Below are 288,358 nucleotides of genomic sequence, written 5' to 3' on the forward strand. Positions count from 1 at the left end.
CACTCCCCTTCCCTTTGTCCAGTTTTGCGCCAGAGCAGGGCTGGGGGATCCCTGAACCGGTGTAGACTGGCTTATGCAGAAATGAGCACCATCTGTGCCCATGAAAGCATTTCCAGAGGCTGGGGGAGGCTACTCCTCCCCAGCCCTAACACCTTTTTCCAAAGGGAGAGAGTGTAACACCCTCTCTCTGAGGAAGTCCTTTGTTCTGCCTTCCTGGGCCAAGCCTGGCTGGACCCCAGGAGAGCAGAAACCTGTCTGAGGGGTTGGCAGCAGCAGCAGCTGCAGTGAAACCCCAGGAAAGGCAGTTTGGCAGTACCCGGGTCTGTGCTAGAGACCTGGGGGATCATGGGATTGTCTCACCAAGGCCAGGATGGCATTGGGGGGGGGGCAATTCCATGATCTTAGACATGTTACATGGCCATGTTCGGAGTTACCATTGTGAAGCTATACATAGGTAGTGACCTATGTATAGTGCACGCATGCAATGGTGTCCCCACACTCACAAAGTCCGGGGAATTTGCCCTGAACCATGCGGGGGCACCTTGGCTAGTGCCAGGGTGCCCACACACTAAGTAACTTAGCACCCAACCTTTACCAGGTAAAGGTTAGACATATAGGTGACTTATAAGTTACTTAAGTGCAGTGGTAAATGGCTGTGAAATAACGTGGACGTTATTTCACTCAGACTGCAGTGGCAGGCATGTGTAAGAATTGTCAGAGCTCCCTATGGGTGGCAAAAGAAATGCTGCAGCCCATAGGGATCTCCTGGAACCCCAATACCCTGGGTACCTCAGTGCCATATACTAGGGAATTATAAGGGTGTTCCAGTATGCCAATGTAAATTGGTGAAAATGGTCACTAGCCTGTTAGTGACAATTTGTACAGAGAGAGCATAACCACTGAGGTTTTGGTTAGCAGAGCCTCAGTGAGACAGTTAGGCATCACACAGGGAACACATACATATAGGCTACAAACATATGAGCACTGGGGTCCTGGCTAGCAGGGTCCCAGTGACACATAACAAACATACTGAAAACATAGGGTTTTCACTATGAGCACTGGGCCCTGGCTAGCAGGATCCCAGTGAGACAGTGAAAACACCCTGACATACACTCACAAGCAGGCCAAAAGTGGGGGTAAAAAGGCTAGAAAGAGGCTACTTTCTCACATGCACTATATGTGCCTAGGGCCTGTAGATTAAATACTACTAGTGGGCCTGCAGCACTGGTTGTGCCACCCACTTCAGTAGCCCCCTAACCTTGTCCCGGGCCTGCCATTGCAAGGCCTGTGTGTGCAGTTTCACTGCCACTTCGACTTGGCATTTAAAAGTACTTGCCAAGCCTAGAACTCCCCTTTTTCTACATATGTCACCCCTAATGTGTGCCCTATGTAACCCCTAGAGCAGGGTGCTGTGTGGGTAAAAGGCAGGACATATACCTGTGTAGTTATATGTCCTGGTAGTGTAAAACTCCTAAATTCATTTTTACACAACTGTGAGGCCTGCTCCCTTCATAGGCTAACATTGGGGCTGCCCTCATACATTGTTGAAGTGGCAGCTGCTGATCTGAAAGGAGCAGGAAGGTCATATTTAGTATGGCCAGAATGGTAATACAGAATCCTGCTGACTGGTGAAGTCGGATTTAATATTACTATTCTAGAAATGCCACTTTTAGAAAGTCAGCCTTTCTTTGCACTTAAATCTTTCTGTGCCCTTCAATCCACGTCTGGCTAGGTTTAGTTGACAGCTCCTTGTGCATTCACTCAGACACACCCCAAACACAGGGTACTCAGCCTCACTTGCATACATCTGAATTTTGAATGGGTCTTCCTGGGCTGGGAGGGTGGAGGGCCTGCCCTCACACAAAGGACTGCCACACCCCCTACTGGGACCCTGGCAGACAGGATTGAACTGAAAGGGGACCTGGTGCATTTCTTAGACACTCTTTGAAGTCACCCCCACTTCAAAGGCACAATTTAGTATAAAACAGGGCCTCTGCCCTACCTCATCAGACACTTGCTGGAGAAGAAACCTGAACCAGAAACTACATCCTGCAAAGAAGAACTGCCTGGCTGCTCAAAGGACTCACCTGACTGCTTTCTCCAAAGGACTGCTGCCTTGCTGTTGGCCTGCTGCCTTGCTGAACTCTTGTCTGGCTGTAAAAGTGCTCTCCAAGGGCTTGGATAGAGCTTGCCTCCTGTTCTCCGAAGTCTCAGGACCAAAAAGACTTCTCTTTTTCATTTGTACTCTTCGTGAGCTGAAAACTTTGATGCACAGCTTGTTCCGCGGCGAGTAAAACGCCGCACACTGACCGACGCAATGCCTTCGGGGCGACCGGAACTTAGCCGCACGGCCTCGCAAGGACAACGCCGCCCGACTTCCAGAGGGGAAATCGACGCAACGCCTGCCGTGAGAGCGAAACTGCGACGCACAGCCCTGCGGAACGACGCGCAGCAGGAAAACAAGCAGGAGAATCCACGCACAGACCCCGGGACATCTGGTAATCCCCGTGACCCACAAAAAGAGACTGTCCGCGCGCCGGAAAACGACGCACGGCTTCCCTGCGTGAAAAATAAGGACGCAAGTCCGTGTGTGCTGGGGAGAAATCAACGCACACACCATTTTCCATGTTTCTCTTCTTCTGCGGCCCTTTGCGGAGATTTTCTACGCCAAACCAGGTACTTTGTGCTTGAAAGAGACTTTGTTTGCTTTTTAAAGACTTAAGACACTTTGGGGGTGATTCTAACCCTGGCGGTCGGTGTTAAAGCGGCGGCCAACCCACCAACAGGCTGGCGGTCAAAAAAATGGAATTCTGACCCTGGCGGGAACCGCCAACACAGACAGCCACTTTAACACTCCGACCGCCACGGCGGTACAAACAAACAGCGCGGCGGTCACCGCCAACAGCCAGGCGGCAGACAATGTACCGCCCACACTATCACAACTCACCAATCCGCCACCTTTTCCGGGGCGGGAGCACCACCGATAAAAACACGGCGGAAACAGACTACGAACGGGAAAACGCACACCACTACGCACTCCAGGAGGAAGGAGGACAGCATGGAACCCGAATTAAACATCCTACCTGCTCTCGTCTACCTTCTCATCTACCACGAGTACGAAGTCCGGCGCAGACGACAACGGTGAGTACTGCACCTACGACACACGGGAGGGGGAGGACGAAAGGTTACGGCCACACACATATGCGACCCCCCCACCCCCAACTATGTACACACCAATGCAGAGCAACAAGTCACAGTGACACCACCCAAACACCCCTGAAAAATGCTATGACATAATCAAATTTGGAATAAATATTTATGTACCAAAAAGCTCCTGAAAATTATCGTACAACCATGAAAGATATTTACAAGAAAACAAATGATATACACATCAGTGTATAACTGAAGTAACAAGTCCTGCACATCCTACGAATTCATCATGTCCGTGGGCCAAAGTTTTGAGAAACAAGGGCAAAGCCCACACAGGAGACCTGAGTCCTTTGGAGAGAACACTGCAGGGGCATCAGATGTAAAAACTACAGGCACCTCAGGGGGAAGGGAAGGGGGGGGCACCACAGCCACATGAGTCCACGACGCCAGATCCACGAGGAGCCACCATGCCCACTGTACCATCCTGGGGAGTGCAAAGCCACAGTCTCTCAATGTCTCTACAGTGGGTGGGCTGCCCACTGTACCATCCTGGGGAGTGCAAAGCCACAGTCTCTCAATGTCTCTACAGTGGGTGGGCTGCCCACTGTACCATCCTGGGGAGTGCAAAGCCACAGTCTCTCAATGTCTCTACAGTGGGTGGGCTGCCCACTGTACCATCCTGGGGAGTGCAAAGCCACAGTCCATCAGGTGGATGACAGTCTCCACTGGTCAAGGAGGAGGCATGGTGGGCACAGTGAACCATAAACAGTGCTTGAGACGGCGGTGCCCAGCGGAGCGGTGCTTGAGAAGAAGGGCCCAGCGGAGCGGTGCTTGAGACGGCGGTGCCCAGCGGAGCGGTGCTTGAGATGAAGGGCCCAGCGGAGCGGTGCTTGAGACGGCGGTGCCCAGCGGAGCGGTGCTTGAGATGAAGGGCCCAGCGGAGCGGTGCTTGAGACGGCGGTGCCCAGCGGAGCGGTGCTTGCGAAGAAGGGCCCAGCGGAGCGGTGCTTGAGACGGCGGTGCCCAGCGGAGCGGTGCTTGAGATGAAGGGCCCAGCGGAGCGGTGCTTGAGACGGCGGTGCCCAGCGGAGCGGTGCTTGAGACGGCGGTGCCCAGCGGAGCGGTGCTTGAGACGGCGGTGCCCAGCGGAGCGGTGCTTGAGAAGAAGGGCCCAGCGGAGCGGTGCTTGAGACGGCGGTGCCCAGCGGAGCGGTGCTTGAGATGAAGGGCCCAGCGGAGCGGTGCTTGAGACGGCGGTGCCCAGCGGAGCGGTGCTTGAGATGAAGGGCCCAGCGGAGCGGTGCTTGAGACGGCGGTGCCCAGCGGAGCGGTGCTTGAGACGGCGGTGCCCAGCGGAGCGGTGCTTGAGAAGAAGGGCCCAGCGGAGCGGTGCTTGAGATGGCGGTGCCCAGCGGAGCGGTGCTTGAGACGGCGGTGCCCAGCGGAGCGGTGCTTGAGATGAAGGGCCCAGCGGAGCGGTGCTTGACAGGAAGGGCCCAGCGGAGCGGTGGTGAGACGGCGGGGCCCAGCGGAGCGGTGCTTGAGATGAAGGGCCCAGCGGAGCGGTGCTTGAGAAGAAGGGCCCAGCGGAGCGGTGCTTGAGATGAAGGGCCCAGCGGAGCGGTGCTTGAAACGGCGGTGCCCAGCGGAGCGGTGCTTGAGATGAAGGGCCCAGCGGAGCGGTGCTTGAGACGGCGGTGCCCAGCGGAGCGGTGCTTGAGACGGCGGTGCCCAGCGGAGCGGTGCTTGAGAAGAAGGGCCCAGCGGAGCGGTGCTTGAGACGGCGGTGCCCAGCGGAGCGGTGCTTGAGACGGCGGTGCCCAGCGGAGCGGTGCTTGAGATGAAGGGCCCAGCGGAGCGGTGCTTGACAGGAAGGGCCCAGCGGAGCGGTGCTTGACAGGAAGGGCCCAGCGGAGCGGTGCAGAGACGGCGGGGCCCAGCGGAACGGTGCTTGAGATGGCGGGGCCCTCTTCAGCGGTGCCTATCTTCACTGCGGGGCCCTGTTCAGCGGTGCTCTTCTGCACCGCGGGCCCTGTTCAGCGGTGCCTATCTTCACGGCGGGGCCCTCTTCAGCGGTGCTCTTCTGCACGGCAGGCCCTCTTCAGCGGTGCTCTTCTGCACGGCGGGCCCTCTTCAGCGGTGCCTATCTTCACGGCGGGGCCCTCTTCAGCAGTGCTCTTCTGCACGGCGGGCCCTCTTCAGCGGTGCTCTTCTGCACGGCGGGCCCTCTTCAGCGGTGCTCTTCTGCACAGCGGGCCCTCTTCAGCGGTGCCTATCTTCACGGCGGGGCCCTCTTCAGCGGTGCCTATCTTCACGGCGGGGCCCTCTTCAGCGGTGCTCTTCTGCACGGCGGGCCCTCTTCAGCGGTGCTCTTCTGCACGGCGGGCCCTCTTCAGCGGTGCCTATCTTCACGGCGGGGCCCTGTTCAGCGGTGCTCTTCTGCACCGCGGGCCCTGTTCAGCGGTGCTCATCCAGCAGGTCAAGGGAGCCAGACCTGGCCTGGACTCCCTGCTCTGTCGCCCTCGGACCGTGACGTTTCTGGACCCTTCGGGGACGGACTCCTGGCCTCTTTAGTGTCCTCCTTCCCAGCTGGGATGTGACATGTGGGGTCCACCTTCTCCGCGCTCCTGCTGCCCTTCCGCTCCTTTGATGGGGCTCTCGGGCCCTTGCCTCCCCTAGATGGTGTGGCTGGTGAAGTGGCCGCACATTGCTCCTTGGGGGCAGCCCTGTCAGTCCTCGCACGGCGGCCCTTGTTTTTGCGGGTCCTCTTGCCGGGGGGGGGGGGCTGGACGTGTCCTTGCTGCTGATCGATGTGTCACTGCTGGCAAAGGGTGGACTCCAGAACCCATGCACAACAGTGACACTTGAAGCTGGGCTGGTGGTGGCTGCGGTGCTCTTGGGACTCTTTGCAGATGGAGGGGGGAGCTCATCGGAGGGAAAGAGGTCAAGATTAGCCAGGAAAAGCTTTTTAGGTCCAAGGTAAAGGGTAGGAGAAGTGGTGATGGGAGTGGAGGAAGAGGATGTGGTTGTAGGAGAGTCAGGTGTGCTGTCATTGGGTGAAGGTGCTGGTGCTGTAGGCTGTCGTGAGGTGGATGTCTGTTGGGTGGGTGGCTGTCTGCGTTCGTGTGTCTTGGAAGAGGGGGTGACAGACACAGTGGGAGAGTACACAGGGGACGTGTAAATGGCAGTGGGGGTGGTGACTGCACGAGTGTGGACTGTACTGGAGGGTGAGGTGGTGATGGAAGCACTGGCTGATGTTGGGGTGCATGCAGGTGTGAGTGTAGACGTCACAGGGAGGGAGGAGGGAGACGAGGAGGAGGGGGACACAGAGGTGTTTTTGACTGCTGGAATGTCTGCATCTGTGTGTTGCTTGGGTGAGTGTTTGTGGGATCTGTGGTGCTTGTGTCTGGATGAGCTGCTCTTGGGTGTTGAGGTGTGTGCAGGCTGGTCTGATGGTGTGGATGGGATAGGCTGAGGAACAGGAGACAGAGACAGGCTGGAGGCAGTAAGAAGAGGGAGGCTGGAAACAGGGACAATGGCTGCCGTCAGTGCTGAGGCCAGAGCAGTGAACGCTCGTTGATGGGCAGCCTGACCCGAATGAATGCCCTCCAGGTACGCATTGCTCTGTTGCACCTCCCTTTGCACACCGTGGATGGCATTCAAAAGGGTCGTCTGCCCAACAATGAGCGTCCTCACCAGGTCAATGAGCTCCGCACTGAGGGCAGCAGGGGCAACAGGGGCAGAGGCTGAGGTGCCTGGGGCGAAGGAGACGCGCGCCTTCCTGGGCGAGCGGGCACGGAGCGTAGGCTGAGGGCTGCTGGGAGGGCGGTGCTGGTGCGCTGGGTGGCGGCTGTACCTGTAGAGGCGGGGGCCCGGATGTTGCCGCCACCGCTAGGGAGCTCCCATCCGAGGACGTGTCTGAGTCGCTGGTGTCACCACCGGTCCCCGTTGTGGTGCTCCCCTCGCCCTCCGGATCACTGGTGCCCTCAGTGTCTGTTCCTGGGCCCACCGGGGCCTTGTGTCCTGCAGCTCCCTCGTGCTCCGATGCCAAATCTCCTCCGCCTGATGATGCTAATGCACACATGCACAAGAAGATGAAGAGAAAGGGTGGGGGGAGAAAAAAGAAGACCAGGTTGAGTGCATGCAATGTCAACACCGTTGGCGGAGAGGACAGACACAGGAGCCTCATGCACTAAGCCGCGCATTCGGGGTACACTACTCAGTACTCCTGACTAGGACAACAGGCCAAGAGACGTCAAACGCGCACATGGGTGATGCTGGACCATCAATGGCTGTACTTGTCACCCTACAGAGGTGGGGGCCGGGGGCACAGGGCCATGCCTAAGGGAGAGGACTACACTACAGAAAGCGCCCTGGCCTAATGTCACCCACAGCCCTCCTCCCCCACCCAGACGCCTCCACTGCGCAGAAAGATAGGAGAATGTGCTGATACTCACCCCCTTGTGTCTGCTGTGATGTCTTAAAGCGCCCATCCAATTCAGGGTAGGCCACCGCCAGGATCCGGGACATCAGGGGGGTCATGGTGCGACTGGCACCCCTCCTAGGTTGGGAGGCCATCCCCAGCAGTGTTTCTGCTGTCTTCCTTGTTCCGCGGCGGATGTCCTCCCACCTCTTGCGGCAGTGGGTGCCCCGTCTGTTGTGGACCCCCAAGTTCCGGACTTCCTTTGCGATTGCACGCCAAATCTTGATCTTCTGATGGGCGCTGACCTATTTGACATGTACAGGGTGGAAAGGAGGAAATCATCAATGACCTGCATGTTAGATGTGATTGGCCCCCCCCCACCAACTTTGCCATATGGCATATGCTCTCATCTGTCGTGCGTTGCACTCCTCATTCGCCCCCCACCCCACCAACTTACATCCACCCCAATCCACACAGGCATAGCCCATTCCATGTGCACCCGGTGTACTCACTTGTTGGTCTGGAGGACCGTAGAGTAGCGCATACTGGGGGAGGACCCCATCCACGAGCTTCTCCAACTCTTCAGACGTGAAGGCAGGGGCCCTTTCCCCAGTCGCAGCAGCCATTGTCACTTCCAGACCGAGGTCACAGCAGCACTTGCAGTATAGGTCCTCTCCTGTGGATGATCAGGTCTCGAGTGATCAATCAGCTAGGAAATGGTGGTCACGCCCGCGGCGGTGCGTACCGCGGCGGTGCGTACCGCGACCGCCGGCGCACATCGTCATTGGCTCCTGAAACCCATAGGGTTCAATGTTAACCAATGCGGCTTTGCGCCGCGGTCTTCGACCGCCTACCGCCACGGTGTGCCCCGCCAGCGCATTGACCTCACATCCCATTGTCCCACTTCACAGGTCAGGCAGCCGCCATTTCAAGGGCCTACATGGCTTAATTTTGACTGTGACACACAGGCCTAGGCCTTGCATTGCCACACATACACGCCTTTCAACCCATTGCCATTCTTTAACTGTGCAAGCTGTCTGTACGTACCTGTGGTTTGCCTGACTCTGTGCTCCATGTTGTCCTTCCTAGGCACCGTCCGCTGGGACTTGCGAGGAGAAGGACGAATCCTCGCGTGTACCGACCGCTGGTGGACCTGTCGACAATGGAAGAACGCCATATAATACTTCGATACAGACTTGACCGTGCCACTATCCATGAACTGTGTGCCCAGCTGGAGCCAGCCCTGATGTCCCCCATCCGCCAACCCACAGGGATTCCCCCTCTGGTGCACGTTTTGTCAGTCCTCCATTTTTTGGCAAGTGGGTCATTCCAGACAACAGTGGCCATGTCATCTGGAATGTCTCAGCCTATGTTTTCAAAGATTTTGAGCAGAGTGTTGTCTGCCCTGATGAAACTCATGCGGAGCTACATCATTTTCCCAGAGGAGGGTGACTTGCCTACAGTGAAGGGTGATTTCTATGCCCTTGGACATATCCCCAACATCATTGGTGCCATTGATGGGACCCATGTGGCTTTGGTACCCCCAAAAGACGATGAGCAGGTGTACAGAAACAGAAAAAGTTATCATTCGATGAATGTCCAGGTGGTCTGTTTGGCTGACCAGTACATCTCCCATGTAAATGCCAAGTTCCCAGGGTCAGTGCATGACGTGTATGTTATGCGAAATAGCAGCATCCCCTATGTGATGGAGCAGCTACAGAGACAACGTGTGTGGCTAATAGGTGACTCTGGTTACCCCAACCTGCCTTGGCTACTGACCCCAGTGAGGAATCCCCGGACCAGGGCAGAGGAACGGTACAATGAGGCCCATGGGCGAACTAGGAGGATCATCGAAAGGACCTTTGGCCTCCTGAAGGCCAGGTTTAGGTGCCTGCATATGACAGGGGGATCCCTGATGTACTCACCAAAGAAGGTGTGCCATATCATCGTGGCCTGCTGTATGCTTCACAATCTGGCATTGCGACGTCAGGTTCCTTTCCTGCAGGAGGATGGTGCAGATGGTGGTGTTGAAGCAGCTGTGGAGCCTGCGGAGAGTGAAGAGGAGGAAGACTCAGAGGACGACACAGACAACAGGGACAGAGTAATAGAACAGTATTTCCAGTAGCACACAGGTAATAATCACCCATGCCATTTTACATTTCCTGAAAGCCTCCTGCATCTCAACTTTGTCGATTTCCCCCCAGAACTATAAACATGATGTTTGATTTTCCCTTCCCTTTTTTTGTGCTGTATGAGCCACTGCGTGACCTCGGCTTGGTTGGCCCATGGACTAATGCTAAGTTACCTCGGTATGTGTAATTCACAATGTTAAAAATACGTAACTGATATGTAATGTGTCATACATTTGTAAATAAGACAGGCTGAGTCCTGATTGATTTCAGTGCAATGTGTGATTTATTATTAGTGCATAGATATTGGTACATGATAGTGAAACAGTGATGGGTGGGGGTGGAGTAATGTCCATGGCAGAGTCCAGTTCTCAGTCTCACAGGTGCATTGTCCATATGCCTGTGGCAGGATGGAGCAGGGGCAGTTCAAGGTTTGACAGGGTGGCAATGTTGAACAGTGGGAGGACTTCAGGGGGTATGTGATGCTGGCGGGGGTCTTGACATCCTACTCTGTCGTTTTTTTTGATCTCAGGCTCCTTTTGCGGGGTGGTTGTTGTTCAGCAGGAGGTGGGGTTCTGGTGGGCTGTCGTTGTGGTGGGGCCTCCTGTCCACTAGCGCCGGCGGAGGTGGTAGGCTGTTCCTGTTCCTGGCTAGTGACAGGGGCCCTGTGTGATGCCACATGGTCCCGAAACGTGTCCTCTATACGGTTCAGGGCCTGGACTATGCTCCCCATCGCGGTTGAGATGTTGGTGAGTTGGTCGCTGAACCCCATGTAGCGTTGCTCCTGCTGTGCCTGGATCTCCTGGAACCTGGCCAGTACCGTCGCCATCGTCTCTTGTGAGTGGTGGTAGGCTGCCATGATGGTGGTGAGGGCCTCTTGGAGAGTGGGTTCCCTGGGCCTCTCCTCCCCCCCCTTTCGCACAGCAGCCCTCTGAGTTGCCCGGTTTCCCCCGGCCTCTGTCCCCTGGACGGTGTGCCCACTCCCACTGCCCCCAGGTCCCTGTTGTTGTTGGGTTGGTGGGTTACCCTGGGGGCCCTGTAGTGGTAGACACACCGCTGCTTGACCTGTCCTAGAGACAGAGGCATGGGCCCGCTGGGTGGGAGCTGTGCTGTTGTTCCCAGAAGGGGTTGGGTCTGCAGTGGCCTGTGTCTGGGTGAGGGGAACCGACTGCCCAGAGGTCCCCGATGGTCCGGGCTGGTCATCAGGGTCCAGGTCGACAGAGCTGCTGTCATCACTAGGGGCCTGTTCCGGGGGTGGGATGGACATTTCTGGTCCCTCCTGACCGGTGTGTTGTCGTTCGGGTCCTGCATGGGGTAAGAGGGTATGGTTATTGTTTCTGTGTGTGCATTAGCTTGCGTTTTATGGGTGCCCTTGTCCCCCAGTGCTGGCATTCCTTTGGGGGAGGTGTTGTGAGGGTGTTTTGTGGGGGGGGGATGGGTACGTGCAGTGGTCATGCTTAGGTGATGGGTGTCCATAGTTTGGGGATGGCATGCAGGGGTTGGTGTTGGGTGGGTTGTGCTGGAGAGACATTCTCAGGGAGGATGTGTGCTGGGGGTTGGGGGTGAGGGTGGGGGTTAGCATGCTGGGGGGGGGTGAAGTGGTTGGCCTTGTACTTACCAGAGTCCATTCCTCTGTGTACTCCAGCGAGGCCATCAGGATGCAGGATGTTGAGTACCTCTTGCTCCCATGCTGTGAATTCGGGTGGAGTGGGTGGGGGTCCCCCGCCAGTCTTCTGCACTGCGATGTTGTGTCGCGAGACCATCGATCGCACCTTCCCCCGTAGGTCGTTCCATCGTTTGCGGATGTCGTCCATATTTCTGGGATGCTGTCCCACCGCGTTGACCCTGTCCACGATCCGCTGCCAGAGCTCCGCCTTCCTTGCTATGGTGGTGTGCTGAACCTGTGAGCCGAAGAGCTGGGGTTCCACTCTTATGATTTCCTCCACCATGACCCGAGTTCTTGGTCCGAAAAGCGTGGGTGCCTTTGTGGTGCCATGGGGTGGTGTGTATGAGGTGTGGGGTGGTGTATGTGATGGTGTGTGTGTTGGTGTGTGGTGCTTTGTGCTTCTATGTGGTGTGTGTGATGTTGTGGTGTGCCTCTGTGTGTCTGGCTATCTATTCTCTGATGTGTCTCTCTCTCCTTCGTCTCTGGTTTTTGTTGGTAGGGGTTTGTGGGTGATGTGGGTGTGTGTTTTATATGGTATTGGATGTGTGGGAGTGGTGTGTGTATGTGTATCAGGTGTGTGCCTTTCAAATTGTCCAATGTGGTAGGGGTTTGTAAAGGTGTGTGTATTTTGACCGCGGCGGTGTGTACCGCCAATGGAATACCGCGGTTGAATGACCGCCGCGTGGATTTGCGGGTCATAATGGGATGGGTGTATTTCTGTTGGCGTGGCGGTGGAGGTTTTTGTCTTCTCCAGTTTACCGCTGGCCGCTGATGTGGCGGACTGCAGTGGAGGGCGGATTTTTGGAGGTTTTGCAGTTGTGGGTCAGAATGTCCGTGGCGGCTGGCCGCGGCGGTATTGTGGCGGCCTTCTGACCGGCGGTAAGCGGCTTTTACCGCCGAGGTCAGAATGACCCCCTTTATTTCACTTTTTAGTGATATCTTTACAAATTCATATTGCATCTTTGATCGTTTTGACCTACAAATAACCAGATAAATATTATACATTTTTCTAAACACTGTGTGGCGTATTTTTGTGGTGCTATATTATGGTATTGTATGATTTATTGCACAAATGCTTTACACATTGCCTTCTAAGTTAAGCCTGACTGCTCGTGCCAAGCTACCAGAGGGTGGGCACAGGGTGATTTTGGATTGTGTGTGACTTACCCTGACTAGAATGAGGGTTCTTGCTTGGACAGAGGGTAACCTGACTGCCAACCAAAACCCCCATTTCTAACACCCATCACCTGCCATAAGTCGAAATGGGGCCTGTAAATCTTTCTATATCAAAAAATCATCCCAGGAATCATGGTATGTTTCAACATGTAAATGTATGCTCAAAACTAAATGCAGTCTGCCTATAGATATGTAATACCCAATATTTGTCTAGTGTGGGAAGCAGAGGAAAAGACCTGACAGCAATTCCTAGGAGACCCTGTGTCTGTAATTCCAACCACCAGCCCAGTGGTCACTTGCCCATATAACCCTGTTTGTTGACTCTCAATGGAAGTGTACTCAACTGGGCGGATACCATTTGTCAGGTGTGGGAAGTAGATGGAGTGACCTGACTACAACTCTGAGGAGGCTCTCTGTAATTCCAATCACCAGCCCAGTGGTCACTTGCCCAAATTCACTTGTTTGTTAACTCTCAATTGAAGTGTACTCAGCTGGGAGGATATCATTTATAAAGTGTGGGAAGTAGAAGGAGTGAGCTGACTGCAACTCCCAGGAGGCCCTCTCTCTGTAATTCCAACCACCAACCCAGTGTTTATTTGCCCAAATATGCCTGTTTGTTAACTCTCAATTGATGTGTACTCACCTGGGAGTAAGCAATATAAAGATCATGCTCAACTCAGAGACCTGTCTGTCTACCTAGTTCCATCTTGATCTACTATCCCAAGATTAAACTATTGAGGACCTTAATGACACCTTCTTAAATGTGTACACCAAGTTTTCCTAAGGCCTCAAGCTGCATTCATGTATTGGTATCAGCAGCAAACACATTGACACATCACTGCACTCATGATGACTGCAGTTACGTATACAACAACGTTCTGTGTTTGCCTGTATCACACACAACTAGGCCTCCAAATGGTCAAAGGCATATGTTGCATCTCCACTGTGTTGGCTTCCCTGTTGGTAAGATGTCACTTTCACTCCATCATCCAAAGTGCAACTGATCTGCACATCTCATCAGCTGCTTGAGTCAAGTAGTTTAGGCAAGCCTCACACATGTCATGTCAAATACTCCAATACCATGGTAACATGGTGCAACAGGCTAACCTACAACTTACTGTAACACAAAACCTTTGGAGGTAGATGTCACACTTCAACCAGTAACAATGTACTTCCTTCATCAACAGGTCGAGCTGCAACTGGGATCACTGAGCCCACTGAACAGAGATCCACTGCCCCCCTGGATGAAACCGCCAGTGATGCTGACACTCCTGGCCCAGTGGATGTGGAGGACGGTCCTGGCCCATCTGAGCACCCTGGTCTGATGGCAATAGTGAGTCTCACTGTGGCCACAACGTTACCTCCCAGCCCTGTTGCGTCAACATCCCAGGCAAGAATGCGCCTTTCCACCAGCTTGTGGGGGCAGGGTGCATGGTAAGGATACTATGGGCCAGCGGATTGCACCCACTGGGGTGCTGTCAGCCAAGACACCATCAGCTATGTTGCGGTGGTCTATCAGGAGTCCCAAGGTGGGAAATGATGCAGCTTCAGAGGGTAATGATTGAAAATGTGAATGTCCATAACAACAAAATGGGCACCCTTACAGGGGTGCTGAGGGAAATGTAGACCACCCTGAGCAGGGCTTTCATCCCACCATCTACCCTTTCCTGTTTGGCAACTACATCACGCCAAAGTACATCTGCGGCAGGCACAGGAAGGGAGGCCCTGCCAGAGGTACAAACATCCACATACACCCCTGCCTCTGCAGCAGCTGACCTCCCTCTCAAGTGGGGATGTCCAGCAAAGTATCCACAAGGTGCTGATTGCAAGACACCCACCACTGCCAGCAATACATTTATTCCTTAAAGTCCTCTGATTGTCACACATACACTCTGTGGACTGATCTGGAACCACATTCCATTTCCAATGAGAGGGATACTCTGGACTTTGGACTTCCAGTGTTGTGGTATCTACTCTAATAATTTCGTTCACCATGGCTGACCCCTCTACTTTACATTTTTGTCAATTTATGTCACAAATATTTTCTATTAGTACTAGCATTGCAATAAATTCTCATGTCACAAACTCATTGTCTGTTGTCTTTAATTTCACATTTAGCTATATAGATATGACAGACCATGTGAACCACACAATGGGGGTCATTACAACCCTGGCGGACGGTGTTAAAGTGCCGGTAACACTGCCAACAGGCCGGCGTTAAAAATTTTGCAATTACGACCGTGGCGGAAACCGCCAACAAAGACAGCCACTTTAACACTCCGACCGCCACGGCGGTACAGACCAACAGCTTGGCGGTCACTGCCAACAGACAGGCGGGAGACAATGTACCGCCCACACTATTATGACAGGCCAATCCGCCACCTTTTCCGGGGCGGATACAACATGGATAAAAACACGGCGGAATCAGGCATTTCGAATGAAAAACGCTCACTTCTACACACTCCACGAGGAAGGAGGACAGCATGGAGCCGGAACTTCAAATTCTTCCAGCGCTAGTCTTCCTGCTCTTCTACGAGGATCACCAACGCTGGCGGCGAAGAGCACGGTGAGTACTGCACCTACGACATAGGGGAGGGGGGAGGCAAAAAACAGGGACACACAAACTCAACACCCCGACCCTCAACCACTACAACACACACACCAATGCTTATCTATACATTACAGTAACACCCCCCAACCCCCCCGGAAGAATGCAAAGACAAAAGGAAATTAGTGTAACTATTGTAATATATACAAAATCAGTAAGCAAAAATATACATATATATATATATATATAAACACTATAAACAAAATATACACCACGATTATTAGTGCAGGTTGTGCATCATTTATAGTCCGTGGACCACTGGGCCTAAAATGCATGGGCGATGCCCACACAAGATACCTGAACATGACGGAGGGAACACTGCTGGGGCATCAGATAGAAATACAACAGGCACCTCAGGGGGAAGGGAAGGGGGGCACCTCAGCCGGATGAGTGCACGAGGCCACATCCACGAGGGGGCTCCATGCCCATTGATCAATCCTGGGGAGTGCAAAGCCACAGTCTCACAAGTCTCTACAGTGGTTGGTTTGCCCACTGTACCATCCTGGGGAGTGCAAAGCCACAGTCTCACAAGTCTCTACAGTGGGTGGTTTGCCCACTGTACCATCCTGGGGAGTGCAAAGCCACAGTCTCACAAGTGGATGACAGTCTCCACTGGTTCTGGAGGGGGACTGGTGCCCAGAGTGCAGCACTCACCCCGTGACGGTCCCACTTGCGTCACTGCCCCTGCCTCAAATGGGCTAGCAGTGTTTTCCATGGCGGTCTTTGCCCTGTTAAGCGGTCCTTGCCCTGTTCAGCGGTGCTTGCCCTGTTCAGCGGTGCTTGAGTTGGCAGTTTCTGACCTGTTCAGCGGTCCTTGCCCTGTTCAGCGGTGCTTGCCCTGTTTAGCGGTGCTTGACTTGCCAGTTTCTGACCTGTTCAGCGGTCCTTGCCCTGTTCAGCGGTGCTTGAGTTGGCAGTTTCCGACCTGTTCAGCGGTCCTTGCCCTGTTCAGCGGTGCTTGCCATGGCGGTCTTTGCCCTGTTCAGCGGTCCTCGCCCTGTTTAGCGGTGCTTGCCCTGTTCAGCGGTACTTGCCATGGCGGTCTTTGCCCTGTTCAGCGGTCCTTGCCCTGTTCAGCGGTGCTTGCCCTGTTCAGCGGTGCTTGCCATGGTGGTCTTTGCCCCTTTCAGCGGTGCTTGCCATGGCAGTCTTTGCCCTGTTCAGCGGTCCTTGCCCTGTTCAGCGGTGCTTGCCATGGCGGTCCGTGATTGCCCAGCTTGCCTGTGGCTGGTGGTCCTTCATGGGTCAGCTGGGCTGTGGCTTGCGGGGCCCTCTTGGGCAGTGACGATGGGGCTGGCGGTGGCCTCTTCCTGGGCAGTGACGATGGGGCTGGCAGTGGCCTCTTCCTGGGCAGTGACGATGGGGCTGGCGGTGGCCTCCTCCTGGGCAGTGACAATGGGGCTGGTGGTGGCCTCCTCCTGGGCAGTGACGATGGGGCTGGCGGTGGCCTCTTCCTGGGCAGTGACGATGGGGCTGCCGGTGGTCTCTTCCTGGGCAGAGACGATGGGGCTGGCGGTGGCCTCCTTCTGGGCAGTGACGATGGGGCTGGCGGTGGCCTCCTGGCCGGCGGGGATGATGGCGGTCTTCTCTGCCGTGCTGCCCCACACAGACTTTGCAGGTTTCCTCTGCCCCTTCCCCACCTTGGGAGGAGTCACAGCTGAGTCCACACTCCCCCCGGGATCCCTGTGAGCGGCTTGGCTGGCTGGAGTCTTCCCCCTCTCCCGCCGGGCACTGTCCAACTTCTGGTGCTTCACAGGGGGGGGGGGACTGGCTGTGCTGTGGCTCTGTGCCACACTGGCTGCCCTGGTGGCCGGTGCACTCCACATACCTGTAACAACAGGCACCACTGGTCCCGGAGATTTTTTGGCTGAAATGTTTTTGGGACACACTGGGACGGGTAGCTGGAGGGGGTTTGGGAGTGGAGGAAGAGGTGGTGGTTGTAGGAGGTGTACGTTTTGTGGATTTGGGTGCAGGTGCATGCGCTGGAGGCTGTTGTGACGTGGGTGGCTTCTGGGTGGGTGTGTGCCTGCGTTTGTGTATCTTCGGAGGGGGCGTCACAGACACACTGGGAGAGGACACAGGGGATGTGTAAATGGTAGTGGGGGTGGTGAGTGCATGTGAGAGGGGTGTGCTGGTGGGTGTGCTGGTGCGGGACGTAGTGGCTGTAGTGGTAGTGTATGCAGGTGTGTGTGTAGACGAGACTGGGAGGGAGACGAGGAGGAGGGGGACACAGTGGAGGCAGTGGATGTTGGTGTGTCTGTATGTGTGTGTGATGCTTGCGTGAGTGCCTGTGGGATGTGTGATGTTTATGTTTGCCTGAGCTTCCCTTGTGTGGTGAGGTGTGTGCAGGCTGGTCTGATGGTGTGCTTGGGATAGGCAGAGGTACAGGGGATTGGGTCTGGGTGGAGGAAGTTGGAGGGGAGAGGCTAGATACAGGGACAATGGCTGCCATCAGTGCTGAGGCCAGAGTTTGAAGGGTTCGATGAAGGGCAGCCTGACCAGAATGAATGACCTCTAGGAATGCATTTGTGTGTTGCAACTCCCTTTCTACACCCTGGATGGCATTCAAAATGGTAGCCTGCCCAACAGTGAGGGTCCAGAGGAGGTCAATGGCCTCCTCACTGAGGGCAGCAGAGGTGACTGGGGCAGGGGCTGAGGTGCCTGGGGCGAAGGTGATGCCCACCCTCCTGGGTGAGCGGGCACAGGCGAGGGCTGAGGGGCTGCTGGGAGGGCGGTGCTGGTAGGGGGGGTGGCGGCTGTACCTGCAGTAGTGGGGGGCACAGATGTTGCCGCCACCACAAGGGAGATCCCATCGGAGGACGAGTCCGTGTCGCTGGTTGCAGATCCTGTGACTGCCGTGGTGCTCCCCTCGCCCTCCATCCCACTGGTGTATTCTGAGTCCGTAGTGTGGGCCTCCGTGCCCATGTGGGATGCAGCTCCCTCGTGCTCCGGTGCCACTCGACCTCCGCCTGATGATGCTAATGCACACAAGAACAAGGAGACCGCAAAAAAAGGGGGGGGAAACAGTAGAAAGACAGGTTGAGTGCATGGCTTACCGCTACCGTTGGCGGACAATACAGACACAGCAGCCCCCTGCACTACGTCGCGCTGTTGGCCTCTACAGTGCAATTCCTGCAAAATGGCCTACAAGGCTATGGACGACATCTGCACACATAGATGACCCTGGGGCATGAATAGCAGTACTTGGCACTCTACAGAGGTGGGGTGGGGGGCCACAGGGCCATGCCTTATGAATGGGCCTAGCCTACGGAACTCGCCCTAGGGGAAACCACAGCCCTCCTCCCCCACCCAGACACCTTCACTGCGCGCAAAGTCAGCTGAATGATAGTGTACTCACCCCCTTGTGTCTGCTGTGTTGCCCTCAAGCGCCCATCCAACTCAGAGTAGGCCACCGCCAGGATCCAGAACATCAGGGGGGTCATGGTTCGACGGGCACCCCTCCCACGTTGGGAGGCCATCCCCAGCTGAGCCTCCGCCGTCTTCTTGCTCCAGCGGCGAATAACCTCCCATCTTTTCCGGCAGTGGGTGCCCTTGTCTGTGGTGGACCCCCAGGGTCCGGATGTCCTTAGCGATGGCACGCCAAATATCCTTCTTCTAGTGGGCGCTGACCTACATGAAATGTACAGGGGAAGAAGGGAAGTCATTACCAACTGCACCGTCAAAATGAGTGGCCCCCATCCCTACCCTTGCCATGTGGCACATGCACTCACCGTCTTTCATGCACTCAAAACTCTGCCCCCTTCCTTCTTACAACCAGCCCTCTCCACACAGGCATAGCCCATACAACATGCTCCCTGTGTACTTACCTGTTGGTCTGGAGGACCGTAGAGTAGCTTGTACCTGGGGGAGGACCCCCTCGACGAGCTTCTCCAACTCCTCTGCAATGAAGACAGGGGCCCTTTCCCAGACGCACGAGCCATTGTCTCTTCCAGACCAAGGTCACAGCAGCACTTGCAATGCAGATCCTCTCCTGTCGAAGATCAGGTATCGAGTGATTAAACAGTTAGAAAATGGCGGTCACGTCCGCGGCGGTGCGTACCATCACCGCCGGCGTACATCGTCATTGGCTCCTGGGACCCATAGGGTCCGATGTTAACCAATGCAGCATTGGGCCGCGGTCTTCGACCGCCTACCGCGACGGTGTACAACGCCAGCGCAGTTACCTCACATCCCATTGTCCCGCTTTAGAGGTCAGGCAGCCGCCATTTCAGGGGCCCACATGGCCTAATTACCAACTGCGTCACACATACCTAGGCCTACTCTCAACACACATACAGGCCACATTTTGTGTATGATTGGTGTTCTGTGTAGACTGTGGGTACATACCTCTGAGTTGTTTGACTCTGTGGTCGCTCTTGTCTTTCATAGGCACCGTCCGCTGGGACATGTGAGGAGATGGCGGAATCCTCCGGTGTACCGACCGCTGGTGGACCTGTCAACAATGGAGGAAAGACATTTGATCATCACCTACAGGTTTGACCGTGCCACAATCCAGGAACTGTGTAGCCAGTTGGAGCCAGACCTGATGTCAGCAATCCGCCATCCCACAGGAATCCCCCATCAAGTGCAGGTGCTATCAGTGCTCCATTTCCTTGCAAGTGGGTCTTTTCAAACAACAGTGGCCATAGCATCAGGGATGTCCCAGCCTATGTTTTCCAACGTGTTGTCCAGAGTGTTGTCTGCCCTTCTGAAACACATGCGGAGCTACATCTTTTTCCCTCAGGTGGAGGATTTGCCTACAGTGAAATGTGACGTTTATGCCCTTGGACATATCCACAACATCATAGGTGCCATTGATGGGACCCATGTGGCTTTGGTCCCCCCCCACAGGAGTGAACAGGTGTACAGAAACCGGAAGAGTTATCATTCCATGAATGCACAGATGGTATGTTTGGCAGACCAGTACATCTCCCATGTGAATGCCATGTTCCCTGGCTCAGTGCCTGACACCTACATCCTGCGGAATAGCAGCATCCCTTATGTGATGGGTCTACTACAGAGGCACCGGGTGTGGCTATTAGGTGACTCTGGTTACCCCAACCTGTCATGGCTACTGACACCAGTGAGGAATCCCAGGACCAGGGCAGAGGAACGCTACAATGAGGCCCATGGGCGGACTAGGAGGGTGATCGAACACACCTTCGGCCTCCTGAAGGCCAGGTTCAGGTGCCTCCATATGACAGTTGGATCCCTATTCTACTCACCAAAGAAGGTGTGTCAGATCATCGTGGCCTGCTGTATGCTTCATAATTTGGCTTTGTGACGACAGGTGCCTTTTCTGCAGGAGGATGGTCCAGATGGCGGTGTTGTGGCAGCTGTGGAGCCTGTGGACAGTGATGAGGAGGAAGCAGAGGAAGAAGACATTGACAACAGGGACTCAGTCATCCAGCAATATTTCCAGTGAAACACAGGTGAGAATACATTCCTGCCTACTACATGTACTTTGACACTACTACCTCTATCCTGTCTGTCGATTTCACCCAGTGTATGGTCACTGAGTTGTCACTTTCCCTTACGGTTTCACAGGTGTGGGTCCCAACATGTGTCATCTGCTTAGATTCCTCATGGACTAGAGCTGTGTGACATAGGTATGTTGACATTACTAATTCCTGGAAATTTGGTCACTGTAATTGCAAATACACTATTTCAAAATCACAGACAGACTCCAGATCTTGGTGCTTTAGGTGTGTTTATTTAAAAGCAAAATATTGGAGGGGGCAGTTAAATAGTGAGGGGTGATGGCAGAGGAGTGTCCATGGCAGAGTCCAGTCTATTTGTCTCATAGGTGCATTGCCCATATGGGCATAGGAAGTGGAGCTTGGGTAGTTCCAATATGGACAGGGTGACAAAGTGGGACAGTGGGTTGACAATCAGGGTGGTCTCATTTCTTGGCGGGGGTCTTGGCATCGTGCTCTGTCTTATTCCTGGATCTCAGGGACCGCTTGCGGGGTGGTTCTCCATCTGCAGGGGGAGGAGTACTGGTGTTGTGGTGCCTCCTGTCCACTAGCGCCGGTGGAGGTGGTGGGCAGTTCATCGTCCATGCTAGTGTCAGGGGCCCCTTGGAGTGCCACAGTGTCCCTCCTGGTGTTTAGTATTTCCTTCAGCACCCCTACGATGGTGCCCAGGGCGGAGCTGATGGTTCTGAGTTCCTCCCTGAAACCCATATACTGTTCCTCTTGCATGCGCTGGGTCTCCTGAAACTTGGCCAGGACCGTTGCCATCGTTTCCTGGGAGTGGTGGTATGCTCCCATGATGGAGGAGAGGGCCTCGTGGAGAGTGGGTTCCCTTGGCCTGTCCACCCCCTGTCGCACAGCAGCCCTCCCAGTTCCCCTGTGTTCCTGGGCCTCCGTCCCCTGGACCGTGTGCCCACTGCCACTGCCCCCAGGTCCCTGTTGTTGTTGGGGTGGTGGATTATCCTTGGTTCCCTGTAGTGGTGGACACACAGCTGATTGACGTGGGTACAGAGGTATGGGCCCGCTGGGTGGGTGCTGTACTGGTGTTACCAGAGGGTGGAAGGTCTGTGGTGGCCTGTGCCTGTGCAAGGGGAACTGACTGTCCCGAGGCCCACGATGATCCGGGCTGGTCATCTGGATCCAGTTGGACAGAGCTGCTGTCATCACTGTGGGCCTCTTCTGTGGGTGGGGTGGAGATGTCTGGACCCTCCTGTCTGGTGACGTTGGGTAGTGGTCCTGCAGGGGTGTAAAAGCTTAATTATTGCATCTGTGTGTGTCATGGTGGGCAATGGGTGGGTGACCGGTGTACCCCAGTGCTTGGATTCCTATGTGGGGACTTGTGTGATGATGGTTTAGGGGGTTGTATGGGTATGTGCAGTGGGCATGCTTTAGTGATGGGTGTCCATGCGTTGGGGTTGCATGCAGGGCTTGGTGTTGGGATGGGTGGTTTGTGATAGTGGGGTATATGTGAGTTGGTGGAGTGCTGAGGGTGAGGGTACGGGTAGGCGTGTGTGATGGCATGCAGGAAGGGTGGGGGATATATTAGTTAAGCTTTGACTTACCAGAGTCCATTCCTCCTCTGACTCCTGTGAGGCCCTCAGGATGCAGAATCACCAAGACCTGCTCCTCCCATGTTGTTAGTTGTGGCGGAGGAGGTGGGGGTCCGCCGCCAGTCCGCTGAACCACCAGGTGGTGTCTTGAGACCACGGAACGCACCTTCCCCCGTAGGTCGTTCCACCTCTTCCTGATGTCGTCCCGATTTCTTGGGTGTTGTCCCACTGCGTTTATCCTGTCGACTATTCTTCTCCATAGCTCCATCTTCCTTGCAATTGAGGTGTGCTGCACCTGTGCTCCAAATAGCTGTGGCTCTACCCGTGCGATTTCCTCCACCATGACCCTGAGCTCCTCCTCCGAGAACCTGGGGTGTCTTTGCCGTGCCATGGGGTGGTGTAGGTGATGTGTGGGGTGGTGTGTGTGGTGATAAGTGTGGTGATATGTAGTGGTGTGTGTTGTTTTGTGCGTGGAAGTTGCGTGGGTGATGGTGTCGAGTGCCTGTGGCTGCTAGTTTATGGATGGTGGTGTCTCTCTCTGGCCTTCTTTCGGAATTTTTGTCGTGGGGGTTTGTCGGTGATGTGGGTGTGTGTTTTATATTGTATTGGGAGTGTGGGAGTGGTGTGTGTATGTGTATCAGGTGTGTGTATTTCGAATTGTCCAATGTGGCGGTGTTTTGTATGTGTGTGTGTATTTTGAGCGCGGCGGTGTGTACCGTCAATGGAATACCGCGGTTGAAAGACCGCCGCGTGGATTCGTGGGTCGTGATAGTGTGGGCGTATTTCTGTTGGCGTGACGGTGAAGGATTTGTTTTCGCCAGTTTATCACTGACCTTTGGTGTGGCGGACTTGTGTGGGTGTCTGAATTTTGTCGGATTCCGAGATGTGGGTCATAATAGCTGTGGTGGAATTCCACCACCACGGCGGTATGTTGGCGGTCTTCTGCACGGCGGTAAGCGGCTTTTACCACCAATGTTGTAATGAGGGCCAATATTTATCCAGGGTACTTGTGCAAGCTGGGATATGTTGCATATACACAGTGCCCAGCTCAGGATTACAACCATTCCACACAAACACATACACACAAGTGCCTTGTCAAATAAGAAATGTTATTACATTGGTCAGAGCATAGGCTGTCAATATGTCTGAAACATAGCAAATCATACATGATTGAATCATACTGGATAAATGATCAAATTTACAGGACCAGCACTCCAGACCATGGAAGGAGAAGGATTTATGAGACATTGTGCTGTAGAATAGGCAATCATTAAAGTGGTTGATGTCATCAGCTGGAGCCATATTGCCTATCGCACAAAAGTAATCGGACATCATATCATGTAAGACTCAGACAGATGGCAGTACAACAGTTTCTGATCACAGGGTCAGTACAATCCAGTGCGTCGGCATCTGGTGGTATGACACAAACAAATGTCAAACAAATGTCAGCGATGTGGCACAGGCACTTTGGCCTACACTGATGAAACACATCAACATCAACAGCTACATACAGTTCATACAAAAAGAGTATTTAGCCAATGTGGAGGGAAACTAACATGATTTTGGCTGACAACTATGATTTTCTTATCACATAATGACACACGATTCATCAGGGTCACCACACAACAAGGAACAAGTCCAAAGGAGTCTTCTAGACTTCCATCCCATCACTGTGCAAGCTGTCTTGGCACAGGTCCCCTACACTCAAAGTCTGTGACCTACATTTTCCGAAACAATCCATGTCCACTTTGTATGACCGAACACCATCACAAACCTGCTAATGTCACAACTCTGAAATGCCCACATGAAGATGTCATGGTGAAGGTACCTGAACAAGTAACAACACAAGGAGTACAGGTATGAGACCATACAAATGACACAAGTCACATAGCAAGCATCTGAAGAACAAAGAACATTATAATAAGTCTAACACAAGCAAAGCAAAATCATCAAAATGACGGTGTATCAAAAGCTACCTCATCAAAAACCCTTCAGCTGATTTGCCTGAGCACCAGTTCCCTAACTATTTTCAAGAATTTACTACACACATTATCACAACTACAGTTTATTGTACAGTCCAAATCATGACATCACATGACATACTTACACTCATGAGAAGAAGCTGTCGATGAGATCTTGTTGCATGTCAGCTCCTTCCTCTTTAACATTTTCATCTTCATTTCGCATTTCAGGATTCTCACCTGGTGACACTGCAGGCTCCCCCACCTCTGGGATGTACAGGATAGTCCTCCGCAGGGCAATGTTGTGGAGCATGCTGCATGCCACAGTATAGGTCCAGGGCTGCTACAGTACAGACTAAAAAGATATATACTGAGGAAAGCCCTACATTCACTGTCTGCCAACCTTTTACAGGTTCCCTGATTCTGTAGAGCCCACATTGGTCGTTGCTCCTTTTCTGTGCAGCAGCAGTATGTAGAATGTGCTCCCAATGACCTTGAGAGGCCATCTTGAGCTGCTCAGTTTTAGGAAAGCCTTGAAAACATGGCTTTTTCCCTAATTTGTTTGCTGCCCAATGGTCTTGTTTGTATTTTTTCTTTTGACGAACAGCCTGTTCTCAGCTCTAGGATACCAGCTTTTGGTTGCAGTGTGCTTTACAAAGGATCATACACACAATACAGTGATCTGACACATTTTCTGGGGTGAGTAGATTAGGGCTCAACCAGTGCTGTCCAGACAGCAAAATCTGGCCTTCACGAGCCCAAAAGCCCACTCCACTGCCTGCAGTGTTTTTCAATGGGCCTCATTCAAGTTGACTTCCCCTGGCGTAGCTGGATTCTTCAGCAGCTCATATAACGAAGGACAGTTTGGATATGCTGAGTCTCTTTAAGAATGATGCATAAGTGCAACAATGAGTCACTCACTTCATGATTGCAGCACCTGACATTGCTCACACAAAATCAGGACAAATGTGACTTACCAAACAGCCAGGCCCTCTCTGGTTGCAGTTGTGATATCAGCTGGTTTATGGTGCTGTTCTGTATTGCAAGGGAATCATGGGCTGAACCAGAGAACTGGACATAGACATTTGAGATTTAGAGCTCCGACAAGCAGGCAACTTGCATGTTGATATAATGGAAGTTTTTCCTGTTACGATAGACTTGTTTACTGGCCTGCGCTGGCACCAAGTCAACATGTGTGTCATCAATGGCTCCCACCACATGTGGTCGGTGAGCAAAACCACAGAAGTCAGCCTTCACATTGGCTAAATCCTCCCCCTGGGGGAACTTGAAATAGCTGTCAATGTGTTTGATCACTGCTGATAGGACATCTCTTAACGCAAGACTGAACATGGGTTGGGACATACCACCAGATATGGCCACTGTATATTGGAAGGACCCAGTGGCCAGGAAGTTTAATACTACTATGAGTAGAACAATGGGTGGCATGCATGTTGGATTACTGTTTTCAGGTATCAGATCTGCCTAGATCTGACTACATAAATCCACAATTGTTTGCCTGTTTAGACAGTACTGTTTTATGATGTGATGTTCTTCTATGGTTTGAAGGTCTGGCAATGGACTGTACACTGGAGGTTGTCACCTCCTTCCTCTCCCTGGGTACCTATGTGCGAAAATACATGAGTTGAAGCATTAGTTACTGTGTCCACAGCAACATACATGATGTATAGAAACAAAATCATGTGACAAAGCATTTTTGACTGGAAATACATTAATCCCAGTACTCATCAGAGCTGTAAAATACACAAAGGTCAAATGTGACCCCAATGGTTGTCAACACGTGTCCACAACATGGATTAGGGCAACACCCAACTACCTGCTCCTCAAATGCCCCTTGAAGTTTAACAGTATGTTCTGACTGCCAAAATACTAGCAGTGGACACTGCACCACTGTCATATGCCATCTGTGCCCAGCAACACACTACATTGGTGATTGTGTAGTATAACCTACTCAAAAAGACTGCTTTAGGATGTTTGTGATGGTCCAACACATATATTTGTGTTGTGACGCATTTAACAGGGCTCAATACTGTATATTCAATGTATACTTCATTGGACATTACTAACTGCCCGCGGCCACTGGAGGAAGTTGTCTGCACGATGGGCGGTTTCAACTGCAGCAGACACAGCCATAGGCTAACATTGTTGCCTGTGCCGGTCACGGGACAATGTCTGTGACCTTAAGGCGGTGATGACTGCGTACGTGTTATACATGTATGCCACATTTTCCAAATTCACTCACTTGATTCTTGACACTGCTGCCATCAACACCTCCACTACTGCAGCTGCTGTGTGCCACCGCTGGGAGCAATCATGCCACTGTCAGCAGGTGAAAGGGCTCCTGCCTTCTCTCCAGAGGAGCTGGAGAAGCTCATGGATGAGGTCCTTCCCTGTATGATCATCGCTATGGCTCACCAGAGAAGTAGGTAAGAACCTCATAAGCACATTTGACTCTGTTCAACACCATTCTTTCCCTCCTAACAAGTTACAGTGTGCCCCTGTGTGCCCGTTGTCACTTTTTGTGTGCATAAATAGAATGTACATGGTGCAGGTAGTAGATAAATGTACACTATTTATTGCACAGTCACATTATATTGCATGATGTGTTATGAGGCCTAGATCATCCATGTGTCGCATTCATATATCTAGGCAAGGAGACTTTACAGCCCCAAAAATGACACATCAATGGATATGATAGTTATACATGTCAAACAACATGTATGTGCATGACAGCATGTCATGTATGCATACTGTTTGAGTCATTTAAGGGTTTTGGATGTGTATAGTGCCACAGATCATTCATCCCACATCTGGCCTTGCCTACCTATTGTATGAGGCATATAATGACTCACTGTGCCCTTCACAGTGCCACACAAGTCACAAGCCATATTGATGATGGCCACGCGATGTACTGTCATGCATAGAAGTGTGAGTGTCATGTAGGTTCTGTATGCTCAGCCTGCATAGACCAGGGCCTGTCAAATGTATCGCCCAGTATGGGACATAATCCAGGGTGGAGTAGAGTTACTGTGGCTATGCAACTGTGCCCTCTCCCTGTAGCTCTGCAGATCCTGAAATGTGGCCAATATGATGCTCTAGTGGCAAGATGTGGCCTGAATGCCTTGGTCCATTGACTAGATTAGGAATGGGTATTGAGGTAAATCCCTGAACTAGTACATATGCGGATGTTGCATCATTGTCAAAGTGTGTCATTGACTTATGACAGGTCCCTTACTCCTACAGCTCTGCTGTTACCTTCCCATTATCCCTTTTGTCACGTACAGGCATATTTCACAAGTGACAAAACCCACAGTGCAGATAGTTTGTTGATTCTAGGGAAGCCATGACATGTGACTCAGTAGCTTGGTTACATCACCAAAATTAGACCAAACATACCTTTGTATATTGGATGCTATTGCTGACATTTTGTCACATATGGTCAAAAGTGTGCTCTGTGGTACAAACACATACCAAACAAAACCCATGCTAAAGTGGCATGAGTCTACATTGGGTAGGCCACATGTCCACATATGTACAGTGAATAGAGATTCCATGCCCACTCTTTCATTGTCACTTAAGTCTTAGGGTGAAGTCTATACTATGGTAGTTGCCTGTAAGGACTGTATGCAGTGAGTTAATGTTGCAGAGTGTAAATATGTCTGTTCAGTCAGGCCCAAGGAGTTTTCCCTTCAGATGGCCACAATTGTGTGTTGTGGTTCATGGAGTCTCACATCAAAATACATCTTGCTCGAGCCTGGGCTACCTGATATCAGTAGGCTTGCTTAGTAAGTGTAGGCCATGAGCAGAGTAGTTGGTTAGTCTGCCGATGAATCCAAAAGTGTTTAGTCATGTCCCTGTACTTATCAGCATGTGTGCTTTACACTTGTGGTGTGTTGACCCGGAAGGTGCGGAACCTGGTGGTCCATAGCCGGTAGAGCACCCATTGTTGGAAGAGGTGGGAGGACCTGAGACGCAGAGCCTGGAAGATCACTGAGGTCCTGCAGGGGCTGTCCTCCTAACATACGAGGGGCGCATGTTGGAGCCTGACCCTCTTTATGGCCTGCATTCTGGTGGTTGTCTACCTTGGGCTTGATGGGCATTTGAGGGGAGCATAGCAGCTATAAGGGGGTGAGTCCTGGGCATATTCCTGCCTGTAACATTGACAAGTTGATGTGTTAGGCTCTGCCATCCCCCACTTAAGAGTGTGGATGAGCCATGTGTGACACACAAGTTGAGTAACTGTGTATGTATGGAGGGTGGTGCATGCTGTTGTGCTTGCCTATTAGCCCAGTGACCTAGGATGCAAAAGAGTGCAGTCCACAACCAATTTACTTTCCAGGGCCAACACATGGCTGAGTACAGTGATCAATCAGGTCATGTTGTTTGTTCCTGTGGGGGTAATTTGTACACAGCAGTCCGGTACTCTTCAGTGTGACAGCCTAAACAACATGGAATAATAGATCACTGTCCTTAGCCATGCGCCTGCTCAAGTGGGTATATTGTAATCTGTCCCCAGAGGCCACTTGTCTTTAGTGTGTCAAGAGCTCCTCTCTACTGTCTGTCATGTGAAGGTGACTACCGTACATATGACAGAGCATACATTGTTCTTTGGGTGCAGTCACAGAGCAATACTTTCCTTTGGTAAGTGGTGAATGTCCATTGACATAATTTTGGTGACATCACTGTTGCCATCATTCCTTGCACCTACATGTTAGAATGTGTTCCTTTCACTTTAGCCAAATCACTTTCGCTGCTGTTTCATGCATGATCTGTCTTCATGGGATGATGTCTGAATTACCTCACATATGTGTGCATGCCAACATGTGTTTGGAATTGCACATATGTAATGGGGCAACAGTTCATGTAGTGCCACCAACAGGAGTGTGCCACCATTTATTGGTGGCTCACACATACCCTTAGCCATCATTGCATGTAATTTGTCAGGTACAACTGCAGTAGCAATGAAGGACATGACAGGTAGGACTGCAGATTTTACCTACATTGTGCATTTCGCTTCCATTGATGTAGAATCATGTAGCAAAGTGCTTTGCACATGTGAAATGGGGAAGGGTCATTACCTAAGTGTTGACATGCATCATGGGGTGACTTGCAGTTATGTGGGAATCATATGTGGTTATGTATAACCATTCACCCAAGGGAACCTGTGTTTGCATGACAAAAAGAAACAGTGATGTGGCTTCCCATTGGTCAACATGATAAGTGCCTTCTACAAGTACTTGAGAATCCATGGGCAACTACAACATTCAAATAACTAGTGGCTTCTACTGATGCAATCAAAGTATGGTATTGTCACGAGTACCAATCAAGAGAGGTGTTATCCTTGGGGCTAGCTGATTGATTGTTGTGTGTATTTTGTAAACATATCTCCCTGACATTAAGGCCAACTTGTCTCCAGTGAACATTTCTGTGCAGGATGTGATATCTATCTGAGCAACATTTGTACAACCTCCATGAGTCCATTTAGACAATGTACACATAATGAAGTGACCATTGTTGATTTGTTTCCAGTGTGACATGGGTGTTTTCATGTTACCTACTTCAGGCTACTGTACTTTTGTCAGCAACATGGCTGGACTATTTGGCCATAATTGTTTCATGATGTGGCATTGGGTATATGAAGATTAGCTGGATGCATGACCTTGTGTGGGATCTATGTAAATGAACTTGGCATTGCCCTACTATTGTATGACAACAGGTAACTGAGGAATGCTACATGAGGCTAACCACTGAAGGTGATAAGGCCTCCTAGTTGTTCAATGGGTACTTTGATTGCACAACTTTACCTATGCAATTGGAGTTGTCTGTGATGCGGAATTTCCTGTGGGAAACTGTTGACAGTTCATGTTGCATAAATGTATATGGTATGGCAAATGTTGGAGCCACTTTGTTGGAGCTTGTGGCTGGGGGCTACTGTACATCATGGTAATGTTTGCTAATCATAAGTGTTGTTCAAGTGTGATCAGAAACATGAAGTGACAATAATTATCTTTGTGACTTCAGCATCATCCCAGGCAAGCAGCGGAGATTGGTCAGAACCAAGTGGGGAAGCACTTGGCCATGGTACCTCCAGTCATGAGATGATTGACATGGACGGACCTTGTGGCCTGGAGAGTGAAGGGAGTGCCACGGAGGACACAGGATCAACCTCATAATGTTCTGATTCTTCCTCCAGGGACCACTCCCTAGTGGTAGCAGACCCATCAGGACCTGCTCCTGTTCCACCCTTGTCTGCCACCCCAGTTCCATTTTCACCCTCCCTGTTGCTCCTTACGCAGTTGGCCGTGCCTGTTTAACTAAGAACTCCTTCACCCCAGACACCTCACACCCTGCCCCCGTTGCCCCTGCTGCCCTGAGTAAGTAGGCTATTGACCTCCTGAGGAGTATCTCTGTGAGTCACACTGACATTCTGAATGCCATCCAGGTGCAGGGCAGCCAGCTCAAGCAGGTGGTTGCATTTGTAGAAGGCATTCATAGTGCCATGTCTGGCCTACAGAGATCTTTTCAGGCGCTGGCTTCCCAACTGATGGCAGCCATCCACTTCCACAATCGTCCCCTGACCACCTACCTCTTCCCAATCCAAATTCCCTATTCTTCTACCTATCCCAAGCAAATAGACACATCCGCACGCACCCACCTCAGCACACATAAGCAGTCCACATAAACACAAGAACCACAAGGCACACTGGCACAAAAACACTCAACAGTCACTCACACAGACTACCACTATTCCCACAGACACCACCCCCACAGATCCACACACCCCAGACACCATACCCACTGACACCACCACATCCACTGTACCCCAGACCACTCCAACACACACAGACACCATATCCACCATACCCTCAGACACCACCTCAACACCCACAAACACAGATACCACATCTACCATACCTTAAGACACCACCCCAATACCCACACACATAGTCACCACTCTCCATCACCCAACACCTCCACCTCACAGCTCCCTAGAAACATGAACACCCACACTCACAAGTGCAATAGACACCACCCAAACCCAAGCATACCTCAGACATGCACACACCAACCAGCACCATCCATACCCACAGACAAGACAACCACTCTTTCAACCTCCCAAAACCCAATCTGTTCTGAAGGCCCTACCTGTTTTCCCTAGAAAAGTTTCCTTTTTGCCCTTGCCCTTTTCTCTGTGACCTTCACCCCCCTAAACTAAGTGGTCCCCCCACATCCCAACCCATCCCTTCACATCCAAGTCCTACCCTGTCACACTTTCCCCTGCTAGCATCCATTCCCCTCCCACCCCAAAGAAGACACCCAGCCCTCCTAAGGAGAAGACCGCCTCTCCTAAGAAAAAGCCCACCCCTCCCAAACCCACTCGTCCCAAATCTGACCTCACCCCATCCAAGAATGATCCCTGAGGTGCCTGCACGCCCACTTGATGCCCCTTCCTGAGGAGGTTCTCTGGCAGTGATAAGAGTCAAGCTGGAGCACAACAATGTGCATGGACTAACATATGGACTGACCAATGGCCTTTGATGTTCATCATTTCCAATCAATAAACCCACGCTGCTGTTTTTGGGTCCACATTACGTTTTTACCTTTTTGTTGTTCCTGAGTAATTTGTGTTGTGTGCCTACAGTTGTGTGTGTTTCACCCTGATTGCTGATCCATTTGCTGTAGTTGGCAAGATCTGACTACGTGGGCAGTACTGGTGTCAACCAGGACAAGGATAGATGTTCACTGAATGCATATGTGGGTGGTAATCCAAATGGGATGTCTTTGCATTGTGTTTTGTTTGATATTGTAAGTATTTCATCTTGGGCTAGCCAATGTCAGCATGTAGTGTGTTATATTTTCCTCCTGATGTATATTGGACATTCATCTCAAGTATGAAAGCTAGAGTTTTGTTTGTCCACATGGAAGGTGTTTAAGTGTGCTACCTTCCTTTACATGTTACTGACTATGGGGGTTATTCTAACTTTGGAGGAGTGTTAATCTGTCCCAAAAGTGACGGTAAAGTGACGGATATACCACCAGCCGTATTACGAGTTCCATAGGATATAATGGACTCGTAATACGGCTGGTGGTAAATCCGTCACTTTTGGGACGGATTAACACCTCCTCCAAAGTTAGAATAACCCCCTATGTGTCCATTTTGATGTGTGTACCTTCCAGCTACTTCATCTAAATGTGTGACCTGAGCTGTTGCTGTTGTATTTGCTTTCTTGACTTCCACTTACGTATTTTGCAGATTGGCATGTCACTTGGCTCTACTATTTGTTGTCACTGAGATACATGAAGGGTCAGTTCCTGTGAAAATGGTGTTTCAGGGGCATGTGCAAAGTGAAATGTGTCCCAAGGCAGCATCCTTCCAGGAATGCCCCATATGCCCCCATCCCTATTATGCAGGCAATTTTACATTGTGAGCTTTGGATATTTGTCTCACAAAGTATTGTACGTTTCATTGACCGTCCATTGTGTTGCAATGTGGGTGATATGTGTGGGTCCATTACAGAGATGTTGCATGGAAAGGATGTATGTGTTAAATGACACATCCATACATACTTGTCTTCAATCTCACGACAGTCCATGGCATATGGGTGATAAGAGGGTGTCAGTTTGTGTGATGTTGATGTGGTGCTGGTGTTGTGTGACTCCCTGTTCTATACACTTCACTGTCCCTGACACTGATATAAGCAGAAGTGTGTTTTTGTGGAGTGTGGTGGTGCAGTGTCAGTGACATGCCCGAAGAGGGAATCATGTGGCTATGAATGGGTCATTCGTTGTGAATGACTCTGACCTGGGACAAAATGACAGGTGTACTTGGTCCATGTAGCTTAACCCACATACCAGGTGGATGGCGACATCTCAATCTTTTGTTGAGGTTTGGAACACAGGTAGGCATGTGGTCTTAACAATCGGTTGCGTCCACAGCAGCATAGATTTTGGGCTCCATCTATGAGCAGCAGCAGGGGCAGGACATGTGTGATTGGCTTCATAGCAGCACAGGATATGTGATGCTGCTTGCAGGTGAGTTCCTTCCTTTAATCTCCTCGTTTCCGCCAGCTGGAATGTGGTGGGCTGCAACAGTCACACTGGAAGAAGTCAATATCATAATCTGTCCAGCGAAAACTGGCTCTGATGGCCTCATTGGCCTCTCTTGCCACCACGGTGGTCTGCGCTGCCTGGCAGTGCCGACGGGAATGCAGCACTCTTTCCTGTATTGGACTGCATGCATCGTAAAACAATGCTACAACCACCAAGCAGGCGGCTGTCCGACCACCGCCGCTGCCATGGCAGTTCATGGACCTCCAAACTCGTAATCATGCCCTTCATTTTGCAGGATGTTGTAGTTCATGTTAATCATATATATTTGGGAGTGCATTCTTTCCTATCAAAGAATCAATTTTGTTGATCATTTCTGTGCAGAACCTGTATGGGGTGGATAATTGTACACTTTTATCTTCTATATATTTTACCTGCACTTCATAAACTTCTTTTAGCAATGTTAATAGAAAAAGAAGTGTGCCTAAAGTTACTGAAAATTGGGGTTAGATTTACAAATATGTGGCCGAATGCAACACAGTAAGACAAATTGCTGCACCACTCCGTGCTGCCTCAAATGTAGAGGGCAGGAATGTGTTATAAACTAGGATATGGTGCATTGCTGCTCTCCCTTTGTGCTGGCACACTTGTGGCTGCCAAACGTCAATGCAGGGCCCCTTGCACCATGGTGCAAGGGTACCTATATTACATCCAGGATTATTATAGTGCATTAAGGGACACCTACCAGCACAAAAACAATCCTCGGATGATTTTTCCTTCTTCTATTTTAGCTGCAGAATGCAAAACACAATGAAAGAGGAAAAAACAAGAAGAAATAAACATATTTTTCCTCATTACACCTCCCCTGGAAAGGCGTACCGTTTTGACACATTCCATATTCATCTACTAGTTCTGGTGAATCTGGGAATGCACCACAAACCATGTGTGGATGCATGGGAATACCCACCCTCCTCCTATGGAATGACTTCACAGAGCAAAGCAAGGCAGCAACTTGCACTGACTTGGGTTACTCCAGATTCAGTATGCCACACAGAGCCACACCAGGTTTTGTTTTCTACTCAAATACCAGCTAGTGATCAAGTACTCAAATGTTCTACTGTTGCACATGGCTAGAAATGTTTTGCATGCCTATGTATTGAAATCTTATGTTAAGGATGCTCTATGCCCACCTGATGACAGGATGCATAGCATTTGACCTGAACTTTTTATCCTGTAAATGTATTTACGATATACGATTTAGTATTAACAGAATTGTTTACATCAACCCTTGATTGAATATTCAACTTGATTATGGCTAATTATTGTGTTGTATTAAGCCTAGAGTTAAGCCTTTAGAAGACCTGCCCATTCCTAAACAGAGTCCTTGAAGCATAAGTGGCTTCTGATTCATTTTTACAAGCTATGTACTTTGAGTACTAATTTCAAGGGCCAGTAAGCTCTCTCTCATTTATAGGTATCCATGGCCCCTGGACTTACCTACTCCTGAAGACCCAGATTCTCACCATTCTTGCATAGCTCTTTTAAACCTCAAAAGAGCTGAGTAAACGTTATTGAACCTGCCTATGGCAGAGTGTGTAAGTCATACAAGTCTTTAAACAGCATGCAACCCATACGTCACACTTCAAATGCAATGCTCATGAGCTTACCCACAAAATCACAGATCACAAATGTTATAAATGATTAATGATATCACCAGTGACATGACATATGGTGTTATTATTAACATTATCGATGAGACTACCACAAATACAGTATGGTTTCTTAATATGGATATGCATTTTATGTAAAGATAGCTGTCAGGTGTTAGCAGTGCTTTAAATGGGCAGGTACTCACCGTTACTGAGTACCGGCACTTTTTTTTCCCCCCAAGAGTACCGGAACTTCTCCATTACAAAGGAGAGTACCGGTACTCACTGCAACAGATCCGCATTTAAAGGGACAAATAGTCATGATGTGGGCATGCACCACATTTCTACACTGTGGCGCATGCTCTCATGATGGCCATTTCACACTGGTGGTGACGAGTCACGGCAGAGCAGTGTTTGACGTCACCCGCCAGGTAGCTGTGTGGCTTTCCCTTTCTTCTTTGCCAGCACAGGCACAGCAGCACGGAAAATGCCATCATCAGACAAGGGGGCAGAGGAGAGCAGCTGCAAGCAGGTTTGGCACCAGATTGAGGACCCAGCAAGGAGTCATCAAGCAGGACAGGACTCTGTGCATTTATCGAGCGACATCAAAAGTTTCAGCAACTGGACCCTCGTGCCATCCAGAAACGGATTGCTGCAGCATCTGGGCTCTTTCCAGGCAGCGGACCCAATCTTACAGATCAGGTAAGTCTGTCTGTATTGGGAATGAGGGCATGTGGGTGGGATCGAGGGGCACGAGTTAGTTGTGTTTTGATTTTGTTTTAATCTTTTTTTTATTTAAAAGTTCCCTCACATTTTTGTAAATACAGAACCGTCAGCTGAAAATTATTTTAGCAAGTCTTCTGTGCTATAAAACGGAGGCCCGGCAGACAGCTGATCAATCCTTTCTGCCAGGCTGCTTGCCTAGAATAGTTTCAAATGTGCACTACAAGTTAATCTGCAAAAATAATGCTAACCTGCAAAAGTAAAGGATACTCGGAGCCAGTAATCGCTTTACTTTATTGAAGTTTTGTAGTGGGAAAGTTATTACTTTTGAGTGGTAGTGCAAAGAGTTAACAATTGTGCTGTTAAGTGCGTGCTTTCAATTGTAATTGTATTTATGTAGTGCTTACTGGCCCTAGAGGTTTTGAAGAGACAGTAATGTAAAAAAAATGCATTATGTACAGTTTGGATATTACTAAACTAGATTTTAAAGGCACAATTTTATCCTAAAATGTTTTGTGCTTTTTTTTGCAGTCTATCTCAGTTATACTGTGTATAATGCAAGCTAAAATAATGACTTTCATATTCAGTGCTTTGTCATAGGCTGAGACTTTGGATCGCTAAAAAAAACAGGGGGTCATTCTGACCCAGGGTCAACGACCACGGAACACCGCCAACAGGCTGGCGGTGCTTCCTGGGCCATTCTGACCGCGGCGGTAAAGCCGCGGTCAGAAAAGGGGAACCAGCGGTTTCCCGCCGGTTTTTCCCTGGCCCAGGGAATCCTCCATGGCGGCGCTTCTTGCAGCGCCGCCATGGGGATTCCGACCCCCTTCCCGTCACCCTGTTTCTGGCGGTTTTTACCGCCAGGAACAAGATGGTGGGAACGGGTGTCGTGGGGCCCCTGGGGGCCCCTGCACTGCCATGCCACTGCACCCGTCGCACCCCTACAACTCCGCCGGCTCCATTCGGAGTCGGCTTCATTGTTGCAGGGGGTTTCCCGCTGGGCCGGCGGGCGGCCTTTTGGCGGTCGCCCGCCGGCCCAGCGGGAAAGCCAGAATGGCCGCGCGGTCTTTTGACCGCGGTGCGGTCATTCGGCAGTTCCCGCCAGGCGGGCGGCTCCCGCTGCCCACCGGGGTCGGAATGACCCCCACAATACACTATTCTCCACTGCGGCAACCAAGATTTGGGGGCATATTTAACAGCCCCTACCGCCTCCTTGCGCCACATTAGCATCACTTTTTAGATGCTAATGTGGCCCAACAAGGCTAAAATCCCTGCTCCATATTTACTTTGTAACCTTTTGCTCTACATTATGCCTACGCCAGGCATAATGTATGCAAAGGTTGGCATTCCCCCGTAAGGAGGTGTTGCGAAAAATGGTGCAAAGAAATCTAACAGATTCCCCTACATCATTTTTTTTGGTGCTTTTAATGCCTGCTCAGAGCAGACGTTAAAAGGAAGCACACCATTGTTTACAATGGACCCCTATGTACTCCACAGGAGTAGCGCCAATATTTTGGTTCTACTCCTGCAGAGTACATCAGTATTGTCATAAAGGAATGCACTATTGCCCCCTACCCTGCGCCATGGTTCGCCGTCTTTTAAATACAGCGCACACATGGTTGGGGTAAAGGGAACAAGAAAAGTGGTGCTGTACTGTGTGTTGCGCCACATTTCTTAAATATGCCCCTTAATATTGTGGCTTCCTGGTTAGACACAGACTCTGCTGTGTATTTACTAAGAGAGGTTTCGTAATGTACTTATAGTGCATTTCCCACTGAGTAACAATGTTTTTATTTCTTTTTCATTTAAGCTGCATGCCAATTTATATGTAGCTACCTGATAGTGAAAAGCCATAAACAAATGTTGATTATTTTGGTTCTTTTTAGCCACGCTGTTGACCCTGTTCCCTGCTCACTGCCCCCCTCCCCCCTTTGCATGCAACATCACGGTTTCCACACTTTTTTAATGCACTTCCACAGCTGATTCGGAAACTGAGCTTGACAGGCACTGGGAAATTCTTAATGGCCTGACATTGTTGCTACTAACTTTTCCTGTTCAAGGAGAGATGTTTTAGTCGAGTCCAGTTTTTTTTTCTTTGACCTGTAGGACTTGTAGTCTTGCTGTATAATGGAATAAACAAGACTATAAGTCCCATAATTCAAATATTAAACCTGGCCTGCAGCAGCACATCACCCATTGAATTCAGACACGCCGCAGGCCAATGTGTGTATGTTCTCTGTAAAGTGTGTGCATCCTTCGCTGAGCGCTCAGAGTCTCCCTGAGAGGGTGAGCTCCACTCCAAACAGCAAGAGAATAAACAGCACTCCTGCTCAACTAAAAGTGAAAACACCTGCAGTGCTGAAGTTTTCCCATGAGGCAGGGCAGTACGGAATGGTTAAGGCAAGGATTGAGTGGGAAAGTTTTCATCCATGGCTTCATTAAGGTAGTGATAAAGGGCCTCTCTAGTAAAGTTTCTACCAGGCAGCTCTGATGCCTGTTTAACATTGTTAAAGCTTCGGTCCTTATCAAATCAACTGGCTGCAGCTTACTGCATGCACAGGAGATTTGTATGAGCAGAGTAAGCCATGGCCACTGCCAGCAAGGACAGTGGCATTGTTACCATTGGTACAGCAGGTGCAGTTGCACTGAAGCCCAGAGCCTTGGGGGGCCCATTGAACTCAGATAGTTGCATTCATTGCCCAAACAGCACTCAAATAGGCCAATTTACTTATTTGTACTGGGCCCCATGACATCCTTGCTACAGTACTTCAGTTGTTCCTCTTACCTTGGTCCTTAGAAGCTGAGAGAAGCTTGGCACGTTGATTAGCTTATCCAGTTATTTTAAACTTTCCATTATGATGGTCTTTGATTTTTTTCCTGTTATGAATATAGAGCTTCTGCTGGCAAAGTTAAAACTGCAGCTCAATATGTATGACAACATAATGGCTCTCAGGTGAATGTAGTGGTAGGAAGGGGATATGTTTCATTGCCAACCTCTGCCTTAGTTGGGGAATGCTGGCCAGTAGAAGGTGGCTATGGAATCCATCACACTGTAGCTGACCCTTAATGCTCTTTCCTCCATTACCTTCATATTCTCTTCACTTTCCCAACTCATGTACCCTCTACCCTATCTTTACTCCTGCACTCTTTATCAGGCCCATCTCCCAATACTCTCCTCCTGTTCCCTTAGTATTTATCTGTCACATTCTCTCAGGTGCTTTCTGCCCTTCACTGTCATGTCCATCACCAAAGAGTATGCACTATTTTCAGGTTATCTGCCACATCTGTCAGATAATTTGCACCCCATGCAGGCAACTTTAATCTCTGTCCTCTCCATCCACTTCCACCACAGATACCTTCAACTCCTTTCATAATCCTTTCATTCTTCTCAGGTACTCTTCTCTGAGTAGAATGCCCCTGTCCATTTACACTTCGCAAGCACCTAAATCTGAAAGTCTCATATGCCAGCCATCCTACATAAGTACTGTTGTTAACTGTTGGGCACGGGAGACTCCCAAATGTGAATACCCCAAAATCTACCTCGATAACGTGGCTACAGGATTAATGATTAAGACAGAGTAAAGTCAGAGCACAGTTTTATTAGACGTCATACTGCCTTAGTGCATAAACACTATCACACTACATTAATATTTATTCTGTCCACTCTAGCTATGTCATGAGGAGAAGGCATAACAAACTAGTTAAATGAACAACAGCAAACTATTATGAATGAACAGGGCACAGTGGACAAGCAGCAAGCCATTTAGAAAGATATAGTATTGTGAGCATGTTGGAATGTTTTTTTTTCCATCAAACAGCAGGAACGATGTCAATGGAAATAAGCAAATATTACTGGACTGTGTGCTGCTGAAAGAACATATTGTGAAAAAGATGGTGACTGGGCCTAATCTAAGGCCTAGTTAACAAGAGCTAGGAAAATCCACTTCGTCATGTCTTAGGAAGTTTGGGCCAGATGTAGGTAGGAGAAAATAATTGAGACTCGGAAATAGCGACTCCATGCGAATCGCTATTTCCGACTCGCAAAACCAAATGCCAGAAAGACTCGCCATTCTAAATAGCGAGTCGCAGAGGAGTCGCACCGCATTCTGCGACCTCTGTTTTTAGCGAGGTCGCAAATTGCGCGAAGGGTGTGGTCCGGTGTCGCAAATTGCGACTGACTCGCAAATTGCCTGCAGGTGGAACAAAACAGTTGAAATACCCACTTCCCGGTTCTCAGTGATAACATCAGAACCAGGAAGTAACCAAATGGAACAGGTAGGAGGGAGGAGGGAGGAGCCCACCCAGCCCAAACTGCAGAGCTACACCCAGGTGAGAGGAGCTGCAGCAACAATGGCAACACAGGAGGAGACACCCAGTGCTGGCAGGAAAAGAAAAAACAAGTTTTCTGACAAGGAGTTGGAGGTGCTAACTGAGGAGTGCTGCCTGCACCATGACCAATTATTTGGCAAGGCAGCAATGAGTGTTCCTGACACCCAAAAAAAAAAGATATGGCAAGACATCCAGGACAAGATCAATGCCATTGGGTAAGCCACCGCACCCTGGATGAAATAAGGAAAAGGTGGTATGACCTTTGCTCCAGGACCAAGGAGAGGGTTGCGGAGCGCATGAGGGAGCTGCAGGGCACTGGAGGAGGCCCATCCACTGTTCCACCCCCTACAGCAATAGAAACCATGGTGGAGACAACACGGGAGCCGAAGGCTGTACTGGGCATTGGAGATGTGGACAGTTCAGCACCTGGAACTTCAAAAAGTAAGTACTAAAATATATGCTTTCACACCCACAAATGCACTATACACACAATCCCAGTACACAGCAGCAGGCACCTCCAGACTAGCTCCGTTCCAGTCTAGCAACCTCTAGGACAGTGCATTATGGCAATGTAGTACAGTAGTCCAAATATAGACAAATGTTTATTCTGAGGCTAAAAACATATGTGCGAGACTAACAGTGTTTCCCCTATGTCCCACAGGTCTCCCACAAGGCCCCCCCATCAGCGCCAACGTGCAGGGAGAGGTACATGGCACAGACCCACAGGAGGAGGCTGCCACTGACACTGCAGGGGACTGCAGTACAACACCACCCATGGAATTGGCACTGGGGTCCATGGACGATCCTGCGCTGGGTATGGAGGCAGCCGTTGAAACACCAGGGCCAATGCCTATGGAAAGGCACCCACAGCCATCATCAGGCGCAGTGCATAGACGCCGCCGCAGATTGCAGTCTGTGCACAATGAGGATGTCCGAGATGTCGAGTTTGCGGGACTTGAGGCATCCTTATTGCAGGGTCAGCGCCTGCAAAATAGACAGTTGAGGTTAATGAACCGGAACCTCACAAGACTGCAGACCACTGTGATTCATGGGCTGGCTAATGTGGACAATCAGTTCACAACAATGAACACGCATCTGGGGAACCTGACGAACTCCATAGACAATTTGGTCAGGGAACTGGTGGCTGACAGGGCACAGCCACAGCGCAGGGAGCGCAACACTGCAGCCCATTTAGACAGACTTGCTGCATCCATAGGGTGCCTGGCAACTAACACAACCTGCCTGTCAAGGCGCACTGTCAGCCTGCAAATAGAACTGGGGCATTTTGCTGGCGATGTGGCACTGGGACTTGGCCGCATCAGCCATGTGGTTCATATCCTGGAGACCAGACAGGCTGCAAGGGGCACAGGGGATACCCCGCAGGACAGTGAGGAGGGCTCAACAGTCAGCAGTGTGTCTGCTGCTGATGCCCATGTGCTGCGGAGTAGCAGTGCACGGCAGGGATCAGGGGACCAAGCTGGACTGAGCCATGGTGGCCGCAGTCGTAGGAGGCTGTGAGCCACTGACATGTACTGGTACAGAGGCACATGAACATAATGTGTCTGATTTGACTGTTTCATTACCAGACTGTTGCATAGTGCACATTTATATCAACATTGTAGTTTTGCAATAAAAAAGGTTTGGTTTGTTTGACTACATAACTGGGCTATGTGTGTCTGACATTAGTGAGTGTGGTCACGGTTGCCATGTGCCTGCCAAAGTATTGGGTTGCAATGTGGTTCCGTCTCTGTTTGCCCTTATTTGCGATGCTTCTATCCCCAGGCTGTCGGCGTGGTAGCGCTTGCTCCTCATCCTCTGTGTCTGTGTCTTCAGGGGTGGGATGTAGCCCACGTCTGGTGGCAATGTTGTGTAGGATGGCACAGGTGGCAACTATCTTGCATGCTGTTTCTGGGGCATACTGAAGTGCTACTCCACTTTTGTGGAGGCATTGGAATCTTGACTTTAACAAGCCAAAGGTCCTCTGGACTACAGTTCTGGTCCGCCGATGTGCAATATTGTATCGTCTCTCGTTCTGATTGCCAGGTGTTAGGTATGGGTTGAGTATCCATGGTCTCAGAGCATATGCACTGTCACCTGTTAAACAAAAGAGGAACATTTAGCAGGGCATCACAGGGTTACACAGTGGCCTGTATGTAAGGCTTCAGAGTGTAGTCACCAATACCTAATAAATATCCTTCTCCAAACTCCCCACGTGCTAGGCGTTGGTGTATCCCACTGTGCCTGAATATGTATGAGTCATGTGTACTCCCTGGATATTTAGCTACAATGTCAGTAATGACATTATGGGTGTCACATTCCACCTGGATGTTTAGTGAGTGGGTACATTTCCTATTGCGGAACACATATTCCAGATTTGCAGGTGGGCAAATTTGTATATTTGTCCCGTCCACACACCCTATTACATGGGGGAAGTTGGCAATTCTGTAGAAGTCCAACTTGGTGCTGTTCATTTCTGCCTCATTTCTGGGTAGGTATATATATCTGGACATGTGTGTGAGTATGGCATCTAGGAAACATCTGAAGAATCGTGAGAGTGCACTTTGGGATACCCCACCTGCCACTGCAATCACCCCCTGATAGCTACCCGAGGCCAAGAGGTGCAGTGAGCATAGCACTTGCACATGTGTGGGGATTGCGCTGCCGCGCATTGTCTGTCGTTCAAGCTGAGGTTTCAGCAGTTCAATAATCTCTAAGATAACAGTCTGTATTTGTCATAAATCTCCTCCTCAGTTTGTTGAAATAGTGTCTGCCTGGTTCGGTATATCCTCTCTTGTCTCTGCCTCCTCCTCCTCTGCTGGGCAGCCTGGACTCTCCTCCTCCATGCAATCACGTACAGTGCAGCCATTTTGAGTAGCCCAGATGCCTTCTTGGTCTCCTTTTATTCTTTGGTTCTGGTTACCACCTGCTCTGAATCAGTGGTAATCGGGGTGTGAAAAACAGGCTTTTTGAAAATAGTCGCAATTTGCGACTGGCTTTTGCATATGGTTTGTGACTCGCAATTTGCGACTTCCTGATTGCGGGTCGCAAAATCAGGTCGCAAAGTTTGCGAGTCGGTAATGGGTCGCATCGCTATTTGGTGATAGGAAATGAGATTTTTACATCCCATTTCGGATTTTGCGGGGTCACAAATAGCGATGCGAGCCATTTGCGACTCGCAAACCTTTGCTACATCTGGCCCTTTGTTTCAAATGCAGCTGCACTATGTCAGTATGTACATGTATATTTGAGAGTAAATCTACATTCTGCATAGTGTTAATAATGTGAAAAACTGAAAATGCATAAAAACCTTAAAGGTACACTTTGTTCCTCTTCAGTGAAGATCCTATGACCTGTGCCTCTGTTTATACATCCCTGTCTGGCAGTGTGTCTCCCAACAGATAATTTGCAGTCTCCCCACCCTCTAATCAAAATGTTTGAGTGGTAGATGGCACAGGTTTTGGTAGCTAACATACTTCAATGGTTGTCCGCAGCTTTTAATGTTTAGTTTAATGTAGTGCTGCTGTGCAAGTTAGCACAGCACGCTCACTGTCAGTAAAATATATCTCTCAGTGCAAATCAAGACTTGGTTACGGGAAGCTCTATCATCCTTCAAAGCAAGTCTTCTATGATGGAATTTTGTGATCCTGAGCAAGTTACCTCACTCATCTCATTAACTCACTTGTCTTATGGATGGGACTGCCTGCGGGAATATGTCAGAATTCGCCTTGGTGTACAATTTTTCAATTCGACATTATCAACTCTTACAAGCTTTTACCTTGACAAGTCAGTTTACATCATCCGTGCCTCATCTGTGTATTGTGATTGCAGATCAAAGCAACATTTTTTTTTCTTTGTTTCAGTTTCATTGCATCGGACTTCACGAGACGTTGCGAACGGGTAAAGGTTGTCGGTGTCAGGCATCAGGTTGCTACAGATCCATATTCAGTCTACGTGGTAAAAATGAGTTTGCGGAAGTGGTTGCACAAGGATAGTGCCTCTCAAGGCACCTAAAGGAAGCAAATGGAGCTGGAGTGTTTGCATGACATTGATTGTGTTGTATCTAAAGGTGGTAATGCTAATCATAATGCAGATAATTATGTCACTGTGGACACTACTGTGCATCATTCTAGTGAGAGTCAAACACTGCTTTTCACTACATCGGCTACAAATGAATTCAAAGAGGTGGACTTACCGGACTGCTGGAATATTGAGCAAATGCAATATTTCTGCAAAGAATATAGCTGGTTAATTGTTGAAAATAAAAAATTAGGTTGCTCAACATGTGGATCGCTAAAAACAGAGTGCAAATAAAACCCAAGGGTTAAGAATTGCCCAAGAATGGTCAGATTGCAAATTAACTCATTATGGAAAGGAGAAATGTAAGCAACAGATGTCTCTATGGAAAAAAATCAGAGACCATAAATTTTCAACAGCTCATGTCACTGCAGAAAAAGTTGCACAAGAGTCCCTAAGACAGAGCATGGAAAATCATGCACATTTAATGATGTTTGCAGAACAGGAAACAACATGCTGTGTGTTTCGTACAGCGTACAAAATAGCGAAACATGGACGGCCATTTGTAGATATGTCGCCGGACGTTGATGTGCAGCAACTGAATGGATTGAATATGGGACGTGTTATTCATAGTAACAATTCATGTGCTGACATTTTAGACCATATTGCTTCAGGCATGAGAAAAAAACTTGCAAAGGACATATTTGAAAAAAACGTTAAATATGCTTGTTAAATGACGAATCAACTACTTTTAGTGGAAAATCTGTGCTTGTCCTTTGCTTGCGTGCTGCTGTCGCAAGTGATTCTGATGTGCGTTCTTTTTTTTTCACTCAGTTGAACTTGATGGCACCACAGCTATTGATATCACTACTGCTGTGATGGAGTGCCTACACAAGCACAGCTTTCATGAGGACTTTCTTCGCGAATGTTTGATTGCCTTGGCTTGTGATGGACATTGAGCAGTGTTTTCTTGTTATTGGACAGGTTCTTTCCATTCGCTGGGTTGCTTTCAGTGAAAAGAGTGTAAAGGCTGTATGGCAGAGCTTTTCTTCACTACATCAGCATTTCTCAAAAGCTGCTGTTGACCAACAACGCAATGCCAGAGATAGAGGAAAATATGCTGGCCTTGACAAAATTCTGACCTCTTGCTCATTTTTAAAGAATGTTGGTGTCATGTTGCATGCTCTTGCAGAATTGAGTGACTTTTCTCGCCAGCTTCAGCGCAATGACACAACCCTTCCAGATGCTGAAAAATTGCTGACAAAGGCAGTCAGAGTCTTTAAATTGATAGTTAACACCCCTGGTCCCTACACTGAAGAGGCCATGGAAGCCTGCTGCAGCCTTACATTCAGGGGTGTAGGCCTACGTGTAAAGAGCAAATTTCCAGAGATAAATGCACCTCAATTCTACAGGAGCTTAGCAGAAAACTTAAAAACAAGATTTTCCACCACAAAATCTTCCCATGTCAGCACTAAAATGGCAGACACTCCCAAAACAGACAGCACAAAATTATTTACGCAGCACATAAAACTGATTTATCCTGAAAACTGTCCAGACGACAGCATGGATATTCAATATGGTGACAAAGATGTGAGGCAGCTTTGTCAAATCTTGAGAGTAAATGTGGTGGATAGTATTAGGGGATTTAGAGAATACAAGGAGGTCAAAGCTCCCTACATACCTCTAGATTTTATTCCATTGATGAAAGCTGTTGAGACCATTGCTGTGTCCACAAGTGAATGTGAAAGAATTTTAGCTGCATGAATGATCTGCTCACACCAAAGAGAAATTCTATTTGCACAAATCGTCTGTCATCCCTTCTGTTTTTGAAATGTGTTGGCCCACTCATTCAAAGGTTTGAACCACTACCGTATGTTAAAACATGGCAGCAACTAGGAAGGAGATCAGCTGATGAGACAGCTTGTCGTTCACGCAACCACAGGGAAGAAAAGTCCCCCTTCAAATCTATGTGGACGCTTTTTTTATGTCTTTTGTTAGCAATCACTGCTGTTCGTTTTGAAACATTTATTGGCAATTTCCAAGCTGCCAAACTTGGTCCCACAACTTGGTTGTTTCAGTACTTAAGCACATTGTGATTTGTGAATGTGTAGATGTTTAACTAATCTGTTTCCTGTTAGATTAATAAACGTTAGTTTTTGCAATTGATCTTAGTAGTACTGAGAATTCCAGATTGCACTTTCATTGGACCAATGCTTCTGACAAAAAGGGAAACCTGATAGTTACCTATTCAGCAATGTGAACTAGCATTGGTTAGTAGAAAATCATGCACTACTTTTCTATAAGCTGCCCATGGTAGCTGAAACTGTGTATAATATCAATATTCAAATGTGATTCGTGTGCCATTTGTGCAGAGGCAATCTTCCTATATGCAACATTTGAAAGACATTGTTAAAAGTATCCTTAATACGTGCTAGGGGACCAACAATACATTACAGATTGAAGCAATGTGTAATCATACGCACCAAAGAAAATTCTTGAGGTCATTAAATGTTTGTCATTAGCTCCGCCCCAAGCCCTGCCCAGAGCCCCGCCTCTATCCCCGCCTCCTTGTCACCCCCCCCAACCAAAGCTCAATATGATGAGTACCTGCACTTTTTTTCCCATTTGAAACACTGGGTGTTAGTACTCAGAGGTATACATTTTCTGAAGTTACACGTATTGCATGTGGTGTGCCGTTTATGGTTTGCATAGCCAATGTATGACTTATAGATTGCAGAGCTAACCATATCAGGTGAATTTTAGTGGTTTTGAGGTCTTGTATTTTCTTAAGTGAATTTGATTTTTTGAAACCTACAGTTGGAAGCAGATCTAGCCATAATCTCACATTTTTTCTGTGATTTTTTCTTTTTTTATCATATACTACATCCACCTTTTACCCTGAATAGGCGCGCAGGTGTGCCAACCCTCAGTGGGCAGAAACTGTCTTCATGCGGCCAACCCTCCACGAGCAGCAACACCAGCGAGGGGCAGGTAAGCCTCGCTACACATGGCCTTCAGCCTAGCACTTCAGGCTTTTGCAGTAGGGCCTTCCTGGGGCCAGGCTCTGCAGCCAAACCTCCCCAGGCTGTCTAGTCACGCTAAACATGACCTTTGACTGTGCCCTGATGAGGGTTAGTCACAGAGCCTGCAGCTACTACCTGAAGCCTACACTCCATGGGCAGCTACCCAGACAGCTACCACAATTCATTTCCCCTCACATTTTAATCATAGATTGTGTTTAGGTTTTCTCTATGCACTGCAATGTTTATCAAAAGTGAACAGAATGAAATTTGAAACATATGAACCTCATTTTCATCTTCCTGAAGAAAGGAGTAACTGTAAAAGGAAACTTGTTAAAAAATGCTGCTAAGAGAAATTTTGAAACTTTGTGAAAAAGCGTCCTTTAACCTGTACCTCGGAAGACCTGAGGGTATTAAGACATGCTTCCTATCAAATCAGTGAGAAAAGGGTCTCTCCGCCAATATGTAAGTGCGGCTCTTACTTAACAGAGGATACTACGATCAACACAGTAAGAGTGGATTTGTCAACCGATGAAGGCAATATTCCCATAAGGATGTGACATTCTCGGATTTCTCAGCTTCTGAGTATTTAGACTCTGGATCCAGTACAAGTACTGTTATACACACAAGCAGGTCCCAGACCCCCGAACAAGCAACAATTTTAGGACAAAGACACAAGGGACCAATGGCCACCAGGGAGAGACACGATAAGAGTCTTTCAGGGACGAGGCAGGGGCAGAGGCAGGTGACAGGGATGAGGACAGGGAAATTAACACCAGAACACTCATGAGGAACACCAGACCAGGAGGTAGCACTACCATTGGTAGCCAGTACAACCTTTGAGACCCCCTCAGATACTGCACCAATCTTCAATCTGTCAAAACACAGTCTGACACCAAAAAAGGTATCAGTCCTTAAAGGAGTTTTTTTTTTTTCCCTATGAATAGTCTTGATCCCTTTTTGGTCCCGTTTTTGTCAAGTTGGAACTACAAAACAATCTACAGAAAACTCAGACATATTTTTCTGACTAACACATACAAGGGTAGCATGAGAGTCCTCCATCTACCTTTAACCCACCTTGCAGTTCAGTTCCTGCTGAATTACTTACTTTTGAGAAAACTGTGAATAAAGAAGTGGACAAACTTCAAAACACTGGAAAATATGTCCACTTCAATATGACCCCTGAGGAGAAGAGAGCACTGAATACCTTGCACACAACCCGACAATGTTTTCAAACCAGCTGACAAGGTGGGGGGCATTGTCTTGCCGGGCAGGGGGACTAATGTGTTGAGATATTAATGCAATTAACAGTGGAAGAACACCAAACTAAGACCAGGGGTGATCTCACACCGGACATCAGATCTCTAATTAAAACCACCAAGGATGAAGGGTTGGGGCTAGGTTTTCTGTCAGAGCAAAAGCACTGCTTTCTAAATGTGGTCCATCCAAGGATTCTTGAGCTCTACACCGTGTCCAAAATACACAAAAACACAACTAGATCAACTAGCCATCTTATTGTGTCTAGGTGTGATTTCCGTCTGGAAACCATTTGTCAATTTGTGGATATTTTCTTGCAGCTATTTGTACCACTCACACATTTCTTTGTGAGGGATTGCATGGGATTCATTAAACAGATAGTGGAAAAACTGTTTCACAATTCCATTCAAATTCTAGTGGCCATGGACGTCCAGTCACTATATACTCACATTCCTCAACAGGAGGCTTTGAGGGTAAAAATTCTAGATCACAGAGTGCAACCACACTGGACACCTACCTCATTTCTGGCGAGTTTAATTAAGATGGCCCTTGAAAAGAACGTTTTCAAATTCCTGGACAATTATTATTACCAAAACAAAGGTGTGGCCATGGGAGGTGGGTTCGCCCCAGATTTGGCGAACCTGTAGGTGGATGATCTTGAAAGTACATACCGCCCTTTAAGTCCAATAATATCCAGTAATGCCATTACATCAACAATGTTTTCTTCATATTGCAAGGTATTGAATTGACACTTTGGGAATTCTGTTTATGGACCAACACACGTTCCATGGACATACAATTTTCTTCAGAATACAGCAAAGCAGAAATCACATTCCTTGACCTCACTATAAAAACAGAGAATGAGTTACTCCGTACTTCACGTGTCAGGAAAACAAATGAAAGGAATTCCCTCCTTATGTACTCTAGCCACCATCCCATAGGCCTTCTGGGGCAACCTCCCCTATGGACAGTTCCTTAGGGTACGCAGGAACTGTTATAAAAAGAAGGATTACTTCAGAGATTCTGATTTGCTCATCTCCTGTTTAGCTGAGAGGGGTTATTCCATGCGGTTATTTAGGAGGCCGAGGAAAAGAGCATTGGAATGTGCATAGTGAACATCTACTTACCCCTAAAAATCGGATTAGGACAGAAGACCACCTAATCTTTGTGAGCATCTTCAATACCACTAGCAAGGCCATATGTAACATTATTTTCAAACATTGGCACATGGTAGGGGATGCCCTCCAACACAGGGAACCACCATTATGTTTCTTCAAAAGGGGCCCCAATGTGAAGGAAAGACTGGTTAGGGCGGCACTGCCAAACAGCACAGCTCCCACTATTCAGTCTCAATGGGGTCTTCCCCCTGTCAAAGGGCATTTCAAGTGTGGGCATTGTGTGGTTTGTCAACTGTGCATAGAAACTAAAACCTTCACCCATGGCAGTATATCACATACATTTAATGGTTTTTCAAAATGTAATTCTCAAAATGTTGTGAGTGCAATATAGTGTCCCTGTCAAAGGATTTACATAGGTCAGACCAACCAGAAGGTGAAATCATGTATCCTGCAACAGAGATGCCGAATCAACTGCCGGACCCATGGTGCACCTCTGGTTGATCATTGTTTGGAATACGGCGCACACTGCAAACCAGATTCAGTCACAAGTGGTGGAGATTTTGAGTCCGGAAGTGAGCCATGGAGATCCAAGTATCAGACGCTCTGAATGGGAATGCCATTGGATTCAGAAGGTTACATCTATAGAGGAAGGTCTCAACTATCAAGATGAATGGAGTCAGCTTACTACTCTTGCCCATTGACTGTATGTAGGACAAATGTGTATTTGAAAATGCGTAACATGTTTTCGGTTATTTTGTACACTGAAAATACACATCTTGTAGGATGAAAACAGGTTTATTTTCTCCTTGGGATTAGTCGCTATGTATATATAGACTGATCCCAACCATAAAGAGTATTACTGATATAGCATAAGGGATCTCATTTGGGTCCATTCCAGCTCCTAGGACGTCACAACTATTAAACTTAACATTACTGATATTGCACTATGGATCTCATCTGGGATGCCTTCCAGCTCCACGGATGTCATTATGACATACGGCCACTGTCTTGGCTAAATTTACTATATTTCCTATGTATATAGATTGGTGGATCCAGGTACACACAGTTTTACCATTGATGTGATGGTTTTCAGCGCTCCTTACATGTGTTTTTATAGAAAGAGATATTGGATGTCTACTCACTCTGTAATATCAGTGTTGTCAGCACTGTTCACTGGGTCACTATGAGACATTCACAATTCATTCACAAACTATTTACATGTTTCTTCCAGATTGGGTATTGTTAGAAATGGGGTCTCTAGTTGGCAGACATATACACCCTTGTCCAAGTAGGGACCACAATGCTAGTCAGAGCAGGTCACACACAATCCAAATTATTCTGTGCCCACCCTCTGTTAGCTTGGCACTGAGCAGTCAGGCTTAACTTAGAAGGCAATGTGTAAAGTATGTGTGCCATAAATCATGCAAGAACACAGTGAAAAACACTACAAAAATACACCACACATGTTTAGAAAAATTTAAGATATTTATCTGAATGAATTAAGGTCAAGTACAAGTTGAAATATCACTTTTGTAATAATAAGAAGAGTCTTGAGTCTTTAAAAAGCAACAAATGTCTCTTGTGTGCACAAAGTATCAGGTATGCGTCAAAATTACACGCAAGGAGACTGCAGAGGAGGAGATGCATGGAAAACAGAGGGTATGAGTAGGATTTAAAGGCCCACACAAATGATGCATCGATTATTTTCCACTTGGCAAGGACTGTGCTTTGAATTCTGGCACGCAGTCTTGAATCCTCTTTGCGATGTGGGGTCTTTTGACGCCTAGGGATGATGTGTGGAAATCCTGGGCATGCTGGACGAAGTCACGGGTGCTGCATTGATCTGGGGGGCAATGCAGCAGAGTTTTTGTTGCACAGCAGGCGCTGAGTTGATTCCTCACACAGGAAGTCGGGCTGCGCTGTTCCGGCTCAGTGATGTGTTGATCCGGTGGGCTGTGCGTCGAAGTTCCGGTCGCAATGCTGGCGTTGCGTCGATTGCCACTCAGGGAGCCAGGCTGCATTTTTCCAGAGCAGCAATGCAGTGATTCTTTCACTGCTAGAGAGGCTGTGAGTTGATTCTGTAAGGCTGTGCGTAGATTTTCGCCGAACAAGGAGTTCCTTTGAAGAGAAGAAGTCTTTTTGGCCCTGAGACTTCAGGAAACAGGAGGCAAGCTCAAATCAAGCCCTTTGAGAGCACTTCTGAACAAAGCCAGAGGCCAGCAAGGCAACAGGGAAACAGTAAGGCAGCAGTCCTTCACAGCAAAGCAGTCCAGGTGAGTCCTTTGAGCAGCCAGGCAGCTCCTATTGGCCGGTTGCAGGGTCTGGTTCAGAGCGTCTGTTCCAGGAAGTGTCAAAGTGCCTCTGAAGTGGGGGAGACTTCAAAGAGTGGTTTTGAAGTGCACAATGTCCCCTTTCAGTACAACCCTGTCTGGCAGGGTCCCAGTAGGGGGTATGGTAGTCCACTGTGTGAGGACAGGCCACTGTCCTTTGAAATGTAAGTGCCAGGCCCTCCACCCTCCCAAGAAGACCCATTCAGTATGCAGATGTGTGCAGGTGTGACTGTGTTTGTGGTTGTCTGGGTGAAATGCACAAGGGAGATGTCAACCAGCCCAACCCAGATGTCGATTGGAGACAGGCTGTAAGGCACAGAAGGAATTAAGTGTAGAGAAATGCTCACTTTCTAAAATTAGCATTTCTAAAATAGTAATATAAAATCCAACCTCACCAATAACTAAAATTTTGTATTACTATTCTGGCCATAATAAATATGACCTGTTTACTCCTTTCTGATCAGAATCTACCACTCAAACATTTTATGAGGGTAGCCTTAATGTTAGCCTATGAAAGCAGCATGCCTCACAGCAGTGGAAAATGAATTTAGGAGTTCTCCACTACCAGGACATATAAAACACACGGATATATGTCCTGCATTATACCTACCCAGCACCCTGCCCTCTGGGTTACCTAGAGCCTACCTTAGGGGTGACTTATATATAGAAAAAGGGGTGTTTAAGGCTTGGCAAGTACTTTTAAATGCCAAGGTGAAGTGGCAGTGAACTGCACACACAGGCCTGAGACATGTTTAAGGGGCTACTTATGTGGGTGGCACATTCGGTGCTGCAGGCCCACTAGTAGCATTTAATTTACAGTCCCTGGGTACATGCAGTGCACTTTACTAAGGACTTACAAGTAAATTAAATATGTCAATTGGGTATGAGTTAATGTTACCATGTTTTCCGGGAGAGAGCATATGCACTTTAGCACTGGTTAGCAGCGGTAAAGTGTGCAGAGTCCTAAAACCAGCAAAAAGAAGTGTCAAAAAGTAGAGGGAGGCAGGCAGGCAAAAAGTTGGATCTGACCACCCTAAGGCTGTCAGGTCTAACAGGTATGCTCTACATTTGGTGCAGTTTTAATCTTGCATGTTTATCCTCTCTGTATCTCTAGTTGGAAAAGCAAGGCTAGATTGATTCTTTACCTAATATGTTCTCCCCCCTATAGATTGGTTACTCCAACACTACCTATTGGCCCATTTTTTATCTGAGACCCTAATTCATGGTCCAGTCTTTCTTATGGGCATATGTGCCACACTCAGAAAACAAAAAGAAACCCCCACCTCCAAATAAGGTTTTAGAAATAGAATCCTACAATATTAATATGTAGACTACCGGTCATGAATAACAAGAAGATTTCAAAACTATGAAAAATTCATTTAGAATACAGATAAAATATATGTCTGAAGCTATTGTTATTATTCAAAATTATAGACAAAACATGATACTTTATGTAATTCTCCAATATTCATGATGTAGATGTCACACTTGCTAACCCAACAATTACCAGTCTTCTGCAGGCATACCACACATACTCACTCATCACACTAAAAATACATATTATCAAATCTACTTCCCATTGACATTTTTCATGGAAAAATAATAAAATATGTTAATGAAGAAATATAACACCAGGATCATGTAAGACACAATAAAATTGCTCATTGGGGTCATCAACACACTCCCTAAGTGCTGATACCTTTGCTTCCGAGGCATATTATGATACATTCATGGGCCAGATCCCAAGCATTCAAGAACTTAATCTTCATGACTTATGGTGTCCATTCCTTCCATAATTGATGGGTGTATTCCAGTTGAAATAGGCAAAACATTCCAGTGGGGGGGTACCCATATCATCGCAGTCCAAAGTTCATAGGTGCATATTCACACTCTGTTTGCGCTGAATTTGCTTCACTTATCTCCATATTTCTATTTTGACGCTAGACCAGTATATCGTCAAAACATTGGAATTAACGTAATTTTTGGGGGATGCGTGAAACCTCCTTGCGTCAATGAGATGCAAGGGAGGCCTTCCTTGCTTAGCTTGCGTAGAACCATTATTTAACGCCGGGCTCAGAGAAGGCGTTAGGGGACCTGTGGACTCATTTCCATGGTCAAACACCATGGAAAGAGCCCACAGGTGCCCGCCCCAGGAACACCCCATTCACACTAGAGGGACACCAGAGGATGGGGGTCCCCATCCCAAGTAAGTAGGGTAAGTAGAGGTAAGTATTAAGAAAATATTTTTGAAGGCCTATTTTAGGTCCTCCCTGCATGGCACTGGGTGCAATGGCCGTGCCCAGGGGACCCTTGTCCCCTGTGCTGGCCATTGGGGTGGTGGGCATGACTCCTGTCTTTTATAATACAGGAGCCATGTGTTATGGATGGTTTTGCATCAGGAAATGATGCTAGGCTGGTTAACTGCATTTTGTTTTGCCTCTAACCAGCCTAGTGTCATTTTTTGAGGCAAAACCCCCTTCCCCCGTACTGCCACCCCAACCCAGCTAATGTCATTTTCCCAGCCCCCTCTTAGCGTCAGCTTGCGAGATTCCATAAATTTGGTGTCCGGCTGGCGCTCTGGAATGATGCAAGCCGGTGCTATACTTTTTGATAAAAAACTGGGTTTGCGCAGTTTGGCGTCAAAAAGTATCAATATGGGCCATACTTCTTTCATAGGGATTTAATCTGCAGTCATCCACGGGTACTGCCAGAACTGCTGCAACAGTGTTGTGCCAACAAACGTTTTGGTACTATGTGACCAGCAGGCCACTCAACTTCCTCATGGCACACATCAATATCCCGAAACTTCAAAAACAGTAGGGTGTCTGTGGTCCTAAGGCCATCTACAAACAAAAATCAAAGATAATTCTCAATACTAAAAAACAACTACATGGCCTTAGCTCGGTGTCCATAGCTCCAAAGTGCACCAATAGGCATGAAAGAAAGATAGGGGATGTATGATACTATCCCAAAACCCAAGTTGCTCCAAACAAAAACAGATGCAAGAAATGTGAAATAAGAAACAAATCAACACCACCACTGTGCAAAAAGAGGAAAGCAGGTACCACACTCATATGTATCTTAACACTACAGAAAGAAGAACTCACCCTAAAGCTCATGTGGAAATCCAAGAAAGAAAAATTAAAAATAATTCAATTCAAAGGAGCTTTATTGCGGCTACAGGAGCCAAAAAAGTGCAAGCAGTAATAAATACAAATAAATACACAAAAGGAACATTACAAGTAAATATAATGATAAAAAGGGAGTAAAAGATAAGAAAAAATGGAAAAGGTGGAATAAAAATGGAATAAAATGCGCTCGCACAGGATGATGGGACAGTCTTAGTTGGAGTCTTTATACAGAAGGGTTTTCCCTCTAACAAGCCAGCTAGCTCTGAGGAATTTGGCGACGGCGATCACTAGCGTTGGTCTAGTGTCTGAACTGAGAATTCGCAGGGCTAGCGCAGAGCTGCGGACTCCCAGTAGTCTGCATGCCGGGGCCAGCCATTTCCTGCGGGGGGCGGTGTACGCGGGGCAGGCAAAAAGGACGTGAGGGAGAATCTCGACAGGGGCTTTGCAAGCTGGGCATACGGTTGATTCATTGTGTGACCAGCTGCTGGTGAAAAGTCTTAATGGGAGTGTTCCAATGCGGAGCTGGAAGTACAGTTTCCTTTCCCTTGGGCCCGTGATTAGGTCCGAAAAAGCTTCGTACTTGCATGACTCTTTTAGGTTGGCAAAGTCACAAGATAGTGTAGTGTGGAGTGCAGCCGTTGTGTCTTCGTAATTTGCCATTTGCCAATATAGTTTCTTTAGTTCGCTTTTCGAGGGGAAGACTGACGAGTTTGGTGAGTTCCAGAGATCATCGAGCCCAAGTGAGTACAGTGAACCCTTGATGCGTCGTAGCCAGGGGATTCTGTGAAGATGGTCGGCTTTTAGAATGACCTGTAGAGCTTCAGTGAAGATGTCGAGCTCAGGGGTGGTCCAGAGACGCCGCCAGTACAGCAGAGGTCGCAGGCGGGCTTTGTGTCCAATGCGTTTGATACCGAGATCCTTGAAAAGGGGGAACAGTGGGGTGCTTTGCGTAAGGGACACAAGGTTTCTCAGGAAGTTATTTTCAGCAGTGGTTAAGTCTTGGGTTTTAGTATAGCCCCGTAGTTCAGCCCCGTAAAGCGCTGAGGAGACGGCCTGGGCTTCGTATAACTGTAATGCTGGGCGAATTGGTTTTGTGTGTGAGAGGTGAAAGTTTTTTAGTAGTACCCCTATTGTTTGTTTTAGTTTTAGAGCTTGTTTCCCTATGTGTGGTTTCCAAGACATGTTGTCAGTGAATGTTATGCCCAGGTAGCTGAAGATGCCCACCTTCTCAAGTGTGGAGCCCTCTAAAGTAAACTTCCCTTTAAAAGATCTATGGGGATTGAGGGTCATTAGTTTTGTTTTCGAGGCGTTAATTTCGAGTCCCTGTGATGAGCAGAATTTCTCGAAGCACCCAAGGAGTTTCCTTAGGCCGCTAGGGGTCTTGGATATCAGAAGAGTGTCATCGGCAAAGAGTAAGACTGGGATTTTTTGTGTGCCAAGTGAAGGTGCGTCAGCCTGCAGTCTGAGGAGGGAGGGGACGATTTCATTGATATACAGGGAAAAGAGGGTCGGGGCAAGGACGCACCCTTGCCGCACACCCCGGGAAACGTGGATTCTGTCAGTTAGTTGGCCTTTGTTGCCCCACCTGACTTGTGCGTAGTTGTCCTCGTGGAGTCGTATCAATATGGCAAGAATGTGCTCCAGGATTCCCATCCGAGAGAGAGTGTCCCATAGTTTGTTGCGAGGTACTAGGTCAAAAGCAGATTTGAGGTCCACAAAAGCTACATAAAGGCTGCCTTTGCCAATGAGCACTGTTTTCCAATACAATAATAGGAATCTGAGGGCTTGATCAGTGGTGGAAATTTTCTTCCGGAAACCGGCTTGGAGGGGGCTAAGGATATTGCGTTCAGTCATCAATTCTTCGATCTTTCCTAGGAGGCAATGGCAGAAGACTTTTTGGACACAGTCAATTAGGCTAATAGGTCTATAGTTGCAAGGAAGTGATCTGTCGCCCTTTTTAAAGATTGGAATAACAATAGCCGCTTTCCCGGACTCGGGAATTGGCGCCCCAGATGCTATTGCGTTTGCTATAATGGTGAGGTATCTTGACCAGGATGCTATGTCTGTTGAGAACAGGTCTGCTGGGACGCAGTCTGATCCAGGAGCCCTGCCGCGTTTTAAGGTGCTTAGGGAATAGGTTATGTGACTTTGGGAAAACAACAGGGGTGCTGCGGTGGTGGGTGCTAATGAGGGATTTAGGTGGGGGCCCGTGCAAACAGGGATGGGGCTATCATGGTCAGGGGAGTACAGGCTACTAAAGTGAACTACCCAGTCTTTCGGGGCAATATTGGTTGTGATGTCCAGACCACTGGTTTCTGGGCCTCGCGCTGCCAGGGACCAGAACAGACTATGGTTCCTCTCACGCACAGCATCACTGAGTGCTGTCCACCATTTATTATCTTGGTCACGCTTGGCTTTGCGTATTGCAGATTTATAGGACTTCCCTGCTACGCGGATGGCGGTGGGGTCCTTGGATTTAATGGCTTGAACTAAGCGCTTGTTTGGGGACCGACATGTTTTGTTGAACCAGCGGTGCCTACCAATGGGTCGTTTGTCATCATGGGCTGGGGGTACTGAGAAGTGGGCTGCGATATCCCTGAAACTGGAGGTGTGAATTAAGCTTATTTCCTGGTGGGGAATTGCAGGACCTGCCTCTAGGCCCATTAGTGTGGATTTTAGGGTGTTATTAGCAGCGTTGATGAGTGCGGGCCGAGCCACGACCTTGTCCCATTTTAAGTGTCGTTTATTGTTGGCCAGGCGAATACCCTCGGGTGCTACTGCTGGAGAGTTAGACGTGGATGGGAGATTACCTAGAGCTAATGTGTGGGCAGAGAGAGGGTTGTGATCGCTTTCAGTCCTTTCAACGATCGTCATGTCGATGACTAGAGGCCATAGTCTTATGTCGAATAGACAATAGTCGATTCTGCTGGTGTGGTTGGTTTTGTTGAACATGTGACTGCCATTGGTGTCTGATTTGGTTCTGCCATTTAACGCCCTGAGCCAGAACTCCATGGTCAGTGATTTGACCTGGACAGCGACCTGCGTCCATCTCTTGATGGGTGGGATTGACAGGGCGGGGATAGACCAGGCTTGATCCTCCTCGTTAGTGGACCTGAGATCGTCCCAGTCAAGGGGTTTGAATGTGACGTTGATGTCCCCTGCCACAATGGTTTTATGATGGCGGGGATAGTTTTGTAAGAGGGCTACGAGGGCGCAGAGGGTTTTGGAGACTTGACCCCCCCTGACCCCTCGAGTGTAAATATTAAAGATGTTCACCACAGAGTCAGGCCCAAAGGATAGACGAAGGCCTAACAGGTCGGGAGAGTCGGTAGGTAGCTGTGATATATGGCAACTAAGTGATGTTTTGATCCAGATGGTCAGACCCCCTGAGGGCCTGCCTCTCGTACTGGCCACAGCAGGGATGTGGAAGTTTGAATAGCCTGTTCGAAAAAGTGGGTCGAGTGACCATGTCTCTTGGAGAAGACATATGTCATGTTCGTCAATAAAGGAGGAGAAGGATGGAAGGGGGAGAATAGATTTCAAACCTGCCACGTTCCACGAAACAAGTCGTACCCCAGTCAGTGGCTGAACTATCCTGTCTAAATGCCTGGGGTTTGTATGGTTGGCTGTCGGAGGTTGGTCTGGCAGATGTGGTTGAGTGAGGAGAAGTGGGTTGATACCAATGTTTACCCGTGGGGTGATTGGTGATGTTCCTCTATTGGAACTGACCTGGTCCTGATCCGGGAGGTGCTTGCAGGCCTAGCCAGCAGCACTTGGTTTGGTGGGCAATGCGCCTGCAAGATGAAAGGTGCATCGTTGTCATGTTTGCTCAGTGGACTGGCAGTGGTCTTAGTATCATGGGTAGGGGAGAGAATACATGGACAGACAGTGGTGGGGTATAAGGTAGATCTGGGGGTGATAGATGTTGGAAGGTTGCAAGGTTTGCCAGCATAGATTTTAGGTGAGACTGTGAGTCAATCATTTTTACCAAGAGTGGATACATTTTCTGCTGGGTGGTAACTCGAGCACTCCTCGTAGTGCGTAGGTGGCCTGGGGTATTTAAACTGGATGCGTGAGTGTTCTGGTGGGCTTGTTCTTGCATCTAGGGCCACCAGATTGTTCACCATGGTCCCGTCCTTGAGTGTCAGTTTTAGGATGTCAAAATGTGTTCCCGGGTCTGGCCGTCGTACTACATTAATTAAGTCCTCGCGTATTATGGAGCGGCAGCCTCTAACATGGCGAATCCAATGGATTGCCTTGTTTTTGATAGAGTCTGCCCATTCCTTGTGTGTCGATGTGGTTAACTTGGGAACGTTAACCATTAGAACTATATTACCTGAATGGGACCGATCAGTGGCAGGCTGAGCAGAGTATTTTGAGGCAGTGTTGCTCATGGGTTTGGGGGTTTTATGATGGACGTCTAGTGAATTTCCTATGCCTGAATTGTGGAAAAAGGGTGTCTGGTAAGATCTCGTGGTCTTTTCTCCGATAGGGAGGGGGCCGACATGGCTAGAAGCTGAGAAGTTGGGCAGGTTTATTCTGATGCCTGATAGGGTTGGGTTTTGGGCAAGGTTCATGGTGGCCGTGTTATTTGCGTGAGTTAGCTGTTTTACTATTGCAATTAAGGAGTTAACCATAAGCTTGAGTTCTATAACTTCCTTTTTTAGATCTTGTATGCATTCAATATGCTGTGGGGTTACGTGAGGAAAATGCATATTTGTGGCTGCTGGCCCATCTGCCAGGGTGCCTGGATTGATGTTGTTGTGTGATTCAGGGGTGTCGATTAAGGGATTAAAGCGGTTACTGAGCTGGATGAAATCATTGGTGTCCAGTGGTAGGTCTTCTACTAGAGAGGGGGCGGTATGGGTGATAATATTCCTGCTCTCGCCCTGCCCTGTAGTGTCAGTGACTTGTTGTCCACGTTTCATGAAAATCTCAGCGATTTTCATGGGACCATCCTTCCTGTTAATTGGTGTGGGCTCCCCCCCAGTTTCAATAGAATTATATCCCTGGGGGCTAGTTAATATTCCATTACATTCACCCAGGAGAGAGTCGATTCTATCCATGACGCAGTTGCTAGCTGCATGCTTATGTCTTTTTCGCTTGGCTTTTAGCACAACCCCCGGCCCCAGCCTCTATTGCTTTCCTTTTGCCCATCTGGAGTTGATGTTGGTGCAAGGTTGATCTATTAGGTGTCAGATTTAGTAGAGCAGCTTACTGAGGGCTCAGTTTTGGCAATAGCAAATGGGGCTAAGTCTAATGAGGCCTGCTTGGGTGGTAAATGTCAGGGGGGTGGCCCAGCCCAGCCTCTGCCAGCCGCTGACGGGCGCAGGACGGGTCCGCCCTTGGCCCGGGCTTTGCCCGGGCGACACCCGCGCGCGTCCCGCGTAGCGGGAGCGCTAAGCGATGTTTAAAGGGCTCCTGCCCAATAAGGAAGAGTTCAAGCGCGTCCCGAGTGGCGGGAGCGCTACGCGATGTTTAAAGGTCTCCTGCCCAATAAGGAAGAGTTCAAGCGCGTATTAAAAATAAATAAATAACACCAGAATAGAGTGGACATGAGTGGGAGGCTGTGACCCCCTAATGTTACAACTCTAGGATCTTGTGATCTACCAAAGAGCTTCCAAGAAACCAGGTGACTGCAACCAGCCATCCAAACACTATTACCTCAACCAATATCTTGCTTTTCCTGTTATCTTGCAGGATTCTGTTATGTGGTTACTTATCCTAAAAAAATCTAAACAGGGAAACCAAAAGAAGAAAATAGGATCACACACTGGAAACAAATTGTAACCCCTCAGCCTACACATACCACCGTTCACATACATGGTGGTAGTCCAAAATATGATAGCATTGCAAAAGGGGAGGTTAACTAAATGGGCCAAAGCTAATTACAAATTCTACAATATCAATGATTGTCACTGAATGCGAGGCACTATACCGGGCCACAATATCTTAATTGTCCCCTTTTTTTCCTTGTTTATTGATGTAACTCTTCTATCAAATGATAAGAAAAACAGAAATTACTTAAATATATCCTACTGATATGTGGCCACACTCACTGTGTATTAATGGCCACTAAAACGAGACGCCCTCTTACCTTTTCATAATCTGTGCATAAAGCTCTCCTTCAATCTGCCTGATCAAGTGGGATTCCAATGACTGAAATACATGAGGGACTCTAAATCTGAGTCTACCATCTTGAGGGATCCCAAGCTGCACTGGACCCAATCGTACCATTCTTTACTCCTGCGTGAATCAATGATGTATCTAATATATGCAAAAACACCTCTCCCTCCACAAACAGCTTGAATCCCAACTAGAGAGTCGAAGCGTCAAAAGAACGACGGCCATATTGGAGACAAGCGAAAGTTCAATATATAGAAAGTTCTGTTCTTCCAAGATAAGGATTCTAACAATAGTATTAGAAAAGTGCACACTGATAAATAAGGTTCGCTATTCCAGGAATAATATTAGAAAAATAGGCACTGATTAAAAAAAGGAGCGCAATGCATTGAAAGGGTCCCTACATCATACAGCTTAAGCGCCATTCATGTAAAAACTGGAGCAAAGGTCAACTTAGAGCCAATAGTGGAAGAATTTGCCTCTAGAATAACTAGAGACACTTGTTCCATCTCCCCTTGATATGTAATCTTCACTTGTTGACCCGGGAAACTGATTCACCCTGATAGAAGGTACAGCAGTTAATGTGTGGATGAAACCCCAATGTAGGAACATCTGATCCCTCCCACCACCAACCTCTACAATACATTTTCTCAAGGAATCTTATCATTAAGCCCTTTGTAGACTGAGTCCAAGTAAAATATCCAATATACTTCTTTCTTTTTTCGATAGGCCTCTGTGTCTCCAGAGTTAATATGTGAGACTTTTTCCAAAATAGTCCATTTAAGTTCACTTTCATTAAGTCCCAAATCCAAGCAATGTGTAAATATGGGACCCTGGAGTCTTCAATTCCAAATAGCAGATTTATGTTCACTCAATCTGACCTTAAACTGTCTTCCTGTTTTTCTCACATACCCTAGGATACAGGGGCAGAAAATACAATAAATCACATTGCAACTTTTGCAGTTGGTCATTTCCTTAAGCTAGACCGTTGTGTTAGTGTACATAAATCAATCCGATACTTAGCACATTGGTGGTTTCCTAAAAATAGGGTTAGGTCCCACAATCAATTTCTGTACAAATCTAGTCTGATTCATTAATCTAGCCCTAACTAACTTGTCCCGTAAGTTGAAATTTCTTTTGAATGCAAACACAGGCTTAGGCAGAATTAGATCACCATCACTGCTATTCAAAATGTCCCATTGGGCATTTATAATACCTCTGATTTTATTATTAATGTTAGAGTGCCTACTAGCACACACTAGCCTTTGTTGGTCAACCTTCTGGCAGTTCTCAAACATACTTTGGCGATTGAAATATCTTGTCCTTTTGTATGCATCACGAATGAATCTCCTAGGGTAACCTCTTCAGAGAAATTTCTATTTCAATATGTTAGCATTCTTATTGTAGTCCTCCAGATTGCTATAGTTCTTCCGAACACATAGAAATTGACTAAATGTTGGGACCTCGGTTGATAACTTTCAAAATGTTAGAGGGTATAACGTGCCATATGTTTGGTATTCAAAGATACCTAAAGCTATTTTCTTCATACATCATGATATCCAAAAACTCAGCTTTCTGATTACAAACTTTAGGAATAAATTTAAGATTGGCATTACATAGATTGAGCCACTCAATGAATTCATAGAGCTTGTCTATCTCTCCTTCCCAGTCAAAAAATATATTGTCAATATACCGGGCTCAGCGTTTAATATTTTCAAAAAATGAGGCAACCTCATTGTATATATGTCTTCTTTCAAACAGACTCATGTATATATTTGCCACACTCTGGGCACAGGAGGCCCCCATACTTACTCATTTGATCTGTTTAAAAATGGTTCCATTAAACTCAAAGATGTTTTCCTGCAGTACAATCCTCAAACATTTAAGAATACATTTGGTGGGAACTTCAGGAACTTCTAACATCAACATCTTGACAGCCTCATAGACTCACTCCCGAGGGATATTCAAACAGCCGGCTTCCATGTCCATGGTAACTAAGAATTCCATATTAGGATTGAAATCTAGACCCTCCACCTTAGAGATCATATGAGATGTATCTTTAACATAAGACATGAACTTATGAACCAAAGGTTTGAGAAAAAAATCAATGTATTTCGACAAAGGTATGTGCCACACTAGCATTCAGTCTTAGGGTTGTGGTCTAGTTTCTCTAAGACACATGCAACGTAACACACGTAATACGTGTGTACTCTCAATTCAGTGTTTACATTCTTTTCATGACTCAGCAGACAGAAACAGTTGTTCCTACACATGGACGAGATGCGTTTTTTGCTGCAGATGCTTTGAGGTTTTAAGTCTGTTTTCTTGCTACGTTGCTGTTCTGTTTATGGGAGTTAGAGATTCTGTTGCCCCGTTGGTTGATGGGAATACTTCCGTTGTTTGATATGAACAGTCCATCTTCTTGGTACCCGGAGTGATATTATGATTCTGTTTGCTTTATGGAACAGTTTCCATTGATCATAGTTTTTAATGTGAGTATTTTTTTGACTTGAGGCTTCACTCTATTAATGGTTTGATCCCAGTGGGATCGTTGAGTTGCTTATTTGAGACTGTTTGCAACCCAACACACTTTGATCCTTTTGGTACCCCTAGCCTGACCATAAACGTTTGTACCTTAGACAGTTGGCATATGGTGCATCCATCCACACACCACAGATGATTTTGGAATGATTGTTAGGAAGATTTTGAGTTGATATCAGAGGATATATGCCCCATTTGACTCTGACATGGTTCCTTTTCAGTACGCAGTGGCAGGTCGATAGATGTGCAGTGACTGATCTGTAGCACTTTGGTCCAGATTCGATAAGGATTGTGTGGTCACATTGTGCATGTGCAGTATGAAGAGTGCATGTATCACACATTCTACTTTAACTTGAAACGCAGCTTCTCTTTGTAAGATTGTATTTTTAAAAACTATTCATGCCTCCACAAGTCCTTTGCGCACGGTACGACATGTCTTAATTTCTTGCATAACATATGAGTTAGCATGTCATATCACCACAAGCGTGGCAGTCTATGCTGTTTCCTGGTCAATATGTAAGGATGCATAATTTCCTTCTGTTGTTCCTTTTGCACGTTCTGTAAGCATGCATACTTGCCCTAAGGCTTTTTCCTCTTCACCTCTTCCTTGTCTATGGGATTTATTCCCACATGATTTATGGCTTGGGTTCCCAATTTTTGTTTCCTTTATGAACACTTACAGAATTTACATTACTTTGAACTGGCCCCCCATTTATCAACATTGGTAAGATCCTTTGGATCTACCATTTTCATGTATTTAATCATCTTCTATGATGAGCCAGGACTCATCTATTGTATATCTTATCCTATAGGTGACTATCATATGTTTGTCCTGATGAAGACCTTGAATGATTTATTTATTTCAGAGGTTGAAACGTTGATTGTCTTGGTGTCTACCCAGATCATTTAATGCCAAATATTCAAACTCAAATGCTGTTTACATTGTGTTTGTCATTGTTTAATCCTTGTGTTCTGACACTTGTGTGTATATATTGTAAATACTTATTTATTTCAGTATTTTTCATTTATTTGCTTATGGCACACTGCTTTTCACTTCTCACTGTGCCATCATTTGGAACACCTTTTTGAATACTTGATCAGTCTCTTTAAGTACTTTGTTGTGAATGCATACTCTGTAGAAAATACAAAAATTTGAATGAGTTATACTTTCGGGTTGATTTTTTTCTAAACATTTTGCAATATTCTGATATCATTTTTTGAAGCCCCTGTACTTTTTTGCTTTTGGTCAGAAAAATAGGCTAGACTTGGAGAACATCTGTTCATTTGTAGCTATGTTGAATATCTGGCATAGATCCCGCCTTCCTCAGCAAACATTGGACACTCCTGAAGTAGAATTGTAAATTAAGGTTATCTAGGGACACAGAGACAAGTTATTGTGGTGTGTAAGAACATAGAAAGCTCTGGAATGAGGCCATATTTAGTAATACATGCAGCATGTGTGGATTAAGATGCCTATAGCAGATATCTAATGCAGGTCTTAGAGGACCAGATAGATGTCAGATGTTCAGGATATTCACAATGGGTACATTTACAGCTATACGTATCCAGTGGTCATCCTGAAAATTTCACATAGATTTGGCCCTTCTGGACTTAAATTATTCACCCCTACCATGGTGGGGGATTGCAGTCTAGACACTATAATTAACTAAACCAATAATTTGTGGAAGAGACAAGACAAACAAAATTATGTAATCTGCAATTTATAACCCCAGACTTCTTGATGTCATTGGTCGAGATTATAGATCTGATGAAAAGGAGTGTAATTAATTTTTAGTATGAAAAGTAACGTCTGGATTCTATTGGGGGGGAAGCCCAGTTTTCTATTTTGAAGTAGGCCTTACCTTCTACTAGTCTTGACAGAAAAGGAAGCAGCTTTGTTAAAATTCTAATAAAAAATCAATGCTTTTGTAAGTTGATTAACCTGCTTGGTTAGAAATGGGTGTCTAGTTGACAGTGGTTTGTACCCTGTCAAAGTAGGGACCCTCACTCTAGTCAGAGTAATGGAGCACCACAGCTAAGATAACCCCTGCTCATCCCCTTGGTAGCTTGACACGAGCAGTCAGGCTTATCTCAGAGGCAATGTGTAAAGTATTTGTACATACACACACAGTAACATAATGAAAACACTGCAAAAGGGCTACACATCAGTTTAGAAAAATAGCGAATATTTTTCTGACTAAAACAAAATCAAAATGACAAATATCCAACATACACAAGTAAAGATATCACTTTTTAGAGGTTTCAATGAGTCTTAATCCACAGAAATCAATTGTTGTATCTTTTTAGTACAAAGTACCTGGGATGCGTCAAAAACAGACAATGCAGGCTGCAGGGGAGATGAGATGCCAAAAAACAAAGCGATGTGTCTGTCCCTTACTGCGAAGGGGGAGTGAAGCGTCAATTCTTTTCTCACAGGGGAGGCCATGTGTGGGTTCCTTAGTGGCAGGGGAGGTGATGCATTGATTCGTTCTTTGCAGGAAAGGCGATGTGTTGACTTCCAGACATGCAACCTCGGTTCCTTACTGTGGTGCGGGTCAATGAGAAATTGATGCTCCAGGGACAATGCATGGAAAATCCAGAGGCACTGTGTTGATGGAGCAGCAGGGAAAAAGGTGCTGCGTCGATTCTGCAGCCATGGGGCAGTCACTGCACCAATTCTCCAGCCGTGGGACAGGCGCTAAGCTGATTTTTCTGTTGTGGCATGTCCATGCATGGATTTTCTCCTTCAGGTCACCGGCATACACTTCCAAGGGCCCAGGGACCAGAGTTGGCACCACTTGGCAAGTCAGAACTCTCAGCAGAAGCGCATAAGCACTGGCAGGTGAAGTCTTTGATGTCCCTGAGACTTCTTAACAGGAAGCAAACTCAGTTCAAGCCTTTGGAGAACCGTGGAAAGCAGGATGCAATGTAGAAGGCAAAGTCCAGTCCTTTCACTTCCAGGACTGACGCAGCAAGCAGCAGGCCAGCATAACAAAGCAACAGGCAGAGTAGCAGTCCCTCATACGGCATTCAGCTCTTCTTCCTGGCAGAATGTCCTCAGTCCAGAAGTGTTTTAACTTTGTGGGTTGGATGTCCAATACTTCTACCCATTTTTGTCTTTGAAGTGGGCAAACTTCAAAGAGAAGACTTTGTAGCACACAAGACCCTACCTTTGCTGCCCTGACCTGAGACACACTCCAGGGGGTTGGAGACTACTTGTGCAAGGACAGCAACAGCTGTATTCAGGTGCAAGTGTCAGCTCCTCCCACCACTCTAGCCCAGGACGACCCAGCAGGATCTGCAGGACCCATCAGCTCCATTGATATGACTGTCAGGAGTGAATTAACAAACAGCCCAGCTGTCATCCTGACCCAGACGTGTATTCCACAGACAGGCAGAGGCACAGAATGTTAAAGCAATAAAATGCCCACTTCCTTAAAGTGACATTTGCAAACTTACAATTTAAAAACTAACTTCATCAAAAGATGTATTTTTAAATTGTGAGTTCAGAGACCCCAAGGTCTATATCTCTCTCTGCTCCCAATGGGAAATTACACTTGAAAAATATTTCAAGGCAATCTCCAGGTTATTCTATGGGAGAGATAGTCCTTGGAATAGTGAAAAACAAATTTAGCAGTATTTCACTATCAGGACACGTAAACCCCACCAGCACAGGTCCTACCTTTTAAATACACTGCACCATTCCCATGGGGCTGTCTTGGGCCTACTTTAGAGGTGACTTACATGCACTAAAAGAGAAGGTTTGGGCCTGGCAAGACGGTGCACTTGCCAGATCGAAATGACATTTTAAAACTGCACTTACAGACACTGCAGTGGCAGGTCTGAGACGTTTAAGGGCTACTCAGGAGGATGGCACAATCTGTGCTGCAGGCCTACTAATAACATTTGATTTACAGGCCCAGGCAACACATGGTGCACTATATAAGGGGCGTATTAGTAAATCAAATATGTGAATCATGGATAAACCAATCACCAACACCATATAGACAAGGAACACTTGCACTTCAGCAATTGTCAGCAGTGGTAAAGTGCCCAGAGTCCTAAAGACAGCAAAACCAAAATGCAGCACAAAGTCACAAACAGGAGGTCAGAGGCAAAAGTTTAGGGCCATTTCCAACACGCTCCTTCATAGCTAGGTGCCAATTTTACAGTTAACAAAGGGAAGTATTTGGGACAGTCTAGTGAGTGTCTCCCAAAAATGCATTCTTTTCTTTCATAGTCAGTCCCCAGCTGTCTGTTGAGAGTGGCCAAGAGAATACTAACATCACCATCATCTTCATGATGTTTAAAGGTACCAGTTGTAGGAGGCGGTTGGTCTGGTTTGTAGTGGGTACCTAAGGTACTTACACCTTATACCATGTCCAGTTATCCCTTCTTAATGAAATGTAGGTAGTGTTCTAGCAGCTTAAGCTGTCTAGATGTAGCTGTAGTAGAGCAGCTTTGGCTGAACTATGAGACATGCAAAGCTCTTGCAATACCACTATAGTTACACAGTACTTATACATAATAAAAGACAATACTCAGTGTTAGCAAAAATAAAAGTACTTTATTTTAGTGACACAAGGCCAAAAATATCTTAGAGGCAATACTCCTCCTAGAGGTAAGCATTATACACAATATATACACTAGAGACCAAAACCGGGTAAGTAAATAGTCATAGAAAAGTGCAAACAGTAGAAAATACAATAGAATGCAACAGGCATAGGGGCAACAAAAACCATATGCTAAGAAAGTGGAATGTGAATCACAAATTCCCCACTAGTCAAGTGTAGTGTGTAGAGGGGCATTGGGAGTGTAAGAAAACACCAAAGGTAAGTAAAATACCCACCCCAGAGCCCAGGAAAGTGGGAGTAAAGTACTGCAAGATTCCTCAGGACACCCTACAAGGCATGATAAGAGATATTGCAAGAACCAAGTAAGACTGCAATCAACAAATGGTGGATTCCTGGACCTGAAGAATTGTGAAGAGAGGAGACCAAGTTCAGAAGTCTCAGAAGATTCCAGAAGGACAGGAGCCCCTGCCAATCGGGAAGATGATGCAAAAGAGGATTCTCCGGTTAGAAGTCTGCAGAAGAGCACCAAAGAAGATGGCTGCGGGTTCCTGCATGATGCAGGAGATGTCCCACATCGAGATGTTGGATGCAGGCTGTTTGAGTCGCTAGATTCGTCCAACAAGCCTTAGTTCAAGCAAGGTCGCGGTTTGTGTCAAAATGGAGCTGCTTGGAACCAGGAGGGCCCTGGGGGCCTCAACTCAGACTGATGAGGCAGAGGGGCTCCCAACACTGGAGAGAGTCCACAGATGACCAGGCAGCACCCACGGGAGTCCTAGGACATGGGGACAAAGAAGATGCAAAGTGAGGTTGGTGCAGTACAACACAAGAAGGTCCCACGTCCTCGGAGAACAGCTCTGCGGGTTGTGCTTCACAGGATGGAGTGCTAGGGACCTGGGCTGCACTGTGCACGAAGGATTCTTGGAAGAAGTCCACAGAAGCCTAAGGAGCTGGAGATGACGCAGTGCACAGGGCTACTGTTGCAAACCAGGAAGGCAAGCTCTTACCTCCACCGAACATGGACAGCTGGACCTTAGGACAGTCTGGGTCGTATTGGTATACCACCTGTGTTCCAGGGAGCACTCTCGTCATCAGGAGAGGAGTCCCAGAGAACAGGTCGTCGTTGCAGAAGCAGGGAAGTGACTCTGTCACTCCACAGGAGATTCCTTTGGTTCTTCTGGTGCAGGGTGAAGACAGGCAGTCCTCAGAGCGTGCACACCTTTGTAACTGTTGCAAATGCTGGATAGAGCTGAAGTTGCAGGTCACAGGAGTTGTCCTGGATACTTTGTTGTAGTTACAGCGGTTCCTGGAGCAGTCTGCAGTTGATCCGACAGTCAGAAGCTGAAGCAGAGGATGCAGAGCATTCCTGGAGGAGTCTTGCAAACTGAATCTGAATAGCCCTGGGAGTGGGATTGGCTACCTACCCAGGTATGCACCTAACAGGAGGGGTCTTTGATGTCATCTGCTGGCACTGACCACTCAGAGATCTCCAGAGTGTCCCCACACCTTAGAAAACAAGATGGCTAACACCAGGGACACACTGGAGGAGCTCTGGGCACCACCCCTGGGTTGGTGATGGACAGCGGAGTGGTCACTCCCCTTTCCTTTATCCAGTTTCGTGCCAGAGCAGGGACTGAGGGTCCCTGAACTGGTATAGACTGGCTTATGCAAGGAGGGCACCATCTGTGCCCTTTAAAGCATTTCCAGAGGCTCTGGGAGGCTACCCCTCCCAAGCCTGTAACACCTATTTCCAAAAGGAGAGGGTGTAACACTCTCCTCCCAGAGGAAATGCATTGTTCTTCATTCCTGAGATTGAGCTGCTCAGGCCCCAGGAGGGCAGAAACCTGTCTGTGAGGTGGCAGCAGCTGTAGCTGCAGTGCAAGCCTCAGAGAGCTGGTTTGGCAGTACTGGGGGTCCACGGTGAAGCCCCCAGGATGCATGGGATTGGTCCCACCAAATACCAGATTTGGAATGGGGGGACAATTCCATGATCTTAGACACCTCACATGGCCATAATTGGAGTTACCATTGTGAAGCTACATATAGGTATTGACCTATATGTAGTGCACACGTGTAATGGTATCCCCGCACTCACGAAGTCCCGGGAATTGGCCCTGGACAGCGTAGGGGCACTTTTGCTAGTTCAAGGGTGCCCTCACACTTAGTAACTTTGCACCTAGCCTTCAGTAAATGAAGGTTAGACATATAGGTGACTTTTAAGTTACTTAAGTGCAGTGAAAATGGCTGTGAAATAGTGTGGGCACTATTTCACTCAGGTTGCAGCGGTAGTCCTGAAGAAAGCTGGGCGGCAAAAGAAATGCTGCAGCACATAAGGATCTCCTGGAACCCCAATGCTCTGGGTACCTAGGTACCACATACTAGGGACTTATAAGGGGGGTCCAATGTGCCAACTGGAATTGGAATATGAAGTCACTAAACTATAGTGACTAATTTGGAACCAGAAAGAGCATAAGCACTGGAGTTCTGATTAGCAGAACTTCAGTGACACAGTTAAGCACTCCTGACAACAAACACATTAGGCCACAACCTATGAGCACTGGGGTCCTGGCTAGCAGGATCCCAATGAGACAGGCAAAACATACTGACAAACAGGCAGAAATTGGGGGAAACATGCCACGAAAATGGTACTTTCCCACACCAATTACTTATATATCCCATCCCGATCCTTCTTGGGGTGCCACAAAGGGATCAGAAGCTGAGTGTCACCAACCTAGGCATGAAACCCCAAGTCTCTCAACTGCAACGTGCCTTTTTGAGAGCTCTTTAGAAGACACTGAATAACAATGGTGACAGAGAAGAAAGTTGTGAAACTCTTCAAGATGACTTTTCAGGGGGTCCCATGCTGCCCCTCCCCCTAACTCTTTAGACCTGAGTGACTCTTCTTTCTCAAAACTTAATCTGGAGGAGCCCAAAGTCTAATGTGAAACTCTTTGAGTCTCTTGCAAGTAATTCAAAAGTGTCATGATCCACTGTGGCAGAGAAAAATAACTCAGTTCTGCCATTCTCTGCTCTCTATGTGTGCAATCTATTTGCTTTGATCAGAACTCAATCGTGAATGCATATCCACTTGCAGGCCATTATCTTCCAGGTTAGCTGAGGTTTAACACATGAATCCATGATTTGAATTAGAATTCCTCACTGGAGTGGAAACTTGCTGGTTTAGTTGAGTCCATTGAAGTGTTTCCTTTTTAAATAATGGTGTGAGTCAGACACATTTCCCTCTGGAATACAGTCTTCCAAGAAACAGGCGTATTGGCCCTGATTTATACTTTTTGGTGCAAAACTGCACTAACGCAGTTTTGCACCAAAAAATTTAGCACCGGCTTGCACCATTTCTGTGCACCAGCCGGGCACCATATTTATGGAATGGTGCAAGCCAGTGCAAAAGGGTAGGCTAGTGTAAAAAAAAATGATGTTATTCGGTGGGGCTGGTGGTATAGAAGAAGGGGGTTTTGCACCACAAAATGACGTTAGGCAGGTTAGAGTCAACAAAAATGACTCTAACCTGCCTAGAGTCATTTTCTGACGCAAAACCATTCATACCACATGACTCTTGTCAGGTTTCATGCCCACCACCCCAATGGCCAGCACAGGGGACCAGGGTCCCCAGGGCATGGCCATTGCACCCTTTGCCATGTTTAGGGGCCCATTTCAGGGCTCCCAATGGCACTTAGGGCCTTATTTATACTTTTTGGTGCAAAACTGCACTAAGGCAGTTTTGCCCCAAAAAGTTTTGCACCGGCTTTCACCATTTTTTAGCACCAGCTGGGCACCATATTTATGGAATGGTGCAAGCTGGTGCAAAGGGTAGGTTAGCTGAAAAAAAAATGACGTTAGGCAGTTTTGAGTCAAAATAAATGATTCTGACCAGATTAGCATCATTTTTTGATGCTAAGGAGCATATTTATACTCCGTTTGCACTGAATTAGCGTAATTTTTTTAAAACTCTAATTCAGTGCAAAACTAACTCCATATTTATACTTTCGTGCTAGACCCGTCTAGCACCAAATTTATGGAGTTAAAGTCATTTTTTGGAAGTGGAAACCTACCTTGCCTTAATGAGATGCAAGGTAGGCGTTCCCGTGCAAAAAAAATGACTCTATGGCCTTAACACCATATTTATACTCCCATGCAAAAATGGTGCAAGGGAGGGAGGAGGGGTCAAAAAATGGGGCAAAGCTTGCTTTGCCCCATTTTTTAAGACCTGGGTCAGGGCAGGCGTTAGGGGACCTGTGGCCCTATTTCCATGGTGGAACACCATGGAATAAGCCCAGAGGTGCCCTCCTTAGGCCCTAGGGGCACCCCCACCCACACTAAAGGGACTGCGAGGATGGGGGACCCCATCCCAGGTAAGTACAGGTAAGTGCATTTTATTTTTGAAAGTGCCATAGGGGGCCCTGAAATGGGCCCCCATACATGGCACAGGGTGCAATGGCCATGCCCAGGGGACCCCTGTCCTCTGTGCTGGCCACTGGGGTGGTGGGCATGACTCCTTCCTTTTCTAAGGCAGGAGTCATGTGGCATGGTAGGTTTAGCACCATAAAATGACGCTAATCTGGTTAGAGTCATTTTTTTTAACTCTAACCTGCCTAAAGCCATTTTTTGGTGCTAAACCCTCTTCTTCTATACTGCCAGCCCCACCCGACTAAAGTCATTTTTAAAACTCTAGCCTACCCTTTGCACCGGCTTGCACCATTCCATAAATATGGTGCCCGGCTGGTGCACAGAAATGGTGCAAGCCGGTGCTAAACTTTTTGGTGTAAAACTGAGTTAGTGCAGTTTTGCAGCAAAAAGTATAAATAAGGGCCAATATTTTGTAAGTTTGCGCCACTTTTGTGTCATAAAATGACGTTAATGCGGTGCAAAAAAAGTTTAAATCAGGGCCTTGGTGCTAGATGGGTCTAGCACCAAAGTATAAATATGGAGTTAGTTTTGCACCGAATTAGAGTAAAAAAAAATTACACAAATTCGGTGCAAACAGAGTATAAATATGCCGCAGAGTATAAATATGCCCCTAAATATGGCGTTAAGGCCATAGAGTCATTTTTTGCACGGGAATGCCTACCTTGCATCTCATTAAGGCAAAGTAGGTCTCCACTTTCAAAAAATGACTTTAACTCCATAAATGTGGTCCTAGAGGGGTCTAGCACCAAAGTATAAATATGGAGTTAGTTTTGCACCGAATTAGAGTTTAAAAAAATGACACTAATTCGGTGCAAACAGAGTATAAATATGCCCCTTAATACAATAAAAGACTTACCTGTACTTACCTATACTTACCTGGGATGGGGTCTCCCATCCTCCGCTGTCCCTCTGGTGTGGGTGGGGGTGTCTCTGGGGCCTGGGGAGGGCACCTGTGGGCTTATTCCACCATGGAAATAGGCCCAAAGGTCCCTTAATGCCTTCCCTGACCAAGGCGTTAAAAAATGGAGCAAAGCAAGCTTTGCATACTTTTTTGATCCCTCCCTCCATATATAAATATGGCATTAAGGCCATAGAGTCATTTTTTGCACAGGAACGTCTACCTTGCATCACATTAAGGCAAGGTAGGATTTCACACCCCAAAAATGACTTTACCTCCATAAATTTGGCGCTAGACGGGTCTAGCGCCAAATTATAATAATGGAGTTCGTTTTGCACTGAATTAGAGTAAAACAATATGATGCTAATTCGGTGCAAACAGAGTATAAATATACCCCTTACTTTCCTTGCAACAACTGAGAGCTAGTGGGCACGTCCTTTCACCAGAAGTACTGGAGCTCCCTAAGAATTGAGTGGCATTTATGTTCCTAAGAGTACCTTATACCTATAGGGATGTTTCTGGTTCCAAGGTTAACAGAAGCAAATACACCAGGGACTTCTCCTCTGCTATGACAGAGGAGTGTCACTCCTCCCCCCCCAACCAGCAGCAGCAGCTGCAAAACTTTTACTGTAAAAGGATAATAAACTGTGTTTATCATCGTTTTATAGTAAAAGGGATGGAGCCATGGGGCTGTGATAGGGACAAGGAGGAGTGCATGTGCCCTGCCCTTCAGTGCGCGTGTATGTTTGGCCGGTCATCTTGGGCCAGCCAAACACATGTGCACTGGGCTCTCTCCAACCCAGCAATGGCGTGCCCTGCCTGGGCGCTCTGCCTAATCTTAATGCTGATTTCACACTGCCAGCAGCATGAAAGCAGCGTTAGGATTGGACGCAGGGCAGGCTGGGAGTATGTGCCTGCAATAGAGGAGAGGAGAGGAGTGGAGCAGATCACCGGTGTGGCGCATAAGGTAAGTTTTTTTATTTATAATATATTTTTTTGTTGTTTCCCACCGCCTTCTCCCTGCCATGCGATGCACCACCCTGCCCCTTTTCCCTCCCGCGAGCCGCCACTGAAATGCACAGTATGCCTATTAATTGTCCTTGGGACATTGAAGCACTAGAGCATTGATGTAATTTTTAATAACCAAAAATTAAAATAAGTAAGGTAAATGCAAATGCACTCCTGGTCTTACAATTACTCAGAAATGTTATGTCTTATTTACCTGAACTGTTGAAAAATATTTAGCAGGTAGAGTCAGATTGGTCAAGATGATCTGGTTCCCCCTAATCCTGCATATAAAAAAATGCTTGCATGTTCATTTTTATTGATGTAGCCATCCAATTAGTTGACATCATCTGTTTCAGTTACAAAAAAATATTAATAGTTTTATTTGTTGAAACAAGAACTAACCACAAGTCATGAAAGCAAGAAGTAGAAGGGGTGTATTTCTGATGTTTTAGAGCTATGCAAAAAATCCCTTCAGTTTTTTTCATATTTTTGCCCATCTCCTAAAATAATTTATCCTATGAGGATTGCTTCAGGGCTTTTAAATAACAATGGTGCAATTTTAAACCTCTCGTTCATTTACCTGGTTGCAGACCTTCTGTGACTGGCACTGCCTGACCCCAACGTTCAAGTGATCCCTGATGCGTATGCATAACCGAGTCGTGCCACAGTACATAGAGTATGCATGTCTTCTTCAGCACCTCTACAAGTGACTTTGCACTAAAATCTTCTCAGATCTTTTTTGCAATGTGTCTCAAAGCTACCACGGCTGTACTCTTCATCTGTGATAATTTTTCACTTGTTGCTGCACCATTACAAGGCAGGGTTACAGACAGGCACTCCACCTAAATCACACCAACCTCTAGGCCAAGAATGGCCTCAGAAAGAGGGGTACCAGCACATCGTTTTACCTTTCTTGGCCTCTTTGCTGCTTGCATTGTTCTGTGAAGCAGTCTTTTTTAACATGTCATTTGCTTATCCCCAGGAGTGTTAATGTTAGGCCATTAGCAGAGAGGTGTTCCTATTTGCAGTTTAAGAGCTATCTCCTTCTTTCAGAAAGTCAGGAACATAATGTTACTTTGAATTTCACAGGTCTGCCAAGTGCACTAGGACATAACAACCATTCCTCACTTTTTAGCCAATAGGATACTGCATTGTGGGGCTTGTAGTTTTGCTGTAATAGTTTATGCATTCAAAGCACCGTATTCTAACACAATGTCAGCTAAAATGCCAGTACTGGCTGAAAGTGTAATATATGACATGGAGCACCTTGTCAAATATATTTTAAAATGTTAACAAAAGAATGGTAGTAGTAGCATATTAAACATCCTGTGTGTGTCAGACAGTAAGAAAGGTGGTTATACAGTCCAATTCAATCAAAATTAGGGATGGTGCTGAATCGTTAACAATGCCCTTCTACCCCTAAGGCATAAACATGTACTTAGCAGAGTACATATAACGTAATAAACCAAGGTGGAACCACAGCACTCAGTATAATTCCAGTGTAGTACAGTTGATTAAGAATTAGGTCACAAAAACTGCAGTCTGATCTAGTCTCTTTAATTGGTGAATGGCATTTTCTTCTCACAAAATCGATTGATTTCAATAACTCATTGACAGACAACACATGTTTTGTCACGACAGGTGGCTTTGTCAAGGCAGCAAAGTACAGAGTACACATTAGGTACAAATTATACTGCATAGGATCTTTGTAGAACACAACATTCTACCACCACCTTATCCATCGAGAATAAGTGACAATCCAAAGACACAGAAACTCACCGAAGCAGTGCACCCGAATGTGATGTATAAAATAAGTATTCAAAGGAGGTGTAGATCCAAAGTGAAATGATGAGAATCACAAGAAATGAGGGAACCCAGAAAAGTGCTGTAGAGAGTTCAGCAATCTCAAGAAAAATTAGGGCAGAGTAAAGCCTCTACCAGACAAAGCCAGAACCTACCAACAAGTAGCAAAATGAGATGCTAAAAACGGTTTACTAAAATCTTCCACATAATACTAACTGTAATAAAACACAGGTGACTTTAGCCATAAGGTATAAATAGTGGTCCAATGTTCACCATGAATTATAAAACAGAGAAAAAGTACCTGTTCACATAAATCAAGGTCCTCTGGGTTGGGTTTTAGGGGTAAAATAACCAAATTTTCATTTGTCAAAAATCAATGAATGCAAATCGTGTCCATGATACATCCTGATCTTTTAATAGGAACAAGTTATTAGTGGACAGCCACAACCTTCCACTGCTGGCAGCACCAAGGAAACACATAAGAATACTAACATCTACATCAAGGTACCCAACTAGAAAGCCATATACTGAAAAGGAGGGAAAAGAAAAAAAAACAATAGTATTTAGTGTAGTTCAAGTCGAAAGTAAATCCATATTGGGGCCGCCCTACGTGCCCCTAATACAAAATGAGATATGAGATTACTTTCATCATGGGACCGTGCCCCCGACCCCTTATCCAATGAGGACCCCAGAACAAAACCAAATGCACATTAAATGCAATTAAACCAACAGCTACGGTAACCACTATGCCTCTTTTGTGGTAAGTGTAATGTTAGAGTCTCAAGCAGTAAACTAAGATGCATAATGAATGCCTGGCGCTTATAAAATGAGTAAAGCCGAAGTTACCAAAAGAAGAAATTCTGAAAGTACTTTATGGTACACAGCATGTATGATAGTCTCCGTATTCTGCCCGACAGTCTATAAATACATCAAACTCCATTGAACAACTAGACCCAAGATATTTACCATGTAATACTGAATCGGTGAGCAATGCCGTGGCGTTGTGGGAGTCACATCCGACTCGAGGAACAGTCAGACATAACTAGGCACACTTCTGCTATTATGACCAACAAAGAACTACAAAGTCTAGTTCCTAGTATTGAGACAAAAACTAAGGCAACCATATTGGAATGTCTAGAATAGTGAAGTTCAAAGGCCTGCACAGCAACAAATAATAGGCAAATGATTTTCTTTAAGGAACCTAAAGGAGGTCAAGCAGTGGGATAAAAGCTACAAGAACACCAAGCTACACACATATTAAAGAAGCGACCACATCATAGTGTCCATAACAGTAAGGTCAAATATGATCAAACCATGGAAATGAACGCTGACAATGAAGGACTTTCTCCAGGGGACCACATGTTGGAGCAAACCCGAGGTCTTCCTAAAGTTACCCAGGTGTAGCATCCCAGCCAGATCAGATACTGGGTACCACACCAAATACGCAAGCACCATAATGTACATGGAATCAGAATCAAAGAGTCCCTTAGAAAGCATGCAGAAATACCAAGTTTATGTGGAGGTGGAATAAAGAAAAGGCATGAAAGGCCAAAGAAGAACAGTAGACTACTCAAAAGCACACATGTAAGTGAGGCATAAATGTGGCATGATGGGGACGCGAAAAATTACCCCCATTACTTCATATATCATGAAAAACAGTGCATAATGTACTGAAAACATGAAAACAAAGGCAAACAACCAAGCAAGGCAACAAATATATGTGTAGTATCTCACTTATTCTTACTGGAATAGCCATATACATAAATGAAAACATGATACATGTGAGGCCACAATAGACAAGGCTGTTATAGAGTATTACATAATTGATGGGCCCCAATAACATCTGGGGTGTTTCTCATAACACAATACTGTTAAACATGGTCCTACAAGGCCCAAGCAATATCAATATAGACCATGCTGTAAACCATAGTTCACCAAGGAGCCATAAGTCAAAAAATGCACTTAGTTCTCTATCTCTGTCCCTTGTCAACAGGGTGCGATTTAATAATCCATTTAGCCTCACACTTCCTAAGTGCCCCATTTCTATCTCCTCCGTTTGGATGCATTAGAATCTGGGTAAAATGCCATGGAACTTGATCTTCAAAACCTCTGAGTCCCTTTGTACAAAATTATAGTGTACCCCTATCATGTAGTGAGTGTTACTATTCTTAATGTTACTTACATGTTCCTGGACCTGTTCTTTAAGAGGTCGGATGGTGCTTCCTACATATATCTAACCACATACACTAATAATGCAATATACAGTAAACTTTTTATAGCAATTCATAATTAATAAGTTGCCTCATGTGGTAGACGTTGTTAGTATTATATGAAAGAGTCAAACTTCTGTCTAACGCAAATTGACTAGTTACACAACCCCCACATTTGTAGAACCCTGTATGTGTACATATAATGAACGCAAGTATCTCTTAACACATAAGAAATGTAGCAGGAGGAATGACAGACGCCTCTCCGTGATCACTAGATGTAGTTCAGTGAGCCCTTCTATATATTGCATTCTTAAATGCCATTCGCATTTGATTTTATTACATACCAATACTGGAAAGAAACCGTCCACCAAACTCCCAACAGTAGTGGCAACCACCCTACCGGCCCCATTATGACTTTCCCGCTGGGCTGAGGGTGGAAACCAAGGTTTCAGACGGTCAGCCCAGTGGGAAAGTGGCTACAGGATTGTCGCCGGCTCTTAATCGAGCTGGCGGCAATGCTGCTGCCTGCAGGGGGCACCAGCACCCTTGTAATGTGCACTGTCTGCACAGCAGATAGTGCGCATTACTAGGGTGCTAGGCAGAGGGACCCCTGCACTGCCCATGTCATTGGCCCCCTGCAACTGTTCTCCACCAGACTTTTCATGGTGAAAGCACCATGAAAAGGCTGGAGGAGAATCAGGTTGTAATCAGCAGGGTGGCGATGCGTGTAGCCCTGCTTGGCTGATTCCAACTTGCACCCGCCATCACCCCATTGGAATCACCGATGCTGGTGGAGAGGGCGGGACCCTGGGGATCGGACTACCATGGTCATAATGTGGTGGTCAGACCTCCACAGCAGCATAGGTCCAGACCGCCACTGCAAGTCTCGTGGTGTGGTGATCCCCAGACTCATAATTAGGCCTTTTCTCCGAGCTACATCATGCCCACCACATATGACAACCCCAGGATGTGGTTGCCTAATATGCCTAAAGGGTTCTACAAATGTCCTGTATGTTGATATTAATGTTCTTTCTTTGTTAGACCTATATGAACGTTTTAGTGGGTGAGCTAAAATGTTTTTACTGTGGTCTCCCTGCCATGAGATTAAAAACAGAGGGTCCCTCTGCTTCTGTTACTGTCAACATGTTTTGGCACTCAAATATTGTGCGTGCGGGGACAGGAACTTCATCAGTACCAAAGGTATCACATATTGATTATTATGGAAAGGTCCCTGTTCGTAGGGCATTCTATATAACATTTTTTCTTCATAGGCACTTTTGAGACATACCTTCTTCATAAAACAGTAACATCTTGGACAAAAGCAGTGTAAGAGTCCCTCCTTCAGAGGATAGACACAGGTAAGGTAGCAGGAGCGCAAGCGTTTTTCATCACAGGAACCACACAAAAATCAGTCAACAGCAGTGCAACTTTTGCTTCATCACTGAACTAGTAAACAATGGTAGTAGCAAAGCAAACTTCGCAATCTCACAGAATACAGTAAGTACAGTCTTCCATTCCCAGCAGAACTGATCCATCAGGGCAACCTTTAATCGGTCAGGTAAGACATGAGTGGCATGTAGGTTACATCTACATCTCTAGATCGGGTGCTTAACCCACTAAGGGGAATGTTTAAGTGGATGAGTGAATGAATATATGAGTGAGTTGAGATGTAATTCTCAGGTGATACTTCATGTTAGCACCCAGAAAGTCCTATGTTTTACATATTTTCAAATGTAGCCATTACCTAATAGGCCATTGTTATTTGTTATGCACCAGGTGCTGTGCAATACTATCCTCACTGCTGCAACTGTTCAAAATGTTGGGGGCTGCCAGTGACTTGCACACATAGGAGAGATTATGCAGCTGCATAGGATCTCTGTGCAAAATATTATATACAAGCGTAAATGATGTGCCACGGGAGAGGTGCACCCTCTAAATTGGCAATATATATTAGATGTGCACAATTTCCTTTTTGCATACCCTATTGCAGGTGCACGATCCACAAGTAGTTATTTCTTCATTTTGAATGTTTACAAGTTCATATTAATAAGTTTGTTGTACTGCTAAAAAAGTAATTTCGCCTAACAAAGCAATAACATTGAACTTGAGCTATAAAGTCCAACAGATTAAAGGACTAGGGAACGTTGCCCCTGGCTTTTCTGTGAATTCTTACTTCTGCATAATTTTCGCATGTGCCAAAATGTATATAACCATCTAATAGATTGCAACTTTTTTGCTCTTAGTGAAATTGCTATATAGTATTAATAGCTGTCACAAATGTCAGAGCATGCACTTCCCATGCCTCATTTAGGGACAGATTTAAGAAAAGTGGCACTGCACCAAGTGCAGTGCCTCTTTTCTTGCAACCCTTAGTGCCCCCTAACGCCACCATGTCTTTGGCATATCTAAGATACAAAGCACCAGGGTGGTAGTTAGGGAACTAGCATCAGAATTTTTTGTGCTAGTGCTAACGCGTCCCTTTATGATAATTTATTACACATTAGGACTAGTTTTAGGCCAATGAATCTTTTGACCCAGTTGAGAGACACCTTAGGACAAGATAGCTAATCAATATGTCAATCAATACATCAATAATGTCATCAATATTTATCACAACAATACATTTCACTTTAGTCAAAGACATAAATCAACTCGAGATACCACCATGACCTTGCAGTCATAAATAACCACACTCGTTTAGTAGAATTTTATGAGTTTTATTCCCTATTAATTACAATTCTAAAAGCAGAAGTGTTAATCTCAAAACCAAGAAACAAAACAGCATGGTCACCTTATGGCAACTCTGATAGGATATCATTAAGGCAAGAATCACAAACATTAGAACATAACACAGCGTGAACATAGATCAACTTTAGCAGAGTGTTATAAACGCGTCAGTTCAATAAAGCATAGATTCAGTTGTTTGTCTATTTGCGTCAGTTCAATGAACACCTGTCCTAACCACTGATTAGCATTGGCATGTTGGGCTTCATGCAAAACAATTTAGAACACCAATTTGGAAAACATCTAGCTATGGTCTCTGTCAAAAGTAAGCAGTTGGTACCTAGAAAGGAAAAGCGAACAGATAAATCACAATTTCATTGTCATAGTTACCCTCCAAAGTTTAGGTCAGCACTCAGGTTCAGTCTTCATCTTCAGGACATCATTCGATTCGCCATCAGTCAAAACTCAGCTCTGGGGAACAAAAGGGGCACTTCCCTCATAAGGAGGCAAAGGGTAAATGGGCAATCCAAGGACGAGAATGATTTTAAGTAAACCAATAAGCCACCAAACAGAGTGACAAAGTTTCTGGATAAAATCAATAGCATTCCCTAACCCATTTCTCAAATGGCTCCCGTGTCATGGGTTTTTATCTCTTTTTCGTAGTACATTCCCCTAAAATTTCATTGGTTCATGGTTATACCCCACTATCTTTACCCTATTAGAAAACAGATTATGTCATTAATCTTTCACCCCATATTAATTTACAGACATTTTATTGGTCCATGTGATTGACGTCCTCAGAGGTAGCATGTCCGGTATGATTTCATCCCTCTGTAATTCTTTGCACATCTTTTAGTCAGTAGCTCCATTGTCTTCACCGGTTAGAACGACCTTGTACATTATATTAATCTACACTGTTGCATTTCAGCTAGCACTCTCCTACAAGCAATATGAATTTCATGAGAACAGATCCACTATGGTTACATTCAGCTTCTAGTTTGAAGAAAACAAGAGGTCATGTCCTTTTGCGAGTCAGCACACTGCACGTTAGAAAAACACATTTAATATGAGAGCCAGGCAGCTAAGCTTCGGTTCATGCTAATTTAAGGCCTACCAGACTAATTTAGCATTACTGTAATAACATAATTATTAATAATTAGTACAAAACAATACTTCAATACAAATTTCATAAGCATTAGTCAATTTCATTAGTCCTCGTATACATTGGCGGTCACTCCCCGTGGTCACATTTCAAGTGTACATTTAAGCAAAAAAACATTAATATAATTTCTATGCAGCATTATCACACATTAGTTGCTAAGCATTTCATGTTAATATAGAATATATATAAGCTATGCTCTCTCAGTCCCTCCTCTGAGGACGCTGGTCATCACACAAACCTTTCCCTTCAACCTTTCACTTTCAATATTTCACTTTGCGCATAATGCACATCTTGTCCTTTGTGTGAGCTCTCCCAAATGTATTAAATATTTTCTCCCTTTCATGTTCTTCATTCCTCTTGCTACGGTTAGTCCAATTTCTTCTAATTCTTTCATTAATTTTGCATGCTTTCCATAAACCTAATAAACAGATCAGGAAAATTAATAGACCCCCTAATATGTTTGCAAGCACCCCGTTCCAAATATTACTAAACCAGCTCCCTACTCTGGTAATTCCTTTTCCGCCTTTCTCCTAAACTCCAGGTTCCTTCAAATCTTTCAAATCTGCACTATCTCTAGTTAGGTTAGTAAGCATATCTCTAATCTTTTTACTATTATCCGGAATGAATGAGCAACAATGACGCTCGTTGAGCATCTTGCAGACTCCGCCGCTTTTTGCTAAAAGAATGTCTAAAGCAAGCCGATTTTGAAGAGTCATAGCTCTTTCTGCAGCAAGTTCAGTATCCATCAGGAGTATAGCCCCTGTAAAATTTGTGAGCATGTTATCCACAATAGTAGACAACTTTCGAATCTTTATGGAGTTTAAGATAACCCCTACTGAAGGAATTACGGCTCCAAATATGTCACCAACGACAGCAGCCGCTGTCTCTCGTTTTTGTCTAGCATGTTGTAATTCAGACATTTTAGGTATTTGCTTTAAGTCATCAATCTGGTAAATCTTTGGGAAAACTATTCCCAAATAACATGTCCCATACCATCCCTTAGGGAGACGGTTATAAGCATTAATTCCACATATATAATAGATCACAGGGATCGTTGGATCCTTTCCATTTAACATGAATGTCTACTTACTCTGAAACAAAAACACATGCCTGCATTCACTCGTTCCCACAAATAAAGTTTCATGATCAGATTTTGGCCTATATATACAAAGCCTACCTACATGTAGTGCCTCTATACCTAATCTGCCTTGCATCTTTATTGCGGTGTGAGCATAATCATTTGCATATGTGCGTTTCTCTAACCCCTTTTCTAATCTATCCTTCACTGCTTTGCGTCTATCATCAGTGTGATCTAAGAAGCTTTTCTCCACAGGTGTTAATAAGCAAGTCAGATTGTTGCGGTGTGCATAAGCTGTTCCAAATGTCAGTGTTGGTTCAAAGAAACCTCTAAAGAATTTTTTACTATGCTCCTTAGCTAACTTATTCAGAAACTCAATTACAGGCACAAAAGAAAACACTACATCTAAGTTAGAATAAAAATATTGCACATGTTTCTGGTCATAGAATCTTGTTAGTAGCAGACCACAGCTTATCCCGTAAGTTAAAGGAAGACTATGATAGGTGACCCCCTCCTGTACTTATGAAGGAATCTTTGTACACACATAACAGTTTCTTGCATCCTTTGTATCAACATACTCATTCAGCAAGCGATAGAAGACATTAGTGGAAAGTTCCCCCTTTGAATTAGTTCCCTCATGCAAGTGTTGTGTATCCTGCTCAAACTTTTACCACCATGTTAGTGTAGCAGTTTCAGGTTTGGAAGCATTATTAGTCGCTTTTTTATCCAACCACGGCATTCCCACAATCACACCTACAATTATTATTGCACACACAATACCTAATATAACACTTAACCAACCACACACTTTAACTTTCTTGTTACTACCTCTATTGTAAGCCATGGTCTGTAAAGAATCAGATAGCAGAATAACTCAAAACAAACAATCAACTTGAGGACGATTAAAAACTCTTTCTTTTTTTATTTTTCTCTTGATGCAAAGTCTCTCTTTCTTTTCTGCGTGTATTTACAGCGTTTCACTCACTCCAGGACCCTTTTGTCAAATCAGGTTAGCAGCTTGTCATAATCGTTTTTTCAAAGTCAATTCAGGTTATGAGTGTCACATCCGGTAATTTATAAGTCTCTTTTCTCAGCTTTCAGCTTTCAATTTCAATTTTAGCACAGTCTCTTTCTCTGATTAATTTCAGGTACCGTAATATTGGCCTGGTACTTCTCGATCAAAACAGAACGCTAAGAATTCTTGTTGCTATTCAGATGTTGTGGCATATGCTCATTCAGGACCTGTGTACCTTCTGTTTGCGACTCTCTTTTCAGCCTGCGTTCACTCTGCAGCTCTCCTTCACTCAGATCCTCCTTTCTGGTTGTGTCAATTTCTTCCTCTATTGTCTCACCTGGGACGATCTTTTCTCTTGCAGCTTGTTTCTTTGGCCAGTTATCACCTTTATGCGTTTTCTTCCTGCTTGGCCCTTCAGGACGCTGAACAGCACCCTCCTCTTATGCTATGGTGTTTTCTCTTGACGGACCTGCAACTGGCTCAGGAGACGCCGGTGTATTTTGACTTTCCTCTATTATTTCCCCTTCTTCCTCTGGGTCGATAATGGGTTCAAGCTCTAACCCGTACCCGTCTACTTCTGGGAGAACCTCTCCTTGGCTTGGTTCTCTTGCTGCCTCTACTGAGATAGGCTCACCATCACCTCTCTCGAACTCGTTTGCTGTTTGAGGGACTAGGCCGTCCTCAGTGGGCTCTCCTGCAGTCTCAGTTCCCCTTTGACTGTTCTCCGGCCCTGAGACTTCCTTTTCCGGAATTGCTGAGTCGGAAACTTCAAGTTCCTCATCAGTTGGACATGTCACTTTCTTTGTGTGACTGGCATGTATCCAGTTTGGAACGCCTGCACATTTCACAGCAGTGGTTGTTGTCAGTATTACTTGATATGGCCCCTTCCAGCGCGGCTCCAAACACGACTTCCTTACGTGCTTCTTGACAACCACCCAGTCACCGGTTTGCAGGTTGTGACCTGGATCACTGATCGGTGGCAATGTGTTGGCCTCCACCTGGTGGGAAAAAGAGCGAACCACATCAACCAAACCTTTGCAGTAGTCCAATACCATATCATCCGTGATATTCACAAGAGCATTTTCAGGTACTGCGGGCAACCTCATAGCTCTCCCCATCAAGATCTCATGGGGTGATAGTCCTGTCTTCTTATCAGGTGTGTTTCTCATTGACATCAGCACTAAAGGTAATGCATCTGGCCACTTCATATTGGTAGCTGTGCACATTTTTGCCATCCTCGACTTCAAGGTACCATTCATTTGTTCCACTAGTCCTGATGCTTCGGGCAGTAGCTACAATGCAGCTTCTGTTCAATGTCTAATGCAGCACACAAGAGCTTTATCACCTCATTGTCGAAGTGTCTGCCCCTATCTGATTCTAAAGAGACCGGAAATCCGAACCTTGGTATTAACTCCCTAAGTAACAGCTTTGCAACTGTGAGACTGTCATTCCTACGTGTAGGGTAAGCTTCAATCCAGTGACTGAAAACACACACAATCACCAACACGTACCTCAAGCCTCCACATGCAGTCATCTCAATGAAATCCATCTGCATCTTGCTAAACGGACCTCCAGCTCCCCTTATGTGGCTCAAAGTCACCACAGTTCCCTTTCCGGCATTCATCTGTTGACAGATGATGCATCTGTGACAGATAACCTCTGCGGCTTGTCTGAATTTCGGATTAAACCAATCAATTTTGAACAATCTGATCATGGCATCTCTCCCAAGATGTGCCTGTCCATGATAGAGCCTTGCAAACTGTGACAAAAGACTGTTTGGTAAAACCAGTTTCCCCTCCTCTGAGACCCACAAGTGGTCAGCTCTCTGTACACATTGCATTCTCTGCCAAGAGCGTTTCTCTACCCTGCTAGCACGACCCTGCAGTGATTTAAGCTCATCTAATGTATCTACAACTCTTAATGCAAAGTTCAAACGTGTCTCATTTTCAGTTTGCGGTAACAATTCCCACTGATCCTTGAACGATATACAGTTCAATGCGCAAAATCTTGCGACTTGATCTGCATAGCCGTTTCCCATGGACACAAAGTCTTGTGACTTAACATGAGCATTGCATTTCACCACTGCAATTTCAAGAGGTAACTGAATCGCATGCAAAAATCCTTAATCTGTTCGCCATTTTTAACTGGAGAACCAGAAGAGGTCATGAAACCCCTCTGTGGCCACAATTGGCCAAAATCATGTACAATGCCGAACCCGTATCTGCTATCAGTATAGATAGTGATTTTCACATTTTCAGCTGCATGGCATGCCTTAGTAAGGGCAATTAACTCAGCCACTTGGGCGGAATACACTCTTTCGAGCCAGGAGGCTTCTATAATACCAGTGATTGTACACACAGCATATCCAGCTCTTAGTATTCCAACTGAGTCTCTCAAACATGATCCATCAACAAACATAATGCAGTCATTTTCTTTTAACTCCGTATCTTTAATATCAGGTCTGGGTTTGATACATAGTTCTGTTACCTCAAAACAGTCGTGCTCCACTTCCTCCGAATTACTAATCTCAGTGTTTTCATCAGGAAGTAGAGTTGCTGGGTTCAATACAGTACATCGCTTTAAAGAGACATTAGGTAACCCCAAAATAATTGTCTCATATCGGGTAAGTCGGGCATTTGTCATGTGCTGAGTCTTAGTTCGGGTCAACAGAATTTCAACTGAATGCAGAACCATTACTGTTAAGGGATGTCCCATCACTATGCCTTCACACTGTGTGAGGCTTTGACCAACTGCTGCAACTGCGCGCAAACAACCCGGTAAGGCTGCTGCGACTGGGTCCAAGGTAGCTGAAAAATATGCTACAGGGCGGTTTGCACCTCCATGGACCTGTGTTAAGACAGACAAAGAACAAGCATCACGTTCATGACAAAACAGTAGAAAAGGCTTCGTGTAATCAGGCATACCTAAAGCTGGTGCCCTGCACATGCACTCTCTCAATTCCATGAATGACTCAAGCTCTTCCTCGGACAGAGTTATAGTATACGGTTCATCCTTAGTTTCCTTGCCTGTCAACTTTATTAATGGTTTAGAGATAATCGAAAAGTTGGGTATCCACTGGCGACAGTAGCCCACCATTCCCAAAAATATCCTGATATCTCTCTTTGTTGTGGGGGGGTTCATCTGCAATATAGCTGTCACTCTTTCCTTTGATATTCTCCTAGACCCTTTCTCAATCAAGTGCCCTAAATATTTCACCTCTTTCTGACAGTATTGCAGCTTCTTTGGGGACACTTTATGTCCGTTCTTTCCCAAATGGTTCAATAAGGCAATTGTGTCATACCTACAGTCGTCTTTTGTTCTGGACGCAATCAGCAAGTCGTCAATGTATTGTACCAAAGTCGAACTGAAAGGCAGTACTAATGACTCTAAGTTCTTCTTCAATATCTGATTGAAGATGGAAGGTGACTCAGAAAACCCTTGAGGGATTCTGCACCAACTGTACACCTTATCCAGGAATTTGAAACAATAAAAATTGGCTGCCCTCATGAAGAGGCACCGAAAAGAACGCTTGTGACTGACAGGTCTACAACTGTGAACCATTCTGCATCACACGGAACCTGAAACATAATCACTGCTGGATTTGGCATTGTGGGGCAACATTTTACCACAATCTCGTTTATTTTTCTCAAATCCTGCACAATTCGAACCTTTCCACAAGGCTTTTTCAAACCCATTATTGGTGAATTACATGGACTGCTCAATACTTCCTTCAGGACTCCTTGCTTAACAAAGTCTGCAATTATCTGTGACACCTGTATAAGGACATCTTGTGCCATGTGATACTGCGGTACCTGAGGAAACACTGCATTTGGCTTCACCTGTACTTTAACCGGTTCAGCTCCTTTTATCAATCCCACTTCCTTTCCTGTCAGGTCCCACACTTTCTCTGTCACTGTTCCTTGTAACTCAGCTGGCAAGTCAGTTACTGTAAGCATTGGGAATAAGGTTATCAAAGGGTAATCTTCATTTGCAGTCTCTGTTTCTGATTCTATAAATTTCCCATCATCCCCCTCATCATCACTGTTTGTCTGCACCTCAATTCCCCCATTAGAACAGGTAATCGAACATTTTGTCTTGCACAGTAAGTCTCTTCCCAGTAGGGATACGGGACTCGAATCACAGACTACAAACTTATGCAGTCCCTGAAAGTTGCCAATCTCAACTTGAACCGGGTCGGTAATCGAATTTGTCAAGTACTGGTTTGCTACTCCTACCACTCCTACCACTCTTATGGTACGTCCTGATAGTGGCAATTTCGGAACCTCTGCACTTCTGACTGTAGAGCGTGTAGCTCCCGTGTCGACCAAGAATGAAACCTTGTGACCCATCACTTTTCCCTCTACATAGGGTCCCCTCTGATCTACTTCTAGAGACACTGAAGCCTGCACTCCTCACTGTCAGAACTGTCATCCGACCATTCATCATTCATTCCATCTTCACTACGCAATGGGAATTGCTGTACTGTATTATTTTGGCTCATTACTTGACCTGTGACCTGCTGAGGAAGCATCACCTGTTGCTGTCCCATTGGAGATAATGGTAATTGCATTTGCTGTCTAGGTACCATGGGAACCTGCTGTTGTACCTGCTGCATTTGTGCTGGTTGAACACGCGGCATTTGCATTTGCTGCATGTGATGTAACCCCTGCATCTGAACCATGTTATTCTGAAAGTTTTGATTTTGACCTCTCAATTTTGGACCTCTCACATTTTGAAATGTACCGACATCAGTGCTTTGTTGAACAACACAATCATGCACCTCATTCGGGCAGTCCCGCTTCCAATGCCCCACGCCCCCGCACGCGTGACATGGTGACATCTTTTTCAATCCTTGCGCATCATTTTGAACCACAACAGTGTTCAAATCTGGACCGCGATTCACAAAACCTTGACCTCGGCCTCTCGGTTGCGCCTGAAACACGCCATTCCCTTGTGGTTGCTGTTGTATCATCTGCTGAATTCCATTCCCTTGCATACCTGCCTGCGCTGCCCTTATCTGCATCACCATCACTTTCTCTTTCAACTTTAGCTCAATCTCGTCACTAGAGTATTTCGCATACTGCAACACCTCATCAATCGGCTTCGCTTGCCAACAGATCAAATGATTCTTAATCATCTGGCAAACCTCTGGTCTCAGCCCTTCAACAAATCTAAACACAAGATGGTTCATGTCTTTCGGATCAATAGTCTCAGTGCCACCGTAATGTTTGAAAACTTTCAACAATCTCTCATAGTAAGCGTGGATAGACTCTTTAACCTCCTGTAAGGTCCGGTCGATTTTCTGCCAATCAGTCACTTTCGGTGGCACCTTTTGCTTCAAAAACTCAATCACTTTATGATAGTACTTCATCTCCTCCTCAGATGGTGCTCGAGTCACCTTATCCTTTGCCGGCTCCTGGGTCGGCCAGTCCACACCTCTCTTACACGCAAGCCATAAATCGGGTGGAACAATAATCTCAAACAAGGTATTCAAGTCTTCCCAGAGACACTTCGCAAGTTTCACAAACCTGTCTGTCTGCTGATACCACTCTATCGGTTTCTCCCTCAACCTGGGGTAATCATTTGTGAAAGACAAAATGTCTCCTCTAGTCCAGGGTACATGGACTAGAACCCCTTCAGCTGTTTCTCTCATCAGTAACATCTTTACTGTCTCAGTGTCCGGTGAAGCTTTAGTAGGACTTGATCCCGGACTGTCACTTTTCTCCTTATCTCTTTTCTTTGCCCATCTGCCTTCCCACTTTTCTAAAGCTCCCCAGATCTGCGCACTCTGCAATATTTATTTAAGATGCGCTTTTATTCCGGCCGACCTCATGTGGTCAAAATCTTTAGAGTCGAAGTCTAGTCTGTAACTCCTTTTCAAATGTTTAGTATTCTCAATGTCAATATTGTATTTGTCTGCCAGGTTCGCCAACCTCTGATGCACCTTGCCCACTTCTTTAGTGATTTTGGGGCACAAGTATCTCAATTCTGCTTTTGTGTATGATTCTAATTTGTTTGCCCCTATTGTTCCTTCCACCAGTTCAGCAGCTTCCACACCCAGTCTTACAAAGTTTAGGTAGTCATCTTTCTCAGATTTTTCTGCTGTCACTGCAGTAGTTTGTGAAGCATGAGTCTTTTCTAACCACTCTTTCAACTGTTGTACTGTAAAACCTTGCAGTGAAATATTCCCTGCATGCATCATTGGCGATTGTGAAGCATTCGTACTTATTGTCTGTGGAGTTAGCACCCCTAGCCCTGCCTGTCTCATTGCCTCTAAAGGTGTTTCAGCCGGACTAAGGTCCAACAAAGACCTGGGTCCTTCAACTGATTGCTCTCCCGGAGCCATTAACTGGGGAGTTCCCATAGACCCTCCTCTTATTGCACCTTTGGTCATTACTCCCTGATCACACACACCAGGCTTACCCTGCGCATGTAATGGCACCGGTGGGCCAACAGTAATCGGTAATGATATAGCAGCTGGTGTCTGGCCTGGTCCCAAACCTCGCGGAGCAGTAACTCCTAGAGCTTGACTCACTGAGGCTGGGGCAGGTACTAACGGAGGCCCTGCTGCTGGACTATACTCCGGAATCAGCTTTTGCTGCAGCGGGGGCAGCAATTGTGTGATTGGCTAAATCTGCACTAACCTCGATTTTGTATATATTGGATCAGGCGGCACTATCAGATTCGTAGTAGTCTCTAGTACTGGGACGTCTGGATAGATTCTCTTTATCTGCGGTGGAGGTTGCAACTGTATCTGCATGTCTGGCGCATTGGGTACACTGACACCATTCTGTATCAAACCTGTATCACTAGTCTGTGCTGTATCTGTAACTCCCTTTTCCTGCGTCTGGTTCCCAGGACCTGCACTGGTACTCGGGACATTGTCGTCTACTGCATAAGGTGGCGGGCGATCATGTAACAACTGATTGAGAAACTCTTCATCACCTGAGTCGTCTTCCTCTATCTAAGACCTCTTAGTCTCTTTTGGTTTGCTAGAGTCCTTGTCTATTTTACAGGTGGCTTTCTTTCCCTGTGTCTCATCTCCCTGTGTTATTGCTAGGAACAATTTAAGTCCGTCGACTATCCCCCATCTCCACATTTTGCTCTCATTGTCCCATCTAGCCTCAGCTAAGGTCTTTTCTGCCCTTCTCATTCTCCTCTCAAATTTCTGCTGTCTTTGTTTAACCCCTTAGCTGCTGGGCCTTTTCCCCCCCAGTGCTGAGCCCTTTTTTGGCTATTTGGGGTAGTTCGCGCTTAGGGCTTCATAACTTTTTGTCCACATAAGCTAACCACGCCAAATTTGCGTCCTTTTTTTCCAACATCCTAGGGATTCTAATGGTACCCAGAGTTGGTGGTTTCCCCTGGAGGAGACCAAGAAAATAGCCAAAATACAGTGAAAATTTAGTTTTTTCCAAAAAAAATGGGGAAAAAGGGCTGCCGAAGAAGGCTTGTGGTTTTTTCCCTGAAAATGCCATCAACAAAGGGTTTCTGGTGCTGAAATCATTATCTTCCCACCTTTCAGGAACGGGCAGACTTGAATCAGAAAACCAAATTTTTCAACACAAATTTGGCATTTTACTGGGACATACCCCATTTCTACTATATTTGGTGCTTTCAGCCTCCTTCCAGTTAGTGACAGGAATGGGTGTGAAACCAATGCTGGATCCCGGAATGCTAAACATTTATGAAAACTAGACAAAATTCTGAATTCAGCAAGGGGTCAATTGTGTAGATCCTACAAGGTTTTCCTACAGAAAATAACAGCTGAAATAAAAAAATATTGAAATTGAGCTGAAAACAACAGCCATTTTTCTTTATGTTTTACTCTGTAACTTTTTCCTGCGATGTCAGATTTCTGAAAGCAATATACCGTTTTGTCTGCTGGACTCTTCTGGTTGTGGGGATATAAAGGGCTTGTAGGTTCATCAAGAACCCTAGGTACCCAGAGCCAATAAATGAGCTGCACCCTGCAGTTGGTTTTCATTCTATACTGGGTATACAGCAATTCATTTGCTGAAATATGAAGAGTGAAAAAGAGGTATCAAGAAAACCTTTGCATTTCCAAAATGGGATCAAGATAAGGTTTTGAGGAGCAGTGGTTATTTGCACATCACTGAATTCCGAGGTGCCCATACTAGCATGTGAATTGCAGGGCATTTCTCAAATAGACGTCTTTTTTACACACTCTCTTATATTTGGAAGGAAAAAATGTAGAGAAAGATAAGGGGCAATAACACTTGTTTTGCTATTCTGTGTTCCCCCAAGTCTCCCGATAAAAATGATACCTCACTTGTGTGGGTAGGCCTAGTGCCTGCGACAGGAAATGCCCCAAAACACAACATGGACACATCCTATTTTTTTTATAGAAAACACAGCTGTTTTTTCCAAAGTGCCTACCTGTAGATTTTGGCCTCTAGCTCAGCCGGCACATAGGGAAACCTACCTGTGCATTTCTGAAAACTAGAGACCTAGGGGAATCCAAGGAGGGGTGACTTGCGGGGCTCGGACCAGGTTCTGTTACCCAGAATCCTTTGCAAACCTGTGCATTTCTGAAAACTAGAGACCTAGGGGAATCCAAGGAGGGTTGACTCGCGGGGCTCGGACCAGGTTCTGTTACCCAGAATCCTTTGCAAACCTCAAAAAGTGGCTAAAAAAACAAGTTTTCCTCACATTTCGGTGACAGAAAGTTCTGGAATCTGAGAGGAGCCACAATATTCCTTCCACCCGGCGTTCCCCCAAGTCTCCCGATAAAAATGATACCTTACTTGTGTGGGTAGTCCTAGCGCCCGCGACAGGAAACGCCCCAAAGCGCAACGTGGACACATCCAAATTTTTGGAAGAAAACAGGGGTGTTTTTTGAGAAGTGCCTACCTGTAGATTTTGGCCTCTAGCTCAGCCGGCACCTAGGGAAACCTACCAAACCTACCAAACCTGTGCATTTCTGAAAACTAGAGACCTAGGGGAATCCAAGGAGGGGTGACTCGCGGGGCTCGGACCAGGTTCTGTTACCCAGAATCCTTTGCAAACCTCAAAAAGTGACTAAAAAAACAAGTTTTCCTCACATTTCGGTGACAGAAAGTTCCGGAATCTGAGAGGAGCCACAAATTTCCTTCCACCCGGCATTCCCCCAAGTCTCCTGATAAAAATGATACCTCACTTGTGTTGGTAGGCCTAGCGCCCGCGACAGGAAACGCCCCAAAGCGCAACGTGGACACATCCAAATTTTTGGAAGAAAACAGAGGTGTTTTTTGAGAAGTGTCTACCTGTAGATTTTGGCCTCTAGCTCAGCCGGCACCTAGGGAAACCTACCAAACCTGTGCATTTCTGAAAACTAGAGACCTAGGGGAATCTAAGGAGGGGTGACTTGCGGGGCTCGGACCAGGTTCTGTTACCCAGAATCCTTTGCAAACCTCAAAAAGTGGCTAAAAAAACAAGTTTTCCTCACATTTCGGTGACAGAAAGTTATGGAATCTGAGAGGAGCCACAAATTTCCTTCCACCCGGCGTTCCCCCAAGTCTCCCGATAAAAATGATACCTCACTTGTGTGGGTAGGCCTAGCGCCCGCGACAGGAAACGCCCCAAAGCGCAACGTGGACACATCCAAATTTTTGGAAGAAAACAGAGGTGTTTTTTGAGAAGTGCCTACCTGTAGATTTTGGCCTCTAGCTCAGCCGGCACCTAGGGAAACCTACCAAACCTGTGCATTTCTGAAAACTAGAGACCTAGGGGAATCCAAGGAGGGGTGACTTGCGGGGCTCGGACCAGGTTCTGTTACCCAGAATCCTTTGCAAACCTCAAAAAGTGGCTAAAAAAACAAGTTTTCCTCACATTTCGGTGACAGAAAGTTCTGGAATCTGAGAGGAGCCACAAATTTCCTTCCACCCGGCGTTCCCCTAAGTCTCCCGATAAAAATGATACCTCACTTGTGTGGGTAGGCCTAGCGCCCGCGACAGGAAATGCCCCAAAACAGAACGTGGACACATCACATTTTTTCATAGAAAACAGTGCCTACCTGTGGAATTTGGCCTCTAGCTCAGCCGGCACCTGGGGAAACCTAGCAAACCAGCACATTTTTGAAAACTAGAAACCCAGGGGAATCCAAGATGAGGTGACTTGTGGGGCTCGGACCAGGTTCTGTTACCCAGAATCCTTTGCAAACCTCAAAATGTGGCTAAAATACCACGTTTTCCTCACATTTCGGTGACAGAAAGTTCTGGAATCTGAGAGGAGCCACAAATTTCCTTCCACCCAGCGTTCCCCCAAGTCTCCCGATAAATATGATACCTCACTTGTGTGGTTAGGCCTGGTGCCTGCGACAGGAATAGATCACACAACGGTCAATGTTGGTCCTTACGTGAGGCAGCTGTTGACCCTGGGGTGATCCATTCCTGACACAGGCACTAGGTGTAGGCACTCAAGTGGGGTAGTGTTTTTATCAGGACAGGTGAGGAGTCACTGGGTGGTAGGAATGTTGTGGATCCCAGCATATTCCTCTAGTTTGTGTGACAGAAATGCGAGAAAAATAGAGTTTTTTTTCAACATTTCAGCTTTGCAGGGTATTCTGGGTAAGAAAACTTTGGGGAATCCACACAAGTCACACCTCTGTGGACTCCCCCGAATGTCTAGTTTCCAGAAATGTTTGGGTTTAGTGTGTTTCTCTATATGGCCGCCGAATCCAGGACCAAAAACACAGGTGCCTGCCTTACAAAACCAGTTTGTTTTGCCATAGACAATTTTGATGTTTCCACAATATGATTTGGGTGGTGGAATTTGGGGCTGAACTAAATTGGTGAGCTCCCAAGAGAGCACTCTCTCTCTGCTTGCCGCCGCATTCACCTGCTCTCTGGGTTGGCCTAACCCACTATTACCCAGTTGCACGAACAGCTTGCGAAGGGACAGCAGGACTGTCCTCATCACCTCCCTCATAATGTACTGGAAGAGGAGTTTTCGAATGGGACTCCTCTGACTGAAAAATCACTCCCAGAGTCTGCGCCATTGTCTTATCCCTCAGATGCTGTCTCAGTATTTGATGTCTCAGTCTCTGATCCTATGTCAGAGCGGTCCTCTATAACCCAAGTGCAGGCAGCAGTCATCCATCAAGATGCCATCTCTGCTATTGGCTAAACTGTTGCTCTAAAACACTAGCCTACGTAGACAGTCACAAAATCGATGGTGTGTGTGAGATACGTGCAACAGTAGAGGCCACCTTACCTGCGCTTCTTCCCTCAATCAGCACGTACTTTCAAGACACTCAAAAAACACCTTGTCACATACCATTCGTCACAGTCTTTATGACCTCCTGCGCCCAGTCCAACAATCATTATTGGTGCTCCCACTCCCTCCTCCTCGGATTCCCTCATTACCACCCAGCAAAAGTGCCCTTCATCTCTCCATAGACTTTACTAATGTACTCAGCTATTTACATAAAATACAGATGTGCTCTTTGCAGTAGGCATATAAACCTTCTGCGCTTCTTTATGGCACTAAAACTGCTACTAGACAAGTCGGACCCTTTTCCCCCCAGGGAAACCAAACACATATTGACAAAAGTGATGTATATATGACAGCCAACCACCTGAAACTCAACTCAAGCAAAACCGAAATAATCCTCTTTGGCCCACACAAATACACCTGGGACCCCACATGGTGGCCCACCACGCTAGGCCCTGCACCCACCCCCGCCAACTACGCACGCAACCTCAGCATCATCCTAGACTCCTCCCTCTCTATGACCCAACAAATCAACGCTCTTACCTCCTCATGCTTCAACAAACTCCGTATACTGAAAAACATTCAAATGGATCCCCACAGAGACCAGAAAAACTGTCACTCACGCACTCATCAGCAGCAGGCTTGATTACGGAAACGCCCTCTACGCCGGCACCACTCTAAAACTCAAGTGCAAACTACACGCATCCAGAACTCAGCAGCACGACTCATCCTCGACCTCCGCCGACACGAACACATCTCTCCACACCACAAATCCCTCCACTGGCTCCCCATTGACAAAAGGATCACCTTCAAGATCCTCATCCTCGCACACAAATCACTCCACAACACAGGCCCTGCCTACCTCAACGAGAGTCACCTTCCACACCCCCACACGAAACATCCGCTCAGCTGACCTCTCTCTCGCCTCTGTCCCCCGCATCAAACACACCACCACCGGGGGCAGATCCTTCTCCTACATTGCACCCAAAACCTGGAACGCACTCACAACCCACATTCGCAAGACCCAAAACCTACTTCTTTTCAGGAAGGGCCTCAAAACCTGGCTTTTTGAACAGTGAACCTCCTAGCCCCTTTCCCTCCCCCTGTCCCCCCCCCGCAGCGCCTTGAGACCCTCACAGGTGAGTAGCGCGCTTTATAAATCTCTTTGATACAGATCTACCTATATATATATATATATATATATATATATATATATATATATATCTCTACATAGATATATCTATAGATATATCCATGTACCTAGATATATCTATCTACATAGATATATATATATATATAGATATATACATATATATTTTTTTTAGTTGCTGTATGGTTTCCTTGGGGGCCAAAATGGCCCCCAGGGAAACCCTACAACATCTAAAAAAAAAATTGCCCCCACAGGGGGTCACCCTGCCCACGGGCGACCCCCTGTCATTTCGTTTTTTTTTTTTTAATTACTTTTTTTTTTTTTTTTAAATCCCCTGGGGGGGGCGCGATCGCGCCCCCCCCCCCCCCAGGGGGCACCTACCTTTTTTTTAATAAAAACAATTATGCCGGGGGGGGGAGGCCCGTTTTCCGGGGGGGCCGCCCCCCAAAAGTGAAATCCCTGGTGTCTAGTGGGGTTTCCTGGCCCCCGATCGCAGCTGTGCTGCGATCGGGGGCCAGGAAACCGTTTCAGAAGGCCTCGTAAGAAAGGGGAGAGTCTCCCCTTTCTTACGAGGCCTTTTCAAAATGTTTCCTGGCCCCCCCGATCGCAGCTGTGCTGCGATCGGGGGAGCCAGGAAACCTGAAAGTGTTTCCTGGCCCCCGATCGCAGCACAGCTGCGACCGGGGGCCAGGAAACACTTTCAGGAAGGCCTCGTAAGAAAGGGGAGACTCTCCCCTTTCTTACGAGGCCTTCCCGAACGTGTAAAAGGCCGTTTTCCCCATGAAAGCAGGAAACGGCCGCAAGGCTGCTTCCTGCTTTCATGGGGAAAACACCTTTGCAACGTCAGCGCGCCTCGCGGCGCGCTGACATCACAAAGGGGCGGGTGGGGGGCGGGGGGAGACACGGTAGCTTCCGTGTCTCCCGGGGGTAGTAAAAAATAAAATAAAAAATCCTCGGGCGCGACGCACCCGAGGATTTATTAATGCCCTTCCTGGTGTCGGCCACTGGTCGTGACCCGCACCAGGGAGGGTGTGTGGGTGTCGGCCAGTGGCCGACGCCCGCACTCAAGCGGTTAATAGCCATTAAATCCCAGACTGCTAATGCCTCGTGCTGAGCTGGCCTCAGAGGTGGCTTTTGTAAACTTAACATCCACCTCAAATTCTCTAAAATTCTCGTATTGAACGTTCTGTGTTCCGGAAACGCCAAACAACCCTCCTTCTCTGTCAATTTGCGCCATTGTTTCATCCATAAGCAAGGCGCGACTCCCTTCTCTTTCATTACTATGAAGCTGGAGTACCCTCAGGCGGTGTAGGCTCCCCCTCACTCGCCATAATGTATGCGTCTCCTTTCAGAGCGCTCCTAAAAGCTTTGATGAAATTAATCTCTGCGTCTTTTCTCTTGTCTGTATTTAATCAGGAAGTGACTTTAATTTCCCAGGACACTCTTCACCCACCTTTCTCAACCTATTGCCTCTCACAGACGGCTGCCAATCCGTGCGCGACCCCTCTCGGCAACTGACCTATCCCAGCACGGCACCACTGACGTCACACTCACACACACTGCAGCTGACAAAGTCTTGCGGCTTGTCCACCCCTTACTGGATTCACACCGAACTAATGCAAAATTACTGCGAGCACCTTTAACAACAACAACAACTCAAATTTGCCGGTTTTCTACAGGAAGGGTACACATTCGCTTCAGAACCTTACAGAAATTTCACTTGAACCCTCGGCCGCTACTCTCTCCTTCTCAGTTCCCGCATACGCAAGCAGAATTCGACCCGCAAATCCTACTCTCGACTTGTCAATGGTTCGTTCTAGTGCACTTTAGAACTTGCCAAATCTCCATCGAAGGTTTCACTCACACAATTGACTTAAACTCGACTTGTCAACCACGCCCGATTGACCTAATTAAACTGCACAAATTACAACATAAACCCAAGTGTCTCCCACACTTGTTAATATACTCCGGAGTCTTAGACCGCGACGGGTCCGTACATTAACAACCAACTACATGGATAATTTTTTTTTAGCACAAAGCGCCACACTCATATGAAGTACACCGACTTCCCTACTCTCATACTTTGGAGTACGCCCACTCCTACTAAAACAACATTACCTGACTTAAACACACATATTTTTCACAAAACACCAGCAAAAATGCATAAGCTGAGTAAGTGTAAATTCTGCACCACACATGCTAAAACGCGAAGAACATTCCCAACTCACTTAGGCAGGCTCCGAGATCCCGGGAAAGTCATGGGGAATTTAGAAGCACATCATATTTCCAGTTTGCATTATCTCAGAAAAACAATCTAAACAATAATTCTCCGTCCAAGGGCCCCAAAGGGCCAAACCGTTGCTCTGCTACCAGAACTGCTAACGCGTCCCTCTATGATAATTTATTACACATTAGGACTCGTATTAGGCCAATGAATCCTTTGACCCAGTTGAGAGACACTTTAGGACAAGATAGCTAATCAATATGTCAATCAATACATCAATAATGTCATCAATATTTATCACAACAATACATTTCACTTTAGTCAAAGACATTAATCAACTCGAGACACCACCATGACCTTGCACTCATGAATAACCACACTAGTTTAGTAGAATTTTATGAGTTTTATTCCCTATTAATTACCATTCTAAAAGCAGATGTGCTAATCTCAAAACCAAGAAACAAAACAGCATGGTCACAATATGGCAACTCTGATTAGATTTCATTAAGGCAAGAATCACAAACATTAGAACATAACACGGCGTGAACATAGATCAACTTTAGCAGAGTGTCATTAACGTGTCAGTTCAACAAAGCATAGACTCAGTTGTTTGTCTATTAGCGTCAGTTTAATGAACACCTGTCCTAACCACTGATTAGCATTGGCATGTTGGGCTTCATGCAAAACAATTTAGAACACCAATTTGGAAAACATCTAGCTATGGTCTCTGTCAAAAGTAAGCAGTTGGTACCTAGAAAGGAAAAGCGAACAGACAAATCACAATTTCATTGTCATAGTTACCCTCCAAAGTTTAGGTCAGCACTCAGGTTCAGTCTTCGTCTTCAGGACATCAGTCGATTCGCCATCAGTCAAAACTCAGCTCTGGGGAACAAAAGGGGCACTTCCCTCATATGGAGGCAAAGTGTAAATAGGCAATCTAAGGACGAGAATGGTTTTAAGTAAACCAATAAGTCACCAAACAGAGAGACAGAGTTTCTGGATAAAATCAATAGCATTCCCTAACCCACCTCTCAAATGGCTCCCCGTGTCATGGGTTTCTATCCCTTTTTCGTAGTACATTCCCCTAAAATTTAATTGGTTCATGGTTATACCCCACTATCTTTACCCTATTAGAAAACAGATTATGTCATTAATCTTTCACCCCATATTAATTTACAGACATTTTATTGGTCCATGTGATTGACGTCTTCAGAGGTAGCACGTCCGGTATGATTTCATCCTTCTGTAATTCTTTGCACATCTTTTGGTCAGTAGCTCCATTGTCTTCACCGGTTAGAACGACCTTGTACATTATATTAATCTACACTGTTGCATTTCAGCTAGCACTCTCCTACAAGCAATATGAATTTCATGAGAACGGATCCACTATGGTTACATTCAGCTTCTAGTTTGAAGAAAACAAGAGGTCATGTCCTTTTGCGAGTCAGCACACTGCACGTTAGAAAAACACATTTAATATGAGAGCCAGGCAGCTAAGCTTCGGTTCATGCTAATTTAAGGCCTACCAGAATAATTTAGCATTACTGTAATAACATAATTATTAATAATTAGTACAAAACCATACTTCATTACAAATTTCATAAGCATTAGTCAATTTCATTAGTCCTCGTATACATTGGCGGCCACTCCCCGTGGTCACTTTTCAAGTGCACATTTAAGCAAAACACATTAACATCATTTCTATGCAGCATTATCACACATTAGTTCATAAGCATTTCATGTTAATATAGAATATATATAAGCTACGCTCTCTCACTAGTTTGGAGCTTTGCAGGATTAGTGTAAAAAATGTTGTTGCTAATCCTGCAAAGCCCATTGAGGCCCCTTGTAAACAATGGTGTGCCTCCTTTGAATGCCTGCTTTGAGCAGGCATTAAAAGTGCTGAAACAAATGATGCAAAGAAATCTCTTGGATTTCTTTGCGCCATATTTTCAGCCCCCCCCCCCCAATGGGGAACGCCCCCTTTGTGTACATCATGCCTGGTGTAGGCACAATGTAGCACAAAGGGTTACAAAGTGACCCAATGCATGCATTGCGCCTCTGTAAATTTGGTGTGGTGATTTTTGCCTCATTGGGCCACATAAGCGTAAAGAAAAATGACACAAATGTGGCACAAAGAGGCGCTACAGGCTCTTAAATCTGCCCCTTAGATTTTCAAAAGCAGAGCTACTTCTGCCTTTGCGTTTTATATAGAAGGGTGTAAGTGGCAAAGGGAAACAACGCAGAAAGCATCTGTGTATTGCTCAGTCCCCTCTTTGCCTGTATAGGACAGAGTCCCTGATTCTGCTGGGGATTTCATGCCTCTTTGGATTCTGACTGTGAAAGCATGCTCTCTTGAGTACCATCATTCATCACAATCCACCTCTATCTGATGATAGATTGCTTTCAGTAAAAGGTCCCCTCCTGTTGATTAAACATGTGATGTGCATGTTTCAGCACTTCATAATTGTGCATGCAGGGAGCAATGCTGGTGACAACGCATCAGGCCCCAATTTTTCTGTTTTTTGTTTTTGCTTATCAGATAATAAAGCAAAGGAATATAACCGGTTATGTGTTGTTTTTAATGATACAATCTGGCACCTCCGGATAGCTCCATTCCCTTGCAGAATTAATGCGGCTGTCACCAAAGCACAATTAAAGAGGGGATACAATCTGGTAAAAGGTGGCAAGCTATCTTCTCAAAGGTAAAGGTTACATGATTTATGTCTGGACAGAACATGCCTTCGTGCATTCTACTCAGCCTCCCATTCCACTTCTTTCTTCTGAGAAGAGGAAAGAGAATGTCAAAAAAGATTCAATGCAGCTAGGAGGGAAGCCTTTCTCAAATGTCACATTTTTCTTTTAAATGTTGACGTCCAATTATCCATCCGATTTCATGGAAAGCGGCAACAACCAGAAAACGACAAAAAAAGATGAGAATAGATGAGTGTGATATCAGACCAATTATATAACATGCAAAAAATTACCTCACCATAAATTCATTTTGAAACTCCCTTTCAGTTTCTGATTTTGCGTCGTGATCTGCATTCTGAATGTGTCTCCTATTTTCCGCTTGCCCTTCTAAACCACTTACACTTCACTGGAGGAAGTGTGGAAATATAATTACAGTTCTTGCTGGCAGGCAGCGTACTTCTCAACAGTTTTCTGATGGGAGTTTATCTGTAAGAAGTTTCTTTTTTTTCGTTCTTCAATTATCGTGCTCCATTGTTTTTGTTCAATTATGTTCGATGTCAGGCCGGAAGCTTCGGTGTTGCTTCATCTCGCGCAGCACAACGAGCTCGCGCGTCTCCAATAACTGGAGTCTGAGACGAAAGCTGCACTAGGCCCCAAACAGAGCTGTGAGAAGCATTTCACACACTGTCAAATCAGGAACATTTCAGTCCACCCTCCTTCGTGTATCTCTTGAAAGCAACAGGGATTTTCAATGTACTCTCTAAAGGTAAAAGAGTTTTGACATTTACAGGATACTTTCCGTTCAACTGTATTATACTCGGAGGAATGAAATTCTGCCCGGTGTTCGGAGCCTGGAGATGCAAAGGGTGCATAGCTCAAATAAGATTAAAATAACTCTGTTTCAGGCTTAAGTAATTTACCACGTCTGATTTACAGTTGAAAAATGTGCCTTCACAGGTTTTAATCCTGTGGTGCGATTCAGGCTGTCACTCTCCCAATGTCAGTCAGTATAGAGAAGATAAGTCAGCTGGTTAACAATGAATGATTTGGTGTAACGAGGATATCGTTTCAGCAGTAAGCATGATTATTTAAAAAATAGACTTGTGTTATGTGCTACTGACCAAGAAAATGTAGTTAAAGAGCGGCACAAATGGAGGAGTCTACACGGGGAGTGAGGTGACTGTGAGGGCACAAGGCATATTTGGCAAATAGCAATTATATTTTTAAAGTCGGATTTCCAACAATGGCATCAATCATCAGATATTTATTTGAAGTGCTTCTTCCTCACCTTCGTTGTATTCATAACCAATTGAGGTAGACTCCCTACAAGACACTCCTTTAAAACCCCTGCCTTCAATATAAAAGGAATTTTTCCTTGCTCGCTTCTGTGAGTGGACTGCCCTGCCTATCTGCACTCCTTTAACAGCCTGGAAGCAAGATTTTTTTTGACTGTCCTACCGACAGATCACTACTGGAAGCAGGAAAGGGAGGATTAGTCGTGCTGGGCGTCTCTTGCCAGTCTCTTCATGGTGTCCTGTATGTTTCACTTTCTTGGACACTGTTCCTCTAGCTGCAGCACCTAATCGGGCAAAGCGAGTGGTGTCACTGTCTGGCAGCCAAGAAAAGAATTCCAATGATGTTGCTTAGGCTGCAGTGCACAAAAATGACATGAGGTTCTTCTTATTTTCGTTCCGGTGTGTGTGTCATGTGTAGTGCTTAATTTGTGCTTGTTTCCGGTGGGAAGCACCAGCACTTATTTTTGAGGGCCAGCGCTCAGTCTTCTGCCCCAAGCATTTGCTGTGAACAAAAGACACGTAGGAAAGACGGAGGAAGAGAAAAACGAAAAAGCGTCACAATGGGAGAAAGCAGAAAGCTGCAAAAGTGAGCTGAAGGGGCAGGGAGTGGCTTTATGTGGTTTGCAGAGGCCCGAGATGGCTTCAGGATTACCTGCCTCAGTATTCCGTATTCCCACATTTAATTGCAGCAGCCGCATGTTTGTGAGGAGGGCGTTGAGCGCCGGCATATTTTAATTTACAAATTAAGCACTGGTCATGTGGTTCCCTTGTGGCTCTTGGTTAACTATGTGGCACATGGTGCTTTATTGCAAGTAAATGAGAAAATCTTCTGAGGATTAGATGGGAATCCAAGGAAAGTCCCACTCCTGCTCATCTCCTTCTCCAAAGCAAAGGTAGCATGGGTTTGCTTCACTAGTGGGAGGGTTGCTGCGTGGCTCTGCAGGTAAAAGACAGTCAATTATCGTTGAGGTAGCAGTTTCAGCTGTGGCATCAGATAAACAAAGCAGCAGCATATCTTCTTCCAGGTCTGACTTGGAAGATAAGATAGATTCTGGCATGCTGTCCTGCTTTATGAGTAAAGTGCTTATCTAGTATGTCTTACTTGATTTCTGGGGCAACGTTGGTCCCACCGCTTAGCAGGTGCATCGGACGCAGGGGGAGAAACGTTTTTTGAAATATAGCTAGCCAGACTGGACTCATTGTAGTGTTTCCACCAGCCACTCTGCTGAAGGCTGGCTTCCACACTCACCCCACACTCATCCATCACAGGCGTCACCACGTCACCAGTCAGGTGACACTGCAAATAAAAGAGGCCCTGGGCCAGTTCACATAACTGTGACCATGTGTCTGTGTCATTAATTATAGTAGCCTGAGGGCCTTGGGCCCCCAACACTATAATGGCGATGAGTGGGTCTGAACCCACGTGCATGCTGCCTACCACTTTGTTGTTCCTCGTGGAGGGAAGAGTAGCCTTTGTGTAAGGCCCCGTCGTACCCACTGCCAGCAGGACAGCCACCCAAGGGTGGACACCAGCATTCCCCGGCCAGGCCCATGCAGCCACCCACCTGCCCCGAGATGAGCTGCAACCTCTTCGAGACGGCTGCAAGCAATCACGAAAGGTGAGAGGGCCGCCCTCCCAAGGCAGCGCAGTGTAGGCCGCTATCAAATTGCACAGCTGACACATGAGGAGTGATCCATGAGACGAGAGCCGCTACTTGTGGAGCAGTGCCAGAAAGAGTGCATAGTCTACGAACAAGCTGGTCAACTGCAGAGAAATTTTGGTACATGCCATTCGGACTGTGTGAATACTTACCCACCAAGGGGTTAGTCTCCCCTCAGATGCTGCGAGCCCACCTGCTGCCATGTGCACCCCAGCGAGGGAGAGAAGAAGTGTTGAGCAGCCACGTCGGGTGGGAGGCCCCTCCCCCATGCCCGCAGGGACAGCTCCAGGGCTAGGAGAGGCCTGCAGTAGCCCTGCCACCCACTGGGCCGAAAGCGATGCAGAGGCCCGCAGGAGTTGTGCCGGCTGCCAGCCTACGTACACGGTACCACACCTGAAGGATACCTCACCAGTATAAAGGAGCCCCCATCCCCGCCTGCCACACAGAGCCAAAAGAGAAGGAAGGACATGAGCGGTGGGGGGAGGAATGGATCAGGCCGCGGCTGCCTCGATGAGCACTAGGCACCCCCTGCTGCTCCGCCAACACATGCCCCCATCCCGCAACAATCTGATAATAGCTGCGCGGACTGGTATGGCCCGCAGTGCTAGAAAGGGTGTCCTAACAGAGGAGACTGCCTAGCATACCTGAGAGTTGAAAGCTTAGGGCCTGGCCAGGACTGTCTCCATGGACAGATGAGCTGCTCCAGTGCAGGGTGGTTCCCCACCGGCATTTTCACCATGAGGAACCAGCAACCATAGAGAAGATAATGTGGTCAGTAAGAAGTGGTCTGCAGCACCATCTAGTGGCCATTAGTGGTTACTGCACCCACTTTTTAAAAAAAACCTGAGCATCAGTCAAATAGAGGGCCTGCAGCACCAAGAAGGCTACCATGCCCACAGTTGAAGTGGCAATATCACCCACGGGATCAACTGCCATAGAGAGAGACTGCTCACCCTGCAGGAGCCCCACAAGAGGTCCAAAACAGCCCCAACGAAAACTGCCACGTCTGCAGTGAAAGTCAACACCAAGATGCCAAGTACAGCACTAGCAAGCAAGTAGGATCACTGTGTGCTGCACGCACTTCCTAGTGGCTGCCCACTGAAAATGCAGTCGAGAATATGGTGTCCAAAGCCTCACGGGGGGTAAAAGGGGAACGTGTGCTGCAGACACAGCACCCTAGCATTAAATGGCCACCACTGCAGGTTCGGAGAAAGGACATGCCAAGCGCCAGTGGAGGGTACCCAGGACGAAGGGCAGAGGTTGAAGTCAGAGGAATGCAGAGGGCCGCCCTGAGGAACCCGACAGCACGGGCAGGAGCTCGAGAGAGAGACAGACAGCCCCATATGACAAAACGGCATGCAAATGGGAAGAGGCCACACCAGCTGGCCACACATTGCAGCACTAGATGGCCACAGGTAGCCCATCAGTGAGCATGTCACAAGGAGTGACCGAACCTGCTAAGTAAACCAGACGGAGGCAGGAGCAAGTGCTGCTACTGCTTAGTCTTGTGGCGCAAGTGCTCCGCCCGCAAGTGAAGACAAGAAGAAGGGAACAGTGAACCTCCAGTAATGGAGTGGACCACCAAGAAGATCACAGAAGCGAGCAATCCTGCAAGAGGTCTGCAAGGAGAATGAATCAAGTCCTACAGACAGGACTAAGTCAGTGAGAGGTCTATGTGGTGCAACATGCGACCTGTGGAGCAACACCACATCAAGAAGGGAGACAGAGAGGAAATAGGAATGTGTCACGATGCCACGACGTGAAGGATCGAAAAAGAATGGGTGTGACAGCCCTGTCACACAGAAGATCCAGAACACCACATGAGGGCAAGAGAAAGGCAGAGAAGCAATAGGACTGAGGACTTGTACCAGTACCAAAGAGGGCATCCATCACCACAAGCCAGCTAGCGAGATGAACAGACATCACTGGAGACAGCTCCGCGAGTGGACCAACTGTAAGCCGTCAGCATGCGCAAACCACGTCCAGGCCCACACTTCTCAGTGCAACCGCCCTGTCACCTGTCACCGGCTGCTTGACATCGATGGCATCCCTGTTGCCAACTGCACATGCAATGCAAGAACTGCACGTGGCCACGAAGTCCCTCAAGACATCCGTTCTCCAAGAAAGACACCGCCACCTGTTGCTGTAATTACTATTCAGTAAGACCGTCATCTTTACCAGGTGCATCACCCGAACCACCTAAGGAGCACTGCACCACCAGAGCGGAGTTGATGTAAGCAAAAAGGCCAGAGGTTGACAAGTTATCCCTTGCACTGTGGTAGGTGGACTACCCAGAAACCTGCTGTGAGCCCCCATGAACCTAAGAATGGCCTGCACAACCCACTCGGTCCCATGGCAATCTAGGGGTAAGGGCCTCAAGGGAATTCCGGTGAGAGGGGAATCCCAACAAGAGAGATGTGCCCGATGCAGCTCAACAACAGGCACCAGAAAGCACTGAGATCACAGATGGAGACTGGTGTCCCAAAGACTATTGCATAAAGGCCAGTGCATCTGAGGCCTGAAGGCCAGAGCACTCAGACCCTGAGACAACCACCCTTTGTGACTGCACAAGTGACTTGGATGTGGTCCTGTTAGCTGTTCCTCAATAATGCCTTTGCTTGGCCTGCAATAGATCCGACACAGTGCACATGGTCTCGTGGCAGCCCACCAAAGGACGTTGAGTAGACTCCAGTGTGAGGGAGTTCTAGCACAAGAAGGAAGCTTGAAGTTGCTCTACCAGCGGAAGTTAGGATGCACCAAGGCCTTCAAGGACGATGCCTTTTCATCCAGGTAATCCTCAGTCTTTGAAGGTTCTCTATCCCTTGAGCCTGAATGCCTTCCAAGAGATCCTTGAAGTGGGCTTCCCTCTGCTCCTGATATACCTGCATCGAACTTTGTAAATAGACTTCACCACTGCTCAGGATGCGATATCCCAGTGGACTTTGTAAATAGACTCCAACACCGTGAACCCAGGTGGGACAGGCCCTACAGTGACCGAGTGCATTGTGATGTCATGGACAGGCGATTGAGGGATTTGGACGCCACCACTGCAATTTGTACCCTGAGTAGTCTGGTTAAAATACAGAGGCGTGCTGTGATGCTGAGTGCCCCCAGCTGTACCTGTCCAAGCAGCATGTCCGGTGGACTGCCTGAAGAGACTCAGGCCCTCATTCCAAGTTTGGCGGTAACCTGACCGCCACGCGGGTGTTATGACCGCCACCAGGGTGGCAGTGCAGACTGCCATATAATGAGTAAGGCGGTGAACCCAACTCAACACAGACAACTCACCGCCAGCACTGCAACCGCCAACAAGCAGCATCCGGTGGCAGAAGTCAACTTCATGCTGGCGGAAGCCAATATCCTGCCCACCATATTCCGAGTCACCACACTGTCAGGATACCTGGGGCTGGCTGGCTGCTACAAAAAAACTAACGGAAACAGAAAGTACAAAAGGAGACACCCACCTCCAGGCACAGAGATGTGTCCATGGGTACCATTGCAAACAAACTGCTATCTTCGCCACGTTGTATCTCTCCATATACCTTCAGGGCACCAGACAATGATGAAGACGACAACTGAAAGTACGCCTAGCATAGAGGGGAGGAAATGGCAGTGATACAGTCCCACACAAAACACAGGCACACACAATATACAAATCAATGCCAAGTACCCAATACACACAGAAAGCCAAGCAGATACGTGCCAAACATACAGCGCAATGCACACAAACACCACCAACACACCCCGTAACCACACAACGACAACTAGACCACAAACACCTCAACACCAGCATAGACAGGCACGCTGTGCAACACCACACATACACACACACCATGAACTGCATGTAGCAAAGACACACAATCAATAGCAGTGAACACACATCCAAACAATGTCACAGGTGACACATCACGTACAACCAACAATCAAGTAAATCCACACATGCAGCACCATACACACGGATGTACACTACACCCCATACAATCCCACAAGCAAGCAGTCAGACACATTACAACATGTCTGTGGCACAACCCATCTACCCAGCACATGCAACAACACAGACAGAACCCATACACAGACCTCACACACCGTTGCACACAGATGTCACACCACCATGTAGAAGGAAACCAGGACAAGCATCTCAACTTGACAACCACAGCAATGTGGGCAGTTGCATTCAACAACAAAATATAAAAATAAACTATATACAATATGTGCCAATTGCAAGTCCATTGTCCAGAAATTCAGGACACATTGCCCAAAAATCATGGCCCCAACTTGACTCCTGACAGCAAATAGGCCTCCACATCATAGGAGCATCAGTGAGCCAGGCAGGCACCTCAGAGGAGTGGGGGTGGTGGGGGTGGCAGGGGGACACAGCGTTTACGGGGAACACAGGGTGAGAGAGGAGAAGGGAAGAGGTCAAGGGTGGCAAGCAAACTTTCTTAGGTACGTGGGGAGGTCAAATGATAGAGGGTTGGGAGTGGAGTTAAAGGGAGTGCTCGTCTGACATGTTGGTGTGCTGTACGTGGATGCTGATGTGTACAATGTGTGCATGTGAGTGGTGGGTAAATGTTGGGTGGGTGAGTGGGTGTGTATTCAATGGGAGGAGGGGGTAAAGATGCAGGGAGAGGGAATGGGAGATGTGTGAGTGAATTTTGCAGTGGTGTGTGGAAGTGAGGTGGATGTGCTACAGGTGGCAGAGATGGTAGTCATGGTGAGTGCGGATGTGGTGTGTGAGGTGTGTGTCTGTGAGTCTGCTGTTGTGGTGATTAAGGGTATGACAGGAATGCTAGCAGGACCAGTATGTGATGATGCAGTGCTGGCAGGTGTGAGTGGAGATGTGATTGTAAGGGAGGAGGTGAAGGGGGAAGTGTTTGTTGTTGTGTCTGCAGATGTGTGCTGTGTGTGTGCATGCCTGTGTGAATGTTTGTGATGCCTATGACTGTCTTTGCACACCTTGTCTGTTGTAGTGGGTGTATGCTGGTCTGTAGGTGTGCTTCGGACGGGTGTAGCGCAACAACGCTTTCCTTAACCACTACTTCGTTTTTTTGTGCCTTAACCACGCATGTGCTGAACCATGCTCATGCGTGGTTAAGGCACAGAACAAGGGAGTCGGCTGAGGAGGATGACGCGACGAGTCAGGTAAGTGGGGGGGTGGGGGGTTGGGGTTTTAGTTTTAGGGGCGGGATGGGGGGTCAGGGTATTTTTAGTTTTAGGGGCGGGGTGGGGGTTCAGGGGTTTTAGTTTTAGGGGCGGGGTGGGGGGGTCAGGATATTTTTAGTTTTAGGGGCCGGGGTGGGGGTTGGGGTTTTAGCTTTAGGGGAGGGGCGTCGGGCGGTTTAGGGGCGGGGAGGGAGGGGAGGGGTATTTTTAGTTTTAGGAGTGGGGGGCAGGAGGTTTAGGTTTGGGGGAGGTGTATTTTTAGTTTTAGGGGCGGGGTTGGGGATCGGGTATTTTTAGTATTTGGGGGTGGGGTGTCGGGGTGGTTTAGGTTTTTAGGGGTGGGGTGGGGGATTGGGGTGGGTTAGGTTTTAGGGGTGGGGTTGGGGTGGTTTTAGGTTTTAGGGGTGGGGTGAGGGGTTGCAGTAATTTTAGGGGTGGGGATGGGGTGGTTTTAGGTTTTATGGGTGGGTTGGGGGTCGGGTAATTTTAGGGGCGGGGTGGGGGGTTGGGGGGTTTAGGGGCGGGTTGGGGGGCTCTGGGTAGTTTTAGGGGCGGGGGTTGGGGTGGTTTTAGGTTTTAGAGGTGGGGATTGGGGTAGTTTAGGTTTTAGGGATGGGGTGGGGGTTGGGGTTGTTTTAGGGGTGGGGGTTGGGTTGGGGGTTGGGTTGGTTTTAGGGGTGGGTTGGGGGTTGGGTAATTTTAGGGGAGGGGTGGGGGGTTGGGGGGTTAGGTTTTAGGGGCGGGGTGGGGGCTCGGGGTAGTTTTAGGGGTGGGGATGATTTTAGGTTTAAGGGGTGGGGATTGGGGTACTTTTGGTTTCAGGGATGGGGTTGGGGTTGTTTTAGGGGCAGGGTGGGGGTCGCAGTAATTTTAGGGACGAGGTGGTGGGTTGGGGTAGTTTTAGGGGCAAGGGTGGAGGGTTGGTGTGGTTTTAGGGGAGGGGGTGGGGGGGGTCACGGTAATTTTCAGGGGTGGGGGGGCCAGGGGGGATGCATGATGGAACCATGCATGCCTATCACTAATGATTTTACCAGGAATGCCTTTACAATGAAAAATCGTTGTTAAGGCATTAGTGGTAACAACGCGGTCGTTGTTCCAACCTCGTTGGTAAGGGATGCGTTGTTCCAGCATGCGTTGTTCCGACATTCATTCTGTAGGGAGAGGGGTTGTGGATTGGGAACAGGAAGCTGGAGGGGGGGCGGAAGATGAAGATACACTGGCTGCCATCAATGAGGAGGCCAGAGCCTGAGACGATCTCTGTAGTCCAGACAAAGCACCGTGAATGCCTTCCAGGAACGCATTGGACTGCTGCATCTGGGATGCCAGTCCCTGTATGGCATTCATGATGGTTGTCTGCCCCACAGAGATGGACTCAGGAGGTCAATAGCCTCTTCATTGAGGTCAGCAGGACTAACTGGGGCAGGAACAGAGGTGCCTGCGGTGAAGGAAACATCCACCCTCCTGGGTGAGCGTGAACGGGCAACTGGGTGGGGTGCTACAGGGAGGGTGGTGCTGGTAAGAGGGCTGGTGGACAAGGATGGTGCTGGGGTGGTCCCAGATGGGTCAGCCACTGCCAGGAAGCCACCATCGGAGGAAGAATCTGTATCAAATGTGTTGGCTGCTCCAGTCTCCCCCGTGGTGCTCCCCTCGCCCTCCGTCCCACTGGTCCCCTCGGCTTCACTGGTGCCAGCCTCCTCGGTCCCATGGGCTGCTGCATCCCCACTCACCGGTGCCCTTCCTCCATCGCCCGATGATGCTAATACACATAGACAGAGGTGGAGAGAGAAGTAGGGTGGGAGAAACAGAAAGGGAGAAAAGGGTGATGACTCACACATCCACTTCACATACAAACAATACATATTACAGCCCCTTCCGGGCAAACAAGAGACCATTTTGCAATCAATTACAATTGAGTCACGTATCTCATCAGCGATCACCTCAACCCTGCAGCCTAAACACCTGAATGAAGACCACCACATGTCTATCAACTGCCTAAATGACTTATCCAACAATCCAGCCCAGGAACATACCCAACCACATGTCATCCATTGCGGGATGATACAAATCTGAGCTCAGAGGGACTAAGCACACTAACTAACTGACAGGAATCTGTGGAGTACAAGTGGTACAGAGGTTCATTGATGTAGCAAGTAACGCAACTGCAATGTTCACGTAACATTCCAGTCATCACCCGTATACAGTGCCAATATGACTAATGTGTACTACTACAGTACACGGAGAGATGGAAGATGCAGCCAATAACATGATAGCATACTTCAGCGACCCTTACATACAGGTGAATGTGTGTCACAGTACCACCACTTCTTTTCCTGTATGGCTCAACACAGCTAACATGTCACACTCCTACATGATTGGTGTGACAACCAGGACTGTACATTCCCTAAACTTCATCTGACCACGTAAATTTCAAGTCCAGTGAGGGTCACAGTACACAACCATGCCGAAGTCACCTAACAGTCAACACTTACCCTCTTGTGGCTGCTGTGCTGCCTTCAAGCACCCATCCAGCTCTGGGTAGGCTACTGCCAGTATGCAGGCCATTGGTGGGGTCAGGGTCCAACGGGCACCCCTCCCACGTTGGGAGGCTGTCCCTAGCTGGGCCTCTGTAATCTTCCGGGCCCAGCGTCTCAGGTCCTCCCAATGCTTCCTGCAGTGGGTGCTCCACCAGCTATGGACCCCCAAGGCCTGCACTTCCTTGGCGATGGCTCTCCATAACCCTTTTTTCTGGTGGGCACTGATCTGCATGGGAAACATTCCAAAAATGGGGGACATGATGTAAATAATACAAATACCGCTGTAACCTTTGGCAATACACAACAAACACAGACCATGCATACTGCCAATATCTCACACATATCATGTACATGCAGAACACCTGATCAGTCATGCCATGTCAATGTACACACACACATGTATTGTCAAACACTACCCGACATGTGGGACAAAGGATGTTGTACTAACCTGTTGCTCTGGAGCACCGTACAGCCACCCATACAGGGGTAGGACCCCTTCCCCCAGTTCCTCCAGTTCCTCTGTAGTGAGGGCTGGGGCCCTATCAGCTGCAGTGCGTGCCATTGTTTCTCCAAGATACAGGGCACAGCAGCACACAAAGTGGAGGTCTGTCTTACCCGAATGCCAGAAGTCAAGTGAGCTGACCCATACAGAATGGCGGTTTCAACCGCAGCAGTAATCACCGTCACTACGGGCGGTGATCATCATTTGTCCTAGTCTCCCATAGACATCATTGTTAACCAATGAGAAGCTGCATGGCGGTTCAGACCACCTTCCCGTATGACGGCTTCTGCCGGTAGAACAAGGTCACTTCCAGCTGTCCAATGCACGCCGGACAGGCAGATGACACATTAGTCTGTAACATGACTGGCCTGGGTTCACACTGCATAATTACCTTCATGTCGTCACAAATAGATACATTAGGTCACACATTGTGGATAGTGACACATGTAGTGAGTGTCTGGTGACATCACCACACTTGTCACTACAGTTGTCAGCATATATGATCCGTATAGTGGAACACTTGGAAGGTGTATGTGTCCTATATACATCCATTGTCACAGGGATTACGTGCCATCGTCTGGTTAGGAATGGAGTGTGGGGTAATGTATCTTTCCACAGCATGACAGCCAACTTGCATGAATAAAACTTTGTGAATGTTGTATGTCATACTTGGTGCCCTACATTGTGAGAGGTTCCCATATTGTTGTTTGTGTCCCTGCACAGATATTGCCACAATGGAGTGATGAGGGATGCACCAGTTTACCGGCCACTAGTAGATGTTGACACCATGGAAGAGCGCCATATCATCCTGACTTATTGACTGAACCGTTTGTGCATCACGGAACTGGTTGCCCAGTTGAAGCATGACCTCTGGCCAGGTTTAAGAAATCCCCATGCCATTCCTCCAACAGTCCAGGTGTTGTCAGTCCTGCATTTTCTGGTGAGTGGCTCTTTTCAGGTTACAGTGGGACTGGCTCCAGGGTTTTCACAGCCCCAGTTCAGTAAGGTGTTGCAGGATGTGCTGGATGCCCTACTTAAGCATGTGCACAGGTACATTAGGTTCACACAACAACCTGTATTGCCCACTGTAGCAGCCTTCTACAACATATCAAATGTCCCACATGTAATTGGGGCCATTGATGGGACTCACATCACCTTGGTACCTCCGAGGACCAATGACCAGGTCTACAGAAACCGGAAGAGTTCATATTTGCTCGATGTAAAAGCGGTGTGTCTTGCAGACGAATACATAACACATGAAAAACACATAATTCCCAGGATCAGTACATGATTCCTACATCCTGAGGAACAGCAGTGTCCCTGCAATGATGTCACAGCTACAGAGAGAATGGGCCTGGCTCATATATATGTGTACTGCTCTCCATGTCAGACATTTGTAACCCTCCAAACACAGTCAGCACTCTGCCTAGCATTGTTACCTATAGTCATGTTCCCTTTTCCACACAGGTGACTCCAGATACCCCAACGTGCCCTGGCCCCTGACACCTGTGAGACACCCAACTACAGGAGGGGAGAACAGGTACAATGAGGCACATGGCCAGTGAATGTGTCAGATGGTGCCCTACAATACATACCAGGGAAAGTCTGCAAGAACATTGTTGCATACTGCATGCTCCATAATCTGGCCCTCAGAAGGAACATCCCACTGTTGGAGGTGGGGTACATTGATGCTGGAGCAGGGTTTGGGGCTGGTGACTCTGATGCTGAGGTGGAGGCAGATGAGGATGAGGCACATGACAACAGAACTGACATGATTTATCACTACTTTCAATGATGTACAGGTATGTATGTCATCTGCACACGGAAGATGTATTGCTAAAGCCAGTCTGTAGCCAGTATTTGCATGCATCAAGGTGTGTGTGGGGACTACAGCATTCCATTTTGGTTTCCGACACTGAGAGGTAAGTGATTTACCATGAGGGGCAGTGGAAATGCACTGCTGCTAAGGACATGTGTGGAAAGCTGGTGCCATTGCGGTACAATATTTTAGTTGTACCAAAGGATTAGGGTCCTCAATCTGCCTGTTTGGGGACATGTTAGGGGGACTTATCAGTCTTGTCCTGCTGTATGGCATGCTGCATTGTCAGTTGCTGTGTGGCAAGTACCTGTTCCTGTCTACTCAGGGAGGTGAACAATAGAGGATGTTACCTATGTTAAATCTTTCCTGTCCCACACATGAGTGAGTGCCGATGTAGGCCCTTACATATGTGGCATCATAGCTGCTGGGCTAATCAACCTGTGTATGTGTCCAATGCTGTGGATGTATGACTTGGTTCACATGCCTTACAACATTGTGCCTGATTCCATTTCATTTTCCCTCTTCAGGTCACATCTCTGTCTGCAAGCTGATTACTGTATTGTCTTTTGCCATCGTTGACACTGGATATCAATACACATTGGATGTACTTACACACTTGCTGGGGTGTCCCACTACATCTTAGAAATAGGATTTCCACAACATACAATGAAGAGACGTGCACCATGACTTGTGTTAATTTGTGTTCAATAAGTGTATGAGATTACAGTCCAGAGGAGTGGGGTAATGGTCGGGGTACTGATCAGAGTGGGTGGTACAGCTGTTTGTCTTACAGGTCATGTATCCATTTGCCCGGTATAATGCAAACTTGGTTTGCAGTATATCTGGATGGGTGACCTCTTTTACAGGGGGTCACTCAGCTGCGGGGTAGGGGTGCTGGTGGTTTGGGGGTCCTCCTGTTCGGCCTACATTCCAGTAGCAGGTGCTGATGTTGACGGCAGTGGTGTTGCCTGACTATTGGATGGGGCCTGCTGTTGGGTGGAGGATGTCCACAGGATATAGTTCAATTCCTTGAACTCCCCTAATATGAAGACCATGGTGGCATTGAGTGCCTGCCACTCCTGCATGGCGTTCTGGTGGTATTCCCCCTGCAGCCTTTGGGTGTCGTGAAAGGTAGTGAGTATCTGGCCCATCTTGTCCTGGGTTTGCTGGTAAGTAAACAGTCACAGAATAATACAAACAGTGAAAAATACAATAGATTGCAATGGGCCTAGGGGCAACACAAACCATATACTAAAATAGTGGAATTCAAAAGTTGGATTCCACCTCAGGCAAGTGTAGTGTGTAGAGGGGGCTCTGGGAGTGTAAGAAAAAACCAAAGGTGAGTAAAGTACCTGTTAGAAATTGTGTCTTTGGTTGGCAGTCAGGTTACCCCCTGTCCAAGCAAGGGCTCTCACTCTAGTCAGGGTAAGTCACACATAATCCAAATTATTCTGTGCCCACCCTCTGGTAGCTCCGCACTGAGCAGTCAGGCTTAACTTAGAAGGCAATGTGTAAAGTATTTGTGCAATAAATCATGCAATAACACAGTAGAACACCACAAGAATACACCACACAGTGTTTAGAAAAATATATAATATTTATCTGGTAAGATGCAGGTCAAAACAATCAAGATGCAATAAGTATACGTTGAAATATCACTGTAAAAATGATATAAAGTGTCTTTTAGTCTTTAAAAAGCAACAAAGGTCTCTTGGAAGCACAAAGTACCTGGTTTGCGTTCAAATTCTCTGCAAAGGACTGCAGAGGAGGAGATGCATGGCAAACGGGGAGGTGTGCGTCGATTTCTCCGGCCACACACAGACAATGTGTCATTTATTTTCCACGCAGAGAAAACTTTGCTTCAATTTCCAGCGCGCAGACTTGGATCCTCTTCGGGTTGCAGGGTTTTTGGACGCCCCAGGGATGATGTGTTGAAATCCGGCACTTGCAGGACGAAGGCACAGGAGCTGCATCGATCCAGTGGGGGGTGCATGTAAATTTCTGTTGCATGGCAGGTGCTGCTTCGATTCCTCTTAGGAAGTCAAACTGCGTCGTTCCGGGTCGGCTTTGAGACGATCCAGTGGGCTGTGCGTCGAAGCTCCGGTTGCAATGCTGGCGCTCCATTGTTCTCCTCATCAGGAAGTCGGGCTGCATCGTTCCGGTTTGGCGTGCATTGAATTCTTCGCAACGCTGTAGGCTGTGCGTCGTTTCATGCAGGCTGTGCATCTATTTTCACTGCACAAGGAGTTCTTTGCTGAGATGAAGTCTATTTGTCCTGAGACTTCAAGGAACAGGAGGCAAGCTCTATCCAAGCGCTTGGAGAGCACTTCTCAGCACAGCCAGATAGCAGCAAGGTAGCAGTCCTTCTCAGAAAACCAGTCCAGGTGAGTCCTTTGGGCAGCCAGGCAGTTCTTGGTGGCAGATTGCAGGTTCCGGTTCAGGTTTCTTCTCCAGGAAGTGTCAGAGTTTGTAGGGCCAGAAACCCTACTTCAATACCTAAATGTGCCTTTGAAGTGGGGGCGTCTTCAAAGAGTTGACCTGGGGGTCTCAACTCAGACTGAGGAGACAGAGAGGGCCATTAGCACTACAGAGACCCCTCAGAAGACTAGGTAGCACCCACAGGAGTCCCAGGATACGGGGACAAAAGAGTTGCAAAGTGAGGTTGTCGCATCACTAAACAGAGGGATCTGCCGCCGCCAGAGAACAACTCGGGGAGCTGAGCGTTGCAGGATAGAGTGCTGGGGTCCTGAGCTGCACTGTGCACCAAGAACTTTTGGAAGAAGTGCACAGACTGTTTGTATGAGCTCTTTATGGGTGGCAAAAGAAATGCTGCAGCCCATAAATATCTCCTGGAACCCCTATGCCCTGGGTACCTAGGTACCGTATACTAGGGACTTATAAGGGGGCTCCAGTGTGCCAATCTGAATTGGAATATGGAGTCACTACACTATAGTGAAAATGTGGTAAACAGAGAGAGCATGAGCACCGGAGTTCTGGTTAGCAGAACTCCAGTGACACAGTCAAGAATCCTGACAACACATACAGGCCACAAACTATGAGCACTGGGGTCCTGACTAGCAGGATCCTGACTAGCAGGATCCCATGTGAGACAGCAAAAATTCACAGACAAACAGGCAGAAATGTGGGTAACCATGCTAGAAGCCACCTTCCCACACTATTTAATGAAGATGAGGTAGATATCCTAAAAAATACCGGCCACTGGATTCCCCTTTGCAGTTTTTAACTTTGCATGAGATATGATTCAGCTTTAATAAGTTACATCAATACTTGTATTCTTAATGCAGTTGTATACTGACACATGGTCCTTCACACATCCACACTTTCTCTCAATAAAAGCCTTGGATGGACCACCTAGCACCAGCTGGTATTGATGAAGAGGCACCTTATGATGACGCTTGTCACATTGCATGGGTGAAGGGTTTACGTTCTTTCAAAAAACAGTTTTAAGGATGTACTGTCAGAGGTACATAAGCAAATCTTTCAAGTGAAGCAAAAACAGTTTTTACATAGAGTCTCTGAGTGTGTTTAGGTTCTACATTACTCTATAGGTGGTGAGGTTGTGCCGATTCCTTTTTGAAAGCCTCAGTGGAAGTGTTGGGAAATGTCCCATGAATGACTCTGCAAGCATGCGTCTCTGCTCTGTGTTGTCCAAAGAAGGCACCTTTGTTATTTTTAGACTTATTTATTTTGTTTCAACAAGCACAGCATTCATATGTATACAGAGAGCCTAGTGTTTAATGGATTGAAGCTCATTGCTGTTGCATTGTCCTTAATGGCGCCTGTCTAACATCAATTCACTGGGCTGAACCAGACTGACAGTGGTGGCAGGATATGTTAACCCATTTTTTGCAGAGGATGACTCATTGACATACTCTGTGCTATAGCTGCAGTGTGGAGGACATCCAATGGAATGTTCAGCAGGGGAGTCTGAGGAAAATCTAGTGCACTGAAGTTTTCATCTGATGTGAGCATGTGAGGAGGCTGATGCAGAATTGCTTCTGCATTTGCTCCCACCACTCCTGTGGCCATCAGTGACATCAGTGCTCCACACGATCCACTGAGGTCACAGTTCCCACCGGATGATGTCATGAGGAGCAGCTAAGGACAGCTCCTTGTGCGCCTGGTGGGATATCTTCTCTCAGCTTTCACTTCTGCTTTTAAGGAAGACCTCACTGGAAAAGAGAAAGTTTCTTCTTGCCAGGAGTGCTTTTTTCAAATAGATCCCAGCTCATGGATTGCAGGTGCAACACAACCCACAATCAATGTTCATGCCAGACACCAAGAAGTCAATGTTTTTTTAAAGAGGTCAGCCCACAGGCATGCCATTGCTCCATCATCTACATTGAAGTGGGTGGAAGTAAAATGTGTATGGCGCAATAACTGGTCAATGGTTGAACACACTGCCCTATGCTCTAGTGGGTGGAACAAAATATGAATGGCTGAATAATTCAGTGATTGAAGTAGGCTTACCCATTTCCTCATGAAGTAGGCTGTGCTGGGTGGAATTAAAATGTGAAAGGGGCAATAATTTATCAATGGGCTCAAGCATTGTCCCACGATATGTGCTGTGCTGTGCTGTGAGTGGCACACTAACTAATTAAAGGCCCCAAAGGCACGCATGGCAGCCCCAAATTACTCACACACATTGGACGGAGTTAGATTTAGAGCTGCAAGTTTACTAAAAGTTGATGAAAAATAAGTCTGGCTGATCTAAAGCAGACTGCCAGTGGGAGGCACTAGTAAAGTTTTACCTACCACCCTCATGATATTAGGACTGTGATTGACACAGACATGAACAGGGAATCAATGCTTAGTACTGGTTTGTGTTCTTGATCTTGTGTGGGTAGAAGGCAGATGGTCAAGATAGAAGTGAGAAATCAGTCAAGGCACTAACCCCGCAGCATAGCAGGTAGTATGCATGTAGTGGTGATTATGTGGATGTTAGCTGACATAATGTGTGGCTCTCAGCTATCGGTATGTGTGGCGTTTGGCTAGTAGAATGTATGACTGTTGGCTGATGAAATGTTTGGCTGTTGACTGGTGGTATGTGTGGCAAGTAACTGGCTGTTGACGTGCAGTATGTGTCCACTGGTTTACTAAAGGTGTGTTTGAATGTAAATTGGCTGATGACTGGTTGAGTGCTAGTGTGATAAGTGTTTCAGTCCTGTGGACGTAAAAATGTGAATGGCCTCTAAATAGTAGCGTTTTGGTGTTGTGAGTATTGTGTGTGTTAGGCTTGTGACTGATGGTATGCATGGCTTTGTGTGACACTCTTTGAGTTGTTGGGCCATAAAGCAATTGGTGCCTTGGCATGGCTTTACGGATCATCAACACCACTAAATGATGGGTTAAATTTTCTGAGACTGTTATTAATATTGACTATTTTACTGTATTACTTCCAGCTGTGATTCATTCCTGTTGTGTGCAGCAGGCCCAGCCACACAGATGGGATAATGTTTTTCTTGAGACAAATGTGGGAAAAAATTGTATGAGTTCTGCCAAGTTTGAGGTTTGGAGTTCATTGCTGATAAGACATGCAAGTCAGACCACTCTGACACCCCTGGATTTCTAATTTTCAAAATGCCTAGGTTTTGTCTCAGGTGGAGGAGATCATAGTCAGCAAACTAATCTAAGTTAGGACTCGGCCCTTACGCTGGACAGGGTTGGACTGTAGTCTTAAGTCTAGTTTGCCCTCTGATTCATGTCCTCCTGGCCTTTTAGCCTTAGGGGGTGTTGTTAGTAATCCCCTGGCCAACATCCTCTTGAATGCCTCTCAATCATCAGCTATAGCTCCCCAGGCATGTAAGCAGGCTAAATTATTTGTCACTGCTATCATCAGCTATAGCTCCCCAGGCATGTAAGCAGGCTAAATTTGTCACTGCTAAAGAAGCCCCAGGCTGATCGTGGGGATCTTTCCAATTATAGACCCATCTCTTTGCTTATGGCCCTCTCGAAAGTATTGGAAAAGCATGTTACCTATCAGACAGTAGATTACATCAGGAGTGAATAAGATGCCTGGGGCAGGGCTGTACTGATCATGCTTGATTTGTCAGAAGCCTTTGACACGTCCCCCACTCCATTTTCCAGGCCCATATCCGAGCCATCAGAATCAGGGGTTTGGCATGGACTGGCTGACCTAATTTCTGAAGTGAAAAGGTTAAGAGGTGCCTCCTTTTTCATCTGAGTCCCATGATCTCCAGGTAGGAGTTCCTCAAGGCTCAGCACTGAGCCCCACTCTATTCAACATATTTACTTTGCTCCCCTTGCGTTCCTGGCAGAGGCCTTGGGAGCAAAAATATTTTCTTGTGCTGATGACACCCAATTACTGTTTTCCTGGGCTAGGGATGGAATGTGCCCTGGTGAAAAAACCAGTCGTGGATCCCCACAGATTCTGAAACTTTCCCTCACAGACATGAGGAAAATGTTATTTTTGCCAAAGCTTAATGGTTGAAGGGCATTGTGGGTAAACAAAGATAAGGGAATTCATGCAGGTTAGACCAACGTGGACTCCTCTGATTGTCTAGTCTTCAGAAAAATCTGGGGTTGGTAGGCTCTCACGTGTGGCAGCCGAGCTAAGGCCAAAATACAGTTACCCACATTGTAAAAAAGGCTTGGTTTTGAGTGGAAACATTTGATCTGCTCATGTTGTGTTTTGGAACCATCCACACAAGAGAGGTGCAGTTTTTATCAGGACATGGGAATGCTGGGATTTACCAAATTTGTGGATTCCTGCAGATTCCAGAGCTTTGCCGAACAGAAATGTGAGGAAAAAGTGTGTTTTTTTGTTATGTTTTGAAGTTTGAACAGCATCATGGGTAAGAAAACGTAGGGAAATCCACACAAACTAGACCATCCTGGACTTCCCTAAATGTCTATGTTAAAAAAATGCCTGAGTTTGGTGGGTTTCCCTGCGAAGCAAAGTAAAAAAAAATCCAGCGCTACCTACTATACAAAAAAGAGTCGGTTCTCAGAGGAAACATTTGCGTAAGACTGCACTGGGGAAAGTGTTCCATGGGTTCTGTAAGTTGTGTATGTTATGACTTTGGCGGAACTTTACAAAAGACGCAAGTGAACTTAATTCAAATGCACCAGTGATGAATGGGAACAGTTAATGTAGCCCGGCAAGATGCCATTCAATGTGCATTTGACATAGAATATTGCTTTTGGGTTGCTAGCAATCCCATAAAGTGATCAGGGGCACCGTGGAAACAGTAACAAACCATATTTTTTATTCACAGTTTTACAGATGCTGTAGTAAGAAGAATGAATACTTTCAATTAAAAAGTATTTGTTACGACAGGAATAGTCTGTTTCTCAGTATGTCTAAAATAACTACACAGAATATTATAAAAGCAGCAAGGAGACACATTATAAGTAACTAGCAGATAATTAACTTTAAAAAAAAAATGTTTTAAAATGTTATTTAAAATCCAAATCCCCATATTCCTATGGCTATGCACTAAACTCAGAGAGCATGGAAGGCAGAGAAGCTTACAGTCAGAGGGCTTAGGTAGAAGAGAAGCATTGAAATCCTTGTTGACAGCAATGGCTGTCTTTAACAGCAGAAGCGTGAAGACACTGTCCTCTGTGAAGGGGAGATGACTTCTGCCGTAGTGGTCAGCTGGTCTTCCTCAAGGAGTTGGTTTTATCAGCTTAAGCTTCTGTTGAGATGCAGCATTTGTGAAGTGCGAAGTGTGCTAGCAGGTGCTAAGATCGTCTCTGGCAGAATCTCAAGTGATAATCTGGGTGAAGGATTTTTCGTGGGTTCTGCAGCGGACATAGAAAGAGGAAAATGCTTCGAGGATTGCTTTTGTGTATGAATTATACGTTTCCTGCACTAGAAAACAATCCTGCCTGTCACGCAGGCACCCTTGCACCATGGCACAAAGGTGTCTGCTTTGACACTTGGCAGACACAAGTGAGCCAGCGTAGACAGAGAGTGGGAATGCGTCATATGTATGGTGCATTCCTGCTCTCTCCATTCGATGCAGAGCAGCAAAGCAAGTTTTCTTGCTGCATTGAGTTGCACAAAATGATGACAAATCTGGACATCTGTCCCTTGTTCATTTTGGGACCTTTCCTGTAGCAGGCATAGGCCGATCCATACAAGTAATTGTAATTGTATAATTTATTGTATATGATAAATTAAACTCTTTAACAATAAAACCCTAGCATATTAAAAAAGAACAGCTTTTCCATATCAAAATCACTGGTGTACTATGTCTTTTAGACAGTGAGTATGTTCTTTAACATATATGTGCTTGGCCAATTAAATCCAACCTCCACCCCCTGAGACCTCATCCAAATTGCTTTCTTATTTTGTGCAAGGTTCTTCTGGCCTAAGAAGAATTGCACTGTGCACAGACAAACACTGGTTTAGGTTGCAGATGTTTGGGCCCTGTCACAATGTTCAAAAGGCCATAAAAAAACTAACTAAGCTGCGGATACCACTTATGTTCTGATACCATTCTGTCTGTGTCCCCTTAACTCTGGAAGAGAACTGCAGCAGTTAGTCAGTCTTTGAAGTTAGTTCTCATAATAAAATGCTTTAGGTTAAATCATTTCTGGGCTTAAGAGCTTAAGGGAATTTAAAATTATGTTAAGACATTTCCTGTAGCAGCATAGGATTGTGATGTCAAACAACATTAAACAAAGTAATAGAGTCTCCTTGCAAGTGCGGCATTCATATAATAAAACAGAGGTTTCAACGAGTGCGGCGAGTGGTCCCAAACTTTGGGCAGCAGAGAAGTTGATGAGTGAACAATACTTTCTTGTAGCAAGAAATCCCACACTTTGAAAAGATAGTGGGTTTGTTTGTCCACTGTGGTTGAAGATCTTTGATTGGGAGAGACAGAAATATTGCCACCAGGGGGTTTCTCCTGCATGCCCTTCTTAATGGTTCCTTCAGATAATGTTGTAAAAGTGGAGCTGTGTATGAAGGGAGGATACATTTGAACTGTTCCTGTCATTGCTAGGTTTGTGTAGTGACCTATCAATTGTTTAAGTGTTGAGTACAGTAGACTGCCAGCTCTTAGCATGTCTAAATCAAGAGCTAGATGAGAACACTCCTGGGTTAGGTATCTGATCCAGTTGTTGCCTAATCCATTAAAGATGCCTTGAATATCTTCCTTTAGTGACCCTGCTACGGCGTGGAATATCTGATAATAGTGCTTGAGAAGTTGGGATATGCATGCTAGGTCTTGTTTTACTAATCTAAATTCCAGGTGAATCTGAGCTTGTTGGATGTAGTGGGGAAGCTGAAATATTCTTTTGTAAGTAACTGTGTAGTTTATCCATCAAGGGTATTAAGGTAAGTGTGGGAATGTTGGGTGGTAGGAAATTTGTGGATTCCTGCAGATTCTGGAAATTTTTCTCACAGAGATGTGAGGAAAGTGTATTATTTATTTTTACAAATCTTGTTGTTTGAAGGAAATTGTGGGTAAGAAAATCTCATGGGGTCCACTCGAGACACACTAATCTGGACTCCCCTGAGTGGCTAGTTTTCAAAGTGTCTTATTTTGATAGGTTTCTTGGATAGAGGCCAAGCCTGGGTGCAAATATCGCAGCTACATGTGTTGTCAAAACTGGTTTGACAGAAATTGCTGATGGTGCCACAATGTGTTGTGGGGCCTTTTATGCCACAACTGCTACAGTGCCAGTGGTCTTCAAACTTTTTAATGTCGCGCCCCCCCAGTTGAAAAATAAAAATCGTTGGGCCCCCCCTCAGAATTTTTCACAATTATTTTAGAAAGATGGCATTGTTTAAATAGGTCTAAACCTATTTAAACATTGCAGTTAAGTACTGTTACCTTTTTAAAGCTGCAATAACATGCTTCTGCTTAAAACAAAGGCATGATATCTGTATAATATTTTTTTTGCCCACAGTTTGGCGCCCCCCCTGGGATCACTTGAGGCCCCCCAGTTTGAAGACCTCTGTGCTACACCGAGCCACACAAGCTGGGTTACCTTTTTATTGAAAGGCATGTGGGAAGAGAAAATAATATATTTGTTAGTATACATATAATTTCTATCCATTATTGACCCCAAAACATAGTCCAGTGTACAAGAAAGATCACATTTAGCAAATTGCCCTCTGATTTATGATAGTATGGGCAACCCAAAACAAAAAGGTGTACAAATACTCTCTGTCTGGAATCTCAGAATCCTGTGCAAATTTAATAAATACATAGGCTTCCAACATACCCTTTTTTCATTCATTAGATTTTACCATATGAATCTCTACCTGGTTGGTACACAATGAAAACTCATTACAAGCTGCTGCTCAGATGTTGACTTTGGGTATTGTTTTTTGAGGAATGAACCAACAATACCCCAAGAACCAGAAGAGACTGGCAGTTGCAATGATATGTTACTCAGTGCAAAAAGTTGCAAATGAAAACATTGTCACCAATTGCTATTTTTTTCAACTTATTTTTTATTTCTATGCTAGTTTATGTTGTAAAGCCACAAGCAAGCTACTCAAAAAAGCCCATTTGCTGAATTTAGATTTTTGCCTAGTTTTCATAAAAGCATAGCTTCCTGTATTCACCCACAAATTTCAACCTGCAATTAGACTGAAAGAGTAATAAAATAGGAAACATGGACTAAATGTTAGAGAATTCTAAAACTGAGAGGAAAAGCATATACTTTGTTCCACAATACATTTTCCAATTTTTGTTGTATTTTGGCTTTTTAAAAAAGGTTACATTGATTGCTTTCAGTCATCATAATGAATGCAGGGTCTCGGTTTAATGCAAAATTCTGGAAAACCTTACTGCAATGCATAGAGGTGATGCATTATTTGTCTAAAACAGTGGTTCTCAAACATTTGCGATCCCTGGCTCCTTTGACCTATTTTCCGTGTTGGCCACAGCGCCCCATTATGTTACTTTTTTTTTGGAGGGTGGGGGAATGTAATCCAAGCCTCGGGAGTACTTCCATTTTTAGCCTGGAAAATAATTGGGATGAAACTGATGAAGGTATTATATTCATAGATGTAACAAAATAAATATATAACAGTTGTTTAATAAACAAATGTTAATTGGTTAAGTGAGAAACAATACAAGGGAAACTCTTGAAAACTTGGGTCTGCTTTTGGAATCATGGGTGCACAAATTACTAAACAAATTCCACTGGTGGATTCATCTTGAGGTTAGCACTTGCTTCATAAATCAGGAGATTCTTCTTTAACATCTACCACTAAATTAGGCCCTAGACTGCTGGACTGCAAGGGAACTATGCTAGTGTGTGTGATACACTATCCATCCTTCACTGGAGACACCCTCTCTCTTTCCTTAAGTCTTCACTTTGCCATTTACTTTTCTATATGTTCTTTGGCTCCCTGGTCTAGAATTTTACTTCTCATTCTACTCTCTTTCACTTTACTATTCCATTGCTCTCTCCCTCTTCTTCATTCATTCTTTCTCCATCCTTTCATTTTGCCCTGCTGTCATCAATCTGCTTCTCTAGCTTTCCTTTCCTTTTTTCTGTGCTCTTTCCTCTCTTCTTTTCATATGTCATCTCTCTCGCTCTATTCCTCTTCCCATCTCGTCATGACAGTGTGTGTGGCAGTATGATGATGAAGTATTAGTTTACTTGCAGTGCACTTCACTGTTGTCTGTTGGACCAAGCCAATCCAAGTTGGAAATGTTAAAATCCCAAATGAAAAGCCATTAATGAGCCGAAACTGCATTGATATTTACAATGCATCTTCCTTCCTATGAGCGAAGACACATTTTTTTTATGTCTTCTTCTTTATTGTTTGAATCAGAAGCATTATACAAACTCCTTCAATAAATGAAATTGTCGTCCTGTCATGCCTGAATCGATCTCACTATATATCTCACAAGAGTTCAATTTACTTTACTCTGGAAAGAGAAGTCCAATTGTTTTTTTTTTAGAAACAATTGGACACAGTTTACTATCTCACAGTCCACAATAAAGTAAAACCCTTCTGTTGAGGTTAATATTGAGATCGCTGGAGTGTACAGTGACTCTAAAAACTTCAAAAAGGTGGATTCAGTGACACAAATGGGCATGGTCTGGTACGAGGAGATCAACTGTGGGAATGCTTACAAATTGAAGAGTTTAAATTGTCGCATGGATGTCACGAAATTTAAGGACCTACCATTATGAACTTAAAATTGAATTTATGTACTAAAGATGCTGGATAAAAACATTTTAACTTGCTCTAAGTGCTTTACTAATACCAATCCAACCACATCAGTAAACAGCAGCCGCTGTGCAAAATTCACCAAAGGAGACTGTTTGCTCACAAAATATTGTGTAATTACAGCAGACAATCATGAATCAGACCCTCACACATTTGTCAACTACCATGTTCTTCAAAGGTCTCTGGTCACAAAAGGCAGAGGGGGTCATTCTGACCCTGGCGGCCGGTGACCGCCAGGGTCACCGACCACGGGAGCACCGCCAACAGGCTGGCGGTGCTCCCAAGGGCATTCTGACCGTGGCGGTTCAGCCGCGGTCAGAAAGGGTAAACCGGCGGTCTCCCGCCGGTTTACCGCTGCCCGATTGAATCCTCCATGGCGGCGGAGCACGCTCCGCCGCCATGGGGATTCAGACACCCCCTACCGCCATCCTGTTCATGGCGGGAAACCCGGCATGAACAGGATGGCGGTAGGGGGTGCCGCGGGGCCCCTGGGGGCCCCTGCAGTGCCCATGCCAGTGGCATGGGCACTGCAGGGGCCCCCGTAAGAGGGCCCCGCAAAGTATTTCAGTGTCTGCTTTGCAGACACTGAAATACGCGACGGGTGCAACTGCACCTGTCGCACCCCTGCAACTACGCCGGCTCAATTCTGAGCCGGCGTCCACGTTGCAGGGGCATTTCCGCTGGGCCGGTGGACGCTCTTTTGGAGAGCGACCGCCGGCCCAGCGGAAATGTTTGAATGGCCGCCGCGGTCTTTTGACCGCGGTGCGGTCATTTGTCGGCGGGACCTTGGCGGACGGCCTCCGCCGTCCGCCAAGGTCTGAATCAGGCCCAGAGTCTTTCTTACATTCCGTAGTTTTTGTTAAAGCTCCCAGTATAGAAGATCTTCCCACACTGATTCTTCCTCCCATGAAAATGCTCAGCATGCTTCAGCATTTCCTCCACCTGCCAGAACCGGACCGGGCCTCTTCTCTGTATCCAACCTGCACAAACTAAGGAACACCATGCTTGGGTCGGCAGTGACTACCTGTCAACAATTTCTTTAACCACCTGAGGGCGCTCAAGGACAAAATTAAAAAAGAAGATATGCTACAACTGCGTTTTTTAATTGTGTAGTTTTATTTGGTCCGAACTGGCCCAAGGGCAATGGATAGCTCAGTGGTTCCCAAACTGTGTACGGCGCCCCTGGCTAGTTTTGACGGCGCAGAAGGGAGCGAGTGGCGCACAGATTGGGAATCACTGGTCTAAAAGTTACCATCCTCAGACTGATGGGTAAACAGAGAGACTAAATGAGCTCAAGTATACTTCCTCATGAATCATTCAAATCAACTTACATGCCACTTTTAAAAAGTTGGCATTTTCCTGCCTTAACTATTTGGTGCATGCAGCCTGTTACTGGGTCACATGGGTGTAGTTGGCAGTTGGACTTTGTTTAATCCTCCCAGACAGCCACAAAAGAGGGATTAGCTGTGCCTGCATAGGGCCACCAACTAGCAGGGTCGGGGCAGGGCTGGGCACAGCCTCACTTGCAATCGAATAGGCTATGCTCTGCCATCACACAAAGGACTTCTCTCTCCTGCATGATTCATGCAGCCAGATTGAAGCCAGGCTAGGGCAGTCAGGAAACATCAAGTACTTCAAAGAGAATTTTCTAGAAACTTCCCCTATTTCAAATAAGGCATTAGGTATAAAAATAGGACCCACACCTGGCCTGGCTTGAGTAGGTCCTAATCCCCCAAGTGGTGCCCCTCCAGTCCTAGACCCTTGATGGGGGGTGGTGCTAAAAGTGCCCAGAGAGCCAAAATCTAAAACGGGCTCTGAGAACCAAGAGAAATCCAGGGCCAACCTGCTTGTCTATCTGCCCAAGTTACATCGCCCGTCGGCCTGACTTTTCTACAGGTTCCTCTACATTATTTTCTGCAGCAGCAAATCCTGTTTAGTGGCCCTTTGGCAAAGGGGTATTTATCCTCCTAGATCTCTTGTCAGCTGTGACCTCCTGCTGGAGATTTTCGACTTACAAAAAAGAGACTAAGGGCCTGATTTAGAGTTTGGCGAAGGGGGTTACTCATTCGCAAATGTGATGCTATCCCATCCACCATAATATGATACCATAATAGCCTATGGAGATAGTAATATGGTGGGTGGGATATCCATCTTATTGGTGACAGATAATCTGTCAACCAAACTCTTAATCAGGCCCTAAGTCTGAATGTAAAAATCTTCACAGCAACTTTGTTGAATGGCTCCCTGACAATGACGCCTTCTACTTGGACACTGCCTGCATCCTTGTCCTGCTGAACTTTACATTCTCAGAACACTTTTCTTTGAAAAATTTGAATGTAAGTACCCACCAGGCTTCAGCAACTCTTTGTATCCCACCCATGTTCCATTGCTGTCGTCCATTTGTTTAGAATTTGACCTGGTCTTGCGAGACTAGATGTCTGCGATTTGTGCTTTGAACTATTAGGCACTATTTTAAAAAATTCATAACGCCGGCTCTACTGATTGGATTTTTGTTATTTAGATATCAGTTAATTTAATAAAATGCTCACTATGATTCTAAATTAATGTGAGAGTTTTCTTGTGCTGTGTTTTACTCCATTACTCTATGTGCGTTCATGAATTGCTTTAAAGTTAATCCTTACTGCTTTTGTGCCAGGCAACCACAGGGTTAGGCACAAGGTAATTTAGAGACTTTTGTGGTTCCCCCTGACATGGGTTGGGGCTGTTGCTTGAACAGGGGTCACCCCCTTTCAGCCAACAACACAATTTCTCACAGAGTACATATTTGGTCCTAAGCTTGTAAATTATTTTCCTATCATTAAAATGAATAGTACAGCAACAGTCGAGTCAGCTCTCCCAAGGCACTGGAAAATTCTTCAGATTTTGATATGCTATGTATCAATAAAGCACATTCAACCATCCCTTTTACTCCTTTCCTTACATTGGCAGATTGAACACCAGAGTACCAATTGGCGGTTATGGTGGTGCAGAGGGCAGTTACGTGTTTAGTGGCCTGGAAGGGAGATGGGAATTCTGACAACTAATGGGAGCGATCTGATTTATCCATGCACCTGGCTGCCAAGAGTCCATAAGAAATTCCTGTCTAAACCTAAGACTCAGAAAGAGGGATTTTATTTGAGGGAGAAAGGGTACTGCCAGGTCACAGGACAGGATAGCACTAGAGAGACCTAGAAAGCTGGCAACATGAAGAAGATGGGGCATGGGACCGTGGGTGATACAGAATGGTACTTTTGGAATTACATTTACCAAAATCAGGTGCACAGCTTCAGCTACAGCCTCAGCTAATATAGGACCATCATCATAAAACCCACTTTAGTAAAAGCAGACTGGATATTTAGACCTGACTTGAATAGAGCTCCTACTTCTGCCAAAATTGTTTTTTTGAATCCTCCCTACTCATTCCCACTCAACTTCTTTGTCCCTTCACCCTAGCTGTTTTTCCCTATTTGGTTACCTTGATACTTGGAATTCATGTCTCAATGTTGTCCTGTTGCTTGTCTTGTTTTTCTCTTGTCAGTTTGTATTGTTTCCCCAAGTTTCCTCCTGGTTCTACAGTGGCTTTTTGGCTCCTGAGCTGGACTCATGGTACGCCTAGAGGCTAGTTACAGTGTACCATTTTCTTACACAGGGTAAGTTACAAATTTGTTTCCATTAGCATCACATTTTAGCAGTACTGTGTACATCATTATTAATTCATGTTCTGTCATTTGTAGGTGAAGACCTGAGTACCAAACTAGGGACATGAGAATCTGTGGCTTAGTAATCCAGCCTGGACTTTCAGAAATACAGGAGTATTTTTCTCTTACTCTCGCATTAAAAAAATCAAATTCTCATTTCCGTGAGGAGATAAGGCAGCCTGATCAATTTCTGGCAAACTTTCAGACCTCAAAGGTTACTTTATGCGATCATGCAGACTCTACAAACCTGTTTTGACAGTGCCCCAAGACACCTGGTGGAAACAATTCTCCCTCCACAGTGAGAAAGAATCCTAAAGTGAACAGCTACTACAAGTGACCTAATATTGTTTGGCCACAGCAGGGGTAAAAACCTACGAAACAAATGAGAAATTCTCTGAAACTGCCTTACTAATGAGATAAATGAATTGAACTGTCCTTCTTCAAGTACATTTCTGTAATACCTTTTTTTCCTTTTTGCCTAATTGACTTCCAATATAGCGGGCCTTAACAAAGCAGGATGATCTGTATATATAATTCCGGTACTGATGTATGCAGATGCGATTCAACAATTGTAGGAAGTTGGCTCTGTATGTACTATTTCAAAGTAAGAAATAGCATGCACAGAGTCCAAGGGTTCCTCTTAGAGGTAATATAGTGGCAAAAAGAGATCATTCTAATGCTCTATTTTGTGGTAGTGTGGTCGAGCAGTAGGCTTATCAGAGGGTAGTGTTAAGCATTTGTTGTACACACACAGGCAATAAATGGGGAACACACACTCAAAGACAATTCCAGGCCAATAGGTTTTTATGTAGAAAAATATATTTTCTTAGTTTATTTTAAGAACCACAGGTTCAAGATTTACAAACAATACTTTAAATGAAAGGTATTTCACTTAGGAACTTTAGGAAGTTTGAATTAGCAAAATAGCATATACAGTTTTCACACAAATGGCAATAAGCTATTTTAAAACTGGACACAGTGCAATTTTCAACAGTTCCTGGGGGAGGTAAGTGTTTGTTAGTTTTGCAGGTAAGTAAACAACCTACAGCTTTCATAGTTGGGTCCAAGGTAGCCCACCGTTGGGGGTTCAGAGCAACCCCAAAGTTACCACACCAGCAGCTCAGGGCCGGTCAGGTGCAGAGGTCAAAGTGGTGCCCAAAACACATAGGCTTCAATGGAGAAGGGGGTGCCCCGGTTCCAGTCTGCCAGCAGGTAAGTACCCGCGTCTTCGGAGGGCAGACCAGAGGGGTTTTGTAGGGTACCGGGGGGGACACAAGTCAGCACAAAAAGTACACCCTCAGCGGCACGGGGGCGGCCGGGTGCAGTGTGCAACCAGGCGTCGGGTTTGCAATGGAGTTCAATGGGAGACCCAGGGGTCTCTTCAGCGAAGCAGGCAGGCAATGGGACAGGCTCCTTGGGGAAGACACCACCTGGGCAAGGGAGAGGGCCACCTGGGGGTCACTTCTGCACTGGAGGTCGGATCCTTCAGGTCCTGGGGGCTGCGGTTGCAGAGTCTTTACCAGGCGTAGGGTTCTTTGAAGCAGGCAGTCGCGGTCAGGGGGAGCCTCTGGATTCCCTCTGCAGGCGTCGCTGTGGGGGCTCAGGGGGGGTCAACTCTGGCTACTCACAGGCTCGCAGTCGCTGGGGAGTCCTCCCTGTAGTGTTGTTTCTCCACAAGTCGAGCCGGGGCGTCGGGTACAGAGTGCAAAGTCTCACGCTTCCGGCGGGAAACGTGTGTTCTTTAAAAGTTGCTTCTTTGTTGCAAAGATGTTTCTTCTTTGGAGCAAAGCCGCTGTCCTCTGGAGTTCTTGGTCCTTTTAGATGCAGGGTAGTCCTCTGAGGCTTCAGAGGTCGCTGGACCCTGTGGAACGCGTCCCTGTTGCAGTTTTTCTTGAAGTGGGGAGACAGGCCGGTAGAGCTGGGGCCAAAGCATTTGGTGTCTCCGTCTTCTCTGCAGGGCTTTCAGGTCAGCAGTCCTTCTTCGTCTTAGGTTGCAGGAATCTAGTTACCTAGGTTCTGGGAGCCCCTAAATACTCGATTTAGGGGTGTGTTTAGGTCTGGGGGGTTAGTAGCCAATGGCTACTAGCCCTGAGGGTGGCTACACCCTCTTTGTGCCTCCTCCCTGAGGGGGGGGGGGGCACATCCCTAATCCTATTGGGGGAATCCTCCATCTGCAAGATGGAGGATTTCTAAAAGTCAGAGTCACCTCAGCTCAGGACACCTTAGGGGCTGTCCTGACTGGCCAGTGACTCCTCCTTGTTTTTCTCATTATCTCCTCTGGCCTTGCCGCCAAAAGTGGGGCCGTGGCCAGAGGGGGCGGGCAACTCCACAAGCTGGAGTGCCCTGGGGTGCTGTAACAAAGGGGGTGAGCCTTTGAGGCTCACCGCCAGGTGTTACAGTACCTGCAGGGGGAGGTGAGAAGCACCTCCACCCAGTACAGGCTTTGTTACTAGCCACAGAGTGACAAAGGCACTCTCCCCATGTGGCCAGCAACATGTCTGGTGTGTGGCAGGCTGCTAAAACTAGTCAGCCCACACTGGAAGTCGGGTATGGTTTCAGGGGGCATCTCTAAGATGGCCTCTGGGGTGTATTTTACAATAAAATGTACACTGACATCAGTGTGCATTTATTGTGCTGAGAAGTTTGATACCAAACTTCCCAGTTTTCAGTGTAGCCATTATGGTGCTGTGGAGTTCGTGCATGACAGACTCCCAGACCATATACTCTTATGGCTACCCTGCACTTACAATGTCTAAGGTTTTGCTTAGACACTGTAGGGGCATAGTGCTCATGCACTTATGCCCTCACCTATGGTATAGTGCACCCTGCCTTAGGGCTGTAAGGCCTGCTAGAGGGGTGACTTATCTATGCCTATAGGCAGTGTGAGGTTGGCATGGCACCCTGAGGGGAGTGCCATGTCGACTTAGTCATTTTCTCCCCACCAGCACACAACAAGCTGGTAAGCAGTGTGTCTGTGCTGAGTGAGGGGTCTCCAGGGTGGCATAAGACATGCTGCAGCACTTAGAGACCTTCCCTGGCATCAGGGCCCTTGGTACCAGGGGTACCAGTTACAAGGGACTTACCTGGATGCCAGGGTGTGCCAATTGTGGAAACAAAGGTACAGGTTAGGGAAAGAACACTGATGCTGGGGCCTGGTTAGCAGGCCTCAGCACACTTTCAAATCATAACTTTGCATCAGCAAAGGCAAAAGGTCAGGGGGTAACCATGCCAAGGAGGCATTTCCTTACAACAATCTATAGGAATATTATTCCTCAGTTGATAAGGTTACACAAAAATTACTGCATGTGCGTTACATTTATTTACTACATTCATTGTGGCACCACTAGGAAATAAATAAGTAGACTGTACAGAAAATCAGTTTAGGTATTATATACTGCTGAAGACTTTTGAATGCTTTAAATAAAAGGAAAAAATACAAAATAATAACAATAGATAATTTAATCAGTAACAAGTAAACACTTAGGCCCATATTTATACTTTTTGACGCAAAACTGCGCCAACGCAGTTTTGCGTCAAAAACATTACCGCCGGCTAACGCCATTTCTGTGCGCCGTGCGGGCGTAAAATTCATACTTTGACACACGGCGGCGCAAATCACAGGTGTGAGTCATTTTCTTTGACGCACACCACCGCGTCACGTCGTAAAGGAAAACGATGTTAATGTGGCGGAAATGACTGTGAGCCGATTTACGACACCGCAAACCGGATATGCGGTGTTTTTTGACGCAATAGTGTCAAAACTCTCCGCAAACACAGCCATTTGTGCAGAGGAGAGCCAAAATGGATCCCAGATGCCTGTACAGACCCCAGGAAGATGACAACAGACCAGGAACCAGCCAGGAGGACCCACACAAGACCCAGGACAGGGAGAAGAAGAAAAGAAAGTGTTGCTTCAGTACAGAGGAGCAGGAAACACTGGTTAAAGAGGTGATGGAACACCAGCACCAACTGCTTGTCACCTCAAAGTTGCCAATCAGTAGGAGAGAAGCAATATGACAACAAATTGTTGACAAGATTAACAGTGTGGCAGAAGTACGCAGAACAGTCCTCGAGTGCAAGAAACGCTGGCATGACTGCAAGCGCAGGACCAAGGAAAAGATGGCCAGGAACAGGAAGGCAGCACTGCAGACTGGAGGGGGGAGTCCAGCACCGCAGGAGGCCCTGGACCACATGGAGGAGATGGTTGCAGCGTCATCCCTGAAGAGATCGTCACAAGGATCCAAGGACAGGACAGCGCAGACTACCAGGAGACAACACACATGCAGGGTAAGTCGCATGGGGAATTAAAATGCACTAATGTTAACTGCCAGCGGGGGGGGGAATACCTACTACACAATGCATGTAAGTCATCATATACATGGAGTGGCATGGGTAAAGGGGTATGGCACGGGGGTATTGCCCATTCAGAGGAAACCTGGGGCACACCACTACACAACACCAACAACCTTTCCATGGGGTTATGCTGCCATGCCAACGATGTTGCAAAGGTAAAGCCACGCCAGGAGGGAAGGGCACAACGTCAAACTGACATCCCGTCACACGTCAGCCACTATACTCCCTACATTAACTAGGGCCCAATTAACAACCTCTAGCCATACCGACAACTGGAATGTAACATTGACAGCAGTTGCCACTACCACCTCTGCTGTGTGTGCTGGTCAAGTAGCCAATGGCAGTAACGTCCCCATGGATCATACACACCCAAATTAGAGGGGTTAGGATGACAACGTTAACAATCCCCTGAATCAAGACAAAAGTTCCAGTCCTGTCAAATGTGAATGTCCATAGTTGCCACAAACATCAGCCAATGTCATCCACATTAAGAGGAACACAGCACTAATGTCACACCCATGCTGCATATGTCAGGGTCCATCCTGTGCCAGGGTCACAATGCAACATCCCAAATGTCATACTGCTCAGACAACAGCATTGAGGGGGAGGACACATGTAACTGGTTACTGAAATACACCTGCACAGTCAGAGGAGGAAATAGAACACTGCTATGACTATCCAGGCAATCCAATGTACCAGACATTCCCCAACATCAGCAGTACACATTACCAATGCTGACATCCATATTGTGCCATAACAATGCTATCCATAGTATATGCTACATTTCAACTAAATATAGGTGGATGTGAAAGATCAGAGACAGGGGCAGGTCCAGATTGTTAACTGTGCTGCTAGTGCCATCAGAGCACCCACAGCCAGTGAAAGGCCTCACCATGAGAATGGAAGTAGGGGGAGGGTTGAGTAGGACAAGAAGGTGGCAATTCACTATTTGGCCAGAACCAACACCCAGAGGAGATGATGCTAACAACTCCACAAACTGACCACAATACATGTGACATACAGGTGGGGCATAGGCCTGGGAGAATGCCCATCTGAAAGACTGGAACAATGAACAGGAACCAAGATCTCAATGTGAAAATCAGCACAAGGCAGGCATGTCACATCACAAATGGCACAAACACACTAAGGCCCTCATTACGACCCTGGCGGTATAGAACCGCCAGGGCCGCGGGACGCGGTGGCACCGCCGACAGGCCGGCGGTGCCCCGCGGGGCATTCTGACCGCGGCGGCTTAGCCGCGGTCAGAGAAGGGAAACCGGCGGTCTCCCGCCGGTTTCCCGCTGCCCCCAAGGAATCCTCCAAGCCGGCGCAGCTTGCTGCGCCGGCTTGGGGATTCTGACTCCCCCTCCCGCCATCCAGTTCCTGGCGGTTCTCCCGCCGGGAACCGGATGGCGGGAGGGGGAGTCGCGGGGCCCCTGGGGGCCCCTGCAGTGCCCATGCCAACGGCATGGGCACTGCAGGGGCCCCCGTACGAGGGCCCCAAAATGTATTTCACTGTCTGCATAGCAGACAGTGAAATACGCGACGGGTGCAGTAGCACCCGTCGCACCTTCCCACTCCGCCGGCTCGATTACGAGCCGGCATCCTCGTGGGAAGGGAGTTTTTCCCTGGGCTGGCGGGCGGTCTTTTGGAGACCGCCCGCCAGCCCAGGGAAAAACTCATAATACCCTCCGCGGTCTTTTGACCGTGGAGCGGTATTATGGAGGGCTGAATTCTGGCGGGCGGCCTCCGCCGCCCGCCAGAATCGGAATGAGGGCCTAATTGTACTGTATTTCATTGCAGAGGACAATGGATCTCCTGCGGATATGCCTGTCCAGGACTACCCTGATGACATGGATGACGAGCTGACAAACATCAGCCACCAGACCCTCCAAGAAGTCCTTGGAACCCTCCAGACCCCACCTTCAGTCACAAGGAGGAGCACAGATACAGCAGCCATCACAGAGGATCCACCCACCACCCCAATTGTACAACCTGCCAGCTCCAATACTGCTGAGGACTCTGACGACACTGGCACCAGCTTTGAGAGAACTGTAGTCGGAGTACAGCGGGAGCTGGCCAAGGAGGTGTGGGTGGGGATGCAAAATACGGCAGCCAGCCTAGAGGGTGTGCCTTTGTGCATGATGTCAACTGAAGAACAGGCAGCAGCTATGCAAGGGCGAACAACTATCTTACAGGAAGTAGAAAAAAGGCTGAAGGAAATCAGCACAGCTGTAATACAATTGACCCAACACCTACAACAGCAATCCTGTCAACGCGTGCACAAATGCAACATTGAACCCCTCAGGGCCGACCTGGCTGCCTACCATCGTGTTGTGACTGCTATTCTTAAGAACCAGCAGATCCTCCTTGCAGCAGTACTGCCCTTAAGACCCTCACAGGTAGCAGCTACCGGGGTGTCTGACTCCACGTCTATACACACTGAGGTGTGTGTTGCCCCTTCACAACCACCACCAACAAGGGCAGAGGAGGCAACACACACATCAGAAGATGAAGACCAGGAACAGATCACCTTCACACGTAAAAGTACCCGGTAGCACTAGTCCCTGCCACATGGCCACCTATTACCAAGGTCCTGCGCTTTGTAACATGCCAGTCTTGCAACAACTGTACTCATGCACTGTTCTGCAAACCACTGTTTATCTTGTCAGCCTGCCCAGTGATTGTATCTCACTAACTCATTGGCAAGTCCTGTCCCTCTGCACGTGTCTGACACTTCACCCCAGCATGTCCTTTTGCACTTGTGTAGGATCACAATGGAAGATGTCACTATAGTGGACTCACAATCATGAACAATGTACATATAGCACTACTGCACTTTTCAATAAATAGCACTTACACCAGCACTTTGTCTCTGTGTAATGTGACACGTCAACCATGAAGTAGATCAGTGAATTTTGCCTCCTGTCAATTATCACAGATTGTCAATACAACTTTCCTGAAATAATGTGGGCTGATAACTATGCACAGTGGCCTGGATTCTACCATACTCTGTCCTTCCTGAGGGTAATTTCTGAGGAAAAGAGAAACTATACACCATAATGCTGTGTTGGACAGATTAACGCTTCCTCAAGGGATGTCAAAACCAGAAAATAGTGCCTTCAAAATGTTGCTTCAATTAGAAACTAACGTATGTAACATTGCCCACAAATATAAGCTAACACACACCAAACTGCATGAATGGAGGTGTTTGAGTTTACATCCAAATAAGTAATCATGCTGAACAGTGTAACAAATGATCTATGTGAGTTATGTACACTATACTATAAGAGAGCATACTACCACTCACGTTATACGGGTTTCCTTGGACATGAGACTGCAGTCAGACATAACACAGTGTCCCCAATACCAAGGGGGTCATTCTGACCCTGGCGGCCGGTGGCCGCCAGGGCCACCGACCACGGGAGCACCGCCAACAGGCTGGCGGTGCTCCCACGAGCATTCTGACCGCGGCGGTTCAGCCGCGGTCAGAAGCGACAAGTCGGCGGGCTCCCGCCGACTTACCGCTGCTCGGGGGAATCCTTCATGGCGGCGGAGCGCGCTCCGCCGCCATGAGGATTCTGACAGCCCCAACCGCCATCCTGTTCATGATAACCCGCCATGAACAGGATGGCGGTAGGGGGTGCACCCGTCGCACCCCTGCAACTACGCCGGCTCAATTCTGAGCCGGCGTCCTCGTTGCAGGGGCATTTCCTCTGGGCCGGCGGGCGCTCTTTTGGAGAGCGCCCGCCGGCCCAGAGGAAATGTCTGAATGGCCGCCGCGGTCTTTTGACCGCGGTGCGGTCATTTGGCGGCGGTACTATGGCGGACGGCCTCCGCCGTCCGCCATAGTCAGAATCACCCCCTAAATCTGGAAGCACAGTATGTGACATTGAAAACATACATCATGAAAAAAAAACACTTTGGGATCCATAGTAACTGTGATTGGTGGTTGCAATGAATGGCCGAATCTTAGCTAAGTAGCTTTGGGGTAGCTGCCAATGTTACAGCTCAGTTGGGATTTGTTTGCAGCATAGGACACAAAACGTAATACAAAAGAGATACTGTACACTCATGCCAAGGCTCTGATCTACAAGCATGTGACACATACAGTAAAGGGTTACCTACATATGTATTAAACAGTAAAAACAGAAGTGAAAACTCGGGGAAAAGCCTCACCTACCCTAATCTACTCTAACTACTCATTACCCACAACTGTCCCTAACTAACCTAAGCTAAACTTACTCACATTTAATGAAACGTTCTAAACATCAACCCCCCCCCCATGAGACGGGACACATGGAGGACAACAGATACTAACCTAAACACATACTATCCTATACTAAACAAATATATATATATATATATATATATATATATATATATATATATATATATATATATATATATATATTTTTTTTTTTGTAAACACACAAGAACCCCAACATTGCCAAAATACACTTAAAAATAAACAGTAGAAATATTCAGGACCCCCCACCCTCCACCCACTAACACTAACTAAGCTAACAGCCTATACTAACCTAACACTAAGCCCCCAAAACCCACAAAGTATAGGAACCAGGAAAGAGGAGGGAATCATGTCCGTCTCATTGTCTACAGGTTGGCCCTCCAGAGGGTCCTCTTGATGGAACGCACCCGCCAGTTGACCTGTCGCACCTCCTGCCGCAGTCGGCTCATCTTCCTAAGGACACGGTCCAATTTCCGTTGCATTTGTCCAAAAGCAGCAGGGTCAATGGCTGCAGCAGGGGTGGTCTGGGTGCCAGCCGAGGTAGTATGGGGCCATGTTGTGTCCATGGCTGTGGGCTGCCCTACAGGTGGTGCTGTGCTTGGGCCCGGAGCAGTTGCTGTGGATGGTCCCGCAACAGTCCCAGCTGCTGGTGGTGCCACCTGGGTGGTAGTGGTGCTGGTACTGGCAAAGGTTGTGGTAGGCAAAGAAGGGCCGCTTGTGCAAATGCCCGCCAGGCACCGGAGGCTCGTTCATGGTGATATCTGCAGGCCATTTTTCGGTACCCAGACTCGACATCAAGGATGTGGCGGTATCTCATTGCCCGCCATTGAAACTCCCTGACCTGGATGGGTGTCATAATTGCAGCTGTTAAGACAAATAGAAACTCTATCATTAGGTACTGCATTGTGTGAAATGGCACAAGAAGTAAATCAGACAATACATCTATTGTACTTGTAACAGCTCATATCATCATACAGATCATTGATTGTCCCTGAGGAAGTACATGGCAAGCCAGCCTACAAAGGTCTTATCACACACAGCACATCCAAACCCTACAAGATGGGTAACAACAGGCATGATTTTGGCATCATAGTTCTGCCAGTTGTCAGCTAACAATCATGCTGCACCTTCTCCACCACTGCCAGGGCTACAAATGTAATTGTACGGGATGGAAATCTAGGGCCACATGATCTGCAAGTTGTAAATGGACTTGCCAGTATAGTAAGCATGTGCTAAACATGAGTGTGTATACTAGGTTCAGACAAGTGATTTACTGATTTACATGTCTGTGTACCAAACTTGTATCATCAGTCCTAGGTACACTATTCACAGCCTATGCCTGTGTCTGAGGGGGGGTGAACTAACAACTAATAATTTCTAACACCAAGGGCACCCAGGAAGCTTAGGAAAGCTAGACATGTGTTTGGCCCAGCACACACACCATAGGTAAGGAGGATCTCCCGCAACAGTTCCAGCTGCTGGTGGTGCCACCTGGGTGGTAGTGGTGCTGGTGCTGGTGGTGGTTGTGGTAGGCAAAGAAGGGCCGCTTGTGCAAATGTCCGCCAGGCTCCGGAGGCTCGTTCATGGTGATATCTGCAGGCCATTTTTCGGTACCCAGACTCAACATCAAGGATGTGGCGGTATCTCATTGCCCGCCATTGAAACTCCCTGACCTGGATTGGTGTCATATTTGCAGCTGTTAAGACAAATAGAAACTCTATCATTATGTACTGCATTGTGTGAAATGGCACAAGAAGTAAATCAGACAATACATCTATTGTACTTGTAACAGCTCATATCATCATACAGATCATTGATTGTCCCTGAGGAAGTACATGGCAAGCCAGCCTACAAAGGTCTTATCACACACAGCACATCCAAACCCTACAAGATGGGTAACAACAGGCATGATTTTGGCATCATAGTTCTGCCAGTTGTCAGCTAACAATCATGCTGCACATCCTCCACCACTGCCAGGGCTACAAATGTCATTGTACGGGATGGAAATCTAGGGCCACATGATCTGCAAGTTGTAAATGGACTTGCCAGTATAGTAAGCATGTGCTAAACATTAGTGTGTATACTAGGTTCAGACAAGTGATTTACTGATTTACATGTCTGTGTACCAAACTTGTATCATCAGTCCTAGGTACACTAATCACAGCCTATGCCTGTGTCTGAGGGGGGGGGGTGGACTAACAACTAATAATTTCTAACCCCAAGGGCACCCAGGAAGCTTAGGAAAGCTAGACATGTGTTTGGCCCAGTACACACACCATAGGTAAGGAGGATCTCCAAAGAGGAGACAGCTAATCCTTGACCAATCCCATCGACACTCATGTTTGGAAATGCAGACCTTTGTCCACATCATTTACTACCAGTAAGCCATGGCTTACAACAAACACAGAGATGGAAGAACACCCCTGGCCATGAGTTGCATGCACACCTAGGCCATTGCACTCAAGTGCCACATACTCGTAGCACTACATGTAGAGCTACATGCTGCTAGGAAGTTTAACCTACAGTTCAATAAGTGCATTAGTGAATAGGGAAGCAGAAGTCTGTGGGAAAGCATTTGGCATCCCCATTCTGGGAGAATTTGGGTCTGACTGGCTGACTAATTCACTAATATGGTCCAGTGCGACTTTTTCTGATTCAAGTTTTATCCACATGACTCATCCCTATTCACATTGCCGTGCCTACAGGACTGACCTAGAATACCAAAATATGACAATATGATAAGGATTCGCCAACTCAAAGATAGTGATAAAATGATATTCCACTCATGGAACAAAACAAATGATTGGCCAGCGCATCACACCTTGCTATGTGTCCAACACACAGGAGTCCACCACACATCACCAGCAAACACAACACATAACAGACATATCAACACTTACTGGAGTTGTCTGGGTCTTCGAATCGAGCCACCTCGCCAACAGTGTAGGGTGCCGGTCCACCTGTAAGGCATGGAAGGGAGAAATGTGCTCAATGTCTGTGCACTGTACAACAATTCCAAAGACAAATACTATGGGCCTAATTCTGAGTCTGACGGGCGGCGGAGGCCGCCCGCCAGACTTCCCCCCTCCGAAATACCGCTCCGCGGTCGAAAGACCGCGGAGGGTATTCCGAGTTTTCCCCTGGGCTGGCGGGCGGTCTTCGCAAGACCGCCCGCCAGCCCAGGGGAAAACTCCCTTCCCACGATGACGCCGGCTCGTAATAGAGCCGGCGGAGTGGGAAGGTGCGACGGGTGCAGTTGCACCCGTCGCGTATTTCAGTGTCTGCTTTGCAGACACTGAAATACTTTTAGGGGCCCTCTTACGGGGGCCCCTGCCGTGCCCATGCCATAGGCATGGGCACGGCAGGGGCCCCCAGGGGCCCCGTGACTCCCCCTCCCGCCATCCGGTTCCCGGCGGGAGAACCGCCAGGAACTGGATGGCGGGAGGGGGAGTCGGAATCCTCCATGGCTGCGGAGCGCGCTCCGCAGCCATGGAGGATTCCTACGAGCGGCGGAAAGTCAGCGGGAGACCGCTGGCTTTCCGCGTCTGACCGCGGCTAAACCGCCGCGGTCAGAATGCTCGTAGGAGCACCGCCAGCCTGTTGGCGGTGCTCCCGTGGTCGGTGGCCCTGGCGGCCACCGACCGCCAGGGTCGGAATGACCCGCTATGTGTAAGATTACATCAGAAAGTAAAGCCTCTCAGACATGATGATACTGCATCCTACATAGCACGGCTAACATGTACATACCCTGGGTCTCCAGTGAGTGATACACACATATCTGCACACATGCAGTGGCCCTAACTATCATGTGTTTGCAAACATGCTCCTTCATTAGTGAGCAGACATAATCATGGACTGTATTCCTCTCATCATGTGTATCCATGAGAGACATCCAAAGCCACTTCCGTGAGGACTGCATTACCAGTCAACCAGCCATTGTGACCATGACAAATTAATGACACACAGGTACAATGTACAGAGGGCCAGCGACAGTTGTTAGCCCTCATTTTGTTACAGTTTCTTCATTTGATGTGGCCCAGCTATGATGAGTTGCACCAACCATAGAGATATGAACCCATGTGCATACCTTTGTCCAGCCATCCCTAATCAAAATGTGGCACTACAAACTCTAAATACCAGTCTAAGATGATAGCTGAGCGCAGCTAGAACTTGTTACCTATGTGTCCAAATCCAGATCACACATAAATCCGAAATGAAGGAGGGGCACAATAATCCCTAAGATTTTGGGAATTTCCATGATCGGTTTCCTGACACACTCACCAGACACACGAGACATATCTTCGGGACACATTGCTATCATCAATTGACGTGAAGCCTGCACTCATTTTCAGCCTCATGTTGGGTTTAGAAACTCAGTCTAGCTGTTGCGTCAACAAATGATGGTAATGAGTTGGAAATTTCTATACCTCACAGACAACTGTGGCCTATATCTATACATAATTGGCTCCTGATTTGTGTTGTTGTTTGACACAAAGGCGGCACTAACTTACATAATGCAAATGTATTCAGTAAGTTTGCGGAGCTCTTGCTTCCTAACAGCTAGAAATTGTGGTCCTTAACAAAGTAGAAATATGACCCAGGATGTTTCAGTAGCATTCCACACACTCAACAACATTTGCGGCAGATATTGTAAAAATCAGCTGATGTCACTACAGAGCAATTAAACGTGCACATTAACATGATTTGTGCTCACCAACAGGGCCACCAATCACAATCCCCAGGTGGTCCAGCAGATCTTGCTCCCTGGAGACAAGGTCAGCCCAGCGGTGCTTCAGCTGGTGCTGGTTTCTGGGTGTCTTATTAATCCTTTGCAGATGATGCAACACCTTTGCCCACCAGAGCCTCCGTGCGTCAGTGTGATACCCCTGTATCACACACCCACCTGCCTCAATCATTAGGGGTAGAAAATGGCACACCAACAAAATGAATCCACCCAGCTCTTCCTCTCCCATCCTGCCAGGACGAGGCCTACCCAACATATTTGTACCTATAGAGAAATAGGGGATAAAGGGGAACAAAGGAGAATAGGGGGAAAGTAGAACAGGAAAAATTCAAAAAAACTACTAACACAGCCCAACTATACCCAAAGTAACACTACCCACAAGAGACCCCAACAAAACAAAGACAATACTTTAAAACACAAATGAGCTCAAAAAACACTCAGACAGGATACTACAACAAGTTTTTAATCACAAAAAGACAATAAAAAGAACACACAGGAGACAAATTCACTAAATATACAGAGACAAAATGAGACACAGCCACACAGTCAGGAAATATCACAGACTGCAAAGTGAAAGTGAAAGTACACCCACGGTATCTATTCGGTAAACAGGATATCCTATTACATCACTTCCTGCCTAAAATGGTGGGCGTTTTTATCGGCATGCGTCAAAATATTTTGACGCATACAGTCTGCCCGTCATTTTTTTCGACACACAGGAGTAGATTCGAGCCTGCATCCATATGTTTTGAAATAGTTTTAAACTTAACCAATTTTCGGAGGTACAGTGTGGAAGATACCGCTCAGGGGCAATGGTTCTTTCAGGGCATTATGCGTAATTTTTCGGCCATAAGCGTCATTTTTAGATGCATGTGTGTCATTTTTTGATGCGTATGCGGCAAAATTTCAGGCAATAACTGGGTTTGGGACATTTTACCATTTTAAAGTAATATTACAGTTGTGACAATACTGAGATAGGCTGATTGCACCCACTTTGGGCATGACTGTGTATGGTCACATGTGACACATCATACTACTGCGGACCATGATCCGCTAGTTCATGTACAGGATTTTCACTCTTGAATGACGCAATAGCTGGCCAAACGTGTGGCCTACATATATATATTGCACAAATTGGGCATGTTTGGCGTCAGGAAAGGATAGCAAGGTGACGCACATAAGTACAATACCTCAATGCCTATGGCTCAATGTGTGTGCATTGGCTACTAATATTGTTGTTGACCCACTGTGTGAGCATCACAAGATGCATTATTGCAAATATGCTTGTATGCATGTGGGGTCAATGTTTCCAACCCTCAGATGCAAGTCAGTGTGGAAATGAGAGAGGACATGTGTTAGTCATACATGTAGCAACAGCTGCTGTGTGCACTTTCTAGTTTTTGGGTAACATAAACACCACAAATGACATAGAATGCACTGGATAGATAGCAGACGGTTGTTCATGTCAATGGTCCAAAACTTGGCCATCACATGTCCTGGAATTTTGGAAACTGCTTCCTAGGCACTTTTTGGTGAACCCACCATGAGTCAGGCACATGTACATACTAAGTGGGTACTGTGTTATGTACACGGAGAGCCAAAGATGAATCACATTTGTAATGTCACGCCACAGTTGAGGTCAAATGACAGAGCCACAACTCTCCTGTGGCAGTGGCAGACCAGCAGACCAAGCAGCACGTAGCCACATATTTCCAGTGATTAATTGCACAGAGGTGTCTGGTTCATGTGTGTGGGCCAATCTTAATCCTGTATGTTTTTAGGGGTCTATGTTGTCACAGTTACGTCGAGGTCTAGTCATGAGTCAGTGGCGGCTATTCCTGTATCTACTGAGTATCCTTCTGTGATCAATGGAAGTAAAGCCAAAGAGGATTTGAAAACCCACATGGGGATGGTCCTACCCTGTCACTGCAGACGTGTTATGAGACTGTCAACAGGGCAACCTTGGTGTGCTGAGTAAGATCATATCTCAGGAGTCTTGTACAGGCAGGTGCCATTACAACATTTGTACACAGGTTGCCCTGTAAAGTTCCCACTGCATCTGGGAACATCATAGCCTCTGTGTTGATTAATCTTGCAGCTATTCACCACGCACGGCCCATCAATATGTTGTGAGCAATGTGAATCAGCGTGTGCACTGTCAGGGTCCTAACATGTGTGGACTTTTCATGCACATTATCTGACGTTGCTGGTTCTGCTGGAGGCACCATACCCTATCCCTGCATACGGCCATGGTACACTGTCACACTTTGTCACTCATGCATACATGAGACCCAGACAAGGGATAGGCCATGATTTGGGTATTTGGAGACAAGTTCCCAATTATGGTACGATAAATAAGCAGATTATGCTATATAACTTATTTGAGTACGCATTGAAGGACTACCTGACAAAATACCCCCGGAGGAATGTGGGGGTTGGGAAAGCAACTACGATACATATGTAGCAACAAGGAACCTTTAGGGTAACGCACAGACAGGTGCCAGTCAGGCTAACAGGATGCAGGGTCAATCAGGATCCAGCAATTTCACAAGGTACATACTCAGTGGTCTGACTAAGACTGGTCGGAGGAAGAACAAGACAGTTGACATGGAAAACAGTGTTTGTCCTGTGTTTTGGAAGGTGACACATAAACCCAAGGGCTGTGTTACACAGCTTATTTTTCTGGCAGTGCATAACAGTGTAATCGATACAATGGCAGCTTCTATGCTGTTCCAAGCATCTGCAAGGGCAGTGCATGTTCAAATGGCTGGTCTGCATGGAGGTGCTTACAGGTGTGTTCTGCATCAGTTTCTCACAAGCCCTGTAGGTGAGATTTTAGTTTAAATGGCCAACAGTACCTTTCACATGGGAAGCAATCTACAGGTGAGAACAGGGCTTAGAGACTACAAGCCAGTGCATTATTTAACCTGACGTCCATGCATACAGATGTACAATGACTATGGCATACCATACTAAAGGGTGAAGCACACTGGATTAATATTATTAGTCTGTGTGTGTGTAGAGGAGGGAATATCTGGGTACACATATTACCATTCCAGGGACCTCTTAAGACGGGTGGGGTGAGACCGGGAACATGGGTGTGTCAGGACTTAGGACATGGGCTGACATGTATATGGAATGTCATGTGCGCAATGCTTGTCATAGGTGCGGCACTTGTGCTCGCTATGTTCTGCTTATATGAAATTCTAGTCACACATGGTCCTTGCAAAGATAGGTGATGTAACAGTTACTGTTGTCAAGGGTGTGGCCATACATTAATGTTACTGTTGCAATTGCACATCCCCTGCCTCATGTATGATGCATTTTGTTCCATCATTGACTGATGGTGTCTTAGTTGTGTGCCATATGCTGCAAAACATCATGTTGCCAACATGTATGTGTGAAATAGGTGTGGGGTCCTCTGCTATTGCCCTTCAAAGGTGAAATATACAGGATATGTGTCGTTTACAGTGTGAGTGAATGTGACTGTTGAATAATACACATCACAATTGCTTTGGAAATTTCTGTGTCCTGATCGGTATATCAGCAATGCTCCATGAGGCTACACTCCTATTCTGATAGTTAGAGATAAAGGTGAGCGAAAATGATTATCCAGACCATGATATGGTGAATATTATAGGTGTTTATTTACATATGTTAATACAGTGGTGATGGTGAGTTGATTCAAAAGAAATTGTTGACAATATTTTGGCACCTACGCAATCCTGCAGCTGTGTTTGGTTGGTCCCCCTCATGTTGATGGCCCACATCCTCCTCTTCTGGCATTTGTGGCTCTGGTTCTAATAGGGGAATGTTCCTTCGTACACAAATGTTGTGCAGGATGGCACAGGTTAAAATGATCTTGCAGACCATTTCTGGTGAGTAGAAGAGGCTGCCACCAGTGATGCCGAGGCACCTGAATCTCGACTTGAGGATGCCAAAGGTCCTCTCGACTATGGTGCGTGTCCTCCTATGTGCCTCATTGTAGGCACGCTCTGCTGCAGTGCTTGGGTTGCCAAAAGGGGTCATAATCCATGGCTGGATCCCATACCCCTGATAAGCTGAAAGAGAAAATGATGAGATTATGTTGACGTAGCTTGCCCCATTAACATCACCTTGCTTGGCAGTAGTTCTTTGTGTTGTCTTTGACTCATTTGTCTTATTGTGTTGATTCCTAGGCTTCTAGGATGTACCATCAGCATTGGTTGTTTCCTTGGCTGAACGAGTGTTTGGCTGCTGACCAGTTGTCAGCAGTATATGGTGGGAGTTGCAGTACAGTGTGTACTCCCTAGCATTGTGATACAGGTGTCCCTGTGTCTTAACTGGGGGTGAGATGATTGTTCCATACACTAAATCAATTCGACAGTGGTGGTAACACGTTTGCATCTATGTACCCTGGACATCCCATACCTTTAGACATATGCAATGGAATAATTTAAACATCAGTGAGACGCTTCCATTTTGCAAGGTGACAATTAGCCAGACTTCTCCATACGTTGTGATCATTGACGTCTTAACATTTGATCGTACACTAATTTAACATGGGTGACAAGTTCACTGCAGACCTATTTCTCTGCCCTTGGCAAGTTGACTCAGGTTGTAACGTCTACCTAGACTACTGCACATGGTCTAGTTCAGCTGGCTAACTTGGTTGTGAGGTTGTCGGTTTGAGTTTCAGAAGGTCCGTATGGCAGTACATCTGTTGTGTGTGTGGTAATTTGTCACAATGCGTATGTGCAGGAATGTGCACCTTCCATAGAGTACCATCAAGATGTGTTCTTCACACAGTCCACTTGCCTCTTGGTAGTGGGCAATGTGAGAGCAGGAGTGATGTGAGATATTGGAATGGCCTCAATGATTGCATGTGACCTTTATTGTAGTCATCATAATGCTATGTGAGTCACGGTGTTTGACCTGCAGCAAATTACATTCCACTCCCCTTACACAGTACGTATTGGCTGGAAGGGTGTTTGTTTGGGTATTATTGATGTGTTATTGGAGTTTTATCTTCACAGATGTCATGCCAGTTGGCACCATGTGTTTGTCATTGTGTTGTTTTACATTTTCCCCTTGTGTCTGTGGAGTGGCATCAGTTTTTATTTGGAACAGTACTTTGTCCCTAGGTGTGTCTCCCATTGGGTGAGGATATCAAACATGCCTAGCGGTGTCACAACCTCAGTGTGTTCCTGTCCACATGTCGCTGTTGTGGTGTATGTGTTGTTTGTCCTAGAGGGTTGCTGTGCAGTGTGTATATAAGTAGGTTTCTGTACTTACCAACAAGTAGTCCATTTCCATATCGTCCATCCTGGAAGGGTTGATTAATGGTACAGTGAAGGAAGATAAATTAATCATGAACACTCCCAGGATACTTTGCCACGATGTTGGTGATCAATCCCTGGTGATCCACAATGGCCTGCACATTGATGGAGTGTGTGTGCTTCCTATTGCGGTATGGATGTTCAGTTGCAGCAGGTGGCACAAGGCGTACATGTGTGCAGTCAATGGCACCAAGGACGTGTGGAAATCCATTAATGAGGTAAAACCCCTGTTTGGTCTCCTGCTGCTTCTGCTGTGTGTTTGGGAAGCAGATGCGGCGGGGTGTGAGTCTGATGATGGCATCCAGTACCTTGGGCTGGAAGGGGGAGAATGATGGCTGTGAGATCCCAGCAACCCGCCAGTCATTTGAAAGGAGCCACTCGCCAACATGTGCAGTACAGCTAGCAGCTTGGTTTCTGGTGGGATGGTGCGGGTGTCTGCAAACTGGGTGCCAACTGTGGCTCAATGTTGCGCAGCAGCTGCTGAATGGCTTGCCAGTTCAACCTGTACCTCTGGATGATGTCATGTTCGCTGAGGCGATGAAGGGTTGTCCTGGTGTGGAATATCCTCTCCTGCCTTCTGCGTTGCCATTGGGGTCCCTGCTGGTGTTGTGGAAGCTGCTGTTGTTGTTCCTGTGCTCTGCGTCTGCGTGCACGGTGGATGAGAAGCACCTCCATGTCTACCTTTTGAAGCTCTGCTGTTGCTTCCGTGTGGTTTCAATAAGAACCGGTGTGTTTGCCCCATTTTAACGCCTGCCCTGACCCAGGCGTTAATTTTTTACGCAAATCGGGCTGTGCGTCATTTTCCGACTCCGCCTCCCGGCCGTGCGTGATTTTTGCACAATAGCATAAATACAGCATGGGTGTTTGTGTCATTTTGTGGACGGGAACGCATACCTTGCATATCATTAATGCAAGATGGTTTCCCGCATCCAGAAAATGACGCACAAGGCGGGATTTTGACGTCCTCCGGCGTCAAAGTTTAAATATGGTGCACGGTTTGCACCTAATGTGCATCAAAAATTTTGACGCACATTTGGCGCAGACGGAGTATAAATATGCCCCTTAACTTTTAGCGCAATGAGACAGATAACATTCATGCAGCCTATGAAGATAGCCTGCTTAGAACAGTTGAGGGACAGGCATACTCATTACAATCTTATACGTCCTTCTTGTCCCAGTCATGGACAAAGGCTGTGCTCCCCTGCTCCTGTGCAAGGCTGTGGCAGGAAGCAATAGATTAGTGTGCTATGGGTGGGCCATTCAGGAACCAAATGGTACTGGCTCTCTGAGCCTAGTGCAGTGCGGGTAGCCAGCTTAACCCCTAGAGTGCCGACACCAGGAGGGGGTTAAAAAATACTCAGGTGCGTTGCACCCGAGGATTTTTTTTATTTGAAAATACCCCGGAAGACACAGAAGATCTTCCGTGCCTCCCCCAACCCCTTTGTGACGTCAACGCACCGCAAGGTGAGCTGATGTCACTGTTTTGTTTTCTCCATCAGAACAGCAAGCGGCCTTGCGGTCACTTCCTGCTCCAATGATGAAAACGGCCCCAAATGGCCCCAAACGGCCCCAGACAGCCTTCCTGACATTCGGGAAGGCCTCGTTTGAAAGGGGAGACTCTGAACAGGTTTCCTGGCCCTCGATCACAGTACAGCGGCGATCGAGGGCCAGCAAACCCCACTAGACACTAGGGATTTCACGAGTCGCTCGTGAGCAGGGCAACCCCCTGTGTGGGCAATCATTTTTTTTGGTAGTTGTATAGTTTCCCTGGGAGCCACTAGGGCCCCCAAGTAAACCATACAGCTACTAATATATATATATATATAAATATATATACACATATATATATATTTATATTTTTATATATATATATATATAGATCTATTTATAGAGATATATCTATTTATAGAGACATATCTGTCTATGTAAGCACTGTGGGATTTGATAAATAATAATTGATATATTTTTTTTTCTTTTTTGATTTTACAGGCTGATGTGACGGCATTTTGACAATAATATAAAAAGCAAAATACCTAATTATATTCTACTTGGGTTGGTACAATTTAGATAAATAAGTTATATTTATGATTTGACTCATAGCAAGATGAAAATCGACATAAAATTTTTTAAAAATTGTAAGGGATACTTGATGGTAATAGTTTTGATGGTATAGTAATGACATATGTAAACATGACAGTTCTATTCAAGTTTGTTTGCTTAAGATAGTAGAATTAATTTGTTGCCGTCATCGTGTTATAAATATCTCTTATTGTTTTATAAATGTTTATTTTGCATCAATATAAGTTTTATTAGATTAATGTGATACTTTCAAGATGCCGACATAGTAGATTTTCGGAGTACAAAATAGAACATATGTAAAGTGTTTCAAGATGGCCGACATGTTTCGATGGTGTTTTATTTGTTTTGTAAGTCCTTTGTTTATGTTTAGTATAGAACGAAACAGTGAAAGTGGCTATTTAATGTAGTTGTAAGACGCGACTGTGGTAACCTGTGATCAAGGAGCTTATCGCTCTGAAACGCATCAGGTTTTTTGTAATATTTGTGTTGCCAGAGAAATTATTAAAGCGCAGGTTGTGCACACTCAATCAATCAATCAATCAATCAATCACATTTATAAAGCGCGCTGCTCACCCATAAGGGTCTCAAGGCGCTGGGGGGGAGGGGGTCAGTAATCGAAGAGCCAGGTCTTGAGCTGCCTTCTGAAGGGGAGGTGTTCGGGTATGGCGCGAAGGTGACTGGGCAGGGAGTTCCAGGTCTTCGCTGCCAGAAAAGAGAAGGATTTTCCTCCGGCGGTGGTTTTGCGGATGCGGGGAACGGCTGCCAAGGCCTGACCGGTGGAGCGCAGAGTGCGCGGAGGAGTGTAGAAGGAGACGCGGGAGTTGATGAGTTTGGGTCCGAGGTTGTAGAGGGCTTTGTGTGCGTGGGTGAGGAGTCTGAAGGTGATCCTCTTGTTGACCGGGAGCCAATGGAGTTTTCTCAGGTGTCCGGAGATGTGGTGGTGGCGAGGTATGTCCAGGATGAGTCGTGCTGCGGCGTTCTGGATCCGTTGAAGTTTCCTCTGCAGCTTGGTGGTGATGCCGGCGTACAGAGTGTTCCCGTAGTCCAGGCGGCTGGTGACGAGGGCGTGGGTGACGGTCTTCCTGGTGTCGATGGGGATCCAGCGGAAGATCTTGCGGAGCATGCGGAGGGTGTTGAAGCACGCTGAGGTCACCGAGTTGACCTGTCTGGTCATCGAGAGGGAGGAGTCCAGGATGAAGCCGAGGTTGCGTGCGTGGTTGGTCGGTTGGGGAGTGCTGCCTAGGGCGGGGGGCCACCAGGAGTCGTCCCATGCGGAGGGGGTAGGGCCGAGGATGAGGACCTCCGTTTTATCTGTGTTCAGTTTCAGTCGGCTGTCTGTCATCCAGGTCGCTACTTCCTTCATGCCGTCGTGCAGTCTGGTCCTTGCTGATGTGGGGTTGTTGGTGAGGGATAAGATGAGCTGGGTGTCGTCGGCGTAGGATATGATGTCGAGTCCGTGTTTGCGTGCGATGTTTGCCAGGGGGGTCATGTAGACGTTGAATAGGGTGGGGCTGAGGGAGGATCCTTGGGGTACGCCGCAGATGATCTCCGTGGCTGCGGATCTGAAGGGGGGGAGGCGGACTCTCTGGGTCATTCCGGAGAGGAAGGAGATGATCCATTCCAGGGCCTTGCCTCTGATGCCGGCGCTGCAGAGGCAGTCTATCAGGGTGCAGTGGCAGACCGTGTCGAAGGCTGCAGAGAGATCCAGGAGAATGAGGGCCACGGTTTCACCCTTGTCGGTCAGGGCTCGGATGTCGTCCGTGGCTGCGATGAGGGCGGTTTCGGTGCTGTGGTTGGCCCTGAATCCGAACTGAGTGGAGTCGAGGGAGTCGGAGGTTTCCAGGGCGGCGGTGAGTTGAGCGTTGACGATTTTCTCAATCACTTTGGCGGGGAACGGTAGGAGGGAGATAGGCCGGAAGTTTTTGAGTTCGGTGGGGTCTGCTGTAGGTTTCTTAAAGAGGGCGTTGAGTTCTGCGTGTTTCCAGCTATCAGGGAAGGTAGTGGTGGTGAGGGAGGCGTTGATGACGTCTCGGAGGTGGGGTGCGATGATGTTGTCGGCCTTGTTGTAAATGTGGTGAGGACAGGGGTCGGAGGGTGATCCCGAGTGGATCGAGTTCATGACGCGGGTGGTTTCCTCGGTGGTGGTAGGGTTCCAGGCAAGGATGGTGGAGATGTTGTTTGCGGCTTCCGGGGGCGGGTTCATGTTGGTGTTCGTGAAGCTGTTGTAGATGTCGGCGATCTTACGGTGGAAGAAGGTCGCGAGGGAGTCGCAGAGGTCCTGTGAGGGAGGGATGGGGTTGGTTTCTGCGTCCGGGTTGGAGAGCTCTTTGACGATGCCAAATAGTTCCTTGCTGTTGTGGGCGTTGTTGTCAAGTCTGTTCTGGTAGGCTGTTTTTCGTGCGGTGCGGTGCGGAGGCGTTGGTGGTGTTGGCGGGTGGTGTCCTGAGAGCTGTCAGGTTTTCCTCTGTCGGGTTGAGGCGCCATGTCTTCTCGCGGAGGCGGCATTCTTTCTTGGAGTTTTTGAGTTCGGTGGTGAACCAGGAGTTTTTCTTGTGGTTGTTGGTGTTGGTTTGGGTCTTCAGAGGGGCCAGGAGGTTGGCGCAGTCGGAGATCCAGTTGGTGAGGTTGTTGGCGGCCTCGTTGGGGTTGCTGGTGCTGGTGGGTTGGTTCAGGGAGAGCGTTGCTGCGAGTTGTTCTGTGGTGATTCGGTTCCAGTGTCTTTTTGGTGGTTGCCGGGTGTGGTGATGCACGGCGGTTTTCTTGAAGCTGAAGTGGACGCAGCTGTGGTCCGACCATGTGAGTTCGGTGGTGTGGCTGAAGGTGATGTGTTTGCTTGAGGAGAAGATGGGGTCGAGCGTGTGTCCGGCGTAGTGGGTGGGGGTGTTGACCAGTTGTTTCAGTCCCAGGTTGGCGAGGTTGTCTAGAACGGCGGTGGTGTTGTTGTCGGTGTGGTTCTCCAGGTGAAAGTTGAGGTCTCCTAGGAGGATGTAGTCGGTGGATGAGAGTGCGTGGGGGTTGACGAAGTCTGCGATGTCTTCGCTGAACTTGGTGCGGGGTCCTGGTGGTCTGTACATGAGGGTGCCTCTTAGGGTTGTCTTGGGGTCGATGTGGATCGCGAAGTGGAGGTGTTCGGCGTCGGGAAGTGAGTTGTCGATGTGGGTCGAGATGCTGATGGGTTACGGCTCGACGGTTTGTCATTCTGAGTTTTCTCAGACTTACGGGACGACGGTATTTGTGGTATATATATATATATATATTCGCCACCAGTTGTCTTGCAGTTGCAGCTTGCGTCTTCGAAGCAATGCACATACTTCAACTGACGCGTTTCAACTGTAGCTTTTAGCCAGCAATAAAAATTTGATCATGTTTCTGCTGCAAAAGGATCAGACTTTTGTCTAGTGGCAGTTTTGATGCCATAAGGTAGCGCAGAAGTTTTGTATGCCTACTGCAAAGATCAAATCAGTATTTTATGTAAATAGCTGAGTACATTAGTAAAGTCAGCCATGACCTGCGCTATAATACAAATTAAATGTATGTGCGGGGACTGCTATGTAGAGATGGAGGGCACTTTTGCTCGGTGTTAGTGAGGGAATCCGAGGAAGAGGTCATGGGAGTGGGAGCACCAATAATGATTGTTGGTCTGGGCGCTGGAGGTGCTAAAGACTGTGACGATTGGTATGTGACAAGGTGAAGTAATAGTGTGTCCTTTTTTGAGTGTCTTGAAAGAACGTGCTGATTGAGGGAAGAAGAGAAGGTAAGGGGACCTCTACTGTTGCATGTATCACACACACACACCCACCAGCAATTTTGTGACTGTCTACGTAGACTAATGTTTTATAGCAACAGTTTAGCCAGTAGAAGAGATGGCATCTGTTTGGATGACTGCTGCTCAAGCCCTTACTCGGGTTATAGAGGACAGCTCTGACGTAGGGTCAGAGACTGAGACAGCAAATACTGGGACAGCATCTGAGGGATAGGACAATGGCGCAGACTCTGGGAGTGATTTTTCAGTCGGAGGAGTCCCATTCGATAACTCCTCTTCCAGTGATTATGAGGGAGGTGATGAGGACAGTCCTGCTGTCTTGCGCAGTCTGTGCAACGGGACAATAGCGGGTTAGCCCAACCCAGAGAGCAGGTGCATGCGGCAGCAAGCACAGAGAGAGTGCTCTCTTGGGAGCTCCCTAGTTTAGTTCAGCCCCAAATTCCACCGCCCAAATTGTATTGTGGAGACGTCAAAATTATCTATCACAAAACAAACTAGGTTTGTAAGGCAGGCACTTGTGTTTTTGGTCCTGGGCTCGGCAGCATTACAGGGAAACATACTAAACTCAAACATTTCAGGAAAATACGCATCTGGATGAGTCCACAGAGGTGTAAGTCACACAAGTCGTGTGGATCCCCAAAGTTTTTTCACCCAGAATACCCTGCAAAGCTGAAATGTTGAATAAAAACATTATTTTTTCTTGCATTTCTGTCACACAAACTACAGGAATACACTGGGATCCACAAAATTCCTACCACCCAGTGTTTCCCCACCTGTCCTGACAAAAACGCTACCCCACTTGAGTGCCTGTACCTAGTGCCTGCGTCAGGAATGGATCACCCCAGGGTCAACAGTTGCCCTCATGCAAGGACCAACATTGACCGTTGTGTGATCTATTCCTATCGCGGGCACTAGGCCTACCCACACAAGTGAGGTACATTTTTATCGGGAGACTTGGGGAAATGCTGGGTGGAAGGAAATTTGTGGCTCCTCTCAGATTCCAGAACTTTCTATCACCGAAATGTGAGGAAAAAGTATTTTTTTGCCAAATATTGAGGTTTGGAAAGGATTTTTGGTAACAGGACCTGGCGAGAGCCCCACAAGTCACCCCATCCTAGATTCCCCTAGGTATCTAGTTTTAAAAAATGCACAGGTTTGGTAGGTTTCCTTAGGTGCTGGCTGAGTTAGAGGCCAAAATCCACAGCTAGGCACTTTACAAAAAATAGCTCTGTTTTTTTGGGGAAAATGTGAAGTGTCCATGTTGTGTTTTGGGTCATTTCCTGTCGCGGGCACTAGGCCTACCCACAAAAGTGAGGTACTATTTTCATCGGGAGACTGAGGGGAACACTGGGTGGAAGGACATTTGTGTCTCCTCTCAAATTCCAGAACTTTCTGTCACCGAAATTTGAGGAATTTTTTTTTTTTGGGGCCAAATTTTGAGGTGTGCAAAGGATTCTGTGTAACAGAACCTGGTGAGAGCCCCACAAGTCACCTCATCTTGGATTCCCCTATATGTCTAGTTTTCAAAAATACATAAATTTGGTAGGTTTCCTTTGTTGCCGGCTAAGCTAGAGGCCAAAATCCACAACTAGGCACTTTGCAAAAAACAGCTCTGGGTGGAAGGAAATTTGTGGCACCTCTCAGATTCCAGAACTTTCTGTCACCAAAATATGAGGAAAAAGGTTTTTTGTTTTTTGGCCAAATTTCGAGGTTTGCAAAGGATTCTGGGTAACAAAACCTGGGGAGAGTCCCACAAGTCACTCCATCTTGGATTCCCCTAGGTGCCTCGTTTTAAAAAATGCACAGGTTTGGTGGGTTTCCTTAGGCTAGAGGCCAAAATCCACAGCTAGACACTTTCCAAAAAACAGTTTTCAATGTAAAAATGTGATGTGTCCATGTTGCGTTTCCTGTCGTGGGCATTATCGGGGGACTTGTGGGAACGCAGAATAGCAGAACAAGTGTTATTGCCCCTTGTCTTTCTCTACATTTTTTCTTTCCAAATGTAAGCCAGTGTGCAGAAAAGATGACTATTTGAGAAATGCCCTGTAATTCACATGCTAGTATGGGCACCCCGGAATTCAGAGATGTGCAAATAATCACTGATTCTCAACACCTTATATTGTGCCCATTTTGGAAATTCAAAGGTTTTCTAGATAATGATTTTTTACTCTTTATATTTCAGCTGTATACCCGGTATAGAATGAAAAGCAAAAAAATTTTTAAAAATGGGGTATGTCCAAGTAAAATGTCAAAATTGTGTTGAAAAATGTGGTTTTCTGATTCACTTCTGCCTCTTCCTGAAAGCTGGGAAGATGGTGATTCTTGCACCACAAACCCTTTGTTGATCCCAATTTCAGGGAAAAACGACAAGCCTTCTTCGGCAGCTCTTTTTTCCCATTTTTTTGAAAAAAACAAACTTTTCACTGTATTTTGTCTAATTTCGTCGTCTCCTCCAGAGGAACCCACAAACTCTGGGTACCTTTAGAATCCTGAGGATGTGTGAAAACAGGACGCAAATCTGGCGTGGATAGCTAATGTGGACAAAAAGTTATGAGGGCCTAAGCGCGTACTACCCCAAATAGCCAAAAAAAGGCTCAGCACGGGGGGAAGGCCCAGCAGTTAAGGGGTTAATGCCAGGAATGCAGCACACTATTTTCCAACAACCAGAACTTCCAAAAGGCATATCAACACAAAAAACAAATAATGTAGAAGTTTTGGAGGAAGTAGATATCCTATGAATATTCAAGGCACAACTCCAACACATGATTTACCAAGCTGTGGATACAGCGTTATCTGACCCACAAGCAAAAATGGGGAATGTTTCATAAGGATGATGATGTAGAAACATCCCCAAAAGGAAAGTATGTACAAGGAAAGATTTTTATGAGACATGATAGTTCATATAAGGGAGGTGCTGGGTTTTCTACAAAAATCCCAGGACGAGTAGGCGTTTTATTCTCAGTACAGCAAGATTACAGTAGAGGATCTCTTGCTCCATTATGTCATAAAGAAGATTGTTTGCAAAGGATGGAGAGACATTGACAAGCCAAATGTACTGAGGTTTCTCAACAAGCGGTACCTTATAGAGAAGTTTGATGAAAATGGCCCCCAAATTCCTAAAGTGAACTCCATGACTTGCAAGAAATCACCTATGCGGCTCATGCCTCCCAGGTCCTTTAAAGGAATTTGATAAATTGTATGATCGAATACAGGAGAACGGGGATCCTACTGACATTTTGGCCACAATGGAGTTTCTATCCCAGGTTCTATCTCTGACAATTTATCGATTGCAGCATCAGCGGCAGGAGCAGCAGTCACTGGATGTAGGAAGTTATGGTTAAAACGCTGGAAGATTGATTCAAATCAAATGTCTTTAATACAAGCTTTCATTCTGAGGTCCTACATTATTCAGAGAAGAATCACATGGGATGGCCCAAAAATAAGCTGATGAAAAGAGTACTTTGTAACCTTTCGAATTGTTTTATGGCAGAAAATACTGCTCCCAGAAGCCAACCCTTCAGAAACAGCAAGAAGCTAATTGTCCCTTTTGTGGCCTGGTTCAAGGACAGGGAGCCTGGTTCAGCAAAAAACCCGACAAGACCAGTCCAATCAGAAGTCAGGTCAAAATGACTATCCAGGGGAGGGTGCCAGACTTAGTTTTTTCCTATTTCAATATACACTGCATGTCACAGACCAATGGGTTCTCTTGATTATTCAAGAAGGTTACAAGATTGTTTTACGCACGCTTCTCCAAGGGCCATTTACTGACCTACATTTTTATCAGGAGATGTCAAAAAGAAGAAGGCATTGCTAACAGAGGGTCAGAAACTAATTTAAAAAAAGGCCATGATCTTAATAACCTCAACCAGAAAAGTAAAGGCTTTTATTTGATACATTTCTTAGTACGGAAACCAGACAGATATTTTCGTGCAGTTCTGAATTTGAAATCCCTCAACAGTTATATCAAATTAGAGCCATTCTAAATGATATTTACCCAATCTATAATTCCTCTGATCAAAAAGAATGACTACTTGGAAACGTCAGACCTGGAAGATGCATATTTTCATGTTCCATTCATCTTGAAAGCCACCAGTAGTTCTGGTTTGTGATAGATTGGAAACAATTCCAGTTTCAAACCCTACTATTCAGTCTCTCAAAGCCACCAAGGACCTTCACCAAGATATTAGCTCCAGTTGTAGTAGTTCTGCAGCTTAGAGGGATTTTTCCATACCTCCATGACTGACTCATTTGTCCTTCTTCTCCCCCGAAGGCACAGCAGGCAGTGGGGGAAAAGACAATATTTCTACAGGAGATGGTTTTGAAGCTGAGCATTCTCAAATCTCACTACAGTTTTTTTTAGCAAAGACAATTCATACGGACAGTGTTCAACATGAAAAGGCAGCTGTCTTCCTTTTACTGAACAGGATCCATTCATTCCTGTCAAATGTACACACTCTGAAATCTCAGCCAAAACAGGTTTTGATTGAAAGTTCAAGGTATGATGGCAGCAACAACAACTATAGTTCATTGGGCTCAATTTCATCTGAAGCCTCTGATCAATCACCTCTTAAGACACTGGGATGCTACCTCCACCAACTCAGACAATCAGGTCCCAGGATCATCAGTGGTAGTTTCAGGACTTCAGTTGGTGGTTGCACAGGCCAAATCTAAAGAAAGGTGTTACTTTTCACTTTCCATCTCCCCTTCAATTCACAAGAGATGCAAGCCTCAACCTAACTTTGTTAAGTTAGTGAGCACGAGAGAGAATTTGCATCCCCTAGTGTTATTTTTGGGTGCTAGAATGCCTCCCGTGGATTCTCAACATGGGCGTTCATGGCAGGTCATGACCATTCACGCTGAGAAAGCTGCTGCTTGAGTAGAAACCCTGCTCGAGCAGCAGGAAGAAGCAGCTCCCTCTGGTGTGCCCTATAGTGGGGTTTTGCTGATTTTACAACACAGAACAAGCTCCTGGTGCTAAAAAGCAGCGCCAGCAGCATGATGTGCCTGATTCCACCCACTTGCGGAACTCTGTGGAATCTCATAGAGTTTTTATGTTACTCTACAGAATTCCATGGAGTGAAACTCCATGGGTTCTGCCCAGGTCTAGTTACACATCAAACCAAAATAAGGTGGTCATTATGAACACGGCGGAAACAACCGCTGTGTTCATGCTGGCGGTCAAAACACTGACCGCCAATGACCCCGGAACCCCGCCAGCCAGATTATGAACCTTTCTGAGAGCCGGCGGGAGGAAACCTTGTTTCTGCCCGCCGGCTAACAGAAAGGCTCGGCCTGGACATTGACCGCAGCACCACATGGAGCCACCATCAATGCCTCTGTGCGGCAGGTGCAGTAGCACCCGTCGCGCAGATCACTGCCCGAAAATCGGGCAGTGACCTGCGCGATTGGGCTCTGCACCGGGGCCCCTGCACTGCCCATGCAAAGGATATCCCGCCAGAAAAAGGCTGGTGGGAAATTAAACATTATCCGCAGGGTAGCGCCGCTACCATGGCGGATGGTGTTTCATCCCGCCGCCAGACTGCCTGATGGCGGGAACCTGGTGGTGGGTGACGGCTGCCACTGGCGGACGACACCATGTTCATTATATGGCGGTTCAGCCCGCCATGCCGGCTGGCGGCTTCAGCCGCCACTGCCGCCATGGCGGGCCGAACCGCCATGTTCAAAATGAGGGCCTAAATCTAGCCACACAATTCTGATCTCCCTGCAACCATGTAAAAAATTGCATAATGTCCCAGTTAGATAATATTAGAAGATGAAAAGTGGCAGTGTTTTAGTCAGTAGCAATACTGTTGCTTTTGTGTAGACTATAATGGAAACTTCCTACACATAGAACCTATTTTACAAACAGGTTTTTGACAGCTTGTTAAAGAAAATGGCTTCCTGTAAGCATTTCCCAGCTCTCCGGGGAAAATGTGTATGAAGTAACCTCAGCACGACCAACTTGAAGTCCCTCTGTTTCCACAACATTGAGACATCATATCCAGAACACAGATGAGCCGGTTAAGAACAATAACATACCTCCTGGAATCCCAAGCTCTCTGGAAGTGGAAGTGGATGTGGGTGTGGTCAACATGCATGTGATGAGCTTTCAGATTTATTCTATTTTCATGGTTTTGTGCTTTAAGGGGCTTTAACAAAGTAAGTAATAAAGTTGAGCCTTTGAGCACATTCCTGTTAGATTAAGATAAAGAGGCCCATATTTATTAAATGTTTGTGCCACCTTAGCGTAATTTATTTTACGCTAAAGTGGAGAAAACATAACTTCATATTTATAGTTTGACGCTAGACCTGTCTAGCATCAAAATTTAGGAGTTAGCGCCATTTTTAGGGAGCGCCAATCCACCTTGCATCTTATTGCGATAATGAGATGCAAGGTAGGTGTTCCCTTCCAAAAATAACACTAGCCCTGTAGCGCCATATTTACCTACCAATGCAGAAACGATGCAAACCAAGGAAGCGGACCTAAAAAATGGCACTAAGTCCGATTAGCATCAAATTTTAACACCTGGTCAGACCAGGTGTTAAAAAGAGGCCCACACACCACCACTGAAGGAAAACACACAGAAGGAGCATTTGAAACCTCCAGGAGAACATGGCAGTGGTACTTCTCCAGCTTGGCACACACTGAAGACATCAGCGAAGACAGCAGGTCCCTCCACCACCACAGCAGCAACCCCAAACACCACCACAGCAGCCGCAAAGGCAGCGCAGAAGGCGGGAGAGCATCTTCAGACAGCACGCACCCATCTTTGGCCTCAGGGAACAAGATGTGATAAGGATGTACAGACTGAACCGGAAGTCCATTGTGCTGCACCATATTGCGCCACACATCACAGCAAGGGTGCAAACTCCCACTACCATTCTACCCATGACCAAACTCTTTGCTGTCCTCCATATTCTGGCGCCTGAATCCTTTCAGATAACGGGTGCACAAGTGGCTGATATGTCCCAGCCATCCTTCTTGTTCCTCCTACCAAAGGGCCTGGACACTATCATACTCCTCACACCCCACATCCGCTTCCCAAACACCTAGCATCTGCAGCAGGAGACCAAGCAAGGTTTCTCTCAAATTGCTGGGTTTCCGCATGTGCTGGGTGCAATAGACTGCACCCATGTGCAACTGGTGCCATCTGCAGCAACAAAACACCTAAATGGGAACCGCAAGCACACACATTCAATCAAGGTGCAGGCAATTGTGGACCATCGTGGGATCTTCACCAACACCGTAACAAAATATTCTGGTAGTGTCCATGATGCATACATATTTCACCATTGAGTAGTTCCAGGATGGCCAATCTGTCAAAGCCCAGCTCACCTGAGTTCTTGTTCAGTTCTGATGGAGGTTGAAGACAATCCGACCCCACCCTGAAACTGCTTGTTCCAGCACACTAGTTTTTAAAACAGTGCACTAAGAACAGAAGCTCAAGGGAAGGGGGGAAGTGGATAAAATAAAAAAAGGAGACAACACCGTTCTTGCGTTTCCACTGTTGAAGTGCTGCACAAATCTGCAGCCCTTTCTGACTTCTGTAGAAACTGGTGCCTAATGAAACATAAACAAAGAACAGATAAGTGCAACCTATTCCTAAATGGGTTCCTGACTATCCCTTTATTTATTAGAAATTCTCTTCTAAAAGTACCTCTTGGATCCTGGTCTCTAGTTTCCAGGTTTGGAATGTGTTACTGCTCTGGGATGTGTTTTCTATTACTGTAAAGCTTCTAAAACATTAAACAAATACCGTTATCAGAATTACCAATATCAAACATTCAACATAATATAACTAAAGCCTAAATTCCCAATAGCTGACTCACTTTTCCCATATTTCCAGAATCTTTTATAAAACAAATACTGTACTTTTACATCAAAATACAGCATGTAATTTGTGCAAGTCCTTGATTTACAGTTTGCCTTGCTGTCAATGGTTTCCACTGTTCGATTCCCAAAAGTTCCATGAAAAAAAACAATGTCCACTTTACAAAGTTCCGCAAAATACTCCTGCAACAAAGAGCCTGAATCACAATGCTCGTGGAAGGCACTTCGCCTCAAACTGTCTATACACGAATCCAGAAATTGCCGTCAAAGCTCCCTCAGGTAATAAAAAGTTTTGCACTTACTTGTTGCTGGCAAGAGATACTGATCAGTCTAACCTTGTCTTCTTTCTCTTTTGCAGGTTACTCGTAGGAGAGAGGCTGAGGCAAGGAGGAACCGGAAACCGGAAGAAGGAAGAGCCAGCAGCTGCGCCCATTGAAGTCAAAGAAAGTCTGTAAAGAGCAGGAGTGCCAGCGCCGAGGGATCTGTTCTCAGGTAAGCGGGAGGTAGACGAGCACAAGCACTGGGTGAGGCTCGGGGGATGCCTTTTATAGACAGGGCTGGGTGTGGTTCGAAGAGCTGGGTGTGGTTTGAAGGGCTGGGTGTGGTCCTCACATGCTGCACATGTTCTTGGAAGGTGTGCAGAGCTGGGTGTGGTTTGAAGAGCTGGGTGTGGTCCTCACATGCTGCACATGTTCTTGAAAGGTGTGCAGAGTTTCAGTTATTATGCAAATGAGTTGGATTAACACATGGCCTAGAGAGGAGTGTTTTAAAGAAGCCTTGGTAAAAGCAAGGCCCAATGTGTAAACAAAACAGCACATTAAACAACATACACAGAAGCCTAGGGGGGGGGGGGAAGGTGAGATAACAAGAAAGGCTTTCAATAGTAAGTTTAAAAGGGAGCTATTACAGAACCCACTAGTGCAGTGAGAGGGGACATGCTCTTTGCTGTGTACAAACCCTAACCGTTGCCCCCCTCAAAGGCCCTCCTACAGGACGGGGTTTTCCTGGATTTTTTAAATAAAACCGTCTAATCAGCTGTGGGGCATGTACATATGATGCTGGTTCCTATGAATTCTCAGATTCATCATATCCTTTCCATTCTACTAAATAAAACAGACGTCCACTAATTCTTTTTGAGTCTTTTATGCTTTTCACTTCATATTCCAGATTTCCCTTAATTGGTATGGGTGGAGGTGGTGGTTCAGGTCGGGTTTTTGAGTTGTACGGCTTAAGCAAGGACACATGGAATGTAGTATGTACTGGATATTCTTTTGGTAAATCTAATTTTACTGTTACCGGGTTTACTATGGCAGTTATACTAAAGGGTCCAATGAAACGTGGTTGCAGCTTTCGGGATCCCTCTATGTTTAGGTTCTTTGTGGAGAGCCATACCTTGTCACCAATTTTATACATTGGGGCCTCAGGCCTGTGTTTGTCTGCTTGTCTTTTCATGCTTTCCTTGTACTTTAATAAATGTTTCCTGGCTTTGTCTTGTATGTCACCTAACCTCGTTAGTCTATCCGTTACTGTAGGCAACAGGGAATATTCTAACAAAATGGGTATAGCTCTTGGATGATACCCCTGCAAGAAATAGAATGGTGAGCAAAGTAGAGCTGAATGCTCAGTATTATTATAAACAAACTCTGCTACAGGAAGAGCTTCCAACCATTCACTAGAATAATCAGCCAATAAACAACGTAGCGTTTGAAGTAAGGTTTGGTTCAGTCGTTCAGTCTGTCCATCTGTCTCTGGGTGGAAAGCAGTGGATAAGGCCACATCTATTTTCAGTTTTTCACATAATTTTTTCCAAAATCTGGAGTTGAACTGGCTCCCTCGGTCTGACACCACTTTGCTTGGCAAACCATGTAAACGCACAATTTCCCTTATAAAAATATCGGCAAATTCTGCCGCCGTGGGTAATTTCCGTAATGGTACAAAATGTGTTATTTTAGATAAAAAATCCACTATAACCAACACTGTTGTGAAGGATTTTACAGGTGGTAAACCTACAATAAAGTCTACGCTCACAGTGTGCCAAGGTTGTTTGGGTGTTGGCATTGGTATTAACAAGCCGTCAGGAGCCTTATGAGAAGATTTATGTCTTGCACAAATTGGACAGGTAGTGACAAATTGCTTAATGTCCTTTCTTATAGTGTCCCACCAAAAGTGTTTTTGCACATTTTCCAGGGTTTTTACCCAACCAGGATGACCTGCCAACGGTGAGGCGTGATGCCAAATTATCACCTGTGTTTGTAATTCAGAGGTGGGCACTAACAGCATGTTGTCGTGATACAATAAACCTCGTTGTATTGTGTTATGGGAATCCTTTAACCAATCCTGAGGTGCTATTTGCATGTGTGCAATATATAGATCTGTGATGAAATCCTTCTGTTGTACTGGTGCCAAAAACTTTTGGGAAGGAATAATGGGTTCTCCTATTTTATCTTGTTTCATGTCTGAGGTATGTCCGTATCTAGATAACACATCAGATTGAATTTGTTGTGCACCTGGTCTATAAGTTATAACAAAGTCAAATGTGCTAAAAAAATTTAACCAGCGCATCTGACGTGGTGTTAGTGCTTTAAGTGATCCAAAAAACTGTAGGTTCTTATGGTCAGAAAAGATTGTAACTGGGTACTTGGCTCCCATTAAATGGTGCCTCCATTCTGAAAAGGCTACTTTGATAGCTAGTAGTTCCCTTTCAGCCACAGTGTAATTTTGTTCAGCTGGCAATAACTTTTTGGAATAGAAGGCTATAGGATGTAACTGGCCATCTACTGCATCTCGTTGAGAGAGAACTCCTCCTAAAGCTACTTGTGAAGCATCCGCTTCAACAAAAAAGGGCAAGTCAGGATCAGGATGTTTCAGAATTGGGGCTGAAGTGAACTTTTGTTTTAGGAGTTGAAAGGCGTGTGCCGGATCATCAGTCCAAAGAAATCGCTGCCCTTTCCGCAACAAGGTAGTTATTGGGGCCGCAATATCTGCAAAATGTGCAATAAACCTCCTATAAAAATTGGCGAAACACAGAAATTTCTGAATATCTTTTACAGAGGATGGTTCTGGCCAATCAGCAATAGCACTGATTTTCTTTACATCCATAGTTATTCCTTGAGGTGACAGGCAGTATCCTAAAAAGTCCACCTTGTTGACATTAAAAGTACACTTTTCTAACTTAGCAAAAAGATGATTTTCTTTTAACTTTGATAATACTGCACGAACATGTTGGGTATGTTCTTCTGAGTTCTTAGAGTAAATGAGGATGTCGTCTATGTATACTATGACACAAACGTCCAGGAATTCGTGTAGGACCTCATTTATAAAGAACTGAAAGGCCGCAGGGGCATTACATAACCCAAAGGGCATTACTGTGTACTCAAATAAACCAAACTTTGTCTTGAAAGCTGTCTTCCACTCATCCCCCTCTTTTACTCGGACCAGGTGGTAAGCTCCCCGCAGATCTAGTTTAGTGTATACAGTAGAATGTCTTAATTGATCCAACAACACAGGTATTAGAGGAAGAGGATATTTATTCTTTATTGTAGCCTTATTTAGTCCTCTATAATCGATACACGCGCGCAGGGATTTATCCGGCTTCGGGATAAAAAAGAGTGGAGATGACACCGGAGATGTGGAATGACGGATGAACCCAGACTGTAGTAGGTCATCTAGGTAGGTTCTTAAGTATTTGGTTTCTTCGTCAGTCAAAGCATATACTCTGTTATTAGGTAAAGGGGCCCCTGGGATAAGATCTATACGGCAGTCATAAGACCGATGTGGGGGCAGCACACTAGCCTTTACTGGATCAAAGACGTCTTTAAAGTCAGAATATTCAGGAGGGAGACTTGGTTCATCTTGTGTAACACTAGCATAGTGTAATACTGTGCTCTGTTCTGTACCTGCTTCTTGATAGCAATTGGTTCTACAGAAAGAGGAATCCAAAGTAACAGTTCTATTCACCCAATCAATTTTTGGGTTATGAGTTGTTAACCAGGGTACCCCGAGAATCAAACCAAAATTAGGAGTATCTATCAGATCAAAGCTAATCACCTCTGTGTGCCCGTTCTGACAGACCATAACAAGTGGACTTGTTTGTTTTGTGATTAATCCAGAGGTCAATTCTGACCCATCCACTGCACATACTGCTTCTGGACAAGGCTTTAGGCACATAGGAAGTCCTAAGATTTCAGCTAACTTATTATCCACAAAATTTCCTGTCGCGCCTGAGTCCAGTAGGACAGGGAGAGAATGCCTCACTTGGGTAGTAACAATTAAAACGACCTGAATTATGAAATGTCTAGGTATGTGCGGTACCCTGAAGGCTGCAGCATTAGAGGTTTGATTAAGATGTTTTCTCGAACAAGTAACCTCTCCCCTTGTCGAGCTTAATCGTTTCCCGATTCAGTTGAGGAGGTGGAGGAAACAGCACCCTTTCGTGGAGTTTTAGGCTTTACTGGACATTCTCTGGCAAAGTGACCTGCCCTGCCACAATATAAACATAATTGAAATTTTCTCCTTCTTTCTTTTTCCTCTGATGTGAGTGGACCTCTGAGTGTCCCTATTTGCATAGGCTCTGGTTCAGGGAGTTTATTATCTGTGTCTTTCTTCTTGTGTCTAATAAAAGTTAACTGTGATTCCAGTTTGTATTTATCTCCCTTTCTTTCTCCTAGTCTATGTTCTAATTTCACAACTAAATCTACAAAGTCCGAATAGTCTTTTGGCAAATCAACGATATGAGCCAGCGCGTCTTTTAACTCGTCTCTCAAACCTTTATAAAAAAGGGAGACACGCTTTTCTTCTGGCCACTGTGTCTCGGTGAGTAAACAATTAAAACTAGTGAGATAGGTCAATAAATCCTTGTTACCTTGTTTAAGATTTAAAAGCTCATTATCACTTGCCTGCATGAAAGTGTGTTTTGCAAAAAGGCTGGTCATGGTACGTTTAAATTGATTCCAATTATGGAGGATGGGATCATCTCTATCCACGAAAGGAATTGACCAATTGGCTGCTGTGCCACCCAAATAAGACAAGACGAATGCCACTTTCGTATTATCAGTAGGGAACTGTTGTGGCTTACAAATGAAGTGTAATTGACATTGATTGATAAAAACATGGAATTTGTTACTATCTCCATGAAAACGTTCAGGTGCTGCTAAGGGCACAACATTAGGAACATTAACAGTAACCTCAACTGGGGAAGGCAAAGTTGTATGTTTTGATGGCGCCCCTGTCTCTGAGGAGGTTTTAAACAAAGGCGTAGAAGCTGTGTTCCACTGAGATCCCCTAAATTTATACCTGCTTAAATCCTGTTTTAAAGAGGTATTCTCCATCTTTAATCTCTCTATTTCCTCTTGCATATGTTGCAAGATGCCAGACACTGATTCATTATGAGCCAAGTCCTCATTTAGGGCCTGCGCCATATCCGTGACGTCAATGCCCTCTATTTCTTCCCCGGTATTCATCGTCCACCAGAACTGAAATTTTTTAAGGCTTGTGCTTCTGTCAAAGCCCAGCTCACCTGAGTTCTTGTTCAGTTCTGATGGAGGTTGAAGACAATCCGACCCCACCCTGAAACTGCTTGTTCCAGCACACTAGTTTTTAAAACAGTGCACTAAGAACAGAAGCTCAAGGGAAGGGGGGAAGTGGATAAAATAAAAAAAGGAGACAACACCGTTCTTGCGTTTCCACTGTTGAAGTGCTGCACAAATCTGCAGCCCTTTCTGACTTCTGTAGAAACTGGTGCCTAATGAAACATAAACAAAGAACAGATAAGTGCAACCTATTCCTAAATGGGTTCCTGACTATCCCTTTATTTATTAGAAATTCTCTTCTAAAAGTACCTCTTGGATCCTGGTCTCTAGTTTCCAGGTTTGGAATGTGTTACTGCTCTGGGATGTGTTTTCTATTACTGTAAAGCTTCTAAAACATTAAACAAATACCGTTATCAGAATTACCAATATCAAACATTCAACATAATATAACTAAAGCCTAAATTCCCAATAGCTGACTCACTTTTCCCATATTTCCAGAATCTTTTATAAAACAAATACTGTACTTTTACATCAAAATACAGCATGTAATTTGTGCAAGTCCTTGATTTACAGTTTGCCTTGCTGTCAATGGTTTCCACTGTTCGATTCCCAAAAGTTCCATGAAAAAAAACAATGTCCACTTTACAAAGTTCCGCAAAATACTCCTGCAACAAAGAGCCTGAATCACAATGCTCGTGGAAGGCACTTCGCCTCAAACTGTCTATACACGAATCCAGAAATTGCCGTCAAAGCTCCCTCAGGTAATAAAAAGTTTTGCACTTACTTGTTGCTGGCAAGAGATACTGATCAGTCTAACCTTGTCTTCTTTCTCTTTTTCAGGTTACTCGTAGGAGAGAGGCTGAGGCAAGGAGGAACCGGAAACCGGAAGAAGGAAGAGCCAGCAGCTGCGCCCATTGAAGTCAAAGAAAGTCTGTAAAGAGCAGGAGTGCCAGCGCCGAGGGATCTGTTCTCAGGTAGGCGGGAGGTAGACGAGCACAAGCACTGGGTGAGGCTCGGGGGATGCCTTTTATAGACAGGGCTGGGTGTGGTTCGAAGAGCTGGGTGTGGTTTGAAGGGCTGGGTGTGGTCGTCACATGCTGCACATGTTCTTGGAAGGTGTGCAGAGCTGGGTGTGGTTTGAAGAGCTGGGTGTGGTCCTCACATGCTGCACATGTTCTTGAAAGGTGTGCAGAGTTTCAGTTATTATGCAAATGAGTTGGATTAACACATGGCCTAGAGAGGAGTGTTTTAAAGAAGCCTTGGTAAAAGCAAGGCCCAATGTGTAAACAAAACAGTACATTAAACAACATACACAGAAGCCTAGAGGGGGGGGGGGGGAAGGTGAGATAACAAGAAAGGCTTTCAATAGTAAGTTTAAAAGGGAGCTATTACAGAACCCACTAGTGCAGTGAGAGGGGACATGCTCTTTGCTGTGTACAAACCCTAACACAATCTGGCAATGGTCTACTCATAGGTAACACCAAAAGAAGGGGACAGGGTGATTAACTGGTCCAGTGTACACTCTCCCTAATCGTAGTATTGCAAAAATAAGGTACACTGTCCCAAATGAAAAACGAAAACACAGGTTTCACAGGTACTTCTAAATTTAGAAGCAAACGCCCTCATGCTTCATCATTGGGCTTTCTCCACGTCAGACTGGCACTGCAATGTTTGAAGGGTACATCAAGACGGGCTCGTTGCTAGAGATTTTTTATAATTGTCTGTACCAAAGAATGAAAAATGAATGAATTTAAAGCTATAAGTTACAGGAAAAAGGAAGACAGCTGGAGAGAGAAATACTTAAAATTGGCTCGGTTACCTCCTCGAGGAACAAAATTTATTAGGCGAGAGACGAGCCGGTCAAGATAAAAAAAAAACATGCAGAGTGAAAGGGGAATAATGATCCCACACTCTACGGAACAAGAAGAAAAAGCAAAATGACTTTAACTGCTACAAAAAGTCAACATGTTTTGTGCCTTAAAAAGCCCAATATTTCACTTCATACTTCGTCAGGACTAGACACAATAACCTTCTCCAAAGCTTATAGTGTAAAGGTACACTATATTCATTCTATACTGAACATGTACAGTGACAAAAAAAGTAGAAGTTTACTCACATCAGTTCTATGTCAAATAGCTAAAAACTGAGAGAAACCATCCTTAGTTAGGGACAAGGCTCCATGGGAAAACGCAGACCTTTAGACAATCAGGGGGTCATTCTGACTTTGGCGGGCGGCGGAGGCCGCCCGCCAAAGTCCCGCCGGCAGAATACCGCTGCGCGGTCAAAAGACCGCCGCGGTAATTCTGAGTTTCCTGCTGGGCTGGCGGGCGACCGCCAGAAGGCCGCCCGCCAGCCCAGCGGGAAACCCCCTTCCATGAGGATGCCGGCTCCGAATGGAGCCGGCGGACTGGAAGGGGTGCGACGGGTGCAGTTGCACCCGTCGCGATTTTCAGTGTCTGTGTGGCAGACACTGAAAATCTTGGTGGGGCCCTGTTAGGGGGCCCCTGCAGTGCCCATGCCATTGGCATGGGCACTGCAGGGGCCCCCAGGGGCCCCACGACACCCGTTACCGCCAGCCAGGTTCTGGCGGTCAAAACCGCCAGAACAAGGCTGGCGGTAAGGGGGTCGGAATCCCGCCGGTTTCCCGTATCTGACCGCGGCTGTACCGCCGCGGTCAGAATGCCATGGGAGCACCGCCAGCCTGTTGGCGGTGCTCCCGGGGTCGTTGGCCCTGGCGGTCCATGACCGCCATGGCCACAATAACCCCCTCAGTGTTTATTGACACCGCTACTCGCACATCAGAGAACCTACTCCGGGGCCACGTATTCATTTGTAACAGTGTACCTTATTTTTGCAATACTACCCAAAGGTAAACCACCATACCATTCATAACCCACACAACACACTAACCATCTACGACAAACAAGACAAACGGCACACTAAATACACATGGGGAGGGGTACATAGATGTACAGCAACAACACATATGCAACTTGCCACACTACATCACATAAATTGCACTTCACAAAACACATACACCCACAAGTACATGACATAGCCACACTCTGATTGGCACACCACGTGTGGACAGGTGCAGCCAAGTCCCCTTTGCATACAGAAGCTGCTCACAAACCACTACAAGTGTCCACAGGTTGACAACTAAATACAGATCACACACACATTACACCAAACAAAGAATGGCCCAGGCATGCCAATGGCATAGGCCATGGCCATTTTAAGAAAGTCAGACATAGGCACAGTCCCACGTAAATCAAGGTGTGCAAGCCTCTGGCAGAAACAAAATCAAATGTCACCCAGGTGATGCCATAACCAACTACACATCATCTACACATACCTGACCTACCTGTAGTGTGCACATACACCTGTCTGCTGCATTGTGTCACACACATATAAATACAAAGTTATCTACCATTAAAGGTCATGGGGCAGAATTATGAGTAATGGAGCAGCACCTACTCCAGTGCCACCTCACATGCACCCCTAGTGCCCTCTAACACAACCATAATCATTGCGTATACCAGAAATAGTCCACCATGGTGCAGAGTTTGTGAAAACACTGTAGCAATCATGGATGCCATAGTAGGACTCAGTAGGAGTATAGAGGACATACCTGACCTTACATGCACCGTACTAAGGGACCCATGTGAAAAATAGCTGTGCCACCTCCGAAAGCCTGCACTGTGCATGTGTAGAAAGTGTCTGTGAGAAATCATGTATTGGAAGCTAGGAGATACTACTATACCAAATTACATCATCCTACCAAGGTGTGATACACACATTTGTACACTTGATGGCTGCCAAAAGCATCATCTGCCACAAATGGTCACAAAGTGCCGCACCGCATGCGTAGTGCCACATGGTAACATGGACAGCAAAATCTGGCTTTGTAAGGTAACTATGGTGCTTCAACATCTGACACCATTGTGGTGCAAGGAGGTGGTAGGTTCCATCTAACAATAGAACACTACTACAAATATAGACTACACAGCACATTTTCCTAAATTATAACCATCATTTTGGGATCAATATGAAAAGTCCCAGGGCCTTAAGCCACTACCCAAGATTGTTATGTCCATCAACACAGTCCAATGAAACCAGATCAAAAGAACAGAAACATACACTATACCACAAGCAAGTCTGAGTCACCATTCCAACTAAAAATAACAACTGCCATGATATGAACCAAACCACTATCAAGCTTTACCAACACATCTTCTCTCTTTCTTTTGTAGTTGATCAGGGGTGCGGCATACAGCTGTGGGTTATGACTCCATTTGCCAATTTCACAATGGTGGAAGAGCGGGCCTACAATGAAGGGCACCAAAGAACACGCAGAGCGGTAGAGAGGACATTTGGGCTCCTGAAATCAAGGTTCAGGTGCCTGGCCATGACAGGAGGAAGCCTCTTGTATGCTCCACCACCTGTATGCAAAATCATACTTGCATGCACAATCATCCACAACATCTGTGTCAGAACACATGTTCCTTCGGATGACCAGGTTGATGTCCCCAACAAGGAGGAGGATGATGATGGATCAGATAATTTGGAGGTGGAACAACAGAACACTGCTGCAAGAGTTTGCAGGGGACACCACATTGTAGAGGACGTTTATGCAAAGTCACTGGACTAACAACATCACATCGTAAATAGCACAAATAAAATACTTTGCACCTGATTCTCCTTGGTCTACTCATTTTCTCCACTGTTGTGTAACCTTTTAGTTATACCTCCATGCACGTAATTTTAACACACTAGGCCGCTGTGCACTTTAACCTAGATATATTTTATTCAGCTTCGTCTTATTATTGTTACAATAACCATTTTTAGGGTCTTGTTTTATTTTCTGTTTATATAACTGTTTTTGCCTAGGCCAGCACTCTGTTATCAAACAAGACATTCTTGATCACTCTATGCTTCTTCCAAGGCTATAGCACAGTACATTGCCGGTAAACGTGGTAGAAGTTTAGTCTCCAAGATTCGTAGAAAACACACATCCTTACGTTGGGACATTTTCTCAAAACATCAGCTGTGTTCTCATAAAAACACTTCCTTGTCCCTTACACCTTAGAGGGAGATTCCGGCCAGGAACCACAACTGTATGTTGATTGCTGAATGCTTCGCTACAGACGCTAACGCAGACCGCAGGCCTTTGCTCAGGTATGGGGGTTGATGTCTTCCCAGGGGAACCTGAAGGGCAGAATTAGAGCTTAACATGCTGTGCTCTATCATAGCCTAGGTAGGAACTAGTCCATTGATCATAGTGACAATAAGATAGCATTGTTTTTATGCTTCACTCTTCTCGTCACAATTCTAATACTGTCATGTTGTGTCATCCTGGTTATTGCAGCTCACACTTTGCTATCTAAGATGCAGTTGTTTTATTAAACTCATTATTGAACCATATACTGCTTCTGTTTGTCATTTATATATGAGACTGGATTGTAAGTAAGAGGCTTGAGTGACCACAACTTCCCTGAAAAGCCAAATATGTCATGCGCTCGGCTGCCCAGTCATCACTATCCTTGGGTAGAGATGAGGCACTGCTAGTTAGCCGTAGCAAAACCCGGATTGGAGCGACAGGTGTCACCCGCAATGGGTAAGACTTAGGCGGTCCCGGCCAGGGACCGCGGATGCACCGCCAACAGGCTGGCGGTGTATCCAGGCCAATTCTGACCGCGGCGGTAAAGCCGCGGTCAGAAAAGGGAAACCGGCGGTTTCCCGCCGGTTTTCCCCTGGCCTGAGGAATCCTCCATGGCGGCGCTGCAGGCAGCGCCGCCATGGGGATTCCGACCCCCTTCCCGCCAGCCTGGTTCTGGCGGTTTTGACCGCCAGAACCTTGCTGGCGGGAACGGGTGTTGTGGGACCACTGGGGGCCCCTGCAGTGCCCATGCCAATGGCATGGGCACTGCAGGGGCCCCCTAACAGTGCCCCACAAAGATTTTCAGTGTCTGCATAGCAGACACTGAAAATCGGGACGGGTGCAACTGCACCCGTCGCACCCTTTCCACTCCGCCGGCTTCATTCGGAGCCGGCATCCTCGTGGAAGGGGGTTTCCAGCTGGGCGGGCGGGCGGGCGGCCTTCTGGCTGCCGCCCGCCAGCCCAGCGGGAAACTCAGAATGACTGCCGCGGTCTTTCGACCGCGGTACGGTCTTCTGGCGGTTCCCGCCAGGCCGGCGGCATCCGCCGCCGGCGGGGGTCAGAATGACCCCCTTAGTCTCCCACACCGCGGGTGATTCTGCCGCTCAAAATCCAGTAGTCTCATTAGAATGAGAGCCTATGCGACACCATTACCCGTACCATTGGAATGTGACTCAAACCTCAGGGAGCAGGGAAGAAACACAAAGGTTACAAGTATGGCAGTTACATCGTTTGTGATGTAAGAGGGCCTACTGCCTCCATCTCACATATAGTGACACACAATTCATGGGCATGTGACTTATGAAGGCCTAGATCCATGCACCACTACATATATTGTGTCGTCAAGTAGGCAAGGTGCTACTACCCAGCCCAGCCACCACAACAACACCATGCCTAACAACATGTATGCAAGGGGGGGCACATAAGGTAGGGGCAGTCAAAAAATGGATATTGAGTAATGTTGGAACTGAACACTGTCACAACTCACGGGGATTGCAGCTTTGCTTGCATGGTTCATGTGTGACAAGGGTGGGACATCATGGGTAACTATTGACCTTCAGTAATTGTCTGGGGATTGTAACCAATGTCTGATGCAGAGCCTGCATAGTGTATCTACGGGATTATATCCAAACACTGCCATTGGGCACAACCCTGACACATGGTAGACTGTCCATCACGTATTGCACACACACATTGGCTGTGGAGTGTGCAATGGGTTGCCAGACAAAATAAGCAGCTATGGGTGCCAAATAACTACCCAATCACATGACCCATTGTCAGGATCTAAGAATTTAATGGGACAATGCACCACCATATATAGGCAGGGATGGGATGTAGGCAGGATGGGATGTAGGTAGAGTGTGCTACACTCACTACGTACATGAGCTGCACACTTGTCACACAAATCTGCTGTCTTGACACATGCCTAGAGGAAATCTAGATGAACATGTGAAGACTGATGTACAGGTGTATGTACCAGGTAGCTAAGGGTTTGCTAGTACCAACAATGCTTGACATGTGTCAGCATGTTTACCTAGTGTGCTCTTTATAACAACATCACACAGCACATAGCAATACACACCACTCATTGTCGCTCACATGACAGAACAAGTACATGGTAGCAACAGTAACAATTTATCTCATACATGTTTTGGGCTTCAACATCACAATCAGGTGTGGGATGTGCTATTATGTCCAGCATTGTTCAATAATGCCAAAGACACAACATAAAATTGAGTGGGAGTAGACCTAGCCATATATATTGTATTTGGCTAATGAAAAGTACAGCACTGAGATGATTTTACTCCTCATAATCATTTAGTCATGGTAGGAGTTGCCTAGGTTGTGGCATGCTGGAAGAAATGTATACCAATGTTCAACGAAGGATGTGAATGGGCAGCTTGGAGACACCCACAGATGCATGTAATACAATACAGGAGGTCATTTGGAGACCACACAAGTGCAGTGGAAGGTGTAATGTCCTGTGTGTGGCACTCATTACATCACACAAATACCGTCAATGGAACCGTAACTATCAAGTAGCCAGTAGTAGGAGATGTGTGCCTCTACAAATTACCCAAGTCATTTACATCCTGTCCATGTATGCTCAGACAATGTTGCTGTAGAAGATGTGTACAAAGTGCAAGCAGCCTAAAGAATGGGTGCAATTTAGGAGACAATGCATACCTTACCAGTAATGCAGGAAAACATGGAGAAGGGACACATATAGACCAATACTGACTGTACAACACATCAATGTCTACATGTCAACATTTAAAATATGTAGAGAGAGGGTGGCCAGGTCAGTCCATAACCCAGTCATGTTGGCCACTAGCATACCCTGGTATTTGCCCATCGCATGCCACCATGACAGAAGGCAGTGGCAGACAACACCATCTGTACCCAGGCATGTTTCCAATATTGAAGTCACAACAGATATACAACCCCTGCCCATGGAAACAACTAAGGACATCAAATAATGAGACATGTCCTACATGCGCAAGCACCCAGAGCTCTGTACATGAGAGGGGAAGGCTGACATCATGTACCACTGAGGAAAATATGATATCCTGGTCTGTATGATCACAATTGTGCATTTGTCTGTCTGCTGGTGAGTGTGCATATTTCTCCTGAGTCTAGACCCCTGCTCAATAAACCCACACACCACTTCCTTGGCTACATTAACGTATGGCAATGTCAGGGGCCTGATGCATGTGCACAGGGGGCTGAGTAAACCTGAGCACCATTAACCTGCCCCTTCACGTGCAACCAACAGTTGTGATAATGAGTAGGCTGGCATCTATGCCAGATTGCAACACTGGTACACAGTGGTATGTCATTGTGTGTGACAGTCAAAACAAACATGATGTCGACAAATGTGATTGCCGAGTTGGAGGCATGCACACATGTACCACATATCTCAGCACACATGTACCACTATAATGGCTCAGGCATGGCAATGTTTATGGATTCTGAACATAAGGCAACCTCACACAAAAATAAGGGCAAAGGTATCACAAGATCAGTGACTGAAAGAAATGACCTTCACATGTGTTCCGAGATACAGAAACATAGATGAGACTGATGTGACTACACATACATTTATAAAATGCCAACATGTGTCCATGTAGAAAGATAGTAATGTGATATTTCACATCCCATGAACACACCACTGTGGTCATATGTTACAGAAATGATACTACACATGTCTTTGCACACATACCGCATATACCAACCTTCACAAACACATGTGTACATAACATCTCCTGCAACTAAGATGCATGGCGAACCAAGTGACACACATGTAGCAGAGCAACAAGAAGTAAAATCCAACAACACACCACAGAGTGGACGCACATGCACTCGCAAATTAACAGGGTAACCTGATGTCAATGCATTCTTAGTCCACTGAATACTCTGTGTACATATTGTAATGGTTGTCACATGACTCACCATGTGTTGGACATGGGCCATAATATATATTGTGTTGTAGGTATGTGTACATTTGTATCTCAGACATAACAATGTAGTCCACCCACAAATTAGTTTTCATGCACATATGTACACATATAGCACACATGTGCTAACATGTATGTAGACAGAGTGTAGCTACACATGCACATATGCACAAGGTATGAGTAATCACATGCAACAGACTCACAGACAAACCTATGGATTCGTAATACCAATGTCACCGTTATGACATTACTGGATAGTCACACACATGTAGCCATACCACCAATACAACATTGTAGCACAGCCCATGTGATGTGTTAAGTGAATCAGGGTGCACTCAATTCCTACAATGCAAAAATCCATGCAATTCCATCATGCGTAAAAAAAGTGATAGAAACGCATTAAATTCACACTGCAACGGAAGCAAAATTACACCTGGGCCCTGAGTGGCAATCACACATTCACACGACTTTTAATGCACCATAGTGAAAAATCAATGCATGACCATCATGCGTCAAAATGTTTTACACATACATATTTACCATACAATTTCCCTAAGCTAAAAGACTCCCAGCCTCTGAATGTCTTTAGCACGTCCACAGGTAAGTTAATGCAAAAGGTGAAAAAATCGACCCATGGTCGTCATGTGTCAAAAAATGACGCATGACTGGAAACGTGACGCACATGCCCAGGAAGTGATGAAACAGGACATCCTTCCTGCAAACATGGTACAGTGAGTTCACTTTCCCTTTCACTTCACAGTCTTATTGTCTGTGACTGAGTGAGGATGTGTGGAGCTGGTGCTGTAGAAGTTTTGGAGTATTTTGAGTGTTTATTGTGCTGTGCCCTGTAGATGCTGTGTTTTATTTGTCTTAAAACCTGTCTTTTGTATTGTGAGTGCACTGTTTCTGTCTCTGTATTGTGGGATGTTTGTCTGGCGTAGTATAGTTGTTGGGGTAGTTGGGTTAGGTGTTAGGAACTTAATATTTTTTGGGGGGCGAACTGCATTTCCAGTCCAGAATGTCCGGGAAAGAGAGGACGGCGAGGAGGTCGGCCGATGAGCTGGGGGTTTTTATATGGCTGGTTCAGCACTACCTCCCCATGATGCTGGAACTGGGTGGCCGTGTCATTCTAGGTTACCCCACAGAGGCACGGAGGCTGCAGTGGGGCAATTTGCTCTGCCACCTAACACAAATCTTTGGGACAGGAAGTAATGAGCCCCAACTTAAGCACCGCTGGGCAGACCTCATTACAAGGGAGCAAGATCTGCTGGATCATCTGGGAATAGAGATTGGTGGAGCAGTTGGTAAGTCTCCCATTTTCATACAAAGTCCTTTTTTTTTGCTTTTGCATGACAGTTGCAGATATGGTTGAGCGATGCATGCGATGGTTGTGGATCTGGACTTGTCGTATGCTACCCGTATGACTGTATGAAGAGCCCCAGCGTAACCTTAGGCATGCAATTCAAATGTACAATAATGAAGCCGATGCAGGGCAGATGTACCATTTTCCCTACACAACCATTTCAAAGTGTTGTGATGCATGCATAGCACAACTCAGTATTGAGTAGCACCAAATGAGGCCTGCGCCATGCATCATGTTTGGAAGGAGGTCCCAAAACCTGTTTGGGAGGCAAATGTATAAGCTAGTGGGAAAAATGAGAAATACCTTAATTCCATTTTTTCATACACTCTGAATTGCTGCTGAGTGCAGGTGTGATATGGGGGTGTTAGACTTGGCATCCTTGGCGTGGTCTCCCCTAAATTTGTGCCTCTGTTTCCCAGGTTGCTGATGTGCGCTGGACTCTGTTTTTGCTGTTTTTTGATACTGTGGGAACTTTACCGCTGCTATCCAGTGATAAAGTGAAAGTGCTCCTATGTAAATGGTTTGTGTAATTGGCTTTCCATGATTGGCATATCTGATTTACTAGTAAGTCCCTAATACAGTGCACTACAGGTGTCCAGGGCCTGTAAATCAAATGCTAATAGTGGTCCAGGAGCACTCGTTGTGCCACCCACATTAGTTGCCCAGTAAACATGGCTCAAACGTGCCACTGCAGTGTATGTGTGTGCAGTTTTTAAACTGCCAATTCAACTTGGCAAGTGTACCCACTTGCCAGCCCTAAACCTTCCCTTTTCTTACATGTAAGGCACTCCTAAGGTAGGCCCTAGGTTGCCCCATGGGTAGGGTGCAGTGTATGTTTAAGTTAGGACACATACTAATGTGTTTTATATGTCCTGACAGTGAAATACTGCCAAATTCAGTTTTCACTGTGCAAGGTCTATCTCTCTCATAGGTTAACATGGGTTCTGCCTTTAAAAATTATTAAAGTTCAGATTCCCTTTGGGAGCTGATAGAAGTGTGGAGTTTGGGGTCTCTGAACTCACAATTTAAAGGTACATCTTTTAGTAAAGTGTGTTTTTAGATTGTGTGTTTGAAAATGTCACTGTTAGAAAGTAGGTATTTCCTTGCTTAAACCATTCTGTTACTCTACCTGATTGTGGATTCCCTGTCTGGGTCAGTTTGACAGCTGGGGTGTTTGCACCTCTCCTCTAGACATTGACACAAAGGGAGCTGGGGTGCAGCCTGCATATCCTGATGGACCCTTTGTGCTGGGAAGGAGGGGAGGAGTGGTCACTCACACCTGAAAGTGCCCTCACGCGCAGTCTCCAACCCCCTAGTGTGTGTCTGGGGCCTGGCCTGGACAAGGCAGGATCTTAGAAACAAGAGAGCCTTTCCTTTGAAGTTTGGCTACTTAAAAGGAAGAAAAGGGTATAAGTAGTGGACCAAAACCCCCTGAAAATTAGATCACTTCTGGAATCAAGTAGAACCTTTGAAAAGGAGAAGAGCTGAGGAGAAGTTTTGCCCCTGGCTGTGCTTTGTTGGGCTATCCTGCAGTTGCTGCGTCTGCCTGTGAAAGGGGACAAAGACTGGACTTTGTTGTGCATACCTGCTTGAGAAGAATCTCCAAGGGCTTGAACTGAGTTTGCCTCCTGTTGTTGAAGTCTCAAGGCCATCAAAGGCTTCCCCTGCCAGAACCTGGACTGTCTGCTGAGACTCCTGTCCTGCCAAGTGGTGTCCTATCCAATCCCTGGCCCTTGAAAGGTGAAATTGGCAAACAGGAGCTGAAAATTCACGCAAAGAACGCTGTGCAGGGAAATTTTCGATGCTCCTTCCTCAACGCAGCCAATAATTGACGAGCCACCGGCTTTGTGGCTGAAATTGACGCAAACCTCATGCAGCGCGGTTTTCTGATACCGTGTGACTGGATTTTCCACGCATCGTCCTTGGGCGTCAGAGTCAACCCGATTCTGTATGGACCTGAGGGGGCCCGTCCGGGAAATCGACACACCGCTCTCTTGCTAGGTAGAAAAACAACTCATCGCCGACCCGACCGGAGAAGGAAACAACGCATGGCCTCACATGCAAGTAAGGAATCGATGCATCGCTGACTTTTCTGATGCACGCTTGCCCGTGCGGCTTTATTTTTTACTCTAACCAGATACTTTGCGTAACAACAGCATTCTCACTGTTTTCTAAGGATCAAGGCCCTCATTATAACATTGGCGGTAAATCACGCTTACCGCCACACTGATGGCCGCCAATATACCACTGCAGTCGGGGATATCTGTTCATCATATTATGACACACTCACACACCAATCTGACAGGATACAGCCACATACACAACTCCGTCAGACCAAAGGTCAGTGATAAAGTGGCGGTCCCAAAACCCATGCCGTTACGCCAACAAAACAGCACCAACCACATTATGACCCATGAAACACCATGGCGGACATTCAATGGCAGTCATCCATTGGCGGTACATCTGCAGCGCAACAAATGGACACCCACATACAAAACAACACAACATTGGCCACTACCAAATACACACACCTGATACCCATACCCACAGCACTATAAAACACACAGCCACATTACCCACAACCCTTTCCCAACACCAATTGCCACCAGGAGACTGAGAAGAAGAGCACAGAGACAACTAGACACATACACCACTTACCCATACACCCCTCACGCACTCCACATCACACACCCCACCACATTACCCAACACACCCTCACCAACACACCTCACACAGCACCCACAGCACCACAAAGGCACCCCTGTTTCACTGAGGAGGAGTTAAGGGTCATGGTGGGCGAAAGTGTCAGAGTAGACCCACAGCTGATTAGAGCACAGGTACAGCAGATTTCTATTGGCAGGAAGATGGAGCTATGGCGGAGAATCGTGGACAGGGTCAACATCGTGGGACAGCACCCAAGAACAAGAGACGACATCAGGAAGAGATGGAAAGACTTAAGGGGGAAGGTACGTTCCATAGCAGCAAAGCACCAGCTTGCTATACAGAGGACTGGAGGTGGACCCCCACCTCTTCCCCCACAGCTCAAGGCATGGGAGGAGCAAGTACTGGCATTACTAAATCCTGAGGGGCTCGCTGGAGTAGCCAGAGAACTGGACACTGGTAAGTCAACATTTACTAATCATCACACCCCCTCAAAACCTGCCATCTCAAACCCACACCCTCACTCCCACCACTCCAACCCACACACTGCACCTACACATCTCACTAACCCCAATGCCAAGCCCTGCATGCCATACCAATGCATGGACACCCCTCCCAGCCCTGCATGGACAGCCCATCACTAAAGCATGTACAGCATGGGGAAACTAACAATCCCACAATACAATCCCACAATTCAATCTCACAATACATCACAAGCAAAAACTGGCAGGGCAACACCAAACATAGAGAGGAAGCTAGGGATGTACAAATGTCATATACTTGAAGCATAATATATTACTTTCATCCCCACAGGTACCCCAGCCACTGTCAGTGGAGAGGAGGTGTCACCACTGTCCAGTCCCCCAACAGAATAGGCCCCCAGTGACGACAGTCACTCTGGGCTTCTGGTTCTGGAGGACCTAACTGGCCCATCAGGGACCACTGGATAGCGAGTCACCCAAGCAAAATCACAGATCACCACAGAGCCTCCCTATCAGGATCCAACACCACAGCACCCTCCCAGCGTACCCAAACCTCTGTCCTCAGGACACGCCAATCAGCAGTGTGCCGACTTGTACAGGGACCCCAGGCCAGACCTCATCACCAAGACAATGAGGGACCTGGGGTCAGTGGCAATGGGCACACCGTTCGGGATACAGGGGCACAGGCCAACAGGGAAACTGGGAGGACTGCTGTGTGCCAGGGAGACGACAGGACCAGGAAACCCACTCTCTAGGAGGCACTCTCCGAGATCCTGGGAGCCTACCAACATTCTCAGGACATGATTGGCCAGATCCTAGACAACGTGCAGGAGAACAGGCGGCTGCAGGAGGGACAGTATCAGGGGATCAGGGAGGACAAGCAGGCCATGAACACCACCCTGATCTCCATAGCAGGGGTGCTGGCAGACATGGCCAACATCATGAGGGAAGCAACAGCACACCAGCAGGCCCCTATCACTAGCCAGTCCATTGACCAGCCCTCTATTTTCGCTGCCACTAGTGGGCAGGAGGCCCCGCCACAGGACCCACAGGCCACCAGCACCCCTTCCCCTGCCGAAGGTGAACCACCCCCAAACGTTCCCTGTGACCCAGACAGAAGCCAGAGACACTTGCCAAGACCACCACCAGGAAATGAGACTCTCCTGATTGTCCCCCATGTGTCCAACTCAGTCACGTTATCCACCTTGAACTGCCATTGCTAGTCTTCCTAAGGCTCCTTGGACACTGCATCTGTGCTACAAACAGACTGGAACAATACCCTGGACTTTCCTCTATCATCACCCCATTCCATTGCACTTTCTCCTCAATTTCCTGGCACCACAATAAACACCCTTGATAAAAACTTGACTACTAGTATTTCATGTATTGAAAATTTGTATTGATGGAAACAGCTACATCCATTCCAAATGAAATGTACACAGTGAGAACATAGAAAGAATGACCTGTAGCTAGCTGTAGTGATCTTTTTTATTTTCTTTAGTTTACTTTATTCGGTGCAAAAAGACCATAAAAGACATAAAATATATAAATAACATACAGATTTCACAGTCATAAAAAATTTCTAAAAGCGTTGTTAATACATTTTCCGAACACCAATGGCAGCATGTATAAAATTTAGCACAGCCTGGATTATGTCCATATTTCCCAGATCATGTAAGTGGGAGTAAGCAAGTTGGCTAGTTCTAATACTGTTAGACTGAAATAGCGGACGTAAAAATCTTTTTCGTGGAGCAGTATACAAAGTGCAAAAAAGCATAAAATGTAATGTACTTTGAGATGTCTTTCCGTCGCAGCGACAAGGAGGGAGGTTCTTAAACCAGGTTCCAGCAACTGGGAATGCTACCAGGTAGTGTAAGGTGTTTAGACGTAGTCTTGTGAGTAAAAACCTTTGTCGCTCATGATTAGTGATGGTCAGATACAGCTTTGGTTGAGGTTGTTGTGTCTTGTAACTTGTCCATAGTCTCATTGAACTAGAGGCTGGGTCCATGTCCTGATTTTTCTGCCAGAATATATCTTTAACCTTCTTAATGTCCTGTCTTGTTAGAGTATCTGGTTTGAGGAAAAAATCTCCTAATCCTAATGACAGGAGAGAAAGATAAACGTATCTAAGCCAAGGTATATCTAGAGATCGTGACAGAAGGAGACAGTCCTGTATCACCTTTCTACATAGAAGCGCTTCAGGCTTAGTCCAGATTTTTACCCACAATATAAGAGGTTGAAGTTTTATATAGCTAGATATGTATCTTAAACCTACTTCTTTATGACAGAACTTTACTGATGTAGATTGGGGGACTGATAGTAGTCTTCTTAGAAATTTATTTTCTATAGTCTGGAGCCCTGTACATTCTGCAAGCCCCCAGACCCCAGCTCCAAATGTCGCGACAGAGAGGCATTTAGAAGTGAAGACAGTCATCATTTCCTTAACAGGTTTATGCCGAAGACTTCTTGCAAACCTAAAAACAGCTTCAATGGTTTTTTGAAATTGTATTGAGCGTATATTGACGAAAAACTTCCAGTTAAAATCAACATCAATAGGGACCCCCTGATATGTAAAATGTGGGACCTTAAGTATCTCATGCCCATTTAAAGTAAATGTTTTCGTTTTTGCTAATTTAGGACCGCACTTCATAACAAATGACTTGGTTCTGTTAATTTTAAGACCAAGGTTCCTCATAAAGGTATTAAAAGCATTCAATAAAATCTGGAGGCCATTTGCTGTCCTTGAAATTAGTACTGCATCATCTGCATATAAAAGTACAGGAATTGGAGAGTTATTGATAACTGCAGAATCTTTCCCTAATTCGCAAATACATTTTTCCAGCCTTTTATATATAGAAGAAAGAGGAAAGGGGCAAGAACACATCCCTGTCTGACCCCTTTTTGTGAGGGGAATTTCTCTGTCAGGCCTCCCTCCCAGGAGTAACGGACCCGAGCCTCTGTGCAGGCATGAAGTTTACTAAGTAATATAACTATGTCTTTGTCCACACCCATACCCAGCATTACCTTCCACAATTTCTCCCTGCTGACTGTATCGAAGGCGCAGGAGAGATCCATAAATGCTAGGTGTATACAGCCCCTTTTGGCTTTAGTATATTTCTGGACTATAAGTGTCAAATTAAGAGTTTGTTCGACTGTGCCCACCCCTGGGCGAAAGCCAAATTGTATTTCTGATAGGAAGTGAGTATCAGTTGCCCATTCTTCTAGCTTATTTAAAATTACTCGGCCTAAAATTTTGACTGAACTGTCCAGTAAAGAGATTGGGCGATAGCACAGGGGGTTTGCCCTATCTCCCTTCTTGAAAATCGGGACGATGATCGCTTCTTTCCAAGAGTCTACTAGAGGGCCCACCGCAGCCGATCTCATGACATTGGTTAGCAGTGGGCCCCAGAAATCTGGAAGTGCTTTATATAAGTCAGCAGGAATTCTGTCTGGACCCGGGGTTTTTTCAGATGGACTATCTTGAATTGCTTGTTTAACGTCATCCACGCTTATAATATAACTAAAAGCCAAATTTAGTTGATCATTTCCTGCAGGTGTTAGACAATTTAGCATTTCTGATTGGGTATTTGTCTCTATGGCGAAAGTTTTTTTAAAATAGTCCACCCAGGTCTTGGCTGGGATGACAGTGTCCATGGGCGTCTCATATTTATCGCTCAATAGTGGGGGGTTAACCACACGCCAGAATGCAGTTGTATCTTTGATTTTGCTTGCAGCCATCAGTTCCTCCCACGCAGATTCACTTAGTTCAACTTTCCTTTTGGCAAGAACTTCTTTATAGTTTTTCCTGGCAATCTTAATTGCTTGTGGATCTTTGGGAGATGCATTGATTGTTTTTTTTAGCTTGCTTAGAGATGTGGTACATGCGTGGTTAAACCATCTTGGGCCGTGGCTTTATTAGCTCGTTGAGGCTGTAGTTTCTCCGCCATATATTTTGTCAGAGAGGAGAATGCACGAATAATTTCATGTGGGGCCTTATTTTCATCCAAGGATGTCATAACGTCTGGCCATTTATTCAAAAATAAATCTCTAAAAAAATTATTACTGTTTATCTTCCCCCATTTGATTGTAAGCCCTTTTTGGGATGAGAGATTCATGGCAGGGTGTCGCTTCCCTCTTCTTGAATCATTTGTCAAATCTAAATTAATCACAATGGACAAGGGATTATGATCACTAAAACAGGTCGGGGTAACCCTGAATTGTCCTGTAATAGGGGACAATTCTCTAGAGTAAATAATATAGTCAATAGTGGTGTGAGTGTCCCCCCTTACAAATGTTGGTATCCCTCTAATAGCGGGTGTGGGAAAGGAAAGAGAATTTACTGTTATCAAAGAATTAAGGGGCATATTTATACTCTGTTTGCGCCGGAATTGCGTCGTTTTTTTTAATGCAAATCCGACGCAAAGCTAACTCCATATTTATACTTTGGCGTTAGACCCGTCTAGCGCCAAAGATCTTGGAGTTTGCGTCATTTTTTAGCGTGGACACCTACCTTGCGTTAATGATATGCAAGGTAGGCGTTCCCGTCTAAAAAATGACTCCAAGGCATGTGCGCCTTATTTAAACTCCAGTGCAAAAATGACGCACGGGAGTGGGCCGGTCAAAAAAAATGACGTCCAGCCGCTTTTGCGTCATTTTTTAACGCCTGGTCAGGGCAGGCGTTAAGGGACCTGTGGGCTCGGAAGGAGCCCAGAGGTGCCCTCCCATGCCTTCAGGGACACCCCCTGCCACCCTTGCCCACCCCAGGAGGATGCCCAAGGATGGAGGGACCCATCCCAGGGAACTTAAGGTAAGTTCAGGTAAGTAATTTTTTTTAAATTTTTTTGTGGCATAGGGGGGCCTGATTTGTGCCCCCCTACATGCCAATATGCCCAATGACCATGCCCAGGGGACATAAGTCCCCTGGGCATGGCCATTGGGCAAGGGGGCATGACTCCTGTCTGTGCTAAGACAGGAGTCATTTCAATGGGGGTTGGGAGTAAAAAAATATGGCGCAAATCGGGTTGAGGCCAATATTTTGCCTCAGACCTGACTTGCCCCATTTTTTGACGCCCAAGCTCCATTTTCCCCTACGCTGGCGCTGCCTGGTGTGGGTCATTTTTTTTTACGCACACCGGTCAGCTGCGCCGGCTAACGTCATTCCATAAATAAGGCGCCCGCATGGCGCTTTGGAATGGCGTTAGCCGGCGTTAAATTTTTTGACGCACAACTGCGTTGGCGCAGTTATGCGTCAAAAAGTATAAATATGGCCCTAAGAGCGTTCCCGTACGGGGAATGTTTGAAGTGTTGAATGGGATTGTCATTCTCATCCAGGAGTCCACAGCAGTCAAGGAACTCTGGCTCGCAGAGGTGGGCATTAAAATCACCAACCCAGACTATTCTTATGTCCTTTTTGCTGGATACTGTTACCTTATGTATTAAGGTCTCCAAACTACTGACCACACTAATGTCCGAGTTATCAAAGGTGTTGTTATAGTAGTTGATCAGTAGTATATCGAATGGTTCTTCTAGTTTCAGAGATAGGGCCAGGAAGAAAGGCGATATGCCTACAACACGTGCTTCCGTCCCTCCAGCCTCCACAGATAAGAAGATGGCCAGACCCCCCTTAGCTCTACCTGCAAGGGCCTTGGTTGCAGGAACATAATATGTGGTATAGCCATTAATATGTGGTGATTCTGTGAGCCAGGTCTCCTGACAGCAAATAATGAGGTTTCCCATCACTAAATCTATCCAGTCAGGGTTTCCAATTTTTGATTTTAGACCTGCAACATTCCATGAAATAATCCCTAGGGGTGTCATACCCTGTATATCACGTGTATCAGGGACTCCTTTAGATTCTGGGGGGGACTGTGGAGGTACGTTTGTCTCCAGGGGGCTTTGCATGGACGGCACAGGTAGTGATGGTCAATCTAACTGCTCTAGTGAGGTCAGGGTCTCATACCTATTAGATAATGTCAAAGCAGTGTCAGAGGGGTTAGAGAGACCAAGGTTGCTGGGATTCTGATTCCCAAAGTAGGTTGAGTCAGAGTAGCAGGGGTTTGATAACGGAGGGATAAACTTGGTCAGACGTTGGACTCTTATAGGCCCTACAGATGATCTCATAGTTGAGAGGTGGTGATACAAGGCATTAACAGCCCAGGGGGTCCTAAAGTTTATTATAATACAGTCCCCAGATGATGTTTTAGGGGATGAGCCAACCCAAGGTACCCTTCTTACAGTTAGAATGTCCCTGTGGAAATCAACCCGCCCTCCCGTGTGTTTTCCTACCCAATGAGTCACCTTATTCGTACTGTAGTGATCAAATCAGGACATTGTTGTCATATCACCAACATCTGTAAAATGACAATCCATAGATGACAATAATTAGAGGTAAAAAGAGGGTAATGTCATCATGCCACAGCCACACAAAATACACCAATAGTCATAGAAATGTGAAGTTGCACTGTCTCACCTGTGTGTCATCAAATCAAATCAAATCATAAATATTTATAAAGCACGCTACTCACCCGTGCGGGTCTCAAGGCGCTAGGGGGAAGGGGTTACTGCTGCTCGAAGAGCCAGTTCTTGAGTAGTCTCCGGAAAGCGGAGTGGTCCTGGGTGGTCCTGAGGATGGTGGGGAGGGAGTTCCATGTCTTGGCCGCCAGGTAGGAGAAGGACCTCCCACCCGCCGTGGTGCGGCGGATGCGAGGGACGGCGGCGCGAGCGAGGTTGGCGGAGCAAAGAGGACGGGTGGGAGTGTAGAAGCTGAGGCGGCGGTTGAGGAGTTCGGGTCCCTTGTTGTGGAGGGCTTAGTGTGCGTGGGTGAGGAGTCAGAAGGTGATCCTTTTGTTGACGGGAAGCCAGTGCAGGTGTCTCAGGTGGGCGGAGATGTGGCTGTTGCGGGGTATGTTGAGGATGAGGCAGGCGGAGGCGTTTTGAATTCGTTGCAGACGTTTCTGGAGTTTAGCGGTGGTTCCTGCATATAGTGTGTTGCCGTAGTCCAGGCGGCTCGTGACGAGGGCGTGGGTCACTGGTCTTTCTGGTGTCGGCGGGGATCCAACGGAAGATCTTTCGGAGCATGCGGAGGGTGAGGAAGCAGGAGGATAATACGGCGTTGACTTGTTTGGTCATGGTGAGAAGTGGATCCAAGATGAAACCGAGGTTGCGTGCGTGGTCTGAGGGGGTCGGTGCGGTGCCAAGGGCCGTGGGCCACCAGGAGTCGTCCCAGGCGGTCGGGGTGTTTCCGAGGATGAGGACTTCTGTTTTGTCTGAGTTCAGTTTCAGACGGCTGAGTTTCATCCAATCTGCGACGTCTTTCATTCCATCTTGCAGGTTGGTCTTGTCGCTGGTGGGGTCCTTGGTGAGGGAAAGTATCAGTTGAGTGTCATCGGCGTAGGAGGTGATGATGATGCTGTGTTTGCGTACGATGTCGGCGAGGGGGCTCATGTAGACATTGAAGAGTGTCGGGCTGAGCGAGGAGCCTTGTGGGATGCCGCAGATGATCTCGGTGGTGTCTGAGCGAAAAGGAGGGAGGTAGACTCTTTGGGAGCGGTTGGAGAGGAAGGAGGTGAACCAGTCCAGGGCCTGTCCTTAGATCCCGGTGGAGCGGAGGTGGGATATTAGGGTTCGGTGGCAGACGGTGTCGAAGGGAGCCGAGAGGTCGAGGAGGATGAGGGCGACTGTTTCTCCGTTGTCCATCAGGGTTCTGATGTCGTCTGTGACTGAGATGAGGGCGGTTTCTGTGCTGTGATTGGCTCGGAATCCGGACTGAGAGGGGTCGAGTAGGCTGTTGTCTTCAAGGAAGTTGGTAAGTTGCTTGTTGACGGTCTTCTCTATGACTTTGGCGGGGAATGGGAGGAGCAAGATGCGGCGGAAGTTCTTCAGGTCGCTTGGGTCCGCCGTAGGTTTTTCAGTACGGCGTTGACTTCAGCGTGTTTCCAGCTCTCGGGGAAGGTAGCAGACGAAAACGAGCTGTTGATGATGGTCTGGAGGTGCGGGGCGATGATGTCGTCGGCTTTGTTGAAGATGAAGTGTGGGCAGGGGTTTGAGGGGGCACCGGAGTGGATGGAGTTCATGGTGGCTTTGGTCTCTTCCGTGTTGATGTGAGTCCAGGCGTTGAGGGTGATGGCTGGGGTTGTAGGTTCTTTGGTGGTTGGCTGGGTCTGGTGTCCGAAGCTGTTGTGTAGGTCGGTGATCTTACGATGGAAGAAGGTGGCGAGGGAGTTGCAGAGGTCTTGTGAGGGCGTGATGGCGTTGGCGTTGGCGTTAGGGTTGGAGAGCTCTTTGACAATGTTGAAGAGTTCTCTGCTGTTGTGGCTGTTTTTGTCCAGTCTTTCTGTGAAGAAATGTCTTTTGGCGGCGCGGATCAGTTGGTGGTGTTCGCGGGTAGCGTTCTTGAGGGCAGTCATGTTGTCTGCGGTGTGGTCCTTGCGCCAGGCTTTCTCGAGGGTGCGGCAGGTTTTCTTTGATTCCTTAAGGGTGGTGGACGTACTGAGGGATAACTGATGTTCTGTTGTCCACATCCTCATCCTCTGCCTCCTCATTCTCACTGTCCTCAGGGTCTACTGCTGTCACAGATGCATCTCCAGTCTCCTCCTCCTGCAGAAAAGGTACATGGCATCTGAGGGCCACGTTGTACAACATGCACCATGCCACTACTATCTGGCAGACCTTCTCGGGTGAGTAGCACAGTGATCCACCGGTCAGATAGAGGCGCCTGAACCTTGGCCTTGAGGAGGCCGAAGGTCCTCTCAATGATCCCTCTGGTTAGCCCATGTGCCTCATTATAGTGTTCTTCAGCCCTTGACATGGCATTCCTCACAGGGGTCAGCAGCCATGATAGGTTTGGGTCACCTGAGTCACCTGCAGGTATTGAGGGAGACATTTAGCCACACACTAACCTTTGAGGTTAACATCAGAGGCATACACTAAAATACAGCAGGAGGGGATCAAGACTCACCTATAAGCCAAACCCTGTGTCTCTGTAGTTGGCCCATCACTTTTGGGATGCTGCTATTCCTGAGGACAAAGGCATCATGCACCGACACAGGATATTTAGCATTGATGTGGGACATGTACTGGTCCGCCAGGCACACCATCTGCACCTTCATGGGGTGGAAACATTTACGATTCCTGTACACCTGTTCATTCTGGGCGGGGGGGGACAAACGCAATATGTGTCCTGCCAGTAGCACTAATAATATTGGGGATATGTCCCGTTGCATAGAATCCGGCCTTCACTGTGGCAAAATCTTCCACCTGGGGGAAAGAAATGTAACTGCACTTGTGTTTTACCAGGGCAGATAACACTCTTGCCAGCACGAATAAGAACATTGGCTGTGACATTCCTGCTGCCAAGCCCACTGTCACTTGGAAAGAACCAGTTGCCAGGAAATGGAGCACTGATAGAACTTGCACAAGAGGGGGGATCCCAGTGGGATGACGGATATCTGATATCACGTCAGGCTCCAACTGGGCACACAGCTCTGTGATTGTGGCCCTGTCCAGTCTCTAGGTGAGTATAATGTGCCTGTCCTCCTGTGTAGCCAAGTCCACAAGAGGTCTGTACACGGGGGTATGTCTCCATCTCCTATTCATCGGCATCTGTCAGTATCTAAGGGACACAAGAATGAGTAGGCTGTCACAATTTGAACAACTAAACCACAACAGCAGTCCACATTGTGCAATTACGTATTGGGACAGTGTACATTTCTAAGTATCTGCTTATTTATCCTGTGACATAGCAATTATTGATAGGCATGTTCACCCCCCCTGAAATGGTGACTGCCTGTCCTGTGTGGAGGGACAGGTGGAAGTGAGGTAATTCCGCCGACGTTGGGCATCGTGGCGGTAGGCGGTCATGAACCACAGTGCAATTCCTCATTGGATAATATTGGGCCCTATGGAGTACAGTGGAAAATGGGGATCTACGCCGGCTGTGATGGTGTACACCGTCGCGACTGCCATTTTCTAAATCATTCCTCACTTGTTTCCTGACCTTCAACAGGAGAAGACCTATACTGCATGTGCTGCTGTGACCTGTGTCTGGAACCTACCATGGCCCATGTGACCGGGGAAAGGGCCCCAGCCTTCACTTCTGAGGAGTTGGAGAGACTGGTGGATGTGGTCCTACCCCAGTACGGACTGCTGTATGGGCCTCCAGACCAACAGGTGAGTAGACTGTGGGAACGAAGCATGTGGCATGGATGCATGGAGATGTGTGTGAAAGCATTGTGTAAGGAGGGATTATCTGTGGTTGTGTACATGTTGTGCGCTGTGCAAGGTGTGTGCCAATGGTGATGGAAATAGGTATGGTGGGCCATGTGTGTGACAGGCTGAACTGTTGGTTCAATGGTGTTCTCCTGTCTGTATTGCCTCTGCAGGTCAGCGCCAATCAAAAGAAGGGAATAGGGCGTGCCACCACCAAGGAGTTGCGGACCCTGGGAGTCTATGGCAAGCGGAGCACCCACTGCCGGAAATGGTGGTAAGACCTGAGACGCTGGGCATGGAAGACCGTGGAGGTCAGCTGGGGATGGCCTCCCAATGAGGAAGGGGTGCCTGTCGGACCTTGACCCCGCTGATGGCCCGCATACCGGCGGTGGCATACCCTGAGCTGGATGGGAGCTTGAGGGAATCACTGCAGCCACAAGAGGGTGAGCACAGTGGATATCATTACATATTTTGGCTGGTGGGGTGGTATCTAGGTGGTGGTTGTGTGTTAGTGGGTGCTCCTAAGGCCAGGACAGAAATTGCAGCGTGGGTCCTTTGAAGGGCAATTGTTGCATGACAAAAACAGGTAACCTAGCTTGTTAGTAGTCACATTCAGGCAGGGCATCGTGGGTCCCAGGTGTGCTGTAGTTAGTGGTGTGTGCTCCTCATCATGCCTTAGTGACTAGACATATCACTGGTAGTGTACTGCAAATTGCGTATGTCTGTTCCCTGTGTGTGAGGGTGCTGTGTACGCCAACGGTGGTGTTGGTGCAGTCATTGACCCAGTGTATCCTTTGTCTCCCTCCCCCTTTCTTGTTTTGTCATCCTGTCCTTATTTGCATTAACATCATATGGCGGAGGAGCAGGGGCACCGGCGACAGAGGAAGCTGCATCCCACATGACCCTGGAGGCAGAGTACACCGATGCTGAGGGGACCAGTGGGACGGAGGGCGAGGGGAGAACAACGGCGGAGACTAGAGGAGACAACACAGACTCAGATACCTCCCCTGATGAGAGCTCCCTGGTGGTGGTGGACACCTCTGTGACTACCTCAGCTGCAGGTACAGCCACCACCTCCGTACCAGCACCGCCCTGCAAGTAACCCTGCAGTGACTTACCCATGCCCGCTCACCCAGGAGGGTGGGCATCTCCTTCGCCCCAGGCACCTCAGGCCCTGCCCCAGTGTGCCCTGCTGCCCTGAGTGAGGAGGCTATTGACTTCCTGAGATTGATATCTGTAGAGCAGTCAACCATTGTGAATGCCATCCAGTGGCTGGCATCCCAGATGCAGCAACGCAATGTATTCCTGGAGGTCATTCACGGTGGATTGGCAGCCCAACAGAGATCGATTTAGGCTCTGGCCTCCTCTCTGATGGCAACCATTCCTCCTGTTTCTACCATCCCGCTCCAACTAACACTTCCCAGTCCCACTCCTCTCAACCCCAACCCATCCCAGGCACACATACAGATGAGCATGCACACAAGGCAACACCCAAGAGTGGCACAGGCAAACACAAGCACCACACATCATCCCTCAGGCACTCACACAAATATCCACAGCCTCCACTTTCTCCCCCTCCTCCTCCTCCACCTCCCTCGTAGTCAAGTCCACACTCACACCTGCATGCACTGCATCTACATCCACTATCAGCATCACCACACCAAGCAGAACACACACCTCACTGGCAGACACCTCCACAACAGCCATGCACATGTCCCTTGTGTCCTCTCCCACTGTATCTGTCCGCCCCCCTCCTAAGGGACACAAACGCAAGCATTCACACACCCAACAGTCATCCACCTCACATCAGTATACTGCCCATGCACCTGCACCCAATTCCAGCAGACATACACTTCCAACAACCACTCCCCCATCCTCCACTCCCATTACTCCTCCCTCCTCCTGCCCCAACATCCCTAAAAAGCTTTTCCTTTCCCAAATTGACCTCTTCCCTACCCCTCCCCCCGGTCCTGTATGTATGGGCAGAGTACCAAGGACACAGCCCAGCACCTCAGCCAAACAGTCCACGGGGTCAGTGGTAGCACCACCTACTCGTGGTGGTAAGGATACCAGACCTCCAACACAGAAGGGGAAGGAGCCAGCACCACCATGGAAGAAGGGGAAGGGGCCTGCACCACCAGGGAAGAGTGAGAAGAGTCCTGCACCACCAGGGAAGTGTGAAGAGTCCTGCACCACCAGGGAAGTGTGAAGAGTCCTGCACCACCAGGGAAGAGTGTGAAGGGGCCTACACCACCTGTGAAGAAGGGGAAGGGTCCTTTACCAGCTGTGAAGAATAGGAAGGAGCCTACACTACCAGGCAGAGAGGGGAAGAGCCCATCCACCCCTGCCAGGAAGGATAAGGGATCCATGACCCACGGACAGAAAGAGACGAGGCACTCAATGCCAGCGGAAGCTGTCAGGCTAACACTGCCACCTCTACCAGCTGTCATGGGGCCCCCACCGCCAGCTGTGGAATTGCAGCCATCAGGGAGTGCAAGGGCTGCCCAGGAGGCTCCTCAAACCACCACCACAATGCAGCCATCAGACAGTGCAAGGGCTGCCCAGGAGGTTCCTCCAACCCCCATCACAGTACAGCCATCGGACAGTGCAGGAGCCGCCCAGGAGGCTATTCCAACCACCACCACAGTGCAGCTGTCACTGCCAGCGGACGCCATGTAGGCCACACTCCAGTGGCTGCTGTGCAAGTTGGCCCCCTCCAGAACCGTTGGGCAAGTCACCCACTGCAGAGACTGTGGCCTTGCACTCCCCAGGACAAAGCAATGGGCATGTTGCCCCATCCAGAACCGGTGGGCAAGTCACCCACTTGAGAGACTTTGACTTTGCACTCCCTAGGACAAAGCAATGGGCATGTTGTCCCATCCAGAACCAGTGGGGACATTCCCGTATTCGTCTGAGGTGTCCCCCCCATTCCCCTAAGGTGCCTTCCCACTTGCACAATGATGCCCCTGCAGTGTTCTCTCCAGGTGTGACAGGAAACAGGCTGGGCCTTGGACTGTGCCCTGTGGCCTTGTGTGCTCTCATGACTTTGGACTGGGCATTAGCCCTTTATGGACATTTGTATATATTTGGTTTATGTGGTGGATTTTGCTATGCTAATACATTGTCGTTACTCCAACATTATGGTTCGTGTTTTATTATGCCGTGTGTCGTGTGCCATTGGTTTACGTGTGCAGCTGGTTGTTTGTATGGTGTGTGTGTGTGTCGGGTGTTTGTTATGCGTGTGTGTGTGTCACTCTTGTTTTCCTCCCACCCTCCCTTGTGTGCTAGCGGCTGTACTCACCTCTGTCATCTTTGTTGGCGCTGGTGTTGCAGGTGGAGTACGACGTAGAAGATCATCGGGAAGACTTGCAGTTCGGGTTCCATCATGGCATGATTCTTCCCTGTATCTCCAATTGTGAGTCCTTTCACTTCTGAGCACTGTTTCCGTCAGGCTTTTGATGGAGTTGGTTCCGCCCGGAAAAGGTGGCGGTTTGCAGTGTCATAATATGGTGGGTGGTACTTTCTCTCCCGCCTGGCTGTAGGTGGCTACCACCATGGTGACTGTTGTTTCCGCCGTGGTGGTTGGAGTGGTACATTGGCTGTCTATGGGAGTTATCACCGCCATGGTCATAATTTGGCGGTACTTACCGCCAGACTGTTGACGATATTACTGCCACTTTATCACTCACTGCCAGGGTCGTAATGAGGGCCTAAGACTCTTATTGTTTTGAAAATTCATAACATGACTTGTGTATGTTGGATTTTTGTTGTTTTGGTCTTTTGTTGTTTAAATAAATATTCCCTTTTTTTCTAAACCTGTGTTGTGTCATTTTGTAGTGGTTCACTGTATTACTGTGCGTGTTGGTACAAACACTTTACACATTGTTTCTGAAGTTAAGCCTGCCTGCCCGTGCCAAGCTACCAAGTGGGTGAGCTGGGGTTAACTGAGGGTAATTCTCCTTTACCCTGATTGGAGTGAGGGTCCTTGCTTGGACAGAGGGTAACCTGACTGCCATCCAAAGACCCCATTTCTAACAAAGGGCATATAACTGTGTGTGATGGGCCCCCATGTACTAAGCAGAAGTCATGATGATCTGTTGCAACTCCTGCAGAGTGCATCATTTACCTACACAGAAATAGATGTAGTTGAACCCCACCTGCATCATGCTGTGCCTTATTCTCATTAGGCATGCACATGTTGGGGGTAAGGGGTGCACTGAGGGCAACAAGGACTGTTTTGATGCAATTGGTGCTGCACCACTGTTGTTCTATTGGCCCCTTTGTGTCATTGGCCAAGGCCATGTAAGGGAGCTTGTCCATGCACTAGGTCCAGACTACTAGCATTTCCCTCTTCCTGTACATTGTGTATCGCATACACCCTATACTATGTCTATTACCACACATACATGTGCTGAGTCAGTTCCACAGGCCTGCTTCTTCTCACTGACAGTAAGGGGCTCCCCTGCATCTGCTCTATCACTGGCACATTACTCAGTAACCTGTACCAACAAATGCATCCTTGGTCCACAGAGCAAGTGTGTCTGTATTGAGTCATATGTCTATGCCCATGTTCTCATCCCTCCCTGGACAAATAATGGTATACCATGCCAACAATTGCTGGCCACACACTATTGACAATACATCCATGATTTCAATCAGGCAATGTACAGGTATGTACAACTATTTTCATATGAGTAAACTCCCATAACATTATTGATTGTGTGTGTCCCTTGTGATGGCATACACATATTACTTACTTTGCTGAAGGATTTATCACAGCACTCCTCAACACTTTGGAATATCCACACAACCCCTGGGCAGTAGTTTGTCAGTTTGCTATGACAATGAGGTAGATCTCTACAACATCTAGAGCAGGCTGAAATTCTGTGGGTGTCAAAATGGGACAGCCACTACAACAACCATTGCATGCCCCTCAGATAGAGTATACAGTGTCAACCAGCCCCATTTGGTCATGGAGCTGTAGAGCTAGCAGACACCTGTATGACAATGCCATGTATAAGTGGTGCAGGGAGAGGCACCACAGGAGTGTCATGGACAGTGATGGTTTGTAGGTCTATGGTTCTGCGTTATCTGAGACTCTGTGTGATTGACTGATCATAGATGTTTGTCAGTTGATATGATCTACCACTAGGATGACTTGCTCACCCAGTCTAACAAGTTGACAGTAAACAATGACATTCATTAACTGATATGTACAAATTACACAAAGCAATGTTTTCCACTCATGCCTTGCAGGTGGACCTCTGCCCTACACTGTAGGTGAGGTGGCCCAATTTGAAGACTCCGATGCAAATCAGTATGTGCCATTTTGTGCGTCATGTGTGCTAATCCAGGGTTTGGTGTGAGTCAGTCTGAAGTGTGGAATGCTATGAAAGATGGTTTTGCCTAACCAATAATATGATATAATTGGGAAATGGATGATGACATCATGTGTGTTGGAATGTGGTGCAATGAGAATGGCTTGCTTGTAGAGGGGCAACATGTGCTGGCATAGAATTGTGTGTAATAGGAATTGTAATGGCTGGCCACTTATTCCTTGATGTCTACCAGGCACAACGGTCAGTAGTCTACACAATTAGTAGACAACTCAGCTCCAGATGGTTGTGGGAAAACTCTCTGATTCTTCCTGTGAGAAAACAGGGCTGATTGCAGAGGCCCCCTTAACTTTTTGCCTCCATTTTCCACTTTTTGCTGGTGTTTTCCTGACTCTGATGGTGTCCTGCGTACTGCTAACCAGTCCCAGGGCCTGTGCTCTGTGTAAAATGGATATGCAAATTAGGCTAATTATAATTGGCTAAGTTAACCTACCTATAAGTTCCTAGTATATGGTAGGGCATGTAGGTTTAGGGACCACAGCATAGGTAGTGCACCCATAGGTGCACTGCTGAGGTGCCCAGTGTCATTTTAAAGGCAGACCTGCCTTGCTGGCTGCTTTTAAATTAAAGTTATATGCAAATTCGACTTTGGAATGAAAAGTAGTTCCAAAGTTTTAAACTACCTTATTTTTACATATAAGTCACCCCTAAGGTGTGCCCTATGTGCCCCTAGGGCTGGGTGCCATGTAACTATAAGCAGGGACTTTATAAAAATAGCTTTATAAGCCCTGGTGAGGTAAAAACAGCCAAATTCATTTTTCCCTCATTGTAGTAAATGGCCTTCATAGGCTAGAATGGGGAGACTTTATTTTAAATTTTAAAGTCTCCTTAAATGATGCATACCAGGAATGTGGTATCAAATTAATTGTTGTAATAAATCCCACAACTTCCAGTTGTTGGATTTAATATAACTTGTTCAGGTAAAGAGTTTTAAACTTTACCTGAAAAGTTGCCAATTTCAGCCCTGCACTGTTTTTGCTGCTGTGCTCTGATTGGCCAGCCTCTAGCAGTCTGGCCAGGCTACCTTGATGAGGTGTGAAGTGGCCTAGCTTCACACAAAGGAATGTGCCTGTGGGAGGGAATCTCCCCTCAGCAGATGGTGAGGCAGGGAGGGGGAGGGCTGCCAAACTGGTCTTCAAAGGCAGAGAAGGACATTTGGAGCAACCAGCAACACCCCCACATCCTGCAACCCCAGACAACTAGGTGCCCCCTTGATTAGATTAGGAGAGGGCAGGAGAGGGGTGTGTTTATGATTTTTAGCCACACCAGTGGGTGGGCTCAGCCAGATGTAACCTCCAAAAATCAGATTCAGCCATGATGGATTTTTGGAGAATGTTGCCTCCTGGGATTGATTTTGCCACACTTCCCAGGAAGTGGTCATCACAGGGGGAAGGACCCTGCACCTGATTGGAGAACCAGGGCCCCCCTGCTTTTCACCCAGGAGCAAGGATAAAACTGGCAGACCTGCACCCACACCTCAGTTCCCTACCACATCCAACAAGGAAGAACAACAGAAGAAGAAGGACTGCCCTGCTGGACCCCTGGCCTGCACCTGGAACCTGCACTCAGAAGGACTGCACCAGATGCACACTTGGGCTTCACCACAAGAAGGACTTTGCCTGGCTTCAACTGGTTCAAGGAGGGACTCCCTGTTTGCTACAGGTAAAAAATTGCTATCCAGAGTCCCCTGCACCAACTCCTGAAGAAAGCGACCAGCTAACCACTGTCCAGTGGCCAAAAAGGAGTTTGCGCCAGGTGCATTCTGGGAGTTGTAGTCCGCACCCCCCAAGGACCATCTCAGAACTTCTGGACCCTTGGGGTGAGCTGTGGACCACAAAAGAACCTTAAAAGGACATCTGGGAGAAGCCCCAGAAGTTTGGAGAAGTTTGGACAACTTTTGTAAAAAAGCTCCATAGAGGGACCGACCCACCGCGGCAACTCTAGCCGGCTTGCCTCAACCGCGACCCAGCCTGATTTGCTGGTTCGTCCTGGTAAAGAAAATCTCTGAAAAAGAGACTAAGGGGGTCATTCCGACCCTGGCGGTTGACTACCGCCAGGGCCGGGGACCGCGGATGCACCGCCAACAGGCTGGCGGTGCATCCATGGGCATTCTGACCGCGGCGGTACAGCCGCGGTCAGAAACGGGAAACCGGTGGTGTCCCGCCGGTTTCCCGCTGCCCTAGGGAATCCTCCATGGCGGCTGACCCCTTACCGCCAGCCTGGTTCTGGCGAAAACGGGTGTCGTGGGGCCCCCTAACAGGGCCCCACCAAGATTTTCAGTGTCTGCCAAGCAGACACTGAAAATCGCGACGGGTGCAACTGCACCCGTCGCACCCCTTCCACTCCGCCGGCTCCATTCGGAGCCGGCATCGTCATGGAAGGGAGTTTCCTGCTGGGCTGGCAGGCGGCCTTCTGGCGGTCGCCCCCCAGCCCAACGGGAAACTCAGAATTACTGCGGCGGTATTCTGACGGCGGGACTTTGGCGGGCGGCCTCCGCCACCCGCCAAAGTCAGAATGACCCGCTAAGTGTGAAGGTAAACTTTTAACCGAGGCCTCCCGTGGCCTGTAGCCGAGCAGGGCTCCATCGCGGTCGGCCTTTAACTTTGACTTTGCCCCGGTCGAGGTGCAACCAGATGACCCGATTGGCGCTTTTTGTTTCTAGGCGCTAAAAAAAAAAAATCTTTAAAAATTCGTATCTCCGGTTCCCCTTATCTGATTTTATTCGTTTTGGTGTCATTTGAAAGATAAAAATATAATCTATTTTTATAAATTGGTTTTGGATTTTTAAACTGTTTCCTGTGTTTTATTTAATTACTGTTTTGTGATATTTGAATGCTTTACACTCTGGGGGTGATTCTGACTATGGCGGACGGCGGAGGCCGTCCGCCATAGTACCGCCGCCAAATGACCGCACCGCGGTCAAAAGACTGCGGCGGCCATTCAGACATTTCCTCTGGGCCGGCGGGCGCTCTCCAAAAGAGCACCCGCCGGCCCAGAGGAAATGCCCCTGCAACGAGGACGCCGGCTCAGAATTGAGCCGGCGTAGTTGCAGGGGTGCGACGGGTGCAGTTGCACCCGTCGCGTATTTCAGTGTCTGCAAGGCAGACACTGAAATACTTTGCGGGGCCCTCTTACGATTGCCCCTGCCGTGCCCATGCCATTGGCATGGGCACGGCAGGGGCCCCCAGGGGCCCCGCGGCACCCCCTACCGCCATCCTGTTCATGGCGGGTTTCCCGCCATGAACAGGATGGCGGTAGGGGCTGTCAGAATCCTCATGGCGGCGGAGCGCGCTCCGCCGCCATGAAGGATTCCCCCGAGCAGCGGTAAGTCGGCGGGAGCCCGCCGACTTGCCGCTTCTGACCGCGGCTGAACCGCCGCGGTCAGAATGCTCGTGGGAGCACCGCCAGCCTGTTGGCGGTGCTCCCGTGGTCGGTGGCCCTGGCATCCACCGGCCGCCAGGGTCAGAATGACCCCCTCTGTCTCCTAAGTTAAGTCTTAACGCTCTTTGCCAAGCTATCAAGGGTTGAGCTGGGTTTAATTTACTGAGACCTAACTGGACCTAAGTGCAAGTTAGTGGTCTGTTGCTAAGTGTAGGTACCTACCTGCCCTTACCAATAATCAATTTTCCATCACTTCCCAAGCCAGATCTCTGCAGTTTTCACAACATGGTCCTGCCACCATGATATTTGTGAGTGATGTAGGTCATATCACACATGAGGTGAATGCTGTGTAAGTACCTGGTACTTTGATAATATCTGACATGCAGGTGCAGATGATGTACAATGTATCAGGATAATGTTGCAGCATCCAGAGCAGTGCCAAATTCACTCTGGGCCTAAGGGCACCCATACAGCCACCATGTGTGTGCCGTTTAACACATGTAGCACAACATAGCGCATTGTTGGGGGCTTCAGTTCTGTAATGTGTTGACAACTGTGATGTGCAGCTCTGGCTTTGGCCAAAGTTTCTGGCAACATTGCATAAGGTGTACATTTGGGCATATCATGGGCAATGGCATGCCCCCTTGTAACGTATGATCAGGCCAGGTCTTACACCAGGACACATGAATGATGATTTATCAAACCTTAGAATACCCGGAGGGAAGTTACCGGACCCCCTATCATAGGGCCCCCACCTTACATCCATGATGTCTGGGCAAGCCTTGATGTTTCACCAGAGGTATCGAGGGGAGGGAATGCATGCACCGCCGCCCCTTATGCACAGGGACACAAGAAATCTGGACTTTTTGGGGCACGTGATCCTTACAAGTTTGATGACACAAATGTTGATCATGGACAATTTTGTCCAATAAGCTCTTGGCCCTGTTGGTTCACAACGATTTGCCGTCATCCCAGTGACGTGCATGATACTGTTGATGGCTGTTAGGAAATAGTGATAGATGAGGAGTAAGTCATTGTTGAGGAATGAGTGGTGGACTGTATGTGTTATCCGCAGTTGCAGTGTACATTATATGTCTGTACAACCTCCACCTGATGTTGATACTGGTGCTTGCTTCTTCTCATATTTTAGCTGCCAGACCGGATGTGCGCTTTCCACAAGAGGAATGCTACCGGCATATAATGGAAGTTAAGACAGGATACCGCCGAATGGGAAGGAGGTTCCAATGTGAAAAGGCATCAGGGGAATGGTGTGCGTTTGCACATGGTGGACCTCAACAGCAGCCACAGCCACACAAGGACACTGGAGCAAAATCATCAGGGGTGCAGGGGGCCACAGCCGGACCAAGGCCCTTCACGTCAGTTGCACCAGTCATGACCCAGGCACAAGTTCAGCCACCTTCTGCAGTTGTTGCTAGCCAGTTTGAATAAGACATGAGACGGTACATGGCCAAGATTTTAGCCAGACTTAAACAATTGGAGGAGGAAAGTGCTGAGAACCGGAGCATGTTGCGATACATCAAGAGGAAAATTAAGAAAAGCAGGAAGTTAACTTATTGTGTTGTACAACCTCCCAGTTCTTTTCCCTCCCTTTTACTGTTTTACATAGTTTTAGATTGGGTTTATAGGGATAGTATTATTTTAATGTAGGGTATGCATAGGTTAGTGGGGGTGGATTTTTCTAAAATGTTTTTTTTGTTGGAGGGGTTTGGTGGGGGGTCATGTTCGGGTATTTGTATATAAAATAAATAAATAAATAAATAAAAATACCAAAAATATATATTTCTTTAGGCCATAGGTCAGGTTAGTACATGTGTAGTCATAGTTTATGTTGTCTCTTAAGAGGGGTGGGGGGTCAATGTTTAGAGTGTGGTGCTACATGTGGTAGATAAGTTTAGAATAGGTTAGATAGGTGTAGTTGTTAGTTATGTTTAGTTAGTATAGGTTAGTTTAGCATAAGGCAGGTTTTAAGTAGTTTGTTTGGTATATGATTTTACAATATATCCTGTTTATCTTAGCCTAAAAATGTTGTAAGTTGATTGAGTGTCTGGGGGTTCTCATGAGTGCACTGGCCAAGATAGGGAATGGCCTAGGGTATACTTACTGTCTTGAGTTCCCAGGCTTACCATGTGCATCCCCTATAATCAAGGAAAAGTCAGAATTGCTGCTACATACCATCTACCAGTGCATACATTTGCCATCTAGTGTTCCAGCCATTCACAATATGTATGTATACTTTATCTTGGACAGGCAAATATGGTACTTCACCTATCATTGGTGGGGTCCTGCAATTTCATTGTTGGCAAGTGTGGTACATCTGACAACAGACACATTTTGAACTGTATCCTGCAACACTGACTGGTGGCCATCACTGATAGGGTTAGCTTTTCCTGTGCCACACAAATAAATTGTACTCATACTCCCATCTCGGTTAGTTACCATTGAATTGGTTCAGAGCCATAGATGCTGTATGTCTACTTCAAAGGAGATCTGTTCAAATTCATATGGTATACTCAGTTAGTTGGTTGTAGCCAACAACACCATCATTCAGCTTTCACATGTTAAGATCCTAGGCCCAGATTTATACTTTTTGAAGCAAAAGTGTGCTAACGCAGTTCTGCGTCAAAAGGTTTAGCGCTGACTAGCGCAATTTTTTAAACGCCACCTGGGTGTCATATTTATACTATGACGCTGGGTGGCAGTAAAAATAGGTTAGAGTCAATTGCTTTGATGTTAACCATTGAGCCTTGTCGTAAGGCAAAATGACACTAACGCTGGAAAAATGACTCGAACCTATTTTACAACATGTAAGCATATCGCAAAACAGAAATGCACCATTTTTACCGCACTAGTGTCAAATACGGATGATAACGGAGAAAACAGTGCAAAGGAGAGGGTCAATGGATCTAGAAAGCCAGGAGAGACCCCAGGGTGACCCCAATCACAGGAACCAGCCAGGAGGACAGACAAGACCCAGGGGATGGAGAAGAAAAAGAGAAAGTGTTGTTTCAGTGTGGAGGAGCATGAAATACTAGTGAGAGAGGTGATGGAGCATCAACATCAACTCTTCATCACCACCAAATTGGCAGAAGAGAGGGAATCTGGCAGCAGAGAGTAGACAAGATTACCAGTGTGGCAGAGGTGAGGAGAACTGTTACAGAGTGCAAGAAACACTGGCGTGATTGGAAGTGAAGTACAAAGGAAAGAATGGCAAGGAACAGGAAGGCAGCACTACAAACTGGAGGTGGTAATCCAGCACCACAAGAGGACTTGGACGAGATGGAGGAGATGGTTGCAGCGGTCATCCTGGAGGAACTGGTCTCTAGAATCGCAGGACAGGACAGCACAAACTGCCCAGAAACACCACAAATTCAGGGTGGGTCTCATGGGGGAAATTAATGCTAAATTGTCAAGTGCAAGAAGGGGGACGGAACAAAGGACTCACACAATGCATGTTAAAGGAGCGCAGAGGGACACACTGCACATGAAACAAGTTGCACCATGCTGAAGTAAGCTACATATGTACCTGCACCTTGGTAGTGCCATGCACCACAACATACATAATCTGGACATATGTCAATCACCAGGCTTAAATACCTACATGTGCACATGCAGCACATGGGATGGATGGCATGCATAATGACTGTGCCTCTGGTCGTGGCATCACAACATCCCTTGCATATAGTCATATGAACCCTACCAACACGACCAAGACTTCAGAGACTAGGGAGACAGTCAGTATCATTCCTGGGGTTACGTCATGGTAGTGTCCCTTGCAATGGCACCTTGCAACTGCCTTGCCCCATTGCCCAAACACGTGTGCTGTACCTCGCAGCACACAATTCATTGCAAGAGTCCCAACAGTACCCAGACATGTGCCGGTAGCACCACCACCCCGCACATTGACAACCTATCCACATAAGGCAGCCACCACACCATCATGCAGTGAGAATGCCCCCAAGGTGCAGGGAAAAATAATCTGAGCAGGCGCTGGGGGAATAGCAGGCTGGTCCTTTATCACTGGAAACATGTCACTAACCAGACAAACTAGACTGGTGTAGTGTGGAACCACACATCTTGATGCTGAACAGAAATGTGCCACTACATAAAATATGTACCACGGATAGCAAAATGTAGCTCACAACAGTTACAGGCTGACCCCACAACTACTCTGACACAACCAAGTGAGACACATAAGAATGGGGAAATAAACACACACATACAACACGTGGTGTATGACTGTGAACATAATGGTGTATAATTCCACATTGACGTGTTGGGGATGGTGCATGGGCAAATCTGGTGTAGGTAAGACTCCCAGTGCAGTGTACCATTTGTGGTTGGCATTGTGAGTCACACGTTGGGATGGCGGGTGGAAATCTGTCTGCTGATGGTAGCTCTGTGGGGGCACTTAGCACCACATAGTTGATGGACCAAATAGAGTCAGTGCCAGTCTTGGGGTGAATTGGGTGTGAAAGGACACACTGCACTTAGCCCCTGCACTGCCCACGTCAGGTGCATGGGCTGTGCAGGGACACCCAGGGGCACACCACATCACCACTTTGTGTATTGTGACACATCTACTACACTCAGGAATTATGATGTGTGTAACCATGTCATTAGTCACAGAGTGACAGTATAAGAGTGCAGAAATATGGTAGCCTATATCTACACACAAGGTCCCTACATGATAAATGTCAATGCTGGCCTTATCCCCTACAAGCAATTCACTGAGTATGTCATAAATGTAGAACACATGTATGCTTCACACACTACAATGGCAGGAATGGCGGTGAAACCGTTCTCAGACAATATTGTCAGCTGGGAGTACCAGTAGAACACATTGGTGTGAAATAGAGGTACTTAACCTCATCTCTAATTGCCACTGGTCAGTTTTGCAGGCTACATTTTGAATGTAGGCTGTTGTCAGATGTGCCACAGTGCCCAACATTCCTAAACAGGACCCTAACACTGACAGCTGAATTATCACACCTACCTGTCCAATACAAAGTAAACATAGTCATCTTGAGTGATGGGTATACTGGATGGTAGATGATTGGACAAGTAGATGTGTTGTTGCTGCCAATGTGACAGCTCATTGGAAACAGGTGATGAACATGTCAAGAGAGGGATTTGGATGCAGGACTGAATCCCTAGCCCAACACACAGTTTTCACTGTGCAGCCATGGGAAAACCCTGAGACACAAGCGTATGACACAAAAAGTGAAGGAGTACCCAAAAATGTTTATTAAGTATGAAACTTAAATAAAAAAATCAAGAAAACCTATCCTAACCTAAACTAACCTATTCTTACTTATCTAACAACTAAAGATAACTACCCTATGCTAAATGTACCTAACACATTTAGGGGGTCATTACGACCCTGGCGGCCGGCGGTGAGGTGGCGGTAACACCGCCAACAGGCTGGCGGTGTTCCGCCAGCAATTATGACCGTGGCGGAATTGCCACGGCCATACCGCCGGCCCCTCCTATATCCCGCCAGGATTCCGCCTGGCGGTCATAATCCCCAGGGCAGCGGTGCAAGCACCGCTGCCTTGGGGATTATGAGTCCCCGACCGCCAGCCTGTCTGTGGCGGTAGACACCGCCATTGAAAGGCTGGCGGTAAGGGGACTTGGGGTTGTCCCTGGGGGCCCCTGCATTGCCCAAGCACTTGGCATGGGCAGTGCAGGGGCCCCCAGGCATAGCCCCGTCGTGCATTTCACTGCCCGAATTTCGGGCTGTGAAATGTGCGACGGGTGCTACTGCACCCGCTGCACATCAGCATTGCCGCCGGCTCTATTACGAGCCGGCAGCAATGTTGATGTGACATTTCCGCTGGGCCAGCGGACGGTAACACTGTTACCGTCCGCTGGCCCAGCGGAAATGTCATAATAGGGAGCCAGGAATACCGCCGGCAATGGCGGTATTCTGTTTCCCGCGGCCTCGGCGGTCTTTTTACATGACCGCCGAGGTCGTAGTGACCTCCTTAATATCACACTGGTCCCCCACCCATCTTAAGTTATGAGACACAGGATAACATATACTTATACTACACATATGCTAACTAAATCTAAACAAACATACATATATATTTGTTTCACACATGTATACCCCAATATGATCCCGCCACCCACCCACCAATTTACATGTAAAAAGTAAAAAAAAAACACCCCCAAAAAACACTTATCCTATCTAAACTACATACCTACACTAAACTAACACTAACCTCCTAAAACCCACTAAAAAACATTAATAAAAATGAGGAGGGAGGGGACAGAACTGGGAGGTGACAGTTCTGAAGACACTCATAGTTTGGCCTTCTTGAGGGTTTTTTTGATAAATTTCAGTCTCTTCATATTGGCAGCCACCTCCTTCTCCAAACTGTCCAACCTTTGCAACACGAGTGAAATGTCCCTCTGCATATCCTGCAACATTTTAGGGTCCATGGTAGCAGGTAGTGTGGGCTGTTGCACTGAGGTCGAAGTTGTTGCAGTTGAGGGTGTTGATGTGGTGGCAGCTGTGCCCCACTGAACTGCTGTGGAGCTGAGTCTCTTCTGTGTGGCCTCTGCCAGAGTGCGGCCCCTTTGTGTGAATGCCCACCATTCCCCGTTAATTTCTTAGCACAATAGCGGCAAGCCATCCTCCGGAACCCAGATTACACTGCCAAGATGTGGCAGTTCCGGACTGCCCTCTTTTGGAATGCCCACAGTTCCTCATTGGTCATGTTGGCAGCTGTTAAATAGAGACAGGCAACCATCAGTGTCAGCATTATGTGGAGTATGTACATATTTTTAGCTAACACTTCTACATCTAACTACACATGCACTCCAACTCACATTCCAGAAAAGACAATGACCCTGATAAATGTAATTACAACGCTGCCTTAGCATTGCAAAACAAGAATATTAACCAAACACATAGAGGTGAGCATTGCTTTTGCGTAATATGTGACGATGCTAAGGCAGTGCAAACTTCACATAGATCAGGTCCAAACTTCCTCATCATCTGTGTCAAGTTTCAACCATACATAACCAGTAACTTGAACATGTTATTGGAAGGATGGGATGATGTTCCTAACCATAAGGGGTCAAGGCTCTTAGGTACACACGCAAGCCTGATCAATATGGCTGTCACCCACACTGTGAGCATCACATCTACCTACAAATTTGGTATTCCTTACCCCCTGTGCCCAAGGGGGGATGGCCATGCAATCCATCATCTCAAATGTCCTGGTCATCCACAGAGTCAGGAAGAGCACCATATGTTAGGAGGGCTAGCAACTAGGGAGCTGGTATCCATTGGTCTATCACATCTACATTAATGTGTCCAGGTGTAGACACCCATCAATACCTGATCTGCCAATTCAATTTCTTACAAATCCATTTCCATGCCAGCACCTGTTTGGCCTTGCCCTGCATGCATGCCTATTACATTCCACATAAGTGTTACATACGTGGAGTGCAAAATACGGAGCGCCATGCTGGGGGACAATTGTCAGCCCAGTTCTTCATCTTCATGACAATACAAAGATGCACCAAATTGGTCCCAAAATGATGCATCCCTGTGTTTTTAGAATGATGGAGTGCCCCAATGCCAATATTTTCAGTGTTGCACTCTGTCATTCTTAGTGACATATGGCCCTACATGTGGCTTGTCATCACCTTGTTTACACAATGCTGGCCATTGAGCACCACAAGCCTCACAAGAAGTGACCCTCTGGTGGTGCATGGGGATCCTTTCAATGGGACACAATGGCCCTCATTACAACTTCAGCGAGCGGTCTTTTAAAAAGACCGCCGAAGCTCCGGGTGCCACTATACCGCCAGTGCTGGCAGTATATCTGGCTCCCTATTATGACTTTCCCACAGGGCCAGCAGACGGAAACAGCGTTTCCGTCTGCTGGGCCAGCAGAAACTACAACATTGCTGCCGGCTCATAATAGAGCCAGCAGCAATGTTGATGTGCAGCAGGAACAGCAGCACCTGCCACACATTTCACTGCGCGAAATTCGGGCAGTGAAATCTGCAATGGGGACCCCAGGGGCACCCCTAGTCCGCCTTACCGCCAGCCTCTCTATGGCGGTGTTTACTGCCGTGGACAGGCTGGTGGTTGGGGATTATGACTGGCGGTATGTTGGAGGGGCGGGCGGTATGGCCGTGGCTAATGCGCCACGGTCATAATACGCTGGCGGTACACCGCCAGCCTGTTGGCGGTGTTACCGCCAGCTTACCACCGGCCACCATGGTCGTAATGAGACCCAATGTCACCATCCAGCCTACTTTAATATCTGATCATTGGACAGTTTATCTCATCCAGCATTGTATGCAACACACATGACTCACTCACACCAAACCCAGGATTACCTCACAGGACACACATTACCACACTTACTGGATACATCTGGGTCTCAAATTGTGCCACCTCACTGATCATGTAGGGGACGGGTCCACCTGTAAGATATGAATGGTAAACCATGCTTAGGACCTCATTACAACCCTGGCGGTCGGTGTTAAAGCTGCGGTAATACCGCAAACAGACCAGCAAAAAAAAATGGGATTACGACAATGGCAGAAACCGCCAACATAGACAGCCACTTTAACACTCTGACCGCCACGGTGGTAGAAACAAACACGTCGGCGGTCACCGCCAACAGACAGGCGGAAGACAAAGTACCGCCCACTGTAATACAAGAAGCCTATCCGCCACCTTTTCCGGTGCGGAACCAACGCTATCAAAAGCACGGCGGAAACAGTACACAGAAGGGAAAACACTCACCTCTCGACACCAAACGAGGAACCAGGACGCCATGGAGCCCCAACTACACGTACTGCCCATGTTGGTTTACCTCCTCTTCTACCAGGAGTACGAACGGCGGTGACCACGGTGAGTACTGCACCTTCATCACAGGGGAGGGGGGAGGAAAGAGAGTGACACACACACGCAACACCCCCACCCTCACCCACAACAACATACACACAAATACATGCATCAACATTACATGTACACTCCCCACCCCCTAGAAGAACGCAAGGACAAAAGGAAATGATTGTAACGATTGTAACCATGAAAAATCAATTCATCAAAACTCTAAATCCAGTATATACAAATATGTACACCAACTACACAAGTCCGGATAGTGTACTAATCATTGTCCGTGGACCACTGGGCCCAAAATGCATGGGCGAAGCCCACACATGATACCTGACTCGAAACATTGAGAACACTGCTGGGGCATCAGATCGAAAATACACAGGCAATTCAGGGGAGGGGGGGCACCTCAGCCTGATGAACACATGACACCACTGCTGCACGAGGGGGCTCCATTCCCATTGCTGTATCCTGGGGATTGCAAAGCCACAGTCTCTCAAGTCTCTCCAGTGGGTGGTTTGCCCACTGCTTTATCCTGGGGAGTGCAAAGCCACAGTCTCTCAAATCTCTCCAGTGGGTGGGTTGCCTACTGCTTTATCAAGGGGAGTGCAAAGCCACAGTCTCTAATGTCTCTCCAGTGGGTGGTTTGCCCACTGTTTTACCCTGGCGAGTGCAAAGCCACAGTCTCTCAAGTCTCTCCAGTGGGTGGTTTGCCCACTGCATTATCCTGGGGAGTGCAAAGCCACAGTCTCTCAAGTCTCTCCAGTGGGTGGGTTGCCCACTGCTTTATCCTGGGGAGTGCAAAGCCACAGTCTCTCAAGTGGATAACAGTCTCCACTGGTTCTGGAGGGGGCCTGGTGCCCAGAGTGCTTAATCCTGCCAAGGACTGAGGTAGTGGATGTATCTCTCCACTGGTTCTGGAGGGGGCCTGGTGCCCAGAGTGCTTCATCCTGCCAAGGACTGAGGTAGTGGATGTATCTCTCCACTGGTTTGGAGTGGTCCTGGTGCCCAGAGTGCTTCATCTTGCCAAGGACTGAGGTAGTGGATGTATCTCTCAACTGGTTCTGGAGGGGGCCAGGTGCCCAGAGTGCTCCACGTGCAGTGTGGCCGGTACAATTCCCTCACCTGGGTGTGCATGCCACGAGATTGGCGAGGTTCAGGTAGCATGATATGCCATGGAGGCAGCGACATACCCCACACTGCTGCGGCTTCGCCTTCCCCCTGCAGGTGCAAACAGTGATGGAAGTCATGCCTCATGGAAGCTGCCCAGGGTCCAGGAACTCTCCTCCAGCCTCAGACGACTGACCACTGGGGATGGTAACCGTGTCAGCGGTGGTGCATGTGTCCGAGGACGCCGCGGGGCTGATGGCGGTGCTTGTGGCGGTGTCTGTGGCAGCGGTGCTAGTTGCGGTGTCTGTGGCAGCGGTGCTTGTGGCAGTGTCTGTGGCGGTGGGGCTGGCGGCGGTGCATGGGTCAGCACCTGCTAAGTGACACAGCAGGACGTCTCCTGCAGCCTCAGACGGCTGCCCACTGGGGAAGAGGCTGACGACTGTCACTGAGGCTGTAGACGCACCGAGGCGGTGCAGGTGGCGGTGCTTGTGGCGGTGTCTGTCGCGGTGGTGCTTGCGGCGATGTCTGTGGCCGCGGTGCTGGTGGCGGTGCATGGGTCAGCACCTGCTGAGGGACAAAGCAGGACATCTCCTCGAGCCTCAGACGGCTGGCCACTGAGGAAGAGGCTGGGGACTGTCATTGAGGCTGTAGACGTGCCGGGGCGGTGCAGATGGGGGTGCAGGTGGCGGTTGTGGTGGCGGGGCAGCTAGCGGTGTTCGCCGCCATACAGGTTGGCGTGGTCGTGGACAGAAAGTGTGACACTGGTCCCTCAGTAGGTGCCACCATGCCCTCTCCCGACCTGCTCTTCTGCTTTTGGGCCTTCCCCATCCTTGATGGTGCCACAGTTGTCTTGCCACTATCCCCTTTTGTTTTTGCTGAGCCCTTGGTGGCTGGTACTTTCGGCTTCTCCCTCCGGGATGTGGGCACCTTTTTCACCTTGGCAGGTGGTGGAATGTCCTTGCCCTCACTACGTGGAACACTGGCAGCCCTGATGGGTGGCGCACTCGATGACCCCGCAGTTGCTGGCACCACTGTGCCTGGGGATGTGGTGGCTGAGGTGCTGGGCTGGGACCTGGAAAGCCTGGCCCTAGGGGAAGGACGGGGGGAGGTGTAGGGAAGAGGGCAATGTTAGCCAGGAAGAGTTTTTTAGATACACTGGGATGGGAAGATGGAGGGGGTTTGGGAGTCGAAGTAGAGGTAGTGGTTGTAGGAGGTGTACGTCTGCTGAATTTGGGTGAAGGTGCATGGGCCAGAGACTGTTGTGAGGTGGATGGCTGTTGGGTGGGTGTGTGCCTGCATTGGTGTACTTTGGGAGGAGGGCTCACTGACACACTGGGAGAGGACACTGGGGATGTGTGAATGGTAGTGGAGGTGGTGAGTGCACGTGAGCGGTGTGTGGTAATGGGCGTGCTGGTGATGGAGGTCGTGGCTGAGGATGTAGTGCATGCAGGTGTGAGTGGAGACGAGACAGGGAGGGAGGAGGAGGATGTGGAGGAGGGGGACACAGTAGAGGCAGTATATGTTGCTGCATCTGCATGGGGATGGTGCTTGTGTGAGTGCCTGTGGGATGTGTGGTGCTTACGTTTGCCATGTCCACTCTTGTGTGTTGATGAGTGTGCATGCTGGTCTGATGGTGTGCTTGGGATAGGCTGAGGTAGAGGGGATTGGGTCTGGGTGGAGGAAGTTGGAGGGGGGAGGCTGGACACAGGGACAATGGCTGCCATCAGTGCTGAGGCTGAAGCCTGAAATGCTCTCTGTTGGGCTGCCTGCCCAGAATGAATGCCCTCCAGGTATGCATTTGTTTGTTGCAAATGCCTCTCTACACCCTGGATGGCATTCACAATGGTAGATTGCCCAACAGTGAGGGTTCTCAGGAGGTCAATAGCCTCCTCACTGAGGGCAGCAGGGCTGACTGGGGCAGGGCCTGAGGTGCCTGGGGCGAAGGAGATACCCACGCTCCTGGGTGAGCGGGCATGGGACACACGCTGAGGAGCTGCTGGTAGGGGGGTGGCGGCTGTACCTGTTGATGCGGTGGGCACAGAGGTGCTCGCCACCGAAAGGGAGCTCCCATCAGAGGAGGAGTCGCTGTCACTGATGTCTGCTCCTGTCCCTGGCGTGGAGCTCCCCTCGCCCTCCATCCCACTGGTGGCTTCAGACTCCATTGCTTTGCCCTCCAGGGCCAAGTGGGTTGCAGCTCCCTCCTGCTCCGGTGCCAATGCTCCTCCGCCTGATGATGCTATTGCTCTCAAGAACAGGGAGACCACAAAAAGGTGGGGGGGAGACAGAAGAAAGACATGTTCAGTGCATGCAACACCACTACCGTTGGCAGACACAACACACAGGAAGGAGCCCTCTGCACTACGCCATGCACTGACAGTTCCTAGAAATTTCAGCTGACCATGGGGTACGAGGCCTAAGACCAATTGCTGCACACCTGGAAGTCACAGGAGCCTGACTAGGTGTAGATGGCTCTTATCACTGGTGGGTTTGGGGTGCCACATAGCCTGCCTCACAAGGGACCCTGCCTACCAAGTTCGCCCTGGCCTAGGGGAACCCACTGCCCACCTCCCCCACCCAGACACCTTGTAATGCGCGCAGAGTCAGCTGAATGAGAGTGTACTCACTGCCTTGTGGCTGCTGTGATGACCTCAAGCACCAATCCAACTCCGTATATGCCACCGCCAGGATCCGGAACATCAGGGGGGTCATGGTGCGACGGGCACCCCTCCCACGGTGGGAGGCCATCTCCAGCTGGGCCTCCGCCATCTTCTTGCTCCGGCGGCACAGGTCCTCCCATCTTTTACGGCAGTGGGTGCTCCGTCTGTGGTAGACCCCCAGGGTCCGGACATCCTAGGTGATGGCACGCCAAATACCCTTCTTCTGGTGGGCGCTGACCTAGAGGAATGGTACAGAGGGAAAGAAAATTACTTACACATCCGGACCATCATACTCATTGCCCACCAGTTTCCACCCATGCCCTGATGCACATACACTCACCATCTGCACATGCAGGCCTCAGTCCCCCATGTATCTTCCATCCACACCACTCAAACCAGGCATTGCCCATGCAGCATGCTCACAGTGTACTCACCTGTTTGTCTGGAGGACTGTACAGTTGCGTGTACTGGGGGAGGATCCCATCCACTAGTTTCTCCAACTCCTCCGAAGTGAAGGCAGGGGCCCTTTTCCCAGACACATGAGCCATCGTCGCTTCCAGACACAGGTCACAGCAGCACTTGCAGTGTAGGTCCTCTCCTGTTGAAGGTCAGGTATCAAGTGAGTGAACAGACAGAAAATGGCGGTCACATCCGCGGCGGTGCATACCGTCACCGCCGGCGTACATCGTCATTGGCTCCTGGGACCCATAGGGCCCAATGTTAACCAATGCAGAATTGCGCCGCAGTCTTCGACCGCCCACCGCGATGGTGTACAACACCAGCGCAGTTACCTCATATACCCTTGTCCCACCTTACAGGTCAGGCAGACGCCATTTCAGGAGGCCACATGGGATGGATGTTAACTGCGTCACACCTATCTAGGCTGGGAATATAGACAGATACTGGCACGTTGCGGATTAACAAAGTTTCTGCAAATAACACATTGTGATACCTCAGTGTTGGATGACTCTCTGCTCGCTGTTCTCCTCCATAGGGCATGTCTGCTGGTGCAGGTGATGTGATGGCGGCATCCTCCGGTGTACAGACCCCTGGTGGACATGTCGACAATGGAAGAGAGACACATCCTAGTCACATACAGACTTGATCGTGCAACAATCCAGGAACTGTGTGCCCAGTTGGAGCCAGACCTGATTTCATCTATCCGCCATCCCACAGGAATCCCCCCTCTAGTGCAGGTCCTGTCTGTACTCCATTTCCTGGCCAGTTGGTCTTTTCAAACAACAGTGCCCATGGCACCAGGGATGTTCCAGCCAATGTTCGCAGACGTGTTGTCCAGAGAGTTATCTGCCCTGCTGAAACACATGCGCAGCTACATCGTTTTCCCTCAGGTGGAGGATTTGCCCACAGTGAAAGGTGACTTATATGCCCTGGGGCATATCCCCAACATCATTGGTGCCATTGATGGTACACATGTGGCATTTGTACCCCCCCACAGGAATGAACAGGTGTATGGAAACCGGAAGAGCTATAATTCGATGAATGTGCAGATGGTGTGTTTGGCAGACCAGTACATCTCCCATGTGAATGCCAAGTATCCTGGCTCTGTGCATGATGCTTACATTTTGAGGAATAGCCGCATCCCTTATGTGATGGGACAACTCCAGAGGCACCGTGTGTGGCTAATAGGTGAGGCCAAGGTCCCAATACAGTTGACATAGGTGTCTGGGTAAGGGGCCTTCCCTAAGGGTTAGTGTGTGTCTAACAGTTGTCCCTCGACATTTGCAGGTGACTCTGGTTACCCTAACCTGTCATGGCTACTGACCCCAGTGAGGAATCCAGGACGAGGGCAGAGGAACGCTACAATGAGGCAAAAGGGAGAACTAGGAGGGTGATTGAACGCACCTTCGGCCTCCTGAAGGCCAGATTCCGGTGCCTCCATCTGACAGGTGGCTCCCTATACCAATCACCGAAGGAGGTGTGCCAGATAATTGTGGCCTGCTGTATGCTGCACAACCTGGCTTTGCGATGGCATGTGCCTTTTCTGTAGGAGGATGGGCCAGATGGTGGTATTGTGGCAGTTGTGGAGCCTGGGGACAGTGAAGAAGAGGAGGCAGAAGAAGAGGATATCGACAACCGAAACAACATCATCATGCAATACTTCCAGTGAGACACAGGTAAGAAGATGTAACTGCTTCCCACATCTCATACTATTGTTTGAGCCAGCATAAGTCTGTCATTTTCATTCAGTGCATGGACCCTGACTTGTCACTTTGACTTTCATTTCACAGATCTGGGTCCCACTGCTGTGTTTACTGCTGGCCTACAGCTGTGTTACATTGGTATGTGAACAAGTACATTGACATTGCTATATTCCATAGTTATTGCAATTACACATTTGTGAAAGCACAGACTGACTCCAGATTGTTTTGTGCTTGAATTGTGTTTATTCCTGTGCTAATAAGTGGAAGGGGTTGTAAAATGGGCTGGGGTGATGGTGGTGGAATGTCCACGGCAGAGTTCAGTCAATGTATTTCACAGGTGCATTGTCCAAAGGGTCATAGGAAGTGGAGCAATGGCAGTTTAAGGGTGGACAGGGTGACATAGTGGGACAGAAGGGTGACATTCAGGGGGGTCTCATTTCCTGCCGGGGGTCTTGGCAATGTTCTCTGTCTTGTTCCTGGATCTGAGGGACCGTTTGCGAGGTGGTTCTCCATCTGCAGGGGGTGGGGTGCTGGTGTCTTGTTGTTCCTGTAGCGGTGCCTCCTGTCCACTAGCGCCGGCAGAGGTGGAGGGCTGTTCATCGTCCAGGCTAGTGTCAGGGGCCCCTTGTTGTGCCACTGTGTCCCTCCTGCTGATGAGAAGGTCTGCCAGCACCCCTGCAATGGTGACCAGGGTGGTGTTAATGAACTTAAAGTCCTCCCTGATCTCAAGGTAGTGTTCCTCCTGCAGCCGCTGGGTCTCCTGAAACTTGGCCAGTACCATTGCCATGGTCTCCTTGGAATGATGGTAAGCTCCCATGATTTTGGAGAGTGCCTCGTGGAGAGTGGGTTCCCTGGGCCTGTCCTCCCCCAGTCGCACAGCAGTCCTCCCAGCTTCCCTGTTATCCTGTGCCTCTGTCCCCTGAACCGTGTGCCCATTGCACTGCCCCCAGGTCCCTGATCATCTTGTGTTAGTGGGGTTGCCTGGGTTCCCTGTAGTGGTGGACACACTGCTGATTGACGTGTCCTGGGGACAGAGGGATGGGCCCGCTGGGTGGGTGCTGTGGTGGTGTTTCCTGAGGGGGAGGCCCTGTGGTGGCTTGTGCCAGTGGCAGGGGAACTGACTGTCCTGAGGTCCCAGATGGGCCGGGCTGGTCATCTTGATCCAGGCGTGCAGAGCTGCTGTCATCACTGTGGGCCTCTTCTGTGGGAGGACTGGATATGTCTGGCACCTCCTGTCCGGTGACGTTGTGTAGGGATCCTGTTGGGGTGTAAATGCATAGTTATTGTATCTGTGAGTGCCATCATGTGCAATGGGTGAGTGACCCTCTACTCCAGTGCTTGCATTATTGGCTTGGTCCTTGTGTGATTGGTGATTTTGGGGCATGAGTGAGTCTCTGTACTGGACATGCTTGGGTGATGGGTGTCCATGCATTGGTGTTACATGCCGGGCTTGGTTTTGGGATGTGTGGGTTGTGTTGGTGGGGTATCTGTGGGTTGTTGGGGTGATGGGTGTGAGGGTAAGGGTGGGAGTATGTAATGGTATGCAGGTGGGGTGGGGGGGATAAGGTAGTAAAGATTTGCCTTACCAGAGTCAAGTCCTCCTGCTACTCCTACTAGGCCCTCAGGATGCATAATTGCCAAGACCTGCTCCTCCCATGTTGTTAGTTGTGGGGGAGGAGGTGGGGGTCCACCGCCAGTCCTCTGTACAGCAATCTGGTGTCTGGAGACCACAGAACACACCTTCCCCCGTAGGTCGTTCCGCCTCTTCCTGATGTCATCCTGTGTTCTTGGATGCTGTCCCACTGTGTTTACCCTGTCGACAATTCTGCACCATAGCTCCATCTTCCTTGCAATGGATGTCTGCTGCACCTGTGACCGGAATAGCTGTGGGTCTACCCGGACGATTTCCTCCACCATGACCCTGAGCTCCTCCTCAGAGAACCTGGGGTGTTGTTGAGGTGCCATGATTTGGTGTGGGTGATGTGTGAGGTGGTGTCTGTTGTGATGTGTGAGGGGATGTGTTGGTGTGTCATGTTTGAGGTGCGTGGATGTTGTGTAAGTGGTGGTGTTGTGTGTCTGTGGATGCTGGTGTTGTTTTAGGTAGTGTCTCTCTCTGGCCTGCTTTCAAATTTCTAGTAGTAAGGGTTTGTGGGTAATGTGGGTGTATGTGTATCAGGATTGTGTATTTCGAATTGTCCAATGTGGTTGTGTTTTGTATATGTGTGTGTATTTTGAGCGCTGCGGTGTGTACCGCCAATGGTTTACCACGGTTGAAAGACTGCCGCGTTGATTCGTGGATCGTGATACTGTGGGCGTATTCTCATTGGCGTGGCGGTGTCGGTTTTGTTTTCGCCAGTTTATCACTGACCTTTGGTGTGGCGGACTTGTGTGGGTGTCTGTATTGTGGCAGATTCCGGGCTGTGGGTTGTAATACTTGTAGCGGAATTCCGCGGCTGCAGCAGTATGTTGGCGGTCTTCCTCATGGCGGTAAGCAGGATTTACAGCCAAGGTTGTTATGAGGGCCTTAGTGTCATATCACAGTCACTACTAATGGACAACATATTTCAGTGTGTACTATTTGAGACAAGTGAGCTAGTTATCCTAGTGTAAAACAGTGCAATAAACACACCACTATGATCACGCAATGACATAGACACTCAGGTGAGAGAGAGAAATACATCTGTACACTTGCACTGGGCCACAGACTCATGTGGTGCTACACCCTGCAACAACGATATGTGGGCAATCTATAGAAGATGGAAATACATGGTATAAGGAGGACTTGTATGATTTATACATGACACCACCCTGGTGCTTTGCAAGACATTTGACTCATGTACTCAAGCTTGTACTGCAAGGCACACAGAGGAACTTTGTGATAGACATGCGGCTCAATTATAAGTCTGAAATGATCATGCGTTGAGTAATCCATGACTAATGTAGCCAAGGTGTCAGATGGTGTCAAATGCCCCAATTACATTGCCCCCTAAGGTGGGCAAGCCCCTCTTGCTGACATAATGGCAGAGATGATGTGCGTGAAATGATGACAAAGTTGCACTATACATGCATTGCCCAGCTTTGTTGACACAACCCATGGAAAAATGTTAGGCTGGCGGTGCCTTGGCGTCTCATACATGACACAATGCCGGGATACAGGTGTCGCCATGGCCCCTGAAATGTGTGACTTCGTGATGGTTGTGCTTGACTCACCAGATGTCTGACCTGTATTGGTATGATGGTTGGACATGTGAACTCCATGTCTAGACTGGCGTAGATACACTTCATTCTGGTTGCACGCAACCTGTCCACAAGCATTGCATGCAGCACTCCATCTCATCTGCTACTGTCATTTGAGAGCAGTGAACGGTAAATAGTATGCCAATGGGATCCACCGATCTCCACACCAAGATGATTGAGCAGATCCTGCACCCTGGCCACCAGATCTGCAGATCGATGCTTGAGCTGACGATCATTCCTGGTACTCTCGTAGACCCTCCTCAGGTGGTAGAGCACCTTGCCCCACTGCAGCCGCCTGGTCTCGGTCTGTTAGTACTGGATGACCCAGCCCCCCATCTCCAACATCATCAGCAGGTAGTTCACTTCTTGTCCCTGTGAATCACATTTTCAGTTATAAGTGTATGTATATGACGCATTTGACATTTCCGTGCGTTTTTTAGATGCATAACACAAGTGCGTTGTTTATACTGACGCAAGACCATTATGCGTCAAATTTACTAAAAATCAGCATTAAGATGAGTGCAAAGGTGGAATTCACGCTAAGGGTCCATGTGCCATTTTCTTTGAGTTTGCGGATATTTCAGACACATTTGTGTCATTTTTCTTACTTAATTCCTGATTGCATGTTTTTTTTTCCATTGTCCTTAGATGCACCCTAAATCAACATATATATGACATGGGCTGTGCTCCAGTGTGTTATATTGGGTATGGCCACATGTAGTAGTCCATGCAACAATGTGATGAGGGTGTGATTGGTCTGTTCCACCAATGTGTGTGTTACAGATTCAACAGCATGCAAATTGTTGCACATCGTGCATGTATATGCATGTGTGACAACAGTGTACCCACATATGTTTGGCAGTCAGTACAATGAAATATATCTGATTTGTTATTGTGTTTTTGTATGTGTGATGTCATATAGAGCATAATATTTATAACTACATTCACAGATCAAGCATTATTGATGATGTGTGAACCAATGCTACCTGGGAAATGTTACTCAACAACTGTTTCCGTATGTAGATTTGGAGTTTATGGAGACTTGTGTGTGGCCTATATATATGTCTGACATGTGTACATCTTTGGTACATACTGTGTATGACACACTCTGCCTACATTCTACCCAGATTATGTTTTGAGCACATAAGTTTGATTTAACTCATTACATTTACCAATGGTTGTTGGTTTTGTGTGGTGGACCTGCAGCCCTAACTGCATATGTTCTCATCCATACTGAAGTGCATTCTACAGATGTGTCTGTGCAATGTGTATGGTCATGTGTACTCTGTGTCAGGATTGGACCCCACAGCAGTGCCAGGACAGATTACCATGGACGTACTGCACAGGCCCAACTTCTTCCATTGCTTGTAATACCTGGGCAAATTATGATGACCATTGTTACCAATGATGCCCCCCCTAGTCACACATGCTCCATGCAGCCATGGCAACTCTCACACTGAGTTGTGACAGTGTTCGGTTCCAACATGACTAACTTTCTGATTTTGATGATCCACTACCTCATGCGTTGGCACCTTGCATACTTCCTATTTACACATGATGTAGTTGTGTGCGATGAGCTATTGGTGAACGAGTTGGCAACGTGGTTGTACAATATATGTTGTGGTCCATAGATTATGTCCTTTACTTGTCACATACCAGTGATGATGCAATTAATGATGTGTGTCATGGTGGCAGTACAATCTTACATTTCACGTATGATGTTGCAACAGTATTTGTCAGATTAATATTTGAAACTTGCTCCCTGAGGTTAGACTCACAATCCTATAGCAGATATAGTGTAAATGGAAGAGACCCAAGCAGGATTGGTTGTATAAGTGATTTTTTATTTACAAAATTGACAAGGTGATTTAAGAGGCTCTTAAGTGAAAACGTTTTCAACTATGTGCTGTCTGCGGCATATCCCAGCAGCTGTGTTGTGCTGTTCCCCCTCCATTTCTTCACCACCATCCTCCTCCTCTTCCTCAGGCAAGTCATCAACCTATGTTGTGCAGAATAACACATGTCAGGATGATTTTGCAGATGTGTGGGGCATGTAGGAGGCTGCCTCCTGTGAGGTTCAGGCACCTGAATCTTGACTTCAATATACCAAATGTCCTGTCCACGATATTCCGTGGCTCACGATGTCCCTCATTGTATGCACGCTCTGCTGCTGTGCTTGGGTTTGCAAATGGGGTCATAATCCATGGCTGTATGCCATGACCCTGATCCGCTGCAAAAGATGAAAGGAGTAAGTTGTTAGTAAGGCTTGCAGCAGGTTTGTTATGCAGCATGGCAGTTGTTATTTAGAGTTGGGTGTGACTTATATGTGTTTGTAGTATGGTGTGAGTTCCTTGCCTTGTGCAAAGTTTTATTAGCACTGTGTTGTTGGACATGACAATCTTGAGCATTGGCTCAAGGACCTGAGACACATGATTTGGAATCCTAACTGATGGTCATCATGTATGTACCTTGCGTTGTGTGGTGCGCCTTTGTGTCAGTGTGCTATCACTAGAGGGGACATTATACATCCTCACAACTCAATGGAGTCAAATGTGGTAGCAACATGGTAGAACTACAGAGCCTGGATATCCCAGCCATTTTGACATGTGTCATTACAGACTAAGTGCGACACTTATGCCCATTTAAATGAGTAAGTGACAATGTACAATACAGCTCCAACACTGGCAACATTTTGACAATGCAGGAATTCACTATGTGTGACATGTTACTGGGCATCCCTTTGTTGTCCCCTGCACCAGTGGCTAATATGCAACTGTGCACCGACACTACCAACCCTGCACCAGGGTGCTTGGCTAGTTGCCCTGTGGAGGTGGATGTATCTGTGCAGGATGGGACACCTCCCTATACATATGCTGTTTTGATGGGCAATTGGCTCTTTATGTGTGTGCAGCAGTATGCAGCATGCATTGGATGGCACATTCATGTGAGTTCAAATCACATTCTGTTCACTTATTGTAGGAAAGTACCATCTTGCCAGGCATGTTACCCCCATATTTCACTGTATATATGTTGTTTTAGTTGTATGTGTCACTGGGACCCTGCCGGCCAGGACCCCAGTGCTCATAAGTGTGCCCTGTATGTGTTCCCTGTGTGATGACTAACTGTCTCACTGAGGGTCTGCTAACCAGAACCTCAGTGGTTATGCTCTCTCTTTGCTTTCCAAATTGTCACTAACAGGCTAGTGACCAATTTCACCAATTCACATTGGCATACTGGAACACCCTTATAATTCCCTAGTATATGGTACTGAGGTACCCAGGGTATTGGGGTTCCAGGAGATCCCTATGGGCTGCAGCATTTCTTTTGCCACCCATAGGGAGCTCTGATAATTCTTACACAGGCCTGCTACTGCAGCCTGAGTGAAATAACGTCCACGTTATTTCACAGCCATTTACCACTGCACTTAAGTAACTTATAAGTCACCTATATGTCTAACCTTTACCTGGTAAAGGTTGGGTGCTACGTTACTTAGTGTGTGGGCACCCTGGCACTAGCCAAGGTGCCCCCACATAGTTCAGGGCAAATTCCCCGGACTTTGTGAGTGCGGGGACACCATTACACGCGTGCACTATACATAGGTCACTACCTATGTATAGCGTCACAATGGTAACTCCGAACATGGCCATGTAACATGTCTAAGATCATGGAATTGTCACCCCAATGCCATTCTGGCATTGGGGAGACAATTCCATGATCCCCCGAGTCTCTAGCACAGACCCGGGTACTGCCAAACTACCTTTCCCGGGGTTTCACTGCAGCTGCTGCTGCTGCCAACCACTCAGACAGGTTTCTGCCCTCCTGGGGTCCAGCCAGGCTTGGCCCAGGAAGGCAGAACAAAGGACTTCCTCAGAGAGAGGGTGTTACACCCTCTCCCTTTGGAAAAAGGTGTCAGGGCTGGGGAGGAGTAGCCTCCCCCAGCCTCTGGAAATGCTTTGATGGGCACAGATGGTGCCCATCCCTGCATAAGCAAGTCTACACCGGTTCAGGGATCCCCCAGCCCTGCTCTGGCACGAAACTGGACAAAGGAAAGGGGAGTGACCACTCCCCTGACCTGCACCTCCCCTGGGAGGTGCCCAGAGCTCATCCAGTGTGCTCCAGACCTTTGCTATCTTGGAAACAGAGGTGCTGCTGGCACACTGGACTTCTCTGAGTGGCCAGGGCCAGCAGGTGACATCAGAGACTCCTTCTGATAGGCTCTTACCTGTGTTGGTAGCCTATCCTCCTTCCTAGGTAGCCAAACCTCCTTTTTCTGGCTATTTAGGGTCTCTGCTTTGGGGAATTCTTTAGATAACGAATGCAAGAGCTCATCAGAGTTCCTCTGCATCTCTCTCTTCACCTTCTGCCAAGGAATCGACCACTGACTGCTCTAGACGCCTGCAAAACCGCACTAAAGTAGCAAAGGCGACTACTGCAACCTTGTGTCGCTGATCCGGCCGCCTTCTCGACTGTTTTCCTGGTGGTACATGCTGTGGGGGTAGTCTGCCTTCTCTCTGCACTAGAAGCTCCGAAGAAATCTCCAGTGGGTCGACGGAATCTTCCCCCTGCAACCGCAGACTACAAAAGACTGCATCACCGGTCCTCTGGGTCCCCTCTCAACACAACGAGTGTGGTCCCTGGAACTCAGCAACTCTGTCCAAGTGACTCCCATAGTCCAGTGACTCTTCAGTCCAAGTTTGGTGGAGGTAAGTCCTTGCCTCCCCACGCTAGACTGCATTGCTGGGTACCGCATGATTTGCAGCTGCTCCGGCTCCTGTGCACTCTTCCAGGATTTCCTTTGTGCACAGCCAAGCCTGGGTCCCCGACACTCTAAACTGCAGTGCACAACCTTCTGAGTTGTACTCCGGTGTTGTGGGATCTTCTTTTGTGACTTCGGGTGAGCTCTGGTTCACTCTTCTTCGTAGTGCCTGTTCTGGCACTTCTGTGGGTGCTGTCTACTTCTGTGAGGGCTCCTTATCTTGCTTGGCGCCCCCTCTGTCTCCTCACGCAATTGGCGACATCCTGGTCCCTCCTGGGCCACAGCAGCATCCAAAAACCCTAACCGCGACCCTTGCAGCTAGCAAGGTTTGTTTGCGGTCTTTCTGCATAGGAAGACCTCTGCAAGCTTCTTCACCACGTGGGACATCCATCCTCCAAAGAGGAAGTTCCTAGCCCTCTTCGTTCTTGCAAAATCCACAGCTTCTACCATCCGGTGGCAGCTTCTTTGCATCCTCAGCTGGCATTTCCTGGGCATCTGCCCAATCTCGACTTTGTCGCGACACTTGGACTTGGTCCTCTTGTTCCACAGGTACTCTCATCCGGAAATCCACCTTTGTTGCATTGCTGGTGTTGGTCTTCCTTGCAGAATTCCCCTATCACGACTTCTGTGCTCTCTGGGGAACTTAGGTGCACTTTACACCTACTTTTCAGGGTCTTGGGGTGGGCTATTTTTCTAACCCTCACTGTTTTCTTACAGTCCCAGCGACCCTCTACAAGCTCACATAGGTTTGGGGTCCATTCGTGGTTCGCATTCCACTTTTGGAGTATATGGTTTTTGTTGCCCCTATGCCTATGTGCTCTCATTGCAATCTATTGTGACTGTACATTACTTGCATTGCTTTCTATTGCTATTACTGCATATTTTTGGTATTGTGTACATATATCTTGTGTATATTTGCTATCCTCATACTGAGGGTACTCACTGAGATACTTTTGGCATATTGTCATAAAAATAAAGTACCTTTATTTTTAGTATATCTGTGTATTGTGTTTTCTTATGATATTGTGCATATGACACCAGTGGTATAATGGGAGCTTTGCATGTCTCCTAGTTCAGCCTAAGCTGCTCTGCTAAGCTACCTTTTCTATCAGCCTAAGCTGCTAGAACACCTCTTCTACACCAATAAGGGATACCTGGACCTGGTGCAGAGTGTAAGTACCCCTTGGTACCCACTACAAACCAGGCCAGCCTCCTACATGGGTTGTGCAGCGGTGGGATAAGTACTTGCAACTACTTACCACTTTGTCATTTTGTACTTTTCATAAGAGAAAAATATACAAAACAAGTTCAGTGTATGTACACCTAACCAAAAAGTTTTGCTTTTCTTCTCTTACTCCATTGCTAAGTGCTGAAAAGTACCTCTAAACTTTCAAAAAGTTTCTTAAAAAGTTGAAAAAGTTTTTTCTGTTTCCTTAAAAAGTTCTGAAACTTTTTCTTTCTTTTTCTGTCCCTTAAACTCTTTTCTATCATGTCTGGTACAGGTCTTACTCTTGATCTGGCCAGCACAGCTTATGACCACCTTAACTGGAAAGGTGTAAGGAGTCTCTGCATTGATAGAGGTTTAGGGGTAGGGAAGAATCCCTCTAGAGAATTGTTAGTTAACATGCTCATTGAAAATCATAAGGCCTTAGCTGGCACATCTGTTGAGAAGTTAGCAGATGGTTCACATTCTGACTCTGGGACAGCCCCAGCAAGAATGTTAGATGGTATTCTTTCCAACCTGTCCCTTAGCAGGCCACCTAGCATGGCTGGTACTAATGTGAGCTCTCATCACAGAAGGGATGTCATTCCTTTAGGCCAGGTTGTTAGGGTGCCAACTGTTAGGGACAGGTCTCCCTCTGTTCATTCACCCCATTCTTCTGTGTCAAAGCATGCCCAACCCACCCACCCTGATGACAGAATGTTAGAAAGGGAACTCAATAGATTGTGAGTGGAAGAGTCCAGACTGAAGCTTAAACAGCAACAGCTGGCTCTAGACAGGGAAACTTTAGATTTAGAAAAAGAAAGGCAGAGGTTGGGGTTTGGACCCCATGGTGGCAGCAGCAGCATTACAGATAGTAATCCTGTGAAAGAGCATGATTCTAGGAATCTGCACAAGATAGTTCCCCCTTACAAGGAAGGGGATGACATTAACAAGTGGTTTGCTGCACTTGAGAGGGCCTGTGTTGTACAGGGGGTCCCTCAAAGGCAGTGGGCTGCTATCCTATGGCTATCTTTCAGTGGAAAGGGTAGGGATAGGCTCCTTACTGTGAAGGAAAGTGATGCCAATAATTTTACAGTTTTAAAGAATGCACTCCTGGATGGTTATGGCTTAACCACTGAACAATACAGGATTAAGTTCAGAGAAACCAAAAAGGAGTCTTCACAAGACTGGGTAGACTTTGTTGACCATTCAGTGAAGGCCTTGGAGGGGTGGTTACATGGCAGTAAAGTTTCTGACTATGAAAGCCTGTATAACTTGATCCTGAGAGAGCATATTCTTAATAACTGTGTGTCTGATTTGTTACACCAATATCTAGTGGACTCAGATCTGACCTCTCCCCAAGAATTGGGAAAGAAGGCAGACAAATGGGTCAGAACAAGAGTGAACAGAAAAGTTCATACAGGGGGTGACAAGGATGGCAAGAAGAAGGATGATAAGTCTTCAGACAAGGGTGGGGACAAATCTAAAAATGAGTCTTCATCAGGCCCACAAAAACACTCTGGTGGGGGTGGTGGGTCCAAATCCTCTTCTAATCAAGTAAAGAAACCATGGTGCTATTTATGTAAAGTAAAAGGCCATTGGACAACTGATGCCAGTTGTCCAAAGAAAAGCACCAAGCCTCCCACTACCACAACCCCTGCTGCTACACCTAGTGCCCCTAGTAATAGCAGTGGTGGTGGGAGCAAACCTACTAATAGCCAATCCAAGGGAGTAGCTGGGCTCACTTTTGGTAATTTAGTTGGGGTTGGTCTTGTTAGGGAGACCACAGAGGCTGTGTTAGTCTCTGAAGGTGCCATTGATTTGGCCACCTTGGTTGCTTGTCCCCTTAATATGGATAAGTACAAGCAACTTCCCCTAATAAATGGTGTTGAGGTTCAGGCCTACAGGGACACAGGTGCCAGTGTTACCATGGTAATAGAGAAACTGGTCCACCCTGAACAACACCTACTTGGTCACCAGTACCAAGTGACTGATGCTCATAACAACACTCTTAGCCACCCCATGGCTGTTGTAAATCTCAACTGGGGGGGGGGGCTTACTGGTCCAAAGAAAGTTGTGGTTGCCTCAGATTTACCTGTAGACTGTCTACTAGGGAACGATTTAGAGACATCAGCTTGGGCAGAGGTGGAGTTGGAGGCTCATGCAGCAATGCTGGGCATTCCTGGGCATATTTTTGCTTTGACAAGGGCTCGGGCCAAAAAAGCAAAAAGGACAGGGTGACTTGGATCCTGGAACAATGGACCAAGTGCTCCCTAAAGCTAGGGTTAGTAAAGGTAAATCACTAACTACTATCCCTCCCTCTACAGTAGATTCAACTTCTGAGGAAGAAGAATTTCCCCCCTGTGCAGAACCTTCACCAGAGGAGCTGGAAGCAGACACTGCTGAGCTTTTGGGTGGAGGGGGGCCTGCCTGGGAGGAGCTGAGTGTGGCACAGCAGACCTGTCCCACACTAGAGGGTCTAAGACAGCAAGCTGTCAAACAGCAAAATGGGGATGTCAGTGACTCTCACAGAGTTTACTGGGAGGACAACCTCTTGTATACAGAGGCAAGGGACCCAAAACCTGGAGCTGCCAGGAGATTGGTTATTCCCCTGCAATACAGAGAGTTCCTCCTAACTCTAGCCCACGACATTCCCTTGGCTGGACATTTGGGGCAGATGAAAACATGGGATAGGCTTGTCCCCCTGTTTCATTGGCCTAGAATGTCAGAGGACACAAAAGAATTATGTAAGTCCTGTGTCACCTGTCAAGCCAGTGCACCCTAAAGGCTCCCCTTATTCCACTGCCTGTGGTTGGGGTTCCCTTTGAAAGGGTAGGGGTTGACATAGTTGGCCCCCTTGACCCTCCTACTGCTCCAGGCAATAGGTTTATCTTGGTGGTAGTGTACCATGCCACAAGATACCCTGAAGCAATTCCTCTAAGGACTACTACAGCTCCTGCAGTGGCAAAGGGCCTCCTGGGAATCTTTTCCAGGGTGGGTTTCCCAAAAGAGGTAGTATCAGACAGGGGTAGCAACTTTATGGGGCATATTTATACTCCGTTTGCGCCGAATTTGCGTCGTTTTTTCCGACGCAAATTCGACGCAACTAACTCCATATTTATACTTTGGCATTAGACGCGTCTAGCGCCAAAGTTCTTGGAATTAGCGTAATTTTTTTGCGTGAACACCTTCCTTGCGTTAATGATATGCAAGGTAGGTGTTCCCGTCTTAAAAAATGACTCCGATGCTATTGCGTCGTATTTATACTCCCGGGCAAAAATGACGCACGGGAGTGGACGGGTCTAAAAAACCCGCATTTGCGCCGGGTTTTAGCGCCTGGGTCAGGGCAGGCGTTAAGGGACCTGTGGGCTCAGAATGAGCCCAGAGGTGCCCTCCCCTGCCCCCAGGGACACCCCCTACCACCCTTGCCCACCCCAGGAGGACACCCAAGGATGGAGGGACCCACCCCAGGGACATTAAGGTAAGTCCAGGTAAGTATTTTTCTTTTTTTTTTTTTGTGGCATAGGGGGGCCTGATTTGTGCCCCCCTACATGTCACTATGCCCAATGACCATGCCCAGGGGACTGCGTTAGCGCAGTTTTGCGTCAAAAAGTATAAATATGGGCCTATGTCTGCATACTTAAAGGCCATGTGGAAGGAATGTGGCGTAACATACAAATTCACCACACCTTATCATCCACAAACAAATGGACTGGTTGAGAGATTTAACTAAACTCTCAAAGGAATGATAATGGGACTCCCTGAAAAACTCAGGAGGAGATGGGATGTCCTGTTATCTTGCCTCCTTTTTGCTTACAGGGAGGTACCCAAGAAAGGAGTGGGCTTCAGCCCCTTTGAACTCCTATTTGGGCACCCTGTAAGAGGTCCTCTAACACTTGTAAAGGAGGGTTGGGAACAACCTTTAAAAGCTCCTAAGCAAGACATAGTGGACTATGTACTTGGCCTAAGATCCAGAATGGCTGAGTATATGAAAAAGGCCAGTAAAAACCTTCAGGCCAGCCAAGAGCTCCAAAAGCAATGGCATGACCAGAAGGCTGTTCTGATTCAGTACCAACCAGGGCAGAAAGTGTGGGTCTTGGAGCCTGTGGCACCAAGAGCACTCCAAGACAAATGGAGTGGACCCCACATTATTGTTGAAAAGAAGGGAGAAGTCACCTACTTGGTTGACTTAGGCACTGCCAGGAGTCCCCTTAGGGTGCTCCATGTCAATCGCCTGAAACCCTACTATGACAGGGCTGATCTCACCCTGCTCATGGCAACAGATGAAGGACAGGAAGAAGAGAGTGACCCTCTCCCTGATCTCTTCTCTTCCACAGAACAAGATGCTCTAGTGGAAGGTGTAGTTCTACCAGATTGTCTTACTGCTGAGCAGAAGGACCACTGCATAAATCTCCTGGGTCAGTTTTCTGAACTCTTTTCTACTGTGCCAGGCACCACTTCTTGGTGTGAGCACACTATAGATACTGGAGACAGCTTGCCTGTCAAAAGTAAGATCTATAGGCAGCCTGACCATGTCAGGGACTGCATAAAACAAGAAGTTCAGAAAATGCTTGAACTAGGAGTGGTTGAGCACTCTGAAAGTCCATGGGCCTCTCCTGTGGTACTTGTACCAAATCCTCATTCCAAAAATGGGAAAAAGGAAATGAGATTTTGTGTGGATTACAGAGGTCTCTGCCAGATAACTAAAACTGATGCTCACCCTATACCCAGGGCAGATGAGCTAATAGATACACTGGCATCTGCCAAGTATCTAAGCACCTTTGATTTGACTGCATGGTATTGGCAGATCAAGTTATCAGAGGATGCTAAAGCAAAAACTGCATTTTCGACTATTGGAGGGCACTACCAATTCACAGTAATGCCCTTTGGTTTGAAAAATGCACCTGCCACTTTTCAGAGGTTGGTGAATACAGTCCTGCAAGGGTTGAAGGCTTTTAGGGCAGCATATCTAGATGATATAGCTGTCTTTAGCTCCACCTGGGATGATCACCTGGTCCACCTATGGAAAGTTTTGGAGGCCCTGCAAAAGGCAGGCCTCACTATCAAGGCTTCAAAGTGCCAGATAGGGCAGGGGAAAGTGGTTTATCTGGGACACCTTGTAGGTGGAGAACAGATTGCACCACTTCAGGGGAAAATCCAAACTATTATAGATTGGGTTCCCCCTACAACTCAGACCCTGGTGAGAGCCTTTTTAGGCCTCACTGGGTCTTACAGGAGGTTCATAAAGAACTATGGCTCCATAGCAGCCCCTCTTAATGACCTCACTTCAAAGAAAATGCCTAAAAAGGTATTATGGATAGCTAGCTGTCAGAAAGCTTTTGAGGAGCTGAAACAGGCCATGTGCTCTGCACCTGTCCTAAAAAGCCCATGTTACTCCAAGAAATTCATTGTTCAGACTGATGCATCTGAATTAGGGGTAGGGGCAGTCTTATCACAACTCAATTCTGAGGGCCAGGATCAACCTGTTGCTTTTATCAGCAGGAGGTTGACCCCTAGAGAAAAGCGTTGGTCTGCCATAGAGAGGGAGGCCTTTGCTGTGGTCTGGGCACTGAAGAAGTTGAGGCCATACCTGTTTGGCACTCACTTCATTGTTCAGACAGACCACAAACCTCTACTTTGGCTAAAACAAATGAAAGGTGAAAACCCTAAATTGTTGAGGTGGTCCATATCTCTACAGGGAATGGACTATACAGTGGAACATAGACCTGGGAGTACCCACTCCAATGCAGATGGACTCTCCAGATATTTCCACTTCGATAATGAAGACTCATCAGGTCATGGCTAGTCTTATTGTGCTTCGTTTGGGGGGTTGTGTAGGAAAGTACCATCTTGCCTGGCATGTTACCCCCATATTTCATTGTATATAAGTTGTTCTAGTTGTATGTGTCACTGGGACCCTGCCAGCCAGGGCCCCAGTGCTCATAAGTGTGCCCTGTATGTGTTCCCTGTGTGATGACTAACTGTCTCACTGAGGCTCTGCTAACCAGAACCTCAGTGGTTATGCTCTCTCTTTGCTTTCCAAATTGTCACTAACAGGCTAGTGACCAATTTCACCAATTCACATTGGCATACTGGAACACCCTTATAATTCCCTAGTATATGGTACTGAGGTACCCAGGGTATTGGGGTTCCAGGAGATCCCTATGGGCTGCAGCATTTCTTTTGCCACCCATGGGGAGCTCTGACAATTCTTACACAGGCCTGCCACTGCAGCCTGAGTGAAATAACGTCCACGTTATTTCACAGCCATTTACCACTGCACATAAGTAACTTATAAGTCACCTATATGTCTAACCTTTACCTGGTAAAGGTTGGGTGCTAAGTTACTTAGGGGGTCATTCTGACCCCGGCGGTCTTAGACCGCCGGGGCCAGGGTCGGCGGGAGCACCGCCGACAGACCGGCGGTGCCCCGCAGGGCATTCTGACCGCGGCGGTAAAGCCGCGGTCAGACCGGCAACACTGGCGGTCTCCCGCCAGTGTACCGCCGCCCCTTTGAATCCTCCAAGGCGGCGCAGCTCGCTGCGCCGCCGAGGGGATTCCGACCCCCCCTACCGCCATCCAGTTCCCGGCGGTCCGCCCGCCGGGAACCGGAAGGCGGTAGGGGGGTCGCGGGGCCCCTGGGGGCCACTGCAGTGCCCATGCCACTGGCATGGGCACTGCAGGGGCCCCCGTAAGAGGGCCCCTACGAGTATTTCACTGTCTGCTTGGCAGACAGTGAAATACGCGACGGGTGCAACAGCACCCGTCGCACCTTCCCACTCCGCCGGCTCGATTACGAGCCGGCTTCATCGTGGGAAGGACGGTTTCCCCTGGGCTGGCGGGCGGCCTTTTGGAGGCCGCCCGCCAGCCCAGGGGAAACCTCAAAATACCCACCGTGGTCTTCCGACCGCGGTACGGTATTTTGGCGGCTCCCGCCGGGCGCGCGGTGACCGCGCCCGGCGGGAGTCAGAATGACCCCCTTAGTGTGTGGGCACCCTGGCACTAGCCAAGGTGCCCCCACATCGTTCAGGGCAAATTCCCCGGACTTTGTGAGTGCTGGGACACCATTACACGTGTGCACTATACATAGGTCACTACCTATGTATAGCGTCACAATGGTAGCTCCGAACATGGCCATGTAACATGTCTAAGATCATGGAATTGACAATGTCTAAGACAATTCCATGATCCCCCGAGTCTCTAGCACAGACCCGGGTACTGCCAAACTACCTTTCCCGGGGTTTCACTGCAGCTGCTGCTGCTGCCAAGCCCTCAGACAGGTTTCTGCCCTCCTGGGGTCCAGCCAGGCTTGGCCCAGGAAGGCAGAACAAAGGACTTCCTCAGAGAGAGGGTGTTACACCCTCTCCCTTTGGAAAAAGGTGTCAGGGCTGGGGAGGAGTAGCCTCCCCCTGCCTCTGGAAATGCTTTGATGGGCACAGATGGTGCCCATCTCTGCATAAGCCAGTCTACACCGGTTCAGGGATCCCCCAGCCCTGCTCTGGTGCGAAACTGGACAAAGGAAAGGGGAGTGACCACTCCCCTGACCTGCACCTCCCCTGGGAGGTGCCCAGAGCTCCTCCAGTGTGCTCCAGACCGCTGCCATCCTGGAAACAGAGGTGCTGCTGGCACACTGGACTGCTCTGAGTGGCCAGGGCCAGCAGGTGACGTCAGAGACTCCTTCTGATAGGCTCTTACCTGTGTTGGTAGCCTATCCTCCTTCCTAGGTAGCCAAACCTCCTTTTCTGGCTATTTAGGGTCTCTGCTTTGGGGAATTCTTTAGATAACGAATGCAAGAGCTCATCAGAGTTCCTCTGCATCTCTCTCTTCACCTTCTGCCAAGGAATCGACCGCTGACTGCTCTGGATGCCTGCAAAACCGCAACAAAGTAGCAAAGACGACTACTGCAACCTTGTATCGCTGATCCGGCCGCCTTCTCGACTGTTTTCCTGGTGGTGCATGCTGTGGGGGTAGTCTGCCTCCTCTCTGCACTAGAAGCTCCAAAGAAATCTCCTGTGGGTCGACGGAATCTTCCCCCTGCAACCGCAGGCTACAAAAGACTGCATCACCGGTCCTCTGGGTCCCCTCTCAGCACGACGAGCGTGGTCCCTGGAACTCAGCAACTCTGTCCAAGTGACTCCCACAGTCCAGTTACTCTTCAGTCCAAGTTTGGTGGAGGTAAGTCCTTGCCTCCCCACGCTAGATTGCATTGCTGGGTACCGCGTGATTTGCAGCTGCTCCGGCTCCTGTGCACTCTTCCAGGATTTCCTTTGTGCAAGCCTGGGTCCCCGACACTCTAACCTGCAGTGCACAACCTTCTGAGTTGTACTCCGGCGTCGAGGGATCTTCTTTTGTGACTTCGGGTGAGCTCTGGTTCACTCTTCTTCGTAGTGCCTGTTCTGGCACTTCTGCGGGTGCTGCCTACTTCTGTGAGGGCTCCCTATCTTGCTGGGCGCCCCCTCTGTCTCCTCACGCAATTGGCGACATCCTGGTCCCTGCTGGGCCACAGCAGCATCCAAAAACCCTAACCGCGACCCTTGCAGCTAGCAAGGCTTGTTTGCAGTCTTTCTGCATGGGAAAACCTCTGCAAGCTTCTTCACGACGTGGGACATCCATCCTCCAAAGGGGAAGTTCCTAGTCCTCTTCGTTCTTGCAGAATCCACAGCTTCTACAATCCGGTGGCAACTTCTTTGCATCCTCAGCTGGCATTTCCTGGGCATCTGTCCAATCTCAACTTTGTCGCGACACTTGGACTTGGTCCCCTTGTTCCACAGGTACTCTCGTCCGGAAATCCACCTTTGATGCATTGCTGGTGTTGGTCTTCCTTGCAGAATTCCCCTATCTCGACTTCTGTGCTCTCTGGGGAACTTAGGTGCACTTTACACCTACTTTTCAGGGTCTTGGGGTGGCTATTTTTCTAACCCTCACTGTTTTCTTACAGTCTTAGCGACCCTCTACAAGCTCACATAGGTGTGAGGTCCATTCGTGGTTCGCATTCCACTTTTGGAGTATATGGTTTGTGTTGCCCCTATGCCTATGTGCTCTCATTGCAATCAATTGTGACTGTACATTACTTGCATTGCTTTCTATTGCTATTACTGCATATTTTTGGTATTGTGTACATATATCTTGTGTATATTTGCTATCCTCATACTGAGGGTACTCACTGAGATACTTTTGGCATATTGTCATAAAAATAAAGTACCTTTATTTTTAGTATATCTGTGTATTGTGTTTTCTTATGATATTGTGCATATGACACCAGTGGTATAGTGGGAGCTTTGCATGTCTCCTAGTTCAGCCTAAGCTGCTCTGCTAAGCTACCTTTTCTATCAGCCTAAGCTGCTAGAACACCTCTTCTACACTAATAAGGGATACCTGGACCTGGTGCAGAGTGTAAGTACCCCTTGGTACCCACTACAAACCAGGCCAGCCTCCTACACTTATTGCAACCTGCTCGTGGCACCCCTGGGGTGCTGGTCGATGTTGGCACTGCTTAGGTTTTGGGTGACACCTACATCTGAGTCAGCATCATCATGCTATGTATCTTGTGGTGACACACCTGTAGCAACACACATTGCACGCCCCTTCCACGCTAAGTGCTGTGTGGGAGGGTGGCCGATTTCCTATGTGGCTTCAAGTCACAAAAGAGTGGTCATCCGCCAACTTGTTCATACAGTGTAGGCCATGACAATGACACTGGGGGTTCTTACATAGATCCCTTAGTGATCCTGAGTGGCAGCTGATATTTGGGCCAGCCATCAGGTGTCCAAGAGAATGTATCCCATTGTTTCAGGATGATCAACATTACTACCAGTGTCTCTCCTATCTTCCAAAACATGATTCAGCATTTATAGTGTCAACACATACACAGTGGGATGGAGCTCAGCTACTTAGCAAATGTGTCCCTTGTCACAAAGCATGTAAGGTCAGTAATGTCCTACATACTCTGACAGGATCCCACTATGGCATCCATGATCTGCATTGTCTTACAGTGACTCTGCCCCATGGTCGGCCATTTATTGTTTGTGGTACTGGCATGATGGTGTTGTGGGTCAGTAAGTGGTGCATGTGAGGTGGCACTACAGTAGGTGTGGTGCCACTTCTCACATATCTGGCACATAGTATATGATGGGCATTCATGTTGTACTCCCATGTGTGTGACCCAATGCGACAGGCATATGTATCTGCACTCTACAGGTGAGTCAGGTATGTGTTGATGAGATGTAGTTGGTATTGGCACCAGTTGTCTGGCATTTAAGGTTTGTTCAGGCAGTGACTTGCACGGCATGATTTGAGGGATTTGTGCCTATGTGACTATTACATAACATGAGCATGGTGTATGCCATTGACATTGCTGTGCTAATCTTTGTTTGAGTACTGTGTGTGAAGTGTACGTAGTAGGCAACCTTTGGGGACTTGTAGTGGTTTGTGTATTTCTTCTGTTAGCAAAGGGTACATATTTGGACCTGTCCTTCGCATGGTGTGCCAGTCAAGTTGTGGGTGTGTTACATACACGTGGGTGTATGTACTTGTGGTGTGCACTGATTGTGCTGTACTGCAGCATGGTGCATATGTGTTGTTAGCTGCACATCTGTGTTACATTGGCCATGTGTTTTTGTAGTGGTGTATGTCTTTTGTGTCCTACAGGGTTTGTGTGTTGTGTGTATATTGCTAGGTTTGTTGACTTACCACAAGTAAGCCATTTCCATATTGTCCATCCTGGAAGTGTTCGTTGATCCTGCTGTGCCCGAATATGAATGTGTCATGGACACTCCCAGGAAACTTTGTCAAAATGTTTGTAAATAGTATCCGGTGGTCCACTATGGCCTGCTCATTAATGGAATGTGTGTGCTTGCGATTCTGGTATAAGTGCTCTGTTGCTGCAGGTGGCACAAATTGGACATGGGTGCAGTCAATTGCACCAAGCACATGCGGGAACCATGAAATTGTTAGAACCCCTATTGTATCGTCTGCTGCTTTTGCTGGGTGTTGGGGAAGCTGATGTGGTGGGGTGTCAGGGAGATTATTGCATCTAACACCTTTGGCAGGAATGCAGAGAATGATGACCGTGACACACCAACAACCAGGGAACCCGTAATTTGAAAAGAGCCACTTGCCAGCATGTGCAGGACAGCTAGCAGCTTTATCAGAGGTGGTATATTGTGTGGGGCCTGCAGGCTGGCTGTGATTTGTGGCTCAATGTGGTGCAGCAGGTGTATTATGGCTTGCCGGTAGAGTCTGTATGTCCTTTTGATGTCTTGTTCCCTGAGGACATGGACGGTTGTCCTGTTCTGAATACCCTCTCCTGCCTTCTGCGTTGCCTCTGTGGGCAACGTTGTGGTGGTTGGTGTTGTTTCTGCTGTCCTCTGCATCGTCTCACAAGCTGGAGCAGTAGCATTTCCATCTTCTCCAGTGGGTTTGTAATGCTACTTTTGTGTGTTTTCCTTGAGTAGTGCTGTCTGGGCCTCATTTTAATGCCTGGTCTGAGCCAGGTGTTAAAATGTGACGCTAATTGGAGTTAACGTCATTTTTGGGTCTGCCTCCCACCCTGGCATCATTTTTGCCTGGGTGGATAAATATGGTGCTTGGGGGTTAGAGTCATTTTTTGGGCGGGATGCCTGCCTTGCAACTCATTGATGCAAGGAGGTTTCACACATCTAAAAAAATGGCGTTAACTCCAATATTTTGACGCTAGATGGGTCTAGCATCAAAATATAAATATGGAGTTAAGTTTGCACTGAATTAGCGTAAAAAATAATTATGATAATTCAGTGCAAACAGAGTATAAATATGGGCCGTAGTGTGTGGCTTTGTGTCTGACAGTCATACACTCATTTACTGATCTTCTGTACACTTTGACATGGATTGACACAATGCTATCTTTTAGCTGAGTGGATGGATCACAGTAAACATAGAAATGTTACATGTGTACAAGGTGCTTTATTTACAAGTAAATTTGTGATTGTGGTTTTATTTGCAATATCCATTTCACAGACCCTATGAGTGAACTTTAGCCATATGTAGCACAATCGTAGCCCAGGGTTGAGGGACATGTCATGAAACATGGTTAGAAGTAGTGTGCACTAGTGAGGAGTTTAAAAAAATAGCAATTAGTATGAAAGAAACAATGAGAACACATAGCAGACAATTCAACAGTGGTTAGACGAAGAGGACACATTTCCTACTGTCACAACACTGGCATGATCTTAAGCCCAGAACTAAGGAGAAACTGCCCATGTGGCACAGACTGGTGCTACCAGGTGCTTTTCTTTGTAAATATTATTCCTTCTTCATCTTCATCCTCTGAAGTGTGTGGTGCCTCCTGTGCCATGGCTGATGCTGTTGCAGAGGTAGAGGGGGCCACACACATTTCAGGGAATAGAGATGTGGGGTCAAAGGTCCTGGCAGCTGCTATTTGTGGCAACACATAAGGCATCACTGCAACAAGTAGGAACTTCTGATTTTTCAACACTGTGGTAGGCAGCCATGTTTTCTCTGCGGGAGGCCACATCCCACTATATGGACTCAAGGGTATTCTGCATAGCCCCCATCCTGTTGTCTATTATGCTACTGCCAGTTTGGGAGGGCATTTGTTGCAGCCTCTGCTTCATGACAGCAGCTATGTCACCCAGAGACTGCTGGAGTCCATGTAGCGGGGAGCGGGTGCCTCTGATGACCTCAGTTGTCCTTATTTGGACTGAGGCATGTCTGCACTCCCTCTAGGCTGCCTACCATGGTCTCCATCTCCACCCACACCTGCTTGGCCAGCTCCCACTGGACTCCTACCACTGTCCTATGAAAGCTGATCTCTGGGTCCTTGGAGTCCAGGGCTGTGTGAGTACTGGCTGGTGGTTGTGCTGGTAGCTGGGTGGTTCTGTGGAGACCCTGGAACACTGTGTGTCCTCCCTGTGACTGGAGATGGTGTATGAAGTGATCCTAGGACATCCTGGAGAGTCTGTTTATTGATGGTTTGCAGCTGATCATCCATATCATCTGCAAAATTCAGGACAGCCAGGTCGGCAGGAGCTAAGCCATAATTCACTTCAATGAGATAGTGTAGAATCAATATTCGATTGTATTGGTTGTTGACATCGGACATCATGTATTTGCCACTGGTGGCTCAGTGACATGTCACTGAACCAAGGTTGTGGCTGTACTTATGTGTAGCATTGTGCATCACAAATGGGTCAAGCTCTCTAGTATTGGAAAATAATGGAGCGGAACACTGCCAAAAGTGGCAGCGCCACGCTCCATCATTTTCACAATGCAGGGATGTGCTGTATTTAAATGAATACGATGCACCCCTGTGTTGTCCCTTGTGCTTGTGCTAATTTTAGCTGCCTAGTGCCAACGCAGACATCCTTGCACCATTGTGCAAGGAAGTCTGCATTGAGCGGTTTGACTGCAGAATGTAGCACACACAGAAGTGCCAAAGCATAATTTTAAATTATTTTTTATGTGAAAGAATGGACATCTTCCCGCACATTGACAATCGTGTCTGGCATTTTGCTCTTTCTATGTGTGCTGCAGAATGCAGCACACATAGGAAAAGCAAAAAGCAAAGAGGAATAAAAGTATGCCTCCTATTTGGGCCTCAGTAACACCACCACTGGGGTGGCGTTAGATTTTGGAACTGTCTCAGGTTTACGAAAACTTGTAAATCCGAGGCAGCTTCAAAATGCAATGGTGTTGCTGTGGCATCCCCACAACACCCATTGCATGCCCCTTCCACACAAAGAGCTGCATGTAAAGGGGCTGTATGTACGGGGTGGCTTTAAGCCACAAAAAGCGTCTTAATGCCACCTTGTAAATACGACGCAGGCATTGCACCAACAGAGCGTCACTAAAAATGATGCTCTGGTGGTGCTAGGGGCTCATAAATATGCCCATAGGTATTTTGGGGAATATATATGTGCCCCAAGCACCACCTGATTGTCACCTTTGGTGAGGTTCAGGTGACGTAATGCCCTAACCCATATGTACAAGGTTGCATGAAGCCACTGTTTGTGCCTTGACGCTACCTTGTATATATGGCCTCTTCACATCCGGCACTTTGCATGGAAGGTGTGTGCAATAGGTGTTGCTGTGGGCGTACCATGGCAACACCCATTGCATTCTGACACTGCCTCAGATTTTGGACTATTTATATACCGGACCAATATCTGACACCAATCCAGGAGTGCATTTATCATGGCAAAATCTAGGAGTTATGCTTGCATTTCTACTGGATGGTTTGGTTTTACTAGGTGTGCTGCATTCTGCTCCACACAGAGTAAGAGCAAATCACACTTTTACTTTGTTGTTGTTCAGGAAGGTGTTCCTTTCTGCACAAAAACATTCTCCCCCTAAATGCAGCCATCCTTAGCCTATGGTGCAAGGGTGGCTTCATTGGCGCACAACATCTAATGTCCACTTGCGCTGGGTGGTACACAGGGGTGTGATGTATTCTTGTGTATATAGCGCATCCCTGCGTTTTGAAAATGATGGTGCTTGTCAGAGTCACCAGATCCTCGGGGTCTGCGCATGTTCCCAACACGTCCACCACTGAACAGCTCCAAGACTCTGATAGATAAATCACAGAGGCTAAGAGAGTTCAAGAGAGGAAGAAGGAATTAGGAAGGGAAACAGCTGGGAAGGAGACCTGTAGTAAGAAAAAGGTTAGAACACACAATATGACAATGATATCTCCTGAAATCAATACTAGACTATGATTCTAAGCATAGTCATTCTGAAAACATGAACAATCTAAGAATTAAGTTTAAAATAACTAAGTTTTAAGATGGCCGGATACCTGTAAGGGAATCAAGATGGATTAAATGAAAACTTTCTTATTCAAGTACTTTCCTTTACATGAGAATCAGAAAAACGTTCTGATTAAATTTTAAACCAGTCATATAAATCCTTTTTTGAGAATGCATACTAGGACCATACAATGATCCTCTGTGTACTCTTAAAATGTTTCAACACAAATTGCGCATATTGTAGATTTATATATATATATATATATATATATGTAGTAAACACCATAAAAGGATGGTGCACCATGAATAACACAATATGGATTCAGGAAAAACAAATCACATAACTTGTCAACTCGAATATTACATGATAAATATCTTAGAATAGTGGCATACAATAAACAACATGAATTAAACTTGAGGAGAGAATCAAGCGTCTTGCCGATTCGAGTGTCACCATGTAAAAAGCCAAGAAATGGTAGTATGCAATGAATATCAAAGTCAAATCATCATTAAACGAATCACGCGTCTTGCAGATTCGTAAAACACGATGTAAATGCCAAGAAATAACAGCTCACAATGAATAACAAGATAAAAGTACAATGAAACGAATTGCGCGTCTTTTGCCGATTCTTAAGCCACCACGTAAATGTCAAGAAATGGTAGCGCGCAATGAATAGCAAGATTAAATTATCATGAAACGAATTGCGCGTCTTGCCGATTCGCAAGTCACCCTGCAAATGTCACAAACACTCAAGTGCATATTTCACACGCGCAAAGTACTCTGTCAAATCATAAAAGAATTAGGCCCAAGAACATGAGAGTTCTCGATAACAGCATCGGGAGGCCAGCCCAACCACCGTCTTACCGCCCAGAACAAGGATCTCCAAATGAAGAATGAAAGTCAGATGTCTGGAAGATCAAATAGGCCACCGGGACAGGAGCTCTGGAAGTAGCTGCTGCTCTGCACCGGGACCTCTGAATAGTGAGCACTTGGAGCTGGGCTGGCTCCTTTTTATAGAGTGTTGGCCCAGCCCACAACCACACCCAGGCATGTTGCAGGGAAAGTCTCTAGAAGGCCCTGGAAAGAGACCACACCCTAACACACTCTGAAAGCCTGCAGCAATACATTGCAAACGAACAGCATTTGTAAGCACATTAAAAATAAGGATTGAACTCTGCAATGCAAAAGGTTAAACAACAACATATCAGCACAATGCATAAATTACGTTGTTATGAGAGTGTTGGGTTTTTGCATTATAGTCGCCAATAGAGCGCGCACTGCCCTGGTGTTGACAGTGCTTGATGCTGCCCAAATTTGACACAGAAGCACGCACCATTATTTTCAGTTTTATCTAGTTTTCTATCTTGCCAAATGGTGAGATTGTAGCCACTTGTACAGCTGCACACATGATGTTCACATACATGCACAATGTGTTGTATGCATTTTATTTTGTGGCCATTCCCATATGACGCATATGGTTGTGTGTGAGTTGTTGTTGGTTCACCCTGTATGGGTTGTGTTCCACAGATTGCAAGCTTTAGGGCACATTGTTTCCCTTTTGGCATGGCTCAGAGCAGCTGCAAGATGTGTTGCAGTACACTGCAGCAGGTTAGATAGGCAGTGATGTGCCATATTTACTTGAATACAGTACAGCCCTGCAATTCACCCTGCGTCCGCACAAATTTATGCTCCCTGCACCAACACAGGCATTGTTGCAGCATGATGACGGGGTGTCTGCCTCGAAGTGATGATCTGTTCATGTGCAGGGAGGTGTCCATTTCTGTACATGTACAAGCTGTTTTTGCTGAGATGGCATTTCAATGTGTACTGCAAGATACAGCACACATGAGTAAAGGCAATGCAACAACAAGGAAGGGAAGCATTTTGGCCAGAGGCACCACCCTGACACCACCCCTGGGGTGGTACTGACTTCAGTCCTAGTCTCTGATGTCTATGTTGTGTTGGTACACGTGCTTTGACTAGATGCAATGGGCGTCGTAATGGCACAGCCATGCTATTTGCATGTGCCTACCAGGCAATGTGCCACGTATTCACATGGTGGAGTATAGCCATAGTGAGTGGCCTGTGTTGACGTTGTGTATACGTTGGAGCGCATTGCACAACCAAAGCGTCAGGACATGTGTGGCTTGGGTGAGGATGGTGCATCTTGATTCTAGGCCTATGTGTCCGATGCAACCCTTTAGCATGCATTTAGTGTGTCCTATGTGCCTCCCCCTTCTGCCATTTGTGGAGTTCAAGATATCCCTCCCTGCAACCTATCCTGCATTTGTGGTGGTTCCTGGTAGTCTGAGCTGTCTTGTCCTGCGATTCCAGTGACCAGCCCCTCCAGGATGACCGCTGCAACCATCTCCTCCAGCTCATCCAGGTTCTCCTGTGGTGCGGGACTTCCACCTTCTGCAGTGCTGCCTTATGGTTCCTGGTGAGTTTCTATTTAGTCCTGCTCTTGCAATCGCGCCAGCGCTTCTTGGCCTCAGTGGAAGTCCTCTTCACCTCTGTAATACTGTAGATTTTGTCCACTATTGCCTGCCATATTGTGTCTCTCCTGCTGACTGGCAATTTGGAGGTGACAAAGACCAGGTGTTGGTGCTCTCTCACCTCTCTGACCAGGATTTCATGCCCCTCCTCACTAAAGCAACACCTGTGCTTTCTCTTCTTCTCCTGCCACTTTTCTGGACCCTCCTGGCTGGAACTTGGGTGCTTGGGGTCTCTCCTGGGCCTGATGATTCCATCTTCTCTTGCAATTGCACTATTTCCTGCTTGTGCATTTTGTTTTGATGCTAATGCTGTGTAAAAATGGCAATAACCCTTTTAGGACATGTTTAAGTGATGCAAAGCGGTCTAGCGCCACGTTTGCAGCCTTAGTGTCATTTTTCCTTTTGGCATGTCGCAGATGTTAGCTTCTTTTTTTCACGCTAACCATTCCTTAGCGCCATCCTACATCATTTCATAAATATGGCGCATGCAATTACTCTAGCTCATGTTAAAAAAATGACGCACAACTGTGCTAGCGCAGTTGTGTGTCATTTTTCATAAATATGCCCCTGAGAAGCCAAGTCAAACTTGTTGAATATAATTGTACACAATTGAGTGATACCACATTAACAACATTCCCTTGACCCTTATATGATCATTGACTCAAAATAATTATACATTGTGACATAACGCAGTATAAATGGCTTCTTCTTTAGATCTATAGCTTCAGTTAATTCAACAGAGGGGTGTACACAAAATATTGTTCTCCATTGCTGATTAAGAATTAGGGATTGGCAGATTCTGTTTTGTGTTGGGGTTCTTGCAAAAATTATGTTGCTCTATCACTTGTGGTATGTGAGTGATGCTCTTAATCTTGCACTAATGTGTTTCGGATGTTACATGCGATCGATGCTTTGAGCATGTGTTAGGAGCTCCCTTAATACTAATTAATTATGATACCCAAAATATAGTGAGAGGCCCAGACTGTCAAGATTCTTTAACCAGAGCTTTAGCAGTTACTAATTGGTGTATGGCACACATAGATCGAGGAATACGCCTCAAAGTATTGTTTTTTAGCCGGAAGGTGCCTCTTCCTGCACAAAAAATAATTGTGTATGCGCTGCAGGCACCCTTGCATCATGGTGCAAGTGTGCCTGTGTCTATGCTAAGCAGCATATTGTGTGCCAGCAAAGGATGAAAGGACAGGAAAGTGATGTATGGCTTAAATGCTGTGTATTCCTGCCTTTTCCCAGTGATGCAGTGCAGCACAGCAAGGTGACATGCTGGGATGCACTGTGCCACTTTGTCAACTATCTGGCCTCTAGTGTCATTTCCACATCGTGGGAACAACTTACTGCAACATGTAGACAATGATTGTCCATTATGTAATTACCTCACTAATCCTGCAATGGCAGTAGCAACATAACATCTATGCGTAGTGTTGTGTTAGCTCCCACTGTGTACATGGATTGAACCACATCATCTGCACTAGTTAACAAATCAAGACAAAAATCATGTGGTACACAAGACAAGTCAATATGAGTACAAAGGGCACATGGGGCCATATTTATACTTTTTGACGCAAAACTGCGCTAACGCAGTTTTGCGTAAAAAAAATTAGCGTCGGCTAACGCCATTCTGAAGCACCATGCGGGCGCCGTATTTATTCAATGACGTTAGCCGGCGTTAGCCGCTGGCGCTGCCTGGTGTGCGTGAAAAAAAACGACGTACACCAGGCAGCGCCGGCGTAGGGGGATATGGAGCTTGGGCGCCAAAAAATGGGGCAAGTCAGGCTGAGGGAAATTTTTCGCCTCAACCCGATCTGCGCCATTTTTTTCGACTCCCAACCCCCATTGAAATGACTCCTGTCTTAGCAAAGACAGGAGTCATGCCCCCTTGCCCAATGGCCATGCCCAGGGGACTTATGTCCCCTGGGCATGGTCATTGGGCATAGTGGCATGTAGGGGGGCACAAATCAGGCCCCCCTATGCCACAAAAAAATTAAATAAAATACTTACCCCAACTTACCTAAATGTCCCTGGGATGGGTCCCTTAAGCCTTGGGTGTCCTCCTGGGGTGGGCAAGGGTGGAAGGGGGTGTCCCTGGGGGCTTGGGAGGGCACCTCTGGGCTCCTTCCGAGCCCACAGGTCCCTTAACGCCTGCCCTGACCAGGCGCTAAAAAACAGCGCAAAAGCGGGCGGACGTAAATTTTTTTGACCCGCCCACTCCCGGGCGTGAATTTTGCCCGAGAGTGTAAATACGGCGCACATGCCTCGGAGTCAATTTTTTAGACGGGAACGCCTACCTTGCATATCATTAACGCAAAGTAGGTGTCCACGCTAAAAAATGACGCAAACTCCATGGACTTTGGCGCTAGACGCGTCTAACGCCAAAGTATAAATATGGAGTTAGTTTTGCGTCGGAATTGCGTCAAAAAAAACGACGCAATTCCGGCGCAAACAGAGTATAAATATGCCCCATGATGTCTAAGTGTGAGATGAGTGTTACCTCATTGGCGTACCTAGTCTCGGTATCAGTTAAATTTACAATAAATTAATAGTGTGTTAACAAATCATGTGTTCATACGTAAGTGTGTTGCACATGGCAGTACAATTGTATGTTGACTAAAGTTTCTGCAGCAGCACTGGAAGAAGAAGTTGTACAGTCTATTTGTGCCATGGAATGTGAGTGTAGGCCCCATTCATGTGTAAATGTCAATTTCTTGTTCTAATGTGATACCTGCAGTACAAAACACACAGGACTCAGCAATACTGACAGTCTAGGTGCACACGTACACATAGGTATCAAGCCACATTGACATATGTAACCAATCTGATAGATTACCAGTATTGTACATATGAAAACTTTGGGGTTTATTTACAAGCACTGTGTGCCACTGGTACATCACTGTTTGTGATGAACCAGCAGCGTATTCTGCAGGCCCATTTCTACAGGGCCACTCAAAGCCATTTTGTTTGGCTTTTCATGGCCTTGTAGATATGTTCTAAGGCAACACAGCACAAGTCGCTGTGTCAGGGAGGTGTTCCATGGGTGTTGCAGTGGGTTTTCTCATGCAACACCCATGGTTTTGGATGTATTCCCAGATTTACAAGAACCTGTAAACCTGGGAATGTGTCAAAACTGTACGCCTCCCCAGCCAAGGCACAACAAGGAGAAATATCTTTATTTCTCCTCATTTTTCTGCAGCACATATAGAAAGAGAAAGAAAAACCTCCATGCACTGTTCTTCTGCAGGAACGTGTCTTTTCCTGCACTGAAATAATGCTGTCTACAAAGCAGGCACCTTTGCACCATGGTACAAGGGTGCCTGCATCGGCCTTAGGCAGACGATTGTGCACCAGCGCCGGGAAGAGGAAAGAGATGCAAAGTATCTTGTAGATACAGCACATTTCTGCCCTTTCTCTGTGGCACAGGGCAGCACAGCAACGTTACTTGCCGTGTTGCCTCATGCCCCAGGGCTTACAAATAAGCCCCCTAAAGTATTGTATCCAGGTCAGTAGTAGAAAGCTACCTGTATCTACATCAGTGTGTCCTACATAAAAATGGACCACATCACGATACCTATGTGTCAATCTGATTTCAACATGATACCTTGTCTGACAACAAGCATTAGCTGAAGGCTGACAACAATATTTATAACTACATTTATGCAGTAAATTCTCATGCTAAAGTAAATGAACAAATCAAAGGCTGTGCCAGTGTCATGTAGGCAAGCAACATATCAGATGTTTCCAAAGGAGCTATGTATGCATGAGTGTCAAACAGGTTGGAACTGTCCAAATCTACCTAGGGCTGAATATATGCCAGAAAATCAAATCAGTACTTTGTCACTTTGCACATGTAGGCCCTCAGTTATACTTTTTGGTGCATAACTGCACTAACGCAGTTTTGCACCAAAATGTTTAGCACCGGCTTGCACCATTTCTGTGCACCAGCCTGGCATTATATTTATGGAATGATGCAAGCTGGTGCAAAGGGTAGGCTAGCATTAAAAACATGACGTTAGTCAAGTGGGGCTGGCGGTATGGAAGAAGGGGGTTTGCACCAAAAAATGATGTTAGGCAGGTTAGAGTAAAAAACAATGGCTCTAAACTGCTTAGAGTTATTTTCTAATACAAAACCATCCATACCACATGACTCCTGTCTTAGAAAAGACAGGAGTCATGCCCACCACCCAGTGGCCAGCACAGGGGACCAGGGTCCCCTGGGCATGGCCATTGCACCCAGTACCATGGAGGGGGGCCCTTTCAGGGCCCCCAATGGCACTTTAAGAAAAATAAATACTTACCTGTACTTACCTATAGTTACCTGTACCTCTGGTGTGGGTGGGGGTGTACCTGGGGCCTGCAGGGGGCACCTGTGGGCTTATTCCATGGTGTTCCACCATGGAAATAGGCCCACCGGTCCCCAAACCACTGCCCTGATCCAGGCATTAAAAAATGGTGCAAAGCAAGCTTTGCACCATTTTTTGACCCCTCTTACCCTTGTGCATGATTTTTGCACAGGAGGATAAATAAGGCGCTAGGCCTTAGAGTCATTTTTTGCCCGAGAACGCCTACCTTGCATCTCATTGACGTAAGGTAGTTTTCCGCTGGCAAAAATGACTTTAACTCCAATATTTTGGCACTAGACATGTCTAGAATGCACATAACATAGAGAAGTCAAGAACATTTCAAAATACCTATCACAGTTATTTATTGCCTGTACATGAAAGTCAGCATGTAGAAGTGTCCAAAGTATCAGGACATGGTTAACATTTGCAATGACACAAAGAACTTGAAGAGACCATTCGTAAACCAATGGTCACCTGTATATATAACACAAAATGTTCAATGCTGTAAAAAGTATGTTAATATACATAACACACATTGACTGGTATGTCTCTGTAACAATGTGCATGATAATTAATAGTTGTATATTTTTTTACTTTCAGCTGACCAAGGATATGGTTTGCAGTCATGGGTCACGACCCCAATTTTACATCCCCAGACAGAGACAGAGAAACAGTACATCCAAGCATTGATCAAGACAAGTAGTGTGGTTGAACTGACTTTTGGGTCCGATGCCAAAACATATGAGAACTTTCAGGGGAAAAGGGTCACATTTACCCTACTTACCCCAGTGTAGCATTATTCACCAATTTCCTGCTGACACTGGGCACCAAGAGTAAGGCCTTGCATTCTTGAATACTGACAACCAAGACATTTGATTGACCTTGTGCATCCTTATGGGGCATATGTATGATGCTAATACTAAAAGAGCATGGGTATAAGTATCTGCCTATTTATGCCACCATGCAAATTTGTGTACTGTCAAATGTCTTCAATGTGACCATTGAGGCTATCATATTGTGGTGATCAAGTTGCAATCTTCACTGAGCTAGATGTATAGAGGAACAGTGTTATAGCCTCACCGGCATTATAGACCTCATTTTTATCAGGTAACCATTTGTCTGTATAGAATGTACCATAGGTCATGATCCCAATTTTACATCCCCAGATAGAGCCAGAAAAACAGCAAAGGAAAGGAATCTGGTTGAATGGGCATTTGGAGTACTAAAGTCCAGGGTCTGATGCCAAACCATTTGAGGAATCCCAGGGGATGAGGGACAGGACACATTTACCCTACTTATACCAGTGTAGCCTTATTCACTATTTACTGTTGACACTGGGAACCAGGAGTAAGCCCTTGTATTTCTTGCATTCTGGCATCTTGTGAGGCAAGCCCTAAAGATCTTGTGATCTGGGTGTCTTGTTCAATAGCACCATATATGTCCGTCAAAGCAGACCACACTCCCTGCGTGCATTGCAACAACACCCAGAATTTGTGCCTCTTGTAGTGAGACTGTGTACAATAATAAGAGTCCATAGCAGTGCTTAATGTGTGCTTGTTGTTTCCGGTGCTGAGCACCGACACTTATTTTTGAGGGCCGGGGCTTATTCTTCTGCCTCAAGCATTTGCTGCGGGAAAAAGACTTATGGAAAGACGGAGGAAGGGAAAAATTAAAAAGCGTCTCAAAGGGAGAGAGTAGAAAGCTGCAAGAATGAGTTGAAGGGGCAGGCAGTGGCTTTATATGGATTGAAGAGGCCCGAGATGGCTTCAGGATTGCGCTGCCTCTGTGTTCCGTGTTCACACATTTAATTGCAGCAGCCTCGGAGGGCTTTGGGCACCGGCACCTTTTTATTTACAAATGAAGCACTGGTCCATAGTACCTATTTGTTAAGGCACCAGACCAGGACCAGAACACAAGCCCACCCATCACACATTTTAGCAAGTTCGCTCCCTACTAGACCTTGGAGAGAGTCAGGGAGCAGGTGCCATTGAAGTGTAGAGAGCCCACAAAGTTCAGAGGTTTGGGCATCCCCAACGTTTATGAGATTGGTCACTGAGAAGGTCTGTTTTTTCTCCCTTTCAGGCTCTTTCCAAACTCATTTAGCAGCTCTTTTTTGCCGGTACCATCGTTTTTAAGGGATGTGGCTATTACTCAGAATGGTGATAACGATGCTACCTTATCTCTGGCAGTATCGCACTATTTCAACGTTCTCGTGTATTCGCTGTTTAGTCTTACTTCTAAAATTAAACAAAGTTTACTAAATGCAAGTAAATCTGTGCCTGTACTAGTTTTTTCACTGATCTCAGCGCAGATTTTGCTTTTGTTACACAAACACTTCAAATAACACAGTTTAGGATGCACATGGCACTACTTAATGCTCAGCCACACATATGTGCAGTGTACAGTTGTCAGTAAACATAGCCCAAAAGGAAATAGAGTGGACTTTGATGTTCCTTTGCAGCAAGCTGACGACATTCTAGTGCATTCTGCAATTTAGGTCTGCGTTCGCATAGTAAACTCAGTTAAAAATATTTTCCGAAGCTCACGTTTTTACACATTTCCATAGACTTATGATGCTTATTACAACTATCAAGAATGGCATACTATGTCAAAGGTTTAATAAATTGAGACATATGTGGTAGTAGGATTCAGAATGGAACAGAGCGGTCTTGTTCATTGTTACTAAATAATTGCAATGTTGTGCAGTTTCCCTTTCTTTAAATCGAAGCAGGACGAAGGGTTGTTATTATGATGTACAAAAACATCAATTCACTATCCTGACGCTACCACTCCAGGGAATCTACTTACAGACAAAGAAGCCTTCAGCATAATGTTCATAGGGTGAGGGATACTGTCACAGCTTATTGTAAATTGAAAATCTGTGAAGAATTCCCTAGCAGCAAAAACATATTATTGGCTTGGGATTCACCAAGGATAGAAAGTACACTCTGCTGCAGGAATGCAAAAGTTTATTTTTAGTGGTGAAAAAGAGTTAGATTTTTACAAACTGGAAATACTGCTTATGCCCTAATTTGTTGGGTGAGACAAAGTGCCATCAGGCTGGCTCAGTGATTTAGAAGCTCTCCTGAAAATAGGTGTTGATTTATAGGTCACACGTTTGAATCCTAGCAAGGCCAGCTCAGCCTTCCATCCTTCCAAGGTCTGCAAAAATTGGGTAATATTATGATTCCCTTTCATCAGTGCTTAGCAATGACAGAAGTGCGGGGTGAAGCAGCAACTTAGACAAAGGAGGAGGTCACTGTTAGGGTGGCCATGTGCATGGAATTCATCTCTGACCCAGTGACTAAGGGCATTATTTACGAAAAAGTGGCGCAGGGCTGCAGCAAATTTTGCGGTGCCACGCTGTGTCATTTCAGGAATGAAGGGATGCGCCGTATTTACTACAATAAAATGCACCCCTGTGTTTTCCCTAACACTGACGCTAAAATTAGCTGCCTAGCGCCAACGCAGACACCCTTGCACCATATTGCAAGGGTGCCTGCCTTGCAGGGAATTAATGTTTATGTGCTGGAAAGTGTCCCTTTCTGCACATAAACAATCAATAATTGTGATTTGCTAGTTCTATAAGTAACAAATCATCATTATTTAATGATTCTTTATGTGCAGGAAGATGTCCCTTCCTGCACATAAACAATCAATAATGACGATTTTCTAGTTCTATGTGTGCTGAAGAATGCAGCACACATAGAAAGAGCAAAAAACTAGGACAAATAAAAGTATTTTTCTTTGTTGCATCACCCCTGGGGTGGTGTTAGTTTTTGTCACTGCCTCAGGTTTATGATTTCTCATCAGTCTGGGGCAGCATCAAAATGAAATGGGTGTTGCAGTAGAACACCCAAAGCAACACCCACTGCACGCCCCTTCCACACGAAGTGATGCTTGTAAAGGGGCCATATTTACAAGGTGGCATAAAGCCACAAAACGTGGCTTAACACTGCTTTGTAAATATGAAGCAGGGCATTGCGCCACAGTAACGTTGGAAAAAGTGACATTCTGGTGGCGCAGTGTCCTTGTAAATGAGGCTCTAAGGGGCATATTTATGAAAATGTACACACAGCTAGGCTAGCACAGTTGTGCGTCAAATTTTTTAATGCCACATAATGACTTTTCTTAGCGCTATGCAAGCACCATATATATAAAATGGTGCACCATGGCGCTAAGAAAAGGTTAGCGTAAAAAAAAACATGAAGCTAACCTTTGCAGCAGGTTGTAAAGAAAAATTACACTAATGCTGTAAATGTGGCACTAGCATGATTTGCGGCACTGTTTCTGAGGTTCATTGTGCTAGCGTTTTTTGCGTTAAAAGTGTAACAAAAAAGCCTGCAAAAATGGCAAACATAAGCCACGAGCACCCAAGATGGAGAATGCAGGACAGGTGAGACCCCACAGAGACCCCAATCAGCCCTGTACAAGCCAGGATGGACAGTCAGACTCACCTGAGAAGGGGTAAAGGAAGAGGAAGTGAAGCTTCAGTGAGGAGAAGAATAACATCTTGGTCAGAGAGGTGACGGAGCACCAACACCAGGTCTTTGTCACGTCTAAATTGCCAATAGGTAGGAAGTAGGATATGTGGCAGTCAATTATCGATAAAGTCAACAGTGTGGCAGAGGTGAGGAGAACTGCAACTGATTTAAAGAAGCACTGGCATAATTGCTATAGCAGAACCAAACAGTAACTGGTCAGCAACTGAAAGGCAGCACTGCAGACTGGAGGTCAAGGTCCGGCACCCCAGGAGCAACTGGATGAGCTGGTGGAGATGGTGGCAGCAGTCATCCTGGAGGAGTTAGTCAATGGAGTCCCAGAACAGGATACTGGAGCATTTCAAGAACTACCACAATTGCATCGTAAGTTGCAGTAGAGGGCAATCTGGTAACTAACAAATGGCAGAAGGGGGAGGCACATATGACCCATGGTATGCATGCAAAAGGTTGGCTTGGGAGCACAAAAAAGAAATAGGGACTCTCCTCCCCCCATATGCACAGACCATTTCTCAACCCTCACATCACTCCCTTCACTGTGGCAACTGTACCATCTGTCCATGTGTAACTCTCATTGGGCAACCTGTACAAGGCCTGTTGCACAGGGTGGGCCAGCAAGAACTGGGATATGCCTCCCAGCACCATTGGGAAAGGGCACAAATGTGATAATACTCCATATATAGGTCATGTCTATGATCATCATCAGCGCTGCTGTACAAATAGCTGCCATGTCACCATGCTTCTAGGCTGCCTGTGTAATAGGGATGGTTGGGGTTGTGCATTTGGGGACACCTTCCTGCATAACATCAGCTACAAGTGGTCTTACCGTCTCACTAGGGGCTGTATTTGCAAGGCCTTAGCGCAACAACATAATCATTTAGATTGACACCAATCTGGCCTTCTGGTGCTCATTACCCTTTTGCCATATGAACAAAGTTGCACAATGCATGTATATTACCACTTTCTAAATCCTTGCACCACAATATGCCTGTTTCAGAGATGATGTATGCAAGGGGGATGTTTCTGCGCAGGGGGGCAGAAAAATGGGGCACTGGTTTCCTGAATATTTCACTGTGGCATCTTTTGATGTCAATTGTAAGGCCTGCCAAAGGCAGAAATTCTAGTGATGCACCCATTGCAATCAAAGCATCTCCGTGTGCTTTGCTGCACTAGTGCCATAATCTATAGTGCTAATGCAGTAAAGCACCACAATAGTGCCAAAACTCATGAGGCTACGGTGCAAATGCCCGCCAAGGTGCACCGTATTGTAAATATGGTGCTACAATGGTGTTGTTAGGTGGGGCAAGGAGGGGCACAAGAAAAGTGGTGCATCAGGATCGATGCACTATTGTTGTGTACATTGTGCCCTACGCGTGATGCACAATGCAACACATATTGAACAACTAAATTCACAGGACATACAAAGATCTCAGACACCTTCTTGTCACTCCTGCACCACCCTTGAGATGTTAAACAAAACAAAAGCAAACCCAGATGTGATAAATCTGGAGAGCATCAGAAGCTGGGTAGGTTAGACATGTGTTGCATGGGAATAGCCCCAGCAATACACATGGAATGCCAACTACATGCAGTGGCAGGTGTGAGAGGGGCATATAATTACCAGGCCATGAGAAGGCATGCAAGGTGGGTGTAACAGTCTGGAAATTGGGGACTGGAAGATTGTGCCAATGGAGCGTACAAACAAATGACTCTCTGGTGGCACAGTGTGCCATCAGGGCCCTATAAAGGAGGTCTTTGATGTGTGACTGTTCAATATGTCACTAAGGCACAAGGATCTAGAACCTGATAACTTATGTCAATGGCTACTACAGTCCAAGATTCACATTTCACTATCCCATTGCAGCGGATGATGTCTTACCTCCTGCAGAGCTGTCTTTCCTGGATTTCACTGATGATTTGGAAAACCAGCAGCAGACCATCAATGCCGATACTCTCCAGGAAATCCTGGGTGCCATCCGGACACCATCTACAGTCGCAGGGAGGACACACAGCATTGTAGGGTCTCCACATGCCCCATCAAACACCCAACACACACCACCGGCCAGCTCACCCACAGCCCTGGACTACCAGGACCCAGACATTACGTTCCAAAAACAGCAGTAGTAGTCCAGTGGGAGCTGGCACAGCAGGTGCAGGTGGGGATGGAGACCATGGCAGGCAGCCTAGAGGGAGTTATAGGTACCTCAGTTTGAATAAGGACAACTCAGCTGCCATCAGAGGCACCCACTCTCTGCTACATGGACGTCAGCAGTCCCTGCGGACATAGTTGGTTTCCTGAGGCAGAGGGTCAAAATATTCCCTCCCAAAATTGCACCAGTGTGATTGACAACAGGATGGAGGCTATCCAAAATGTCCTGCAGTCCATGCAGCGGATGCTGTGTTCCCATTCTGACAACCTGGCTCCCTCCACTGTGATGTTATGGCTGTGTTGCGAAACCCGCAGTTAATCTTTGCTGCAGTGATACCTTTCATCTTTCCACAGATGACAGCTGCCAGGACCTTTGAAACCACATCTCCAGCCCCTGATGTGTGTGCGCTCCCCTCAACCTCAACAACAGCACCACCCATGGCACAGGAGGCACTGTAAACATCAGAGGATGAAAATGTGGAAGGAACATCATTCACCAGAAAAACCACCCGGCAGCTACAGTTTGTGGCACATGGACGGTATCTCCTTAGATCTGTGCGTAAGATGATGCCAGTGTTGTAACAACTGGCAACATACCCTCTTCACTTTCCCACTGTTGACTTATCACGCATGGACTGTCATTCTGGCAAATCCCACCTATTGCCAATTTGAACACTTCCTCGCTGATGCACTCCTCCCTTACACGTCTCATGACACCACCCCCCCCCCCCACCCTTGGACTCTGACTGGACAGCAAATGGCTTGAGATCTCTCCATGGGATAAGCCTTCTGCACAATGCACATTATCAGAAACAAAACATGCACATGTAAATACAGTTACTAAAGTAACATTTGTGTTGATTTTGTGTCTGACGCAGTAACTGTTGGAACTGTATGCAATGTGTGAAGCCAATATACTGTGTACTAAACAAAAGAAAATGTGTGGCTTTGTGTCAGACACCGAGCCACACATAATGACTGAAACATGATTAAGGAGACTGATAGGAATATGGACTGGCAAGTAATTTCTGAGTTTCCCAGGCATGTTGTGTAACAGGTAGTATGCAGGTTTTGAGATGGCTTGTATGATATACTACACAAGTGTCTGGGAAAAGCTAGGATGGTAGCACCAGTACAACACTGATGTGCCAACAAAATTAGACATGTGTAAGACTGTGAGGGGCAGCCATGAGTGTGCCAGTACCACTTTCCCAATTTAGAGGGAGTGCAATAACTACGACTTCTAAACAATGAAAGTCTCATTACTAACCAACACAAATGAGTAGTATAAGATAACCTGTTTTGAGATGTGTATCTATACACAAGCAGACTGTTACGTACAGTACTGAAGAATGTCTTGAGTGGCTGATGTAATACCGTTGCCAACCTGACAGCTACTGGCCATAGGGGATATACATAGTCACACATGTAAATTACTACTGGATGCAAAGCCAAAGGCATATGTCTAACCTGACCTGTGGAGACATGATACCACCCAGATAGTAAATCATGATGGAGACCATACTGTAGTAAACAACAAGATTTAATAATACCAAACAAAAATCCTAAGCTACAGACTAACCTACAGTACCCTAACCTATACTATTTTATCATGACTTTTCCCTACAGCTAACTTTCCTAAGTGTAACTTGTGCTAAACATGTAATGCCACAAGATGCACTTCAACCCCCCCCAAGCTCCCTTAAGAGACATCAGTATACTTGGACAACAATATATATATATATATATATATATATATATATATATATATATATATATATCTACACATATGCATTTATATATATATATATATATATATATATATATATATATATATATATATATATATATATACAAAAACAAACAGTTGCAAGCAACTTCACCACCGCACTCCAGGAGGAAATTATTTATTTTTATTGCAGTCAGGATTAAATCACCATCCTTCACCACTGACGCGTTTCGACCTACTGGTCTTGATCAAGACTCACTGTAACTCACTGTGATCAAGACCAGTAGGTCGAAACGCGTCAGTGGTGAAGGATGGTGATTTAATCCTGACTGCAATAAAAATAAATAATTTCCTCCTGGAGTGTGGTGGTGAAGTTGCTTGCAACTGTTTGTTTTTGGATTCATGAGAGGAATATGTATATATATCATTTAAAAAAAATTGAAACACAACCAAAACTTAGCCTACCCCCCTAAAAACACCCCAAAATAGTTAAAAACCAAATACCAACCCCCTAAGAATGAAAACGATGTCCTAACACTAACCTACCCAATGCTAACTAAACTAAGTCGAACTACCTAATACCTATGCTAACACAAAACTTTTAAAATAAGGGGAAGAGAAGGTAACAAGAGAGAAGAGTGTCCAAATTTGCGCTTCTTTACTTTCCTCATTTTTTCTATTTTTTTCCTCCAATTTGTCCATCCTCAACTTGAGGTCTGCAATATCCTTCTGCATTTCCTGCCCAAATAATGGAGCCACGAGTGGAGTGGTCCTCGCTGGAGATGTGATGGGGCTGGAGGTAGAGGGCGCAGAACATGCAGAGTCACGCCTGGCCTTTTGTGTTGACTTTCCTGGTGTGTGGTTGCTGGTTGTTGGCTGTTTGGGTGGTCCTCCATGGGGAAATGCCCACCAGGACCCCAATGCCTTTTCACTGTTGTATTTCCGGCCCATCCTCTGGTATCCTTGTGCAACAGCACCGATGTGCTGATACCTTTTAGGAAGCTTCAGAAAAGCATGCTTCTGTGCTGAATTCATGGTGGCTGATGAAACATGAAGGAAACATGTAATCAAATTGTGTGTCAGGCAATGGAAGAGCAAGCATGCAATAATAACAGCATCAGACACGTTGGCCACCACAACTCACAATACTACCATCAATGCCAAGGTGAAACCACGTCTGCATCACAACATCATCTACATATTGCTCATGTCCAAGGTGTCAAAGCTAACCATGTTGCACGCTACCAGTGCACAAGCTTGTCACATCTCCTAGTTACCAAGTAAACATTCACCATGATCATCCTATACAGCAGTTATGTGACCATGGTTGGTCACACTCATCATGCTGGATAGCTCATGAATCTCCCTCTGCATGTATCATTTACCTGAGATCTGTTGACATGTACCACACTCACTTGTACAAGGCCTGCAACTTAAATGTGAACTCAACAAACTATGGAGCTTCTCTACAAGCCCATTGCACCACAGGAGCATCACTTTTTTACATATAAAGTTGGCACTGGCCGGGTAAGGGTCTTGTAAAGAAGTCCCTATGTGCCTGATGTGGCAAGGACATATGTCTGGACACATTGCTACATTGAATCTACATGTGACATGTATTGTATGTGGGAATGTAGGGTGGATTACTAACTCAGGTTATATAGCGATGAATGAATCCACTCCAATATCCACTGAGCTCACTACATGACCCTCTGTGCCATGACAACATGCAGAGTCCTAATGTAACTCAGTGTGTCACACTCTGCTGCCCAATCGCTGTATGTGTGTCAATACATTCAGGTCAGCGTGTTTCACAACAACACTCAACACTTCCATCTCATATGTGGGTGTATGCATGCCACACATCTTATCTGCACAGTGATCCAGTAACGTCACTGGGCGATACTGTTCATTGTGCGGAGCTGATTGCATTACATCCTTGGACATTCTCAGGACCTGAACTTTCTGAAAATGTACTGCGTAATGTCATGTTATCCGAAAATGTTGTATAGACATCCCTCATGTCATATGCACATGTCAATATCTATGAGGATGATATGGGTTGTCAATGTTGCCACAGCCAGCATAGAGTATGGGGTATAAACAACATGTATGTGTGAATCAAATTCATTGTTCACGTTGGTATGATGAGCTTTGTCCTGACTATCTGAGGTGCTTATTTCGGAGCCACTGGCACCAACGCTGTGTCACTTTTCATAGGGGAAAATGTGAGGCACTGGTGGCACAAGTGGCTCAATGATCAGCCCCTTAGTGACCTATTCACATGGTCCTTAATCCTAACATGCCCTGAGTTACTGAGTGCTACGTGTGGCACACAGAGCAGTAACATCTACTGTGACCAACACATTGCCACCCTCCATACATGTTTCAACCCAGCACTTCTGGCACATGTCTTGACTGTCATCACTGGGTTTGTCTGCATACTTACCTTTTCCTACAATCACAAGGCCCTTGCAGCACACACTGCCACCAGTACATCACCTTGTTGTACTCCACAACCTCGACATAACATCTGTCATACTGTCAATATCCAAGGATGGATAATGTTAACCTACTTGCCACACATTCAGTTTGTCCATGGCATTGAACACATCATACTACATCACATACAACCATGGCAATACACATTAGACATACAGGATTAAACATATAGGTAACATTGCAGTCCGCAAACCTTGAAACCCCACCAATGGTGTAGGGGGCGGGTTCACATACAAGACATGTCATGGAACATAGCAGTGTGAATGTTGAACAATGTACATCATGGACAAATGTTACACATTACACATATTTTGAGAATGGACATAGAAGAGTTATTTTAGAGAATACTGAAGTGAGCCCTACAACATGTCTATTTGACAGCCATTGGTAGACCAGGCTAACATGTATGGATATGTGTTTGAACCATATGTACATGTCTCAGCTATAACATTTTGTAGAGCACAGTCCACTGACATTTTTCACAAGCATAGGACATTGTTGTGTCACTCTGAACATACATGACTCATGGAACACACTCAACACCTATACTCCTCTGTCATGTTTGTTATCACATTACATGACCATGCAACATACCAGAGTGGCCAAGCCTTTGATGGACATGGACAGTTGTGCCTGGTAACCATGTACCCTTGCACCATAACACGTGTGTTGGGTTTGGGGCACTTTAAAATCTTCTGGCTAAACACAGGGAACAAAGACAGGAATATGCATCTTGTCTTACTGATGGTTGTTGCTGCTCTTCTCATGGATGCAGGTTGGCGCAGACACACTACTCGCAGTCCTGTCCTTTGTCATAACATGGTAAAGTATGATCGCATGCATTAGTTTTTTTTTTAACACAAATCGTAAAATGTGTTACCATATGTATGTTGGTCTGTGTGATGCGTGGGAGGAGTGATATTGGGTGCAAGGGTGCATGTGCTTGATACAATTTCCCAAATGTATGTCTTCACATGTGTACAATGTGTGTACTGTAAGTGTACATATGTGAGTACATTTTTATTGTTGATATTACACAACACAGTTTTTACAGTTCCACTATTTTTTCAACACACAGCTTCTGATAGCTGTCGCATGTGTGAGACAGGTACATGCACATGATACCCTTGACAACTGTATACCCACGGATGCTGGTAACTTTGCCTCGTACATGATCTGCTAACCTAGAACTATGTACATGCATGTATGTGACAATCTATGGTGTGTACCAAGGGCTTAACATTATGATGTAATATAACACATGTACATTACAGTTCTCCAAGCATGCAAGTATTTGGGTGTGGTGGACTGAAATGTCATGGTTGGCATTTATGTGAAATGCTAATGAGTGGAATGTGTTTTTCCTGTGTGATCAGTAATGCCTACTACAGTGATGTGTCTACGGATGTAATGTATTTATGCTTTGGAATCATTCATGGGTAATTGTGCAACATTGTAGTGAAAATCTCAGTATTTAACATGTTCCCCTATTTAGATACATGTGTACTGCATCTAAATGTTCAGAGTTTGTTTTCAAACACCATGCCATATGTCTTCCTCTGTCCATGCTCAAAGTTACATGCCACACTAAGCTTGGGCCACCTATGGGGGACATGTGGAAATTAATTTAGTGACGAAATTGTTAGCACATACACTTAGACAGCACAATTCTTTACTATGTAGTTTTGCAGGGACTTACCTTTTAGCATTCAATCTGCATGGCAGGGCTGCTGTCAGACAGGGATGGCAGGCCACTCATCAGTGCACCAGTTGCATTTTAAACACTGCCACAGCCCCATTGGTGTTGGTGTGGGCCTGAGATCAAGGTGGCCCCCTCAGCACAGTTCAGTGTGCATGGGCAGCAGGCACTGACTGGGTGCAGAGTTGATCCCCTCTGGAGATTGGGGGGGTTGCATCCTCAAGTTAAATTTTGGCACTGCAGTGGACAGTCAAGTGCAAAAATCTCACTGCACAACTGAAGTCCCTGTTCGATTACGTACTGGGGACTTATAGGTTGTTGATGTCAGCCTTGCCGTATTGTGTACTACGGAATTTCAGGTTGTTGGTGTTGGACTTGCCCTATTATGTACTAGGGACTTACTGGTTGTTGGTGTTGGCCTTGCCCTATTATGTATCAGCCTGGCCCTATTACGTACTAGGGACTTCAAGGTTGGTTGTGTTGGACTTATCATTTACTAGGGATTGATAAGACTATGGCCCTCATTCTGACCCTGGCGGTCGGCGGAGAGGCGGCGGTCGGACCGCGAACAGACCGGCGGTCAGAAAAATGGCATTCTGACCGCGGCGGTCACCGCCGCGATCGCCCGCCACTTCCCCACTCCGACCGCCACGGCGGTCATGACCGCCGGGCTGGAGTTTGCGCACTCCGGCCCGGCGGTCGTCCCAAGACCGCCAACGGTATCATGACCCTGCCTACCGCCGCGGTTTCTTGCGGTCGGGAACCGCCATGCGAACCATGGCGGTAAGCACTATCGGGGCCAGGGAATTCCTTCCCTGGCACTGATAGGGGTCTCCCCCACCCCCCACTACCCACCCGAGTCCTCCCCCCACACCCTCCACCCCCCTGCCATCCCCCAGAGGTGGTACGAACCCCCTCCCCACCCCCACCCCGACATGCACATACATGCACCCCGACATGCACACACCCCCAACATGCACATATACACACCCCCTACACACACATACACAACGGGGACACATACCCGCACACATACATGCAGACATGCGCACCTGCCGAACAGCACACATTACCCATAGACACAGCAGCACCCCCCGCCCGCATACACGCACTCACACACCCCCTCTACACACCCACACGCACACCCCCATGCACGCCCACATCACACAACACCCCCCCTCCCCCTCCCCTCACGGACGGTCAACTTACCTTGTGCGTTGGTCCTCCGGGAGGCGACGGGAGCCATGGGGAGGTGACCGCCAACAGAACACCGCCAACAGAAGACCGCCACACAGATATGTGGGTCGTAATTCTGTGGGCGGTGTTCTGCTGGCGTGGCGGTGGAGGTTGACCAGTCTCCACTTTTCCGCCGACCGCCAGTGTGGCTGCTGGCGGTTTCCCGGCGGAACGCTCCCAGCGGTCGGAATGCGCACAGTGGCATACCGCCGCGGTCGGCGGTCTTCACCGCGGCGGTAACTCAGCGGTCTCGCGAAAAGACCGCCAAGGTCAGAATGAGGGCCTATGTTTGATTAATTGAAATGTGTTCCTCTTACGCATAACTAGGTCATTGGTAGATAGTGGAACAGGGTCATGTCTGCAGACCAAGGGTACAGATAGTGTCAATTGCCACTTTCATCAGTCACCCTTGTTTGTGCTGCCCAATCACACAGGTGAAGTTGATGGCAATGTGACTGGGATATTTACTCGCCTGCACCATGTGTGTGAAAATGTGTATGAACCTAGATGGCTACAGTGTTGTTTTGTACGTTGAGTTTTTGACATTGTGGCCCTCATTATGACATTGGCGGTAAGTGCCGCTTAACGCCATGCTGACTGCCGCCAACATACCGTGACTGCGGTGGTATACCGCCACCCGTATTATGACCCACACATAGAAATCCGCCACTATACAGACACAAACACAAGTCTGCCAGACCAAAGGTCAGCAAAACCCACACCGTTACACCAACAGAAATACGCCCACAGCATTATAACCCACGAATCACTGTGGCGGACATTCAACCGCGGTAAACCATTGGCGGTACATACCGCTGCACTCAAAATACACACACACATACAAAGCAACACCACATTGGTCAATTTAAATAACACACACCTGACACCCATTCACACACCAAACCCACACACCCACACCACTATAAAACACACACCCACATTACCCACAACCCTTTACCACTACAAACAATTTGCAACAGAGAGACACGCCAGGAGCACCCACAGAATCAGAGTCACAGAACACCATCACCCATACACCATCCAAGCACCTCGTAGCACACACCCCAACACATCACCCCACACACACTCACATACACCACACACACTACACCCATGGCACCAGAAAGACACCCCAGGTTCTCTGAGGAGGAGCTAAGGGTCATGGTGGAGGAAATCATCCGGGGAGAGCCATAGCTATTCGGATCACAGGTGCAGCAGACATCCATTGCAAGGAAGATGGAGCTATGGCGGAGAGTGGTGGACTGGGTCAATGCTGTGGGACAGCACCCCAGAACAAGGGATGACAACAGGAAGAGGTGGAACGACCTACGGGGGAAGGTGCGTTCCGTGGTTGCAAGACACCAAATAGCAGTACAGAGGACTGTCGGTGGACCCCCACCTCCTCCCCCACAACTAACAACATGGGAGGAGCAGGTCTTGGCGATCATGCATCCTGAGGGCCTGGCAGGAGTAGCAGCAGGACTGGACTCTGGTAAGTCCACTCTCTATTACTATCACCCCCCTACCTGCATGCCATCACGTACCCCCACCCTCACCCTCACTCCCATTACTCCACCACCTCACACACACCCCACTATCACAACCTACCCCACCCACAAGCATGCCCTGTATGCAACACCAATGCAAGGACACCCATCACAGACTTGCATGGACACCCATCACCAAACATTCACACTTGAGACAATCACCTAGCCCACCAAATCACCACTCACTCAAGCCTAAGATGCCAAGGCAATAACAACCATAGAGGGCAACACACACCCATGCACAAGATGGCACATGCAGAAACAATAACACTGCATTTACATCCCAACAGGACCCCGACACAACGTCACCAGAGAGGAGGTGCCAGCAACATCCAGTCCCCCAGAGGAGGCCCACAGTGATGACAGCAGCTCTGCACGCCTGGATCAGGATGACCAACCTGGCCCATCAGGGACTTCTGGACAGTAGGTTACCCAAGAACTGTCCCATACCACCACAGAGCCTCCCCCTCAGGAAACACCAGCACAGCACCCACCCAGCGGGCCCATACCACTGTCCCCAGGACACGTCAATCAGCAGTGTGTCCACCACTACAGGGACCCCAGGCAACCCCACAAACACAGGACGATCAGGGACCTTGGGTTAGTGGCAGTGGGCACACAGTTCAGGGACAGAGGCACAGGACAACAGGGAAGCTGGGAGGACTGCTGGGCAACAGGGGGAGGACAGGCCCAGGGAACCGACTCTCCACGAGGCACTCACCAACATCCTAGGAGAATACCACCATTCCCAGGAGGCCATGGGCTAGATACTGGCCAAGTTGCAGGAGACCCAGCGGCTACAGGAGGGACAGTACCTGGGGATCAGGGAGGACCTCAGGGACATCCACACCACCCTGGGCACCATTGCAGGGGTGCTGGCAGACATGGCCAAGACCATGTGGGAGGCAGTGGCACACCAATGGGGCCCTGACACTAGCCACACCGATGAACAGCCTTCCACCTCCGCTGATGCTAGTGGACAGGAGGCCCCGCCACAGGAACAACAGGCCACCAGCACCCCACCCCCTGCAGGAGAACCACCCCGCAAACAGTCCCTGCGATCCAGGCAGAAGCCAGAGAACATTGCCAAGACCCTCACCAGGAAATAAGACTCTCCTGAATGTCACCCTTGTATTCCACTCTGTCACCCTGTCCACCTTGAACTGCCATTGCTCCACTTCATATGCCCCCTTGGACAATGCACCTGTGATCCACATAGAATGAACTCTATCCTGGACATTCCTCCACCATCACCCAAGCCCATTGCACATCCCCATTTACTTCTCAGCACTGAAATAAACACCCTTGAGAAAAACAAGTATGGAGTATGTCATATGATTTCAGGATGTTGTTTTTTAACACTCATTAAACATTGCAAATAGGCTGTACAGTGATGTATACATACTTATGACCTGTAATGTACTGCAGTCAAGACACCAGGAGCGACAGGAAGGCACACATAACTGACAATAGACATGTAAAAGGGTGCAGTAAGTGGCCTTGTAGTGTGAACAGCAGCCAGCCAGAGAAAATTCACTTCACAAAGCAGCAATGGAAGGTGAGGTTACAGTGTCTTTCCTGTGTGTCACTGGAAGTACTGTTGTATTATTGTTGTTCTGTTGTCCACATCCTCTTCCTCTGCCTACTCTTCGTCACTGTCCACAGGCTCCACTGCTACCACACGCCCATCCCCACCCTCATGCTCCTGCAGAAAAGGCACCTGGCGTCTCAAGGCCAGGTTGTGCAACATGTAACATGCAATGATGATCTGGTAGACCTTCTTGGGTGAGTAGCACAGGGATCCACCAGTTAGATGGAGGCACCTGAACCTGGCCTTCAGGAGGCCAAAGGTGCGCTCATTGATCCTCCTTGTTTGCCCATGTGCCTCATTGTAACGTTCCTCTGCCCTTGCCCTGGGATTCCTCACTGGGTCAGTAGCCATGAGAGATTGGGGTAACCAGAGTCACCAGTAAATATCGAGGGATACCTGTGAGCCAGACACTCACCCTTAGGGCCAACCCCACACCCATATACCAACATCCACAGGGGGGGGGGCATGGGCTCACCTATTAGCCACACCCTGTACATTTGGAGTTGAACCATCACATATGGGATGCTGCTATTCCTCAGGATAAAGGCATCATGCACAGACCCAGGATACTTAGCATTCACATAGGAGATGTACTGGTCCGCCAGGCACACTATCTGCACATTAAATTTCCACATTCATAGAGTGATAGCTCTTTCGATTTCTGAACACCTTTTCATTTCTCCAGGGGCTGGGGGGAACAAAGGCAATATGTATACCATCAATAGCACCAATGATGTTGGGGATATGTCCCAGTGCATAGAAGTCAGCCTTCACTGTGGCCAAATCCTCCACCTGGGGGAAAATGATGTAGCTGCGCATGTGTTTCATCAGGGCAGACAACACTCTGCTCAGCACGTTTGAGAACATAGGCTGTGACATCCCTGCTGCCATGGCCACCGTCGCTTGGAAGGAGCCACTTGCCAAGAAATGGGGCACTGATAGGACTTGCACAAGAGGGGGATCCCAGTGGGGTGACGTGTAGCAGAAATCAGGTTTGGTTCCAATTGGGCACACAGCTCTTGGATTGTAGCCCTATCAAGTCTGTAGGTGAGGATAATGTGCCTGTCCTCCATTGTTTCAAGGTCCACCAGCGGTCTGTACATGGGGGGATGTCTCCATCTCCTATTCATCCGCAGCGCTTGAACTCTAGGGTGAAAATTGGTGAGCAGATGGTCATATCCAAACACATCCTCAGAGTAAAATGCCTTGCATGTTCTGACAGAAACAGTATGTGAACGTGTAATTCTATAAATGTGCTATGTCTGCTGTGACGCAGTTATGTGCCATGGCCTGCCGCCCCCCTGAAATGGTGGCCACCTGACCTGTGTGGAGGGACAAGTGGAAATTAGGTAATTCCACTGACGTTGTGTGCCATTGTGCGAGGCGGTCGAGGAACGCAGTGCAACACCTCATTGGTTAACATTGGGCCCTATAGGTTTCAGTTGCCAATGGTGATCTACGCCGGCGGTGACGATACGCACCGTCACAGACGTGACCGCCATTTTCTATCTGTTCACTCACTTGCTACCTGACCTTTAGCAGGACAGGACCTACACTGCAAGTGCTGCTGTGACCTTTGTCTGGAACCGACCATGGCTCAAGTGTCTGGGGAAAGGGCCTCTTCCTTCACTTTGGAGGAGTTGGAGAGACTGGTGGATGGGGTCCTACCCCAGTACCGTTTACTTCATGGTCCTCCAGACCAACAGGTGAGTACACTGTGAGCACGGTGCATGGGGCATGAATGCATGGAGTGCTGTGTGTGTGAGCCTCATGTAAGGGGGGTGGCTGATGGGTCCTGGGCAGAGTGCTGCATGTATGGTGGTCAATGTATGTGCGTAAGGGGATGGAAGGGATATGGTGGTCCATGAGTGTAACAGTCTGGACAGTATGACTAATACCTTTTGCTTTTGTATCTTTTTCTGCAGGTCAGCGCCCATCAGAAAAAGGGTATTTGGTGTGCCATTGCCAAGGAGGTGTGGACCCTGGGGGTCATTGACAGGCAGAGCACCCACTGTCGCAAACAGTGGAAGGACCTGCGCCGCTGGGCAAGGAAGACAGCGGAGGCCCAGCTGGGGATGGCCTCCCAACGAGGAAGGGGTGCCGGTCGTACCCTGACCCCCCTGATGTTCCGCATCCTGGCAGTGGCCTATCCGGAGTTGGATGGACACTTGAAGGCATCACAGCAGCCACAGGGGGGTGAGTACGGTTTCAGCATCAGAAAATGGCGTGTGTTGAGGTGTTTTTGGGGTGGGGGATGTGGGTCTGTGGGTGCCCCTAGGCCAGAACAAACATGGCAGGGTAGGTTCCATGATGGGCAGGGTCTGATGTACTCCAACCCCAAATATGCTATTGGACATCTACTACCGGGCAGGGTCATGTGGGTTTCAGGTGTGCAGCTATTGGCGTTAGGCATTGTACTCCATGGCCTGGTGACTAGCATTGTAACTGGTAGTGCATGGCCTAGTGTATAGGGTTGTTCCCTGTGTGTAGTGTGCGCCAACTGTGGTGTTGTTGCTGGCATTGACCTAGTGTATTCTCTGTCTCTTCCCCCCTTTTTGTTTTGTCATCCTGTCCTTCTGTGCATTAGCATCATCCGGCAGAGGAGCAGAGGCACCGGCGACGGAGGGAGCTGCATCCAACATTGCCCATGAGGCCGAATCCACCGATGGTGAGGGCACCAATGGGACAGAGGGCGAGGGGAGCACCATGGTGGAGACAGGGGGGGACAGTTCAGACAGCGACACCTCCTCCGATGGAAGCTCCCTGGTGGTGGCGGACACCTCTGTGCCCACCCCAACTACAGGTACAGCTGCCACCCCCGTACCAGCACCGCCCTCCCAGCAGCCCCTCAGCTTGTTTCCTGTGCCCGCTCACCCAGGAGGGTGAGCATCTCCTTCGCCACAGGCACTTCAGGCCCTGCCCCAGTCAGCCCTGCTGACCTCAGTGAGGAGACTATTGACCTCCTGCGATCCATCTCTGTTGGGCAGTCACCAATTGTGAATGCCATCCAGGGTCTGGCAGGGCATTTGCAACAAACAAATGCATTCTTTGAGGGCATTCACTCTGGCGTGGCAGCCCAACAGAGATCATTCCAGGCTCTGGCCAACTCGCTGATGGCAGCCATTGTCCCTGTCTCTAGCTTCCCCCCTCCAACTTCCTCTACCCAGTCCAATTCCCCTCAACCCCAGACTTTCCCAAGCATACCTTTAGACCAGCATGCACCCAAATCAACACACAGAAGTGGCTCAGGTAAACACAAGCACCACACTTCATCCCACAGGCACTCACACAAGCACCATCCAGATGCAGACACACCAACATCCACTGTCCCCACGGTGTCCCCCTCCTCCTCCTCGTCCACCCCTCTCCCAGTAGCATCTCCACTCACACCTGCATGCACTACATCCTCATCCACTACCTCATCACGTCTATCAGTACACTCACCTCATCCATGCACACGTCCCCTTTGTCTATGCCCCCTCCTCCCTAAGTACACAAACGCAAGCACTCAGACACCCAACAGCCATCCACCTCACAACAGCATCCAGCCAATGCACCTGCACTCAAACACAGCAGACAGACACCTCCTACCACCACTCCCTCTTCCTCCACTCCCAAACCTTCACCCTCTTCCCGGCCCAATGTCCCAAAAGAAGCTTTTCCTCTCCACCCTTGACCTCTTCCCTGCCACTCCACCCATGTCCTTCACTTCGGGCCAGGGTGGTCAGGACCCAGGCTAGCACCTCAGCCACCCAGGCCACAGCCACTGTCATTTCTGCAGCCACTGGAGTTGCGAGAGGCTCCGTGAAGACACCCGTCCACACAGCCAGTGTGCCTGCACCAGCTGCCAAGGGGAAAAAGGGAGCACCTGCTGTCAAATCCACAAAGGCACCACCAGCTAGCTGAAGCAAGAAGGGACCACCAGCTGGCAGAAGCAAGAAGGCACCACCAGCTGCCAGACACAAAGAGGCACTACCAGCTGCCAGAACCACGGAGGCACCACCAGCTGCCAAGGGCAGGAAGGTAACACCAGCTTCCAAGGTCATTGACAAAGGCACAGACGCCGCAGGCAGGATGGATGTGGAGCCTGGTACTGGAGCAGCATCTGACCATACACCAGCCATGGCACTTCAGCCCTCCGAGGCTGCGGGAGAAGGGCTGGAGCCTCCCCCCACCACAGGCAGCACCGCCACCTGCACTACCACCAGCACCGCCACCAGCACTGCCAGCAGCCCCAGTGGGCAGCCGTCCTAGGCTGCAGGAGAAGGGCTGGAGCCTCCCCCCACCATAGGCAGCACCAGCATTGCTGCCAGCACCGCCACCTGAACCACCAGCAGCACCACTGCCAGCAGAAGCAGTCCCAGTGGGCAGCAATCCGAGGCTGTTGGAGAAGGGCTGGAGCCTCCCCCCACCACAGGCAGCACCACCGTCAGCACTGCCACCACCGAGCAACCATCACCGGCAGTGTGTAGTTGTGCCTCCATGGGCTGTAGTGCATCCTGGCCGCTGCAAAGACTGTAGTTGTGACACCCAGGTAAGAGACTGTGACCTTGGACTCCCCAAGACCTGCATCACAGGGCCCAAGGCCCCCTCCAGAACCAGTGGAAGAAGGCATCCACTCACCCCCTCCTTGCCAGGATGAAGCAACAGGGCCCAAGGCCCCCTCCAGAACCAGTGGAAGAAGGCATCCACTCACCCCCTCCTTGCCAGGATGAAGCAACTGGGCCCAAGGCACCCTCCAGAACCAGTGGAAGAAGGCATCCACTCACCCCATCCTTGCCAGGATGAAGCACACTGGGCCCAAGGCCCCCTCCAGAACCAGTGGGCAAACCACCCACTTGAGAGACTGTGGCTTTGCACTCCCCAGGAACAAGCAGTGGCCAAACCACCTACTTGAGAGACTGTGGCCTTGCACTCCCCAGGACCAAGCAGTGGGCAACCCACCGACTAGAGAGACTGTGGCTTGCATTCCCTAGGACCAAGCAGTGGGCAAACCACCCACTTGAGAGACTGTGGCCTTGCACTCACCAGGGCCAAGCAGTAGGCAACCCACCCACTAGAGAGACTGTGGCTTTGCACTCCCCAGGACCAAGCAGTGGGCAAACCACCCACTTGAGAGACTGTGGCTTTGCACTCCCCAGGACACAACAGAGGACATGTAGCCCCCTCCAGGAGCAGTGGCGTTGTACCATTTTGGCTGAGGTGCCCTCCATTCCCCTTCCCCCTGAGGTGCCTGTGTATTTTCGACCTGATGCCCCAGCAGTGTTCTCTCCGTATTGAGGCAGGAGTAAGATGTGGCCTTGGCCTATGTGATATGGCCCTGTGGGCCACAGATAATTTGGACTGGGCAGTGTCCATCCATTTGTATGTATTGTAGATACTGTTTTATGATTTAAGGACGTATTTCTCAAAATGTATATTATTACACTGACTTTACTCACTTCCTTTTGTACTTGTGTTATTCCTGAGTGGTACGGGGTGGATATTTACTGTTGTTGCATCTGTTTGTGTGTATGGTGTTGGGGGTGGGGGTGTTGCGTGTTGCTTGTGTATGTCACTCTCTTTTTCCTCCCCCCTCCCTTGTGTGCTAGGTGCTGTACTCAGCGTGGTTGTCTTCGCTGCCGTTCGTGTTCCTGGTGTAGGAGGAGGTAAACCAGCATGGGGAAGATCTGTAGTTCGGGCTACATGGCGTTGTGGTTCTTCCTTGAGTGTCGAGAGGTGAGTTCTTCCCCTTCTGTGTACTGTTTCTGCCGTGCTTTGGTACTGCCCCAGAAAAGCTTGCGGATTGGCTTGTTGTAATAGGGTGGGTGGTACATTGTCTTCCGCCTGGCTCCTGGCGGTTACCGCCACGATGCTTGTTTCTACTGCCGTGGCGGTCAGAGTGTTAATGTGGCTGTCTGTGTTGGCGGTTTCTGCCATGGTCATAATTCCAGTTTTTGACTGCCAGCCTGTTGGCAGTGTTACTGCCGCTTTATCACTGACCGCCAGGGTTGTATTGAGGGCCTGTGTGATCATTCACACACATAGCAGCCAGATTGTGTGAGGCAGGCTTCTAGGTCAACATTACTGGCACAGTTTTTGCAGATTGTCCTTGTTGCTCATATTCCTTATCCTCACTGACCCGTCCTTCATGCACGTCATAGTAATTCAATTCATGCATGTGAACTTTACTGACGGACATTGCTTTTTTTACATGCTAACCAATATTTGCAATACCATTTCCATTATTTGCAAGATGCGATGACTGACCCCCCCACATCTCTCAATACCAGACACAGCACTTGTGTACTGTCTGAGTCACCTCCACATATTGGCTGGAAAAGTAGAGGAGAGTCTCAGCTGTCCTTCCACACTTGTTTATTTGAATGAGTACTCACACACAGCTTCATTCACCATTCTTTGCCGCATGCACTATGGTGTGTTTGAATACTCCTGGCAGCTATGAGTAGAACATGCATGTTTTAACATGTCTTTGTCCTTATTCACACATACACTTTGTCAAGGGTTTGTGACTTCTTTTGACATTGCTTGACATGCATGCAAGATACCAAATGTATAGAATCTGACAGACCAAGACATTCAAATGTTTTTTATCTGTATTTAACTCTCTGTTAGTCCTACATGTGGGTGCCACTAAGAGGTATGTTGTAACTTGTCACCTGTGATTGTGGCATCAATATATTGATTTGTTACATAGCAGACACTGACCTACTAGTGTTGATACTGACTAATCTAGTCCTACCTAGGGCATACATCTGAACAGAAGTCTTCACATGTGTTTTGTGTGTGGCTGCTGCCAAGTGTCAGCCAGACACAATTGTGTGATATGTGTGGTGCAATGTAAACTATTCCCACAACAGGCCATGCAGACATTTCACCCACACATTCATTAATATGTGCATTGCGTGTAGTTGTTTGTTGTTCCTGAGTGTGTTCCTATTTGTTTTACAACTGTTGTGAGATAGTCATGCTTTCCAATATGTGGGTGAGTTGATAAAGTTTGTGAAGGTGAAATGAAGTACTCTAAGAAGAATCTGTGTTCAAGTGATTTATCAACAAATTACAACAACAAAGAAGTTGTGCACAATATTGAACTTTATGTGTCCTCCAGTAGGAGAATTATGTTCTTCCCCATCCTCCAGTTGTGCATCGTTGTTCTCTTCCTCCTCCCTGGGGACCTCGACCTGTTCCTACAAGGGGACATTGATATGAATATAGATGTTGTGCAAAATTGCACAAACTAGTATTATCTTGCACACTAGGGGTGGGGCATATAATTGTCTTCCTCAAGATAGATCTAGGCACCTGAACCTGGATTTCAAGATACCAAATGTCCTCTCCACCACATTTCCGGTCATTTTGTGTGGGTCATTGTAAGCTTTTTCGGCATGTGTATATGTGTTTCCATATGGGATCGTGACATATGGCTGACACCATAACCTTGGTCGGCTGCAATGGAAGGTGAGAAACAGTGTCAGACTTGAATTTGTGTTCCTTTCTAACTGCCCAGACACAGTAATTGTCATTTGAGTGGAGATCCTGATTAGCATGTGGGACTGTGCATGTTCCTGTTTGCATGCATGGTTGTATTGGTGTGTAGTGGTGCACTTTCCAGTCATGGCTTGTGCCTCTGGGGCATGGTGATTGTGGAATTTGTTTGAAATGACTGTTCGCAAATGCGGGATATTGTGATGTTAAAAATCATTGTTCCTTAGTCCCATAACTTTTGACCTGCAATATAGCCATGTTCAGTACGTTTGTACCTATTTAGCATGTTGTGTGCCATGAGACAGGTGTTGTATACCGTGTGTTGCACGTGAACCGCCCACTTGGACATGGTACACATCCCTTGCACACAGAGCTGTTGTCACAGCTTCCTGGGTAGCATGCATGTGTGGATGTAGCGATCATGCAAAGTGTGGCATAGTAGATTGAGATGTATTGTCATGTATGTGACAAGTTAGCAAACACCTGTGGTACAGGACAGGGCATGAGGTGCTTTTCTTCACTGCCCAGCATCACCAGTAAAGGTTAACAATGTACCATGTCTCCTTGACGTGGTGAATTTTTGACCTTTACCAGTGCGCTGGCAGTAGTTACAGCTGGCAAAGGCCACTGTAGGCATTCTTGTTGCATGGTTGAAAGATGGCATTTTTGTGGGTTTGTTTCAGTGTAGTAAGGTGTCCTTTCCTACACATGATCAATCAATGATGGCAATTTCTAACTGCAATGTGTGCTGCGCTATGCATCACACATGGGAAAAGTATACACAATGAGAGTATCAGGTATTTGGCTTGATAGGACAATGTTGATGGCTCGCCTGGGGTGGCATTATTTGATTGTGCTGCCTCAGGTTTCAAGGCTGTAGTAAATATGGGGCAGTGCCAATATGCTAGTTGTATGAAGGTGGCATGTCCAATGCAAAACCCATTGCTAACCACTTCCACGCTAAGTAATACATGTGAAAGGCTGTATTTTCGATGCAGCTTCAGAACACAAGTAGTGGCTTGATGCCACCTTTTAACTGCATAGAGGGCATTGCTCTACCAGAGCATCATTAAATGTGACAGTCTGGTGGTGCAAGGGACTCGTGCATGTGGCCATATGTGAGGGTGATGTGTATTGAATGTGTGGAGTGATACATGTTGCATATGTGTTGTTCAACAGTCATCTGTGCTTCCTTGTCCATGTGTGTGGAGTGCCATGTATGTATTGTTTGTCCAGCATTTTTAGTATGGTGTATGTGTCAAGTTGTGTATGCTTGCTTATGTACGGGTAGGCCATTGCCATATTGTCCATCCTGGAAATGTTGCTTCAATATTGAGTGTCAGAAGACCTACGCATCATGCAAGCTGCCTGGATATTTAGCAAGAATGTTGGTGAATATCCCTTGATGGTCCACAATGGCCTGCATGTTTATTCAGTGTGTGTGTTTCCTGCTCCTAAAAAGGAGTGCCATTGCAGCAGGAGGGACAAGTTGGACCTGTGTGCAGTCCATTGCACCCAGCACATGTGGTAACCCAGCAATTTGGTAGAATCCTTGTTTGGTCTCCTCCTGCAGTTGCTGGTGTTGGGGAACAGGATGTGGTGGGGAGTGAGGCTGACAATGGCGTACACTACCATAGGGAGGAAGACGGAAAATGATGGTTGGGAGAAACCACCCACATGTGCTGCAGTGGTCTGAAATGAGCCAGAGGCCAGCATGTGCAGCACGGCCAGGGGCTTGGTCATGGGTGGCATGGTTGTAGGACTTTCCACTCTTACCGTGATGTCAGGATCAATGTGGTTGAGCAGCCATACAATGGACACCCACTTCAGATGGTAGAGTCTGATGACATCTTATTCCTTGAGGCCAAGGATGGATGTCCGTTGGCAAAATGTTCTCTCCCTCCTTCTGCACTCCCTTTGGGGCTGCTGTTGTAGTGGCTGAGGATGCTGTGGTGGTGCTGGTAGCACTTTGCGTTGTCGCTGTCATTGAATCTGGGTGCCAAGCTGTATCAGTAACCGGTCCATTATGTCCAGATGTTTGCCAGAGTTCGCTAATCAGGGTTACCAGCATTTTTTCGAGGCAATCCTTGGTGGGCGTAATTTTTCCTATGGCTTTTAAATATGTAGCTAGCGTAATTTTTTAGACAAGAGCGCCTACCTTGCCTATCATTATTGATATATGCTGCAAGGTAAAGTGGTGCTCTTTAAAAATGATGCAAACTACAGGAAAGTGGTGCTAGACTGCTGTAGTACCACTTTATAAATATGGTGCTCAGTTAAAGGTGCTTTTATGCAAAAAAAAAGCCACAAAGATGGCTCTAACTTTTCATAAATATGGGCCTAAATGTCTTATGTTAGGTTGAAGCGCTCAACCAGGCCCAGAATTAGAACAACAAAAAGATATGGAGATTGCAACCAATAGGACTTAAATCAAAGTGGAGGGCCTTGCAAGAGTACATGGAGTATCAGAATGCTGCTCATCTTTCAAACTGGGAGTTGGAAGTGACTGATCACTACCACCTCATTAATGCCCCCTAACCAGCAGGGCAGGTCAGACCTTTCATTCTATCTGGCTTTTCCTCTGTGAAGTGCAGACATTTCAGGCAGGTTTTGAAAGCCCAGGGCTGCTACTGGTGCCTCTGTCACTTTCTCCAGCTAACTGAGACTAACTTGAAGCAGGTATAGTGGGCCCCAAGAGATAGAAAAGGAGGGAGGGAGGGAGGAGGAGAAAAGAAGATTGGAGAGAAAAGAGAGAGTGGATGAATGGAAAATGAGAGATAGAGTGAGGAGAGAAAGTGAACAGGGCTTGTATGAGAATTTTTTGCCAGGGCTTCTTTTGGTTCACTGGTCCGGGCTTCATTCACCAGGATATTCAAAAAGTCATAATCTGAGAGCAAAGTATTCTGAAAAGCTAGTGGGCACTGGTCCAACATGTCAGCCTGCCGAGGTAGAACACTGAATATCCTGACACAGTGAAGATTAACTTTGTGGTGTCCCATTTTACACAATGTGCGGCAGTGGTTTATAAAATGCACCTGATGACCTTATTGATAAAATGGCTAAACCTTCCCGGAAAAAGGCACATGAAGCAAGAAAACATTTACACTTAGGACTGAAACATACGTGGTGTCACATCGGGCCATATGTATGAACACATTTTCCCATAGACATAGAATGGGTAAAAACCTTTGATACATCTGGCCCATCTTTTGTTAAGAGGAATTCCTCATCTTCATTGCTGGTTTTGGGCAAAGGTTCGGACAGTAATTCTTTGCGTGAAATAATGAAAAGGAATATCTCATTTGTTCTGATTTATTGTATTCTACACCCTGAAAGCAACCGCCTTAGCATTCCTTGCTGCAGTTGCTTCAATGTCGGTCTTTAGAAACACTGGTGCTGTCTAAACTGACCTTACTGTAGCAGACACACTTCGTTCCCAGTACCAAAGAGATAGTCAAGCAGGCAAATGAAGACAGGGAGCTGGTTGCATTCTTGGAACTATGCTGTGACATGTATCTTCTCCCCTCAGAACTTTATCATTATTTTCTCACAGACAGGTATGTTTTTTTTCCTGGTGCCACATCACCCCTTCTCCATCTTCCCCTGCAGCTTAGACTCTAGACTCTCATCTCCTCTTCTGAAGCTTTTGCTTCTTGCTATCAACACATATCTGTAGCTGTGGGCCAGTCATGGAGGTATTGGAGGGGATCACAGTGTGTGCTTGTGTGACAGTCACTATCACTCTTCAATCAGACAAACAAGTCTGACGCCCATCTCTTCGCACCCAAAATACATTTATAAAACAAGTCATCTCTGAACCACTGACACTGGCACTCTAGGCAAGAACCTTGTACTTGCCCTGACCCTTCTGATGTAATCAGTAGCAAACTCTTATAATGTGCACAAAGAATACACAATGCAAAAGAAGACCTACAGGAATACTTCTAGTTTTACCCAGAGTTCCCTTTGTTGTCCCCATATATTTACTCCTTGTTAAATTGTCAGGTGCACTTTTTTGTGTCCATTCATCATCATATGCCCCTGGGGCACGCTTTGCTGAAGGCAACAGCTGACCATTTACTAAATATTTCACCTAAGCACCAATATTAACTTCATCCTTAGCTAGAAGGTAACATGAGCATGTACTAAATATTTCTTTTAAGTGCCAACAATAATGTGATCAAGTAGAAGGAAGCAAATGAGCACTTAATAAATATTTATTCTAACCACCAATTATACGGTCCTCCTTAGGTAGAAAAGAAACAGTGAACATTTACTAAATATTTCTTCTAAGCAGCCATAGTAACTTCATCTTGAGATGGAAGCCAACATGTGGCCATTTACTAAATATTTCTTTTAAGCACCAATAATAACTTTGTCCTGCGGTAGAAGGCAACAGGTGAACATTTACTAAATATTTCTGCTAAGCACTAATAATAACTTCATCCTTGTGTAGAAAACAATGCGTATTTACTAAATATTCATTCTAAGCTGTGTTTCGAATGGAAATGTAGAACTACAGCTACCCACTATCCCAGAGTGACTAAGCTCTACTGAAAAGTGCTAGTACTCTTCTATTAAAAACACTGCACCCCTTTGAGAAGAGCCGGTAAGTCCTAAGAATCCATTATAACTTTTGTTCATATCCTTTAAAGCACCATGATTATGTGCTATTAAAAATGACAGTGCAAAGACGTAAGCACGCAACTTAATGAAACAACTTGGGGGGCGATTTACAAAGGCATATATGTGTATGTAAATGAGTATTCCTGTAGAAGTCTTTCACATGGTCTTACATGCCTTTGTGAACTGGCTTCAAACATCTAAAATGTAAATAGTCGAGTCAATGAAATACAATTTGTAGAAACAGAAAAGGCTTTGACCCATTTTCACTTTTAGTAACAAGGAGTTGACGTTTCGGGCACATTCACAAAGGAATGTAGAAGTATGTAAAAGAGTACTTCTACAGCAATACTTCCCATACTCAAAATTCTTTTTTGCATCGGCTTTTGATAATTTTTGTAATTCCGCTGCTTTGACAAGGTCATAAAAGTACAAATATATTCAAGGCGGACACTGTTTATGGACACCATTTTGTCAATGATTTATTAGAATTAACATGCAGTCTAAAAGAGTATTATGCCCGTCTGCAGGCACTGTTCGCTTTAAATGCGTTTGGCCACCCAGACAATATTGCACTGATTCTACGCATTTCATATTGTTCTTTCCATTTCAAGGCAATTAGAACTAGCTTCGGAAACACCAGCGCCCGAGGACATCTGCCCGCACCAAGGGACATGACACTATCAACATTTATAACAAGGTTTTCTGACGGCTGATGGATGAATTCAAACCTACAACCACCCCCTGCTAAATGAGTCAGCTTTGGTCCTCCGGCAGAAGAATAGAAATTGTTTTTTTGTTACCTTCCCCATATCTGCTGCCTGACTGTGATGGTAATGGGCCTGACGGATGGCGCTGGAGGCTACCACATCTCATCATTGATTACAGAAGCAGGAATCATGTTTGCTGCTGAATTCAGTGCTCAGTGCTTACAAAACACCGCCTTGGCTGGGCGTTTTTTACCACCAACTTAGAGTTTCATACTCAATTAAATCTATGTGCATGTATGCTTAACTTTGTACTGCACACATACTCACAAACACACACATTTTTTCTTGTCCTTTTCATATAGTGTGGATGTTGCCACCTGCAGTAGCACGCTTTTCATATTACACTTTTTTTTTAATTTATGCACGGGAAAATTACATGATTTTGCCTTGAATCACAACCTGTTAAGCCAAGGGCAGCGCTTAAACCTGGCTCCCCAGTTGGCAGCTTAGGCCACATTCCCTACCTTGGCCGTTTCTTGAAATTCGTAATGGGATTTTTGTAACGGTGTGGGAAAACAGCATTTTGCATGGGAAATTCTATATCCATTTTCACAGAATCTGGATAAGTAGAAATTTATCTTCCCAAAGTCTGACTAGGGGAGGATGGTTTCGCCTTGAGAACCTCACGGGTGAGCAGCCCCACTCTACAAATATTGATTGATTGATTAATGGTTTGCATTTATAAATACAGTAAAAGGGTTGAAGATGTAGGGCTCATATTTATACTCTGTTTGCGCCGGATTTGCGTCATTTCTTTTGGTGTAAATTCGGCGCAAACCTAACTCCATATTCATACTTTGGCGCTCGAGCTGTCCAGCGCCAACGTTATGGAGTTTGAGTCATTTTTTGTACGTGAAAACCTTGCGCTAATGACATGCAAGGTAGGAGTTCCCGTGCAAAAAATGACTCTAAGGCATGTGCGCCATATTTATCCTCAGGTGTCAAAATGACGCACAGGAGGAGGCGGGCCTTAAAACAAGGTACCCAGCCGGATTTGCACCATTTTTTAAGGCCTGGGTCAGGGCAGTCATTAAGGGACCTGTGGGCTAATTTCCATGGTGGGAGACCATGGAAGCAGTCTACAGGTGCCCTTCCCTGCCCCCAGGGACACCCCCTGCCACCCTTGCCTGGAGGACACCCATGGATGGGGGGACCCATCCATGGTGAGTGCAGGTAAGTGTAATTTTTTTTTTTAATAAGTGGCATAGGGGGTGCTAACTTGGTCCCCCTACATGCCACTGTGCCAAGTGGCCATGCCCAGGGGGGCATGAGTCCTGTCTTTGCTAAGACAGGAGTCATTTCCATGGGGGTTGTGCGCCAAAAGATGGCGCTAGTCAGGTTAGAGCCAATATTTTCGACTGTAACCTGACTTGCACCATTCTTTTGCGCACAACCCCCAGTCTTCCCTTCTCCTCTGCTGCCCGGTTACCATCATTTATTTTGACCCTAACCAGGCCCCAGCGCCGGCTAACGTCATTCCATAATTAAGGGGCCCGGCTGGCGCATTGGAATGATGTTAACGGGCGGTAACATTTTTGACGCAAGTCTGCGCTAGTGCTGATTTGTGTCAAAAAAGTATAAATATGGGTCTAAGTGTGTCTGAGATGCACTTTCATCCCCCCTTTTTGGACAGGACCTTGTGAACACCCACAGTCTCGTAAGGTTGACAATATTGTCATACCTTTTGAGCGTTGTTGCCCCCTATTTAAAAGAGCACTTACAAACACAGGCAGAAAGCTTTACTACGCACAGTCCACCAACTGTTTGAGAAGGTGGGACTCTTCACTTAGCACTATAAAAGCGCATTGTCATCCCCGCGATGTGGGACACACAGATATAGCAGAACACTTCACTGCCCACAGTGCATCAGCTGTTTGAGGATGAGGAACCCTACGCTTGGCTCTATAAAAGAGTGTTGTCATCCCTGCGGCACAAGACATGTGCAGGATGTGCCAAGGCTAAGACCAGGCCAACGCCGGACTTGTCTACACCGCTCTGATCCTAAATGAGACTGGGCTGGCCCACATCTCTTTAATATGAGTCTTGGACATCCTTACAATCTGTAAGCAGAAGACTACATTTTCTAATACAGACTTAAGAGACTTAGGGGGTTATTCTAACTTTGGAGGAGTGTTAATCCGTCCCAAAAGTGACGGTAAAGTGACGGATATACCACCAGCCGTATTACGAGTTCCATAGGATATAATGGACTCGTAATACGGCTGGTGGTAAATCCGTCACTTTTCCGTCACTTTTGGGACGGATTAACACCTCCTCCAAAGTTAGAATAACCCCCTTATTCCTCAGCTCCTCTATTATGACCTTCCTCACTTTCACTATGGAGGTATTTAATGAAGAAATTACCTCAGTTGCAAAGGAACTAGGCTTGAGTGCCGGGGGGGAGGGACTGCGGTGCTTACTGATGCAAATGTAGGAAAACCACATTACCAAAAAGTACTGTGATCTCCAATGCTGTCTATAGACCTCACTTAGGCAGTAACCCATTAACTATTGTGGCAGAAGCCCACAACCTATGGGGCACTGCAGATATTGTGCTACCTGCAAGGGAAAAGAGAAGGAATGATGAGGAGACAAAAAAGGAATGGCTAAATTGAATGAAAAACTGTCTGGGATGCTTAAGCAAGCCAAAGTCACACGAATGGCATCTATAATTGATCAACTTTAGATTAGACTTAAAACTCTTGTGCTGAATTCCTTTAATTTGTGTAACCAGAGGCTAGCTGTGATTGAAAATGCTGTCTCCAGTTTCTCAGACACTATGGGCCTGATTACAACTTTGGAGGAGGTGTTAATCCGTCCCAAAAGTGACGGAAAAGTGACGGATTTACCACCAGCCGTATTACGAGTCCATTATATCCTATGGAACTCGTAATACGGCTGGTGGTATATCTGTCACATTTGGGACGGATTAACACCTCCTCCAAAGTTGTAATCAGGCCCTATTATAACTAATGAGCCTTGAGCTTACCATGCAGTGTTTGCCACTTTTACTATGATAGATTCCACAGCGACTCTTGAATATATGCTGTCATGACGGCCCTCCTGGGCTTCCAATTCTGTGGCAAATGAAGTTGATACATTTGTTGGGATGTAGGGGCTGTGTGTTTCCCAGGGTAATTTCCTTACAAAATATATAGGGTACTGTGCTTCTACGGCACTTGCCATCTGCAGTTCCGTTATATAATTCATCTTATTCACCCCAGGATTGATTAAGAAATGTAGTGTCCTTTCCTGAGTGAAAGTGCAAACTTTAATGCCTATTATAAAGCCTTCAATATTCAATGTGCCACCCTATGCAACACCTTCTGTTTTGGTCCTGGCCAATATCCCATTACTCAAAGGAGGGACTATAGAAAACTTTTCACAGCTGGAAAACAGTCATCCATTGGATCAACAGGTAAACTGAGAGCAGTTTTTATCTGTTTCAATACATCAGTATGGTCAGGGGTTCACCTGGAGAGGAAGGGATGCTAAAATATTGGAGGAAGACTGCGTAGTGATGAATTTCGATCAGGTCAATTTAGCAGGTATATTGTTGTTTCAACTCTCTTGCTTGCATGGCACTTTTTGCAGTATCCAGGTATTACCATTGGGATATTTTTATAAATCCCACCTTTTGTAGGAGCTCATTCACTACCTACACCAAACATCTTTTCTGGTACAACATAAACAGGTAATAATGGTATACACATTTCCAACAGATTTGAGCCCTTATTGACCCTCGGTAAGAACAACTAACTGGACCCCTTCTCTAAAATACAAGCTTCCTCTCTTATTGATACTAATATAAATAAGCCCTTGTTGGCCAGTTGACTTGACATCCTAGGCTGAAATATAGGTGGTGCTAGAATGTCAACTTTAGAGTGGTCTTCCCAATCGCGGCTCACTTCATTTATAGGGAGGGGGGAGGGTGCTGCTCGCGGGGGGTTGTGGTAAGTGTGGGATGGGGTTTAAAATGTAGTAAAAAAATTAAATAAAAACTTACCTCGCTCCTCGCCGCGCCGCTCCTGTCCTTCATCTCGCTGCAGGCACAGGCTCACATTACCCAACACAGTGCCGGGCTGGAGAGAGCCTACTGCACATGTGTGTTTGCCCAGCCCGAGACAACCAGCCATACATACATGCGCACTGAGGGGAGTGCACAGTGCACCCCCTCACTGCTGGTCACCCCGTGGCCCAGCCCCTTTACCAAATGAAACAATAATAAACAGGGTTTATTATTGTTTCATTTGTTAAAGGTTTTGCAGCTTCTGCGGCTGATGGGGGTGACGCTCCTCCACCCTAACAGAGGCCTAGCACTTTAAAACATGTCCCAGGCTTGCCATTGCAGCCTGAATGCAGTTTTAAACTGCCATATTGACTTTGCATTTAAACCACCTTGCCAGGCCTTAAACTCCCTTTTTATTACATATAAGAAACCTCTAAGGTAGACCCTAGGTACCCCGTAGGGCACTGTACTTTGAAATTAAAAGTTTGAACATGTACCCTTAAGTTTTACATATCTTGGTAGTGAAAAACTCCCAAATTCGTTTTTCACTACTGTGATGACCACCCCTTATATAGGATAACATTGGGGATTCTTTATTACATTTAATAAGCTCTAATTCCTAAATGGGAGCAGGTGAATATGTCATGTTTTGTACCGATTAAATTGTAATGACAAAACTCTCTTTATTGGTAAAGTCAGATTTTTCATTACAATTTTGAAAATGCCACAATTAGAAAGTTGGCATTTTCCTGTTCTTTGCCCTTTTGTGCCTGACACCTGCCTAGGGTCACATGACTAGGTGTAGCTGACAGACTTTGTGAATTCCTCCCAGAAGGTCACACAATTGGGGGATTATGTGTGCCTCATTGGGCCATCTGCTGGCAGGATGTGAGGGAGAGCTGTGCACAGCCCCACTTACAACTGAATAGCCTGTGATCTGCCTTCACACAAACTTAGAAGAACTGCTTTACTGCCTGGAGATTGCCTTGAACTCTCAGAGGCCAGCCTACTGTTAAGCCCTGCCTCTTTATCTGCACACAGAACTTGCAAAATTGACTCTATCAGCTACCCTGAGTGAGGTCTGAACCATTAAGAGGTGTCCGATTTCTCTTGGACCTTTGGTCGTGGTGCTAAAGGTGTCAGATGGCTGATTTCCAAAATGGAGGGTATTTTGGCCAAAAACTGCTCTGAGAAACAAGAGGAGACCGGGACCAACCTGCTCACTTATCCACCTCCGGTGCCTCACCAGTTGACTTACTTTGCGGCTTCTTCTGCTTTCTCCACAGCAGCAAATCCCTTTCAGCTGTCCTTCACCAAAGGGGTAACCCACCTCGTGGAACTGTCTTCAGCTACAGCCCTCTGCCTCTTCCCATTGTAGATTTTTGGCTTCCATTTTGGCGGCTAAGCCCAAACATTGAAATATTCTAAGCGATTTTGACCCAAGGCCACCTGCAAGGATGCTTCTTCCTTAGAAGCCTCTTGCAGCCTTGACCCATTGAACTTGTGAGAGTGTGAATTTTCTAATATGTTTATTAATGAATTTGGTATAACTAAATGTATGATGAATTAACATGTGAAACGGGTGACTTTTGAAAATGATTGCCACAGTTCATTTTCTGTTCCTAACTGAGCAAAACTCTAAATAAATGTTGTGGTTATTTTCCATAATTCAATGCCTACATAAAAGTGCATTCAGTGGTTTAATAGATGTGTCCACAGCTACCCCTAGTGGGTTGCTGAATTATGTCTTACCGAGCATTGAATACGTTGAATGTTCTATTGTTTGAAAATGGTACTAATGCGTGATCTTTTCCTTGAGGATGAAAGCGGAGTTGCAATTGTAAAAGTTTCTTCCTAAGAAGAGGTGTTTGGGGAAGATGGAACAATGGAGCTACAGACGAGACAAAAGAGGAAAAGTTACTGTTGAAGAAAATGTTCTACTAATGTAGTATTGACGTATTTTAGGTTATCAGTTTCATTGTTGATTGGCTGAAGCGTAACCACCCCATGGACTGAAGAATCATACGTTTTTTTTTTAGAGATTAGTATAACAACCTAGGTAAGAATCTCTGGAGTGGGGATGATGATGAATAGAGGGAGACTAGTAGAGACGGGAGGAGACTGCAGATTTTAGCAGGAGAGATTGAAGCTGTTCGATTCCAGTATTTCAGTAGCAGTGTGGGTTTAACTGTTGTTAGGCCCAAATCCTCTGAAGATATACATGATGGTGTCCTCTTACTGAAGTAGTCTGCATGCTATGATTGAATAGGGTAATGTATGACATTGTGATGTTATATGTCTTTCTTTTGCTTTCCAGGTGCCAGCTGCAATTTATAATGTGATTGCTGCATATTAATATTATTTTTTTATTAACCCTTAAAGAGTTTTTCTAAATTTGTCTTACTAAATTCTTTTTACAAGAAGCCCAACATGTTAATGCTAATTTGTGGTTAGTGAGGGAATTAACCTGAAATGCTCATAACTTACATTGACATCTACTATTCACAATTAATCACAGCATGTTTTCCTGGTTTTCCTGTTTACCTAAATGACTGCTCAGGAGCTGAACTGATTTTTTGTTTGCTTAGGTCAATCTGTGTGAAAGTGAAGACAATTGTGATCATCCTAGGGAAACCAAACCAAATACATTCCTGTTCGTAGCTTAACAACATGTATTCCAAGGCTGAATGTGAACTAGTTAGGGCTTTTAAAAAACCCTAGGCAAAGGTCTGAGTAGCTGAAAGTCATTTAAAACATAAGCAAGCGATTAAAGAGAGCAAACAAGCTTTGCAGCAACTAGTCTGGGATCAGTTAATACATGCAACTTGTCTGAGTAATAGTGCAATCTTCTGGGAGGTTGTTACTCATCCCCTTGTTTCACAACCAAATGATACATCCCTGTGCTCACACATCTTACCAGATAGATGGGTTAGTCATTTTGAAGGGATTTATGACTCTCAAAGTTCTGCAGTTTCGACTTCTTATTCATTTGTGTTCTCAGGATATGTAAGATTTGTTTCTCATGTGAATTGTAGTGCATATGTTTTTTCAGAGCAGGCAGGGGTTCCACGGACCACTGCCTACTCTGAAAAAAATAAAAAAGAATACTTTTCATTGTTATTTTTGAAATGCATCCTATTTTCCTTAAAGGAACAAGTTGGAACATTATCTCAAAGTAAACCACTGTTAAGCCATATTGGCTTTAACATCTGCCTTTCATAATCAACAAACCGGGCCTTCTTGCTTTTATCATAACCTTTCCTAATAGATCAGACCAATGGAATGTCACATACCTTTCCCAATGAGACAATCAGGCATATGTCCTTTAAAACTAATTTGCCTCCAGAATAAAATCTGACCTGCTATATTGTGCATAAGCTGGCAACCATCAGTCATAACCTCTGATTACAAGATAGTCAATGTTTTCCGACCCAGTGCATAGCTTGTTTGCGCATATGTCATGTGTCGAAATTGCAAGTTGGGTGGTAGATACCGAATCTGGTAATTGCAGGGTGTGTTCAATATCTCACCCTTTATTACATTTTGGTAGGTCAACCGCCCTCCCCCCAAATTTAATATGGGAAAAGTCCATGTAAGGTAAATTTTTATGCAGTAAGCACCAACATCTGCATGTTATTCTCCAGGCACTCTTTAGCAGTGCTATTTATACAATAAATAATGTAACCGGGTTATTATTATTTATCTGGTGCAATAAAAAGCACCTTGATTCCGACAAACTCGGAATTAGGGCAATACACTCCTAAAATTATAAATATATACAAACTCATGTTTGCAAAATAAGATGCAACTCCACCCAAAGGAGTTAGGAAGAATCAGCAAGTTGCAAATCAAGGGTTTGGCAGAAGGGATGACCAACACTAAAACTTCTCATTAGTACGGTAGTATTGGTTTTAGCCCCCCTTTGCAGGGTTACCCAAATCTTTTTGCCTTCACTCTTCTTGTTTCCTGAACCTGATTTTGTTGGCTTTTAGGACTCTGTGCACTTTACCACTATTAACCAGTGCTAAAGTGCTTGTGTTTCATTTAAAACATGGTACAATTGACTTACACCCAATTGGCACATTTAATTTATTTGCAAGTCCCTAGTAAAGGGATACTGCATGTACCCTGGGCCTGTAAATTAAATGCTACTTGCACTTATTAAATGCACTTATTGTGCCACCTACCCAAGTAGCTCTTTTAAACATCTCAAACCTGACATTGCAGCCTGTGGGGCAGTTGTAAACTACCTATTCAACCTATTAAAATAAGACTTTTGTCGGGCCTAAACCTCTCTTTGTAATAGCTATGAGTCCCCACTTAGGTACGCCTTAAATATCTCACCGGGGAGGGTGAAATGTAGTTAAAAATGTGGACATAAACTTTTAAGTTTACATGTCGAGGTAGTGAAAAACTCCCAAATTCATTATAACAACTGCGAGGTAGACCTCTCCCATGAGATGACATTGAGTTATCTTATTACTTTTATTAGGTGATACATTTTGCTTGGGAACAGGTAGAAATATATGTGATCTCTAAAGAATCATAATTTAAAATCCCTGTTGATCAGACCCTTGAGGATTTTGTGATTTGCAATGAAATCAGCCAATGCTTTTTACAAAAGTGCCTGTGAAATCTGAAGGAATGCAGACCCACACTTGCATTGGCCCATTGTACCAACAATGGGTCAATTGAAAGATGGTCTCACAGCAAACACGCAAGGTGATGTTTGTTGCAAAGAAATGAACATCAGGCAGGCCAGGTGTAAACCTCACTTGGCCTGCCTGCTGTTAATTTCTTTGTCCCTGAGCCTCTGGCGCTGTATGATGAGCCTCCTGCACACTTCACCCTCATGTTGGTCCTCAGCTTGGAGAGAGCGGGGTGGTGGGCACCTGGTAGGTTATTACTTTCCCCGCCACCACCACCAGGAGGAATGGCGTGGGGGACTTAGAGGGCATTTGTTTCAACGTTATGGACCTGCCACACGTGGGGCTTGCAAAGGCCCAGGAATGCATTTATTTTTTAAAATGTTTTGGGCCCACCTTGTGCCCAGTGTATGGTGGGCCCAGGGTGGCCTTTTATTTATTTTTTTGTTTTAGGCATGCTGTATGCCCTGTGTGCAGTGAGCCCGGAGTGGCATTTAATTTTTTTAATATTTTGGTTCCACCGCACATAGGGCAAGCAGTGGACCCAGGAGTTCTTTCACATTTTTAAATGTTTTGGGCATGTCCTGTGTGACTCGGGCCCAAAACATAAAAAAAATTAAATGCCACCGTGGGGCTACCACGTGCCCTGTGTGTGGCAGGCCCAGGGGGGTTGTTCATTTTTTAAAAGTGTTTCGGGCCTGTCACATGAGGCTTGCAGCAGGCCTAGGGTAGCATTCATGTTGTTCTTACATGTTTTAGGCCCACCTTGTGCCTCGTGTGCAACGGGCCCAAGGTGGCATTGAATTTTTTTAATGTTTTCGGCCCGCTGCATATCCTGTGTGCAGCAGGCCCAGGATCGCATTTCCTTTTTTGTTTTTTGGGGCCTGGGCACATGGCAGGCCCAGGGTGGTATTAACTTTTTTAAAAGTCATGGGCCCATTACATGCCCTGTGTGCTGTGGGCTCTAAACATAAAAAAAATGCCACCCTGGCCTGACACATGCCCCATGTGCATTTGGCCCAAAGTGGCAGTTGATTTTCTTGTAATATTTTGGCCCCGCCGCACACAGGGCTTGTGGCGGACCCAAGGTGGCATTCATTTTTGCTAAAAATGTTTTGGGCCAACCATGTGCCCGTGGGTGGCTGGCCCACATGAGGCAGGTGGCAGGCCCAGGATGGCTTTCACTTTTTAAATAATTTGGGCCTGCTGCATGCCCCGTGTGCAGCGAGCCACTGTGACTTTAAAAAAAAATCTTTTGTGAGAGCAGCACACAGGGAACGCGGTGGACCCGGGGTAGCAATTATTTTTTTAAATATCTTGGGCTTGCCTCGTCCTCCATGCGCAGTGGGCCCAAACCATTGAAAAAAATGAAATGCCATCCTAGGTCCTGCACGTGCCCTATGTGCGGCATGCCCAGGGTGGCAGTTCACTTCTTTCTACTGTTGTGGGGCACGCTACGCACAAGGGCACACAATGGTCCTAGGGTGGCATTCATTTTTTATATGTTTTTCGCCAGCCACATGCAATGTGTGTAGCAGGACCAGGGTGGCATGAATTTTTTTCAATGTTTTGGACCCACTGCACACAAGGCACGCTGCTGGCATGGATACAGGCAGTGGTATTGGTAGGGGCAGTGGTATACCAGTGGTCAGTTTTTTGAGGTGGCATGGTAGATGACAGCATTTTGGCAGTTGCAGACAGGTTAGTGTTTTGGGGTAAATGTCAGTGTGGGGGGGTTGTGGTTTTTAAGAGTGGTGTGGTGGGGTAAGTGTCTTTTGTAAGTTTGCGCAGATTTTGCGTGAAAAAAACAACGGAAATGCAGCACTGAAAAGGTATAAATATGGGCCTAAGTCTCTCGCAGTGATCCCAACAGGTTGATGGCGAGTGGAGATCATATTCCCAAAGGGCTGCGCTACATGCAGTGCTGCTCTGCAGATTATGACCTCATTCTCTGCCATGAAAAGGCCCAAGGTGGGCCTCTGCACTGCCCATGCACTTGGCATGGGCAGTGCAGGGGTCCCACTGCCCAGCACCCTTACAATGTTTACTGTCTGCTGTGCAGACAGTGAACATTGCATGGGTGCTGTTGCACCCTGCAGTTGACCGCATTGCTGCTGGCTCAATTTTGAGCCGGAGACAATGCTGCCACCTGTTTCCCGCTAGGCTAATGGGTGGAAACTGAGGTTTCCACCCATCAACCTAGCAGGAAACTCGTAATAGGCCCGGCAGGGTGGTTGCCACTATGGTGGCGGCCGCCCTGTTGGGAGTGTGGCGGGCTTTTGCATCTGCCAAACTCAAAAGGAGGCCCTAACTATTTTTTGTAGAGTCTTAAAGGAAATAATCTGCTGGTTCTAGAGCCATTGGGTGGTCTACTAACTACAAACTGTGCTTGCTGCTGCACAGCACAGGTATGTCTCAGTTCCAAACACTTTTGGGGAGATAAATAATGCATATGCTAAAGCGCAGAACCTTGAGGTCTCCATACATATTTGTGGATTCCTACTTACAATGGATAGGAGGAACGTGGGTGGCCCCACACAGTTTACATCATGTCTATTCCAAACCTTCTTTGCAAGTGTGGATATGGCCCCTTTTTCATAGGACTAGCCCAATGGCAACTCATGGTTTTGTAGTGGAATTCTGTGTATTCTTGTATTTATTTATTTATGTTTTAAAAATTAATACACTCTTTGAGGCTTTTGGGTATGCATGATTTAGAGCATTTGGCCAAAAGGCATCCCAGATACAATTATTTTTTTTAATTGCTTTGTTTTTGGTGAATGGTTGTGATTTTGAGCCAATGCACTCATGTTACATCGTTTTGATATCTTGAGTTCTTATGCGTCCACTGCATTCCTATTTACACTGTTTTATGTTTTTCATTCTTTGGAGCCACAGACGTTGTATTGGACCTGGGATTCCGTGTTTGCTTTTGTGGTTTGTAGGGGTGGTTAGGAGCAACTTTTGGATTTCTGTACACATCGTTTAAGCACTCTTGCTTGCTCTTATTCTGCTTTTCCTCACTGAATGCAAACTTGTTTTGAATGGTTTAAGCTCCTCCGGCCCTTTATTTGTCCTCTGCCAGCATCCATGCAATCTCATTTGAAAAATGTAAAGTTTTTTATTGTGGTTTTGTTTCAGTTTCCTTTGTCACTTTATTTTTTAATTGCCTTATTGTATGTATTTAAACCCATGTATGCAACTTTGCTTCAAAAGTTTTCACGTTTTGCTTTTGTTACAACTGAACATTCTGTTTTAACACTGCTATTACTCAACTCCATTTGAGGAATGCTGTTTTCCATTGTGGTTTTCTACAAGTTT

Source organism: Pleurodeles waltl, chromosome 8 (genome assembly GCF_031143425.1).
Source record: "Pleurodeles waltl isolate 20211129_DDA chromosome 8, aPleWal1.hap1.20221129, whole genome shotgun sequence".
Lineage (NCBI taxonomy): Eukaryota > Metazoa > Chordata > Amphibia > Caudata > Salamandridae > Pleurodeles > Pleurodeles waltl.